This window comes from Anopheles gambiae, chromosome 3, assembly GCF_943734735.2.
Source record: "Anopheles gambiae chromosome 3, idAnoGambNW_F1_1, whole genome shotgun sequence".
NCBI lineage: Eukaryota > Metazoa > Arthropoda > Insecta > Diptera > Culicidae > Anopheles > Anopheles gambiae.
Genome location: NC_064602.1, coordinates 29,163,899 through 29,452,256, shown reverse-complemented (window position 1 = coordinate 29,452,256; position 288,358 = coordinate 29,163,899). Strand labels below are relative to the sequence as shown.

Genomic DNA, 288,358 nt, shown 5'->3' with positions numbered 1-288,358 from the left:
CAGCATTGCTATTCGGAAACTAGCAATGAAAAGGCCAAACTGTTTGCCCTCCAGTCCTGCTTCTATGCTTTACTTCCGCTGTTAACACAGACCCAGTGCAGGTCCAAAAGTTGTACCATGCATGGGCACATTTGCGCAAACTTATTTGCGCCACGGAACGCGTACATCTTGTTTATTTTATGGCATGCATTACACATTCGCCAAACCGTACCTGAAATGGTCACTGGATGACTTATGTGGGTCACAGTTTGTGCCTGCTTTGATAAAAACTTTACACACATGGCAAGTGTTGGTGGTCTGTGTGGGTTTTCGAGAATAGCAAAACGGTTTGCGCTTTATGAGGGAATGGTTTTGTAGCGTTAATAATCGCATAAAAGCATCGTCGGTTTGGTTTGCAATGTTTCATGCTAACTCACTGAGACTTGGGTGGGATGAGATCGACAGAGACAACGGAGAGCTTTGCATGCGGGGTCAGTCACATGCGTATAGTTGTGCCAGTACGAACGTATAAAGCTGTACCATGGCGTGGACAGCGCGTTTTAGCCGTTGGAGACCATTAGATCAACGCTCGCTCGACGGGGTGGCCTGTGTTGCTGCTGGGCACAGTTTACACAGTGTTGGTGTTGCAGTGCAGCTGGGATAAAGTTATAAGATAGGCATTATACCCTCTTCCCCCACTCCGAGTCATGTCCCATGAGTTGTTGTGGTGGAAAATATCGTTCATCGGATCACAGAAGCAGCATAATCAAGCGTTCTGCGCGTTCCCTTCAGCTGACATAATGTGATGTTGAGCTTGCGCTAAGCGTTGATAGGATATTTTGCGGATGGCAAAATGATGATAGTGGTGTGCATACAAGTTAATAATGCTGTTTTTAGTTTTTTTATGTCACCGTCATTAATTTTTTGAACGGTTGATAGAGGCCAACGAGCTCGGTTCAGGTTTGCGGCATGTGTGGGGTTTGATAAGAAACTTCGGTCGAAACTATCGATAATTAGATTGGAAAAGTTGGCCGTAGGCTGCTGTTACATAGTACCGATCTGATCCGCTTGATGACATGTGTACATAATCGAGTTATGTTTTTTATGCTAGATAATCTTATCACAGTGCTAACGATAAAGTGTATCAATTTCTTGGAAACAGTTGATGAGAGCTAAGTTCAACATTTACTGAAAGCTTAAAAATTGAATGAAACAACCAAAATAATATCAAATATTAGAACACTTATGAAATTGCAAAGAAACAAACACCACATTTGTTTTACTTTCGTAAATTCCGTTCCTGAATGCCGATTTATCATAGGTTTGTAACAATAACATCGAAAAAACAAACAAACAATGAGAATGCCTTGCTGTTATTCACAATCGCTCTTCTTTTCTTCCAGTAAACAGCACAATGTGTGAAAGACAAGGAAAGAATAAGATGGAAAGAGAGAAAAAAGCGAACAGCTCAGAAGAGCTCTAGCCTTTCCGGAAACGTAAACAAACGTGTTCTGTCTCGCTTGTGGCGCGTGAGTTACGCTGTAGTTGGTTGTTAGTGGGAAAAGTTCCGGCAGGACATGAGTTCCACATGTCTGACCTTGAACTGAAGACACGCACGCGCATGTGTATGAGTGATTGATAGTGGAAAGGAGAAATACCACTCAAATAATCACGCTGCTTCCTGCATTCAAAATGAGCTGTTGGTCGGAAAACGGAGCAGTCACACGGTCACACTACAACCAGCAAGGAGTGTTTTGTTGAGCACGGAAATGTTACGCCATTATGCTAGACGTCTTCATTGTTAATATTTCTGCGACGAAAAGGTTCGGCAATCGGCTGAAAGGGTGCTAGCATCATTGTTCACCGGAAGTTGGAAGGCGATTATCTCATAATTAGATTGACTTCTTTCAGCTGTATTTGGTAGGAGGTGTGAGCATACTGGGAAGTATTATAGGGGGACGTTTTGATTGTCGGAGCGAGGGTTTGTACGGGTAAACAAGGATGTTACGGTAATTGTATTAGACAGGTAACACTGTTCACATGTGTTCTGTTTATCAAGCCGTACAATGCAGGCCTAATTTTGTTTCTGCTGGCGTTTTGTTTAACAAAAAAGTAAAAATCAGCATACACGTTAGCTTCGAGATTTATTATTAAATAAATAAAAACAAACCATAATTCTTGAAATTTAATTTAGCATGTATTGTATTCCTCACAGTAGCCACAGAATTGTTGTCACCGAATGAAACTTAACCGAAAAGGAATAGGACATTAATGAATCTTTTATGGCAAGTGTGGTCGGCAATACCTGTATTAATAGTTGTGATTAAACCTATCCCAATTAAAGCATCACTTCGGGATTTAAGATTTTTTTCGCTTGTTCGTCTGGTCGATAACGTTGTAGATTTTTTTTATTTCGTCCAGCGAGGTAAATGCAGTCAAAAGTGCATATCGCGGTAGGTGTTGCTTTAATTGACAATTTGTGGTTAGCAGCAGAAAATATAACCATACTAGCTGGCCCGACAAACTGAATAATTCCAAAAAAAATTAAAATTTCCATTATTGTTTTGTTACTTGGGATTGTTGTATCGTGCCCGTATCACCTCAGGATCCGATCATCGATTGTAAACCGCCAGGCACCTCACACCAAGTGTCAAAGTGCCGTATACAACACAACAACAATCCTGCTCTTTGTATGGGAGTTAGAAAATCATTATTGAATTAAGTTCAGTGTAACATCTGGACGACTTTTAAATCTTAAAACCTATTCTCATACCACCATAAGGTTTGTGCGAAGTTTCGTTGAAAATGATCCAGCCGTTTCGGAGGTTGCTCGCAACAAACACCGTGACACGAGATTTTTATATATATAGATAAAGGCAAAACCCCATGCTAGTGAGGGTGTGAATTAAAAAGTAGCAAAATGCATAGCTTAGCATGCCTTTGGCAAGCGTTGTTCGTTTGCAATTTAGTATGTAGCTATTGTATGTAAATTATTTTTCAAAAAAATATAACAACAACCATGCGTCTCCATGTAAAACAAAAAGTACTTGGGGCAAAGAACTGGTCGTCTCCATCACAAATTCGTAGTATGCGATATCAAATTGAACTACTCCACAATCTATTAAGAATGTAACTTTATTGCGTCTTCGAATTATTCTAAATATATTCTTCCTGTTGAAACTGAGATTAAGAATCGTATTCAATGTTCACTAATAATTTGTTCCCCGTGAGATAGAAGCATCGGCCATCAAAACAAAATCCTCGCGACCATTGCGGCTCCTGCATTTTACGCCGCAGTGGGGTAACAAGCTTTACTTAACACTCTTTTTCTTCGTGTTTACATTGCAATGAATTTAATTTAAACCAGCGTTTTTAAGTGAATTTCGCCTATTACGCTACTGTACATTTAGGTGTATTGAACGATGATATACCACGAATTGTGTTTTTTTTTCAAATGTTCTAAGAATAAGAAAATGAAATTTTTCCTCACTCGAAAGAACAACACTGTTCCAAATACCCGAAGAAATAAGGGGCATCTTGTGGATGACGAATCAATGTGCTTGTCGTCTTCATTTTTTGATTTTCTAGAACCACTTCGGTGTTCACTTCGGCGATCCCGCGCGAGTGTTTATGGCAAGGGACAGTTTCAACAAGTGCTGTTACAACAAAAACGAGATGAATTGGGATGGCGGAACTTTCCAGTCCGGCGGTAAAAATGACTGGCTGGGAAAAATCAACAAAAACAACGCGGTCTTGAGTACCAGTGATTAAACCTACTGAAGCAATTCATATTATGTTGTTTTTTGTTTGTATTTGCTTCGGTCCTTTATTTCGATAGACCATAAATAAGGTTTTATAAGTATGGCATAAAATTTCTCGGTCCTTTATTACTTCCCTTGACCCGATCAAGAGGTGGAATATGGCTGCGTCTTAGCGAAGGGTACGTGTTTATATTTATCGGTAAATACCGTTGATCTATCGCTCCTGGTATCATCACAGCTTTGGGGACACATTTTTTCTCATGAAAACACGTTGTGATGGGAGACCAAGCGAATCCATTTTTTTAATGACGGAATGATCTTTATTGTTATTATCGATTTTGAAAGAAACCTAAGACCAACTTCTGAAAAGAAAAAGCGTGGCAATGAATCAATTTCATTCATCATTGAAAATAGGGTCTGTGAGAGGTTTTAAAGTTGTGTTGTATTACATTTTACCATCTCATGTTTTGAGTTTTTTGTCAAATGGGAACACCGATTCTCGGACTTTCCCTCCTGAGCTGTTTTTTAGCTTTGCTTTATCGACGCATCCTTTAACCCTTGCCAGTGGAATGATCCCGCTTTGATTTTGTGTGAAACCAATCGTGCTTGTTGAAAGCAATATCGTGACGCGAATGAACAGCAACCAAACAAAACAGAAACTCAAAACTTCTCAAAAGTTCAAGCGTCGTGGTCGGTTAATGGCGCAGAAGGTAATATGGCTGTCTCTTTTTTTGTAGGCTGAACTTTTTTGCCGTGAGACACCGGATCCGTCCGATCGGTTTAGCGTAAGAATTTCAATTTCTCTCCCAACAACACCGCAATGTCTAGACAGAATGAGCAATGCGTCCCACCACTCTATGCCACTGCCATTTCACTGTACTGTACGAGACTGCGACTGCTTCGTATCGATTACCGTTTTGGTTTGGTATGGCAATTTAGCTTTAGCCGCGAAACCTCACGTCGCTCAAGTTACACCACAGAATGTTTTTGATAGTGTGGTTTTCCGAGATTGTGTGTGTTCTTTTTTGTGTCTTCCCTTTCGCAATGGATATCGATTGAACAGAACGTGTGACTCGTTACGTACCTATAACAGCTTCAACCAACATGAAGTGCTGCAAGTGAGATAAGAACAAGCGTTCTGAAGATGTTGAACATTGAATATTATGGTCACTTTTATGGAGCGAAAAACTGTTGAGATGTACTGTGGAAATGTATATGTTTCGCATAAAAGAGCACTACCAAGGCGATTATCGTGAAGACTTCTTGAAGTGGCAATTCACACTCCCACGGCCTTTCGCCAGCTTTTCTGAAGCTCTTCACAAAAAGCTGTTTGCAACCGGTTCATGATCTGATCCGATTGAGTTATTAAATCAGATCCCGCGCGGTAATTGAACAGGCTCGCTTATCTGATTATCATCCGAATCAACACTCCTGGTCCGGTAACGGCATTGGAAACCGTGAGTGTAGCGTTCGAATTGTGTTGTGAGTCTTTTTTAGGTCGTGTGTGAAAAGTGTTAATATTATAAGTGGTGCTTTGCGTTTTATTAACCCACGCCAAAATATTACTCACTTTTAGTGGTTGTTCACGCTACAGAAAATTTCCGTCGAAAAAGGCCCTACGGCGCCAGCCCAGCCCTTTTTATAGCGAATTGCGCCGCCTACGCTTTTCAACTTTCCGACTCGCGCGTGTAACCACTACTCGTTATCATGAGTCGTCCCGTCACCCCAATGTTTACGTTCTGTAATGTTTACGTTCTTCAACAGTGAGACTTCTGCCAGGTGGAAAGCTTTTCGTACGGTGAGCATCAATTTCGAAAATTGGCTTCCTCGCCGGCGTGTGGTAATGCGGCAAACTTTAAATGAAACAAAAAACTGGCCCAAACGAAGCAATTCGTCGTGTAACAGCTGAGACCGATTCATTCATTTGGTAATTTTACTTTAATTATACTTGGAGTGGGCAACTTTTTCTGAATTGTTCTATCCTCATTTGAAACTCGGCTGGGCAATGCGTCTTGGGTAAGTAAAAAAACGAGAAAGCCAGCAATACGCAATACTAAAAACTTCGAAGTGCTGCTTTAAGCAAGCAAATGGAATAAACGAAATTAACTTCAACAAAAAGATGCTCAGGTGCAAAACTAACGCAGCAATCATAACGCAAAATAAGGATCATTAAACCTTGAACCATTTACGTTTCTTACGTTTTTTTCAGCAAATGAATGTTACATTGGTATGGCGAAGCTGACTTTGCGACTCGGTTGTAAGCTAACGACATGGCAGTAATGGCAGCAGTTTTAGAAATGTAAAAGGCATACAATGTACCAGTTGTAAGTAAAATAAAGTTAAATGATCTTTTGACAATATAAAAAACAGCTTTTGTGCAAATAGAACGTTCAAACTTGCAATGGAATGTCACAAAAATTCAAAAGTATGTTTACTTTTAGAACCTGAACCGACTCTATTTAAGCTGCTTGTAACACCTATTTACAAAAGGATAAACATCGATCGCCCGTTTCAATGAAATAGTTTATCAGAAGAAAGATGAAGAAATGAAAAAAAAATTACATCATACCCTATGATTAAAAAACATTGTAAAATATATTAAACGATAGTTAAACAACAGCATGTATAATTCTTTCAGATGTGAGAGAAAGAAAGAAAGAGGGCCAAAAGCAAAGAACTCTGAAGATTGATGAGATTGGTATAATCGGCTTTGGTGATGGCTCACAGGATAATTCATTTGGCTGTAACTGAGTCAGCGTTTGGACTACGTTTGAATGTTACCGGACCGAAGCAAAGTCGAAACAACCTTGTAACAAAGAGTGCAGATACTATGAGGAATGTTTAACAAATTTAAAATGCACATTATCAGAGCTTTTTTTTCAAGACTGTTGTTGGTTTTCATACCATAGCTCCAAGGAAACCAAAGTAATGTTACTTTTAAACTATTTAAGAGCTAGCTTTTCAACATTTCCCATGAATATTTTCTTCGAATGTTCTTATTCCGTTAAAAAAGAGAATAATATCATTAGAACACATTCTGTTTTCATATTTTATTAAATCATCTGTTCTCACAAGTAATATTATCATATCTTGTTAACATTGAACCATATAACATATTTTGCTTGTAGTTCAAAAAAAATGTTTTAAACGAATAACCAACATGATTGTTTAAAAAAAAATGAATGTAACAAGAAAGAAATATTTCGTAACATATTTGATATGAATTTGAAAAAAAAACAGCTTTTTATCTAAATCTAAACTAAAGCGATTAACAATAAGAACTATTGCTATCCATAGTCACATGGTAAGGGTACGAAACTGCCTTCATTCTGTGTATCCATGTGTGAGTGCTTATACCTGAAAACTTCTTTGCACATCATGTTGAACGACCGTCGTCGATATGGCTCGTCACGACAAAGTATCGAAAAATTGGGAAGCGAAGGTTTATGTGTTACTCACTTCCATTCATCAGCTGGCACGATGTGACCACCTTCTGGACAAGGGTGATGGTATGTTTGGAAATGGATAGAAAAACGAAGAATGATTACAAACAAAAAAAGACGAGTACGAGCTTGGTGTGACTTGCCGGTGGCATTTCAATTATCGCAAGGATTTGTAAAGTTTCCTCCCGATGGATGAAATCAATGTCCACTCTTTGCTTTATCTGGTGCGTATGACTATGCTCATGAAATTCGTTGTTTTTAATTCGTTTCATAAAAAGAGCGTGAAATCCATACGCATGGAGAGTAATTGGAAATCGTATCAGTGAACGTAGGTATTTGAGCAGAATCGATTCGGTTGGAATGTGGGAAAATGGTGTTGGCATAGTAATTTCGTAATTCTATGGATTTCAAAATATTTCACTGAGCAAAATTTGTTAACAAAAAGCGCATAGATTGATACCAGAAAAAAGTATTCCTAAAATATTTCCCATTGTGCTCGTCGTTGTTCATGACGCATACACACAACTAAATGAGCTTTACAAATGCAATTATTCGCACTTTGAAACTATTTTTTAGTTTTTCCAACACAGTGTGTGTTTGTATGCAATTTACTCTAAACATTGTTTGCAAATTCCAAACGACAAGCCATTATATAATTTTCTTCACATCTTTCAACCAAAACAATTTCCTTTCAATTGCGTTCACTAAACGAGTTTAACGAGACTATGAAAAACGTTTATTATTATTATTTTCTGCAAACATTTGTCGAATTGGAACATGCAAAGCTCAAACAGTCAGTTGTGGTGAATTTCAAAGTAATTTATAGAAACACGCCACTCTAAATGTGTTTACAAAATAGCGCAAAGTGCACACAGATGAAAGTGTGTAATGTGTTTGGTCCCGTGACGATACAGAACCGGGGAATGGATTTTGTGTTTTGGGTAGCGCAAGGTAGGTGGCGTGGGATGCTGCTTTGTGTTTGATAAATTGACACTAATACTTGGTGGTGGAGGATACTGGGTTGACTGCAGTCGGAGAGTGAGTTGTTCGTTCAGTACATCGCACACATCTGCAGATGTGTTTTACTGTCTCTTCATTTTTCCGAGGATAATTTTCCGTTGTGACTGTGTGTTTTGAAAACTTTCAGGAAATAGGACCCATTTGTACGATATGTGAGATATGAACCTTCTTTTTCCTAGAACCGCAACAGAACAAGCTATTCTGCCATTACATTATCTACAACAGCAGACCGTGTACAACAAGGAGGTATGTTAATTTTCGAGAACACTGGGTAAGAATAAAGTTGTTTGCTGTGGTGACGCAACAATATGGGAACAATTTACATAAGACTAGCGTTTCTAGTGCTCACGAAATTAGTGGGACGTTTTTCTGGTGTCTTTCGGCTGTACTAGAAAGAAAGGTGTAAAATTTATGAAAGTGGTTCCTAGCAACGCCCACATGTGGACAGCTAATGGCGAAGAGTGAAAAAATTGTGCCTTCTCATGCAGCTGGTTTAAGTTGAAGTGCCTTCATAAAACCAATCCCTAGAGCTTTTTCTCTGAACATGTTTTCAGCACGAAAACAGCTATGCGGGTAAGTTATTTACATGAGATTATTCATAAGAAAGAAATGAAGACAGACGAGTGGATAATTTATGTGGGGCAATTGCAATGCTTTTCCTACAGATGTCTTTTAAACGGTGAGTGCTACATAAAATAAAAATATCTTAAGTTACGGATAATGATTTAACAAAATGCGCTACAAAACGTTGCTCATAAAATGATATGGTTCCCACGCTCATAAAATCTTATTTTTTCGTTTTTCACATTCACATCTATTTGTAAAATAACGCTTCTGTTACTGTCGGGGTTTAATCCTTTGCGGCGTATTCTCCCAATTTCCAAGCAGATTCTCTATGGTAAAGTTTTAAGAAAGTTGTTAGGTTTAATAGCTATTCCACCTCATGGTAACCTTTTTTTGATCGTGTATGTGTGTGTATGTGCGCAGGAGCAAATGAGATCATTCCAGAGGAGAAAGTTGGGATTTCCTTTTTAATGTCATTACGAGCATATTCGTGCATCCATGCGGACGTGTACCGACAAGATTGCGTTGTAAAAGAAAGGCACTCTCACATCTTCGCACACGTATCCGAACTAATTAGAGTCTGATTTATGAGACACCGCGGGCAAAGGGAAAGGTTTCTCCACTTTCTATTTTGATGCACGCAAGGCACGTTATTCACCAAACGACGAAACAACTTCACAAAACGGTACTTTTTCTCGGTTTGTACAGGAAAGAATGCCGGAAAAATAAGGAAGACTACGCACGTTGTGAAAAATTGTATGAAGATGGGGCATACTTGTTGCTCATGCATGGCTTTCAGACGAGTTTTGGCCTTGGAATCATGTCCTACGAATTATTACAAATCTATGACTTAACTGCAAAGTGTTGAAAAGTTGTTGTGTAAATGTGCGGAAGAGACAGTTTTATAGATTAATTTTCCCTTGCTCTTCGTAATACAATGAATGCACAAAAATTATATTTAAAATAGCTCAACAAACTTTGAAATGGCAGCCTCGATACTCTGAAAACTAGGTTGAAAGGATAAAATGTGTAGCCTTTTTGAACCTGAAATGCTCTTACTTTGTCATTTTGCCAAAACCCTCTCCCAATTGTTCATGCAGTGCACCAACTAAAAAGGTCCTTGTACAACTTTGCTGTATGAGGAAACATTTCCACTATTCACTTCATGATAGGATTGCAGCTACTGTGTTCTTCCATCAAAAGTCCACGAGAATAAACTAATGGGTAGAGCCGTGTAGTGCGTTCAGGCGGAAAAGGGCTAGCAAAGACGTGTCATCTGTCACACAGCCCAGTTGAAAATAATATATCACAAAAACCGAAACGTGTAATTTACCTTTTGAGAAGATGGGACGAGAAAAGTTAACCCAAAATAGAGTGTACTGTTTAATAAATAATGTGTAACTATTACGTGCTCTTTCGAGCAATTCGATTGTACCCAACGCATTGTTCCCGCGTGACGTCATTATATTCCAGTGCAGCGAAATAGTTTAGTTCGGGTTTCTGTGCCGTGCATAGTTTTTCTGGGAATAAAATCAATTCAAAAGACCATTTGATGAACAAATAAGGCTATAATAGTTTGAAACAAGCAATGTGCTGAATGCTGTATGTCAAAAAGGCCATGAACAATGTTATTCTAATCCTAGAAACAAACCATTTAAAGTGACATTATCCTATTCAATTTATAACAAATTTATTCAGCATCTTGTTCAGTGTTCCATACATTATTCATGTTTTGTCGAGTGTTTGAGATTCTTGCTTGAAAGACAAATAGTCGTTGTTTTTGACCAGTTTATATGCTGTGCTATTTTTATTTTTATTTTCTTCCTTTTCGTATCCAGGTTGGGTGTTAGAAAATATGTTCCCAGTGGATTGTTTTTTTCTGTTTCACCTTCCGCCGGAGCTGCATTATTCAAATAGCCACAATTGTTACCACCTTCGTACATCGTCATCCAAACAAGGAGAGAAAAGGATGTGGACTCGCTTAGTAATAGTGGATGGATTGAAGGAAATTGAAAATTGAAATTTATCCCACAGCTGATCCTTTTTTAACCCGCTTTCGGTGCAATTCTCTAACTGCTTTTGTATTCACACAACAGTTTATCTCTATCAGAATCATTCTGGTGTTTTTATTTGATAATTCATTATTATAGCATGAGAATTCATAAAGTAAACGTTCAAGAGACAGCTCTTTCCCAAGCATTTTATGTTATATAAATTAAATTCTAGGCAATTCAAGAGAAAAGACAAATAACTTTTCAAAACACTTTATTATTTAAGTTTGTAAAACATTCAGCAGGTGTTAGCAATCTGTAAAAAGCACAATCCTCTGTTCTAGTAGGATTATTAATATCCGACATGCATCAGAGCATGATCCTAAGCGACCATGATCCGGCAATTACAGCAACTTTACATTGTATGATTGAGCTGTACGGAACGTTGTACGTACTTCCTTTGCAGGTGGGTTTGTTGTCACATATGAATCTAATCGTTCTACAGGAGGAGTAAATTTGCATATGTTCTGCGTACAGTGCCCAGAACCAGCAGGTGTTGAAAGGTGACTATGTTATGGGGGAAGGTGCGTATATGTGTGAGTGTTTATCCGGATGCTGGAAGTCATTTTTATGTCAGCAAAATGGACTCATTCATGTTAAAGTTCATTCATCCAGCACAATTATTGCCTTAACTTTGATTCTTAATAATCACGATGGAAGACACCATGTAAATAAAAGAAATATTTGTTTAAGTTTCAATATAGTTTACCCAAACTTAACCTCCACCGGCAACAGGTGCAGAATGGCCTGGAAACGTCATGCAATTTACTTGAGCAGGAATGCAAATAGTGCAATCTGTAATTGCATTCCTCAACAGTGTCATCCACAAAGTTGTCCACAAAGCAATCAGTGCGACGGGTACGAAAACAAAATCCTACCCTGCTGCACAACTGCTTATTGACCACAAATCCTCAACAATAACGAGCACCTGCCACTAGCTGATGCTGCTTTTACTGGATCGACTTGGTGCAATCGGTTTGAGGAACACATTTTCAATGTTTTGGAAGGATAGACTCAATCGAAATCGACATTGAAGTGTTTGATTGGATAGAGGACCAGAGGAATGGGTGGTTCAGACGAAGAGAAGGAAGGAATGTTGTGAACGAGACACACTCACACCCGAATGGCATCGGACAGCTGCCAGGAAACGCAAACAAAGCTTACCAAACACAGCTGGCCATGGTGCATTGCGCTAAGAACGATTCGAAGCAAATAGTTTCTTTCCAGCCAGTGTTTGTGCAAGTTTGTCTGAGTGTGTGTGCTGAAAAGATAGTGGAAGTGTTTGGAAGCGTAGAATGAATCGAAGAACCTCTGCAATCGAAACAGGTCAGTGGGAAATGAAGATTGGTGTGAATGAATTTCTCGGCTTGCGTCCATCGGAGGCCGTAATTTAGCGAAAAAGCAATCTGTGCTCTGCCGTTGGGAGATTCTTTTTTCGCAGCATTATTTTTCTTGTTCACTTATTCGCTTGGGGCTTTGCGATTTACAAGGCCCAATGGAATTGACCGAAAGAAGCCAACACTGTGCCAAGGAAGTGAATATTGAACATCGGTATCGGCAGGTAGAAATGTTAGAGCTTTTGATAATATGGCACCGTTTTCACCGATCTCCTGGGAGCTAATAGACGTCGTGTTGCGCTGTCCGAAAGATCAGAAACTGTTCCTCGTACATAATGCACTTCTTACATCTGACCGAACTTGTAATTCTCGTTTATTACAAGTAGAAGTCAAATGGTGCAGTATGGAACTAGTTAACCGTGAAATTGGAGCACGCGTTGCGATTAGAATGTATTTAGTCAAGAGAAAATCGAACTGCTCCAAATAAAAGAACAATAGCTAGTCTACTGGGGTAATGTTCTTTTACTAATGAAACACTTTAAGCACTCTAGGAAGTAAATTTAAGATGTTTTGTTCTGAGACTGGCTGTAGACGTTGTGTCCTAGACGGAACCTTGAAGGTTCTTCCAACCATAAATGACGCTAATCATGAGACACACAGACACACTCATACAAACAGCCATTTGATCCATCGTCATCGTCGTCCCACGCTCCAAGCTGTTTGAGAAAGATGAATGGCCACAGATTGGTGTGTGGCGCGGTTCTGATGACAGCGGCATACCTCACAATGTCAGAAAAATTCATGCTCGGTTTGAAGCAACACGAGCGAAAAAAGGAATTTCACAACGAAAATATTGCTTCATAGAAAAAGATAAGAAAATCCAAACTTCAACATTCAACCGTGAGAAAAGCGAGAGAGATTTAGAGCCGTTGGATTTGTTGTTTAATAGAGACGACACAGGGTGCAAAGTGGAAATGTTTTTTAGGGAGACTGCTCAAGCAACATGTAGACTTCGCTCTGAGCCTTCTGAAGCATGCTCTTTTTTGGAGTGTGTTATATTTATTTTTAATTCTTGTGGTTTTCTTATTTTGTTGACCAGCTGAATAAGGTATTGCTGGGCAGGAAAACGAGAAAAAGGACATCTGGCGTAGGCCGCTTCGTGGTTGACGTGACAGGAGTGAAATTATTTTATACAGTTGGCGGAATAAATTGGCCGTTCTCGCATTCTGTTGCCGGATTGTGTCCGTGAGCTGGTAGAGCTGGAGTGGATTGCTTTTGTGTGTCACAAAAATTGTATTTTTATAGCAATATTTTTGATACGATTGCCTTTCAAGCTGATGTGTTGTATATGAGACTGACAGGCAGCTTTTAAAGGGGATATTTATCGTTGATTATTTGCTGTTAGGGATTATACAAGCTAGTTGCTCTAATGTACCACGTAAATATACCACCACTGCAATACATTAATCTCCACTTAAGCACCAAAAGGGAGTTTAAGGTTGCACTGCATTTGGACACCATCCATCATTATCGTTAATTGCGCGTGTGATACATAATTTGAATCTGGCTTGTTCTACAGACACCGTACACTGCGGGCGATAATGGTTGGTTGAAAATCGAACCATGTTAAACAGTGTCAGACATTGCTGCCTAACATTTGCTTAAACTTTACTGAGTATTATAGATTCCTTGTTTGTTTTTGCATAGTTATTCCATACTATTTAACTAAATCAAATCAAATCAAATCGACGTTTCGGGAAAATGAATGGTCGTGTACATCAAAGTGATTTTACTATTTTGTTTCATTCTGCTATACTTGCATGAACGATGTTTTTTGTGTACAAGTAAAGTACTCTTGAAACGCTGAGTTTTAGATGTAATCACAAAATTGCATTTTAATGGACTGCTTGATCCATTTACGAACGTGATCTTTCCTCAGATATATGATGAAGTGCAAGTGATGATGTTTTTTAATGCGAAATAACTTTAACGTTGAAGTATGCTAGTTTGAATCGAAAATATTGAATTTTCTCATTTAATGTTGTGCAAAGTTGGTTTATTCAGTTCACCTTGCATGGAACACGACAAATAGTTTGTGCTATTGCCCACGCTAGTTAAAAAACTGCATCAACAAACTCACATCATTGAGATACTACATTCATCACACTGATGCTGATTGGTTGGATCACTACTAGGCCAATATCATTTGGTGTATTTGGCTCCCGGTGAAAGGCAAATGGAGTAGTTCAGACATTGCCTTCCATAGTTCGTTGAAAGAGTAAAAGAACGTGTTGTGCATTAAAATCAAAGTTCGTTTACGATGGTTAAGCTTCCTGCACTGGTGGTTTCGATGCTTGAAGCTCAATGGACATTGATGTAATTTAGAGTTCTTTTTAATTCCAACTATATCTTTTCATCCTGACACCTGAAGCTGAATAAATTTCCATTCAAACTTTCTTAATGGCAATTGAAAAAAATACCTCCACTTTGAAACTTTCCATCTCATCCAGGAAGGTGCTCCCATAGTTCCGCAAGACAGACCAACTTTACCTTCACCAACATTGACCAGCAATTCAAAGAAAACCCCAAAATGATGCTCTCACATGGAAGCTCACACGAGAGGAATAATATTACCAGCCAGATCGGATTCTGTAGGCTCGTATACCGAAGGCAAAAATGGACTGTCTGTTCGATGAACTCAAGCGAGCTTAGGCTGGACATGTGCATACTGGTAAGACTGGTCGAAGAATTCCATTCCAGCCCAGCATCATGAGTGACTTTAGCTTTTTCAGCAAAATTATACACATCGCTGTGTACATGCTGTGAATATCGAATGCGTTTGTGCTGTGTTCGTGTGGTCAAACAGAAAGCCGGACGGATGAAATCTCATTCATAAGGCAGGTGGAATGAACGAGGTGGCTACGAAATGAAATCAGGGCCGGAAGATGAGCCAAACTGATAGTTTGAAGGAGTGGAATGTCGGTGCATTATAAGAGATGGAAGGACAGCCGGTGATGAGCGCCCGTTTGTCCTTGAAACCAGTTATTCTTTGATTAAGAATCGTGTTGATTTTTCATTTAAATTAAAGTTATCCATTTTGAGGAATAAATTATAGACGATAAAAGTACTTCAAGGGTGATGATGATTTTAATTTGTCATTTGCCGAAAAGCTCCACCGTTCTGATTTGCTTTGAATGCTCTTCTCAGAATTCATGAGATAGCAAGGAATGGAACAAAACGTGAGTGCTCATTAAAGCTGATCTGAGTTAGAGCATTTATATGAATGTTTTGGAAGTTCTTAAAGTCACAGTTTGCTCAACCTGACTTATAGTTATCAGCATTTTCATTAACATATTTCGAAGACACTGATTCTAACCAGACTGGAATGCAGCTCAAATTTTACTGCCAGTAATCAGTAGTCGCATAATGTTTGCTTCTCTATCGCCAGGACGGGATCTTGTTGGTGAATAATTCACGTTCCCAAAATAATTCATACCCTCGAGAGGTGGCGGCACATTTCATCTACCTAAATACATCACATATGATTTGTTGAGGTGCTTCAACCGACCGACACGTTCTGCTGGGACCACATCTAGATAGACTTTATCGCTCACCTATGATTTAGTGATTTTTCGATAAACTTCCTGCCAAATGCCCAGGCTGGTCGGGATGGTTGATGGCGATGCTCTGTGTGAAGGGTAAATTATGCAGTGCATGTGTGTGGGGGAATAAGCTCATTTAAGCTGATTTGTAGCCGAATCGCTTTCCTACCGCTTGGATCGATGGGCAATTACTACGCACTGTTGCATACACCAGGGGAAAAAACAGGAAATATGTGGGAGCTGAAATCTATACAATAAAAAGAAGATGAGAAAAAGTAGAATTGTTTCATAACCCCGCTCAAAGCTTCCCCGTTATCGTTTTTTGTTTGAGTTTAGTAGGCTACAGTGTTAAAATTTAAGCTTTCAATATCTTGAATGACAAATGGCGATAAATTTGTTGTTTGATATCATTGCATATTTAAGGAACCACATGCCTAATGGTTTATGAGCACAAATAAATATTTATAACATGTACATCAATGATAATTATTTCTCAATGAACAGGTCTTTAAGTAAAGAATTCCTCCTTCTGTCAAAAATACTGATCAATCCATGATAAATATCACAATCTCGTGCTGCTGGGAAGTCTATCAATGAATGACCTCCAGCAATTTAGAAACGCATAAACATTATTAATTGACCGACGAAAGCAAGCCATTCATTAAATGCTCTATTTCTCAACCACTCTGTACTGCTTCTGTGTGGTATCCAGCGTTCAAGAAGTGGACATTAGTTTGGTAGACGACTGCCTGCCACTTGGTAGCAAAAGATGCCATTATCGTACACCCAAACTATTAGAAACTAATTGTGGTGCACTGGCTCGAAAGAGTCGTTGGAGCAATGACAAATGAAAAAGTATTTAGCTACACACGCTTAATTTTTAGGTCACTAAGAAGTGCAAGCTGTCAGTTGTTTTTAAATGATTTTCTGAGACGTTTTATTGCAAATACTATTGCGTTTAGAATTTCGGGGCATGTTTTTTTATCTTGTTTTTAATAACTATCAAATAGGTTATGGTTTTCCGTTTTGCAGAACAAACAAGGAAATACTGGGAAGGAAGCGAATAAGGAGAACCATATTTTCCACAAGAAACCAGAAATCCAACAACATGTTTTTGAAACTTTCCATGGGTCTGTCTACTGCATGGGTCTGTTTACTCAAAGCTTATAAGTCCCAACAACAGCGGGTTGTCAGGGAGAACTGCTTTCACAGAATTCCCATTTCCCTTCAGGCGAAGAGAGCAGCGGTGTTGTGTTTGCTTTTCTTCCGGTTGCGCTCGTGTGTTGAGTTGCTTCTTCTTTTTGCAATTGCATCGATAACATTATGGCAACAAAAAAGAAACATACACACACGATCGATTCACTTGAACTTTAAGCTGATCCATATTGTTAGGAGTGGCAAGAGTGTAACCGTGTAGTGTTAGCTAGTGAACGACATAAATCATTTTCGAAACCATTCAAAAGACTCCCCTTTTGTGGCTGAACGCTAACTGCCGCCACAATCGATGGGACGATTTTGACGTGACGTTAAACACGCTTCAAGACATCGACAATCTATCTGTGCGGAGAGCAGTGACGAACGTTCTGTGAAGAGATTTATCATTAAACGGCCCACGGCTCACAAAGGTCATTTATCTAAGTGCTGCACCGCTAGATTTATGATCCCAGCGAGCACATTTGCTCACACCGAAGTGTTTGGCTCTTAGTGTTTTGGAAATCATCATCGTTGGCTAATAGTTGGTTGGTTAACTTTGTTTCCGTTTACTGCGCGTTCGAGAGGCACTCGTGTGATGATTGAGAAGATATTTACTTCAGATGCAATGGTTTGGCTTTAAGTCTAACAAGCAATTGTGTGTTGATCGTGACGAGTTACTTGCCCAACAATCAGCTGCAATAAACTACATCACTTTCCATCAAACGACACCAAAAGCTGATCATAAAATAAGAAATATAGACGCATTGTTGTCCTACCCTCTATTACCTTCATATTTGGTTACATACGAGTTTCATTCATGAGGAAAATTGACAAACAAGTGAATGGTTCATGTACTTCGGAGGGAAATCCTTTTAAAATGACACAACGCAACTCAAACGAATTTCACGATCATTTTCCGTTGATATGATGTGTCTCACGGGTAGTCAATATTAACATGCTTGAAACCGCTTGATACGACCGTGTTGCTGTTGAAACCGTTACTTTTGTCCCGTAGCAGACATTTTCAGTGAGAAATAAAAGAAAAACCGTGCCTTTGATGTTTTTGGGGAATGTTGTGTTACCGAGAGCCTAGATTGGTTCATAAAAGCTCGGAAATTTCGATTTAATGTTATTTATATTTGAAATTTATAAAAAAAAACTTTCATGGTATTTGTACATTGTCTTTTTCTTTTAGAGTGTGTTTTAAAAGAACGGCATCTTCAATTCTACCTTAGCCGCAGGGCCAAAAGGCAACTGTGAACACAAACCCAGATTAATGCTGCTTACTATAGGGCACCTAGGGCACTGTATGTGTGTGAATCAATATGCAAGTGAGCAAAACATGTGCTCGCTCCATCCCAGTGCATGTTTGCAGTGACGACGTAGGGAAGCCAAAATCGATGAGCCGACTGAGCAACCGGAACTGGAGCATATGCAATCAGATACCGTCATGATCGTTTTCCGTTTCTTTGGGTGCAGTTTACGGTTTGTAGAACCATTTGTAGCTGTAACCCGGCACTCAAAAGGAGAGTCAAAATGGCAGGAAATGAAACAGGAAAAGAAAAGTTCAGGTAGACTCTTTAACAAAACATTTTATCCTGCTTCCCTGTCATTCCGCAAACTAAAAGGATCGGAAACGAGCTAAGAATCGGAATGGAAAGCACGAACCTTCAATCGATTTTCTGAAGTAGGTTTGCATGTGTACGTATTTGTGGTTTCAGATTGCTAAAGTATTGCAAATAGGCAAATATGTTTTAACCAATTGTTAAAGAGATAGTGTAACTTTCGAGCGGTTGTGATATTTCTTGAAAAGATTTCTTGAAAAGAAAGAGAAGTTGTATCAAATTATTTTGCGTTTCAACCAAAGACACAAAATATGTTTCAAATGTTTTTATACAAAGTAAAAATTGTTCTAAACTCAAAGCAAATATGTTTGTCAAAACCCTTTATTTTGGTCATCTTTTCAACATTCGTTTCTTAATCCTGTTCTTCTTTCACGAGACGAATTTCCCTCCCAGTGTTTCCTCGTTAATGGCTGATTGGTAATCCGGTGAGCGAGTAGGAGTCGAATGGAATCGTTTCTATCTTGAGCCATGCCGTTGGGCCGTCTCTTGTTTGCATTCGGTGTTTGCATTGCGGCTGAGGCTGAGTAAAGGATTTTCAATTTTCTCTTTCATTAAGCACTCCTCGCACCAAGATTGGGTCTGTCCTGTCAAAATCGTGGTCTCTATATCTTCTAGCGCCTTAGCACAGTCATATGTTCGGCTTAGTAAAATGTTTGCTTTACGGCCGGTCGGTTGGTGCTTTTGTTCACTACCAAACGAGTATGTGATTGTTGCACTCCGGTTTAGAGCATTTTCTTGCATATTCTTTTCACAGTTTATGACCGTTTGTTTCGTGGCGAGGAAACAAAAAGCACTCGATAATTCGTATGCAAATGAGAGGGCTGGATTATGCATCATTGAATCATTTTATAACGTGGTTTGTTTATGTACATAATTTGCTTTGCATAGTTTGAATGTTCTACACACATGATGGGAGGATAATGTACACGCACATGTACATGACTTGATGATTTTTACAGTTATTATGTTGATAAGAATGATTATTGGCATTGTTACAATTAAATGTAAAATTTATTGTTTTATTCGGTTTTATATTTACTTTCTGATAGCCGGTCTCGTAATGCAGTCGTCAACTCGTACGACTTAACAACATGCCCGTCATGGGTTCAATCCCCATATAGACCGCGCCGCCATACGTAGGACTGACTATCCTGCTATGGGGGGGATTAATTAGTCACTGAAAGCCAAGCCCGCAAATGGGTACAGGCAGGCCTTGACCGACATCAGTTGTTGAGCCAAAGAAGAAGAAGATATACTTTCTAAACGAATGATTTTCCCCCTTGTGCGAGTAAACGGATTATTTTTAACTGACTCAGCAACATGAGCTTTCCCGTCTGTTTTTCTATCATCTTGACTCCAACTGTTAGCGAAAGCAACCGAATGGCCTTCAGCCAGATTGTTTTCGTTTCATTGCGAATAGTTTATGATGCGGTTATTACGACCATAATTACTGCAACATCAGCTGAATCGTAAAAAAGTCACAATTTACTATCGAACCAATCCGATCTTTGGTATGGTTATGATCAGACAAATGTATGGTAACGTATTGTACAAGCAGGTCAAAGTGATTGGTAGAAACACCATAAAGAACCGGTCCAGTGCTATCGAAGCGAAGGTAATTATGCGAGACATTCAAGCGTCAGCAAATCATGCAAAAGTTACATTTGCCAAAAAGCTTTGCATCAGCTACTTTGCTCAGCAGAGGAGTGATTCGCTTCCAGTTATAGTTATAACAAAAGAAGAAAACCCTGTGAGGCTGATGTCTTTTACCGAATGTCACTGTGCGTGGAATTACGTCTAGTAAAGGGTAAAATTCATAAAAGAAGTCCTGGATTTTGAAATTGTAATGCAAGTACGTACCAAATTAAACAAGCTACAATACATCAAATAAAAGCATAATGCTCCAGTGTTTAACTAAAAATCATTCGTACGTGGCATTATCTGCTAGGGCGGAACGTTCAGCAACTAAACCCATTTCAATTCAGCCGCTCTGAAGGTCAGCTTAATTTGCATCGATCTGAATTGCTTATCAGGTACACGTGTGCACAATTGCTGCTGCCCTGCCATCGGAGCATGATAATTTTGATCCTCTCGAACTGTTTTTTTTTTGCAGCTCCAAACACTCACAATAGAGGAGCCAGTGAGCACTTCTCGGAAGGTATGATTTGATTTGTTGGAAGTGGTCCGTTTTTTTGAGCATCATATTTTACACAACACCTTCAGACAAGAGTCAAAGCTTGAAGTATATGGATATGGCTGCTAAATCTACCTTTAGTAGCGCGGTCTTGTGGAATATCTGAGGAAGATGAAAACGAGTGGGAGGTGTTGAGTTGATGAGGAAAAAACAACAAAGTAGAATATCCCATCGCTCACAGCATGGCAGGGTTCATTCCGCAAAGGAATTTCGTGAAGAGTGGACGAGAAAATGCTTTTAAACAGTCAGACCCGCCAGGGTGGGTGATAGCCAGGTGTGTGTTAAAAATCAGATTATTCAGTAACAGAAATGTGCCAATTTTGTGTTCTGTTTCTTGTGATGCCAGTCACCTGTAGCTTACTATCCTGCTGCGCGTTGGGCATGGGGTTGTGCAAATGAGATGACTTTATAACTTTAGCAGCATGGAATTGTGGGAGAATTTAACAAACGAATGGAACCATAAATGTCAGGCTTAATTCTGATCGATTACGGGCCAAGTGTGTTACCAGAAAGGTTGGAGCTCAATCGTTATGAACATTTTGATTACAAATACTTGAATTTTATTTTTGCATTGCACATCTAGCACATGTTTAACTAGGGGCTTTACGAGCTCGTCTTGTACTCTTCTTCTTCTTTGGCTCAACAACCGTTGTCGGTCAAGGCCTGCCTGTACCTCTTGTGGGCTTGGCTTGGCAGTGACTAAATGATTTCCCCCCCATAGCAGGATAGTCAATCCTACGTATGGCGGCACGGTCTATTTGGGGCTTGAACCCATGATGGGCATGTTGTTAAGTCGTACGAGTTGACGACTGTACTACAAAACCGACTCGTTTTGTACATGCTGGTTTTAATTGGACAGAAATAGGATTCTTTTGGAGTCTTTGTTTCCTAGCATGTTAAGATATATGAAACATATAAGTGGTCACAGCAATGAATGATAAAATTAGACGATAACAAATCATTATATTTTATTATTTTTTGTTATTAAGTTTTGAACCACATACATTTACAGCAGATCGGTGAACGAAAAACAAAACTGTTTGTGTTTAACGATTGAATATTTCATCATTATTTTGAAACACATGTTCTTTTTCTGGCATCGATAACGAATTTGTGGTATGTATAGTATCATGTATAGTATTATGCTAACAAATGTTATAACCGCAATGTTTTTCTTAATTTTTGGATGGTTTACCCTACATGCATTCTTGCGATAACATGATATTATTAAGCAGTTTACTTACGCAGAGGCTTATAGTTTTTTCTCGGCACACCATCTTGTAGCACTCTACCTGACTACCAATCACTGTGGATCCTCCGAGACAATACGCTCATCGATTGAAGTACCACGACCTATCGAAAGGTTAATTTTAACATAGTCTACAACTCAATAATTCAAGCTTGCCGCGATAGTGCCGGTGAGTAAATTGCTTGAAGATCGTATCATGTGTATGTTAGTCATTCTCATTGTATTTCTTGGTGACTAAACTCGCCCTACCCTATACCGGTCTATCATCAGTGTGAGCTTAGCGCACAATCTCGATGCATTTCAAAGCGATGATGTTGACGTGATATTACCAAATTTAATTAGCTACACTGCAGTAAAAGCCGTTCTCAGAATTGGTAGCGTATCGTTGCTTTGACGGTTCGTGCTCCGCATAACAGGGCCCGAAATTCTGGTCACCGAGGTGCATACTATCGAACTGGATGTGGGGGAATTGTGTGGCAAAGCAGTCCTCTGTTGGTAACGAAGGTGGGTCGGAAAATCGGCTCGAAAGTTTGTTTGGTGTAAGGTAATTAGAGATGATGGGATACAATATTGTATTGTTGGCTTGGCGTGTTTGTAATTTAGCGGAGAATAAAATACATACGTACATTTCATGTATTTAGCAAACTTTTGACAAATTTTTAACATAGCCGTATTATCCTCAGGCCGTATTATCCACAATAATCAATGAAGTTGTCAGTACCTCAGGCGTCCACGTGCTGGTGTGACTTTAGCATTCGATGATTGTTTTTTCCACACAAATTCACGCTATTTAATCATGGAATCCGCAAAGTTTGTGCATACCTCTTCGCTACGTTCCATTTAAATTCGTGGTTGGAAAATTGTTAGCCAACCCTTCACAGTTTCAATCGGTTTTAACCATCACGGTCGTGTCGATGTGAAAATCAACGAAAATGAACTCCAGCTATGGGTGAATGTCAGTAGGTGGCAGCTTCATCCCAAGGCATTCTCTGTACATTCAATCGAATTCGAGCGTGAATTTCTGGCTCTCAGTTAACTTTTTGGAAGTGTCGATGCAGATGTTTGTGTGCCTAAAGCATAGAAATTGACCGTTACTCACTAATGAGTTTCCGGTGTGAATGTAAAATTCAATGACCACGGATCACGTACAGGTAAAAAGGGCGTATGTTTGGAGGTTTCGCTTATGTATGCAACGGAGGTAGAGAGAGTGAGATTGAAATTCAAAGGGAAACTTCTGTTCTGACACTGGCACTAAGTGAAATGAGGTTCTTTTGGACGGCCGCAGTTGCCATCGATTGCGTTGGTGAAACATGAACAATAGAATATTATCCATCAGAGGGCTACTTTGGGGACATTAGGGAAAACTGAACGGTAAGGTTAGTACGCTCATTTGTACACTGCAAAACACTCACCTAGAATCGGGCTAATTGTCGGACTGTTCAATCTTTTTCATTTCACTTTCGCGTTCCTACTGTGAATGATGCATGATATTCTATTTCCTGCTCGAACGTTGAACTAATGCTGTCAGCGGTGTGACAGTTTTTGAGGAGTGGGATCCCTGCTGCATGTTGCGTGTGATATTAGCTCGTTGCACCATCAGCACCATGTGTATCTCCGAGGCGTGAGTGTACTGCCATGATGCCGTCGGACATGCCATTGCAATAAATCATTCAAATGTTGCGCATCGACAGACCCTGTTTCGTTTTATTGCGGATGCTTGTGATTATTCGTGAGATGATTGGTTGTGTTGAGCGTATGTTACGGAACTGAATGTTTGCACGTTTTAAGCATTGATTGACAGGAGAAAGGTACTTTATTTTTTAACGTTTTGAATTTTCCTTAGTGTTTTATTGTTATTGCGAAAGAGAAAAATGTTGATTGCATGGAAATTCGATCTTAGAATTCAGGTCGTGTTGATCATCTCATTGTGTGAAAATTAATTGTTAATTATGAAATGTACTAAAATGATAGTAAACTCATACGAACGTGTACTCAATGAAATGAGGTGCAGGCTCAATAAGAGAGTTATATCGATCGAAATTGTAAGTTTAAACCCTAAAATAATGATCTGCCTATGTTAGCACTACAAAAATAACATATTTTTGAGGACATCAGGCTCACAATATGTGCTTAATAACAATAATTTATTTAAAGGATAGCAGTCGAAAAGTTGGTGAGGCAGTGACTGGCAGAAAGTGCGAAATTATTCTAAATACGATTCCGGTTTCTGGCCCACATCAGTGCGAAGGTCAGAAGGTCAGCAAGTAAATCATTTCAACGATTCGTCAACGTCAATCAACGTCCACTCGGTTGCTTCGTGACCGCTCTGGCACCGCTATCATTCGCCATCGGCCGTTTGCAAAATTAAGCGGGGTATATTTTGCTAAGCGTTTGCCAGTATGTGTCACGTTTGCGTCACAAATGACCACACGGAGCCGAAAAGAACGTCCGAAGCAATATAAGCTCGCGCTCGCATCAAAGCGGTCGGTCATTAGCAGAGCTCAGGCACACCAAAAAGGGATGATGATGGTGGACGCTATCGATGGGCGCTTTTGAACGTAGCGTACGGTACACTTGACGAGCCGAGGGTTGAGAACGGCCAACCTACTTTACAGGGCGGCTGTGCGTACGAAACGGAATGCCGAAACGGAAACCATTACTTACATTTGAATAATTTTGAATTCATCATTCATTGGAATGCAAAATTTGTTAGAAAATTGAAGTGGTTAATTTTGTGGGTGCCGTACGGTTCAAAAACTTCTCTGGAGAGACCAATTTACAGCAAAAAAACACTTACACTTGAATGGTGTATTCGTGCTTTCGTCTATTTGGACCGAGTTGAAGGCGTTTTAATTGGTGAGGAAAATTCTTCGGGAAAGCTCAGTTTGTGGAAATGATGCAAATCAGCCAGCAATGTAAAATCTTACTCAACAAAAAATCGAAAATATGTACACTGTCCAGGCTCTGTATAAGCCCCATATGAAGACAACTTCTCATACGAGTTGAACAGTGAAAGAAAAAACGAACCACATCACGCACAAACAAACAAGCCTCCGGTTGATTGTGTTCCAATTTAATGACCCTGGACTGCGGAGGATGGATCCGAGGCAAATGAAAATGACAGTAAGCGATAAGAAGCAGACAAGATTTTTTTTTCCTGTTCCGCTCTGTTCGTTGTCGTGCATGTACACGAGATGGAGGATGTGTGCGAGTATGTCTCCCAGTTTACCCTCACTCTGATTGGAAGGGATGTTTTCGGAATGAAAGGAAGCGTCTGAATCGGCATGTGTTTTTTTGGGGATTTTTATCATTCCCCAGGGTGACATCAAGTACCTAAACGATATTTGGATGCAAAGACGATGATTTTAAGATTGTGTGCTGTATGCTTTCGACTTGAAACATATGAGTAGAAGAAGAAACGCTTGGTTTATGTGCTCTATTGAGCTCAAAAAATATAAAAGAGGTAATATTACTGCACCTTGTCGCTTCATACCTGCTTTTGAAGAGCATATTGTAGTACTGCATTTAATCGAAGCTAGCAAAAGCTCGGTCATAAATGCTTATCTCTGTCGCGAAAGCTTGCGATTTATTCACTGACATTGAAGGCTAACGCATATCTACACCATTAACCTGGCAACATGGTGCCGTATAACAACGGTTTACTTCCGCCTTTTTTACGCTCTTTGGCTCTTACTCTTTCACATACGCTACAATCGCGCTAGTAGATGGTTAAATGGTTCGCACCGTTCGATTGTAACGGTTATCATTTGCAAACCTTTCACAGCTGCACCATGCATTAAACGAACTTTGTTCCACGTATAAACTGGTACAAAAGGTGAAATTTCAATAAATAAAAAAGCAATTGATTCATTTATGTTTACTGCCTTCGGGATCAGCTCGTCCTCAAGTGCTCGTGTGAGCGGGAAACCTGGGAAAAAAACAATCGTTATTTGAGGCTGAGAGAGGAACGTACAAAACGATCTGCAGCACATGTGTTATGTTTATTTGGTTTTGCAACACAATTATTTAGCGGCCAAAGGTAATGTGGGGATGAATGTTGTGCGTTAAAAAATGTAATTAATTTTTAAATCAATGTTTCGCTGCATGGTGCTTGATTGAGGTGCTTGTTTTTATTTGCTTTTGGTCAGGGGAATGTAGTGTAATGTTTTAACATGCCTGGGGCGGAATCTTGCTGGGTTTAATTGTGCAGACACGACTTTTATAAAAGAGTAAAGCAAAGTGAGTGTTTGAAGGCATTTATGCGAATCGACACATGGGAAAGAGAAGTAAATACCAATAAGGATTTTAGGATGTAGCTTCCGGTCCAAACAAACCTAGAAACAAGTACGAAACACGCGATAAGTTATGCACATTTATATGGTCAATTGTATTTTTCTATGGTTGATTTCTGATTGACACTAATAATCTATTTAATGTCATGATCGATCAGAAAATATTTAATCGAAACTGCAATTATAGAAATGCGATAACCGGCCTTTTGCAATTACTAATAGCCTAAAATGATAGATAGAAATCAGAGATGTATACAGATTTAATTGCGGATACCGATTCAATGAAATTAAACCACATTTGAAACAATTCTTTTTATTTGTGGTTGATGATCACACAATGCCATAAATACTGATTACAATTTGCACCAACACAATTGTGCTTGATCAAAACAAAAATAATCATCCCTCTGATTAACGATAAGGATTTGATTACATTTTCTCCCCTTCATTGAAATGGTGTGAAATATTATACATCCAAATGAAAACAAATCTCACGGTTTGATCATCAATTGTAACCTGAGCTTGCTTATTATGCATTCAAATGATTTTACGCATTAACTCCGGGCCTTTTGGCATTGTTCCTTGGCACAATCCATATCCATCCCGTTATGCAATAAAGAACACAATAGACAGAACAATATAAAGACCAATGCTTCTATTTATACCAACATTCAAGACCACCCGACAGCATCAGTCTCCTTTGAGCACAAATTGGGCATTTTTGGGTTTGTGATGGGATGCGGTGCGCTTTCATCCTCGATGCTCGATACCTCCTACCTTCCTGCTTGTTTCACTTGCTCGTTCTTCCAGGAAGCGCCCTGGAGTGGCAGAAAACATAAAATATCAATTTAAAATCGAATCAATTGGATTGGAAATGAGCCAGGCAATGTGCGATTAGGTCTGTCATTATTCTGAACGACCTTTTCACAGTTCACAGTCATGTGCGTTTATTGGAGTTTTTTTTTCTTCCTTTTGCACGATTCTCGTGTTTTCGGTCACACGGACAAATGTCAATGGAAAGGATTTGGTGGAATATAAAACGTTTGCAGTAAATTGGATTGCGATTGTATTGCATGTTGAAACAAGTTTAATTTTGTTTTTAGAAATTTGTTGACATATTTACGAAAAACTCAACGTTTAAAGGGCTTTTTGTGAATTATTTTCCTATTTATAAGTTTGGTTCTTACTCCCTTCAACCGAAATCAAAATCAGGAAATTAAAAAATCGATCCAGTTGGTTATTCACATGGCATGTGTTCCAGATTTCCCTTTAGTGCATCGATTTGTCAATCAGGATCATTGTACCAAGCCACCCCTACAGGCAGCATGTAAGTGGGGACAAAAATATTCCCCTTTGTATACAATTGCTTGGTGAAATACCTCGTCATTTTATGCAAAATGAAGTATACAAGCTATCAGACTTTCAAATAAGATTAAACTTAAACAAACAAACCTCAAACTTGCATCCCGATGCAACACAGAGCAGTGTGCGTAATTAGTCCGTCTACAATGTTGATTTATGCTTTACAGCTGCGATAAGCTCACCTCTCACCTTTCTGCCTCCAAAGTGTCGCTTTCCATTGACTTTTTTTCTGTTTGTTCTCATGAACAGAGGGCAGAATGGGGTAATAGAACCGAGCACCGAACGACCGCAGCATGAAAGCAGTCACTGGAAGGAAGATTGATATCAACAATAAATTATTGCTCACTCACTCAGCGCTAATACATCTCGAGGCCAAAGCACCGGGACACAGGCTAGCACAACGAATGAAAGTAAATGAACTGTCTGCTTTAATTCGGGTTCGCCCTCAGAACTTTTACGTCGCCGGAAGGTTACCTTACTTGCTCTGGCTGGAGGTTTGAGAAGCTTTCTCTTAAGGGGACGTTAGGGTGTTGTTGTCGCATTTTTGCTTGAGGGTTTGAGGATAGTAATCAATGCTGGAAAGGTTTATCTGCTGTGTGGTGCCGGTTGTGTGTAGCGGTCGTGGGCAATGTGCTTTTCTGTTAGTCCTGAGAAGTAAAACCGGATTTTTAAACAATATCAATAACAAATTGTACTAGAGAGCACAAGATTACGTGCATTCTTTAGATCTTCAGTGAGAATGAGTTCAGCAACGCATCAGATAAAGCACCAAACACGTTGATGAAACATCAATTGAAAGTCCCAGTCCTTCCACTACACCCGCCCATAACATAGTTAGAGTGGACCTTCTTGGAAGTGTTTAGTACTTCGGTGGGCCTGAGTGATGGTGGTAGCATTCCGGGTCCACACCAAGCAACCGGAAGCGAGCGAGAATAAAATTTACGACACGGTCGAAAGTAATCTATTCCACGATGCTCGATCAACTGTGGGCTTGATTCTTTGATTTTTCCGCATGACACGATGTTACTGCGTAAGGAATGGGAATGAATGCCTTTTGCAAACTGCGAAAGGTAAAAAACATCAGTAGCAAATAGTTAAATTTAGATTATGCTAGTGGTGCACTCTCTGCCAAGAGTGTGGTGAACTAACCATATCGTTGTGTTTTCTGAGTTTGAATCAAGCCTTTCCGATCTTCAAACACAGAACAAATTTACAAACAAACTAAATCCACATGTTTTGTCATTCTACCCAACAGACTATAAACCCTGAGGGTGTGAAAAAGCATGTTGATATTGTTGCTTGGGAAGTTATTTGTCGTTCGATAAATTTTTGTTTCTTGTTTCCAAAGTCATTTCCATTTGTTGAAAAGATGACATCGTTGGTCTACAATCATTTATTTCCACATTATCTCCCCCCCCCCCCCCCCATACCTGTTGTAAGTTCCAGCAATTGTAGTTGTGTTCTGTTCGTCGTCCATTGCATTCAGCTTTATGAAAACATAACGAAATAAACATCCAATTACATTCATATTAGATCTTCGCCTACCGTTACCCAAGGCCCAGAACAATCAGCCTTTATGTAGTTGGACGATCTCTTATATTCAGTTTCGCTTTCATTCATCAAACCTTGTTGCTTCATTCGTTTGGTTTGTATCTAACTAGTCTGTCAATTTTTGCTTTATTTTGACCGGACTGTACAGTTTGTGTTCATTTGGTCATAGTCTTTTCATGTTTAATTTCTTCTCATTTCCATAAAAGAAACCATTTTCAATTAATCTCGTTTCAATACCTACTGGCATACTATACATATATATACATGGATACATTATTGCACATCGTGTATTGCAAATAAACTCAATTACGTCGCATGGCTCGCTCCATTCGTTTTACAAAGCTTGAATCCATCCAGGATGATTCAATTATCGTTTCCAGAACGCATTCCCACCCCAGACGAAAGGTAGGAATGGTCATAATGGATATAATGGCCAAGGTTGTACATATCACCTATCTTTTTGCTTGGCTATCGCATACATTCGGTCTATTAATAAAATAATATAAAATAATGATATGATAGTACAGCATAAAATAATATATTATAATATAATGAAAACCATAAAACGTGTGCAGAAAAGTTATAATGTAGCTAGACAAAAGAGAACATGACAACATGAAACGTGCTTTATTTATAAAAAAACACTCTATTTGAACTTTAACCGACATCCCACGAACCGGTTGGAAATGGATGCAAAGCCATCGAATAAAAACGTCATGCAGGATTAACGCTGTACAGTAAAAGAAAACAATTGCCATCGCACGAAGCCAAAATGAAAAACGAGAGTGAAAAATGACCAATATCGACGTGATTTTAATTCTATTTTTCTCCCGTGACTGACACACATTCTTTCACAGAAGCTTTTGACCTCGTTGCATCGTATAAATTTTGCAGGATAAAGTTCGATACGGTAATGGTCGTTTCTTTTGTTTTACACTCAGTAAAGAGTTAAGTGCACCGGTCAAATATGTGTGTGAATAAGGTGAAATGTGCTTTTACGGGGCTTATGTCGAGGTAGTTTGTGGAGCAATCATTCATAGGATTAATTTGAGTGGTTGTACTTTCAAGGGTGACATGATTTATCAGTGTATGCTCTGGGTGGCGAGAGTGGATTGTATTCGCTTTCCTGCTTTAATAGTGTATCGTGTGTAACGCGCAATTTAAACACGAAATGATTTTTTGTTTGTACTTCCTCTATTATATAGCTGTTTGAGATACGCTGCATGACAACTTGTGTACACTTTGTTCTAGTTGATTTCATTAATTTATTTCGTATATATAACCGACGGACCATCGTGTCTAATCGGCAACCTAATAATTAAATTAAGGAGCATATAAATAATCCTTTAGTTATAAGCAAACATTAAATGTGACGTAGACGCAATTTCTCCTTGAACTTGGAAGTAGACATACTAAAGTCGAACAAATCTAACACTTCATTGAACTCGAGGGACATACGTATAATGGGGTGTCCTTGGCTATGGTTGTTGCGGGTACGCGGTACACGGAGATGGAAATTGGATCTAAGAATCCGACAGGGAGCGAACAAATTGATGCTGGCAAGTAATGCCGGGGAATCGATCTCTCCGTTAAGGAGCAGGAATATGAAAAGGCATTGGGCGTTTTTACGTCGAAAGCAGAGTGGTTCAAGTCCGAGAAGCAGACACCGGTTTTAATTAAGATTAAATGTACATCGATTGATCCATTTTAACTGAGAAATTCAGAAAGAAATAAGGTGATTGTTTGTTTTGGTGGCAATCCAGTGAAGTCCGAATTTTTATCATAAATATTATCAATGCACGATTTATTCTTAGAATTGTTTGGGGGAAATCCACTGGCTTCAAACAATTTTCCAACAAGCCTTCCAAAAGAGTGTCGTGTACGCAGACGGCCTGAATGATGAAACGCTGTGGCAACATGAACCTGTGCCTAATCACATCCGATCCATCAAAGACAACTCTTTGAATTGAAAATTCATAATATCCAGCAAAAATTTACAAGCATAAGGCTCATTTTTCAATGTCACTCATCTCCTTCAAGAGTCGAATAGTGAAAATGTTATAAATCAGCTTTAACTAGGTAATCATTCCATAAATATGTTGTTTTTGTTAATTAACGTTTTCACAATCTCAACATAACACTAAAAACTTATTTCATACAGAGGAAAATGATCCCCCTCTTCCAGCAAATGAAACGATTGAGCTATTTATTAAAAGTTTCAACTATGATTAAAACCTTCCACAATCCACCATCACCCAAATCTCCCACATTGCAGTGCAATAAGCTTACCCGGATTTTGTTTGTGTGACCGTTTGTCTCGCACGAAGGTACGAAGCAACGAACACAATAGTAGAACGCAACATAGAAACACAGGAAGGGATCGTTCTGATGGCCTCAAAAACTTCTTTCACTAAGTCCTTTACCTGACTCGGGAAGCTTAATGTTAACATTTTGTGAGCTTTAGCTAGCTGGATCAAACTATTCGGTTTTTCTTGTTGTTTGCAGTAGCGTGAAGAAATGGTCATATTGGTGGCAGTAGAAACACAGTTTTGTGCCATGTTCTTTAGAGCTTCTTTTGAATAGGATTATACAGCGAAACAATTCAAAAATAAATCCCATACTCTCGAAGCATAGAGCAACTGAAGAAAAAAAACGAATGAGTGAGTGTATGCGATTTAAAGCAGTAAAATGTAAACGATACTGTGATGCTCTTGGCTCGCATGGAACTTTGAACAACAGCCTTGAGTAGTAAAATTCTGTTCTTTTCTAGGAAATGAGAATTAACAAATTACTGATTTAAATCCTATTCGTTCCAGTAGTCAGTACAAATCGTTCTGCGTAAAATAATAACTTTGCCACACAACATCAGGAGCTGATTCAAACACATCAACATTTTAAAAGACTACACTAACCACTCCACAATGCTGCAAGGATGACACTTTTCGAACTTGTTGCTATTGTCGGCATGTGACTGCAGTGGAACGTGTCGCGAGAATTGCATTATCCCACAAATTCCACCATCGGAATAAAAGTGAACAAGCTACAATGTTCTCCTGCTCGCTACACCGTCGTAATAAAAACAAATGAATTGGAAAGAATGCTTTCCGCAAAATGGCTAAAGCGTAGCTGATGGAAGCCACACTCATTGCATACCATCACCATCGAGTGCTGGTGCAGCCGTGCATACATGAGTGTGTTTCTGCTTCCGTTATATTATATCCCGCCTAGAAGCTTACCTGAGAAAATGCATCGCAAACGTAAAAATTTATTCCGCACCGAAAAGTGCTACCGAGCGTCGTCGTTGGGCGGAAAATGTGATCCGGAAGCGGTTTCGATGCCGAGCAAGTGGTGTGTGTTTCCGGGTTTTTCTCCATCCTTTCGTTGGGGAGCAGAACGGGTAGATGGTTTCGATCGATTGTGCATTTCTTGTGCTACCGGGAGGTCTTAAGGAAGAAACTTATGTATTGGAGGTTGCAGATAGGGAAGCGTCGTTTCTTATTCTCTTTTACGCACATGCACACACTGAAACTCACACACGAGCCAGAAGTAAAGCATTGGAACGGAAATGAAAAATTGCTACCGTCAGTTGAGCAAAGTAGCGAGCACGCCGTTTACCTATTAACATAATGTATGCATTGGTAGAAAAGGGTAGGTTGCCCACACAATGCTTCGGAGAGGGGTTTCACCTTCTAGAAATAGCGTCACCAAGCGATAAAGTGATGGCTCCGTCAATGTGTTGGTGCAGCTTAAGAGGCAATTTGTTTTAATTTTCAGAGCGAAGTGGGAAACTCTCCGCATGATTTGCTGAGATTTCGTGGGTAGTATTACAACGCAGTTTGCGAAGACGAGCCTGTATTCTCGGCAGGGTGAAGGTGCTTAATAAATGTTACTGCTTCAGCTCTCGCAAAAGCTCGATGGTATGTCCATTAGTAATTTTCTAAATGTTAAAGTCAAAGTTTAATACGTTTATTCGTTGCGTTAATTATGTTTAACTTTTTAAAACATGCGACATTTCAATCTTTTTTGAAGTTACTGTAAACTCATGTTAGTTGATATCATTTTCACACTCCCAATTTAATAAACTACACGGTATAACTCGATTGCATCCTTCCCCATGATGATACACTATCGATGAAGTATGGTTTTCAACATGGCATCAAACTGTCAAAAAACGATACACCGTTGGGCTGCAACATCCTCTTTCCCCAGAATCGGACAAGTTCATATAAAGGTTCATCTGGGACCGAGTGTAACCGAAATTTGTTGATCTCGAATAAATCAACCGTATGCGACAATGTTTGGCCCACTTGTTTCCTGGGACTTTTCGGGTCGTCATGGCTTGTGTAAACCGGAACATTCGATGAGCACCAAACGTGTTCCAGGATGCTGAGATCGCTTACAACGTGTGCGTGTTGCGAGCAATCAACTTGGTTGCATAGTTTGCTGGATGATGACAGTCTCAGTATGATAAAAGTAGAGAACTATTCGACCGGAAGTTTGTTGTACCGAGTTTCAGCTTAATTTTGGCGTACCATGTTATTGACGCGTTAAGAAGGAAAGTGTTTGTTGGGCAGCACTTTGTGGTTATGTCAGACGGAGAATAAAGGCACTGGTATGACAAGCATTCGTCTGGATATTCGTCTGGAGAAACTGGGCATAGAAAGCTGTAGAAATTGCACCCGGAACGATAGACCTTTTCCTGTCATTGTTGAGGCATGCTGTTGTACATTCTGTCAACGGCAAAGTATGCGTTAGATGACCAAGTGATACCATTGGTTTTCGATTTTGATCCTGGTGATAAAGAAAAGGCAGAGGGATGGAGGTTGTTTGAAAGCACGCGTTGTTTGAGGTTTTGTGATTTGAAATCGATCAGACGGTATTGAGGAACATGTTCGAATAGGGTAGTGATACTGTAAAAAGTGTTCCTGGTTTTGGGATGTTGTATCCTGGTTACGAAACTATGAAAAGAAGATTCGTTTATTTCACGCTTTTTTTAAAGCTCGTAAAAGCTTTTGCAAAAAGTATAGAGATTATCAACTTGATTTGTCCAGCTTTTGTCAAATGAAAATAATGTCAACCAAATTTACAAAACACACACACCACATGTGTCCTGTCAAATTTTGTGGTTTGAATGCTTTTGGGAAACGGTTTTACTTCAATCATATGCAGACGGGCGAAGGCCGAACGTTGGCTTCAGGCAGTTTTCCACGTCAGACACATATGAAATGATGATTTAGCAAAAACATGCTGCCTGCAGATGGCATCAAGGAAATAATGACGATAAACTTAAAGGTCAAACCGCCTTCCAGTTCTGCCGAACTAACTTTCGGTAAATAGGGTGAGAGTTGTAGACAAGTTTGTTTGAAAAAATATGTGTACTAATTGGATTATAAACTGTTCAAATTGATCGCCTCAGTTGGAAGTTTATGTTTGACTTGGAACTGCATGGTCACTCTTTATCTCAAAGAGTGCACTCGTTACTGCCAGCGTAATTGGAAACTGTTGAAACGTGGTCAACCGCAAAACTACTGTTTGGCTACATTTTCCGTGAAGAAAAAGTGCTACACGATGCAGTATATTTGCCAGAGTTTAAAATGCTTCAGAACGTTTTCCAAATTTTGCTGCGCATGAAATAGTTCTGTTTGTTTCAAAGGTATTTTAAATAAAAAATCTTTGAGTTTTTTTTTTATTTGTGTTTAAAGCTCTTTGTTTTGTTTTGTGAACAAGATAGTAAGCTCAATAACAAAGGATCCGTTTCAACGGAAAACAAATCATGCGAAAGGAAAACACAGTAATAATGCTTCACAGAAAATGTTTAACACAGCAAAGGTAAGCTCTTTGCGCAAGTGCTGTTTACTGATGGTTTGTATTTGGTGTTTGAATTGATTATTAAATTAAATGTTGTTTGCATGGTGTGTTTGCAGATTGATGCCATCTGTTGATTGCTGCGATGAGTATTTACACTGGAAGGTGTAAATAAGCGATTCTGGATTTCAAAACATTGAGCAGTATTATTGATTTCATTACGTTTTCTGATACTCCTTGCTGCTGAGTGCTGGTGATAGCCGCAGTGCTTCTATTTGTATCTCTTTAGTTGATGTATCATTTCCAGAAAAATATGGGTTCGTGTCACTATTACAGTAAAAACTCCGTCAACAAAAACCCATGCAAGTAACCTTTTCCATCCTAGCTGAGCCATCAGGATGTACTCAGAAACCGTGTCTGACCATGAAAAAAAATGAGTTTATGTGTTCTATTTTTGTACATTGTATGTCCTGACCATTTCCGACTTCTGGGAAATGTCTATTCCAAGTCTGTGTGCACAAGTCAAGACCATATGCTGTCTGCGGTACATTGTGTCTATTTTCTACCACGAATGCTAAAATTAGATTCAAGCACTAAGGCTATCATTTGGGAAGTGTCGGTGTGAGACCAACCGCAAAAAGGCACAACAAAAAAGAGGAAAGTTTCTAGAGAGGCGACAGCACTTCGTTCATACGCTGCACATATCCGTAAGGACTCTTGTGTGGAGGAAGGATTAAAAGGCCCGAGGGCGAACTGTGATGCCAACTGCAATTACCATCAGCAGCTGCGATGATTGTCGATGTTCATTGTTTTGTTTATTAAATTTGGAAAGTTTGGTTCATTTTATGACTGTTGCTGGTAAGGCACAGGGTTGCACAGGTGAGTGGAGACAAGTTTATTTTTGCATACATGTATATGCTCTCGACAGCTCGTAGCGCCGGTAGTATACAAAAGCAGCAGGACGAGACACCAAGCGATTAGTGTGTTCGGATGGGGAATATTCAATTTTCACCACCATGGTAATGAGTGTCTGTACTGTATCCCGTCGTTTGATAGAGATAGATAGATAAAGAATGAAAGGGACAGAGTGGGTGAAAAGTATGAAGAACAGCAGAGGAATAGAAAAGGTTTGATGAGAGGAGCGTGTTTCTTATTATTATTTCATACCTCACCTATTGTTCATGTCGTGACAAGAGAGAGTATGTTGTTACTTTTGCTGTCATGCTGGTTTGGGGTAGTGAAAATGTTATGCAAAATTAAAGCATACTTTCAAGTAAGACTTGAACTAATAATAAAGCCGTTTTTGTGCTATTTTTCCAACACAAAGGCAAAGGGCTTACAAAGTTTATGTATTACGTTGAGTTTGATACTTTAAGCTAGATATGAGTACACAAAAATGCAGTCATATTTAAATAATATTTTAATTAAATAATCATTAACACTAGAACCGCCGATGGGACTTTTTTGTCCCATCGCAGTCGAAAAAGGGGTGTTATTCCGCTTGCCGTCGTGACAAACCATTGAAATTTTCTGACTTTTATTTATTTTTAACGATCTTTTGAATGCGCTAATAAAAATAATTGTAATCCATATGGTTCTTTAAAAAATCATTTTTATCCTAGAACCGCCATATGGGATATTTTTGTCCCATAAGCAAATTTAATTGTGATGGCTGGCATCCCTGCTGTCAACGAGTGAGGGAAGTGCTTCTGCAAGTCTGGCAGCACTGGCGTGTACGCATTTTGTGACAAGGCATGTCAATACGAATAGAACAATAAAAGTGCACGAAATTATTTAACTACATACGTGGTTTTACTGTTGCTTACTACGTGCTTATATTTTCGCTATATTCAATCGTCTAGTCCATAAAAGCATTCCACCGTACACTCTAGCGCAATTTTATTAGTAGCACTGGTTCGTCGTCTTATAAAGATTTATTATACCTAATTATGGAGTTTATTAATTATTTTACCATATGAAACCCTTAGGAAATAATAAACATGTCTAAATATGTGCACATAACGAATGGGACAAAATTGTCCCATATGGCGGTTTTAGTAAGGTTGAAAAGTCCGGCGGTTCTAGTGTTAACATATTGTTAACTAGATTAGAAAAAAATGTCATAATTTTGTATATTATGTCTCTTTAACTATATGAAACAGAAATAATGGAGGAAGTTCCTTAGATTGTCAATTTCTACATTAAACTCTGAAGATGATGAAGATAAAATGAGATGCTAGCACACAACAGCATTTTTTAAAGTATGTTTGATCCCGCACGAAAACAAATGTAATGCCCAGGATTTTCCAGGATAGGGTAACTGTTACTTGTTAACAAACTTGTTAACTTTATACCAAACGTAACAAAGTATGGTATAAAGTTGAACACTCCCCAGGGCAACCAACGATAGCCAAGACACGGTAAGCGAATGTATAGTTTTAATTAGAATCTTCCGTCTAAATGAACTTCAGAGTGTGTGGGGATTTGTTTCGAAAATGGGAAAATTCCCACAACTGCTTTACGGTTGCAAAGGAAAATGGAGTCTTATGGGAAAGCAAAGCGGTGCTGTAAAACCGTTTTAATTCGTGTAAAAGAGGGTCTCGCCTTCGGTTTGAATGAAGTGAAATACAAATTTGGCATCAACTGCTACAACGCACACGGTGTAACGGCTGTTCTTCGAGCCCGAAACTGACTTGTGTTAGTCATTTGTGCAAATTAATTGCTCAATTCGCAACACTATTCATGAAACGCACCCGTCAGGCTTGGATGTTAGCTTGTCAGCCTGGTTTTGGAAACATCGGTTGAAATTAATTTGTATTTGCACTTTCATTAGTGTACCGTACGCGTGTATGTGTGGATTTTGAAAACATGTGATTGGGACAAGTGTTAATGCGGATAAGAGCGCTTGTCACATTTTTGGTATGGTTTAAGTTTCTTGCCTGAAAAGTGACTAGGGTTGTTTGTGGACGAAATGTTTCATTTGATAGAAAAGCTCAAACCACAGGCGATGATTGTGTGTTAAGGAATCAATTCAGAGGTCATTTGCAATCTTTCTTAGGTTACCAGTAGGGCTTTGACGTCAGCGTGTTTTATCCTAACTTTTTTCTCAGTATGCTTGTTAATCCTTCTGACGGTTAGAATTTTCCAAGATTTAGAAACTTAAAAAGCGCAACACGATGCATCGACGAAACCCTTCCTAAAACCAGATAATCTTCGATGAAACAGCAATTATACTAAAAGGGCTCACAAGATATCCCCTTTTCTTTCCAGCAGAGACATGCTAGAAACACAAGAAAAGGAGCAACTTGTGATAGTCAGTGGGAGTGAGAGAGCGAGAGAAAGAGAAAACAACCGAAACCCGGCTTTCGTGGGCTAAAACACAGTACAACCAATTGACTCCATTTATATTCCACGTGCAGACGCTTTCATCCTTCACCCGGGAGATACCGAAAATCACTTTCCCTTGTGCATCAATAGCCGCCGGGATGGGATGGCCCCAAACGCGTTATGTTGATGGCTTGGTCGATTGTGAGCCATTTGTTAGTTGCTTCACCAACACTCTGTTACTTCTGAAACCAAGGATGGCAAAGAAGTTTCACGGGATTCAAGGGAAAAGTTGTGTTGGATTTGAGCACGCAAAAACAACATGTTTCCAGCGATCGATGGGGAATATCAAACAGTGTTTCTAGTCCATCTGTGAGCTGAAGTGAGTTAAGGGAATTGCCATGGGATTGTGGGGACGGTGTGGGCCGTGCGTGCTGACGAAAGGGATGTGCTAATCAAATACTTAGTGATACGATTGATGCTTCCAAAAATTGATCGTTCGTTTGTGCCTTCTTCTGAAGGCGTCATTATCGGAAGAGCAACTACCTCATTACCAGAGAAATAAAGAAAGGACAAAAATCTAAACCATAAAAAAAACTGAGAAACTGTTGATTTGAGATGGGAATTTGTAGGAGTAAGATTTATGAATTTAAGGAATATGGAAAGCATTTGTAAATTAAGCATGTAGTGCTGTTCTAGTAAGAGACTACACTAGCTGTTATCTATGGTTTGTATACCTGCTATCTACTTTGTGAGGTATACATTCAAACGAATAGGCACGAATGTTTTGATAGTTATCAAATTTCCCACATGTATAGAAGTTTCTGCAGAATTTCGGCATACACGGTAAATGGTACTATTTTCATCATCACTTAATTATACTTATTTCGGCATCGACTGTGGAGGAATTTACATCCGCAGTCGTTAAACTTAATTATCTTGTGAAATGGAATGGTCGTTTCTGCACCGGTAAGCAAATGTTTTGCGCTTGCTCGAGCTGGCAAATATTCTACGACAATGTTCAATGCTCTTGCCCTTTCTCTCTCTTCATAACTGCCTGTGAGGGAACCTTTCGAGACGGGGAAAGGGGATTAGCTCATGCAGTGAGCTGTCTGGTTTTCAGTTGAAGCATGGACGACCAGGTAAGAAGAGTGGTTATACTTTTTGACGTGACGTGACTAATGACGTGAAATTCGCCCAACCGGAAAATGGTCATCGGTGATGTTATGCCAGAGATGTAATACTCAAACTGCTGTGGAGAAACTGTTTAATTTATGCATCTAAAATATATGACATAATAGTAAAATTTCTTAACTTTTAATGATTATAGGTCTGATGATTGATTAATAAACGCTGGGCAAAATTATCCATTTAAAATTTTACTAAGAAAATTTACTTTTAAGCTAAACAATCTTTAAACTGAATAAATTGTAGCTTTAATATACTACAGAATATACATATTGGATAGTGATAGCGAGTCATTGAACTGAATGAAATACAAAACACCACCTGCAATCGAAAAGAGTGGATTTCTTTACAAAACTTAAATATCAAAAGCTCTACAGTAAGCTTCAATAACTATTCATGTTATGTCATTTTAATGTTCTCCCACAGATATGACACAATTATCAACCGTCTTCAGTATGGCCAGTGTAGGAACCGTGGCCAATGGAAAACTTTATTGAATAGATAGCTTAAGCAAACGACTCTCGGCATGACATGGAACTGAGAAACTCAAAAGGGCAATGATGACTCTTTTACATTTCGTAATAGAAATGAAACTACCGCATTCAGTAAACTCACAGCTCAGTAGAAACGGGCAATGTCACAATAGTGGGTGAATTTAATTGGTCAGCTCAGTATACCGGTTTCGGAAAGCACTGAGTGGGGCTCTTTTAAATGTTTAACTGTAATTGCTACAGAGCACCACTTCACAATAGTGCTTCCTGGATGGGACTGGCTTGGCCGACATTTACGATCCATAGAACTATAAACTGCGCATCCGTGAGGAAGTTTCCGAGACCCTTTTGACGCCCATTAGTGTGTAATGAGGTTTCTACTACCGATGGAGGGAAGGTGTGAGGCGAGTGAGTCATTTTTACGGTGTAAGCTTTTACTGTGCTAAGTGTTTTGAGCAACGGTTTCTTTTAATAGAGATTTAAAATAGAGAAAGGTGTTTATTAAACATTTATGGTTAAATGATGGTGCAGATTTTATGTTAGTTTGCCTTCCCACATTACTATAATGCTATGGATTCCTGGAAAAAGAGCATAACGGTTCAATACTGTCTTTTTCTCAACAAAACTACACGCAAAGACCACACAATATACAGCATGCCTTTCCTTTGCCACCGCAAACAAGAAAACATGATCACGCTTACGATGTTCTGTTTTTCATCTTCAACACAATACAATCAAAATGGGCTTCAGCTTTTCCCGCTTGTCCAACACAATGGTCACGCATGAGCTTCTGGGTTTGACGTGGGCTTTCTTTGGTTCCAGCGGAAACCCAAATCACAATAGCTGGCATATGTTGAAGGCGAAACTTTCTGCAATCTGTTGTACGATTAAGACGGAAACGCACGCCACTATGTTTTTATTAAAAGAGAGTGGAATAATGTACCCATATCTGGGAAGCGTACACTAGTTTGTGTTTCTTACTTTCCCTTTTGTATGTCCCCACTAAACCATGCACACTTCCGAGAGTTGTGGCCAATTCCGGGCGAATGTTAATTGATATCGGTAAATCTGATTATTTGCTATTATTATTTTTATGTCATTTCTTCGTGGTTCTATTGTGTGTTAGTTTTTAATGTCGGGGAGCAGGGACGTAGTTCGATAGAGTAGAGAATGAAGCGTTTTGGAATATATTTATTTCTCAGATAAAATAATAAATACAACACCCGTAAATAACGTTTACCGTAATTTATGTTTTGTGATAATATAACAGTATCGTACTATTTGTTTTATAACAGCAAACAAATGACCTTGCTCTTTTCGCTTTGTTTTTGTATCTAATTTCCTTTTTTTTCTTAATTTGCATCGCTGTGGCTTACTCTAGCAAAACGATGAAACAAACACAGCTTTTCTTCTTTTTCTGTTGCTTTTTATTTGCTCAAACCTTTCATGGCTCGGTAATCATTTTGTGGCAAAATGCCCGAACCGCTAGGAAAAACGCGGCCGAAGAACCAACTTGCAACCCATGTATACGCGACATGGTACGCGCGGAAATTAATGCTGGCAAATGTGTGTAATGTTATTGCTGCCGTTGCTGCTGCTGCTTGGCCTCGACAGATGACGGAAGTTGTGCTGCCTCGTTTTTTAATGGTGCGCAGGAAGCGACCGACAATTCAGAAACAGATTGCCGCAGAGCTGCAGCAGCAGCAAACGGGAAGTTTTGCGTCACCGTTGGATGACGTCTGATGAACGGCGACAAAATTGCGCGTGTAAAGCGGAAGCCGCAACACCCCCGAGCACTGTTTTGGAGCTGGAAGTATTGCGAAGCGAAATTAGATAAACCAACAATCTCCTACTGGTTGTTTAGTGTGTGTGATGTGGTACTTAGATTAAGCCAGAAAAGAAGGCATAGGGTCGTTTTCGAAGGCATAGAACAGGAGCGTTTGCTTCAGAACATTTACGGCAAGATTCCTGTGAGCAAGCGACAGGCAGCATTTGAAGTTTAGCCTGCAGTTGAATAGTTTGATGGAAAAACAGCTGCTCAATCTAAATTTCTATTAAAATTCACAGTGCTTAATGCGCGAAGCATCGAAGATTCTTCAATTTGGTCGGCACGATTCCAATTGCCACTTGAGCTGATCGAAACATTTGCAATGATAATTCAATATTTTCTGCTGATTGCTACGACGGAATTGAAACAACGTACTGTTTCCTCGTTCGTCGATGTTACGTTCCAAGGATCCAAGGAGGGAGGCTAAGCGCCGTTTGTAATCGCCTAGGCAAGCGCATTTTCTGAACGATTAAGCGAAATTTACCATTCGCCTAACGATACACAGCTACATTTACGCGGCAGCGTCTCGGATGTCTTTGATGTGGGTGTGATTGCTTCCGAGAACAAGGAGGTCTTGCATTTTGCGAGAAATAGATCGGTTTTTGTTCCTATGTGTTGGTATGGGTAACATTCCTCCACAAGCACAAAAGTGAAATATGTGTTAAGCTCGTGATTTGATAGAAAAAAAAGGTTGGCTATCTTCAGCAAGTATCTCAAGGTTCGATTGTGTTCATAAATAGTTTCCTTTTCTAGCACTCACTTGTTGTGCAAAAAAGATAAATAAAAGATAACGATAAGATAAAAGTGCACAAAAAATAAATTCAAGGTTTAAATAAACACAATATTTAGTCAAGGTCTAATTCTACGAACGAAACTCAACATAACTATGACCAAGGAAAAGATAAAATAATTTCAGTAAAGCAATTACTGAAATTATTGATGCTACGTTTTGAATTAAAAATATTGGACAGTACAAAGATCACACCGATAAGGACCTAATTTGATGACCACGCAGAAACGTTCAACGGCAACCTTTGTATCTAGACAAGAATCGAACCATACAAAAAACACATTCTCTGGTTGATTTTTCGCACACGCCACCAATATTTGCAGTGAAATTGATACATTTCTGCTTCACAGCATTATTTTGATGCACGTGGTAAAAACAGAAAATAAATTTAATAATTAAGCCACTACTGGTGACCAACTGACTGTATAACGTAACTGGAGGTGACCGCTTCCATCCATCCAAACCGGAGGAAGCTGCTAGGTGGGCTGGAAATGTGAATATGACACATGTCTTTTTCCAAGGCACGGGAAATTCATGTGGAAAATCTGTGAAGCCCATGACAATGCGCGTGTGAGAGCGTGAAATTTTAACAATGTGCGCTCATCAGTTCATAATGGTAGTTTTTTGCATTGTTTATCGCCAGAGTGAAATTTATAACGCAGAAGCGACGATTATTGTGGATGATTTTGTATCACAATTTCAAAAAATAATCCATGTACATCATCCTGTTTCTTTGAACTGAATTTTATATTCTTCTTTGCCAAAATTTCCGCTTTTCCGCGTAACTCACCGTGCATCAAAGATCACCGATAAGTGTGCCGATATTCTGCAAATTCTCTTTTCAATCTACCACTACGCTCAGAACTTACCCAGCGTTGGGATGTTATTTGAATAATTAATGGAAAGCCACCTGGTGGCCACGCAACACTCTACGCTTGATGCAGCCATCATTTTGCAGAACGAAGCAACGGCGAAGTTAGTTTAATTATTTGACGCCACATCATTTATGCATCGCTAGTCCTCGCCCTTGTCGCGGTTTACGATGAAGTGCTTGTAAACTTTTGAAACACCAACCGGTTTTGAATGAAAATCAATTCTCTGGCACGGGACAGGACATCGATTGAACGCAAACTGTTGAGGGTTTGATAGAAGTTAAAGCGAGAAGCTTTCAATTTTCCTCTGAAACCGTCAATTGACATTCAAACCCATGATGTTTGTGCCTTTTTGTGCCTGCATCCCACTACGAAACCGATAACCATCGAAGGAGGTTGGTTGTTGGATGTCCTTACATCTTTCCCATTGACGAGAACGGAATCAAGGTGAATTGCACTGCATATAGTTGAGGTTTTACGACTCAAAGGTACGGTTCAAGTCGTTGAGGTAGGTGTTGAAGAAAGACAGAGCAAAGGAAAAAGACCTGTACAGCGCTGAGATGATGATTGCCGACGTCGTTTGGTCCACGATGTGTATCTCCTTATGGAATGTTTGCTTCTAGGGTTTGGTTTGCGTGTGGTCTGCGCGAAGCAATGCCGATAACATAATCGGAAATTTCTACCAGGAAATAGTTTACCCATTTAATTTCGTTAAAACCAGCAGTTCTCAACAGTTATTGATCGATGTTCTAATAATCATGTTTTTCTTGTGCTTGTTAGTGCTTCAAATACCATTGCGAAGTGTGTTTGGAGTTCAGAAAAGCTTTTTTTGATAACATTTTTCGAAAATCATCCAAAATTACGAATCAAGACTTTTCTATGCTTCAGAGTGTTGTTCATGAGTTGTTAAGCCTTTGCCACAAAAATGCTCGGTACATGAGAGATAGCCAACATATATCTGCTTTTTTGTTCAAGAATTTAAGATAAAGCAAACATCAAACGTTTTCGCTGTAATCCATTTCTGACCGGTGGCATTTGGAATTTGTTACCAACGTCATTCTGGTTCATCTTCACCGACTGAGCGTTGTACATCCCCGTGGGGGATCTACTGCCACCTACGAAACTATAGTTGCGATGGTATAAACAAGCTCAATGTGCGCGCTTGGCGTTTGTTGGTCAAGATGAAAGAATGAAGGATGAAATGAATTGATAAAGACAGGATTGCTGCCCTGCTGGGAAAAAAACTTTCCCTATCCTCGGGGTTCAGTCACATGAAAATGATTCCGCTGTGAGCTGTTGGGTGAGGCAAGCACCATCGCTGGAAGGATAAATGTCCACGAAAACATGAAAGTAGTGTACGAGCTGTGGCTATAGAGTTTAAACCAGTGGATGCCTTTGATATCCACTCACTCCACGGGGTGCATGTAGAGCTTTCGTTGCGTTGCAGCACTCGGTTCGGGAAGAACTGGTTGGTAAAGTTATTGGATAGGCATTATGCGTCAGCATGGGGGAGGTGAATAGTTCATGCTCATCGTACTCGGTGGCACAACATAATCTGTGTGTTTGGTGGGATATAATGTGCCGCATATAAGGTGAAGGCTTCGGGCCAATGTACATACGAGTTAATAATGCTGTTGGTACTTTTCCTTGACACAATCGCTAATTTAATACGACCTCTTGCTGGGAGAGCCTTACGAAGCGAGGGGAGATTGGATGACAGTTTGATGAATCGCATCAGTAGTAAGCTAGAGTGAACTGAATAGGGAAAGTTGAACCGTAAGCCTTGCTTCTGCCTAAAACATTGTTTACTCGATACATGACATGTTAGCAGATTATGTTGAAGCTTTTTATCGACAGGAATGATAAAAGGTCGACTGATACGTTGAAACTTAAATATTGTTGGAAGTTTTTCCTGTTATATTAAGCATGGACGAGGTTTTTTGATTCATTTTTTAACAATCTTTCTTTGACTGAGTTGTTCAATTGAACGAAAATGAAAATCCTTGAAATTATGCTTTGCTCAAATCAGTTGAATTATGAACAAAATTTAAGGGTAAAAGCAAATCATGCGATTATTTTATAAACACATATTCGGTGAACAATTTAGTGCTATTGTTTGGAATTTCTAAGCAACCTTGAGAAACCGTGTCCGTCTTAATTGTCAAAATTATTGCTTAGTAATACTTTTGATTACATTTTTTTTCTGAAACCATCTGGAAAGATTGCTTAAAAGTCGCTCATTTTAATAGACTCTTCTTTTAGTTTTTTGTCGATCAACCTTTCCCACAACGTACGTAATACTCATACAAACTCATCAAAACTCATCAGCTGATAATGGATTGGAACAAGACAGAGAACAGGAACAAGTTATACTCACACATATATAACAAAAAAATCAAAGCAAAACTCCCTAACCTCGAAACGTAAACGTAAATTGTCCGTTTTGCTAGTTTTTGAATGAACCGTACGTTTGTGTTGGTGTGACAATGAAAACTCTCTCCCCAGATGGCTCAATGAGTGCCCCGAAAGCTTCTTCGTTCGGTTAGGGGAAGTCACTCAGCTCAGCTTGAATCAACGAAGTCAACCCCATGGGCGAATGAAACGAAACAGCAACTCAGTAGTTTGGTGACTAGCGTTGACGATAGTTGACAGGAAACGGTTGTTGGAAACGGCGTGCGTGTTAGTGTGTAGTAGCTGTGGGAGGTGATAAGAAAACGACTTTTCGCGTTCCGTCGAATGCTGCATTGAAGAGAGATACACAATCAGTACTTTCTTCTTCATCAGTCGGCGGAAAGATCATTTCAATCGTTGCTGGTGGATGGTGCAGCCTTCGTCGCTTGAATATTGGATTATTATTCCTTTGCCGGTACGCTGGTGACCATCTCAAGTAGACGTGTTTTAACGGCTCAAAGGTACGAGTGTGTTGAGGGAAGAGGCTCTCCAATACTCTCGTTTTGCTTGCAGAGTGTCATAATGTCGTACGGGTTCTTCTTTGGTTGCTGTTGAAGGGGACGGAGTGATGCAATATGAAACAGTCGTCGTGCTTTTTATTTTTAAGTTGCTCTCAACTATCGCATGAAGAAGGATGTTTGATACATGTAGAAAGTCAAGACGCAAGATGAAATTAAAAGGAAAAGTCTTGAAAAAAAAGAATAAAGTTCCCTTAACAGAAGCATGCGACAGAGATGCTGTTGGATGGCAATAGTGTTCGTTCACACCTGTACAATGGCATGCCGAAAGGTCGCTCGGTAAAGCCTTAGATGGTGAAACAAAAATTACTTACACACAAGTGACACCTTTCTGCGATCGAGTTGACGGAGGCACTAATCGTTAATTGCTCGAAATGAAGTGCAGTGCATCAGGCCGTGTTTGTGTGTATGGCGCTAAAGGTTGTTGCGCTTGGAAGTTTTGGTAAGGCGATTCGAATTTTTTTACAACCCACTCATGATCATAATGTAGATGATGATGATGATGATGATGATGGTGATGATGATGATGATGATGATGATGAAGATGATGATGTACGCAACGCAGCGGAATGAAGCGAATGCAGATCTGTACTTACGTCGACCCGGGTATGTGTGTTAGTGTGATCGTTTAGGGATGCCATTGGAATGTGGACTGTGTGAGACCGGTTTAATGGGATTAGAAAGCAATTTTCCGACCCGTTCCGTTGTACTGCAGTGTTTGGTTTTCGAGGTTGTAGTGGTTGCGTGACGCATACGTTGTTGAGGTGAATGGGGGCAAGTCCGGTTTGGTGTGATTTCTTTTTCCCGAGTACTGTACGCTGAAGCTTTCGTTAAACGTGATCCGTACATGGGGGAAAGCAAATGTTTGTGTGAAGCATAAAGTGTAGTAGCGTTTTATTTCAGAAAAAAGTGTCCCGTTTGAGCTTTCCGCTGAGCAGATGGGATCCGACGCATAAAACCCGCATCTCCGGATATGACACCTAAAGTGTTGTGAAAGAAATCCCGTATCCGATTGTATGGTTTATGCAGTCTGGCAACTGGAATGCAGTCCAGAAACAAAAAAGAAGAGCCAAAAACGAAGCGATAAATAAATAAACAAGTGTTTTCGGAAAATCTTTTTCAATTCCAGTGGAGACTATTCGTGTGTTGAATATCGGTTTTCAGCTTATCGATGGATAATACAGAATACTGAGTGTGTGTTTGTGTGACAGTATGTATACACCGGATAATGTTTGCATGAGCCGCCATCGTGTCATGCGTTTGCCAGGGAGGCGTAAAATTGTACCAACACTCTCTTCCCCTCGATTGTATGCTTAATCCATTTCCTTCTCTTTCGTTTTACAGTGTTTTTCGGTACTGGGGGTTTAGGGGAGATTGTGGTTTTCTGTTTCTTGTTGGTGTTAAACCTCGGAGCTTTGGATGTATCAGTGTGTGATGGCGTCTCACCAACAGTGTCTGTTACGGTAATTGACAATTTGTGTTGCGGTCACCAGAAGCAGAGCCTGTGAATTGCGATCGCAAAAACCACGCAAAGGAACAAGCGTGAACAGCATGCGGTTTTGGTAAAATAACGTCTATTGCGTTGCGTTTTATTGGATACATTTTTTGAAAATGAATTTTTGATAAAGCGGCCGAAACAAACACTGCCAAATCTGGAAAAAACAAAAAAAGAGGTATATACTACAGGTACGTAGATGGAGCATAGTCTGTATGTAAGGTTCACCATGGATTGCATGTTTATTCTTTTAAACGTTTATTATTAAAACAATAAAACTTACTATGTTCTCGACACATTGTTAAAAGTTGTTTTGCTTTTGTTATAAAATTTTTTAAAAAAATAATTTTTTAAAATTTGTGCTGTTATTTAATTTAAAACATTAAACTATGCTGCTCCACACAACCAAATAATCCAATACAGCTTTTGTTACGCTATCAATGCGTATAAATGCAACCTTTTCAAGTGAATAATTGTGTCAATAGGTTGAACAGATTGAAAAGAAAACATGACTTTTGCAGTGCAGTGCTCTTTGCATGCCTAGTTTATTTTAATTGATAGTATCAATTATACAGAATACGAATGACTGTGGCTTCCATTTTCCGGAACAGGCGTTTCGTTCTGTTTATAATAGTAATGTTCATGTGTGAAAAACATCACACGTAAAAAAAGCCTCACACCAGCAAAGGAGGTATTGTTGCTTCAACCGACCTGCTTAATTTTTTTTTGTTTCCTGCTTTCCATAAAAACCTGCACAAGCTGCGGGACTTGCCCTAGCGGCACTTTATGCACGAAATTATTTTTCCCCTGCCACCGCAACAGACGAAGCGTTAAAACCGCATTTTCACCTCCGGTTTTCCGATGATCTTTTGGGAGTCTGCTTTTCCGGCTCACGGCTTTGCAGGTTAACCTCGGCCGGCTTGCGCATGGTTTCATAAATATTTATCGAAATGCTCATGTTGTGGCGCACGGTGCAGTGTGAAACCATAACACAGCATAAAAATGGTGAAATCGTCAAGCATCTCGTGGGACAGCAGCTTGGAACGGTCAAGTTAAGCTTAATTTTTGGTTATTTTTCGGGTGAGAAAGTGGCAAAGTTTGAACACCAGCGTACGTGTAGGGATTAGGGGATGAGTTTTAGAAGCACTCAATGGGTTATTTTTAATAAACAAAGATGCATATACAGTTTAATTAAAAATTTACGGGCCGACATTGAAACGGAAATGTGGCAGTGCTTGAGAAGTTTAGTTTTTTTACTGAAAGATTTAGATATTTTGCTGCAAAATAACCTTAACTAAACCGAATGGGTTACATCCAGATATTGATTTCTAACATACAAATGCTCGATTATTTTAGTCTTTGAAAAAAAATGGTTATAAGCGACTTTTTGCATAAGCTTTATTTCACATTCAAAAATGATGCTTTGAAGGATCATCCACTAGTCAAGCATTTGAAGGTTTGAGTGGAAAAAAATCTGTTAAGTTTATAATAATTGTTTATCCAGTTTACCTCACATGATGTGAGTAAGTGTGTTTTTACGAATGTTTGCAAATTGACTCAAGCTCAACATTTTCTTCGTTGAATGTTGTCATCAGTAGAGAGGTGTGGCATGGCTTGCATCTTCTCCTTCTATTTGGCGTTATAATCAACGCGGATATGCCGGCCTATACAGGCTGGTGAGACTTAATCCATTACCACGTAGTCGGATAGTTAATCCTAGCTAAGGGGGGACGGTCCATTCTGGGTTTGAACCCATGACGGTCGATTTTACCACGGGACCGCCCCTAAACTTGCTTCTACATTTGCTGAATAAGAACAGATTCAACATCCGGGGACAAATGTGGATTAAGCAGATGTGTCAGATTAAATTTTCGTCTTGATGGTGAGATGAACCGGGTCTGATGTGCGTCTGTTTGTGTTATACATGCGTGTGATTGTATTCGCATTAAACGAGAAAAAAATCCTTTCTAATGCAGTGAGATGGTTCACTCGGGGAGTGAATGTTAGTAACATGTCGGGGATATTGTTTGCTACTTTGATTTTAAAAGCAACCAGGCGTCTCCATTAAATGAGCTTTTTACACAAACGACTAGGGGGCATCCATAAATTACGTAACGCTCAAAGGGTGGGGAGGGGTTTCCCTGTAGCGTTACGGTTTGTTACATAGGGGAGAGGGGGGGTTCACATTCTGTTACGTAACGTAAAACAATCCTATCACTGGTCACTGACAAATGATCGCCCACCTGGGTAAGTTTTGCACTTTTATTTCTTTATATCTTTTGATAGGGAATACGTTTTGCTAACGTTTGCTAACGCTCAAACGAGCATTTGAGAATGCATGCTAGCCAAGGAGAAGGGAAAAAAACCTTACTTCAGAATAAAAGAATGATGATAGGCTTAAAGAAGTAATACACATACATAATGAAGATGCCATATGGAATGAAGAAGATGCCAATGTAATCGAAACAGATAGTGTTCCCATCATAAACATCACTGAACAATTGAAGCCAATCTGGCAAGATGTCTAAAAATGCTCAACATATATATTATGCGTTTCTTTAATTATAATTTTTTTTATCTAACTTTCCTTTCATTAATTAAACATTAATTAAAACAACTCTGCATACTTTATAAAAGCAATCAAATAACAAAATATAAACCCATATTTTTTTGTATTTGTTGATGCAAAACCAAATTAAGGGGGGGTGTTCGATCATGCGTTACGTAATTTTGGAAGAGGGGTCTCCTCCAACGTTACGTTTTGTTACGATAGGGGGGGAGGGAATCGAAAAATCCCAATTTCAGCGTTACGTAATTTATGGACGGCCCCTAGGCGGCTTCATTAGAAGAGAAAAGTTTAATCTTGTGTACCGCTTTAGGACATAAAAAGGTAGGACCAATATGAAGCTTTTTGTACAATTTTCGTATTGGTATCCCAAAAATATTCTACACATTCTACATTTCATAAAACTACTCCATGCCGGTCTGAAAAGAGAAAAGGTGAGGTCCACCTTCACAAACACTGTTTCTATTGAAACCCCGTTTTGCCTGTATTCGTGGAAAATGCTTACAAGCAAACAGCATTTTCACTCGAGCTACACCAACTATACTTTTTAATATGGGTCACCATGGTACGGGTAGCTCGCTCGAAGCATTATTATTATTTCCCCGTATCGATGTTATTCCGAACTAGAGCCCGAAACCATTCGGACTCTCAATTCTCTCGCCCCGAAACAGACCGGCAGTGGAAAAGGAAAGCGATAATTCCATAAAATAACAAAATGAAATTTGCCAAAACCATCGCATACCAAGTACCAAGGACCAGTGGCTGAAAGCTTTTGGGGTGTGTTTTTGTCACCTTGCTCTTTCTCTCCTCTTTCGTTCATTTGCACTGATGCTGGACAACTTTTAGCGTTATGCTTCCCGGACATGGCTTCATACACTGGGTTCCATTTCTAGCAGAATAAAGAAGCAGCAATACTCAACAAACCATGAATAATGTCTCGGTAGTTGGAATCGGTGGTTAAACTTACAACGGCAGCCGTACCCTGTTATCGGATACCGTGGAACACCTTTTTTGGCACGCTCTCAAGGTCGTGTTAATATTAATAACGCGTCCAAAAATTTGGTTATGCGGAAAAGCGTCGAATTTCGTGCCTTGACCAAATTGCAAAAGATTGCAAAGAGAATGAAAGGCCACAACGGAAACAAAATAAAAAATAAAAAAATAAAGAAAAATGCTGTAAGGCTACTGATGGATGAAACGAGTGTTCGTGCCTTTCCAATACGTTTCTGAGACCGGACGCATAAACTGTGGTCGTAACGTTTTGACGGGTCTATTCGTCGCACCAACGGTGCACATAGCTGGTGACATATTTTCGACCTCTCTGTTGATGAATGACATTCCGAACAGGCTCGAAACGATACCGGGCAACACGTTGTGCGAATGAGATTAGCGGTTGGCTTAACGGTCTCGACTGGTGTTGATCAAATTTTGTGCCGTTGTTTTGGTTTGGGTTTGTTTCTTTCCATTTTTAGAGCTACAAAAATGTGTCACTAACGAACGGTGACCCGATCGGCAGCTGTTTCGTGCTAGCTAGGTATGCAGATATGAGGAATGGGAAAAAACTGAAACCATCTAAAGGCTTACGTAAAACGAGTCGTAGGACATTTGTGAATGAGAGGCTTTTCATCCAAAACGTTGAGCGCTAGTGCCAAGTGAAAACTCGAGATCCGACCACAAACGTTTGTATCAGTTTGCATGTAGGCTAACGGTTCACAGAGGATAAGCGGTTGAAAAAAATACATCTAACAGTCGCTATGTGAAAATCGATAAAAAGGATTTCTTCGTTTTGGGTCCACTTTTTGGAAGCTAGTTTCGCCAACGTGTCGACAAGGGTTTGCCGCTTGTGACGAGGTCTGGTTGTAGCTAGAGAGAGTACAATCACATTCTGCATGAGAATGTTAAGATCTGTGAGGGGGTTTTGTCGTTGTTTCTGCTCAAGGCAGATAAATTGATTTTGAGGAGTCTGTGTTCCTGAATGTGCACATTTCCCACCAATGGGGAATCATGATTTTGACTGTTTTTATGTTTTGACTGTTTGTTGTTTGCTCTTTTGTTTCTTAAATGCCTTTGCTCGTATTCGTGTTTCAAGCAAAGCTGGTAACGACTTTGCTCAATTCCAAACAGACAAGTGGTTTGAACCATTTTGAGTATTAAGTTATGGTAATCAAAACGTTTTATGGTAATCAACATCCCATTTAATCATTAAGTTAGCTCTTAAGTCTCATCATAGTCAAATAATTGAAAAGAAGGGAAAGGAACACTGTTCATTGTTATCAGTCTCAACCATCAAAGAACGACCATCACCCCACCATTGGTAACAAGATGGTTCGCCTCTTTTGGCCTATTAATTATTTATTAGAGCTGTTTATTAATCAGATTGCTCCACTGATTGTTGTGCAGATTTATGGCTTCTTCAAAGCGTTAAAGCGAGCCATAATGCAGGTGATTGGGACAAAGTTAAAGAAACTGAGAAGAATAGGGTTGTTATGTCTCAAGCCAACGCTTTCTCCGATCAGTGCTAAGTATTCATTAATTTGAGACGATGAGAGATTAGGATAAGTAAAAAGGATTAGCACCTGCTACCGCAGCTGGGATTGATTTCGTGATCCGATGATAATTATCCAAAGAAGCAACGGTAATCAACGAGCTAAAGAGCAGATTAAATTATTTACTTTTAACCTGTGCTGTTTTACTCTAATTTTAGCTTCTTCGTTGGTGACTAATTTACTCAATTTTCAATGATGAATAATTAAATGTTCTGAAAAAAAACCCTTCACAAGTTTGACCGACAAAATTATATTTTCCACTACCAACGCATTCTCATTTAATAAAACCATAATCTTGTTAAACTGTAGTAAACTACCGCCTATTTACAAAGCGATTTAAAAGCAAGTGAACAAAAGGTTGATTCGTCGGCAACAAACTCCGTCCAGCTTGTGTGTTTGTTTATTTTGCCTAAGTGGTCATAATTACAAAAAAATTTCCAGAGCTCGACGAAAAGCAAACCATGCAACAAATTCAACGCAGGGCAAAAGTTCGGCATATAAAAGCACAGTCAAAAACGCAAATGAATTCTGCAGCGTTTTTATTTTTCGCTCCGATGGCAATTGAGCGTTGGGTAGTTTTTCGGTAGTAGTGTTCGTTTTTTTGTGGTTATTATGCCATTCTCTTGGTTTGTGCCTTAACCTCCAAAACTGCGCATGTTTAGTAGTGCCTGAAGTTTAACTTGAGCGATCAACTTTTAGTGTCGGGAGTTTATGTTTGTTTGTTTTTAAAACGATGTTGAGTAAAGCAAATTGCAGTGGAATTAATTAGGCAAGCAGAAACAAGTGAACAATTACCTGCTCCTATGTGAAGTGTATGCGCAATGGAGGAAGCTTTGTGTGCTTGGTGTGTTTTACAACGCCATAAATTATTCATATTATGGTTTGATAAATTTCAGCATGAAGCTGATTGTGGAACTACTAATTAAACTGAAATAACAAGCCTTGCATAGTGAATGTAAAGCTAGAAAAACTCCCCCATAATATTGCAATTCTTTAGTATTATCTACATCGTCAAAAAGCACAAAACTTTGTAAATCATGACCATTGTTCTTAATCGTACCAGCTGCGTCGCATCATAACTTTTTCACTATCTAAGCATTGTTGAAGCTCATATCTGAAATTGCTCCCACTTTGCGCCACTGGGCATCAGCAATTTAGTTTCGTTCCAAGCGATGGCAAATTGACCAACCACAAACTTCCGCAGATTTGTCCAATGTTATCGCTAAAGAACAAAGTACATGCCGTGAACTGCAGCCTTTTCAAAGAACATTTTAAGTGCTTTAAAACGAGTGAGACTGCAACTGCAGCAATCGTTTTAAAGTGGTCGCTATTGTAGGCTTGTTATTTTAGGACTATGCAGGCTCACGAACACATGCAGAGCAAAATTGGTTTGGTACGGCCCAGACAAAACGACAATGAATGGGGTTTTGGTAGCGGTGGTGTGCATTATGCTCTGTAAATTGGACCAACATGCAGCTCAACATGCAGGAGAGTGGAAGTGTACAAACAATTGGAACCACTTTCTGCGTGGAGGCAGCAAATTTTGTTCGCACTGAAAATGCTTTATGTACTTGTAAAACAAAAGACCGAAATGAGGAAAAATGCATCCATAATAACGCTCATTTCATATGGAATGGCGAGAATAAAACATGGTTGTGTAATTTAGATTCATTTGTAGTGCAGGACGTTGTAAGTAGTAGTTTTGGAACGATATTCAAACCATTAACATTATCAATGCTCGCAATTAATCAAAAGCGTGGTTACATTTTTCCCTGTGCAAAAAAACCTGTCTGACCTAAATACTGTGAAATTCATGGTCAATCTTTTTGGAAAAAAACAATGAAATCTTTATTTTACAAGATACTAGTTTTAAAAATTATGAAATCGCTTGAGAAATGTGCATGCTCTTGAGTAATTTTCTACCTTTTTTGGAGTTGAAGCGATTTTTTCTTCTCGTGAATGAGTCTCTCGACTTGGTTGTACCAAGAGCATAAATCACTTGACCTGTGGAAAACCTATCCAATTATTCCTTTAAGATCCAATCTTCTATAAAATCTTTCTTTAAAATGAGTGCAATGGCCTCCAAAAACGAAGAACTTTTTTAAATCCCATTTTTAATCGATTCAATAAAAAAAACTAGAGAAAAATCTCGCGTAAAGCACTTGGACGAGAAGAATTTCATCATTGCTCATTCTCCATTGTCTGCTGCGAAGAGAAGAATTTGCTTTCTGATGAAATTTCTTCTCGCCCGGTAAAAGCGAAACAACACCGAGAGAGATAGATAAGATAAGAAGAATGGCGAGAAATATTAAAAAAAAAATAAAAACATTGTTTTCGTTGCCTAGCATACTGTTGCTTGCCTTTCAGCGCCCACTCTTGCAACCATTAGCATTTCAATTTCAGTGTTGTCTGCTGATGGAAAAACCATTCTCAACACAACGTCTGAGAACAACAAGAAGTAGAAATGCAATTTCAGAATTCGGCTTTAGACTAAAGTTTCTTTTACGAAAAAGGCCGCTACTATAGAAATGGAAACCAAACTTTGAGAGCAAAAGAATGAAATATGAAACACTTGACGAATGTTTTGTAAGTTTGTAAATAATGCTCTGTTACACGATGAGATGCTCAGCAAAATACGGACCAGACAGAATGGACACTGGGAGTCAGCTGTCGTGGTGGGAAAAAGTATCGAGAAAGTTAATTTACTCATCGTGGGTGTTGATAGTAATGATTTTGAAACACCACCAAGGCTTCCCAGTAGCAGTGATTGTGGAAACAAAGCACGCAGTAATGAATGGAAAAGTTTTACCGGTAGTTTTTCGTTGCCAAGACTGACTGTCAGCGCAAAATAATGGATAATGGATTATGAGCAGTAGCAGGAAATGGATGTCATCGAAAATGGTAATCTAAGCTACTTTGTGGTTAGGAAAATTAATAAATAGTGTTTAATACCATTAATGGTGAAATTTATTTATGTTTTCAAACTGAAATCCTTATTCAGTCATCTCTAGAAAAACAATATCATCTCAATAAGAATCTGTAGCCGTTTTTTCATTCTTATCTGTTAACAATCGAGAAACGCGTACAATCCACTACCCACCTATTGACCCGATGCAATCCCACAAGGAAGATCATTCTGTTGCCCGAGTCGTTCCTTGATCACATCCCAACTACTGCAACGCGTAAAGTCAGCAAACAAAGCTCAAAGCAACCACAAGAACGAGGATTTACTTTTGCTCTAAGAAATTCAAACACCAAACACACTTGTTGGTCATTTTTTTGAACCAATTTCTCTCGAGTTCGGGTGAACTCCTTCTCATGAAATGTGTTGCTACATCCCATTCCCATGCTCCCGGTGGTTCGTAAAATGCAAAGATTTATAATATAATGCGCCGGTGCGTATGAGTACGAAGTTTCCAGTGCTGTTGTACAAATACTTTTGGTAGAAACTTTGCAGGCTTTCGTTACTGTTGATGCTAGAATTCGCTGAACGCTAGAAATGTGGTTTGGAACTTGAAACAGTTTACTACCACAGAAAGCCCGCGGGTTGATGTACAATTTGCCAAACAATAAACTATCATGTCATGTTGCTTCACTGCTTCGCTATTGTTCTGCGGTTGATGCGGTGAACACAATTCTCTGTTGTTTACGATCGGATTATTTGGAGAAAGTCAAGAGTATGGCACAGTATTTCGATATTGTTGGTCGTAAAAATATGAATATAAAGCCTAAACAAAACATAATTAATCAACAAATTACCAAAGCTTCCTTTTTCTTAGAACGTATATGTAACATCCTTAATGTGGCAGAAGAATACACCACTGGTTTGCTGGTTCCACCACAAAAACCGCACAAAAAACGGACCTACCTTTAAAGTCTCTCTTAATGAACCTCCACGAAGGAAGGAAGGATTTCCGTGCGGTGTGGTAACCTTCCATTGGGGTAACAACAGCAAAAAAGAGGTACTGTTAAATACTTGCAAGCGCATTGTCTCGGGGGACGTGTGCCGACCGTTGCCGGTTCAAAGACAAAGAAACGATTAAAAGTTTTCCCAAGAAATTATTCCAACCCTGCATGCTTGACTCAGTTTCATTCTTTGTTCCAGAGCCGGATTCTTTCGTTTCTTCTCTCGTCGCTCTGAACCTTCGGGAAGGGGGTTCCACTCAATGGAAATGGAAGAACAAAAGCACCTCGTTCCTGAGAAGTTTTCAATTGACGTTGGGTGGTGCTGCGGAATGGAATGTTTTATCTGAGATAAATTAATGCTAATGTATGCCTGTCTGCTCAGTTGACTGAGTATTTCCCCTTTTCATATGCATTTTTTGTCTGACTGAAGGACTGCAGAGAATGCTTTAGTGTACTTGTTTTATTTTCAATGCGAAAGTTAGTCATCTATTTGACTAACTTTTCCACGTGAGTCAATGTTGTTTTTTGTGTTTGCTACCCATCTTCTTAATCATCTCTTGAGAGTGTAACTCGGAAAATGATAGTCGTGTGGCATGTAAAAGCTTGAAGTAGTAATATAGCAAGAGCGCGGCCAGCATGTGTGGGATGGAAAGTGTCAACATGTTGTGGCTCTTTTTGTTAGGCTCGTTCGGTGTTGTTTTCGACCACAACCAGTCATTGCTTCGGTTACATCAATAGAGAGCTGACAGCAATTGCAAAAACTGTTCAGCAAACAAGCACACACACACACGCACGAACGCAAAAAAGGGAAAGCAAAACAAAACAATCTCACCAAAAACCTCATCCAACGACACCCGCAGGAAACACAATGTTTGAATGTTGGTGGTGGCATGTGAATGTGTGTGGGTAAGAGCAAAATTTGCATGCCACACACTTCGGTGTACATAAACCATGAACACAAGCGATTTTGGTGCGGAGGTCACTGGCGCTTGTTTTGTCTCGCGCGAGAAAAGAAGGTGTCAAATTTACGATACCGATCTGCCCCAACAAGTCCCCACGTGCGTCTTACAACTCTGGGGTAAAGTTGTGGTCTTTTCCTTTTATGCTTTACAGTTTCGTTTTCGCAAACGCTTGGCACAAGCAATGAACTGGGACCATAAAGCATCCGGCAGCTTTCGCACAGTGCGTACATTTCGCATTTAGCTCGAGAACAGGATTAGCCCGAAGGTAGTAACAAAATTCTACGCACGAGCCCGAATAATGAACCACGGGCCGGTGTGAGTCGCTAGTGAACACTTGGTTTCCTTTTTGTGTCGACATGCAAGGATTACGGCAAAGACACACAAATGCCATTGAGACGACAAAATAAAACCAGCTGGCGTGTGGAATGTCTCATAAAATGCTGTTATGAAACGCGTCGTTGCTTTCGTTTCCTACTTTTCTCCAGGTGAGAGCCATCTTTCCCAAGGTGGTTTTGCAGTTTACCGACCGCTCTTTGGGGGAAATGTGATGGCTTTTGTTCAATGGAGGATGTGTGATACGGAAACGGTTTTATGAGCAACGGAAAGGGAATTGAATGACTTTTTTTTAAGCGAAAAGAAGAAGCGTTGGAGAAACTGGGAGAAAAGGTCCTTGTTATGACTATGATATTAGTTTTGCTTCAATTGATGTGCCATGCTTGCAGAACATTTGCATCCATGTTAAATCCAAAAACATTTAATGTTATGTAGTTTAGACAAAAATATGTTTATTCGTTTATAAAGTCACCATCGTTTATAAAGAAAAAAAATATCTAAAATCAACGCTGAGCATTATAACCAACTTAGAAGCCCTATCGACACATCAATGACTTGAGAAATCAATCCTGCTCATTAAAAAATGCTGAAGGATTTGCTTCTTCTTCCATTTTTTATAAATCATTTAGACAGAAGTTTCCGCTTGACTTCAACTATCTGGATTGCATAACATAAGAACATAATTAATTCCACGGAAGGAAAAAGCCTTTATGACCGTTTCGGTTATACATTACAATAGAAAACAAGTAAAATGCAATCGATGTAGCACCAATTTCCTGTGAAATGGGGCAGAGAAAAGAAGCGTGCGTGAGCGACGGAATGTGCGCGAGAAGAAAGGAATAAAAAGAACGGGCGAGGATGTGCGAAGGAAGGAGAACGCGGTTACGACGGGTAACGCGGAGCGAGAGGGAAGATGGGCAGAACCTATAAAAGCGGTGCGCGCTTTGGGAACGGGGAGTTAGTTTGGGGAACGATACGGGAACGGATGAATGTGAACTACAAAACGAGTGCGAATAAATCGTGTAGAATTCTATTTTCCGGTGTCCTTATTTACTCCCCAAAACACAGCTAACTTCACATTCCTGCAAAATCCTGTTAGTCTCAAATAAGAGTAAGGTTCTCAGAAGAACCCTTTATCCGAGTGGAAATGCAAAAGAGGTTTCCGTGGCACTATTGACTGTCAGAAGTGTTTGATTCCAGTGATCCAGATTTTGTCATACGTATTGCATCAGACCGGCACCATTTGTGGAGTTGGTAAGGGTGTCCACTTGAACAAAGGTTGATAGTTATCTCCTCTGCGCTAGAGGATATCCATCGCTTTCCGGGAAAAACACCAGGAGGTTCAATATTTGTTTGAATAAATTGCAATAGAGACTTTACTTTTTTGTGTGAGTAGCTTTTGCCCTGTACCACACATTGAACCATGTGCATAATTCTTCTACCAACAGGTTCAAACAAAAGTTTTAGTGTCTGAATAAATGTCCAAGACGTGTTGAGGTCATATCCATCCAAGTAACAGGTCGGATTCGGTTTGTATTGGGTCCGCGTCACCCGCCATTATTCTTCTGGACAACCATCCGGGTCACCAGTATCGACATAAATCAGCTCACACGATACCTGCAAAAAAGCGGCAACCCATATTGAACACTGGACACAATGTCAATGCCTCAAGGTTTTGTTTCTTGTGCAACAGAACACGGTGTGCTTCAAACACGATCACGGCAGTCAAGAAGAGCGATTACTTGACCACTGGCCACTAGCGTAATGAATGTAAACACGAGCTCACCCCAGTGTAGAAGAACCAGGACGCCATTAAATCACGTCTCACTATGGAGGAAAGGATTCCGCAGTCGAAACACACCACCAACTATACCAACTTCCAGCAACTGTTTCATTCATTGCCTTCATTCTTATTCGGATGCAGTTTAGTTGAATGTGCTGGCTGGTTTTTGTTTCATTGTCGTAGTATTTTTATTGCACTTCATTGCAACGTTCGACTGGTAAAACGTACGAGGTGGTAATGGTTGACCTGAGCTACAATAATTCTCCCTGTTTGTGTGCTTCTTATGCTGTTGCGACCCCCTGAGGCTGATAAATAGCCGTACATTATTCATTCGATATAACGTGGAAAGAAGACGTTTCGGGACGACAGTGGGTGCAAGGTTCAGTGGTGCAGTTTTGACTCCAGTTTACCACGTGTACCATGTTCCGGCTTTGTGACTACGTTTTTTTCTGCAGCTCTCATTCACTTTTCATGAGGAGGGGAAAAACGTCAGAGGAAGGTGTTGAGAACTCGATACTTCTGGCTTGCATATCGTCGTCTGATGTACGCGGCGAATAGAAGGATCCTCGACATTTCTGCATTCATTTCCCCTGTCATGGTTGCCTGGATCGTTGGCATCCGATTACTCATTGCAGCCAGTGTGTAAGAGAATATTGTTAATGCAATTACAACTCGCTGTTGTATAAATATATTGCTTGCATGTTCGCTCGGTGCAGTTGAAGCTTAAAGAGTGCTCGATGACTCTTTGTTTTATGTTGTGTGAGGATGCGTTGGAGTATGCGAGAGAGCGCGGAACAAGATTCATCATTCAGACGTGCTGCGATAGTGCAAATGTGAATCTTTGTTCGAGTTATAAGTCACCCATATATGAACATTACCAAGTTGTACCAATTTTCGATCTTAATATCGGAGTTTTTTTGTACGATCAGTTACTGATGCAATTCCGCGCAGGTTCGCTTCCAGTAAAAAATAAACATACTGCCTCTATCACGCTTGTATTTGATGTACGGTAGTGATGGTTGAACAGACAACTGAAACTGACTAAGCCATAATTCTCCCTTCCTCCTTGTGGTGCTTGAATGTAAAGCGATATGTCCCAAATATTTTCCAGTATGCTGAAGAAATATAATGAGCATGTCTGACCTACCGAATGACATCAACGGATGCCACTACCTCATCATCTCTCTCCATTTCTCTCTTTCTTTTCCTTTGATATCTTTATCTCTGTCACTAAAAGCATCTCTTATGCGCTCCACATGGAGTAGAGCCTGCATAAACATTCTAATAGCAAGGCAAAGCTCGCGTAATCGTATCTCTCGGTAGATGAAAGCAGCAAAACTCCGCACCCTCAAACATATAAAAAGCAAAAGAATAAAAACAAAAGAAACTTAACGGCCTGAAATGAAAATTAAACAGGACAGCTTAGACAAGCCGGCAGCAGTCGTTTAATATTCACCTTGATCCAAGAACACGCCAGAGAGACTGTCTCACCAGGGACCGGAGCTTAGAGCCATTAGAGATGAGCTAATGTGTACTTTGCTCCAGTGTGCATTCAACCGTTTGCTTTTGTTTTATATCCTTAGATGTGTTTCTTGTGATGAAGGATGTTTCAAAGCAAAAAATATCGCTGGATACTATTCTATGATAATGTATGGAGAAATTACTCGATCTTCAGGTAAAAACTTCAAAATAGAATAGAATCGAATAGAATGTAAAAAAATTGTTATAATATGTGCTCACTTTGGTTATAAACGATCTCCATCACACAACTGTGCTCGAAAATAGACTATAAAAGGGAACAAAACAATTAATTATGCCTCAAATGTGCCCGTCGGCGACCATTAGCGGCACTGTTAAGGCATCTTACGCTTATTGTTCCGCACGCACCATTAATGTGAGAATTTCCACCAGACAAACAAGATATCTAACGATGCTGGTAATGATTATAAGTATTCCGTTTATTGGACCTCAAACGATTACCATTTCGCGTGCCTACCGTTGCGTAGGATGTATCCTAAAGGGCAAGTCGGTTGTTATTTTCAATTCATGCTTTTGTTAGAATATGTTACACATTTGTGATAACAACACAAAATCCGTTTCTAGCATTTTGGGAATGTTAAAGTGGAAGAGTATCAGATCTCTGAGCTGTTTGCATGCCGTCTTTCTACCTTTGCTCGGCTTTCAAAAATGCTAAACCGTGCATATTATTCAAATGACCAACTTATTCCATTCTCCCCCATTTCTATAATCACCCTCTGTGGTGATTTTCTGCAAGTAGCAAAGAAAAAGGGGAAAATGTAATATAAGAATTGAAAATTGAAATTTATTCCAGTAGCTGACCGTTACTGGCCTTTTGTTCCGGTTGCGTGATGTAAGAGCACGATCGCTTGCGTTCGAGTGTCCGAAGCACATACACACACTTTTAAATAAGGAGTACGTGTAAAGAAAAACTAAATTAAAAAAAATGATCTAAACTGATTGTGTTTGGAGCAAGAGGAGCAGCGCTGAGGGGCAAGATCTTCAATTCTACCCTCAAAAAGATGTGACTAGATCACGCACATCAACAATAGTATGGGGTTTAAGGGAAAGAAACATACTCATACCGAGCACCAACGCAAAACGGTCCAAATGTAATGGTGGAAAACTAGGAGGACAAAAGAAGGGAGTGCCGCGTACAAGGAGATTATTAATGACCATTGAGCAGCAGATGCACCCGGGTGCGGTAACGTTTCTCACATCCGGCCAACGGCACAGAGCGAGTCCTTCTACATTTAACGCTCGACGCAACTCTGCTGAGCCCACTTCAACCATATTCATACTGAAATCGGCGCCCGGATACTCTTGGTGCATTTGCATATCCGTGTACAATATGGGTGCATCCGGGGAACAATATGCACAGCACACCTTTCCTAACTCTGTGTCTATTGCCAGTGCTCATACAGGCGAAAACAACCTCCTTGACAGAAGCACTGGTGGGTACTACAATTCTATCGCATCGTACCCTCGGACTGTCCTGGCAGGAGGTACATCAACGTCATGCTGTAATAGGGGCGTAAGCTGATGCGTTTGTCGGTGCATTTCCGGTTGCTGAATCATGAGCATGGTTTCTGACAATATGAACCAGGATGTAAGGTCCAGGGATGGATAATATGGTAAACTCGTTGCATCATATTGATAAAATGGAGGCCCTGCACCACGCGGCGTTCAAAATTGATCAATAACAAATCCGAAGTGATCGATTTGATAGCAAGAACCGGAATTTAAGCAACGAGGGATTGCAATTGGTGGGAAAATTTACATATAGAGCCACAAAATCTCGATTTCTCGAAATTGCAACGAATAAACTTCGCGTAATTGGATTTGTTATTGCAAACATGCTTCTTTACATCCGGCCATTATGAATATTGGTGTGTAGTAAGGCTAACGGAATATGATTTTCGAATGATTGTAGTTTAGATAAAATGGATGATTCAGATCTAGTCTATAGATATTCAATTACTTGTTTTTGTTTGTATTTTTGTTCCTTATGACAAATATGTGCCATACGTCATGTTGCAGTCTTTTTCTATGGCTTTTAAATAATTTACTTGACTTTACTGAAATACAACACTTGATAGTAACCCCTATAGGCCTTCAACGTTCAATTATAAATTCGCTGACAGCCGTTTATGATTTGCACCTTGTACAGACCCTTTCAAGAGAAGCATCATTGGTATTGAAATAGCGAATCGTTCCAAAAATAGGAAATTGCTGCTCACAAAATGGCACAACCCCACTCACTGGAGGCCATATTTCAGCGAAAAGCAATCTGTGAACCTCCGGAATGTTTTACTGCGCTTCTTTGTTTCTCCAACTGTTCCAGATTGCGCAGGGTATAGATTTACAGGGCCCATTGGAATCGATCGAAAATGGCTGAAAGTATCAAGAGCGGCAGCAGACAGCATGCTGCTTGTGGATATTAAACGTCTTTGGAAGATAAAACTATCATGGGCATTGATAATATTTCACCGTGCTCACCGATCTCGTGACTGCGTTTGTTCGTTAAGCTGTGCTGAGAAGAGATTGGAAAGAGAACCGCAACCGTTTCCTTTTCCAGCTTGCTTGTTTGCTAGTGCATCTCGTAAATCTCACCTTGCTTGCGACTTTCAACACTTGAAATACGGCTCTGGTTCGTTGCAGAGAGAGGTCAAGTGAAGCGAAGGGGAACTAGTTGACTCTGGAAGTGGAGCACGCAATGCGATTGGATTGCATTTAGTCGAGAGAAAATCGACCCACTCGAAGTAACCGACCATGGCTGTTCTGCTGGGCTGATGTCATGTCTTATTTCTTTGAGTTGTTGTGCCAGCTTACTCAGAGAAACTTTTCTAAATCCGAGAGTGTTGCGTGTGAGATAATGATTTTCCAAGCTTTGTTGAAGCTGTTTGCTGACTTTGCCTTATTACAACCAAATCTAGAAATATATTCGATACTGACGCGTCTGGTTTCTGTGAATAGTGAAGGTCTCAAATGTCTCTATCGAGAAGAAACATTCGAATGAAATTGATACAGAGATATTTGATGATCCGAGCAAAGTTATTCAATTCATGTTTGGATATTCGGTTGGGATGTTGTGATCCACGAACGACCCTATGGGAACTTGAGACGGAGTTTTATTTGGAGACACAGGCAGTAGACATCGCGTCTTGGACGAAACCTTGAAGCTTATTCCAGCCATAAATGACGCTAATCATGACACACAGACACAGACATAGAAACAGCCTCTCGATCCATCGTCGTCGTCTTCATCGTCCTACACCCCAAGCTGCTTGAGAAAGATGAATGGCTACAGATTGGTGACGGAGCTGGTCGAGTAAGTTCGGCATGCCGTAAAATGTCAGCCAATTCAAGGACGGTTTTGAGCGACACGAGTGAGAAAATGAATTTGACAAAGAAATTGTATTGGTAAAAGGAAGAACAGTTATAAAAAGCACAAATTTGAAAATGCAACCAAGGGAAAAGGGAAGGAGATTTGGAGATTTCGAATTTGGTGTTTAATAGAGACAACACTGGGTGCAAAGAAGAAATGTTTCCTGGCGACGTGTTGAACTTGCACAGAGGTTTTGGAGCTGCTTTTTTATGTGAACTAGATTCATTTTCAATCTTAGTGGTTTTTTATTTCGCTGCCCAGCTTTGACACGTAGCAAGAAAAGCCTAGGATTAAGAACATCTGTTCATCGATGTGGTGATGATGTGGTATCATATCACAAGTAAAATTATATTGAACTGTTTGGAGATGCAGATTGGTCTGTATTTTTGTAGACTATTGATTTGTATTTATTGCTTTTGTGATTGATTTAAACAACAGTCCCTAAATGTCCTTGTTTCAAAACCGATAAAACATTTCTTACACTACAATAGTATTGTTTGTTTACTTGTAGTAAACTTTCATTAAGCTTTCTATCAATAGTGTATAGCAGCGCCCAACGATAGCAATGCTTTTAAGGATTGGACTAATGCCAATGATGTAGCGCTTACAATCAATGTCAGCTGCAATTAACTGAGTTCATGTTGTTGATGCCAGCTTGACCATTTTGTAAAGAGATTTATGGCATTTGTATCCATTCAAAGCGCAACCAATGCATCGAGTGACACAGAGAGTAAGATTCAAATTTCGCATGAAAACGTTCGTTCGTTTTCTGTCTAGATGGGGTTTGCGACAAATGGACATAATTTCAACAAGCAGTCTGTACTACTTTGCTATCGTAAAACAATATTGCCACTGCTGGAAATGATGCTTATTGGACCATGTGGTAGCTTGTGGTGTGTTGTTTCGCTTACATTGAATCCAATCAGGATTAGAATATCCCAGAAGTAGGTAATGGTTTCAATGTTTCTGTGAGCTATCAATTTGAATTGCATTTGAATGAAAGTCCCAGATGTGGAATGGCTTATCGCAAACCAAATGTGGCAACACAGATGTGAGGATGTCTTGGAATATTGTATAAAAAAATGAGCAATGTGCTCTATCTCTGAGCGTGACAATTTATTGTAACGCTCGCATTTAGTATTTAATTTCTCCTACAATGTTACAAGTATGACAGTAAAAAGAAGAATCTGGAAAAAGGCTTACGCAGCAAAAGAGTAAGTTTAAAGCTGCAGCTGCAGGTATCAAAATGAACTTCAAGCAAACAACAAACATGTTCACGAGCGTATGCTGCGTGAATGGTAAATAATGCAACGAGAGTCGGGTAGAGCTCATTAAACCTGAATTGTATCCGAATCACTTCTTCCCAACTTCTAGTTCCAAACTGACTCAACCACAGGACTGGAGTGTGTGTAGTTTTGTGCTCTTGCTCTCGTAGATGATGGACGCGTTTTGTGCGCGATTCTTGCATGAGAAGCTCTTGTATGTGTGTGTGTTATCGGTATTTTTTTTTTTTTACTAGCAGCTACAATACTTTTTGCATGATATAGGCCAACTGGGTGAGTAAAGTATCGAATTTGGTTGGAAAAAAAAGGTCTAAGCGGGTGAACAATATTCTCGGAAAAAGGGTTAAAAGTTGCTATTTCCCAGAAACACCGTACCTTGTTTATGTGAAGCTACTGCTCAATGATATCATGAACCAATGAGAATAATGTTCGGCTGGCTCTTTCGTGTGCCCACCAAAATCTGTTCTCAAACCATAAACGAGCACAAACTCATGCTTTCCCTTCTGACAGATAGCTCACACATTAAGGCCGGGCTACATTGATCGTACTCGCAAGCGTAATTTTGATTTTCACTAGCGCATCTGGCGGCGACCAGCGCAAGCTAGATGTCTGTATAATTTATGTGTCAAAATTATTCATACTTGGTGTCTCATCAAGTTTCGACCAGGCTACTTGTATGCCGTTTTAAATGTTGATAAACGCCTACAAATTGGAACAAAGTAAGCCGTTAATTGTTGTTGGTGGACAAATCGTCATTCATACAAAGCGCTAGGCAACATTTTTCCCCATCTTCCAACATCTTTCCATCATTGGGTAAAATTATAGCCTCCTGGACCCAAAACACTTTTTGATAGATAAATTATACCAGCCTCTAGCTTCGACCCGCCGCCGCTAGATGGCGTACGCGTTCACAAAAATTACACTCAGGAGTACGATCAATGTAGCCCGGCCTTTACGTTACCAGGTTGAAGGACTTAATGATTCGGCCAGTGTATGGCACTGTATGCAGTTTTATGACCGCATAAAGTACATTAATTGCTCACTGGAAAGAGATAATTCATTTCTGAGCCTCTTTTTCTCATATCGCCCTGGACGACCTAAGTTAGTGAAAGTCCGAGCCAAAGGTTCGACTGTGTTCGAGGGTCCAAAAACCGAATGTTAAGGCCGGGCTACATTGATCGTACTCGCAAGCGTAATTTTGATTTTCACTAGCGCATCTGGCGGCGGCTGGTGGAAGCTTTTTTTGGTCATCGAGGGAATGGACCTGCCGGATCTCAAAATTAAGTAGTTTTTCCATCGTTTTCCATTGCAAAAATGGATTCAATGCGTGCAAGACATGTGTATCTACGTTTTACAATACTTTTCTCCTCCGATTTAAGTAAAAAACATGGAAAAATAACATATTTTCTGGAGCGGCTCCAAATTGTTTGGCAAAATGCTTCGGTCAGCCGCCGCCAGATGCGCTAGTGAAAATCGAAATTACACCAGCGAGTACGATCAATGTAGCCCGGCCTTTAGATTGGTATATAACCAGCCAAAGAAGAATATCCATCATTTAAAAGGTTTTTTTTTTAATTTTACAACCGTTCACTTTTTCTACTATTATCATTTCATTATCTTCTACAGGCTTGATAAGGAAATGTTCACTTAAAATGTTTAACAAATACAGGGTGTTCGAAATAAATTTGATAGTTTCTGAGGGAATAGGAAAGGAATTTTTATCAAAATTATGTTTAATATTAAAAAAATTCTACAAAGTTTAGCTTACCATGTTTGCCACATTTTTTATTCGAAGTACCCCCCCCCCCCCCTCCGCGTCGATGGCCGCCTGCACCCGCTTCCGGAACCGCGCGCAAGCCCGGACAACCATGTCTCTGGGGATGGCCGCAAACAGGGCCTTTATTCTGGCCACCAGTTCCGCTTTGGTATTGCAGGACGCCCTGTTGGTGTCCCGCTCAACTGTGCCCCATACAAAGTAATCCATAGGATTACGGTCAGGGGAGCTGGGTGGCCAAACGTCGGTGCTGGTGTATCGGTCGAAATTGGCAGTAAGCCATTGGTGTGTTTTTACGGCCGTATGGCATGGTGCAGAATCCTGCTGCCAAACGTACGGCCGCCCATTGGCTACCGTATTGTTTTACGGTGTTCAGCAAACACATCGCCGCCTTCCGAATTTCGGCATTCGTATGGCCGGCACGAACCATCATAACACACGTTACGCGCTTTTACAATTCGGACGGGTTCCACATATTTACGGAGCTAGACACTTTTTACACTTGTTCGCACAATTTTTAGCAATCGAATGACATATCAATCATTTCGATACGTCAACTCAACCCTGAGATATGAACCCAAAGGCCAAGTGTCAAATTTAGCGCACACACCCTGTATGTATATATATTACCTTAAAAAAACATCTTCAAAACTCTTGAGTACAAAGTAAAAAAAAAATCATCTTCAAGCCAACATTTACTTAAAATAGAGTGATCAGATTGGTCAAACAAGCCCAGTCCTCGAACAGCAACTCTTTTAACGGTTAAAAAACTTATCAGACAGTGTGTTTTGTCCTTGGCGGTTTGTGTTTATGTGTGTTTGTCTTTCAAAAAGCCAACGTTGCGAGACATCTATAGACGAGACATGCCACCATTGCAATGGCAGTGGCATGAAACGGCTTTGAGCGTATTATTCTTTGTGATAGACTTTCACCATCACTGAAACATAGTAAACAAACTTCCAAGTATTCTCTGCACTCACGGCTGACGCTGCTGGAACGTTTTTCTTCCCTCTATTTGCTTTACTCGTTCGTTCTTTTCATTCGTAATCACTCACTTCAAGCTCATGGCTTTCATGGTGACGGCGTTTCCTGTCGTGCACCATTACGTTGATCAATATTGTTGGTGATAAAGTAGCGTCGGCCGGCACATAACTTTGTCATTTCCAACGGTTCATAAATCATGTTCGAGAATATCGGGAGAAAAGGTCAACGAGTACTTACAACGGCAGCGTTTCCCGCGGACGGTCATTCGATCGTTGGATGCTGTGTGAAGCGAGTAAAGCGATTTGACAGTGACCCTCACCCGTACGCGATACATTATCATCGCGGAACGATTGGATCCTATCGGCGGGTGGTTTATGGTGCCATCCTTCGCTGCTGTCGGAGGTCATTTATCTAAGTGCGCTCGCAATGGGGGTGAAACTTATGATCACGCACTGGTTAGTACCACACCGAGTGCAAAGGGTTTTGGGCTGCCGTGCTGGTGGATAAAATGTGATTTTGCATGATTGAACATCGTCTGTTCTCAGCTGCTCGCGATCCAATCCTCCGGCTTATCGACCATGTCTGTAGGGTCATGCAAAGAGATTGTGAGTGTTGAGCATCATGATTGGGTCTTTGAGGTGATATGTTCAAGGGGAATGGCGCGTTGAACGTACGTTGCTTTGAAGAAAGTGAACGCCATGAGGACAGAGCTACGTTTGCAAAACTCCTTTGACACCTCTCAGCATTGCGATTCAAATGCTTATCTTCAAGACACCTACGATTGCCTTTTATTCATGGGGAAAATTGACTACATAACTGTGGTATTTACAAAAGCGGATACAATCAGACAAACACCTTCAATCATTCCCATACGCATCGAAAGCAATCACTGTAGGAGGAGGAGTCTACAAAATTCCGTCGATTATTACAGCTGAAACGTTTAGTGGAAATTGGATTTTGGGGATGACACGTTGTTCTTTTCAGTTTGTTGGAACTTTTTTTCATTTCGAATAAAATTCCAATTTTGTTATCTTGTGATCATGCTATCTATAGTTCGTATAACCTTTACAAGTAGCAAAAGTACTAAATCAAAAGAAGAGTTACGCATTAATAATATTTACTTTTGAGCTGTTTCCATATTACGAACAATCATTCTTATTTAGCTTTTTCAGTTGTAATATGGCTACACTAGCAGATTCTCAGAACCATAGCAGATTTCAATAGTTTTATTTGAATAATAGCCCTGATACATAAATAAAACGACATACCTGCGAATAAATAAATTCCGCATCATAATGCATACTGTGGATAAATTCCAATATCTATTTGTCAGATCAGAGCTAACAATAACATTTTCAATCCCATTGATGTATTAGCTTCTATGTAACAATACACACAAACATGTACAATGGTGCGCAGATTATGCATCCATATAATAACTCTGGAAGCTATAACAAAGGTTTTGGAATTCTAGGTGATGCTGTAAAACGGAACGTGATACATAAACGAATTTCTGCAAAACTCTACTATAACTACTTAAATGATTCATTCCAGGCAAATTCCCTGTAGCCTGCAATGAAAAATAATAGTATCTTTTGTTACAGCGAAAAATCCTATTTTCAACAGTCATGTGAAATCCTTAAGTATTATTTAGAAAACCAATGCTTTCTGGAAGGTACATTGCGATTCAAGCAAGAACACCAAATTGGACTTTTAGCCCTGATTCGGTATTATATTTTCCTATCCATAGCTAATGTCCTGATCCAAAGCGAAAAGGAAAGATTCTGTCACTTATTTGAAACCAACAGGGGAATAGATTAGTTCCTACGGTGTATTAACGGGAAAGATCAACAAGGAATTACTGTTCTTAATGTTTTTCTATTGTGACAATTTTTTTTCTTTCTTGGAAATCAAGAAATGTCAAGGTGTAATAAAGAACATGAAGGAAAAACTGTCTCAAAAAAAAACACATTGTACAGTCAAACTATTCGTAAGTGTTCCTGTTACTTGTCTCATTATCAATTTCACCAGATGAATGTTTAGCAGGTGTTGGCAAACATCAATTCGAATCTTCTAGATACCTTTTCGAGTCCAACTATACCCAACAAGTTGGAAGATAAAACTTCAACTAGATAACACTTTTGGGTTGGTAGATGGCAGACATATAGTCCCATACCTTATCAACATGCTTAAAATATTCATGACAAGCGAATCGAACGCAACGAAACAGCGTGGAGAGAACTTTGTTAATGTTAGTGATACGGCAGAACTAATTAACATTCCACCATCGCATTCCATTCCTGATTCTACCCTGGAAGTTTTCGAATCATTCCCAGTGCCTTCCTTTGCGGTTTTTCTCAACTTCAGCAGCATACTTGCGTGACCTTGCTGGAATAAAATTGCCTGAAAGCAGTATTTGGTTATCTGTGGAAGTAAATATTTAAACACATATGATGGCATGCATCCCCTTGTATATGTATGGCTGCTATAAGCATACGATCAACAATGCTGCCCGAATAGTGTTTGCCAGTTATGCTTGCGCTTGCTTTAATTCAATTAAAAACGTAGCCTCCAACACATTTCTCAAACCAAAAAAGTGCTTCTGCTCCCCTTTGATCGGTGCGTGCTGTGCAGAAGCGATGGCTTGGCTTTCGGCCCGGAGGCAGTCCATACTGGTGCGGCAGAGATTCTTGACGAGAGCATATTGTGCTGTGCATCTGACTACGATAATCATCCTTCCATTTGATCCTGCATCAGCAGCACACAGGCGAACGAACACAATGAAGCACAAGCTTTTTTCCGTTGCTTCTCTCTACTCGTTCAAGCACACCGTTGATTATGGGATAGCAACAAACAACAAATACGAACGAACGAGTAAAAAAGTGCACGTTAAAGTTAAGTTACGTGATGAAAGTAGAAGAATAACAAGTGAACCGATGGTATCGCCCCCTTTTTCTTCGCATCGATATTTAAGAGCAGATCAAAGGATTCTTTCATCTATCAGCTTCTAGAAATTCAGCCAAACGCAAGAATAACGTCAAACAGCAGCAGATGGGACGGCAAAAGCAATGTTCAAAGAAGATCATGGGAATAGTTATTCACCCCAATAAAATTTAGCAAAATACTAAAAAAACCAAAGTCAGCAAACTCTCTTACGCTGTATGCGAGACTTGATATGTTTGGTAGACTGCTTGCAATGACCCGCAACAAGAAGAAAGAACGAGTGAATGAAAGTGGTAAACTCATACAGAAGGCCCAATTCAATTTGCAGCCACTTTGTCAACGTGTCCCCATGCTCAAATCAATTATTCAAGGTATTGCAGCTGAGTAAAAGCATTTTTTGTAGGATTTTTCAAAATTTATGTCTTTGGCATGAGACGGAATTGAGCATTTTGAAGCATTTTATTTACCAGCCAAATAAGTCGAACTCAGAAGATGAAAGCATTTCGAATTGCATAAATATGATTTTGGTGCTTTTTTGATTATACAAAACTAGTTACATTTTCGTGTGGGCTTTCATGGATGATGTCTGCTGACGTTTAAAGGGTAAAGTAATTTTTTCAGTCACCAGAACAAAACAATTTTTTTACTACTTATGTTTTAATTTAATTCAAATAACAAACTGTATAAACCATGCGAGGTAAACCAAGACGATTAATGACCTCTCTAAATAGCGCCCGCATTGCATCAAGGGCCTTCCTGAAATAGAGAACGATAACCTAATTGCTCTCATGCTTTTACGGCTGCATGACTTAAATTGGTGGTTGAAAGTATGTTCGACGAAAAAATCTTTCCCATTTGCTGTAGGAAGATGCACCTACCGTGGCCTGGTAAAATGTGCCAAAGGTCCCACGCGAGTGCTGCTGCGATGGGAAAATTTGTGGTTCCAAACGGTAGCCCTTAGCGTGAGTTCAAACGTGTTTGTATGTGCATGAGAGTGTGAGTGAAGGATGTAGGTCAACCTTTAACCACTAATGAGTTTCCGCAGTGAATGTAAAATTCGATGAAAAACGACAGGTTGCATCGGATCGCAAGCCGCCAAAGCCTCGAAAGTTAGTGGATTTCTTCCGGACGACCCCTGGCATGCACTGGATGACCTGCAGCTCCCAAACTGGTAGTAGATTGAACAAATAAAACAAAAATCTACTGTGGTAGCTTGCTTTTACACTAACACAGTGTACCTAGCATCGCAATAGCGGGTAAATGTGAAAATTTGAATATAGCCTATCACGGTATCGCTTCCGGCAACGGTGCAACGGTAGGCCGCTGTGATGTTGAGTTCACAAGGTACGCTCGCCATAAATGATCACCTAGTTAGGTTTGATTTTTTTCCAGATCCCACCACGGTACGGAGTTCAACCGGTACGACCCCGTGTATGCATGATGCATGATATTCTATTTCCCCGCGCGAAACATGGAGACGCCTGGTGGCTGTTTCACTCTTGACAATTGCTGAGGGCGACTGCTGCACGCTGCTGCACGAGGTGCGTGTGACATTAGCCAGTTGCACAATCAGCGAAATGTGTATACTGCAAGGAAGAGAGGATACTTGGTGTTGTATTCAACGTGCCATCCGTTGGACATGCTGATCCAATAAATCATTCAAAGGTTGCGCCTCGGGCTTCGATGGAAAGGTTTTTGCCGAGGTGATGGAGACATGTGCTGTCATTCAGTGTCGTTTTCAACCTATTTTCATACGTTCGCTTATGGGAAAGGTATGGTTAAGGGGAAAAGAGGTGGAACGAACACTCACTACAGCTCAGGCCTTAGCCGTTTGTTCTGTTTTATTATTAACGTATCCAATTTGAAGAATTGTTGCTTTCTGGTGTTATGCATGGGTTGTACTGGATTGTTTTGGTATTATTCATTCATCTGTCAATTATGCAAAAAAGCTGTATTATACTAAGACCGTTTCAAACTTTAAAAATAATTTACAAACTAAATTATTCATTCTTATTTTTTCAGTAATGGCCACACTGCGCTCACAGTATGGAATAAATATATTTTTCCTTATCATCGTTCATTTAAACCACGGCAAGTAAAACAAACAGTAACAATATATGAACCTCATACTTTATTCAATTGAAATTAAAAGTTTTTGGATAAAAGGGATATCATACGTTGAATTTCTGTTAATAAATTTGTAGGTAAATAGATAACATACATTTAACAAAAATATTTAGATGCATTATAAACAAGGAACAAAGAATATTGAATATCAAGTATTTGTTCATCATCTTCTGTGTTTCTGTCATTGGGTTTAGCACTCTGAGCAATTCAGATACCATGCAATATATACTCTTCTAAACTTTGTTTATAAATTATTGTATAGTTACTTCTGGTATGCTGTTTAAGTGGCAACTGTAGCGCTTTTTTGCAGGCAATATTACAATTTGGGCTTTTTACTCCTCTGTGATGGGAGAAGTTATTCAATGCACCTTACATGTTTGCTCTATGCGATGCATACTGTTCAGTTTCTTTTTAATGTTTGTTTAAGTTAAATATTTGTTTAACAAAACCTGCAATAGAGTATGATGAATTATATACGTAAAGGTTTCATAAAGTACAATAACGAGTCATCATTATACTGATTTTCCTCGCCACACATTCATACGCGCACAATGAGGCATACACAAGTATTTTTAAAAGCTCAATACTCATTCGTCAACACATAAAACATACCAAAGAAACAAAAAAAAACTGTTACGTAGTGTCTGTTTCTTTTATTTTGTTCTCTCGAGCCGTTTTGTTTCACAATCCCATCCTTTGGGAGCACGTGAACGGCACAGTCGATCTGTCCCAACCCGAGTGTACAGCATTTTGATTTATTAGCTCTGATTGTCCTTCAGTACACCGGCCGGCCCCCGGCACTGTTTCGGGACCACACTGGGCTGATGGTGCATTCGCTTTCCCTCGAGCTATTGAAATGAAGAAACCGCGAACAAAAAAATATACAAGCCAAACACACATACATATACTCGCCCAAGGACTCGTTTGGAGCGTATCATTATCTTTGTACAATTTAAATCGAAACAACGCAGAAATAGCCTTGTGTTTGCTCGTGTACACGCTTTAGGACGCGGAAAGCATCATCAAGGCGAAGGAAAGTGGCAAACAAACGCGGAGGATATGATCCATTGCATAAGCAAAACATTGAAACGAGGCATGAAGCAATACTGTAATCTGCTCGCTACCATCAGGCCAGGTCAACCGAGTGGGGGAACGATCCGAAAACCCGACCTGCCCTGTCTACTGCTGAAAAAATTGAGCCTTTTATGTTCTTTTCCTTTATTTAAGTAAGGTTAGCGGAGCTATTGTGAGCGTTTGTATGTGAGTACGTTTGCAATGTTTTGTAGTTGGCTTAGTGTCCCGCCTTTAGGGATTCATCAGTTGAAGTGCTGCAACAAGCGTTGATGTTTCATCATTTCCACGGTCATTGCTTAGCGTGCCGGTGTGTGCCGTTGTCTGGAGGGATTGGAATACATTTTATTTGTGTTGTGGAATTATTCATTTCTCAAGTCTTCAAGTATAATTACCCAAATTAACCAAGAGAAAGATCTTTTAATGCATCGATCGTGGAAGGTGATATGCAGATAACAAGAAGTATAATTATACAAATTGAGTTCCGTTTCTGTCTCGCAGGACCCTTGCTTGTTTTTCATCAGAATCAGTCAATGTGAGGAACTGTCGTATGTGTTTTAATGCTATATTGTTAGTTTTTGTTTTGTGAAACGCCATTGTAGCATTTGCTGTTGGCTTTTTATGCATTCATATTCCGATCTTTAAAACCCGAAGGATTTCAATAGACTTTTACTATAGACTATATTTACAATAGAATGTTAAAAAAATGGAACTCAACGGAAATATGTACCGAAACAAGTAAACTAAAACTGAATCTTCGTTCAGATATACCTCTTCGCATCGATCATTTCAAACAATGGATGAACAAATTAACAAAATTCCACGGAACCCCTTCCTCATACATTAACTTGCCTTCGAAAGAGTTTTGGCAAATGAATCTCTTAAACACACAAGCAGAAGCTCCATGCCGAGAGCTAGAATGGTAAATGGCTATCATATTGAAGGGCCGAGCTTTTTGTGCTATTTCTACTGGCATGCACAGAACTGACAGGAAGTGATAACGCCCGATAGTTGGAATCAGATTTTGATGTTCTGGGAGGAGCATCTAGCACAAGATCGGCTCGGTTGGCTTTTCGTCATGTTTTTTCCTTGATTCTCGTTGAGATTCGGCCGGGAGAAAAGCTATAGAACAGTGTCGTTTGTTTCAGCAGTGCAGGGTTTCTCGGTACGGTATCGATTATTTGGTGAAAGCTTGGTATGTCAAGAGGGATGAAATTTCTTTGGAGGTAATAGATTTATAAATGTATTTCCATTAATCTTGTTCCATCGACGAATCATAAAAACTGGTTTGGTTGTTTATCAAAGTTTACAACTTGTTAGAGAATCAGGAATGAAGAAACATACCCTTTCAAGAAAGAATCACAAATACTAGATTCATAGTTTTCCCTTCAAGCATATGGCTTCCATGTATCTTTTACAAATTCCGAAGCATATTTTCCTTTTATTCTCGTTCTGGTAACAGAAAGCAAAAAGGTATTTACACAAAAAACACACAAAACCTCCCTTGTCCTTGCTTCACTATTCTCGATCGCTCACTTGTCATGCGTTTGTTGCTGTCAGAATACCGCAACGGCCAGCGAAATCCCATCATGCCGGTGCCGGTGGCCACCAGAACAGGCTTGCGTTTTCCATCCGTCCTGCCTGGCGTCAAAATTGAATTTGATCGCAAACATACACACATAACAGCAGCACCACGGCAAGGCTTTTACTGCCAACCGTTAGCGTGGACGAGTGTTGAGTGATTTTGTGTGTGTTTTGAAGCTCCGTATTTCTGCCCACTCTGCTCATGCACAAGAAATCTGCGTTTCGCACAAACTGAAATCATTTTTTCATTTTACTAAATGTGTCCAAATTTTGGAGGAAGAGAAATGAACGCAAAAAAGCAGCAGAAAAACAAATTGAAAACACGTCAAAACATCATCAAATGTCTTGAAACGCTTGAGCATAACGGTGGCTTTACTCTAAGCTCGGGGATTACTTTATTTCTGTTTGGTCCACATCCACCAGAGCAGGCGGCAAAACAAAAAGGAGACTTAAAAACACGCAAAGCGAAAGCTTAAAATTACCCAAACGACTGCGTGAAGCGATCAGGCGGAAATTCTCACACACGCAAGCAAAAACAAAAATGACGTTATCGTTCCGTGCGAAACGCCTTATTAATAGCCATTTACGCTTAACGATAGCCCGGGCTGGCTGGTCCCGTTTGTACCGGAATGGATTTGCATTTTTTGGCAACAGCAGTTTGAATATAGGAGGAGTGAAGGACAGGAGGACACAGTAATTCGCACCAATCGATTGACTCGTTTCTCTTTCCAACGACACGTATTCACATCCACGAACGCCCATCATATCAATCGTCGAACACACGCAGCATGCCAAAATGATGTAATTTAAATAATAATGGTTCATTTCGCTTCCGCTTAAGTCTAGAGTTGATGCCTGCAGCAGGAAGCAAAGCTTAGGCACACGAACATTCACTTACTTAATGGTAGCACGTTTGGGAGAACAAGAGATCGTTGTGCATTGTGTGAAGAGTTGGACAGTTCTGTTTTATTCTCTGCATCGTTCCATTTTTGTATCGTATTTGTAAAGTGATACGGTTGTGTTAAAATTGATATTTCACAAACACGCTCTCAAGGACACGTGCGTAAGGTGTTTAATACTGTTGTTGGGGACAATGATGGAGGGGATGAAAAGTTGTAAATAATTTCCGAATTACATTGTGTCTATGTTTGACGTAACGGAAAGAGAGCTTGCCTGTGTGTGATTTAATGTTTAAGGTACAGTGGCCGGCAGATTAAAGTGGCCACTACTTACAATTTTACACTTTTAACATTTTTTACGTGAAAAATGAAGTTATTTTACTGCTTTATTTTTTGAAACATTGTTCGTGATATGCTTAAGAATGCGCAGTACCATAGCATAACAAAAGTGAGAAGTTTGCTTCAAGAAAAAATATTTTTTCCAAAATTGATCAAAATAACTGTGCTAAAATAAAGTGTATAACTCTTCGTGTTCTTATTTTGGCACAGTTATTTTGTATAACTTGAGTCGTCTTCCTGTTGTAACATCAATTTATTTACTAACTCCGTATTTTTCACAGAAAACAGATAAATTCATATATATATAAATTTATTTGTATGTTTTTCGGGGGTGTACCACTTAAATTTTTGATTTCCATTAAGACCAACAAACAGTTTTACAAAATGATTTGCAATTGCCTTTTAAGCATTAATATGTTCTACTCAGTACATTGGTAGGGCGTTTGAATCCGTAGATGTTTTTTTTTTTTTTTTTTTTTTTTTTTTTTTTTTTTTTTTTTAACAATAATATCTTAATATGTAATCTATTCTAGCTTACCCTACATTAGATTTATCATGCCTGGACGAGGCTATTTATTAAAGGAAAAGTCGAGACCGAACAGCGATTGTACAGTTTTTCCGACTGATTTTGGATTTCTTCTTTGAAGGGAAGAACACCAGCAATGGTGTATAAATCTGCATTCCTTGTGAAGCGGCTTGTGTCAGTTACCATACGTAACAATTTGTTAAGCATGATTTGTAGCCTACAGAGGTGAGTTTCCGCACATGTACTCCATACTGGAGCTGCATATGTTGCAACTGGTAGGATTATCTGTTTATAAACTGCCAATTTATTTAATTGCGATAAACGAGACCTACGACTGATCAGTGGATAAAGGCATTTCAAAAGAAGATGCCCTCTTTCTAGGATGGATTCGACATGTCCCCTGAAGATCATCTTGTAGTCTATCGTAAGCCCCAGATACTTTACCGACGGCGACCATGGTACAGTCGTCCCATTAACTAAAAGCCCCGGGCTTAGAGGTGGAGTCAGCGTTTTCTTAAAACGATGGGGAAATACAATTGCCTGGGTTTTGGATGGATTGATTTTGATCTTCCAATCTGCAGCAAATCTCAGGAAGGCATCAAGACATCGTTGCAACCTGCTCTTTAGTTCAATCATGTTTCTACCTTTGACTGCAATGGCAGTGTCATCTGCGAACAGAAACAGCATGCCATCACAGGGGAGGGGAGGGATATCCGTAGTGTACAAGATGTAAAGTAACGGAGCAAGAAGGCTCCCTTGTGGTACACCTGCTGGCACAGGATTTGGATCAGATAAGGCAGAGTGCAAGGCCACTCTGAATGTTCTGTGTTTTAAGTAGCTGCTAATAATTTTAACTAAATAAACTGGAAGATCAAAATCAACCAGCTTGTGTAAAAGCCCACCATGCCAAACGCTGTCGAATGCTTTTTCAACATCTAACAGTGCTACAGCTGTGGATTTTGAATCTGCTTTGTTTTGTTCGATGCAACCCTTGACTCGTAAAAGTTGATGAACTGTTGAGTGTTCTTGTCGAAAACCAAATTGTTCCGGTCGAATGAGATTAAGCTCAGATACCCAGTTCTGTAGGCGGTCAAGAATTATCCTCTCAAAAAGCTTACCCAACGAGGGGAGCAAGCTGATTGGACGATAACTTGTTGGAAGCGTGGGGTCTTTACCGGGTTTGAGTATAGGCACAACCTTGGCACACTTCCATGTGCTAGGGAAGTAACCTAGTTCGAAACAAATGTTAAATACCTTTGTGATCAGGCACAGTGCCTTCACCTGTAAATGTTTGATAAGGATGTTAAATATCTTGTCAAACCCGGGAGCCTTCATATTTTTCATGCGACCGATAGCAATCCGTACGTCAGTGATGGTCACTTTCTCTTGTAGAGGTACAGTAAAAACTGAATCTTCCAATCGTATTAAGGTGGTAGCCACTTTAGCCTCGTTGCGACTCGCCCTGTTAACACCATCCGAGTGAGCATTGGCAAACTGGCTGGCTAAAGCATTACTTTTTTCGCTAGGAGTAACTTGGATTTGCCCAAGAGAGGTCAAAGGGGGGACAGGCTTTGGCCTCTGTTTGAGTATCCTTGCCACTTTCCAGAAAGCTGGAGCTCTGGTATCCATTCTTTGGATGGAACGACCAAAATTTTCATTTCGTATAATTTCAACCCGAGCGGATATTTGTTTAGCTATAGTCGACGCAAGTCGCTTGGCAGTGATATCACCTGTGTGTTGAAAAATTCGCCGGAGTCGATTTCTTTCTTTTATCAGTGCTAAAGTATGGGAATCCATGTCCGAAAACTCACCCCTGATCATTGATTCTTTGACACAAGCCGCTTCCGCGGACCTGACAGCTATTTCAAGATTTGCGATCGCTATGTTTACTTCTGGCTCGGAGAGAATTTCCGTCGATTGAATTTGATTGTCTACCAGGCGACCGAAGCGCTGCCAGTTTACATTTTGGTAGTCTTTACGACGTCGGATGGAACCCGCGGAGACGGAACAGTCTACCTCTGTCACAATCGGAAAGTGATCGGAAGTAAGCTCATCCAGGGTTTCAGGTTTACTGATTTTTACATTAGTCAAAAATAAATCCAGCGTGCTAAAAGTGCCCCCCGCTGAGATGTAGGTTGGAGAATCCGGAAAATCGACTGTGAACTGTCCTGTCTCTGAATGGCGAAAGAGTAATTCACCGTTTGTTATACGTCGGAGGTTGTTCCATGCTTGATGGCGTGCATTGAGATCCCCACCAACGATGAGCCTTTGGTGAGAACGGGTGATGATGTTGAGATCATTTTTAAACGCGGCGGCTTTGCCATCGTTGCGCCTGCACTGCATCGGACAGTATGCTACGATGATTTTTATTAGCCCGATTGATAGTTGCACTTCTATACCCAGAGCTTCAATGACCGTGGTGTTCAGGTGCGATATTTGGTTGAAATTTATACCACTACGAACGATGATAGCAACCCCTCCGCCTCTGGTAGTAGTGCCTTGCCGGTCCAGTCGTAGGAAGTGGTATCCTTTTAAGGAGAAATTAATATCTGGTCTAAGGTGTGTTTCACTAACAAGTGCAACGTCCACTTTTTGTCGAAGAAGGAATTCCATCAGGGGTATTTTCTTAGCAGCGATTGATCGCGCATTCCACGTAACAATGCGGAGTTTAGCATCCATAACGAATGGCTAATTCCGCAATAACGGCGAATTTTTCATAACGATTTCGGCAAAGACGGAAGCGTTGTGTCATAATTCGTAGTATCTCAACCCATTCCTCTATACTGAAGTCGCCTTCTTCGTCTCCTGGTAACGTATCAGCTGGAGCAGTAAAGTTGTGCGATGATGGTGCACGCATAGCAGAGCCATTCATTGGTTGTGTACGCATGATGGTTGCACGTGTGGTGGATTCTGTAACAGCCCGATCTCTGGGTAGCCACGGGTTTGTAGTAACGTCAGGGACAGTATTTGCTGCTGTTGTAGTAGCAGCTGTATTATGATAGGCGTTGGGTGCATTGGCAGGTGTAGGCAGACCCAAATGCTTAAGAGGCGGAAAATTGGCATTAGTTAATGCCGGTGGAGGTTGCCCAGAGGGTTTTGGTTGCCTATGGGTGTTGGTCGAAGTTTTTTGACGACTTAGATTGTAGTTATGTCGACTTGGACAGTCGGGATCAGTACTACGGTGGCTACCATTGCAGTTTGCACATTTAGTAGCCTCTGGAGCTTTGGTAGGGCACGTTTCAGAGTCGTGTTCCTCAGAGCAATTTTCACATCGTTTCTTCATAGAACAATTTCTTGTTCCATGACCGAAGGCTTGGCAACGGTGGCATTGAACAATACGGCCCTTACCACTGCGATGTGCCTCCCATGAGACACGAATGGAGTCAACCGTGCGGATGCACTTGAGAGCGGCCAGTGTGATGGTACCCTTTGTGAAATGAACAAGGTAAAGGCATGCCTGCCTGCTATGCCCCTCGTAGTGTTTTTTGGATATTTTGTGAACCACCAAGGGTTCAATGGATTGCTCGCGTAAAGCGGTGATAATATCCTCTTCGGGAAGATCCGGGAGACCACGGATTACTGCCTTGAAGGGTTTCTCTGAGCGTAGTTCATGGGTAAAGAACTCCTTTCGATTTGCCTTAAGTAACGTTAAAACTCGGTCACGAGTTTCAGCAAGGCTGATTATTAGTTTCACTTTTGCGCCAGCAAATTGATAGACAATACCGGGTATACCGGCAAGTTCAGCGCGTAGCTGATGATATGGTGCGTTGACCACGATCGGTGGTATGCGTGCAGAACGGATCACCGTATTGGGGCATGAGGTTGAGGCAGCAGTTTGAGGGGTTACCGCTGTATTGGTTGTTTCGACACGAACACTATCGTGCGAGCGATTTTCTACTTCCATAGCTCCCTCAAGGGAATAGATACTCTCTTTGGAGAGCGAGGCATTTGAATGCTTGTCTGCACAAGCAGGTTTAGATTCCTGTGATCCCCTTGGTATGGGTGCTGCAGCCGGTGTGAGAGTTGTTTTTTTGTTCGATCTAGATCGACCACTACTGCGAGAGCGGACCTCGATGAAATCATCGTCGCCGATGTCGTTCTCTTCGGTTTCAGATGATTCTTCCAGCTGAGAGTGCTTCAGGCGTTTATCTGGGGCATCAGCTGCTGATAACGACATACTCACCTCTGAAGGATTAGAGGTATCTTCCCACTTTTTCTGTCTCTTTTTCCCGCGTTTCGCCATTCTGGCGACTCTTCGCACACAGCAGTGTGCTCGGCTCTATAGTATTTTTGCACTAGCTAAAAAAACACGTCCGTTCGCGTCGAATGCTAGATTAGAACTCCGATAAATTCATACAGGATGCTTGTATAGGTATTAGCTTTCATTATGCCGTGGATTAAAACCATGCTCCCCACTTCTCGTATAGAAATCCCCTCCCTGGTCATTACATTGCACTCTTCATACACATTGGTTTGTTGGATCGCGTCTACTTATTTTTGAACATCAGTTCTAATTCGGACTCATCTGTCCAAATACCAGTTTTTCATCAATCTAACGATATATCTGCAGGTTCTTGATCATATTGAAGCCAATTGGCTTTGTTAGTCTTGCTGTAGCTCGGGCGAGGAACGTGAAGGACGCTACATCTAACGGGCAGTAAATTACGAAAATTGCAATGTGATAGCTAGGGGGTGTTTCTCTTTAGGAGTAGCAGGAAAACTGGTGTGAATCGAAAGTACAACTATGGCTGATACCTTTTTTAACATTCTTCATCACTACTTTGCGATATTTCTTTAAAAAAGGTGGGGTTTGAAAACTAAAAACATGTTCCTACCGGCTAACATCTCAACACACACAGTCAATACAAAATCATTTCTCAACTAGTATCGTATAAAACTGCATGTCCTCCATGAAGTCTAAATTTTTGTTCCATCGAGAATTTGTGACGGATTCTATGTGCGAAGGTGGATAAAACTGGTGTCACACACAAATAAATTTAAATTTAAAGTTCTTGATAACGCTTGAGAAGAACCAGATGCAAAAACTAGATGCAGAACTTGATAAACTTTTAAAAATTAGAAAAAAATACGCCAACGATCCTCGAACATGTAAAGAATGCGAGAGGAACGCGTATAAATTATAAGTTTGCTGTTATATTTGTTCAGAATAATATTTTTTGTAGAATGAATAAAGCGGGCACTTTATTTTGGCACAGTGTTTTTGATCAATTTTGGAAAAATTATTTTTCAAACTTCTCATTTTTGTCATGCTATGGTACTCCGCATTCTTAAGCATATCACGAACAATGTTTTAAAAAATAAAGCAGTACAAAAACTTCATTTTTCACGGAAAAAATGTAAAAAATCAAAAAAATTTAAGTAGTAGCCACTTTATTCTGCCGGCCACTGTAGTTTATTCTTGCAGTTTCAGCAATAGCATTGGAATGTGTGGAAATTATGGACAGATTTTTGTAAATGGTTGTATCTTATCCTTTCCAATTAAATTAGAAAGAATAACTCGGGATTCATGCTAGCCGATAAATCCCATTGTTGTAGAGCCTATAAATTGTGAATTAATGAGATAAAACACATTACACGCGCATTTAATGCATGCGAAGGATATGCTGTATAAGCGAGAATGCCGATGGTTATAAAGAACGGCAAAAAAAAGCTTACTTATTTTATCCCTTTTTTCGGTGCGGTACACGATCATGGAACCATTTGTCTTGTTTTTAACGAACATTGTGCAGAGATATCCAATTCGGTGTATTTGAGAACAGACAAAAAACCCTCACCAGTTCAACAATGGCACAAGGAATATTCATGAACTCCGCACCAGTCAGAAAATCTAAGAAATTGTGACCCTTTTTATACACCGAGCAGGATCCTGCCTTACAGCTGCTCTAGGAAGGTTGATGCGTACATATTTCGCCTCGAAGAGACCTTTCCGGAGTCGAATGCGAGTATGTGCACCGAGGGTTTTTGGTTTGGTGGACCCTCGCTCGAAATATTGCGGTAAGATTACGCGAGTGTAGGAAGTCAACTTAGGAAGGAAAAAAGAATGAAACCTCCAAGCAAAAAGGATCACCGGAGATGGAATACCGACACGCTAACCGGAACCGGAGTCCCTTTGGCTGGAAAGCCAGAGTAACAGGCCTTTACGGTTTCGAAGGAGGATATTTAAGGTCGAGACAGTACTTTATGAAGTCCCAATTGTAATCCTTTTATCTGTTATCTGCTTTGTTCGTGTTCAAGTGCGGCAAGAAGGGTGTGTTTAAAATAATGCTGCATAGTTCCAGTAGAGGTAGAGGGCAGCTTTTAATGGCTCGTACGCATGCACGGCAGTGCAAGATGTTTCGCGTAAAAGTGCCAGAAAGCTTCCCAACAATAGAATCAGTATGAGAGAACCCTTTTTTGTGGAACTGAAAATGTATGAATATTAATCTATGGTTTTGTACCTCATGGTGGGGTCGGTTTAGTTGAACAATGGTTTGGTGTGCATGCCAGCGTAATACCATTACTGTACAACATCTGTTTCTCATTTGCAATCTGTAAACACGGTAAATTGATAACCAAGATGATAAGGAAGCTTTCAAAGTAAATCAATAAACTTAAATGATGTGTTTTATTTTTATTAGAATCAGTCATTCGGGCGAAGTTATGAGCCTGAATGTAAGCAATCTGTTTTAAAATTTCATTACTTATAGCAATCTCATAGAATTCTAAGCATTTTCCACTATTTATGTCTGCATTTTATTGACAAGAAAATGACAAGGACCTCTGATACTATGTCGGAACTTCAACCGCAGCTCTTGTTTCATCGTGTAACCTTTCATTAGTTTCAATTAAAAAACCCAAAAATTGCATCAACCCTGCAGCTGAGTCTGAATTCCATTTAAATGTATGTTACCTACTGAGAATAGCTGCACGTCGCATTTCGCAAAAATCGATCCACCCCAATCTACGACTTGTTCTGTTTTCCCTTTAATCATAATCAGCACTCACACCGCATCAATAAATCCACCCAGCGGTCGATTGCTATGTGTCACAGCTGTATGATACTCCGTCACTCCCGTTCTCCTGACGTGCCTGGCGGTGAGAGTGTTTTCCGTTAATTAACTGTGTGCGTTCCCTTGACAGATTCCAATCACGTTGCTCAGTTGCCATTCTGTGAAGCTTCCAGTCTCTATGTGTACCAGCTGCGTATCCACTGGGGAAGTGTGCCAGATTTAAGATCAACATTTCCCACTACCATACTTTCTGCACCTCTCAGCAGCATGGATTGACTGTTTTTCGCTTCGGACCGATTCCACAAAACCAGATGGGAATCGGCTTTTTCCGGAAATGATAATCGATAGGAAAATATGTCTGTGTGCCTCTATGAGGGTTTATACCCAGTCACAGGACACAATCACGCTGTCAAATCACAGGCAAAAGAGCTTAATTATACGCTTATAATCGTTACCAATCAATTTGGAATAATTGTGGCAGTCCATCGGAATTAACGTAATGGGCTGGAATTATGGAATAGACGAAACGAGTTTGTTACAAGGTAAAAACAAAACGCCCCCAGGGCTTTGCTAATCAGTTAAACTAAGATGAATTTCAATGTTTTACTTGATAATGAAAATGTATATTTTTCAAGCATCTTATCAGCTCTTTTCTCCTGAAGGCTTAACCGGTGAGGCGTATCACACTGATTGTCCTGAGTTATGACTTTGAAGTCTATTTTTCTAAACAACTGGAAATCAACACAAATTGCAATTAAAACTTTATCCGTTATCAGTTTCCCTTAATCATCGGAATCTGTTTTGCAGTAACTTTAACTATAATTTCGTTTGATGTTCGGAATGTACCAATCGTACCGATGCTATCGTTGCACTTTCCCAAAAACTGTTATTGTAGATCAAACGTCCACAAAAGCACAAAAGCTGTCAAAAGCGTTTCGTTAAACATTCAAACATTCACACTAACCCGCCCTCCTCTACCAACGATATCCAGTTGCACTTCAACGCAATCACATCACAATCGCCAACATCACTGAAAGATTATGTGGCGACAGTTGATTTATGTATCTTTTCCCATGTGATAACATCTCACACCTGCCTAGCAGAGCTGTCACTTTTGATTGGCTTTGCTGGTGTTTGCTGTTTTGCTGTATTTGTGTGCCCAAGGAGGCTTACCGTGCTCGAAGCAATAGAGCCGCATTAAACCGCAACGGCTATGAGTGTTAGAGCAAGATTGATAACAACGATAAATTAATTTACGCTCCAGGGCGATGAACCCAAAGCTTCACAGTGGCTGGATGCAGCTCAATCCAAGGGAACAGAAAGGCTTTTCCTTTGACCGTCATGGTCAATTGAAGTGACTTTCTTGCTTTTGGTGAGCTTAGAACATTGATATTATCCTTCAAGGGCAAGACAGTCACAGTCGATCTTATGAAGAGAGAGATACTGTAGCGTAGATTATGTATATTTAAGCTTGTTTGCTTGAGGTAACTTCAACCTACTGGAAGTCCATGAAGTTCGTATGGGTACGATGAGTTTTCTCACTGAAGATGATGGTTGTGATTGTTTCAGGTAATGGTCATTCTAGCAATTATTGATATTGTAGTTATATTTAGCCTTTAAATAAAAAAATAAATTTAATAAGGAATAATAAGTGCTTTTATTATTTGTCAATAAGAACGTTTAATAGAAAGTGAAATCCCAATAATAAATTACATCAAAGCTAAATGATTGTAACCGTTTTGTTTTTACTTGCAAAACAAATAATCTGAACTCCTGCTTAGATGAAAATTATTAAGTCTGAATAGATAAAGCTTGTTATAACATTTTACAATTTGATTCATTTGTAAATGTTTTTTTACTATAATATTGAGCTTCCATGGTATATGTTATTTCAAAATTATAATTTTCCTTCAATACTTGAACTTACTTCAATTTCTAGTGAGCTTTTGACACTTGAAGCTCTCTGCAAATCTGTAATATGTCTTCCTTCATAAGAAAGTGGGTAAAAACTTTATTAATGAAAACAACAAAATATACAAATTTCAATTATAATCATCCCAAAATCGTGAAGGAAACAGTGTTTTTCATTTATCATCCCGACCTTCTGACGTTTCGATTTCCTGTGTTCGACAGCTTCCAACTGCCACCTCTAGTTTGTATCTTTTCTCTACTTTCTCCCATTGCCACCGGATCTGTGGTCATCGATTGAAAACTCCCATCCCACAACACCAACTCGGAAGGAATTACAAAGTCACTGCAAACGTTTTCGGAGGAACAGTTCCTCCTGGAGCTGAGTGATGATCGCAGCAGTTCACCGGTAACGCGTCCTCCGATACGCAACCGGACACCGCCGTACCTTGGCAATCTGCACCTTGGCTTTCATCAGCACCAGCAGCATCACCATCAGCATGCGGAGACGAGTGAGAACGAAATTTACGACTCGGACGAGAGTAATCTGCTCCGGACGCCGCTCGACCGTGGGCCACACTTTGATTTGTCCGCCTCGAAGAACATTACAGCGCTGGTCGGGAAGACGGCCTATCTCAACTGCCGGGTGAAGAACATCGGCAACAAAACGGTAAATTTCAATTTCAATGGTGCTGTGTATTGCTTCTGTACTTGTTTTTTCCTACCCAAAAGAACGCGTTTTGCCCGTTTTTGTGTCCTTTTTTGCTTTCGGGCTCGAGTTGCTTCCGTTCGGATAAATTCTAACCATGTGTTTTTATTTGTTTCTCTTTGTCCTCTGTGTGTGTGCTACACCTGTTCATATATCACAACACAACGTGCAACGTCCCCCTGTGCGGATCGTTCGTCCTCTGCAGGTGTCCTGGGTGCGGCATCGTGACATTCATCTGTTAACCGTAGGTAGATTCACCTATACGTCTGACCAACGTTTCCAGGCTGTACATAATCCCCAGACAGACGACTGGTCGCTACAAGTAAGCCCCCTTATTCCTCTGCTATCCCATTGCGTCACTCGATGTGTGTTTTTTTTTTTTATTTAGTGCAACTCCTATCACTCTGTCCCTCCTTCTCGATGAGCCTTTTGAGAGCTTGGGGAAAAGCACAAACGATGAGTCAGCAAACTATATGAAATGCGATAAAAAATGAACCCACTCTTCCTCTATTGACACTCTATATGGCCTATTCGGGCCATCGATCATGTGCTGGTGGGCGTTGGAAGTAGATCCATGTGCACACGCACGAATACGCAAGCTCTCAGGAGATTCCGTCCGTGGAGTGTTGAACTCTCTTTTTTGTCCACTCTATTTTTCCACCTCTTTTGCGTCTGTCTATCTCCCACTGACAGCTAATACCCGTTGGTTCGTTGTTCTTTCAGATTAGATACCCCCAGAAGCGGGACACGGGCGTGTATGAGTGCCAGATCTCCTCTACGCCACCGGTCGGGCACTCAATGTTCCTCGCCGTCGTAGGTAAGTGTCCAGCCGGACTAAATGCACCGGGCTGATACTGGTTTAATACCCGTTTAGGATACGTATTGCTCGTTCACTCTCTCTCAAAGGCCTTTGAGTGTTTCGTTTTTCTGGGGTATAGGTTTATTTCCATTTTAACAGACACTTGTTTTCTTCTTTCCACGTGTCCCTATTACTCCATCTCCATCTGCAGAACCAATCACCACGATCGTTGGTGTGCCGGATCTGTACGTCAACACGGGCTCAACTGTAAATTTAACCTGCATAGTACGGAACTCGCCCGAGCCTCCTTCAACCATATTTTGGACCCACAACAATCAGGTAAGCGGAGAGCAGATGTGTTAGTGTTTCTGGGGATGAGGTTTTCTTTCTTTATGGTGCGTTGGATTATGACTTGAATTAATGTGGGAACATGTTCGCAAGCTTAAGGTTCAAACGTTATCCATTTTGATGTCACGTTAGGAAGGGGGATGTATTTGAACTTATTTGAAGAGATGATGTTTTTTGTGTCCTGAATGAAATATCTGTTATCTGGCAGGGTGAATTATAAATCTAGCTATGTAAAATCTTTTTGTAAATAAATAAACAGAGGTGTCGGTAGTATTCAACATAACATCATGAATAACAATAACAATTAACAATAAGGTTGTATAAAATTAAAAACAAGCTGACAAGTAAAACAAGCTAGTCAAAATGACAAATATGTGTATATCTCTTAAGATATAAAAATATCAATTCCTTGATTTTGATACTTCAAAAACCCATTACAAGGTTGAAACCAATTGATGAAATAATGATAACATATACAGTGTCGGACAAATTGATAGGACCACTTATCAATTTATTATTCACTTATCATATTTCATGTTTTAAAGTGAATTTATCTTTACCAAACTTTCATGAAAGCTTTATTAGAATGTTTAGTTTAAGAATGTTTTTAAAGTTTGGTAAAAAGTTAACAAACAAAAAAGTTATGATAAGAAATGTAAAAATAACCTAATAATCATGCGCCAAAATAATAGGACCAGTTCAGAAAATTTTAAAATAATTATCATTTATTATTGTTAAAATACAGTATTTGATGTTATTGAGTTGTCGGATAACTTAACTTAAATTAGTGAACTAATGCGTATTCATTTTTTTTTGTAGAAACGCTTAGCGCAGTGCCAATTCGTTGTGTCTTTAATTAACATGCTCTAATTTACTAATGCGAGAATATTACGGCACTCGCTTAAGGGTTTTGAGCTCCCTTTGCACTGAGAGACGAAATAGTGGTGAGTACCTTCGTCTACGGGTATAAAAGCGCGTCACAGCGCTGGATCGCTTACACTGTGTTCTAAGCCGTTGCCTAGAACACTTCACACGATCCATTAGCTCGTGTATTTTTGGGTGCACTACTTCAAGCGCTTGATTGAAGGAATTCCAACGATGGGCCGTAGTGCACACTCCACACAACAACAGCGTTTAGATATCAAACGTTTGTCCGCTGCTGGGTACTCCCAGCGTAAAATCGCGGAAATACTTGGCCGATCCAAAACATTCGTGTATAACGCGCTGCATAGCACGCCCACGAAAATACCAACGGGTCGCCCACGCAAGACATCCGCTAGGGATGATGCTCGGATAACGCGATTGTGCAAGGCTGATCCTTTCAAGTCGGCCAGGGCAATTAGGGACGAGCTGCAACTTTCCGTAAGTGATCGGACAGTGCAGCGTCGCCTATTTGAAAACAACCTGGTCGGCCGGAATCCCCGCAAAGTTCCGTTGCTTCGACGGTGCCACGTTCAAGCCCGGTTGCAGTTTGCTCGAGAGCACTACGACTGGGCAGGTGAAAACCTGAACAAGTGGCGAAATGTACTGTGGTCGGACGAGTCCAAAGTGAACTTGGTAGGTTCGGATGGGAAACGCTTTGTGCGTCGTCCAAAGAATACCGCCTACCGGCCACAGTACACTTTAAAAACCGTGAAGCACGGCGGAGGCAACATAATGGTTTGGGCATGTTTCTCTTGGTACGGTGTCGGTCCTATCTTTTGTATAAAAGATATCATGGACCAACACCGATACTTAAACATCATCCAAACTGTCATGCTGCCTCATGCAGAGTGGGAGATGCCATTGAAATTCATGCATGACAACCATCCAAAACATACCGCAAAAGCGGTTAAAAAATGGTTTGTTGATCAAAAAATTGACGTCATGAATTGGCCTGCACAATCACCTGACCTGAATCCAATCGAGAACCTGTGGAAGATTGTTAAAGCTAAGCTTCCACCGGCAGGTTCTCGAACTAAAGAGAAACTGTGGAAGCAAATAGAGAATGCTTGGTACAGCATTCCGCCATCGACTTGCAAAAGTTTGGTGGAATCCATGCCTAAAAGGATGCGAGCTGTCATCCGGAACAATGGGCATGCTACCAAATATTAAATGCTACCAAGTTAGCCCAGGATAAGGCTGTTTTGTTATTTTCTTTAGTTTTTCAAATGTACGGGCAGGCCACATTGCGAATTAAAAGCCGGATTTATCATTTAATAATGATAAATGGTTAAAATAATAGAATTTTCTATACTGGTCCTATTATTTTGTCGCATGATTTTTGGGGTTTTTTTCACATTTCTTATAATAACTTTTTTGTTTGTTAACTTATCAACAAACTTTCAAAGCAGACTTTAAGCCAACATCCGAAAAATGCTTTCATGAAAATTTGGTAAATATTGATTGACTTTAGGTAATGAAATGTGATAAGTGAATAAAACATTATTAAGTGGTCCTATTGATTTGTCCGATACTGTATTATAATTTTAAAACATAATCTGTTCTGCACTATTTATTCATTTTTAAGGAATAAAATATTCTCTTGATTTGACTCGTTCATACATTTATTCAACACTTGTTTATGACTTAAACTAACCTTACATTTAAATACTTTATTAAATTGTTACAAAATCTTAATTATTTTTAAGGATGTTTTAATAATAATTCGTTATTTTCTCAAAAAAAAAACAAATTCTCTGAGTAAGCTTATCTAATTAACGTAAATAAAATCTCATTCCAAATCCCTTAGAAAACATCCTTAAGCTTCACTGTTCCTATGAAATCAATATAAGGGGCATTTACGAATATGTTGACTGACATAAAAACAGAGGCAAAATTCAAATCCTCTATAATGCGCCAAATGAAAAAGCGTGGGATCATTCTTCGGAACAAATAACTCAAAACAGTATATGATATTGCTTGCTTTAACCATTTTGTTTTCCTTCATTATGTTGAAAATGAAAATGGTTGGTCGGTCACGTTCCCGTTAAATATGCGCTTCAAAGCAAATAGCTCTTCACTGCTTCGTTCTTAAAAATCAATAAAAATGAGTGGATCGAATGAAGAGTGTCAATGTCAATTGATCGGGTGCTTTTTTCTTGGTCCAAGAGCAAATTCTATTTATACCATTTCGAGTGATTTTTCCTCATTTCTCACTTCACATTTTTTTTTTTTTTGTAGGAGATCAACTACGATTCACCCCGGGGCGGTGTGTCGGTCATAACGGAGAAGGGTGAATTGACGACATCGTACCTGCTAATACAGCGCGCCCGTACCACCGACAGCGGGAAGTACGTCTGCTCCCCATCGAACGCCGATCCTTCCACGATCAACGTGCACATCCTGAATGGTACCGTTCGACCGCCCTACTCGCTAACTGCGTCCAGGGCAATGACAAATACGACAGTGTTCGCCCGATACTGGAAACATTTCAGACAGTTTTTGTCAAGGCTACCATTGTGTGAGTGTTTCTTTTTTAATAATGTTTGTGTAATGTGTTACATATGTAAAAGGTTTCATGGATATTTTTAATCTTTCCTTTTCATAGTGGGCTCCCCGCTCAAGCGGTTAGCATTGCCGCCCAGCCAGTGGAGTTTGCCGCTGAGTTTAATAATGCCCAGTATTGCATCAACAGCATTTTTCCTGAAAATCCACGCGTGGACCAACAACTGTCGGTGATGATGGTGAAGAAATTCATTGTAGAAATCATCCCTGACCAACAAGACAAGACAGGATAGGATAATCGGAGAAAAGAGCTTTGTTAAAATTATTGTGCATTCAAGGCGGTGAAATAAAATAATTTCGAAGTAAAGTCAATTGTATTTTGATAATTTACGTATCACAAGAATAGAGAAAATTTGAGCGTAAGGTAGGTAAACCACTTGAGCATAAACTGCAAAAAGCAAACGTATTCGAATGTTCTCCCCATGATCTTAAGATAAAAGTTTAATTACAAAACAGTGCCCATTTCCCGTTCAAATGGTTTTCTTTTCAGTAGGATATTCCCATACCCATTCGTCCATTTTACTACTTAATCCTAAGCAGAATTCTGCTCTGCTCTACAAATGAATAGACGCCTTATCCGCTGTATGGACGATAGTTTAATATGTTTCCTTTACTCCCTATCCAACTCAATGAAACCACTCTTTCCTTTTAGCCGGAATGAATTCATTGTAGCTTTTCTTTACTACTGTTTAGCGCTTTTCCACTATTCTGCTTAATCGGATTATCAAGCAGAGTGTAAAAGAAATGAACGAATGAGAATCGTGGCAAATGGGCGATAAATCAGAAAACTATTAAAAATATTAACCAACCACCATCCAGTTGTAGTTTGTAACGCTTTGTGGGGGTAATACCATCGTCTGTGTGTAGCTTAACTTTCTTGGTGTTGAAAAGGGCTTTACTTTCATTATGCGAATAGAGCGAAAAATGGTTGGTAATTGCATAAATTGCATTATGTGTTGTTGGCTATAAAGGTTTGCTTTGGTAGGGTTGGGTAAATCAAATCGAAATGATGCTCCTTTTGTGCTTTATCAAAATGCATTCCGGTGGTTCGTTTTCATTTGCGCCTGTTTGAAGGTTATTATTGTTAGCCGTACAAAACAGAGGTAAATCTGTGGTCGGTTTTCCTCCTCTTTATGGTCAACTTGTGTGTTAATGTTGGATGAAAATCCCTCATCCAGAATGCAAACCACATTCGTGCCAGTTGTCTGATTTGGTTGTACTTTAAAAAGAGCATTTTTTAATGTGTACCTTTCACACATTAACTAGACACAGGACAAACACAAACAAATGGGGATAATTATTTCCGTAACCGATACGCGTTCATATGCCTGTTTGAAGCATTGGCACGATGAGGGGGTCAAAGAGAGAATGAATAAAAATGCAATTAATTCGAACCAGCGTAATAAAAACAGGATGAGACTTTTTAAATTTTCTTATTTATGTCTGTGTGGTTTCGTGTTTCATTTAATCACACTTTCAATTTGAGTGCATGTTTGCCGAATGGGAAAGTATTGCATTTCGTTCCTTGTACCAATTGGCCTTTGGCTGCTAATTCAAGGTTTTCATTTTAATAAAGCTGTTCAAGCGTGAAGACGAATGCTGCGGATAACTAACTGGCGGATTCGTGTTGTTTGTAGCTCACTTTAATTTTAATAACATCTTTTAAAATGCAGATAATTGTAATTAGCATCGAGACTTACGTGGGTAGGGATGGCCAACTGGTCCTTCTATGGCATGAGAAACCAGGATCGGAGGATCTAGTCCGTAATGTAAACAGTTGATACAATACCGGAAAGAGTATTTCATTGTGCAAAACGCTTCAAACAGATGCAATTCAATTAAATTCATCAAAAGTAGCACAAAGCATACATTACACATACATTTAATTATGCAAATGCACCATATGGATGCACCATGTACATCGAGATACATGTAAAAAATAGCGCTAATTTACACCTGCTGTACACGCTACATCCTAGAATTCAACTAAGCTAAGTATTTTCCTCTCAAAACCACAAAATGCTAGTGTTCAGGCATTAGTCGCCCAACGATTTGTTTTACTTTTTTTTGCAAAAACGTTCCTGCTTCTTGTGGTTGCGTAGTCTATTGGAGGGAGAGAAAGAGAATAGAAGACTCGCACACACATTGGCCTTCAAATCTGCAAGCATAGAATTTATAATTTAATTTCCATTCCAAAGTTTGGTACTGGTTGAAACACCTTACCTCGTTCGCGTCTCAATGCTTTACGAGCTTAACATTCAGACCAAACAGACAGACAGGTCGAGAAAGAATGAGATTTTCGGAAAACGTTGACACCGTACAAATATACGTCCCATCTTCAACAGTTCTGTCGGGCAACTCAAAAACACCACAACGATGTAAGTTGAACAAGAAATGCAGATTTTCTACCGTCCACTTCGTTAATTTGCGACTGAAAACACTCCTACACCAGGTCGACACTGCAGTCGGACATATAAAAAGCGAATTAAGATAAACAGTGACCTCTCCTTGCGGCCAGTTCAGTTCCATTTCGTTCCATTTTGTTAAGAAAGCTGCTTACAGTTTGCGTTTTATTACTGGTGATTATTACGATAATAGGCTTACAGTTTCAACGAGTGCTATATAATAAACTATGGTCGTATAATGTTGATAAGCGCACGCTCGACACCTTCAAGAAATTATCTCTCTCTCTCCCTCTCTCTCTCACTCCTTTCGAGCGTACGAGATTCACGCGATCCTGTTCAGAAGGCAATGCCGGGCGATTCTTCTGTGATCCGGGTCGGTCGGTTAAATCTCATGGGTTGAATCAATAAATTGAAAATCATGCCGATTTTCCCATTAGCAACTCGGGCAAAAGGGAACCTTGGTGTCTCGGAAGGAGGGTGAAAACAATAAAAAAAGGATTCTCTTATTCTACACCGTCACGTAACGGGCGCCATCCAAACGAACATTAAAACTTATATGTGCTTTTTCACTCCTTTCTTGCTGCTGTTCACTTCCCATCGGATTGTTGGTCGATACTTTTTCCATTATGCTCTATCTCTGTCTTTCTCGATATGGGTCTGTAAATAAGGTGAAGAGCAACACTCCAAAGCTCCTCGAAATGCTGACCTTTTCCACAATCATCTTGTGTGGAACGACCGTGCAGCTCGTCACCACTCCAACCTTCACAAAATCCCTTCTTTTACAATATCTTGGACTACGATCGTCACGCCAAGCTTCCACACACTATCTACTCTCCATTCATTTATCCATCCAACTGCAGCTCACAGATCCGCAGAGGGCAGCACCAGCTCAGTAGTGATTACAGTGACAAGCCCTAATGATGGTGAACATTAATTCTTATTCCGACGGTTGGGATGTGCCGTCCCCGCCATCGCCGCCGGTAGTGGATGATCCGGTCGCTGCTCCCACTGCCGAATCCACCTGAGACGTCACGGTAAGTTCGTAGTCGAGCACGGCATGCTTGTATAGTGTCGCTATCGTTTTGGCCGCGGTCAGTATCATCTCCGAGCGGGAAACAGACGTGTACGAACGGTGCCATTCGGTGTGTGAGGACAGTGAGGAATGAAAAAGAATAGAATGAAAGTTAGATGGTTTTGGGGGACATTGAAAACACAAACATGGAGGAGAGCACATCTCAATGAGCAGCGAAATGGATGAAGAAATGAATGACCCTTCTTTTCCGGTTTTTGGGGCTTTAAAAACTGATGATTTACGGCGGGATGCTATCGATGCATTAGAAGGATCCTTTGGCAAGGGCAGCTAATCGAAGTGGAAAATTGATAAGAGTACCCTTTTCACAAATAGGAAAATATCATGAATTAAAGCTCTTGATGCATTTTTAGCAGAATTTTCGCTGTAAAAATTATATACTTAAACACTTAATGAAGCCCTTAATCCATCTCCTTTATTGGAATTTTCTTAACTGTATTCTAATTCGTCTGAATCACGTACAGCTAGTCATTTCGATTTACAATACCCGGAACAACACATCCCATTTAATGCATGATTTTGCATTCAATGAACGTTGGTTGATCCAATCAAATCATCATGAATGTTTCTGTTTGTGTGCTTTATATTAAACAAACATACAACCGGACCGGAAACAACGCGGAAACACACCTCACGAACGAACAACATCAATCGGTCAATCAATTTAATTCGCCAATCAATCAATTTAATTTTAAATGTTTGTTTAACGGCTGCTCATAAAGTAACACGTAAACTCTGTGCCATTGCTGTTTTGATGGAACATCCGGACGGACCAGTGGACCAAACAGAATGGAAATGAAGCGTTTAATGAGTCTATTTTGCTTCGACGGACGGACAGGAGCTGGAACAACGATCGAGACGTTAAGTTTGACGAAAAACATTGATATCATTTTGATCGATCGTTCAATTGACTGTAAAATGGGTTATCAAGCTGTATTTGATGTAATAAATTGGAACACCCTTTGAAGCGTTTTTCGATACGCAATCGAATGTAATCAATTATTGTTATACTTAAAAACTCAAATTTGGTTTAGAATTGTAAGTAATTTTAAATCAATTTCCCTCCCTTTATTTCTAAATTCAATTACCCACAGATATTGTCAAACAAAATGCAAAATTTTCAATCTCTCATTCATTTTGTTTCAATTTACAACGAATCATTTTATCGATCTTTTCCAAAACTCTCAGCAAAGGATTGGGCTTGCTTTTATATCCCTATACACTACAAACTACTGCAAACAACCGGAAGTAAACGAGAGAACAATTCAGCTCAAACGTTAGTTCCGGCTTTCCCCCATAACCGGAACAACCACCCTTCGTCGTCCAGGACAAGCATTGGATGCCATTAGTCACAACGATGGCAAATCGAAAAGGCTGCAACGTGATGGAAGTAAGGAAGAAAAACTACATCCGTTCGTACTGGCGCTTGTAACGATTGCCTGGGCACTGCCTGGGCGATTTTTGACATCCGGTCAAACAGCACCAGTCAACCAACGACTGGCTTCTCCTTCATTCGAATGGATGCCTCGGTGAAGGTAGATTGTGTTCGATAACTTTCAATTTGAGTGTCTATGCAGTAACGTTCGAGCGGTTGATGCTGCAGCAAACAAAACGTGACCAAATGGAACAGAATATTAGGACGTCACTCTATCCCATCGGCAATGACCAAGTTAACACGCCCCCGTGTAAAAAATAGTTTATAATCCAATTTAGACACACACTTATATGTTTGTGCCAGGCTGGTTCATCCCCAGCAGTAAACTGGCTTCCCAAACGAGTGATCACCCTTCATCCGAGCCAGTGTTTTACTGTCCAAGTGCTCGGTTCTGGGACCATTTTCCTAGGACTAATCATCAACTGGACCTCCTGCCGTTGCAACAACTCATTTGCACTCTATCTCCCGTCTATTTGCTGATGAAAACCACCGAAAGGCATCTAACCACATCGAGCAAACGGTCATTCCAACCAAAAGATAGCCAATTGATATGGATGGTACGCAAATACCACAAACCGAGCGCCGTTTTTCATCCCGTCAGTTATCGCATTGCTGGTTGCATCGGATTTTTGTGCTATTCGCAAACGATGAAACCGTGAACCGAAATCTGCATAATCGGGTTCAGTGCAGTCGTTCCCAGTTTCTGCATAATGTCCCGGGAGCTAAGCAGCTGCAACCACACCGGACGCAAACATAAATCCCTGGCCAAACATCCTTGACCGTTTGCTCTCAGTTAATCCTTTTTTGAGAGTGGGATAAGAGAAGCCTACAGGGTACCATCTTGTGCCAGGGTACCAACACCGAACGCGGTTGAAACATGGCACCAAAAGCTAACTCGAACACTAATGCAGCCAGTCTCCGGACGACGGATAGCAGCACTTTCCGTAGAAGATTAGTCACGAGCTTTAGGATGGAAATTAAACGGGAAGGACACAAGCAGGTTAAGTTAGGACTGTACAGAGGAGCGGAAGTTTGTTCATTTAAAAACTTCCCCCGGAGGTTGCAGCAATTCTGTACAGATTAAAGATGCGGATACACAACTTTGCAGATACTCGTTGTAGCTCTAACTCCCTCTGAATGTGTGTCTCTCTCCACTCTAGGGGTTTAACAAAATGACAATCATTACAAAAACGCATAATCTCATTACATTCGGGGAACACCCGGGCCTTCCTTCCCCGTTTGGAGGGACGTAAGCGATTCCAAAACGAAACCACATAAACCAAATACGTAGCAGAGATACTATAAAATTTAATTAAAACCATCCCATTTCATCGAACGAGGCACAGTGACATTGAACGATAAAGGTCGGTATACCGAATATCCTTTTGCAGGATGATTTGATATTTTGCGTCCTGTTTCTTACCCCTGTCCACTAATTAAAACAAGCATTTTCAGCCGGCAAATATCAAACGGTAGCCATGCGGAAAGATCTGTCCACTGGGGAATAATAAGCAGGAGAGTGGTTAGGATAGAAATGGATCAGAAATTCTGGGGAAAGAGAAACAAGCTCAATCATTTAAGTAATGTAATCCTTTCCAGTCTTTTGTCGCTCAGTCTCGTTCCAGTGTAATTTGCTGCATAAATAATGTGCTACGCATGATTGCATACTTTCAGGCGTTGCTGCTTTCGTTGCGTGTTGCATTGAAAGTGCAAAGTAGAAAGCTTCCCCAAATTCTTGTGCTTTGAACTTCCCGAAGTGCCAAAACTTATTATAATTCATAGAGTTAAGCTAAGAGAAGGCATTTAAGAAATATATTGCTTAATAATGGAAGTATATCGACACATTGCATACTTTTAGGCGCCTATGTCGTGTTTTAAGCAGTAAGCTCCTTGCTTTTGATCTTTTGTTACATCTAAGAAACGTTAAGCACAAAAGACAAGATAACCCTTGATCAATTTGCGATAAAAACGCCCAAATGTTCCCTTTTTACTTCATCATCTGTGAGTAAGGAAAGTGAAGTAAAATGGAAAAATCAACCGAAAAGGTACCGAAGAAATCCAGAATATATTTCACAGAATAGAGCCGTCACAACAACAACATCACATTGCTTTTAATAAATTGTAGCTCCATTTACACGACATTTCATCATCTCCTTATAGAGCAAATTTCACGCTCCATCTATGCTTAGGCTTATGGTTCAAGATACCATTTTACCCTAGAATACCTTTTTCCTATTTTCCGCTTTGATGCATTTTATCGTTGCGCCAGAATCGACCATCCAAACCCTTCCTATAATATATCTAGAAAGATGTCTCCGCAAAAAGGTACAACCTTCACAATATTGTGACCCAATCAAGTGAAAATAACATCCGGCAGTGAGTGCCGCAACTCCAAAAAACTCCAAAGGGTTCTTGGTAATTCGCCCTTGCGCGTACGATAACGCTCTTAAACGTTCAAAGAGCATCCGAAATTAGTCTGTGACCGTACAATGTCTTTTCCGACCCAATCACATGGAACCGAAAACGAATTAAACGTTAGTAGCGTGAGCATCCGCGTCCTCGAATGCCGATTGGGGGAACAATCAATTAAAAATCGTATCCGTAACTCCCCAGCGTATCGATATTCAATACCAGCGGACGGGGTTTTACGGAAAGTTGTAAGTGTCTCGCAACGGTACAAGCTGAGCAGATTTGAAATACAAGCCATGTTCGGTGTGTGTGAAGGGGCACCTCCATCGAGGCACCTCAACGTACCCGTGTCTCGTTATCAGAGACACGTCGTCATCAAAGTGTAATCAACTATTCACAAACATGATTTTGATGCTACGAACGAGAACATCACCTATCGGACAGATAATACGTAATGCTTGCACAACTTTGTTACTAGCTTGTATCAGAAGGGTCAGGTGATGGTACAGTGATTTCGCAACAAGACCCATCCCTTCCTGTGTCCCGTGGAAAAAGGGATCAAAATCGAACGTTCAATAAACCGATGATCCCAAATCCCACTCACCTTAGGTTCGATGTGTACATTGTAAACTAGACCTCTGTGAAACGATGCCTACATAAAGCCTTCATCGGTCGATTCGTTCCATCAACAACGGCTACCATATCTGGAACCAACACATCATGGCCTTTGGCCTCTTTTCAGCAAACATCTCGTACGGTTCTATCGACAAAGGATTATTGGGGAATAATAGTTTCAAAATCGGTGCAAGCAGGAAGAGCTCGATCATGGCTAAAAAAACAGGATCGAAGAATGTTCTTTACTCGTTACTTTATCAGCATTGCGTACAACAGCCAGACTTTTGAGAGGCAACTATCATTAGAATCTATTATCTGTCCCTCGAGTTTAGGTTGTTCTACAATCTCTCACCACAGCAATGTCTGCAGAATCATTACCAAAGCTACCCACAAATGCTTCAGAACCTTCCAACATGCCTTCGGATACTCAGCTCAGTTACCAACAGCTGCCGTGGTAATGATTATCCAACAATCGCTTACCAGCTCTAAATGTCCTTTGTGGATGAACATCAACATAGCTTCCCTGATTTGCTTTCCCAACAAACCACACATCCATTTCGAGCTTACACAACAAGCAAGACTGATTCTAACGACAACAATTACACACAATCAGCAATGGTCGAAAACTTTTAGGCCATTAGTTTAACGACCATTAGACGACCTATCAGTGGGGATGATGACTTCAAGATCCGAAATTTTCAATGCTTCAAAGTCAAGTGTTATCTAGATTTTACAAGTTCGACGCTGTTCGTCCAGCTCTCAAACTTCCAAATCCTTAAAGAACGGCATAACTTGACCCAGTTAACAGTAACGTTACTGTTAAAGTTTATATAAATAATTCAAAACTTTGTAGAATTATTAAATTAGTACACGCTCTTGCCCTCCACGTAAAACGTCATACCAAACTTCCTAATCTCGGTCTTCGAACTGCACAATTAGTGTCCTAATTCCCCGGATAAAGTATCCATTATCCAACTGGCACAACATCAGCAACTACACTTCAAACTCTGTGCGTTAAAGTACTGCAACAAACGGCACACAAAGGCAGCGCGGTCAAATGTCCAGCCAAATCCTCTTCAATTTTGACCATTTTAGAGAAAACTTTAAACACGACCCGAGAACGGAGGCCAAACAGAATGACCGTCGCCTGATGCAGCACTTTTAAACTTTCGTCAACGTCTACCTGGCGTAAGGACAGGCTGTGGATGGGAAATAAAAGTGGCAAAAAATGCTCTCTTAGCTGGACAAACTTTTAACCCAGTGTGATCCGTTGATGAGACTGCTTGTATGTATTCCTCTCTTTCTGGTCTTAAATGTACACTGTTTGTAAAAACTTCATTCAATGAAGAAGTTGTGATCGGTTGCTCCCGAATAGCGTGAAAACGGGTGACTTACCAACGTGCAAAACGTTTTCTCTCTCGTTCTACACATCATCACTGTCCGCAAAGGGGTATTCCATCTAGACCTAATGTTGGCATTTCCTATCACAACTAAATAAAAAAGAGAACGGACAACATTGCAAACGTGTCGTTTGGGCACCCAATTACGATGTGGACTTCACAGTAGTTGGGATGTAGGGAACTAAGGGACATTGCATCAAGAAAACGACAGAGACGAAACGTGCGCACGTGTCTGGCGCAAAAACCACCCAAAACGATGCGTCCCCAGTGCAAGGTCTCTGGTGCATGTAATTGATTGGAATTAGATAGAGTACACACGGTGTAAAATGGGAAAACTTTCCAGCGCACGACGACGATGACGACGGACCAAGTTACTCAGACACACCGGTTGAAATTGACTGCACCCCGTGCGGAGTGTCGCAGCGTAACCGTGTTCCACAGCACACGATCTCATGCTGAGTCACCTAGTGCAACTTTTACTCTTTTCACAAAAGAGCAGTAGCAGTGGTGGTATTAGTAGTTCTTGGTAATTTTATCGCCGAAGAAAGAAAAGCGCATCCTGCATAGACCGTCACAGCCCATTTGAATACCTGCAATGGGAAGAGCTTTTTGCGAGATTGTGAACAACACACATACAACTGTGTTCTCTTAATAAAGCGATGCAGCACAGACACGCGCACCACTATAAATAATTCATCTCGTATAAAACCTACGCTTTTGCGAGCTTTAGCGCCAGAATGTATGCAACACGGCGAGCAAATGGTACTAACTAACTGCTTTCCGGACCCATCGCTGTGCCAAACAAACACCATCGAAGAGTGCCCTGTTTGGCTGCACTTTGTCTTGCTGGGGAACACCTTCCCATGCACACAGACGCATACAGACACGCTCACTCTGCCTAACGAAGCAATTTAACGCCTTGGTGACCTTGCGTCTGCCTGGGCCTGATCGTATGGCACCAGTAAACCACCAACCACCAGCCAGGAACATACATTATTTTAATAGGCAACCACGTTGGTGGCACACCACTTACTCACACACATACACACGCATACTCCCCCAAGTGGTACACAGTTTGTTATTTTTCATTGGCTTTGACCACTTTCCCCCGATCCGAAAACGGGCGTTTGGCGAGGCTACGAAACTCATGGTAATGAGTTAGCCGGAAGTTTGCAATAATCCGAGCAACACGCTTGTTGCCAGCCTGATACTTAAAAAGCAGAAGAAAAGTTCACTTACATGGACGCAACCTTTCCGAAACGCCTTTTTGTCTAATCTTTTGCCTCAGCACGGCGCAATAAAACATGCGCTGTTTCCTGCATCCACGCGGAGTTTGATCCACCTTTGTACATCCGGTTTAACTCCACATCGTTTAAATCGGATGCAGATTTAGTGATGTTTGCTTCCACTGCAAACAATGCTTGGACAAGCTTTATTTTCGATGATGAAAGAAAATTTAGTAAGACAATAAGCTATGATTATCGCAAATGCTGTTCGCAGCAACGCAATGGAATGATCTTTCTAATGTGTACAAAATATCATATAAAAAAATGCTCATTCTTAGAACTGTTTTTAATTTCACGGACCAAACACCGTCTGATGTAGGTCGAACGGTCGATTCGAGTTCGCTGAACGCAATTATAAATGTTCAACTGAGAGTTTAGTTAGTGGCTGGCAGTCGTTTTCAATACAAATTCATTTCATTATTTTATGTAAATGACTTTTATGACTCTAAATCAGCATTCAATAAACTATTATCAATAATCACGTCTGTTATTGTTGATAACAGGGGAAAACATCGAATGCCAGCGCAAGTGTCAAGCGGTGACATTTGACCCACGTTACCGCTCGACTGTGGGACTGCTCGACTAATGATGAGGAACGAGCAAATTGCAAGCCCGCGAATTTGCAATGGTGGAAAAGCATAAAAGGGAATTTTGTAAAGCACTTTTTCTTTCCTCGTCATCACCACGCAACTAGAAGCAGTGGAATTTTTTAACCACTTTCGTTACAAGAACTTTACAATACCGCTGTTACGTACTGCTTTAATAGAATTCTCAATAAAGTGAAGTTAAGAATGAATAATTTCGGGGAAAAATAAATATCACCGGACGTTGCTAACGCAACAACATCTATTCGACAATACGTCATCGTCATGATCCATTCTTAAAATTTGGCCAGTCCGTTGTAGCCTTACGATCATCATGGTCACTGACGCTTACCAATAACAACCTTTTCAATTTTGACAATGTTGAGGACGCGAATCATTACGATTCAACTAAAATAATTTCCTGTGTCCATCGTTCTGGTAGATACATAAATCTTCAGCAAAATGCGTTGACGGATATTTTATATAAATAAATGAACTCCTCATCGTACCAGCTACGAAGATGAGAGGATTGTGTTATTTTTTTCTCTTTTCCAAGAAGAACTAATTAGCGATCGTTTGTTAGCTGCCTCAAGCGGTGGTAGTTTTGCAAAATTCCAATTATTCATGAGTTTATTTCACCATCCATTACATCAGGATGTCAACAAAATTCGACATTTTACCGCTACAGCCACATTGAGAAAAGTTTACACCTGCATTTCTCAATCCCGCAATGACCACGAAACGGGTTGCATGATTTGTGTGAAAAGTTATTGATTTGATATCGGCGTTCCACTGCGGTGGCACTGTTAGGTTTGTATTCGATTCATCTTCATTAAACCGGATTCGACACCGGATGTAGCGCCACTCCCGATCTCTTCTTTGACTCTGCATCCGTGGAACAATGCGAGAATCCAATTTATTTCGTCGCCTGACAACTGCTTTCCCGCACTACCTTCGATTGCAGCCCAGGAGCCCAAAATTAAAAGGTTTTGTCACCGACAAATGGCAGCAAAAAGCGAGCAATGATGAAAAATTTCACTTTAGCAACAATGTTGGACAAACAATTGCAATCCTCGGCACTCGCAGATTACTATACAGAGCCGATGATATACGGCTCAAATGACTGTGTTGTTGGTAAGCCGGGGTGATCTTACAGCCAGAACGGGTTGGGAAATGGTGCTTTGATGCTATAGGAAACAGGAGTTTAGCATCGATTGTCGACGTTCCTTTACCTTTTCAACTAAGTAAAGCCATTTTCAACAAAACTTGAAGCCATCGATTGCACTGTGTACGATCCTGTATTTGTTGATGCAAACACAATGGCAATGAAGGATGCAACGTCCCTGGAGGAAAGCTCGCGACATTAAACGGTCCTGTTTATTGTTTTGTCCCATGTTCGAAGCGTTGAAGCAGAAATAGAAGAGGAGAAGGAGGACCTTTGAATTGAGATTTGATTGCACAAACACATACCCTCAGCAAAGAACCAAAAAGTTTGCCTTCAGTGAGGCGTTTTTGCAGCTGCTTCATTATAAGTCGTTTGGCTGAGTGTATTGCTTTTGCACCGGGATACACCGGCCTTTCCCATCGTTCAGATGGAGAGGAATGATCTGAAAAGGGTTGAGCGAGAAAATGAGATGTTGTGTATTTAATGTCGCGCCGTACACGCTCAGCACTGCCTTTCCGTCATTCCGAGTTGCTGCCAGGATCTTTTATAAGGGCGCTTAATCACTACATTTCATCGACCGGTTGTTGAGACGGTGTTCGATTTTCGATAAAGCAGCTAGCACTGAATGAAACTCGGGAACGAGGAGGTACAAAAAAAGAACTGTTCAATTGCTTGCTCGTGTGCATTGACAGACTTTTAGCCGACTGCACTGAAGTTGAGCTTTTGCAAGGAATTGCATTTTCAGAAATTGTGTCACTTTACAATGAAAAGAGAGTGGTTAGGAAGGAACGAGAAGATAAAGCAACTGTGCTTCATTTTGCCGACCTTAAAGTCCCCGTTCACCGTCATTACCAATACGTTAATCGACAAATAATCTGTCGCAAAACAAAACAAAACATGCGAGCTAACAGATTGAAAAGGTGGTAGAAGAAGCAAATGAAGCATTGAAAGAAAACCCAAAGAAGCTTCAATTAATAGATTCTTCCACTTGCAGAACCTTCGATACGTTGAAGCAGACGGGAGAAGGATAGAAGGAGCCATAGGAGGCTTTTTGTGCGCTTCGATCACTCCACTGGCATTGGCGAAGAAACTTTCGCTAGCCGGAATCGAGTTTTAATTATGGCATGGTTGGAGATGTTGTTCAACGTCACGTTCTAGGATGGCATGGAAGTTGTTTCTTTTTCAATCTCGTTTCTTATTCTTCTCTTTTCAAAAGGAGTTTTCCGTGTGCAAAATTGCTAAATTATTGAGTTCAGATGCACCGGGAGCTATTCTTTTCACGCGATGCACGTCATGCACATGTTGCATCGAAACTATGCACGCGAGTCAGATGCAATGAAGGATGGTAAGGGCACAATGAATCAGCAGGAGGTGCATTTTCTGAAAGTATAAAACTCTTCACCGCATGTGGGAAGGTTCAGAAACAATTGAAGGTAGACTTTCTTAGCAGCTGTGCTTATTGGATACACACGGCAATGGGAGGAAACCTCGTACGAAAATAAGTACAAAACACTTTGCATATGCATTGAAATGCTCCGATGCACCTTGGCAAACGCAAACGCAAAATTCACTGTTGTGGTACCCGAAGGTTGGTAGCCAAGAAGAGGAGAGGGAGAGCGAAAGAGAGTAAAGACAACAAGTGTAGTAGAAGACAACTTTCTCCTCCCGGGAAGCACAAACCTCACGAGCTTCCACTACAAAAGAACTGCTTTGGGGTGAGTTTTTCTACCGCAAGCGAGCGAGGTAGAATGTGAAGTTTTAATTAGAAACTTCCGGCAATAGTACCAGCAGCTTCTGGAGCAGCAGTTGTTTTCACACAGTAACATGGCGGCCACATGGTATTTTGTAAAACGGAGTAAGATTGAGTAAGAATATTGCTTCCAAGTTTCGATTGAGGAACGGTTTGAAGAAATTTGGTGCAGGAGAAGGCTGTTTCTTAGTGGGAAATCATCGCGCAGCTACGCTTGTTTCATGTGAAGGATTACGCTTGTTTGAAGTTACGAGGATACACTAATATAGCTGAACTACGCTGAGCTTACTTCACAGCAATCGAACGGTTCGAGCTGCAGTTAGGTGTCGAGTAAAAAGATTGCTCAAAATGCATGGGAATAGTCTCAGCTGCTTGTAAATTGATTCGTGTCAATGTGTCTCTCTAAAGCATCGTCAAATGAGCTAAACGTTTTTCCATCGGCTGAAGATGTTGATGGACTTCAACACTCTGGGCGCTGTGTTGATCGTTTACGATCGACAGCTTTTTTCACTCCCCTCTTCTGTGATTGGTCTCTCAGCAACTCTCAGCAGAGAGTATTGCAGCGGGGAGAAGCGCATATTTCAGAAGCGGCATCGTTTCTAAGAATCAGCAAAAGATTGAACGATTGTTAGCCAATGAAAAGCTCTCACCGCTCGCTTATCTTGTACTGTGTTCTCCGCAGAAATCATATGCAAAAAACCAGCGCCCAGGGTGATAAAGACAACGTATTATGATTGTCAAATTTCTGTAGATTTAAAATTGATTGACATTTCTATCATTCAATCAATTGGTTGTCACTGATGGCTGATTTGAAGACTAAATGAAGTGTTGAGGTGGACAATAATACCACATTTCAGTTTGCAGCAAGGAGGCTCTGCAAAAAAATAGGTTTCATCGGTCAAACTAATCCTAAACAACCACAATATTCCTTAAATGGGCAAAAGATACATTTTTTTGAAGCGTTTAGTTCAATTTTGATTCAGGATATTCCTTATTTATCATATCTATTTTAGAATATTTTTTATTTTAATGAGTCTTATTTTGATTCTTCCCTTGTATGGGATTGTATTAAGCGCCCTGCACACTAAGAACTTTGTTATCGAGGTATCGTATGACTTCAATTCCATTTGCATTAAATTGTGTGACAGGATGAAGCAAGATTCAATGTTTTGAAAGTTAATGGTGTAGGTAAAGGTACATATCATAACACCAGGGCAAAGAAGGATAAACACACTCTTTATGTTGCAATCAACGTCAATTTATGAAGTGAATGCGTTTATGTAATAAGCTTTAATCCCATCAACATTATACATTGCAGTCAAGAGCGTAAATGATGTAGACACGATACTTTGGACAACAGCCACACATCAATGTCTTACTAGCAGCTAATAAAATCTTAATCCACCTCATGGCAAGCAACATCCAACACCTCCCAAACAAACCTCCACAATACACGTGGTTTTGTATTCAGTTTACCATCACAATGGCTATTGAAAGTGCCAGTTAACAGACATTCTAGCAAACTTGCGGACAAAAGTCAACCATTACAGGACCGAACGTTCTTCCTGGAAAATTGCTCCGAAACAAAGGGTGCACCGGATCATCTGTCGAAACTTTCAGCCTCCTCTCTCCTCGAACTGTTTTCTTCCAAAAAGGATAGGGAAGTCCCCTTGTAGGTGTTAATTTGTTGGACGTTTATTTTTCATCTGATTGGCTATTCCGGGATTACGGCAAAACGACAGCCTCAAACGTTTTACCCCAAAGCAGAAAAGCTTTCCAAACACAACCGACGACAGAGTGTGGAAAGTAAAACAACCGGACAGCTTCTTGGGATTGGGTGGCTCTGATCGTCTGATGGATATGCAGATACACTTGGGCATGGTGAAATAGTGAAAACACCGACCGGGATAAGCAGCCATAGTGTTGTTTTAAGTCAGGCGGCATGTTTTAGCAACGTTTAATCCCTTTTCCATCCAGCGTACTCGGTAAGTGTGTATGCGTGTATGCGTGTTTGTTTTTCGTTGCATAAAGTGTGTGTTGTATCGAGGAAAAGTATAGAAAACACGATTTTGAGGTGCTGAAAATAGAGCCATCAGCTCTGCAGTAGCTCTTGAACCGGAAGACACGAATTGAACGAAAACTCAGTCTTGGAAGTTCCGATGGAGATGAACCAAGCTGGATACATTGAAATTCCACTTGCATGAGCTTTCATCTTTCACCCCTGAAGATGCCAAAAATCACTTTCCCTTGTTCATCAACAGCCGTAAGTCGTAGGAAAGGGTTTGGCCTTTGGCAGGCCATTTGTTAGCAGAGTTAGCCTGGCAACGCTCGAATTGCTTCAAATTGCGAAAAGGGGGAAAAGGTTCCAGTGAAACCGGGTGAAAGTTGTTTCGGATTTGAGCACGTAAAACAACATGCTTCCAGCGATCCGGACTATCAGGGCCATGTCTGATAGTCTGTTCGAACTGTCGATCGGTTCATCCATGGAACAGTACGTGCTGATGGACGAGCTGCGCTAATCAAATAGCCAAGTGATACGATTGATGTCTTTCGCACACATCGATGAACAAAGATGAATTTATTCTGAAACTTTGCACTCGAAGGACAAAAACAAATCCCCTTCCTAAAAGTACAATTATAATCAACCTCATTACCAATCCTACTCGCGTCCCAATTAAAGGAAGTTTCACATTGGATTTTTTCTCTTAATGTTTCCCGATTCCGCAAGTTGTTTTTCGGCTTTAGCATGGGATCCCTCTATTTCAGTGTGTATGGCAGCGGTTGAAATGAGAAGAGCCTGCAGCTGGTAGTTTGTGTGTTCAACGCTTCTCAGACCGGGGTTCGTTCCAACCTGCAGGTATGCTGTCTTTAGTATGGAAAATAAATGGTTAATATGGGAGATTTGGGGAACAAATTAAATGGTTGATCCTTTTTTATCGCTTCCGCTTACTTTATACACCCGATGGCTACAGTGAACAGGTTTCCAGAGCAGTGCGATATGTTTGCCATTTTAAGAACCTGCATGTAAAAGGATTATGGCACGGGATGGAGCATTTACCTGAATGGGGTAGTTTGAATAAAAGCGGAAAAGACTGCTTCCGGTTGGTTATAGGATTTTAACTATGCCTATCCTGTGGCATTGGATTCTTAGTAGGCGGAGTTTGAGGAAGAGGCAGTTAAATGTACAGCCTATCATGCAAAAGATGTGCATAATTTAAACAATTTTCTTGTTTATATTTATGTTCAAATATGTTATAAATTTTCCTCATATTATTCAACTTGCAGTACATATTCAAATCACTCTCACAAATTAATTGATCCGAAAGCAACTGCAATGCAGCCTACATTCCCTTGCATTTAAATAAAACACATAATTAGTTGCCATTAGCGCCGAAAGATCTAACGAAACGGTCTACCCCTCGACATACACAAATGCGCAAAATTCGTAATAGTTACGTTGAAATTTAATCAATCCTAATTCCAACCTTTGATACAATTACGCATCCCAACCGAACCTAGCTATAGGAACGGACGATGTAATCATGCGGTCATTTACGATACACGCACACAGCCGAGCCATTAAATTTAATTGCATTCCATTTGGCACTAGCAAATAGCTTCGGCTCCAAATATCTATCATTAAATCAATCGTGTTACTTGCTGCGTAGGATGAGACGATGAAAATTTTATCGTAAGCACTTGTAGAGCGGTTCTTTTGCAAAGAATACATCAGACGGACTTTCTGTTTGCTCAGCTTCTTAATTTATATGAAATAGTTAAATATTATCTTTGTTTAAAGGTAAAGAAACTACAATAAGTAATCTTGTACTAATTGTTTCGTTCTGAACTATACTATATGTGAATTATTCTGCAGCAAAAGAAACCTGATTTGACATTTCTTTGTTCGATGAATAGATTGATTAATGGCGTATTAACGAACATAACTTCTCAACAATGACAGACACATTGGTTGATAAGGAACTTACTTTCGAACTTCTCTCTGAGGGTTATCGCCGTATTCCTGTTGATGATAGTGATAATTTTCAAAACGTCAGAAGTTTATGACACAGCTTAGCGTGATAACGCTGACACAACAGCTTCAACAAGGCGCAGATGATTCATCATTGGAACCATCATTCCTCTGCTTAATCTATATGAACAGGTGTGTCCGCCACAGGGAGTTTCCATCTGCAATAGTTAACCTTTATTGTTTCGTTCAAAAGGACGGTAGTGTCCGCATTGAGATAAGCAAACATCGTTTCCTAGCTCCGCTTTTACTGGGAAAAAATATTCACTGGTAATGATCATTTGAAGGATCCCTTATCCTTTTCCTCTCAATTACTGCCGGTGTCGTTTGCAAACCTTACTGAAGACATAATGTGAGGGAAAGGAAATCATGCCGTGAATTGCGACTCTGGAACCATTTTGCCACCGTTTCCAACTCGAATGAAAGACAAACGAGCAGGTGAGATGAGTGGTTATAAATTTTCATAGAAATGACGTGACATTCAACTTACCGGAAAATGTTGCCACAGAACTGTGCTGCCAGATGTGGATCTCCTACCAGCGCACCAAACCGAATTTCAACCCAAAAGCCCTGTGCGTCATGTGATGGGATCGTCTTTGGTGATCCCAAAAGTGCTCGTATTTCATGGTTAAACGATTCCAGATTCAATACCAGAAGGTACGCAGGGAAGCATCGTTAAGTTGAATGTTGGGAGAGTGTTGATTAATTATGTTATGGAAATCTACAAAATATGTTTTAATTTCTTAAACGTCAACGTCAAACACAGCAGAGTGCCTCGGGCGCACAGACGGTAGAAATACGGTGCAAACGGTGCTCTGCTACAGATTGCAGTTGCGTGTTGGGAATGAATGGGGTTGTCTGTGGTCGGTTGAACCGGGCCGATTAGAGCAATGAGCTTGACGGGGTGGTTTGCGTTCTCATAATTCTTGAGAATTTATTCGAGGTAGTATTATATTTTGGTAGTAGTATATTTTGAAATGCCAAATGCTGGAGGAAATACTTGACATGTACAGTGCGTGTATTTGACAGTGAAATTTGACTGTGCTTTGTGGGAAAATAGTGCATGATCTATGAAAACGGTAGCTGTTTTAATCCGAGATAAGTTATTCACTTGGAATCAACATTAAATGTCAGTATTCAAGTAAACCCCAATGTCATTTTCTTGTAGTTCTTCACATATCTTTGGTTTAATTGAAAGTTTATATATAATATGTCTTGTGGTATTATTACATATTTATTAGCATGCAGTGTTCATTTATCATTATAGCAGGTGGATGACATAGTTTTCCATACTGGACACGATTTATTGTATTGTATTGTATTGTATTGTTTATTGTATTAAGTGATTGGCCAAACAAGCGGCCTTATCACTGAATTAAAACTAAAACTTAAATAACTAACGCAGTGTACAATGACAAAACGGATCAACAAAATCTAGTAGGTAGGTGCCAGTCAAATGAAATGTAACGCTGATTAAATTTACGGGCCATCGCAGTCATTGGGTCGTTCTCGCTGTATGCACGTCTTGTAAGGTCAGTTCTTATTAGTCTGTAGTTACGGAACACTCTAGGAGGGACATTTATGTTGACTCTAGCCAGTAGTTCTGGCGAATCTATCTCACCGACAATAAGTTTGGACAAAAACGTACATTGGGCATTATCACGTCTCCTAGCAAGTGTGTCCAGACCAAACAACAAACAACGAGTATGATACGATGGACGAGGGGTTACATTACGCCACGGAGTGAAGTGTAGGACAATACGAGTAACTCTCTTTTGGACAGCTTCTATTCTATTGGACCAAACACTAGAGAATGGACACCAAACTGTAGAACTAAACTCGAGGATGGAACGAACATAGGACTTATACAGAGTTAACAGGCAGTGTGGGTCATTGAGTTCTCTCGAATGTCGACGAATAAATCCTAGCATTTTGTTAGCTTTGTCTAAAATATCACAGTAATGTTGTCGGAAATCTAGTTTGCGATCCAGGGTGACTCCTAAATCCCTGACCGTATTGCACCGCGGTAGTTGTGTCCCTGATATGCTATAGATATACCTTATCGGACTAGCTATTCTAAAGAAAGACATTGACGTACACTTATCAACAGAAATTAGCAGGTCGTTATTGATACACCAGTCAGAGAAAACATCAATCGATCTTTGCAGAGAAAGAGAGTCGGAAGTGTTACGTACGATACGAAACAGCCTAACATCATCCGCATAAAGCAGACAATCTGCTTCCGTAATGGCCAGTGTGATGTCGTTAATAAAAAGCGAGAACAGCAGTGGTCCCAAGTTGCTGCCCTGAGGGACGCCAGATGAACTCTCGAAAACGTTAGAGGAGACACCATCGATTTGTACGTAGTAGCTACGTTCAGAGATATAGGACCTGAACCAATTCACCAGCGGAGTAGAGAGACCGATCCGGGCGAGCTTAGCCAACAGCAAGCGATGGTTCACACGATCAAACGCAGCCTTAAGATCAGTGTATACTGCATCCATCTGAGCTCCGGAAGTAAAGGCTGCATGGCAGTTGGAGACGAATTCCACCAGGTTTGTGGTAACACTGCGTCGAGGAAAGAAACCATGCTGGCGTGTAGAAATATAAGAACGACAGTGATACATTAGCGAGTTTTGTATGACGATCTCAAACACCTTGGCACAAGAAGGCAAGGTGGTTATACCGCGGTAGTTCTCAGCAGAGTTTTTATCCCCTTTTTTGTACACCGGAAACATCACAGAGGATTTCCAGGCCGTGGGTACAGTACTTTGTGCAAAAGAGAGTTGGTAGATTTGAGACAGAGGCTCTGCTAAAAATTCGCGGCATTTGGCAAGGATTGCCGTAGGAATACCATCGGGTCCAGGGTTGTATGAGGTTTTGACCTGCTGCAGAGCACGTAGTACAGTATCTACCGAGATAATAATATCGCGTACGTCAATGTCAACAACATCACGGGGCACATTATTTAAAGCTGCTTCTAATGATAAGCTTGCATCATCCGTAGTAAAGCAGTCCTTGAAACGATCAGCAAATAAGTTGCACATGCCTTCCTTACTGCTTGTGGAGACGTTGTTATATGTGAGAACATCGGGGAGCGAGCTGTTACCGCGTTTTGATTCAACATACCTCCAGAATCGTGTTGGGTGTCTGATGAGCGAGAATTTCACTCGAATGAGATAACGAGTATGAAGTTGTCTGTTATAGCTTCTATATACATTATGGGCAGCAATGAACCTTAATTTGGAGTGTTGTGTACCATTTGTACTGTAAAAGCGAAAGCATGACGCTTTGTTTTGCTTTAGACGGCGTAAACGTGCATCAGACCATGTGGGACTGCGACGCGGTGGCATTAGAGGACAGCAATCAGATATAAGCGCCAGTAGTGTTGTGTTAAATAGTTCCAATTTATTTGCTTCATCGTGCATGTTTTACCTTGTCCATATGTTAGTACACCATCCTGTTCACACTCATGCATTTCAGTTCGTTAGCAGTGAAATATGAGCAAAAGGAATCACTCACCCTGTCACGCTTCGTGCGCCTCCAAGACACACTCGTATCGATCGTCCCTCGAGCTGGTCCTTTCGATGTAACGAGTCAAGTTTATTATAAATGATGCAATTTAACAAATGAAAACCAGCCCTTCATGACAACTTTTACTCAATTTCCCTCTTTTTACTACAATAGGGTGAATAGGAAGGAATAATAACACAGAAGGAATAAACGAGAGATAGCTGACAACCCTTCCAGCAAAAAGACTCCAAGCTATCGATCGAAATTTAATTCTTTCGATCAATCTTTTGAAGTGGAGCTTCTCAATACTAGATCCAGGCAACACAAGGACATTCGGCAGCTGACGAGTGTCTTGGTGGATGATAGCTGCCGAAGAAGGATGCAAAAGAGCTAGCAGAGGTAGAGGGCGAAAACCACCCTGAAATCAATCATTTGTTTTAGGAAGCATGGGAAGATTCTTTGTTGGAAGCTAGATAAGAAGAGGATGCTTTGTTTTGCTGAGGAAATATATAATATTATTATTCAAAAGTGTTTGTGCCACACATTTTTTTGTACATTGTCTGCCCAACTATGTTTAAAAACAATAATTTCTTTTCTGAAGATTTCAAAAAGGACTAAAAGATTATCATGAGAATAATATCAGAATAGTCTCACGCAATCATTTGATATTATCACAGTGAAGTGAAAGAAACAAACTTAAATGGGAACACAATTTCTTAAGTCAGACGGAGACGCAACTACCTTCCGATCGACAAAACGAATGACACAATCACCGAGAGCAAGCAAGGGAAAAGTTAAAAAGTTGCTTCCCTTTAGCCTCTTTATGCAAATGGCTGAAACTGTGCACCATCTGACCCTCCAGGACCGTGAGTAATAGATAGTAATTTAATTCAGAAATCAATCACCAATATTGTTTTTATCGAAATCCGACTCCGGTGAAGACGTTTGCTGCAGATGGAACAAGCTCGAGCTTGCGCGAATGCAAGAAACTCCAACTTCATCATATGAAAGGGTGGAAAGGGAAAAACAGACAAAGTTTTTAATTTTTCCTCACCGGTTAGGAAAAGTTGGGCTTGGATATGGCGTAATTGGACGCAATGGCAAAGGAAACAGTTGAAATAACAAAGACAAATCAAACCGTACGAACTTGCCAAGGGAGGGTAATGAGGATGACATTTTATCGCAAGCCGACCAGTATGATCTATGAAATTTCTCCCCTCCTTCACTCTTGAACCAGGGCCTTCAGGGCTTGGACAAGGAACAATTTATTTTCCGTTCGATCTTCCGCTATGACACGATTGATTATCTACCGCAAAACAGAGTCGGGGATAAAATGGAGATCGATTTGCAGTGACGCAGTTGCAGCAGCGGTATTTCAATTTCACTCTTTCTCTTTCTTTCCCCATTACCATTTGCATATTGACTCGGGCATTAAATTTTCCTTTGGGCAGTAAATATTGATGAAGATAAAGTAAACGGAATGGCAAACCGGAAAAAGGGCCTTCCAGCTTGGATGATCGCCCCAGCTTACTGGTTTGTCACGGCAGGAAATTGAAAACAATTTGTTGGGACGAACTTTGGCCACCGAATTCGCTTTCAACCGGACGAAAGAGCGAATGGATAACAAGCAAAAGTCTATTATGAGTGTCAATACTACTGGAAAACTGGCCAGTCGATTTTCTTAGAGTCACAGTAAAAAAATGCGTAGTTTGGCGGCGGTAACCATGACGATGATTGATTTTTGTTATTATTTTGATTAACTTAATTTGCCGCAGAGCAGCATTGTGTTTCTTCTCGGCGTGGAGTGTGTTTTATTCGATGTGTTTTGATTTGCGAACAAATTGATGGAACTTTATGTCAACTGGAGCGCAAACCATTATGATGAAATTTTGTTTAAAAAGCATTTGCCAAAGCAAAATCATCATCCTCGAAAGGACATGGCAAAGATTGTGTGCAACAAGAGTAAACTGATAAGTAAAAGAAACATTGCACTGTGAAAATGAATGTGTTTGAATTTCAAACAAGCTGGAAAAGAACAACACCATAGGTGCTATTGCTGCAGTATTTTGTGACTACAAATTTACATAGCAACAACAGGTTTTCCCTCATTTATATAATGAATCTGAATAATTGTATTATTTTTCACATGCCAATTAGTGCAGAGCCATTACTGCTTTGCACTGGCTCACGTTGTAATCTTTCTGTCATTTTCAGGAAAACAAATCTAGCCCAAGTGACTGCCGATTTCATTTCACAAGCATTCACACGATTGGACGACAAGGATGGCTTTGTAACTCAAAAGTACAAAAACTTGGTCCTTCACTGCGAATAATTCGTGTTTGGCTGTATGCTGTAAAATGAAGACATAATAATTTGCTCTCAACTAACGGCAGTGACTAGCGTGGAAACTTTTGACTAAACTAATCGGACACAAAAGTGGGAAAAATTATACCTCGCCACCAACCGAAGTAAGCTTGGAACGCATGAATGGGAGATATTTTGACAGGAGACCATTTTGGAGGATCTTTTTGAAACTCGGTCCGTTGTAGGCTTCACTACTGTTGTGGGATGGATCTCGAAGAGGAGCGTTTTTGATGGGAGAAATTAATTGGGCCGTTTTTGTCTGGTTTGCTGTAAGTGGGGGAGGTTATAGCACGCTGAGGGAGTGGATAGCGTAGAATTCGGCCATTTATACAATGTGCCAATGAACCATGACGAAAACAAACTGCTTTGCTCAATGGTTTGAATATCGTTGAACAATTTTTGGGAAGAGTTTTAAGCCGTGGTTGTTGTTTTGATGATCATTAGCAGCAAGGTATGTGGGGCATTTTTTAGCATCGTTTCCGTATTTGAATGGTTAATAGGTTGTTTTGTTCCTGCTGTCGTCAGATTTCAATTTGCTTGCGATACTTATCGTTTGATTTGAAGAAGCTTTCATGGATAAAACGTTTTACAGTCAATTTTACATTAAATGTGAATTTTTCATTCCATGAACTACATTTAACTGGTTTTAGAATACCTTTTTTGATATTCAATCGATAAAAGATTTAAGTGACTATCATACCATATATTTTGCAGTCTTCGTCCATTCATTATGTATATGATGCAGTCCTCGTTGGTTAACACCACCGAATCACAGGAAACATCGGAAAACAATAATTTAGGATGCTCATTTAATAAACCCTGTGTAACTTTGACCAGTGATTGATCACAAGACACTTCTTTGGCACAACAACCGTTGTCGGTGAAGGCCTGCCTGTACCCACTAGTGAAGTAAGCTTCAGTGACTTATTGTTACCATAGCAGGATAGTCAGTCCTACGTATGGGGCACGGTCTATTCGGGACTTGAACCCATGACGGGCATGTTGTTACGTCGTACGAGTTTCTTTTATGTGCACTTTTATGCTCTCGATTGTTCCTTTTCTATATATATATCTTTAAAATGTTCAGTGTATATTCAAATCAGTTGAAGGAGCTCTGTGATTTGTAAAACTACCAAGCGCTATGATCGAAGGCAAAGAAAAAATTTCGTCAAACATTCTTATTTCAACAATTTTTCACACAAATTAATTGTTAACAGATATTTAGGCTATATCGATTATTATAATCACAATATTTCATAGATACAAAACTGTGAACCAGAGAGATGCTATTGAAGCAACCAAAGCATTTTTTTCCGATTGGCAGCAATTACCACAATCGTTTCCTATCTCATACACATGTAACTGCTTGACAACGTACCTACAACCAATCAGTCAGCTCAAATGCCAAGCGTCACCACACGGCTATACTTCTTCTTCTTTGGCACAACAACCGCAGTCGGTCAAGGCCTGCCTGTACCCACTAGTGAAGTGAGCTTAGCTTTCAGTGACTTATTGTTACCATAGCAGGATAGTCAGTCCTACGTATGGCGGCGCGGTCTATTCGGGACTTGAACCCATGACGGGCATGTTGTTACGTCGTACGAGTTGACGACTGTACCACCAGACCGGCCCACGGCTATACATCGAATGATTTTATCACGTGTACGGCGAAGCAGTCTGATCTCCCGCCCCAAAGCGCCAAATGCTTTTCCAGCTGGACGCTAATTGATTTCTCCGAATGTGATTACATACTACGATTTACAGCACATGGTTCGCTCCTGTCTTCAATTGCTGTTCCTTGCGTCCCGTTCATTGGGTTGTAGGGAAAGTGTATTAACGCTCATGGTGATGGTACGCCACTGATAAGAAACAAACGAATGGTAAAGCTAATTGAATAATAAATAGCATTAAAGGGGGAGTAAAAAGGCTTTCGAACGCAACTGAGAGTTGGCAACGGCAACGACCAACGGGGACTACACTAATGAACGCAATCGAGCGACATAATTCTGCATAATGACATTGAGACTGATGTACTACAAAGCGGTTGTGGAGGACAAGGCTGGTGAGAGTGTGGCTGTTTCATTTTTATTGTTCGAGAAGCTTTATTTCTTTTACTGTAACACTTGAAAAAGACTATTTCTTTGATTACCGAAATATTTTTCCCCTTTTTTGCCTCCTATATTCGGGATTCATGGAAATCAGCAAGAGCTTCCGCCAGCCCAGCAGGTGGAACGATAGATTGCGTACGTAGCGGAAATTAATGCCACCATCCAACCCATCAACTTTTCGCGAACTGTTGCTGCTTATTCGTTGGGCGTTGCTTCCTCTCGCTGAGGTAAGTACATTTTCTCCCCAGGTGCTCTCCATCTCCGGCTTGGCGTATCCGAGAAGAGGGTTCGCCAGCGGAAATGTTGCGTTGAACCCGAGTAGGCCGATGTTCGTGAAGCATCAAGTCAAGGCAACGCCAAACTGGATACAAAATTAGATAAAACAACAATCTCCTTTGGTTGCTGCCCCTGGTGCTTTTGCTGGCAGCGAAGCGAACGTTGCGTTCCGCGTGCACCTTCGTTTGCCATTTCTTGAGGCTGTTTGGTGTGTACACTTGGTGACAGACCGAGTAGCGCGCAGCTTACGGATGAGGACAAGGAGCAGTTCAAGGTTTTGCTTTTGCCCGCTTGCAGTAGCTGACAGTGGCAAATATAATTACATGCGTTGGTAAACTCGGTTAGTGTTGGTGTTTCTTGAGTTGTGTGCTTACTGCATCAACTGTGAGGCTCAAAAGTTGGAGAAATATATGAAATCAAATAATGATTTTAAAGAAACTGGAACTTCTACCATGTTCAATATTATGGTTTCAATTTTGAATATTATGTACGGATTATTGCAAACAAACTTATCAATTAATCCACATGACCATGAATTGCATTTTATCCAATTATGCTTATTTTGTAAAAAAAAAATCATTCTCTCCTCTTCTGGTACTCAACATCTCGCTGAGCAGACAGATGTAAGGAACGTGGCACATTTGAGCGCACCGGTAATTCAATATCATCGCAAGTGATTGCTCGGAAGAAATCAAACGATTACTTAAGTCGTTCATTTTGTTTCTTATACGCACAAGGGGGAAAACATTAGACATTTATTTTTGAACATCTTGTAGTATAAGTGTCCCACACTGGCAAAGTAAAATGAAGCATTTTCAAAGGAGTGCGGCATCTCAATCAGTAGGAAGCACGTGAAAGTAATGGCATTTGCTCAGAGCTACCCTTGGGAGTATCTTTTGGAGGCTAGTTAATGACAGAAGCGTGGAACCTATGCTGTGTTAGTCTATGTACCATGAAGGACATAAAGTTCAAGTTCAACTTATCTTGTTTAATCTACGCATCAAAGGTATTGGTGTAGGCGAATATGGTCCGACTTGCTTCCGAACTTTAGCTGCAGAGCAATATTTGGACATGCATAAGCTCTCTACGTTCCTGGACGTTTACAATCACTCTGCGCCAATATTTACTGAGTAATCGGTCATCGACGTTAGGTTGTCTAGCGCAAATAGTGGTCAATTAGGAATACCTCAATTTGTTTGAGGATAGCATGAGCAGTACCGGAAAATAAATCAAATTTACAAACAATTTAAAAGAAGCGTTTGTGTGGAATGGATTTCAAGCTATTGCAGTTCAAATTTTATGAGGATGGGTCATGCGGTTTGACATGGATATAACTGTTAAGAGTTAGTCGTAAGAAATATTTATGTTAAGCTTTAACAAAATGTCAATGAATGTTATAAATTTGATGCATTCAAAAAATAATTTTTATTGCATATCATTCAAAATCGCAAATCTTCACATGAAACACTGAATCTTCTTGGACAGTCAGACAGTAAACGTAATATTCCTAATCGATTCTGTTTGATTATTGTTAATTGTACCAAAATACACTCTGAGCACTTCGCTGCACAATATCGCTGACGGCTGACCATTAAGCAGTTCATACATTCTGCCCGCCTTTGCTTGGATGTTGTTTGAATAGTTGATCAAAACCCTTTGGCTGCACGTGCACAATCCGAGAGTTGATGCGTTTGTTAGCGAAGTACCTGCAAAGGTGGTTTAATAATTTCATCAGCAATCATGTATGCATCGTAAGCCCCAAACAGGCGCTGCGCGATGTCGGCGGTTAAGTGCTTTATCTGCAAACTGGTTGAACATCTCCACGGTATTGAAAATCAATCACAGCGCGGTACAGACGGATTGTTGGAAATAGATAGTGCGTTTGAGTTTGTGTCCCTTCTGTTTCAAGTTCTGGCTTCCGTATGTGTTGTAGTTGGTGTGGGGGCTATTTACACTCCACAACGAACGATCGAAGCTCACAAAGCCATCAAACGCAACACCCCACGCCCTGTTGGTTGTCAAATTCAGGCTAGGGCGTATCTGTGGCGTGTTGGTTCGTTTACATCTTACTCATTGATGAAAGCGGAATCAAAACGAGTTGAGCTCATGCGCTGCACGTCGTTGCGACTTTATGACCCAAAAGGTACGTACAGTGAAAAGGAGGACGATCAACGCTATGTTGATTGTCGATGTCGTTCAATCGGTGGCATGTTTGTTTGTGCTGGTTCTGTTTATACTTTACGACCCATGATGATGGCCAGCCACCGTCAGTCGAGATCGTAAAAATGAAGGAAGCAATGCACGTGTTGGGTGGCGATATATTGACAGTGCTGCTCTTGTAAACGGTTATTGATGAAAAGAGCCAGAAAATTTAAGTTTTCCTAAAGTGGGATAACTTTTTGGTGGTATGAGAACTTGATTTTTACAGTAAGCTTTCCGAAAACCGATGTTTGTTTTCTATGAGAATGTTTTTCATGAAATGATTTCGAATTTGGTGTACTCTTACAATAAAAACGCCATGAGTTGTTCTTCCCGTGTACTTAACAAAACATCCTAACTTGCAACAAACCGGTTGAGAACCAAACTTTCTTTATATTCCAACCAAGTCGCCAAAACCAACGAGGAACGAGACCATCTTAAATCTTCGCACATCATCGCTCCATACGACAGGATGTGCGTCGTTGCGTTTCAGCATTACGAGAGCAAATCGAACGTTCCAAAGGTTTTTCGTGCTTGTGTACAGTATCGTCAACGTGTGGGTAAGTTTCCCAAACGTAGACAGGCAGACAGACACAAGCCGATGGTTCTTCCGGTTGTTTTATTATCAGTTGCCATTTTGTGTGTTTTATTTCCTTTTTTCGTTGTTCGTGTACGGAGTGTAGCATTCTAAACCAACTTCTTCGAGCACACATACAAACACACATTCACGACATCGATACAAATATGAACGAAAAGCAAACAAACAAACACAACAACTGCATTGCTATTCGGAAACTAGCAATGAAAAGGCCAAACTGTTTGCCCTGCAGTCCTGCTTCTATGCTTCACTTCCGCTGTAAACACAGACCCGGTGCAGGACCAAAAGTTGTACCATGCAGGGGAAATTTTGCACAAATTTATATGCGCCACGGAACGCGTACATCTTGTTTATTTTATGGCATGCATTACACAGACGCCAAACCGTACCTGAAATGGTCACTGGATGACTTATGTGGGTCGCAGTTTGAGCCTGCTTCGATAAAGACTTTTTACACATAGCAAGTGTTGGTGGTCTGGATGGGTTTGCGGGAATAGCAAAACGGTTTGAGTTTTATGAGGGAAATGTTTTGTAGCGTTAAAAATCGCATAAAAGCATCGTCGGCTTGGTTTGCAATGTTTAATGCTAACTCACTGGGACTTGGATGGGATGAGAGCGACAGAGACAACGGACAGCTTTGCATGCGGGGTCAGTCACGTGCGTATAGTTGTGGTAGTATGATGGTATAAAGCTGTATCATGGCGTGAACAGAGCGTTTTAGCCGTCGGAGACCTTCGGAACAACGCTCGCTCGACGGGGTGGCCTGTGTTGCTGCTGGGCACAGTTTACACAGTGTTGGTGTTGCAGTGAAGCTGGGATAAAGTTATAGGATAGGCATTATACCCTCTTCCCCCACTCCGAGTCATGTCCCATGAGTTGTTGTGGTGTAAAATATCGTTCATCGGATCACAGAAGCAGCATAATCTAGCGTTCTGCGCGTTCCCTTCAGCTGACATAATGTGATGTTGAACTAGCGCTAAGCGTTGATAGGATATTTTGCGGATGGCAAAATGATGGTAGTGGTGTGCGTACAAGTTAATAATGCTGTTTGTAGTTTTTTTATGTCACCGTCACTAATTTTATGATACGAACGGTTGATAGAGGCCAACGAGCTCGGTTCATGTTTGCGGCATGTGTGGGGTATGATAAGAAACTTCGGTCGAAACTATCGATAATTAGATTGGAAAAGTTGGCCGTAGGCTGCTGTTACATGGTACCGATCTGATCCGCTTGATGACATGTGTACATAATTGAGTCATTATTTCCTGCTAGATAATCTTACCACAGTGCTGGCGATACAGTGTATCAATTTCATATGAAACAGTTCTTGAGAAGTAAGATTAACAATCACTGAAAGCTTTTAAATTGTATAGAAACAACCAAAATAACATCCGATATTGGATCACTTCTGAAATTCCAAAGAAACAAACCAGCAATTGTTTTTCGAATTCGTTCCTATTTTCCAGTTTATTATTGGTTTGTAACAAAACATCAGAAACTGAAAAACAAACAAACAGAGTGCCATGCTGCTATTCAAAATCGCTCTCATTTCCTTTTAGTAAACAGTCTTTCATAATGTGTGAAAGACAAGGAAAGAATGAGATGGAAAGAGAGAAAAAAGCGAACAGCTCAGAAGAGCACTAACCTTTCCGGAAACGTAAACAAACGTGTTCTGTCTCGCTTGTGACGCGTGAGTTACACTTTAGTTGGTTGTTAGTGTGAAAAGTTTAGGCAGGACGTGAGTTCCACATGCCTGACCTTGAACGGAAGACACACACACGTATATGTGTGAGTGACTGATAGTGAAAAGGAGAAATATCACTCAAATACTTACGCTTCTTCCGGCACTCAAAATGAGCTTTTGGTCGGGAAAACGGAGCAGTGACACACCACAACCAGCAGGGAGTGTTTTGTTGAGCACGGAAATGCTACGCCATTATGCTAGACCTGCCTTATTGTTAATATCTCTGCGACGAAAAGGATCAGCAATCGGCTGAAAGGGTGCAGGCATCATTATTCATCTGAAGTGGGGAGGCGATTATCTCATAATTTGATTGACTTCTTTCAGCTGTTTTTGGTATTAGTGTGTGTGAACATACTGGGAAGTATTATAGGGGGACGTTTTGATTGTCGGAGCGAGGGTTTGTGCGGGTAAACAGGGATGTTACGGTAATTGTATTACACATGTAACACTGTTCACATGTGACAAGTTAATCAAGCCGTACAGTTCATGCTTAATTTTGTTTCTGCTGGCTTTCTTGGTAACTAAAGGTGTATAGATAAGGCTTTAATACCAATAAGTGTGATTGAATTCATTCAAAGCATTATTTTATAAAAAAGGCTGGTATTTTGTTTCATAAAAAGGGTAAAAACCAGCATTCATGTTAGCTTTGGGATAAAACCAAACTATAATCCTTGAAAATTCATTTTGTAATAATTTTTTTTTACACACTTGTCATATGATTGTTGCCACGGAATGACATTGAACCGAAAGGGAATGAAAAACTTATGCATCTTTAATGACAAGTGTGGTCGGCAGTCCTTGCGATAGTTGTTGTGATTAAACCTATCAGAATTAAAACATACATTCCGGATTTGGGATTCGGTTCGTGTACATATCGCCTCGTCGTCTGATCTATAATGTCAGGGCTTTTTTTAATTTCGAGCATCGTGGTATATGCTGTCACAAATGCACATCGCGGTTGATGCTGTTTTAATTGACAATTTGTGGTTAGCAGCAGGAAATACATCCATATAAAGGCAAAACCGCATGCTAGTGAGGTTGTGAACTACAAAGTGGTAGGTGACACGTTGTTCGTTTGTAGTTTTTCTGTTTACAGATGACCCCCGAGATACTTCTGTGTTTGGGACCAAAAAAATGTCCCAAACTATGGCGTAAGTTAATGAAGGCGTATGTCGAATATCTTTAAATATAACGTTTATAACCGAAGTTTAAAGCGTTGAAGTCTTTCAAATCGTGTATCTTATTAAAAGCAATGTTCGATAACGAATCAATGACACTTTTAAAGTTATTTTAACCATATGAAATTTTGAGCTTGTTTAACACTTTAAGCGCCGCGTCATATGAAATCGCACGACGGCTTTGTTCACCGCTCAGCTCTGTATCTGACGCTCAACAATTCTCTTGATAACGAATGAGGTAGGAAAGAGAGAACGAGAACGACATGTGCTACACCGCTTATCGAAATGAAACAAAAGAGTGATAATAGTCGCACGAACAATTGTCGCTCTCATCGCTCTCTTGTCATGCGCTACGTGCTCACTCGCAAACTGTGACGTCAGGCCGGCGGTCAAAGTGTTAATTGGGAAATTTTTATTAATGTGATTGTAGCGATTACCAGTGAGAAATTTAAAAAAAAAATTGTTAAATTTTCTTGTAAATAAAAGCTGCGAATCATTGTTACTTTTGAGGGTAGTATTTCTGGGGTCGTCGGTACCTTTAGAATTAAGTTGCAACGAAAAATATTAAAACAACCATGCGTCTCCATGAGCATCAAAAAGTAATTGGAGCAAAGTATTGGGCGTCTCCATCCCAAATTTGTAGTACGCGTCATCAAATTGCACCACTCAACAATCTATTGAGAATGTTAGTATATTGCGTCTACGTTCTGAACCAAGCTTGAGAATCATATTAAATGTCCATTAAAAATGTGTTCCACGTGAGATAGAAGCATCTGCAATCAAAACAAAATCCTCGCGACCAATGCGGCCTCTGCATTTTACGCCCCAGTGTGTTACTGAGCTTTACTTTCCACAATTTTTCTTCGTGTTTGAATCGCAATGCGTTTAATATAAGCCAGCGTTTTTTCAGTGATTTTTTCCTATCAGGCTACTGTATATTTAAGCGTATTGAACGATAATATACTACGAACTGTTTTAGCGAATGTTCTTAGTATAAGAAAATGAAATTTTCCTCACTCGAAAGAACAACACTGCTCAGAAAGCTAAAGAAACTTCAAGGCATATTTTGAACGACGAATAACTGGGCTTGTCGTCTTCGTTTTTTGGTTTTCTAGAACCACTTCGGAGTTTCCTTCGGCGACCCCGCGCGAGTGTTTATGGCAAGGGACAGTTTCAACAAGTGCCGGTATAACAAAAACGAGATGTATTGGGATGGCGGAACATTCCAGTCAGGCGGTAAAAATGGTTGGCCGGCAAAAACAACAAAAACAACGCGCTCTTGAGTACCAGTGATTAAACCTGCTGAACCATTGCATATTGTGTTGATTTTGTTGTATTTGCTTCGGTCCTTTATTTCGATAGACCATAAATAAGGTTTTATAAGGATGGCATAAAATTTCTCGGTCCTTTCTTACTACCCTAGACCCGATCAAGAAGTGGAATATAGCTGCGTCTTAGCGAAGGGTACGTGTTTATATTTATCGGTCAATACCGTTTATCTGTCGCTCCTGGTATCATCACAGCTTTGGGGACACATTTTTTCTCATGCAAACACGATGTGATGGAAGTCAATTTTTTTACAAACGGAATGATCTTTAGTATCGCTTTCAAAAGAAACCTGAGACCAACTTTTGAACAGAAAAAGCGTGGCAATGAATCAATTTCATCCATCATTGAAAATAGGGTCTTTGAGAGGTTTTAAAGTTGTGTTGTACTAAATTTCACCATCTCTAGTATTGAGTTTTTTGTCAAATAGAAACACCGATTCTCCGACTTTCCCTGCTGAGCTATTTTTTGTAACTTTGCTTCATCCACGCATCCTTTAACCCTTGCCAGTGGAATGAATCCACTTTGATTTTGTGTGAAACCAATCCCTCGTGCTTGTTGATCCACCCTATCGGTTTAGGGTAAGAATTCCAATTTCTCTCTCCAACATCACCGAAGTGTCTAGACATAATAAGCAATGTTTCCCACCTCTCTATGCCACTGCCATTTTACTGTACTGTACGAGACTGCGACTTCTTTGCATCGATTACCGCTTTGGTTTGGTATGGCAATTTAGCTTCAGCCGCGAAACCTCACGTCGCTCAAGTTACACCGCAGAATGGTTTTGATAGTGTGGTTTCCCGAGATTGTATGTGTTCTTTTTTGTTTCTTCCCTTTCGTAATGGATATTGATTGAACGGTACGTGTGACTCGTTACGTACCTGTAACAGCTTCACCCATCGTGAAGTGCTCCTAGTGAGATAAAACGAGCGTTCTAAAGATGTTGAATATTGAATATGATGCTCACTTTTACGAAGCGAGAAATTGTTGGGAAGTACCCTGGAAATTAATAAGTTTCGCATAAAAAAGCACTAACTAAGCGATTATCGTCAAGAGTGCTTGAAGTTGCAATCTCCAATTCACACTCCCACTCCCTGGCCTTTTGCCAGCTACTCTGAAACTCTTCACAAAAAGCTGTTTGCAACCGGTTTATGATCCGATCCGATTGAGTTATTAAATCGGATCCCGCGCGGTAATTAAACAGGCTCGCTTATCTAATTATCGTCCACATTGACACTCCCGGTTCGGTAACGGCATTGGAAACCGTGAGACTTCTGCCAGGTGGAAAGCTTTTCGTTCGGTGGGCATTAATTTCATAAATTGGCTTTTCTACCGGCGAGTGCTAATGCGGAAAACTTTAATTGGAACAAAAAACTGTTAAAAACGAGGCACTTTGTTGTGTAGCAGCTGAGGCAGATTCATTCATTTGGTAATTATGCTTGAAGTGGGCAACTTTGTCTGAATTGTTCTATCTTCAGTTGAATCTCGGCTGGACTGCCAAAGAATGCGTCTTAGGTAAGTTTAAAGAAAGTCAGCGATACGCAATACCAAAAACGTCGAAGTGCTTCTTTAAGCAAGCAAAAGAAGTAACCAAAACTATCTCAAACAAATAGAATAATAGAATTGAATAAAAAGAATAAATAGTAGTATAGTCGTCAACTCGTACGACTTAACAACATGCCCGTAATGGGTTCAAACCCCAAATTAATCGTGTCGCCATATGTAGGACTGACTATCCTGGTATGGGGGGGGGGGGGGGGGGGTAAAATCCTTAAATCACTGAATACCAAGTCCACAAGTGGTACAGGCAGGCCTTGACCGACAACGTCTGTTGAGCCAAAAGAAGAAAAAAAAATCCTCAACAAAAAGATGCTCAGGTCAAAACAAACGCAGACATCATAACGCGAAATAAAGTTCACTAAACCTTCAACCATTTTAGCTTGTAGTGAGCTTAACGATTTGTCATCACTGAGATAGCTGCTGACTTGTGTACGTTTCGTTTGAGTTGTTTTTTTTTTTTCAGGATAAACCTGAATAAATCTTCCGTACGTTTCTTTCAGCAAAGGAATGTGACATCGGTATCGCCAAGCTAACTTTGCAACTCAGTTGTAAGCTAACGACAGGGAAGTGATGAGGGCAGTTTTTGAAATGTAAAAGGCATACAATGTACCATTGGTAAGTGAAATAAAGTTAAACGAACCTTTGAAAATATAAAAAAAAACTTTTGTACAAATACAACGTTCAAACTTGCAATGGAATTGCACAAGAATTCAAAAGTATGTTTACTTTTAGAACCTTAACAAACTCCCTTAAAGCTACGTGACACACATATTTACAAAAATATGAACAAGAATCGCCCGTTTCAACGAAATTGTTTATTAGAAGAAAGATGAAGAAATGAAAAAATATATTATTACTAGCTGGCCTGACAAACTGAGTTATTCCGAAAAAAACTAAAATATTCCATTATTGCTTTGTTACTCGGGATAGTTGTATCGTGCCCGTAACCCCTCAGGATCCGATCGTCGAGTGTAAACCACCAGACCCCTCACACCAAGTGTCAAAGTGCTGTACACAACACAACAACAATCCTGCTCTTTGTATGGGAGTTGGAAAATCATTTTTAAATTATGTTTAATGTAACATCTGAACGATTTTTAAGTCTTAAAACCTATTCTCATACCACCATAAGGTGTGTGCAAAGTTTCGTTGAAAATGATCCAGCCGTTTCGGAGTTTGCTCGCAACAAACACCGTGACACGAGATTTTTATATATATAGATTTCTAATTATGAAAAGACATTGTGTATTATAATAAACGATAGTTGAACAACAGCATGTATAATTCTTTCAGATGTAAGAGAAAAAAAGAAAGAAGGTCAAAAGCAAAGTACTCTGAAGATTGATGCGATTGGTATAATCGGCTTAAGTGATGGCTCACAGGATAATGCTTTTGGCTGTAACTGAGTAAGCGTTTGGACTCGTTTGAGACGTTTGAATGGTACCGGACCGAAGCAAGGTCGAAACAACCTTGTAACAAAGAGTGCAGGTACTATGAGGAATGTTAATCAAATTTAAAATGCACGTTATCAGAGCTTTCTTTTCAAGACTGTGGTTGGTTTTCATACCCCAGCTCCAAGGGAAACAAAGGAATGTTACTTTTAAACTATTTAAGAGCTAGTTTTTCAACATTTCCCATGACTATTTTCTTCGAATGTTTTTATTCCGTTAAAAAAGAGAATAATATCTTAAGAACACAATCTGCTTTCAAATTTAACTATATTATCTGTTCTCAAAAGAGATATTTTCATATCTGGTTAACATTGAACCATATAACATATTTTGCTTGTAGTTCAAAATAAATTAAAAAAGAATGTTTTAAACGAATAACCAACATGATTGTTTAAAAAAAATGAATGTAACAAGAAAGAAACATTTCGTAACATATTTGATATGATTTGGAAAAAATAATCAGCTTTGTTCTAAATCTATACTAAAGCGAATAAAAATAAGAAATATTGCTATCCAAAGGCACATGGCGAAGGTACAAAACTGACTTCATTCTATGTATGCATAGCGAATGTATGCGATGTAACCACCTTCTGAACAAGGGTGTTTAGGAATGGATAGAAGAACCATGAATAATTGCAAACAAAAAAAGACGAGTACGAACTTGGTGTGACTTGCCAGTGGCATTTCAATTATCGCAAGAATTTGTAAAGTTTCTCCTCCCGATGGATGAAATCAATTTTCACTCGTTGCTTTATCCGGTGCGTGTGAACAAACTCATTAAATTCGTTGTTTTTGATTCGTTTCATAAAGGGAGCGTTAAATCCATACGTATGGAGAGTAATTTGAAATGGTATCAATGAACGTCGGTATTTGAGCAGAATCAATTTGCTTGAAATGTGGGAAATTGGTGTTGTTATTTGAAATGAAATCGATGGACTTCAATATACTTCACTGAAAAAAATTTGTAAACAAAAAGCGCATAGTTTGATCCCAGAAAAGAAGTGTTTTTAAAATATTGCCCATTGTACTCGTCATAATACATGCCGTATTCACACAACTGAATGAGCTTTACAAATGCAATTATTCGAATTTTTAAAATATTTTTTAGTTTTTTCAACATAGTGTGTGTTTGGTTGCAATTTACCTTAACACTTTAAGCGCCGCGTCATATGAAATCGCACGACGGCTTTGTTCACCGCTCAGCTCTGTATCTGACGCTCAAAAATTCTCTTGATAACGAATGAGGTAGGAAAGAGAGAACGAGAACGACATGTGCTACACCGCTTATCGAAATGAAACAAAAGAGTGATAATAGTCGCACGAACAATTGTCGCTCTCATCGCTCTCTTGTCATGCGCTACGTGCTTACTCGCAAACTGTGACGTCAGGCCGGCGGTCAAAGTGTTAAACATTGTTTGCAAATTCCAAACGACAACACACGATATTGTTTGCTTTCACCTAAAAGATATTCCGGTCAATTGTGTTCACCAAACGAGCTTAACGAGACCATACAAAACAATATTACAATTTTTATTTACTGCGAACATTTGTCAAATTGGAACATGCAAAGCTCAAACAGTCAGTTGTGATGAAGTTCAAAGTAATTTATATAAACACGCTACTCTAAATGTATTTACAGAATCGCTCCAAAATAACTCAAAGTGCACACCGACGACAGTGTGCATTATGGTTGGTCCCGTGACAATACAGAAACGGGGAATGAATTTTGTGTTTCGGGTAGCGTAAGGTAGGTGGCGTGGGATGCTGCTTTGTGTGTGATAAATTGACACTAATACTTGGTGGTGGAGGATACTGGGCTGACTGCAGACGTGGAGTGAGTTGTTCGTTCAGTACATCGCACACATCTGCAGATGTGTTTTACTGTCGCTTTATTTTTCCGAGGATAATTTTCCGTTGTGGCTGTGTGTTTTGAAAACTTCCAGGAAATAGGACCCATTTGTGCGATATGTGAGATATGTACCTTCTATTTCCTGGAACCGCAACAGAAAAGCTATTCTGCCATTACATTTTCTACAACAGCAGACCATGTGCAACAAGGAGGCATGTTAATTGTCGAGAACACTGGGTAAGAATAAAGTTGTTTGCTGTGGTGACGCAACAAAAAGGGAACAATTTACATACGACTAGCGTTTCAAATGCTCACGAAATAAGTGGGACGTTTTTCGGGTGTATTCTCGGCTGTACTAGAAAGAAAGGTGTCAAATTTATGAAAGTGGTTCCTAGCAAAGCCCACGTGTGGGCACCTTATGGTGAGGAGTGAAAGAATTGTGCCTTCTCATGCAGCTGGTTTAGGTTGAAGTGCCTTCTTAAAATCTATCCATAGAGCATTTTCTCTGAACATGTTTTCAGCACGAAAAAAGCTATGCGGGTAAGTTATTTACATGAGATTATTTAAAAGGAAGAAATGAAGACAGACGAGGGGATAATTTATGTAAGTTTGTAGAAGGAGATAGGACGAACGAAAGAGGAACGAAGCGAGCGATGACGAAGGACATCAGGAGAAAGAGAAACAAAGAAATGAGTAAGCGAGATAGGAGATGATAGGATAGCTATAAAAACGGGAGCACGTGCGGAGTGGTCAGTTGCGATCGGTTTGTTGTATTTAACACGTCTAAATAAAGAACTTTGAAAACGTACATTCGTTTCCGCGTATTTTTATTCCTTACATTTATTTGTGGCAATTGCAATGCTTTTCTTACAGATTTGTCCTTACACATTGAGTGCTACATAAATTAAAATATCTAAGGTTACGGATAATGATTTAACAAAATGCGTTACAAAACGCAGCTCATAAAATGACATGGTTCCCACGGTCATAAAATCTTATTTTCTCGTTTTCTACTTAAAGCCCTATTTCTATTTGGAAAAGAACGTATTTGTTAATGTCTGGGTTTAAGGCTCTGCATTCTTTGGGGCGTTTTCTCCCATTTGCCCAAGCAAATTCTCTATGGAAAACTTTTAAAAAGTTGCCAGGTTTAATAGCTACTCTACCTCATGGTAACCTTTTTTTGTTCATGCCTGCGTGTGTATGTACGCAGGAGCAAAAGAGATCATTCCAGAGGAGAAAGTTGGGATTTCCTTTTTAATGCCAGTACGAGCATATTCGTGCATCCATGCGGACGTGTACCGACGAGATAGCGTTGTAAAAGAAAATCACTTTCACATCTTCACACACGTATCCGAACTAATTAGAGCCTGATTTATGTGACACCGCGGGCAAAGAGAAAGGTTTCTCCACTTTCTATTTTGATGCACGCAAGGCACGTAATTGACGAAACGACGAGACAACTTCACAAAACGGTACTTTTGCTCGGTTTGTAAGGGAAAGAATGCCGGAAAAATACGATAAACTACGCACGTTGTTGAAAATTGTATGAAGATGGGGCATACTTGTTGTTCATGCATGGCGTTTAGATGGGTTTTGGCGTTGGAATCATGTACTAGGGTTTATGAAAATTCAATGGCTTAACTGTGTGGTGTTGAAAAGTTGTTGTGAAGTGTGGGGATTTTTTCACTATTCACTTCCTGATAGCAACTGTGTTTCTTCCATCAAAAGTCCCCGAAAATAAACTAACGGGTAGAGGCGTGTAGTGCGTACAGGCGGAAATGGGCTGGCAAAGGCTGGTGATGTGTCACACAGCCCAGTTTAAAATGACATATTAATTTAGCCAAAATTTGCCCTTTGAAAAGATGGAACGAGAAATGTGAACCCGAAATAGAGATTACTGTTGAATAAATAATGTGTAACTATTACATGCTCGTTCGAGCAAGTCCATTGTACCCAACGCATAGTTCCCCCGTGACGTCATTAATGTCTCGTGCAGCGAAACAGTTCAGTTCGAGTTTCTGTACCGTAATTGGATTTTCTAGGCATAAAATCATCTCAAAAGAACATTGGCTGAGCAAATTAGGCTATAATTGTTTTAAACAAGTAATGCCTTCATTGAATATAACTAGCCTCTGTTGAATGTGGAAAGAGCCATAAACAATGTTATAAATCCTAGAAACAAACCATTTCAATTTAAAACATTATTCTATTCCTTGTATAACAAATTTATTCAGCAGCTTGTTCAGTGTTCCATACATTATTCATGTTTTGTCGAGTGTTTGAGATCCTTGCTTGAAAGACAAATAGTCGTTGTTTTTTCCAGTTTACAAACTGTACTATTTTTATTTCTATTTGCTTACTCTTCGAAGCAAGGTTGGGTGTTAAAAAAATATGTTCCCTGTGGGTTATTTTTTCGGACTCGCCTTCCGCCGGAGCTGCATTATTCAAAAAGCTACAATTGTTACCACCTTCGTACATTGTTATCCAAACAAGGAGAGAAAAGGATCTGCACTCGGTTAGTAATAGTGGATGGATTGAAGGAAATTGAAAATCATTAATGACTTTTCGAATTACTTTATTATTTAAGATTGTAAAACGTTCAAGAGGTGTTAGCAAACTGTAAAGGGCACAATCCTCTGTTCTAGTAGGATTATTAATGTCCAACATGCATCAGACATAAGCCACCATGATCCGGCAATTACAGCAACTGGAACTCAATTTACCCTGTATGATGGAGCTGTGTGGAGCGTTGTAGGTTCTTTCTTTCCTTTCCATGTGGTTTTGATGTCACAAACTGACCTAATCGTTCTACAGGAGCAGTGAATTTGCATATGCTTTGCGTACAGTGTTGGTTCTGGTGTTGAAAGGTGAATATGTTATGGAGCAAGGTGTGCATATGTTTATGTGTATGTGTGCGTGGGTGTTTGTCCGGAAGCTGGAAATTACTTTTATGTCAGCAAAAGGGATACACTCATGTTAAATCTCACTCGTTCATCACTACGCTTGCGTTAACTTTGCAATAAAATACACACGGTTGAACACACCTTAAATAGAAGAAAACAAAGAGTGATTGTTATAGTTTTAAAATATTTTACTTAAACTTTACCTCTACCGGCAACAGGTGTAGAGTGGCCTAGGAATCGTCATGCAATTTACTTGAGTAGGAATACAAATAGTGCACTCTGTAATTGCATTCCCCAACTGTGTCATCCACAAAGTTGTCCACAAAGCAATCAGTGCGACGGGTACGAAAACAGAATCCACCCCTGCTGCTCAGCTGCTTACTGACCACAAATCCTCAACAATAACGAGCACCTGCCACTAGCTGATGCTGCTACTACTGGATCGACTTGGTGCAATCGGTTTGAGGAACATATTTTCAATGTTTTGGAAGGATAGACTCAATCGAAATCGACATTGAAGTTGTTTGATTGGGTACAGGACCAGAGGAACGGATGGTTCAGACGAAGAGAAGGAAGGAGTGTAGTGAACGAGACACTCTCACACCCGAATGGCATCGGACAGCTGCCAGGAAACGCAAACAAAGCTTACCAAACCCAGCTGGCCATGGTGCATTGCGGTAAGAACGATTCGAAGCAAATAGTTTCTTTCCAGCCGGTATTTGTGCGAGTTTGTCTGAGTGTGTGTGCTGAAAAGATAGTGGAAGTGTTTGAAAGCGTAGAATGAAGCGAAGAACCTCTGCAATCGAACCAGGTCAGTGGGAAATGAGGGTTGGTGTGAATGAATTTCTCGGCTTGCGTCCATCGGAGGCCATACTGTAGCGAAAGAGCAATCTGTGCGCTGCCGTCGGGAGATTCTTTTCCGCAGCATTATTTTTCTTGCCAACTTTTCGCTTGGGGGTTTGTAATTTACAAGGCCCAATGGAATTGACCGAAAGAAGCCAACAGTGTGCCAAGGAAGTGGATATTGAACGTCGGTATCGGCAGGTAGAAATGTTAAAGCTTTTGATAATATTGCACCGTTTTCACCGATCTCCTGGGAGCTGATAGGCTAAAACATCAGTTCGTTGAGCTGTTCGAAACATCAGAAACCGTTTCCCGTACCCAATGCACTTCGTAAATCTGACCGTTCTTGTAACTCTCGGTTATTACAAGGAGAAGTCAAAAGGTGCAGTAGGGAACTAGTTAACCACGAAATTAGAGCACGCATTGCGATTGGAATGTATTTAGTCAAGAGAAAATCGATCTACTCGAAATAAAAGAACGTTAACTAGTGTGCTGGGTTGAGATTATTGTACTAATGAAACACTTTAAGCACTCTCGAAAGTAAATTTAAGGTATGTTTTTTGTATGTCCTGACACTGACTGTAGACGTTGTGTCCTAGACAGAACCATGAAGATTCTTCCAACCATAAATGACGCTAATCATGAGACACACAGACACACTCATACAAACAGCCATTTGATCCATCGTCGCCGTCGTCGCACGCTCCAAGCTGTTTGAGAAAGATGAATGGCTACAGATTGGTGTGTGGCGCGGTTCGGATGACAGCGGCATGCCTCACAATGTCGGCCAATTCATGCTCGGTTTGAAGCAACACGAGCGAGAAATGGAATTTCACAACGAAAATATTGCTTTAGAGAAAAAGATCATAAAAATCCTAATTTTAACATTAAACCAAGAGAAAAGCGAGAGAGATTAAGAGCTGCAGGATATGTTGTTTAATAGAGACGACATTGGGTGCAAAGTGGACATGTTTTTTAGGGAGACTGCTCAAGCAACATGTAGACTTTTCACTGAGCCTTCTGAAGCATGCTCTTTTTTGGAGTGTGTTATATTTATTTTTAATGCTTGTGGTTTTCTTATTTTTCTGACCAGCTGAATAAGGTATTGCAGGGCAGGAAAACCTTGAAACAGGACATTTGGCGTAGGCCGCTTCGTGGTTGACGTGACAGGAGCGGAATTATTTTGGACAGTTGGTGGAATAAATTGGCTGTTCTCGCATTCTGTTACCAGATTGCGTCCGTGATCTGGTAGAGGTGGAGTGGATTGCTTTTGTGTGTCACCAAAATTGTTTTTTGAAATATTATTTTTGATACGATTGCCTTTCAAGCTGATGTGTTGTTTATGAGACTGACAGGCAGCTCTTAAAGGGGATATTTATCGTTGATTATATGCTGTTAGGGATTCTGGAGGCTAGTTTCTCTAATGTATCACGGAAATATACCACCACTGCAATACACTTATCTTCATTTAAGCACCAAAAGGGAGTTTAAGGTTGCACTACATTTGGACACCATCCAGCATTATAGTTAATTGCGCGTGTGATGCATAATTTGAATTTGGCTTGTTGTACACACGCCGTACACTGCGGGCGATAATGATTGGTTGATTTCGATCCATGTAAAACAGTGTCGAACAACTCTGCTTAACAATTGCTGAAACAATTGGGAAATTGAGCTTTACATAGTTTAACAGATTCGTTGTTTGTTTTTGCATAGTTATTCCATACCTATTTTTCCATCCTATTTAACTAAATCAAATCAAATTAAATCGACGTTTTGAGAAAATCAAGTGTCGTGTGCATTAAAGAGATTTGACTATGTTGTTTCATTCTACTATCTCTGCCTGAGCGATGCTTTTTGTGTGCAAGAAAAGTACTTTTTGATACTCTTGGAACGTTGAGTGTTAGATGTAATTACAAAACTGCATTTCAATGTACTGCTTGATCCATTTACGAATTTGATCTATCATCAGGTATATGATGAAGTGCAAGTGATGAATTTTAATTCGCAAGAACTTTAACGTTGAAGTATGCTAGTTTGAATCGAAAATATTGAATTGTCTCATGTAATGTTATGCAAGATTGGTTTATTCAGCTCACCTTGCATGGAAAACATCAAATATGTCACCCTATTTCCCTCGCTAGTGGAAAAATTGCATCAAAAATCTTACATGATTGTGGTCTTAGCTTCACCAAGTTGATGCTGATTGGGTTTACCACTACTAGGCCAATATCATTTGGTGTATTTAGCTCCCGGTGAAAGGTCAAGACATTGCCTTCCGTAGTTCGTCGAAAGAGTAAAAGAACGTGTTGTGCATTAAAATCAAAGTTCGTTTATGATGGTCGAGCTTACTGCACTTGTGGTTCCGATGCTTGAAGCTCAATGGACAAGATTGATGTAGTTTAGAGTTCATTTTGGTTTCAACTAAACCTCATTATCCTGACACCTCAAGCAGAGTAAAATTTCCATTCAAACTTTCTTAATTGCAATTGGAAAAAATTACCTTCACTTTGAAACTTTCCTCAACTCAACCAGGAAGGTGCTCCCATAGTTCCGCAATACAGACCAACTTTACCGGCAACAAAATTGACCAGCAATTCAAAGAAAACCCCAAAATGATGCTCTCACATGGAAGCTCACACGAGAGGAATAATATTACCAGCCAGATCGGAATCTGTAGGCTCGTTACGAAAGGCAAAAATGGACTGTCTGTTCGATGAACTCAAGCAAACATAGACGAGACATGTGTATACTAGTAAGACTGGTCGAAGCATTCCATTCCAGCTCAGCATCATGAGTGACTTTTGCTTTTTCAGCAAAATTATACACATCGCTGTGTACATGCTGTGAATATCGAATGCGTTTGTGCTGTGTTCGTGTGGTCGAGGTCAAACCGGAAACTGGACCGATGAAATCTCATTCATAAGGCAGGTGGAATGAAAGAAGTGGCTACGAAATGAAATCAGAGAAGGAGGATGAGCCAAACTCATAGTTTGAAGGAGTGGAATGTCGGTTCCTTATTAGAGACGCAAGGACAGCCAGTGATGAACGCTCGTTTTTCCTAGAAACTAGTTATTCTTTGATTAAGAATCGTGTTGATTTTTCATTTGAATTAAACTTATCCATTTTGAGGAATAAATTATAGACGATAAAAGTGCTTTAGGGGTGATGATGATTTTAATTTGTCATTTGCCGAAAAGCTCCACCGTTCTGATTTGCTTTGAATGCTCTTCTCAGAATTCATGAGATAGCAAGGAATGGAACAAAACGTGAGTGCTCACTAAAGCTGATCTGAGTTAGAGCATTTATATGAATGTTTTGGAAGGAATTAAAGTCACAGTTTGTTCAACCTGACTTATAGTTATCAGCATTTTCATTAACATATTTCGAAGACAGTGATACTAACCAGACTGGAATGCAGCTCAAATTTTACTGCCAGTAATCAGTAGTCGCATAATGTTTGCTTCTCTATCGCCAGAATGGGATCTTGATGGTAAATAATTCACGTTCCCAAAATAATTCATACCCACGAGATGGGGAGGCACATTTCATCCACCCAAATACATCACACATGATTTGTTGAGGTGCTTCAACCGACCGACACGTCCTCCTTAGACCTAGATCTAGATAGATTTTATCGCTTACCTATGATTCAGTGATTTTTCGATAAACTTCCTGCCAAATGCTCAGGCTGGTCGGAATGGTCGATGGCGATGCTCTGTGTGAAGGGTAAATTATGCAGTGCATGTGTGTGGGGGAATAAGCTCATTTAAGCTGATTTGTAGCCGAATCGCTTTCCTACCGCTTGGATCGATGGGCAATTACTACGCACCGTTGCATACACCAGGAGAAAAAACAGGAAATATGTGGGTTCTGAATCTATACTGAAGTGGGTTCTGAATCTATAGCTGAAATCTATACAATAAAAAGAAGATGAGAAAAAGTAGAAATGTTTCATAACCCCGCTCATCGCTTCGCCGTAACCGTGTTTTGTTTGAGTTTAGTAGGCTAGAGCGATTAGATGTATGCCTGTAATATTTTGAATGACAAATGGCGACACATTTGTTGTTCAATATTATTGTATATTTTAGGAACAACATGCCTAAGAAAAAAACGGTTTATGAGCATAAATAAATGTTTATAATATGTACATCAATGATTATTATTTCTCAATGAACAGGTCATTAAATAAAGAATTCCTCCTTCTGTCAAAAATACTGGTAAATCCATGATAAATATCACAATCTCTTGCTGCTGGGAAGTCTATCAATGAATGACCTCCTTGCAATTTAGAAACAAATAAACATTATTAATTGACCGACGAAAGCATGCCATTCATTAAATGCTCTATTTCTCAACCACTCTATTCTGCTTCTATGGGGTAGCCAGCGTTCAAGAAGTGGACATTAGTTTGGCAGACGACTGCCTGCCACTTGGTAGCAAAAGATGCCATTATCGTACACCCAAACTATTAGAAACTAATTGTGGTGCAATGGCTCGAAAGAGTCGTTGGAGCTATGACAAATGAAAAAGTATTTAGCTACACACGCTTAATTTTTAGGTCACTAAGAAGTGCAAGCTGTCAGTTGTTTTTAAATGATTTTCTGAGACGTTTTATTGCAAATACTATTGCGTTTAGAATTTCGGGGCATGTTTTTTTATCTTGTTTTTTATAACTATCAAAATAGGTTATGGTTTACCGTTTTGCAGAACAAACAAGGAAATACTGGGAAGGAAGAAAGTAAGGAGAACCATATTTTCCACAAGAAACCAGAAAGCCAACAACATGGTTTTGAATCTTTCCATGGGTCTGTCTACTGCATGGGTCTGTCTACTGTATGGGTCTGTTTACTCAAAGCTTAGAAGTCATGCACACAGCGGATTGTCAGGGTGAACTGCTTCCACAGAATTCCGATTTCCCTTCAGGCGAAGAGAGCAGTGGTGTTGTGTTTGCTTTTTTTTTAATCCACTCGTATATTAGGTTGATTTTTCTTTGGTCAATTCCATCGAAAACATTGTGGCAACAAACAAGAAACATACACACACTCTGATCGATTCACTTGAACAGCCATTAAGCTGATCCATATTAATTGGAGTTGCAAGGGTATAACCACGTAGTGTAAGCTAGTGAACGATATTAACCATTTTTGAACCCATTCGAACGTTCGAATTTTGTTGCTGAACGCTAACAGCCGCAACAATCGATGGGACTTTGACGCGACGGTAAACACGCTTTAAGACATCGACACTCTATCTGTGCGGAGAGCAGTGACGAACGTTCTGTGAAGAGATTTATCATTAAACGGCCTACGGCTGACAAAGGTCATTTATCTAAGTGCTGCACCGCTAGATTTATGATCCCAGCGAGCACATTTCCTCATACAGAAGCCTTTGGCACGTTGTGTCGTGGAAATCATCATCGTTGGCTAATAGTGGGTCGGTTTATTCTGTATCCGTAAGCTGCGTGCTCGAGAGGCACTCGTGTGGGGATTGAGAAGATATTTACTTGAGACGCAATGGTTTGTCTTTAAGCCTAACAAGGAATTGTGTGTCGATTGTGGCGAGTTACTTGCTCAACAATCAGCAGCAATAAACTACATCATTTTCCATCAAACTACAACAAAAGCTGATCATAAAATAAGAAATATAGACACATTGTTGTCCTACCTTCTATTACCTTTATATTTGGTTACATTAGAGCTTCATTCATGAGGAAAATTGACAAACAGGTGAATGGTTTTTGTGCTTGAGGGGGAAATCCTTTAAAAATGACACAACGCAACTCAAACAAATTTCACGATCATTTTCCGTTGATATGGTGTGCCGTACTGGTAGTCAATATTGACACGCTTGAAACCGCTTTATACGACCGTGTTGCTGTTCAAATCGTAGCGTTTGTACCGTAGCAGACATCCTCCGTGAGAAATAAAAAGAAAAACCGGGTCTTTGATGTATTTGGTGAATGTTGTGCCACCGGGAGCTTTGACTAGGGCATAAAAGCTCCGAAATTTCAATTTAATGTTATTTATATTTAAAATTAAAAAAAATAAAAACTTTCATGGTATTTTAAGAGTGTCTTTTTCTTTTAGAGTGTGTTTAAAAAGAACGGCATCTTCAATCCTACCTAAGCCGCAGGGCCAAAAGACTACTGTGAACGCAAACCAAGTTTAATGCTACTTACTATAGGGCACCTAGGGTACTGTATGTGTGAGAATCAATATGCAAGTGAGCAAAACTTGTGCTTGCTCCATTCCAGTGCATGTTTGCAGTGACGACGCAGGGAAGCCAAAATCGATGAGCCGACTGAGCAACCGGAACTGGAGCATATGCAATCAGATAGCGTCAGGATCGTTTTCCGCTTCTTCGGGTGCAGTTTGCGGTTTGCGGAGCCATTTGTAGTTGTAACCCGGTACTCAAAAGGAGAGTCTAAATGGCAGGAAATGAAAAAGGAAAAGAAAAGTTCAGGCAGACTCTTTAACAGAACATTTCATCCTGCTTCCCTGTCACTCCGCAAACTGAAAGGATCGGAAACGAATTTAGAATCGGAATGGAAAGCACGAACCTTCAATCGATTTTCTGAAAGAAGATTTGCATGTGTACGTATCTGTGGTTTCAGTTTGTTAGTGTATTGCAAATAGGCAAACACATACACATTTCTTACCAATTGTAAAAGAGATAGTGTAACTTCCGAAAGGTTGTGATATTTCTTGAAAAGAATTCCAAAGCGGACCGTTATATGACCGTCAAAATTTTTTGCGTTTCAACGAAATACACAAAAGAGTTTTCATTTTTTTTATATAAAGCAAATATATTGGTTATACACTCAAAGCAAATATGTTTGTCAAAGCCCTCTATTTTGGTTGTCTTTTGCATATTCGTCTCTTAATCCTGTTCTTCTTTCACGAGACGAATTTCCCTCCCAGTGTTTGCTCGTTAATGGCTGATTGATAATCCGGTGAGCGAGTAGAAGGCGAATGGAATCTTTTCTATCTTGCGCCGTGCCGTTGGGCTGTTTCTTGTTTGCATTCGGTGTTTGCATTGCGGCTGAGGCTGAGTAAAGGATTTGCAATTTTCTCTTTCATTAAGCACTCCTCGTACCAAGATAGGATCTGTCCAGGCAAAAGTGTGGTCTCTATATCTTCTAGCGCCTTAGCACAGCCATATGTTAGGCTTAATAAAATGTTTGCTTTACGGGCGGTCGGTTGGTGCTTTTGTTCACTACCAAACGAGCATGTGATTGTTGCATTCCGGTTTAGAGCATATTCTTGCATATTCTTTTCACAGTTTATGACCGTTTGTTTCGTGGCGAGGAAACAAAAAGCACTTGATAATTCGCATGCAAATGAGAGGGCTTGATTATGCATCATTGAATCATTTCATAACGTGGTTTGTTTATGTACAAAATTTTGCTTCGCATAGTTTGAATGTTCTACACACATGATGGGACACATGAGGGGATAATGCACATGGACAATGAACTTGATGATCGGTACAATTATTCTGTTGTAAAGAGTTAATATTGGCATTGTTACAATTGAATGTAAAATATATTAATTTATTCAGTTTTTTATGTACTTTCTAAACGAATAATTATCCCCTTTGTGTGAATAAACTGTTTATTTTTTACTGACTCAGCAACATGAGCTTTCCCGTCTGATTTTCTATCATCTCATCTCCAGCAGTTAGCGAAAGCAACCGAATGGCCTTCAGCCAGATTGTTCTCGTTTCATTGCGAATAGTTTATGATGCGGTTATGACGACCATAATTACTGCAACATCAGGTGAATCGTAAAAAAGTCACAATTTACTATCGAACCAATCCGATCTTTGGTATGGTTACGATCAGACAAATGTATAGCAACGCATTGTGCTAGCAGGTCAAAGAGGTGGGTAGAAACACCATAAAGAACTGGTCCAGTGCTGTCAAAGTGAAGATAATTATGCGGGATATTCAAGCGTCACCAAATCGAGCAGAAGTTTCATTTGCCAAAAAGCTTTGCATCAGCTGCTTTACTCAGCGGATGAGTGATTCGCATTTGGTTAGAGTTTTAATAAAGGACTTAAACCCTGTGAGGCCTTCGTCTTTTGTTACATGTCTTTTACCGAATGTCACTGTGCGAGTAATTACGCTTTGTTAAGTGCAAAAGTAAAGGAAAATTAATCATGAATTGGGAAATTGTAAGTCAAGTACTCACCAAACAAGCTACAATACAGCAATTTAAAGGTTGATGCTCACTGAAGTTTAGCGAAAAATCATTCGTACGTGGCATTATCAGCTAAAACGGAACGTTGAGCAACTAAACCCATCTCCAGTTCGTTCCAGCTGGTTGGAAGGTCAGCTTAATTTGCATCGATCTGAATTGCTTATCAGGTACACGTGTGCACAATTGCTGCTGTCCTGCCATCGGAGCATGATAATTTTGATCCTCCTGAACTGTTTTTTTTTTTTGCAGCTCCAAACACCCACAATGCAGGGGCCAGTGAGCACTTCTCGGAAGGTATGATTTGATTTGCTTGTAGTGGCCCATTTTTTTTGAGCATCATATTTTAAACAAAACCTTCTAACAGTCAAAGCTTGAAGTGTATGGATATGGCTGCTAAATCTACCTTTAGTAGTGGTCTAACGGAATGTCTGAGGTGGATGGAAATGAGTGAGAGGTATTGAGTTGATGAGGAAAACAACAAAAAAGCAGAATAACCTATCACTCTCTGCATGGCAGGGTTCTTTCCGCAAAGGGATGTCGTGCAGAGTGGACGAGAAAATGCTTTTAAACAGTCCGACTCCCCAGGGTGGGTGATAGCCAGGTGAGTGTTTGTAACCAGATTATTCAGTTACAGAAATGTGCCAATTTTATGTTCTGTTTATTGTGGTGCCAGTCACCTGTAGCTTACTACCCTGCTGTGCGTTGAGCATGGAGTTGTGCAAATGAGATGACTCTATGACTTTAGCAGCATGCAAGAGTGGAAGAATTTAACAAACAAATGGAACCATAAATGCCAGACTTAATTCTGATTGATTATGGGCCAAGTGTGTACCTAGAAAAAGTTGTTGCTTAATCATTATGAACATTTTGATTACAAGGACTTGCATTATTTTTATTTTTTGTTTTACTAGGGGCTTTACGAGCTCGTCTTGTACATGCTGATTTAAATTGGATAGAAATACAGGTGTCCCCCGAGATACGACTGTATTTGGGACCGAAAAAATGTTCCAAAGCAAGGCGTAAGTCGAAAAAGTCGTATGTCGAATATCTATGAATATTAAGTTTATAACCGAAGTTGAAGAGTTGGAATTTATGATATCGTGTATTTTATTTAAAATAACGTTTGATAATGTAATAATTATATTTTAAAAACCGTACACAATATAAATATTCAAGATAGGGTAGTTGTGGAATCTTTGGAAATGTGTGTATAACGGTTATCAGCCCAGATATTCAAAAAAATACATCAATTTCTTGTCAATGACAACTTTTAACTGTCAAAATCAAAATCTTCGTATCTGCGAATCGTCGTAACTCGAGGGGGTCGTAACTCGGGGGACGCCTGTAGTATCCTTTTGGAGTCATTGATTCCTAGCATGTTAAGATATGTGAAACATATAAGTGGCTACATCAATGGACGATTAAATTAGGCGATAGCGAATCATTATATTTACACATTAAATGTTATTAAGTTTTGAACAACATTCGTTTACAGCAGAATTAAGAGAGCAAACAAAACTATTGGGGTTTAACGAATAAATATAACATCATCATTTTAAAACACTTGTGCCGTTTTTCTGGCATCGATAATGACTTTATTGTAATGCATAGTATCATCAATATGCTAAGTTGAGCTATAACCGTAGAATGTTTCTCGTAATTTGTGGAAGGTTTAGCCTATATGCATTCTTGCTATAAAATGACTTTGTTAAGAAGTTTACTTACGCAGAGGCTTATAGTTTTTCTCGGTACACCATCTTGAAGCACTCTGCTTGACTACCAATCACTGTAGATCCACCGGGCCAATACGCTCATCGATTGAAGTACCACGACCCATCGAAAGGTTAATTTTAACATCGTGTACAACTCAATAATTCAAGTTTGCCGGGATAGTGCCGATGAGAAAATTGCGTGAAGATCGTATCATGTGTATGTTAGTCATTCTCATTGTATTTCTTGGTGACTAAACTCGCCCTTACCTATACCGGTCTTTCATCAGTTGAAGCTTTGCACACAATCTCGAGGTATTTCAAAGGGATGATGTTGACGCGATATTACCAAATTTAATTAGCTACACTGCAGTCAAAGCCGTTCTCAGAGTTGCTGGCGTATCGTTGCTTTGACGGTTCGTGATCTGCATAACATGGCCGATGGCCGAGGTGCATACTATCGAACTGGATGAGTCTACCAGTGACCAGTGAAGGAATTATTGTGTGGCAAAGCAGTTCTGTTGGTCTCGAAGGTGGGTCGGAAAATCGGCTTGAAAGTTTGTTTGGTGTAAGGTAATTAGAGTTGATGGGTTACAATATTGTATTGTTGACTTGGCGTTTGAAATTTATTGGAGTATTTGATACATACGTACATTTGATATATTTTCTAAACTAATCAACAAATTTTAACATACCCGTATTATGCTATAAACCACAATAATCAATGAAGTTTTCAGTACATTAGGCATCCACGTGCTGGTGTGACTTTCGCATTCGATGATTGTTTTTTTTACACAATTCCACGCTATTTAGTCGTGGAATCTGCAATGGTTGTAAACTCCTCTTCCGCTACGTTCCACATAAATTCGTGGTTGGAAAATTGCTAGCCAACCCTTTGCAGTTTCAATCGATTTTGACCATCACGGTGGTGTCGATGTGAAATTCAACGAAAATGAACTCCAGCTATGGGTTAATGTCAGTATGTGGCAGCTTTACCTCAAAGCATTCTCTGTACATTCAATCGATTTCGAGCGTATATTTTTGGCTCTCAGTAAACTTTTCGGAAGTGTCGATGCAAATGTTTGTGTGCCTGGAGCATAGAAATTGACCGTTACCCACTAATGAGTTTTGGGTGTGAATGTAAAATTCAATGACCACGGGTCACGCACAGGTAAAAAGTGGTGTGTGTGGAGATTTTGCTTATGTATGCAACGGAGGTATAGCGAGTGAGATTGAAATTCAAATGAAACTTCTGTTCTGACTCTGGTACTGAGTGAAACGAGAACATTTTGGACAGCCGCGATTGCCATCGATTGCGGTGATGAAACATGAAAAATAGAATATTATCCATCACAGGGCTGCTACGGGGAATATTGCGCGAGCATGTGAGGTATAGTTAGGTTGGAACACTGCAAAAACGGTCACCTAGATTCGGGCTAGTTTTCGGGCTGCTCTACATTTTTAACTTCACTTTCACGCTCATGCATGATATTCTATTTCCTGCTCGTACGTTGAACGAATGCTGTCAGCGGTGTGACAGATTCCGAGGAGTGGGATTCCTGCCGCAAGTTGCGTGTGATATTAGCTAGTTGCACCATCAGCACCATGTGTTTCTCCGGGGCGTGAGTATACTGTCATGATGCCGTCGGACATGCCGATGCAATAAATCATTCAAATGTTGCGCATCGACAGACCCGGAGGACGCCCGGTGACAGTCGGATAATGTTTCGAATAAGCGAAAGGGTTGTAGTGTCGGTTTTGATAGGTATTGCTTTTGTTTTTTTGCGAATGCTTGTGAATATCCGTGAGCGGATTGGTTGTGTTGAGCGTGTGTTACGGAATTGAATGTTTGTGCTTTTTAAGCAGTTATTGACAGGGGAAAGGTACTTTATTATTTAGCGTATTGCATTTTCCTTAGTGTTTCTTTTGTTGTGTTGATTTGGTTTTTGTGTGTTGATAAATATGTTGCTTGCATGGAAATTCGATCTTAGAGATTATGTCGTGTTTATCGTCTTATTGTGTGCAAAATACACCTGTTCTCACTTTCCTCTGAATCTTTATCCGGTTGCTATGGATCGCAATCCATGAGAATGGATCGCAATCAACTACGTCTGAATCGTTTTCAGCTACGTTTGGATCGTTTTCAGCTACGTTTGGATCGCTCTCAGCTACCTTTGGATTTTGCGGTAGCTCGCGCAAATTTCGTTGCGGCGCAACGTGACCGCTTGGCGCACCTCACGATTCACATCATAACAGACGATATGAAAAGCAACAATTTCATATTTTTCTATGTTTGAACCCAATTGAGAACTTGTGTTGAAAACCCGTTTTTAAACAATGAATAACATTTGACAGATTTGTCGGCTTCTACGCATAAAAATAGATTCCCAACCAGACTGTCCCTCCATTGCAAAGAAGGAATACCCGGCTAAATCTCGAAAGCCTAAACAGGACTGATTGACCACGTAGGTCATTAGACCAAAAAGAAGAAGATTATGCAGGTTTGTTTGAAAAACTTGGTCAATTAATCAATGAAGTATGAATGGTGATGTAAGCTTCACATAAAAAATACGCTTAGATTTTACAATTGAATGCATAGATTATTTAATGCTTTCCTTGGAATGCAAATGTGTCCCACGGTCACTGAATAAACGGTTGCGCTGCAATGAAATTTGCGCGAGCTACTGCAAAATCCAAATGTAGCTGAGAGCGATCCAAACGTTGCTGAAAACGATCCAAACGTAGCTGCAAACGATTCAGACGTAGTTGATTGCGATCCAATCTCATGGATTGCGATCCATAGCAACCGGATAAAGATTCAGAGGAAAGTGAGAACAGGTGTAAGTGTTAATTATGAATTGTACCAAAAAGATAGAAAACACATGGGAGCGTGTACTCCATGAAATGAGGTACAAGCTCAAGAAGAGAGTTTTATTATTACAAAATATCCATCGGTATGGTTATTGAACTACCTTTATAAAAATGACGTTTTTGAAAAAACAGTCTGGCTATTGTTTTAAGCATAATGTTGTGAATATTTGTGCGTGTTGGTGGCAAAATTCGTTCCAGAAATCCAAATTACCTTCCTGCTCAGCCACACTCATCACACTGATACCGTTACGCTTTCGCTAATGAGTGCTTCCATAAGCTTCGCCAATAATCGAAACAATCCGTGGGGCAGTGAGCGGCAGAAGGTGCGTAATTATTCTAAATACGTTTCCGGTTTCTAGCCCACAGCATTGCAAAGGTCAGAAGGTCAGCTGGAAAATCATTTCAACGATTCGTCAATGTCAATCAACGTTCGCTCGGTTGTTTCGCAAGCGCACTGGTACCGCTATCATTCGCCATCGGTCGTTTACAAAATTAGGCGGGTAATATTTTGCTAAGCGTTTGCCAGTATGCGTCACGTTTGCGTCACGAATGACCGCACGGAGCCGGAAAGAACGTCCGAAGCAGTATAAGCTCGCGCTCGCATCAAAGCGGTCGGTCATTAGCAGAGCTCAGTCACACCAAAAAGGGATGATGATGGTGGGCGCTATCGATGGGCACTTTTAACGTAGTGCACGGTAAACTTCACGAGCCGAGGGTAGAGAACGGCCACCCTACTTTACAGGGCGGCTGTGCGTACACAGCGAAATTCCGAAACGGAAACCATTACTTTCATTTGAATAAATTTGAATTCATCATTCATTGGAATGCAAAATTTGTTGGAAAATTAAAGTGGTTAATTTTGTGGGCCGTACGGTGCCCGAGCAAAGACTTCTCTGGTGGCTGGAGGGATCATTTTAAAAACAGCAAAAAACACTTACACTTTCATGGTGTAACCGTGTTTTCGTCTATTTGGTTAACGAGTTGAAGGCATTTTGATTCGTGTGGAAAGTTTTTCGAGAAAGCTCAGTTTGTGGAAATGATGAAAATCAGAGAAAGTTCCCCAAATTGGGGATAGTTTTTGCGTGACTTACGTAAACGGAGGCAATTTGCAAGATTTTTTTTATTAAAAAATCCTCGTACGAATTTGTTGAAGTTGTAATGATTTTGCATCGAAAAACGGATTAAGAAGCAACTAGAATGTGAACGTTATTTTAGGCTCCAAACATCAGCCAGCAATGTAAAATTTTACTCAACAAAAAATCGAAAATATGTACACTGTCCAGGCTCAGTATAAGCCTCACATGAAGACAACTTCCCATACGAGTTGAACAGTGAAAGAAAAAACAAACCACATCACGCACAAACAAACAAGCCTCCGGTTGATTGTGTTCCAATATAATGGGCCTGGTCTGCGGAGGATGGATCCGAGGCAAATGAAAATGACAGTAAGCGATAAGAACTAGACAAGATTTTTTCCATTCGGCTCTGTTCGTTGTCGTGCATGTTACGAAATGGTATGTGTGTATGTGTGTGTGTGCGTGTATGTCTCCGAGTCTGATGCCCTCACTCTGATTGGAAGGAATGTTTTCGGAACAAAAGGAAGCGTCTGAATCGGCATATGTTTTTTGTAGGGATTTTTATCATTTCCCAGGGTGACATCAAGTACCTAAACGATATTTGGATGCAAAAACGATGATTTTAAGATTGTATGCAGTATGCTTTCGACCTGCAACATATGTGTGGAAGAAGAACGCTCGTTTTCTGAGCCTTTTCGGGCTCGTAAAATATACAAGAGATAATATTGCTGCACCTTGTCGCTTCAAACCTGTTTTTGAAGAGCCTTTTGTAGCACTGCATTGACTTGATGCTGGCAAAAGCCCGGCCATAAACGCTTATCTCTGTCGCGAGAGCTTGCGATTTATTCACCGACATTGAAGGTTAACGCGTATCTACACCATTAACCTGACAACATTGTGCTGAGTAACAACGGTTTACTTCCGCCATTCTTCCGCTCTTTGGCTCTTACCTTTACCCCCTCTTACCCTCTTACTCCCCTCACATACGCCACATTCGTGCTAGCAGATGGTTAAATGGTTCGCACCGTTCGATTGTAACGGTTATCATTTGCAAACCTTTCACAGCTGCATCATGTATCAAACGAACTTTGTTCCACGTATAAACTGGCACAAAATGTGTAATTTAAATAAATAAAAAAGCGACCGCTTCATTTATGTTTACGTCCTCCGGGATCAGCCCATGCGCAAAGAAAACATGTTAGTGCTCATATGAGCGGGAATCCTGGGAAAAAAACAATCGTTGGTTGAGGCTGAGAGAGGAACGCACAAAACGATCTTCAGCACATGTGTTATGTTTATTTGGTTTTGCAACACAATTACATTGCGGCCAAAGGTAATGTGGGGAAGGATGTTGTGCGTTAAAAAATGTAATTAATTTTTAAATGAATGTTTCGCTGCATGGCGCTTGATGGAGGTGCTTGTTTTTATTTGCTTTTGGTCAGGGGAATGTAGTGTAATGTTTTAACATGCCCGGGGCGTGATCGTGCTGGGTTTAATGGTGCAGAAACGACTCTCATATATGAGTATAGCAAAGTGAGCGTTTAAAGTCATTTATGCGAATCGACACATGTGAAAGAGAAGTTAATACCAAAAAGAATTTAAGAATGAAGCTTCCAATCCAAACAAACCAAGAAGAAGTATATGATCAGTTTTGAAGATTTAAGCGGTTGAATGTTGTTTGCATGGTTGAATTATGATTGACACTGATGATCTATTTAATGTCATGATAGAATCAATCAGAAAATATTTAATCGAAACTACAATTATAGAAATGCGATTGACGGCCTTTTGCAATTACTAATAGCCTAAAATGAGAGATAGAAATCAGAGATGTATACAAATTTAATTGCGGATATCGATTCAATTAAATGAAACCACATTTGGAACAATTCTTTTCATTTGTAGTTGAACAACCAAAATCACACAAAGGTATAAATACTGATTACAATTTGCTCCAACACAATTGCGCTTAATCAAAACAAAATAATCACCCCTCTGATACTTGACATGTATTTGGTAACATTTTCTCCCCTTCATGGAAATGGTGTGAAATACTGTATAATCAAATTAACACAAATCCCACGGTTTGATCATCAATTGTAATCTGAGCTTGCTTATTATCTGAGCTAACGCATTAACTCCGGGCATTTTGGCATAGTTCCTTAGCACAATCCATATACATTCTGTTACATGGGATAAACCTTACAGACAGAACAATATAAAAATTAAAGCTTCTATTTGTACCAACATTCACGCCCACCCGAAAGCTTCAGGCTCCTTTGAGCACAAATTGCTCGATGCTCGATACCCCCTACCTTCCTGCTTGTTTTACTCGCTCGTTCTTCCAGGAAGCGCCCTTCCGTGGCAGAAAACATAAAATATCAATTTAAAATCGAATCAATTGGGTTGGAAATGAGCCAGGCAATGTGCGATTAGGTTTGTCATTATTCTGAACGGCTTTTTCACAGTTCACAGTTATGTACCAACAACCCAAATCAACATGTTTTGTCGTTCTACCCAACAGACTATCATTCCTGAGGGAGCGAAACAGCATGTTGATTTTGTTGCTTGGGAAGTTATCTGCTCGTTCAAACAATTCTTGTTTCTTGTGTCCGTAGTCATTTTCATTTGTTGAAACGGTGACATCGTTGGTCTATGATCATTTTCCATCATCATTTCCAAGGGACCATTTACTCTCAACCCCAAGCGGCCTGTTTGTAAGTTCCAGCAATTATGATTGTGTTCTGTTCCTCGTCCATTGCGTTCAGTTTAATAAAAACAAAATTAAAAGAAGATCCGATTCAGACATTCATGTTAGATCCGCGCCTATAGTTATCCAAGGCCCTGAATGATCATCCCTTATGTTGTTGGAACTTCTCTTATATTTAGTTTTGCTTTCGTTCATGAAACCTTTTTTCGCCATTCGTTTGGATCAGATAGCTACAATGTAAATTTCAATATTGTTTGCATGTTTGCTTCCTTCTCATTTTCATTAAAGACATGATTGTTATTGAATTCCCAACACTTACTTCCGCGCTTGACCTGAAGTATTCAAAATACTTTTTACAAATTGATATATTATCACATGCTTCAGATTCCACATACATGGACACGTTATTGCACACCGTGTAGTGCAAACATACCCGATTACATCGTATGGCTCGCTCCATTTTACCTGCACAATTTTAATCCAATGGGATGATTCAATTACCGTTTCCAGAACGCATTCCCGCCCAAGACGAAAGGTAGGGATGGTGATAATGGAAATAATGGCCAAGGTTGTACATCTCACCTATCATGTTTTGGCTATTTCACACATTCTGTGGTCTGTTGATGCTGTTTTTTGTGGCAAACGACACAACGAGAAAAATAATATAATGCAACACAGAAATCGTGCGCAAGTTATAATGTAGCTATACAAAAAAAAAAAAAAACAAAATGAAAAGTGCTTTATTAAAAAAACCTTTTTGCTACTGTAGATATCCCACGAACCGATTGGAAATGGATGCAAAGCAATCGAATAAAAACGTCATGCAGGATTGATGCTGCACGGTAAGAGTAAACGATTGTTATCGCATGGAGACAAAGTGGAAAACGAGTGATAAAACTGTTCAATATCAACGTGATTTTAATACCATTTTTCTCCCGTGACAGACACACGTTCTTGTTATGTTCACAGAAGGAAGGCATAAGCTTTTGACCTCGTTGCATCGTATCAATTTTGCAGGGCAAAGATCGATACAGTCATGTTCGTTTATTTTGGTTTACTCTCAGTAAAGAGTCAAATGTATTGGTCAAATATGTGCGTGAATAAGGTGAAATGTCCTTTTACGGGGCTTTTGTCGAATGCGAAGCAATCATCCATACGATTAATTTGAGTGGTTGCACTTTCAAGGGTGACATGATTTATCAGTGTATGCCCTGGGTCGCGAGATTGGATTGTGTTCGCTTAACATGGTGTCCATAAAGCATCAATTGAATTGAGGCAATGATGATTTTTTGTTCGTATATTCTATTCATACAAAATTGAATTGATAATTGATGATCGCGGTTTACAGCTTTCATGCTTAAATTCCGTGTATTGTGTGTTACGCGCAATTTAAAATCGAAATGAGTTTGTCGTTTGTACTTCCTACAGTATGAAGCTGTTTGAGATAAGCAGCATGATAACGCTTTTACTCTCAGTTCAAGTTGCTTTCATTGTTCTGCATCAATTAACCCACAAAACATTTTAACACAAATTCAGTAAGTACTGAGCTAATTGTTTGTTTTGGTGGCAATCTAGTTTAAATCCGAATTATCATTATATATATTATTGAGGCACGATTTATTCTTAGAATCGTTTGGAGGAAACTCACTGACTTCAAGCAATTTTCCAAGAAACCTTCCGAAAGGGTGTTGGGCTCGTATTTGGCTGATGGCCTGAATGATAAGACGCGAGAAAATGATATAAATGAGCTTCAACTAGGTAATAATTTATAATGATGTTGTTCTTGTTAATTTACGCTTTCACATTCTCAACATAACACTAAAAAGTTGTTCCAATCATAGGACCCTCTTCCAGCAAATGAAACGATTATGCAATTTGTTAAAAGTTTCAGCTGCAACTAAAACCTTCTACAATCCACCATCACCCTAATGTCCCACTGTGCAGTGCAATTAGCTTATCCGGATTTTTTTTGTACGACCTTTTGTTTCGAACCAAGGCACGAAGCAACGAACAAAATAGTAGAATACAACATAGCCACACAGGAAAGAAACGTGTTGATGGCCTCAAAAACTTCTTTCACTAAGTCCTTTCCCTGGCTCGGGGAGCTTAATGTTAACATTTTGTGAGCTTTAGTTAGCTTGACCAAACTATTCGGTGGTTCTTGTTGTTCGCCGTAGCGTGAAGAAATGATCATCTTGGTGGCATTTGAGGCACAATTTTGTGCAACGTTATTTGGAGCTTCTTTTGTTTAGGATTATACAGCGAAACAATTCAAAAATAAATCCCATACTCTCCCCCAAGCATATAACAACTGCGAAAGAAAAACGAATGAGTGAGTGTATGCGTTTTTAAGCAGTCAAATGTAAACGATACTGTGAAGTTTTTTGTTCGTATGCAACTATGAACAACAGCCTTCATCATAGTAGTAAAATTATGTTTGCTTTTCTTGGAAACAAGAATTAACAAATTACTGATATTATGATCATAGTAGTAAAATTATGTTTGCTTTTCTTGGAAACGAGAATTAACAAATTACTGATTTTAATCCTATCCTTTCCAGTAGTTGGTGCAAATCTTTCTACGTAAAATAATAACTTTGCCACACATATTCAGGTGTTGAGTCAAACACATATAATGGCTATCCATCAACACTTTAAAAAGGCTACACTAACCACATCACAATGCTGCAAGGATGACACTTTTCGAACTTGTTGCTATTGTCGGCATGTGACTGCAGTGAAACGTGTCGCAAGGATTGCATTATCCCACAAATTCCTCCGCCGGAATAAAAGAGAACAAGCTACAATGTTTTCCTGCTTGCTGCACGGTCGTAATAAAAGCAAATGAATTGGAAAGAATGCTTTCCGGAAAATGACTAAAGCGTAGCGGATGGAAGCCACACTCAATGCACACTATCACTATCGAGTGCTGGCGCCGCCGTGCATACATGAGTGTGTTTCTGCTTCCGTTTTACTTTATCCCGCCTAGAAGCTTACCTGAGAAAATGCATCGCAAACGTAATGATTTATTCCTTACCGAAAAGCGTTACCGAGCGTCGTCGTTGGGCGGAAAATGTGATCCGGAAGCGGTTTCGATGCCGAGCAAGTGGTGTGTGTTTCCGGGTTTTTCTCCATCCTTTCGTTGGAGAGCAGAATGGGTAGATGGTTTCGATCGATTGTGCATTTCTTATGCTTTCGGGAGGTCTTAAGGAAGAAACTTATGTATTGGAGGTTGCAGATAGGGAAGCGTCGTTTCTTATTCTCTTTTACGCACATGCACACGCTGACACTCACACGAGCCAGAAGTAAAGCATTGGAACGGAAATGAAAAATTGCTACCATCAGCTGAGCAAAGTAGCGAGCCGCCGTCTGCCTGTTGAAATAATGTATGCCTTGGTAGAAAAGGGTAGGTTGCCCACACAATGCATCGGAAATAGTTTTTCACCTTCTGGAAAAAAACGTCACCAAGCGATAAAATGATGGCTCCGACAATGTGTTGGTGCAGCTTAATAGGCAATTTGTTTTAATTTGGAGAGCGTAGTGCGAAACTCTCCGCATGATTTGCTGCGGTTTCGTGGGTAGTATTACAACGCAGTTTGCGAAGCCGAGCCTGTATTCTCGGCAAAGTGAAGTTGCTTAATATTACTGCTACAGCTCTCGCATGAGCTCTTTAGTATGTGCATTAGTAATTTTCTCAACTTTAAACTTTTAATGAAAACTCGTTGGCGTTCATTGTAATCTTTTAATCTGAACTCTTTAAAACAAGTGACTTTTAAATGTTTTTTTGTTAAGTTACTGTAAACTCATGTTAGTTGACATCATTTTCACACTCTCAATTTAATGGGCTACACGGTATAACTCGATTGGCCGAATGTATTGGAAAGATATAACGTGTTTATGGATAATAGTTAAGTGCATCCATTCCAACCCTCAAACATCAAGTGATCTATTCCCACAAGAAATCGGAACGGGATGCTCACTTGCAGATCTTGACTTCCAAAACATCGAAACATTAGCCCTGCTTCCATCCTTCCCCATGATGATACACTATCCATGAAGTTTTGCAACATGGCATCAAAGTGTCAAAAAACGATACACCTTTGGGCTGCAACATACTCTTGTGTGAATCACCTTTCCACAGAATCGAACAAGTGTATGTAAAGGTTCATGTGGGACTGAGTGTTACCGAAATTTGTTGATCTCGAATAAATCAAGCAAATGCGACACTGTTGGACCCACTTGTTTCCTGGGGTTTTTCGGGTCGTCATGGCTTGTGTAAACCGGAACATTTGATGAGCACCAAACGTGTTCCAGGATGCTGAGATCGCTTGGAACGTGTGCGTGTTGCGAGCAATCAACTTGGTTGCAAAGTTTGCTGGATGATGACAGTCTCAGTTTGATGGAAGTGGAGAACTATTCGACCGGAAGTTTGTTGAACCTGGTTTCAGCTTAATTTTGGCGTACCATGTTTTTGATGCGTTAAGACGAAAGCGTTTGTTGGGAAGCACTTTGTGGTAATGTCAGACGGAGAATAAAGGCACTGGTATGACAAGGATTCGTCTGGGTATGTGAAATAACCAATGAAAGCTGAATAAATTGCAGACGGAACGGCGGAGCTTTCTCGTGTCATTGTTGAGGTATTCTGTGGAACATTCTATCAATGGCAAAGTATGCGTTGGAGGGCCAAGTTATGCGATTGGTTTGCGATTTCGATCCTGGCGATAAAGAAAAGGCAGTGGGTGTGACGTTGTTTGTAAGCACGCGTTGTTCGAGGCTTTGTGATTTAACATCAATCGGTCGGTGTTGAAGAACATATTCGAATGGGGTAGTGATACTGTAAAAAGTGTTCCTGGTTTTGGGATGTTTTATCCTGGTTACGATGCTACGAAAAAAATTATTCGTTTATTCCGCGCTGTGCTTAGTTCTCGTAAAAGCTTTTGCAAAACGTATAACAATTATCAACTTGATTTGCACAGCTCTTCCCAAGTGAAGATTATGCAAACCAAATCTACAAACCACACACACCACTCACCACTTTTGCCAAATTTTGTGATATGAATGCTTGTGGAGACACTGTATTCCTTCGATCATATGCAGTTTTGTCATCATCATACATACCAACACCGTTAGCCAATAACGAAGAGGCTATTTTTCTACCAGGAAGTCTTCGATCTGGGCCCACTTAGAAAATTAAACTCACAAGATAAGTCATGTGTGAGGATCCTCTGTGGTCCGCATAGTATGTTATCGATGGGTTATCGACGAGCGAACGGGGGAACTTTGGCTTCAGGCAGTTCTCCACGCCCAACACATATGAAATGATGAGTTGGCAAATGCAGGCTGTCTGCAAATGGCAAGAAGGAAGGAAGGAATAACGATAAGCTTAAAGGCCAATCCGCCTACCAGTTCTGTCGAACTACCGTTTGGTAAATAGGGTGAGAGTTACAGGCAAGTTTGTTGGCAAAATATGTGTCCTAATTGGATTATAAACTATGTCCAACTTGATCGCTTGAGCTGGAAGTTTATGTTTGACTTGGAACTGCATGGTCACTCTTTATCACAAGGAGCACACATGTTACTGCAAGCGTAACTGGAAACTATTTAAGCGTGGTCAACCGCAAAACTACTGTTAGGCTTCATTTTTTTGGCAAAGAAAAAACGCTACACGATGCAAAGTATTTGCCAGAGTTTTAGAAGCTTCCGGACGCATCTTTTGCCATCTATTTCTGTATCAAAACAAGGCATTTTCAATAGTTCAGTTTTGTCTGCAAGAATATGTAAACCAAAAATCTTCGAGTTTCGTTTAATTTGTGTTCCGTGTTCTTTGCTATGTTCTGTAAACAAGACAGTAAGCTCAATAACAAAGGAGCCGTTTTGACGCAAAACGAATAATGCCCAAAGGAAAACACAGTTATAATGCTTCACAGAAAATGTTTAACACAGCACAGGTAAGCTCTTTGCCCAAGTACTGTTTACTGATGGATTGTATTTGTTGTTTGAATTGATAATTAAATTAAATGTTGTTTGCATGGTGTGTTTGCAGATTGATGCCATCTGTTGATTGCTGCGATGAGTATTTACACTGCAAGATGTAAATAAGCGATTAAGGATTTCAAAGTATTGAGCTGAATTATTGATTTCATCACGTTTTCTGGTTCTCCTTGTTGCTGCGTGTTGGCACTCGTCGCAGTGCTTCAATGAGTATCTCTTTCGGTGATATATCATTTCCGAAACAGATGAGTTTTTGTCACCCTCAGAGTAAATCCCCCCCCCCCCCCCCCCCACAAAAACCCATACAAGTAACCTTTTTCATTCTAGCCGAGCTGTCAAGATGTACTCAGAAACAGTGTCTGACTACGAAAGGAAATGAGTTTATGAGTTCTATTTTTGCACACCGAATGTCCTGACCATTTCCGGCTTCTGGGAAATGTCTATTCCAAGTCTGTGAGCACAAGTCAAGACCTAAGTCTGCGGTACAAAGTGTCTATTCTCTACCACGAAAGGTAAAAGCGTCGGTGTGAGACCAACTCAACGCAAAATAGGCTCAAAAAAAAAGAGAGTAGTTTCTAGAGAGGCAACAGCACACCATTCATACCATTCATAGGAAGGATTAAGAGTCCCGAGGGCGGACTGTGATGCCAACCGCAGTCACCATCAGCTGCTGCGATGATTGTCGATGCTAATTGTTTTGTTTAATAAATTTGGAAAGTTTGGTTCATTTTATGACTGTTGTTGGTAAAGCACGGGGTTGTGCAGGTGAGTGGAGACCAGTTTATTTTTGCTTACAGATATATGCTCTCAACAGCTCGTAGCACCGAAGCACATGTGTGTTCGAATGGGGAATATTCAATTTCCACCACCATGGTAATGAGTGTCTGTCCTGTATGCGGTCGTTAGATGGGAGCGTGAGAAAGATGAAGAATGAAAGGGATAGATTGAGAATGTAGTAGAACGAGAGGAACGTGTTTCTAATTATTATTTCATACCTTACCAATTGTTCATGTCGTGACAAGAGAGAGTATGTTGTTACTTTGCTTTTGCAAAGATTTTATGCAAATTTGAAGCATACTCTCAAATGAGATGTGAACTAATAATAAAGTCGTTTGTATGCTTTTTTTCCAGCACAAAGGCAAATGGTTCACAGAGTTTGAGAATTATGTTGAGCTTAATATTTAACACTTGATATAAGTGGACATGCATGCAGCAATGTTTAAATAATATTTAAATGAAATAATGAATATTAGATTGTCCAGGATAGGGTTTTTGTAACTGTAACTTATCAAACATTGTTTTAACTTTTTTTCTGACAATTTGTCCCCCTTCATATTGAATGACAGCATTTATCAAGATAATTGTAAGGATAATGAAGAGTTTTTCAAAAAAGAGGGGTAAAATGCTTCGAAAGTTTACTGTGTTTCCAATATTTGAGCAAATAACTGTGCAAAGTTGAAGTTTGATTTAGATCATCTTTATAAAAACTAATGGTCTATCAAAACATCAACCAACCTTGTTTTCCTTCTTACTTGATTACATTAGAGAGTTTAAGTTCGGTTATGAACGATGGATGGACTGAATCGTAGTCAATCAAAGAGAAACAAACCACTATGAACTATTTCGAATCCCTTCCTCTGCAGCGTGTTCAGAACATTTCAAAGTATGGTACAAAGTTGAACACTCCTCAGGGCAACCAACGAAAGACATGACACGGTAAGCGAATGTATAGTTTTAATTAGAATCTTCCGTTTGAATGAACCTCAGAGTGTGTGTGGAATTGTTTAGAAAATTGGAAAATTCCCTCAACTGCTTTACACTTGCAAAGGAATTTGGATCTTATGGGAAAATGAAGCGGTGGTGTAAAACCGATTTAATTCGTGTAAAGGTGGATCTTGTCTTTGGTTTGGATGGAGTGAGATACAAATTGACACCAACTGCTACAACGCACACGGTGTAACGACTGTTCTTCACAGCCCGAAACTGACTTGTGTTAGTCATTTGTACAAATTAATTGCTCAATTCGCAACACTATTCATGAAACGCGCCCGTCAGGCTCGGATGTTAGCTTGTCAGCCTGGGTTTGGAAACGGCGGTTGAAAATAATTTGTATTTGAACTTTCATTAGTGTACCGTGCACGTGTGTGTGTGGATTTTGAAAACATGTGATTGGGACTAGTGATAATGCGAATAAGAGCGCTTATCACTTGTTCGGTATGCCTTGAGTTTCTTGCCTGGAAAGTGATTAGCGTTGTGCGTGGACGAAATGTTTCATTTGATAGAAAGGCTCAATACACAGTCGAGGATCGTGTGTTATAGAATCAATTCAGAGATCATTGGCAAACTTTCTTAGGTTTATGGTAGGGCTTTGACGTCAGCGTATTTTATCTTGTCTTTTTTCTCATTATATTTATTTATCCTCCTGACGGTTAGGATCTTCCAAGATTCAGAAACTTAAAAAGCGCAACATGATGCACCAACAAAACCCTTCTTAAAACCAGATAATCTTCTTTGAAACAGCTATTATACTAAAAGGGCTCACAAGTTATCACCTTTCCTTTCCAGCAGAGACATACAAGGAACACAAGAAAAGGAGCAACTTGTGATAGTCAGTGGATGTGAGAGAGCAAGAGAAAGAGAAGACGTCCGAAACCCGGCTTTCTTGGGTTAAAACACAGTCCAACGAATTGACTACATTAATATTCAACGTGCAGACTCTTTCATCCTTCACCCGGGAGATACCGAAAATCACTTTCCCTTGTTCATCAATAGCCTCCGGGATGGGGTGGCCTCAAACACGTTATGTTGATGGGTTGGTCGATTGTGAGCCATTTGTTAGTTGCTTCACCAACACTCTGTTACTTCTGAAGGCAAGGATGGCAACAAACATTCAGGGGATTCAAGGAAAAGTTGTTTTGGATTTGAGCACGAAAGAAAAGCATGCTTCCAGCGATCGAGAAGGACTATCAAACAGTGTGTCCAGTCCATCTGTGAGCAGAATTGAGCAGTGGGAATTTCCGTAGGACTGTGAGGTGTGGGTAGTGCGTTCTTACGAAAGGGATGTGCTAATCAAATACTAAGTGATAGGATGGATGCTTCCAAAAATTGATCGTGTGGTTTTGCCTTCTTCTGAAGGCGTCATTATCGGAAGAGCAACTACCTCATTACCAGAGAAAGAAAGAAAACCCAAAAATCTAAACCATCTACAAAACTGAGAAACTGTTGATTTGATATGGGAATATGTAGGAGTAAGATTTATGAATTTAAGGAATATGGAAAGCATTTGTAAATTAAGCATGTAGTACTGCTCTAGTTACACGCAGGTTACAATATCCTATCAACTATTTACTTCGTAAGGTATAAATTCGAACAAATAGGTACGAATGTTTTAATAGATATCAAATTTCCCACCTGTATAGTAGTTTCTGGAGAATGTCTATATACCCAAGATGTGGTACTGTTTGCATCATCAGTTAACTATTTGCAATTCCAATGAGACTGTGGAAAAATTTACATCTGCAGTCGTTAAGGCCGGGGGACACTGTACGTACTCGCTAGTGTGATTTTTATTTTTACTAGCGCATTTAGCGTCAACTGGTGGAAGCTTTTGTTGGTCATCGAAGGAATGGACGTGCTGAATCTCAAAACAAAGTATTATTTTCACCGTTTTTCATTGCAAAAATGGATGCAATGCGTGCAAAATATGTATCTACCTTTCACAAAACTTTTCTTTTCCGATTTAAGTAAAAAATATGGAAAAATAACATATTTCCTGAAGCGGCTTCTAATTGTTTGGAAAAAATGATTCGGTCAGCCGCCGCCAGATGCGCTAGCGAAAATTGAAATTACACTAGCGAGTACGGACAGTGTTCCCCGGCTGTTAAACTGAATTATCTCTTCTGAAATTAACGGTCGTTTCCGCACCGGTAGGCAAATATTTTGCTCGTTCTTGAGCTGGCAAATATTCTACGACAATGTTCAATGCTCTTGTCCTCTCTCTCTCTTAATAACTGTCTGTGAGAGAACCGTTTGAGACGGGAAAAGGGGATTAGCTCATGTAGTGAAATGTTTGGTTTTCAGTTGAAGTATGACGACCAGGTACGATGAGTGGTGATAGATTTTCATAGAAATTATGTGACAGTCAACCAACCGGAAAATGGTTTTCGGTAAATGTATACCTGTAGTAATACTTGAACTGGACATTCATTGATGGTTAATTTGTTCGATAGATGGTCTACGATTCTCATCAGCCTGGACATGATAATTGCTTCGATATTGATAGATGAAAATTATCGATTAGTAAGCAGCATAGGTTGTTGATTGTCAAGATAAGTGATAAATTATACTTCAAAAATATGTTACGTTTGTTTAAATTTCTCAAAAAACAATAAATAGATTTCTTAACATAATTTGCATTCTATAAAAGCAATTAAATTCCTTTCCAAATGGTTTCTCTAAAATAAACTTAGTGAAAATTTCAATATTAAATTTTACAATGTTACTTTAAATGTAATCTTTACGGTTATTCGTAGTCACTCTTTATTTATGCATTTTTAATGTATTTATAGTCGCAAAACGTGTTTTAATATTCAAAAAACGTTGATCTAACAAATTTAAAATACTAATATTAGTTATTTGAATTAAATGTACTGACGAAACATCAACTGAGGTCGAGAAGGTACGATTACTTTAAAATAATCAAATTAAAAAGCTCTGTAGCAAACTTCCATGCCTATTTATGTTTAGCCATTTTAATGTTTCTCCACACAAAGGTATGTATTCAGTATGGCCGGTGTAGAGCCCGTGGCCGATGAAAAACTATAAAGATAGCTTAAAAAGACGACTCTCGGCATGAAGTGGAGCTGAGAAACTCAAAAGGGCAATGATGACTGAGTAAACTCACAATCCAGTAGGAAAGGGCCATGTCACAAGAGTCACAGGAATTAATTGGCCAGCTCAGTGTACTGCTTTCTGAAGGCACTGAGTGGGGCTCTTTTAAATGTTTAACTGTAATTGGTACAGAGCACCACTTGACAATAGTGCTTCCGGGACGGGACTGGCTTGGCCGACATTTACGATCCACAGAACTTTGAGCCCGGGCTCCGTGAGGGAGTTTCCGAGACCCTTTTGACGCCCATTAGTGCGTAATGAGGTTTTTACTTCCGATGGAGGAAAGGTGTGAGGCGAGTGAATCAATTTTTACGGTTTAAGCTTTTACTATGGTAAGTATAAACTGTACGGTGTAAGCTTTTACTATGCTAAGTAATAAAGCTTTATTATGCTTTATTTTGAGCAACGGTTTCTTTTAATAGAGGTTTAAAGTAAAGAAAATGTTTTTAAAAATTTATGGTTAAATGATGGTGCAAATACTACACGCAAAGACCACACAATATACTTCCAAAATAACTCATCCCTTTCTTTTGCCACCGCAAACAAGAAAACATGATCACGCTTACGATGTTCTGCTTTTCATCTTCAACACAATACAATCAAAATGGGCTTTAGCTTTTCCTGCTTGTCCAACACAATGGCCACGCACGTGCTTCGGGGGTTTGGCGTGGGCTTTCTTTGCATCCAGCGGAAAACAAATCACAATAGCTGGCATATGTTGAAGGCGAAACTTTCCGCAATCTATTGTACGATTAAGACGGAAACCCACGCCACTATTTTTCTATTAAAGGAGAGTGGGATAATGTTCCTCTATCAGAAAAGACTACATTAGTTTATGTTTCTTGCTTTCTCTTTTGTATGGCTCCACCCAAACCATGCACGCTTCCGGGAGTTGCGGCCAATTCCAGGTGAATGTTAATTGATTTCGGTAGATCTAATTATTAGCTACTCTTATGTTTGTGTCATCTTCTTTGCACTATTGTGTGCAGTTTTTAATTCCGAAGAACAAGGAAGTAGTTTGATAGAGTGGATAATGTAGCGTGTATTGGAATAAATTTATTTTGCAGATAGTTAATGACTAAAACGCCCGTAAAAGTAATGTTTTGTGATAATATAACAGCACCGTACTTTTGCTACCGATCACAAGTTGTTTTTTGACAGCAAACAAATGAGGTTGTTCTTTTCGCTTTGTTTAAGTATCTTATTTCCTTTTCAATTTGCATCGCTGTTGCTAACTCCAGCAGAACGATAAAACTAACACATCATTTCTTCTTTTTCTGCTGCTTTTAATTTGCTCAAACCTTTCATGGCTCGGTAATCATTTTGTGGCAAAATGCTCTAACCGCGAGGAAAAACGCGACCAAAGAACTTACTCGCAACCCATGTAAACGCGACACGGTACGCGCGGAAATTAATGCTGGCAAATGTGTGTAATAGTGTTGCCGCCGTTGCTGTGCTGCTTTTGCTCGACAGATGATGGAAGTTGTGCTGTCTCGTTTTGTAATGGTGCGTAGGAAGCGACAATTCGGAAACAGGTTGCCGCAGAGCCGCAACAGCAGCAAACGGGAAGTTTTGCGTCACCGTTGGATGACGTCTGATGAACGGCGACAAAATTGCGCGCTTAAAGCGGAAGCCGCAACACCCCGAGCACTGTTTCGAAGCTGGAAGTGTTGCGAAGCAAAATTAGATAAACCAACAATCTCCTACTAGCTGTTTGGTTTATGTGATGTGGTACTTGGATTAAGCCAGAAAAGAGAGCATAGGGTTGTTTTTGAAGGCATAGAACAGGAGCGTGTGCTTCAGAACATTTATGGCAAGGTTCGTGTGAGCAAGCCACAGGAAGCAATTGAGGTTTAGCCTGCAGTTGAATAGTTTGAACAGTTGCTCAATCGACATTTCTGTTAACATTCCCAGGACTAAACGCGCACAGCATTGAGGATTTTTAAATTTCGCCGGCACGTTTCCGATTGTCACTTGAGCTGATCGAAACATTCGCCATGATAATTCAATGTTTTATGCTGATTGCTCGAACGGAACTGAAACAACATTCTGTTTCCTCGTTCGTCGATATTACTTTCCAAGGTTCCAAGGAGGGAGGCTAAGCGCCGTTTGTAATCGTCTAAACAAGCGCATTTTCTTAACGATTAAGCGAAATTTGCCATTTGCCAAACAATACACAGCTACATTTACGCGGCAGCGTCTCGAGTGTCTTTGATGTGGGTATGAATGCTTCCGAGAACAAAGAGGCTTTGAATTTTGGAAGGAATAGATCGTTTTTTGTTTCTACGTGTTGGTATGGGAGACGTTACCCCACAAGCTCAAAAGTGAAATATGTGTTAAGCTTTTTGATTTGATAGAAAGAAAAAAAAAATTGGCTCTCTTGAGCAAGTTTCTCAAAATTTGATTGTGTTCATAAATAGTTTCCTTTTATACAATTCACTCTTTGTGCAAAGCAGTGCACAGCAAATAAAGAATTCAAGGTTTTCATAGACTTAGTTTTTATTTAAGATCTAATTCTACCAAAGAAACTCAATACCATCATGATCAAGGAAAATATAAACTTATTTCGGTTAATCAATTATTGAAATTATTGACACCAAGTTTTGAATTAAGTATATTAAACAGTACAAAGATCATACCAATAGAGAGCAAATTTGATGACCACGCGAAAACGTTCAACGTCAACCAACGGAATCTAGACAACAATCGAACCATACAATAATCACTTTCTCTGGTTTATTTTTCGCACACGCCACCAATATTTGCAGTAAAATTGATACATTTCTGCTTCACAGCGTAATCGGAATGCACGTGGTAAAAACAGAAAACAAACTAAATAATCAAACCACCGCTGGTCACCAACCGACTGTATCACGTTACTGGTGGTGACCGTTTCCATCCATCCAAACCGGAGGAAGCTGCTAGGTGGGCTGGACATGAGAATATGACACTTGTATTTTTCCATGGCACGGGAGATTCAAGTGGAAAATCTGCAAAGCCCATGACAATCGGATAACGTGAATGTGCATGTAAGAGCGTGAAATTGTATCAATGTGCGCTCATCAGTTCATAATGGTAGTTTTTTGCACTGTTTATCGCCAGAATGAAATGTATGATGCAGAAGCGACGATTATTGTGGGTGATTTTGTATCGGAATTGGAAACAATTCCTTTCCTGGATTTTTTATTCTTCTTCTCAAAACTTTCCCTTTTTCCGCGTAACTCATCATGCATCAATGAGCACCAATAAGTGTGCCGAAATTGCGCCTAGACTTGTCGCGGTTTACGATGAAGTGCTTGTAAACTTCTTCAACGCCGAGCGGTTTTGAATGAAAATCAATTCTCGGGCACGGGACGGGACATCGAATGAACGCAAGCTGTTGAGTGGTTGATAGAAGTTATAGCGAGAAGCTTTCAATTTTCATCTGAAACCGTCAATTGATATTCAAACCCATGATGTTTGTGCCTTCTTGTGCTTGCAACCCAGCACGAATCCGAAAACCATGCCTGTACAGCGCTGAGATGATGATTGTCGACGTCGTTTGGTCCACGATGTGTATCTCCTTATGGAATGTTTGCTTCTAGGGTTCGGTTTGCGTGTGGTCTGCACAATGCAATGCCGATGACGTGATCGAAAATAGTCATAATGAAATAATTTGCGTGTTACAATTCGTTCAAAAACAGCATTTTTGAATAGTTATTGATCGATGCTCTAATAATTAAGTTTTTTTAGTGTTTTAAATACCATTGCGTATTGTGTTGGGAGTTCAGAAAAGCTTTTCTTGATAACATTTTTCGAAAATCATCCAAAATTACGAATCATGACTTTTCTATGCTTCAGAGTGTTGTTCATGAGTTTTTGAGCCTTTGTCACAAAAATGCTCGGAACATGAGAGTTCGATGCATATATATGTATGTTATTCTTCTTCTCGAATTAAAGGTCATAAAGTAAACATCAAACGCTCATCTTTCATTCTAATGCATATCTGACCGGTGGCATTTGGAATTTGTTACCAACGTCATTATGGTTCATCCTCACGAACTGAGCGTTGTACTAACCCGTGGGGGATCTTCTGCTGTTCGCACTCCATCAACGGAACTATAGTTGCGATGGTATAATCAAGCTCCGCTAGAACTACAGCGCACACTAGGCATGAAAAAATGAAGGCGTGGATGATATGAATAGATAAAGACAGGATTGCTGCCCTGCTGGGAAAAAAAAACTTTCCCTATCCTCGGGGTTCAGTCATATGAAAATGATTCCGCTGTGAGCTGTTGGGTGAGGCAAGCAACATCGCTGGAAGGATAAATGTCCACAAAGACATGAAAGTAGTGTGCGAGCTGTGGCTACAGAGTTTAAACCAGCGGAAGCCACTGATCCTCGCTCACTCCACGGGGTGCATGCGGAGCTTTCGTTGCGTTTGCAGCACTCGGTTCGGAATGAACTGGTTGGTAAAGTCATTGGATAGGCATTATGCGTCAGCATGGAGGAGAAGAATATTCCATGCTCATTGTACTCGGTGGCACAACCTAATCTGTGTGTTTGGTGGGATATAATGTGCCACACTGGTGACGGCTTTGTTGGGCGTTGATGGTATCTTGCGCCGGTAGCTTTGGGCCAATGTGCATACGAGTTCATAATGCTGTTGGTATTTTCCATGACACAATCGCTAATTTAATACGACCTCTTGCTGGGAGAGCCTTACGAAGCGAGAGGAGATTGGATGACAGTTTAATAAATCGCATCAGTAGTAAGCTATAGTGAACTGGATAGGGAAAGTTGAACCGTAAGCCTTGCTTCTGTTTAAAACATTATCAGCTCGATACATGGCATGTTAGCAAATGTTGTTAAAGCTCATTATCGAACAGGAATGATAATAGGTCGACTGATACGTTGAAGTTTAAATATTATTGGAATATGTTATGTCGTTTGCATGGACGTTTGTTATTTTTGTTAGTCTTTTTTAAACGAGCTTTGTTATAAATGACTTGATCGATTAAACGAAAATGAAAATCCTTGGGATAATGCTTTGCTCAAATCGTTTGAATTCTATAATTTTTTTTTGGTTCAAATCAAATCATTCAAAAAATGTCTATACACATCTATTCAGTCGAGGATTTGGTGATATTATTTTTAAATTTAAGCCACATTGTCGAACCGTGTTATTTAATTGTCAAAATTATTTCTAAATATTCAATTTGATAACATTTGTTTTTAAAACGATCTAGAAAGATTCCTCAAATGTCGTCCATTTAAATAGACTCTTTTTTTTAGTTTCCTATCGACCAACTTTTCCCATAGCGTACGTAAACACAATCAAACTCATCGAAACTCATCAGCTGATAACGGCCTGGGACCTGACAGAGAGACAAGAACAGAAACAAATTCTACTCACACACAAATAACAAAACAAAAAATCATAACACCCCAACCTCGAAACGTAAACGTGTGTTGTCCGTTTTGCTAGTTTTTGAATGAACCGTACGGTTGTGTTGGTGTGACTGTCAAAACTCTCCCCCCCCCCCTCCCAGATGGCTCAGTGAGTGCCCCGAAAGCTTCTTCGTTCGGTTAGGGGAAGTCACTCAGCTCAGCTTGAATCAACGAAGTCAACCCCATGGGCGAATGAAACGAAACAGCAACTCAGTAGCTCGGGGACTAGCGTTGACGATAGTTGACAGGAAACGGTTGTCTGTGCGTGCGTGCTTGCGTGTAGTAGCGGTGGTGGAGGTGATAAGAAAACGACTTTTTTTGTTCCGTTGAAAACCGCATCGTAGAAAGATACACAGTCAATACTTTCGAAAGTCGGCGGAAATATCATTTCAATCGTTGCTGGTGGATGGTGTAGCCTTCGTCGCTTGAATATTGGATTATTATTCCTTAGCTGGTGCGCTGGTGACCATCGTAGGCAGACGTTTTTTAACGGCTCGAAGGTAGGAATGTACGTGTGTGCTGAGAAAAGAGGCTCTCCAATACGCTCGTTTTGCTTGCAGAGTGTCATAATGTCGTACGGGTTCTTCTTTGGTTGCCGTTGAAGCGGACGGAATGAAGCGACCGTGATGCAATATTTAACAGTCGTCGTGCTTTTTATTTTTAAGTTGCTCTCGGCCATTGCTTGAAGAAGGATGTTTGATACATGAAGAAAGGCAAGACGCAGAATGAAATTAAAAGGAAAAGTCTTGAGTAAAGAATAAAGTGCCCTTAAGAGAAGCATTCGACAGTGATGCTGTTGGATGCAAAAGTGTTCGTTCACACCTGTACAATGGCATGCCGAAAGGTCGCACGGTAAAGCCTTAGATGGTGGAACATACATTACTTACACACAAGTGGCACCTTTCTACCATCGGGATGACGGAGGCACTAATCGTTAATTGCTCGGAATGAAGTGCAGTGCATCAGGCCGTGTGTGTTTGGCGCAAAAGGTTGTTGCGCTTGGAATGTTTGGTAAAGCGATTTGAAATTCTTCACGACTCACTCATGATGATCATGTTGTTGATGATGATGATGATGATGATGATGGTGATGTACGCAACGCAGTGGAATAAAACGCATGCAGATCTGTATTTACGTCGACCCGGATATGTGTGTTAGTGTGTTTGTTGAGAGATGCCATTGGAATGTGGAATGTGTGAGACCGGTTTAATGGGATTAGAAAGCAATTCTCTGAGCAGTTCCGTTTTACTGCAGTGTTTGGCATACGGGGTTGTAGTGGTTGCGTGACGCATACGTTGCTGAGGTGCCTTGTGAATGGAGGCAAGTCCGGTCTGGTGTGATTTCTTTTTCCCGAGTGCTGTACGCTGAAGGGAAGTAAAACGTGACCCGTGCGTGGAGGGAAGCAAATGTTTCTGTGAAATAGAGAGTGTAGAAGTGTGTGTCATTTTATTTCAGAAAAAATATCTCGTTTGAGCTTGCCGCTGAGCAGATGGGATCCGACGCATAAAACCCGCCTCTCCGGATATGACACCTAAAGTGTTACGAAAAAAATCCTGTATCCGATTATATGGTTTATGCAGTCCGGCAACTGGAATACGGTCCAGAAATGAAAAAAAGATATGTGATTTAAATAAAACGAAGCGATAAATAAATAAACAAGTGTTCCCTGGAAATCTTTTCCAACTCGGGTGGAGACCATCCGTGTGTTGAATATCGGTTTTCAGCATATGGATGGATAATGCAGAATACTGAGTGTGTGTTTGTATGTCCGTATGAGTACACCGGATAATGTTTGCATGGGCCGCCGTCGTGCAAGAGCATGGCCAGGGAAGTGTAAAATTGTAACAACACTCTTCCCCATGCCTCGGTTGTATGCTTAATCTATTTCATTCCATTTCGTTTTACAGTGTTTTTCGCTACTTGGGGGTTTATGGGAGATTGTGTTTTTGTGATTCTTGTTGGTATTAAACCTCGGAGCTGTGGATGTATCAGTGTGTGGTGGTGTCTCACCGACAGTGTCTGTTACGGTAATTGACAATTTGTGTTGCGGTCAGCAGAAGCAGAGCCTGTGAATTGCGATCGCATAAACCACGCAAAGGAACAAGCGTGAACAGCATGCGGTTTTGGTAAAATAACGTCAATTGCGTTGCGTTTTATTGGATACATTTTGGGATAATGCATTTATAAAAGAACGGCTGACACAAACACTGCCAAAATTGGATCAAAAGCAAAAAGGAATTATTTACTACAAGTAAGTAGATGGAGCATAGTCTGTATGTAAGGTTTACCATGGATTGCATATTTTATTCTTTTAAACTTTTATCATTTTAAAAAATAAACCGACAAGCTTTTCTGAGTATTTTTATAAATGGTTTTGTATTTATTCTAACATTTGAGCTGTAATTTCATTCAATACTTTAAACTATGCTGCTCCACACACCAAACTAATCCAATACAGCTTGTGTTCTTTTCCAATATGGTCAAGGTACGAAATTTGACGCTTTTCAGCAAAACTCAATTTTTGACTTTTGCGCTATCAGTGCGTGTAAATGCAACCTTTTCAAGTGAATGATTATGTCAATAGGTTAAACAGATTGAAAGGAAACCAGAATTTTTGCATCTCTTTGTATGCTGTGTTTATTTTAATTGATTGTATCAATAACACAGAATTCAAATGAGTGTGGCTTCCATTTTCCAGAGCAGGCGTTTCGTTTTGTTTATAATAATGATTCTCATGTGTGAAAAACATCACACGTAAAAAATGCCTCACACCTGCAAAGGAGGTATTGTTGCTATAACCAACCAGCTTAACATTTTTTCATGTTTCCTGCTTTCCATAACAACCCGTACAAGCTGCGGGACCTGCCCTAGCGGCAGTTTATGCACGAAATTATTTTTCCCCTGCCACCGCTACAGACGAAGCGTTAAAACCGCATTTTCACCTCCGGTTTTCCGGTGATCTTTTGGGAGTCTGCTTTTCCGGCTCACAGCTTTGCAGGTTAACATCGGCCGGGTTGCGCACGGTTTCATAAATATTTATCGAAATGCTCATGCTGTGGTGCACGGTGCAGTGTGAAACCATAAAACAGCATAAAAATGGTGAAATCGTCAAGCATCTCCTGGGACAGCAGCTTGGAACGGTAAAGTTATGAGCAGCTTAATTTTTGGTTATTTTTTGGGTGAGAAAGTGGCAAAGTTTGAACACCAGTGTACGTGTAGGGATTAGTTGATGAGTTTTAGAGGCACTCAATGAATTTCCTGAAATAATCAGAGATGCATATAATGAACAATAAAAAAATACAGGAATAAATTGAAACGGAAGTTTGGTAGTGCTTGGGAAGTTTAGTTTTTCTATTCCGAGAGAATCGGATAATTTGCTGCTTTACTAAACCAAATGCGTTCAGAAGTCGATTTCTAACAACAACAAGTGCTCGATATTTATTTTATTTGAAACAAAGTTTGAATAAAAGAGACTTCAATAATAAGCTTTTTTACACGATCAAAAATGAATTTTTGAAAGATCATCCACTAACCAAAAATTTGAAGGTTTCACTACAACAAAATCTATTAGAATACTTGTTTATTCAGTTTTTCTAACATGATGTGTTTAAGTGTGTTTTGACGATTCTTTGCAAATTGATTCAAGCTCGAAAAATGTTTCGTTGATTGTTGCTATCAGTAGAGAGGTGGTGTGTTGCTTGCTTATAAATTTGCTAGAAAAGAACAGGTTCAACACGGGAACCGGGAACAAATGTGTATTAAGCAGATGTGTCAGATTAAATTTTCGTCTTGATGGCGAGATGAACCGGGTCTGATGTGCGTCTGTTTGTGTTATACATTCGTGTGATTGTATTCGCATTAAACGAGAAAAAAATCCTTTCTAATGCATTGAGATAGTTCACTCGGGGAGTGAATGTTAGTAACATGTCGGGGATATTGTTTGCTACTTTGATTTTAAAAGCAACCAGGCGTCTCCATTAAATGAGCTTTTTACACAAACGACTAGGGGGCATCCATAAATTACGTAACGCTCAAAGGGTGGGGAGGGGTTTCCCTGTAGCGTTACGGTTTGTTACATAGGGGAGAGGGGGGGTTCACATTCTGTTACGTAACGTAAAACAATCCTATCACTGGTCACTGACAAATGATCGCCCACCTGGGTAAGTTTTGCACTTTTATTTCTTTATATCTTTTGATAGGGAATACGTTTTGCTAACGTTTGCTAACGCTCAAACGAGCATTTGAGAATGCATGCTAGCCAAGGAGAAGGGAAAAAAACCTTACTTCAGAATAAAAGAATGATGATAGGCTTAAAGAAGTAATACACATACATAATGAAGATGCCATATGGAATGAAGAAGATGCCAATGTAATCGAAACAGATAGTGTTCCCATCATAAACATCACTGAACAATTGAAGCCAATCTGGCAAGATGTCTAAAAATGCTCAACATATATATTATGCGTTTCTTTAATTATAATTTTTTTTATCTAACTTTCCTTTCATTAATTAAACATTAATTAAAACAACTCTGCATACTTTATAAAAGCAATCAAATAACAAAATATAAACCCATATTTTTTTGTATTTGTTGATGCAAAACCAAATTAAGGGGGGGTGTTCGATCATGCGTTACGTAATTTTGGAAGAGGGGTCTCCTCCAACGTTACGTTTTGTTACGATAGGGGGGGAGGGAATCGAAAAATCCCAATTTCAGCGTTACGTAATTTATGGACGGCCCCTAGGCGGCTTCATTAGAAGAGAAAAGTTTAATCTTGTGTACCGCTTTAGGACATAAAAAGGTAGGACCAATATGAAGCTTTTTGTACAATTTTCGTATTGGTATCCCAAAAATATTCTACACATTCTACATTTCATAAAACTACTCCATGCCGGTCTGAAAAGAGAAAAGGTGAGGTCCACCTTCACAAACACTGTTTCTATTGAAACCCCGTTTTGCCTGTATTCGTGGAAAATGCTTACAAGCAAACAGCATTTTCACTCGAGCTACACCAACTATACTTTTTAATATGGGTCACCATGGTACGGGTAGCTCGCTCGAAGCATTATTATTATTTCCCCGTATCGATGTTATTCCGAACTAGAGCCCGAAACCATTCGGACTCTCAATTCTCTCGCCCCGAAACAGACCGGCAGTGGAAAAGGAAAGCGATAATTCCATAAAATAACAAAATGAAATTTGCCAAAACCATCGCATACCAAGTACCAAGGACCAGTGGCTGAAAGCTTTTGGGGTGTGTTTTTGTCACCTTGCTCTTTCTCTCCTCTTTCGTTCATTTGCACTGATGCTGGACAACTTTTAGCGTTATGCTTCCCGGACATGGCTTCATACACTGGGTTCCATTTCTAGCAGAATAAAGAAGCAGCAATACTCAACAAACCATGAATAATGTCTCGGTAGTTGGAATCGGTGGTTAAACTTACAACGGCAGCCGTACCCTGTTATCGGATACCGTGGAACACCTTTTTTGGCACGCTCTCAAGGTCGTGTTAATATTAATAACGCGTCCAAAAATTTGGTTATGCGGAAAAGCGTCGAATTTCGTGCCTTGACCAAATTGCAAAAGATTGCAAAGAGAATGAAAGGCCACAACGGAAACAAAATAAAAAATAAAAAAATAAAGAAAAATGCTGTAAGGCTACTGATGGATGAAACGAGTGTTCGTGCCTTTCCAATACGTTTCTGAGACCGGACGCATAAACTGTGGTCGTAACGTTTTGACGGGTCTATTCGTCGCACCAACGGTGCACATAGCTGGTGACATATTTTCGACCTCTCTGTTGATGAATGACATTCCGAACAGGCTCGAAACGATACCGGGCAACACGTTGTGCGAATGAGATTAGCGGTTGGCTTAACGGTCTCGACTGGTGTTGATCAAATTTTGTGCCGTTGTTTTGGTTTGGGTTTGTTTCTTTCCATTTTTAGAGCTACAAAAATGTGTCACTAACGAACGGTGACCCGATCGGCAGCTGTTTCGTGCTAGCTAGGTATGCAGATATGAGGAATGGGAAAAAACTGAAACCATCTAAAGGCTTACGTAAAACGAGTCGTAGGACATTTGTGAATGAGAGGCTTTTCATCCAAAACGTTGAGCGCTAGTGCCAAGTGAAAACTCGAGATCCGACCACAAACGTTTGTATCAGTTTGCATGTAGGCTAACGGTTCACAGAGGATAAGCGGTTGAAAAAAATACATCTAACAGTCGCTATGTGAAAATCGATAAAAAGGATTTCTTCGTTTTGGGTCCACTTTTTGGAAGCTAGTTTCGCCAACGTGTCGACAAGGGTTTGCCGCTTGTGACGAGGTCTGGTTGTAGCTAGAGAGAGTACAATCACATTCTGCATGAGAATGTTAAGATCTGTGAGGGGGTTTTGTCGTTGTTTCTGCTCAAGGCAGATAAATTGATTTTGAGGAGTCTGTGTTCCTGAATGTGCACATTTCCCACCAATGGGGAATCATGATTTTGACTGTTTTTATGTTTTGACTGTTTGTTGTTTGCTCTTTTGTTTCTTAAATGCCTTTGCTCGTATTCGTGTTTCAAGCAAAGCTGGTAACGACTTTGCTCAATTCCAAACAGACAAGTGGTTTGAACCATTTTGAGTATTAAGTTATGGTAATCAAAACGTTTTATGGTAATCAACATCCCATTTAATCATTAAGTTAGCTCTTAAGTCTCATCATAGTCAAATAATTGAAAAGAAGGGAAAGGAACACTGTTCATTGTTATCAGTCTCAACCATCAAAGAACGACCATCACCCCACCATTGGTAACAAGATGGTTCGCCTCTTTTGGCCTATTAATTATTTATTAGAGCTGTTTATTAATCAGATTGCTCCACTGATTGTTGTGCAGATTTATGGCTTCTTCAAAGCGTTAAAGCGAGCCATAATGCAGGTGATTGGGACAAAGTTAAAGAAACTGAGAAGAATAGGGTTGTTATGTCTCAAGCCAACGCTTTCTCCGATCAGTGCTAAGTATTCATTAATTTGAGACGATGAGAGATTAGGATAAGTAAAAAGGATTAGCACCTGCTACCGCAGCTGGGATTGATTTCGTGATCCGATGATAATTATCCAAAGAAGCAACGGTAATCAACGAGCTAAAGAGCAGATTAAATTATTTACTTTTAACCTGTGCTGTTTTACTCTAATTTTAGCTTCTTCGTTGGTGACTAATTTACTCAATTTTCAATGATGAATAATTAAATGTTCTGAAAAAAAACCCTTCACAAGTTTGACCGACAAAATTATATTTTCCACTACCAACGCATTCTCATTTAATAAAACCATAATCTTGTTAAACTGTAGTAAACTACCGCCTATTTACAAAGCGATTTAAAAGCAAGTGAACAAAAGGTTGATTCGTCGGCAACAAACTCCGTCCAGCTTGTGTGTTTGTTTATTTTGCCTAAGTGGTCATAATTACAAAAAAATTTCCAGAGCTCGACGAAAAGCAAACCATGCAACAAATTCAACGCAGGGCAAAAGTTCGGCATATAAAAGCACAGTCAAAAACGCAAATGAATTCTGCAGCGTTTTTATTTTTCGCTCCGATGGCAATTGAGCGTTGGGTAGTTTTTCGGTAGTAGTGTTCGTTTTTTTGTGGTTATTATGCCATTCTCTTGGTTTGTGCCTTAACCTCCAAAACTGCGCATGTTTAGTAGTGCCTGAAGTTTAACTTGAGCGATCAACTTTTAGTGTCGGGAGTTTATGTTTGTTTGTTTTTAAAACGATGTTGAGTAAAGCAAATTGCAGTGGAATTAATTAGGCAAGCAGAAACAAGTGAACAATTACCTGCTCCTATGTGAAGTGTATGCGCAATGGAGGAAGCTTTGTGTGCTTGGTGTGTTTTACAACGCCATAAATTATTCATATTATGGTTTGATAAATTTCAGCATGAAGCTGATTGTGGAACTACTAATTAAACTGAAATAACAAGCCTTGCATAGTGAATGTAAAGCTAGAAAAACTCCCCCATAATATTGCAATTCTTTAGTATTATCTACATCGTCAAAAAGCACAAAACTTTGTAAATCATGACCATTGTTCTTAATCGTACCAGCTGCGTCGCATCATAACTTTTTCACTATCTAAGCATTGTTGAAGCTCATATCTGAAATTGCTCCCACTTTGCGCCACTGGGCATCAGCAATTTAGTTTCGTTCCAAGCGATGGCAAATTGACCAACCACAAACTTCCGCAGATTTGTCCAATGTTATCGCTAAAGAACAAAGTACATGCCGTGAACTGCAGCCTTTTCAAAGAACATTTTAAGTGCTTTAAAACGAGTGAGACTGCAACTGCAGCAATCGTTTTAAAGTGGTCGCTATTGTAGGCTTGTTATTTTAGGACTATGCAGGCTCACGAACACATGCAGAGCAAAATTGGTTTGGTACGGCCCAGACAAAACGACAATGAATGGGGTTTTGGTAGCGGTGGTGTGCATTATGCTCTGTAAATTGGACCAACATGCAGCTCAACATGCAGGAGAGTGGAAGTGTACAAACAATTGGAACCACTTTCTGCGTGGAGGCAGCAAATTTTGTTCGCACTGAAAATGCTTTATGTACTTGTAAAACAAAAGACCGAAATGAGGAAAAATGCATCCATAATAACGCTCATTTCATATGGAATGGCGAGAATAAAACATGGTTGTGTAATTTAGATTCATTTGTAGTGCAGGACGTTGTAAGTAGTAGTTTTGGAACGATATTCAAACCATTAACATTATCAATGCTCGCAATTAATCAAAAGCGTGGTTACATTTTTCCCTGTGCAAAAAAACCTGTCTGACCTAAATACTGTGAAATTCATGGTCAATCTTTTTGGAAAAAAACAATGAAATCTTTATTTTACAAGATACTAGTTTTAAAAATTATGAAATCGCTTGAGAAATGTGCATGCTCTTGAGTAATTTTCTACCTTTTTTGGAGTTGAAGCGATTTTTTCTTCTCGTGAATGAGTCTCTCGACTTGGTTGTACCAAGAGCATAAATCACTTGACCTGTGGAAAACCTATCCAATTATTCCTTTAAGATCCAATCTTCTATAAAATCTTTCTTTAAAATGAGTGCAATGGCCTCCAAAAACGAAGAACTTTTTTAAATCCCATTTTTAATCGATTCAATAAAAAAAACTAGAGAAAAATCTCGCGTAAAGCACTTGGACGAGAAGAATTTCATCATTGCTCATTCTCCATTGTCTGCTGCGAAGAGAAGAATTTGCTTTCTGATGAAATTTCTTCTCGCCCGGTAAAAGCGAAACAACACCGAGAGAGATAGATAAGATAAGAAGAATGGCGAGAAATATTAAAAAAAAAATAAAAACATTGTTTTCGTTGCCTAGCATACTGTTGCTTGCCTTTCAGCGCCCACTCTTGCAACCATTAGCATTTCAATTTCAGTGTTGTCTGCTGATGGGAAAACCATTCTCAACACAACGTCTGAGAACAACAAGAAGTAGACATGCAATTTCAGAATGCGGCTTTTGACTGAAGTTTCTTTTACGAAAAAGGCCGCTACGATAGAAATGGAAGCCGAACTTTGAGAGCAAAAGAATGAAATATGAAACACTTGACGAATGTTTTGTAAGTTTGTAAATAATGCTCTGCTACACGATGAATGCTCAGCGGAATGCGAACCAGACAGGATGGACACTGGGAGTCAGCTGTCGTGGTGCGAAAAAGTATCGACAATGTTAATTTACTCATCGTGATTGTCCATAATAATGGATTTCAGACACCACCAAGGCTTCCCAGTAGCAGTGATTGTGGAAACAAAGCACGCAGAAATGAATGGAAAAGTTTTCCCGGTAGTTGTTTGCTGCCAAGACTGACTGTCAGCGCAAAATAATGGATAATGGATTATGAGCAGTAGAAGGAAATGGATGTCATCGAAAATGGTAATCTAAGTTACTTTGTGGTTAAGAAAATTAATAAATAGTGTTTAATACCAATAATGGTGAAATTTATTTATGTTTTTAAACTTAAATCCTTATTCAGTCATCTCTAGAAAAACAATATCATCTCAATAAGAATCTGTAGCCGTTTTTTATTCTTATATGTTAACAATCGAGAAACGCGTACAATCCACTACCCACCTATTGACCCGATGCAATCCCACAAGGAAGATCATTCTGTTGCCCGAGTCGTTCCTTGATCACATCCCAACTACCGCAACGCGTAAAGTCAGCAAACAAAGCTCAAAGCAACCAGAGGAACGAGGATTTACTTTTGCTTTAAGAAATTCAAACACCAAACACACTTGTTGGTCATCTTTTTGAACCAATTTCTTTCTAGTTCGGGTGAACTCCTTCTCATGAAATGTGTTGCTACATCCCATTCCCATGCTCCCGGTGGTTCGAAAAATGCAAAGTTTTATAATATAATGCGCCGGTGCATATGAGTACGAAGTTTCCAGTGCTGTTGTACAAAAACTTTTGGTAGAAACTTTGCAGGCTTTCGTTACTGTTGATGCTAGAATTCGCTGAACGCTAGAAATGTGGTTTGGAACTTAAAACAGTTTACCACGGCATAAAGCCCGCGGGTTGATGTACAATTTGCCAAACGATAAACTATCATGTCATGTTGCTTCACTGCTTCGCTCTTGTTCTGCGGTTGTTGCGGTAAACACAAGTCTCTGTTGTTTACGATCGGATTATTTGGGGAAAGTCAAGAGTATGGCACAGTATTTTGATATTGTTGGTCGTAAAAAATATGAATATAAAGCCTAAACAAAACATAATTAATCAACAAATTACCAAAGCTTCCTTTTTCTTAGAACGTATATGTAACATCCTTAGTGTGACGGAAGAATACACCTCTGGTATGCAGGTTCTACCACAAAAACCGCACAAAAAACGGACCTACCTTTAAAGTCTGTCTTAATGAACCTCCACGAAGGAAGGAAGGATTTCCGTGCGGTGTGGTAACCTTCCATTGGGGTAACAATAGCAAAAAAGAGGTACTGTTAAATACTTGCAAGCGCATTGTCTCGGGCGACGAGTCCCTACCGTTGCCGGTTCAAAGACAAGGAAACGATTAAAAGTTTTCCCAAGAAATTATTCCAACCCTGCACGCTTGACTCAGTTTCATTCTTTGTTCCAGAGCCGGATTCTTTCGTCTCTTCTCTCGTCGCTCTGGACCTTAGGGAAGGGGGTTCCACTCAATGGAAATGGAAGAACAAAAGCACCTCGTTCCTGAGAAGTTTTCAATTGACGTTGGGTGGTGCTGCGGAATGGAATGTTTTATCTGAGATAAATTAAAGCTAATGTATGCCTATCTGCTCAGTTTACTGAGTATTTCCCCTTTTCATATGCATTTTTTGTCTGACTGAAGGGCTGTAGAGAATGCTTTAGTGTACTTGTTTTATTTTCAATGCGAAAGTTAGTCATCTATTTGACTAACTTTTCCACATGAGTGAATGTTGTTTTTTGTGTTTGCTACCCATCTTCTTAATCATCTCTTGAGAGTGTAACTCGGAAAATGATAGTCGTGTGGCATGTAAAAGCTTGAAGTAGTAATATAGCAAGAGCGCGGCCAGCATGTGTGGGATGGAAAGTGTCAACATGTTGTGGCTCTTTTTGTTAGGCTCGTTCGGTGTTGTTTTCGACCACAACCAGCCATTGCTTCGGTTACTTCAATAGATTGCTGACAGCAATGGCAAATGATGTTCAGCAAGCAAGCAAACACACGTACGCACGAACGCAAAGAAGGGAAAGCAAAACAAAACAATCTCACCAAACACCTCATCCAACGACTCCCGCAGGAAGCATAATGTTTGAATGTTGGTGCTGGCATGTGAATGTGTGTGGGTAAGAGCAAAATTTGCATGCCACACACTTCGGTGTACATAAACCATGAACACAAGCGATTTTGGTGCGGGGGTCACTGGCGCTTGTTTTGTCTCGCGCGAGAAAAGAAGGTGTCAAATTTACGATACCGATCTGCCCCAACAAGTCCTCACGTGCGTCTTTCGATTCTGAGGTAAAGCTGTGGTCTTTTTCAGTTATTCCTCACAGTTTCGTTTTGGCAAACGCTTGGCACGAGCAATGGGCTGGGACCATAAAGCATCCGGCAGCTATCGCACAGTGCGTACATTTCGCATTTAGCTCGAGGACAGGATTAGCCCGAAGGTAGTAACAAAATTCTACGCACGAGCCCGAATAATGAACCACGGGCCGGTGTGAGTCACTAGTAAGCACTTGGTTTCCGTTTTGTGCCGACAGGCAAGGATTATGGCAAGGACACGCAAAAGCCTTTGAGACGGCTACCTAAAAACAGCTGGCGTGTGGAATGTCTCATAAAATGCTGTTATGAAACGTGTCGTTGCTTTCGTTTCCTACTTTTCTCCAGGTGAGAGCCATTTTTCCCAAGGTAGTTTTGCAGTTTACCGACCGCTCCTTGGGGGAAATTGTGAAAAAGAAATATGTAAAATCAACGCTGAGCATTAGAGTGTTAAGACAACATTTAAGCCCTATCGACACATCAATGACTTTAGAAACTAAGCCTGCTCATTAAGAAATGCTGTTGAATTAGCTACTTCCTCCATTTTTTTTAAATCATTGAGCAAGAAATTTTCGCTTGACTTTTACTATCTGGATTGCAAGAACGTATTTAGTTCGACGGAATGAAAAAACCTTAATGACCATTCAGGTCATGCATTTCAAAATTAAAAAAAAAATGCATATACCACCATTTTCCTGCAAAATCCTGTTAGCCTCAAATAAGCGTAAGGTTCTCAGAAGGACCCTTTAAACCATGTGGAAAGGCAAAAGAGGGTTTCCATAGCCCATTCTACTGTCAAGAGTGTTTGATTCCAGTGATCCAGACTTTATCATCTGATGCATATATTGCATCAGACGGGCACCAATAATAGAGTTGCTAAGGTTCTCCACTCGGACAAAAGTTGTTAGTTGTCTTCTTGGCGATAGAGGCTATCCATCGCTTTCCGGGAAAAAAACACAATGAAGTTCAATATTTGTATCAATAAATTTCAATGCCTATCCTTGATGACTATCCTTTTCTTGTGTGAGTAGCTAAGACCCTTTACTACACACTGAATCACGTGCATAATTCATGTACCAACAGGTTCAGACAAGAGTTTTAGTGTCTGGATTTATTTCCTAGATGTGTACAGGTGACCTCCAACCAAGTAACAAGACAGATTTGGTTTGCGTTGGGTCCGCCTGTCCCGAAATTTTTATTCTGAACAACAATTCAGGTCACCAGTATCGACATAAATCAGCTCACAGGATACCTATAAAAAAGCGGCCACCTGTATTGAACTCGGGACACAATGTCAATGCCTCAAGGATTTGTTCCGGTGCAACAGAACACGGTGAGCTTCAAACACGATCACAACGGCCAAGAAGAGCGATTACTTGACTACTGACCACTAGCGTAATTAATGCAAACACGAAGAAAAACTAGGAGGCCATTAAATTCTCCCGAAGTCGAAACACGCCGCCACCTATACCAACTTCCAGCTTCTGTTTCATTCATTCTTCATTCTTATCCGGATGCAGTTTAGTTGTTGCTGGCTGATTTTTGTTTCATTGTCGTAGTGTTTTTATTGCACTTCATTGCAACGTTCGACTGGTAAAACGTACGAGGTGGTTATGGTTGACCTGAGCTGCAATAATTCTCCCTGTGTGTGTGCTTCGTATGCTCTTGCTGCCCCCTGAGGCTGATAAATAGCCGTACATTATTCATTCGATATCACGTGGAAAGAAGACGCTTCGGGACGACGGTGGGTACAAGGTTCAGTGGTCTAGTTTCGACTCCAGTTTACCACGTGTAGCATGTTCTGGCTTTGTGACTATGTTTTTTTCTGCAGCTCTCATTCACTTTTCATGAGGAGGGAAAAGAAACGCCAGAGGAAGGTGTTGAGAACTCGATACTTCTGGACGATAAGCTAGCGTCCTCTGATGTACGACGAGAATAGGAGGACCGTCGATGCTTCCACATTTATTTCCCCTGTCATGGTTGCTCGGATCGTTGGTATCTGATTACTCATTGCAGTCAGTGTGTAAGAGAATATTGTTAATGCAATTGCAACTCGCTGTTGTATAAATATATTGCTCGCATGTTCGCTCGGTGCAGTAGGAGCTAAAAGAGTGCTCGATAAGTCTTCGTTTTAGGTTGTATTAGGATGCGTTGGAGTATGCGAGAGAGCGCAGAACAAGATTCATCATCAGACATGTTGCGATATTGGAAATGTGAATCTTTGGTCGAGTTATAAGTCACCCATAGATAAACATTACCAAGTTATGCCAATTTTCGATCCGCATATCAGTATTTTTTTGTATGATAAGGAACGGATGCAATTCCGCGCAGGTTCGCTCCAAGTAGAAGTTAAACATACTGCCTCTAGCACGCTTGTATTTGATGTACGGCAGTGATGGTTGAACAGGCAACTGAAACTGAGACTAAGCCATCATTTTACCTACTGCCTAGTGGTGCTTGAATGCGATGCGATATGCGCCAAATATTTTCCCCTATGCTGAAGAAATATAATAAGCATGTTTGGCCTACCGAATGACGTCAACGTATGCCACTACCTCATTATATATCTCCATCTTTTTCTTTCTTTCCCTTTGATCTCTTTCTCTCTGTCACTAAAAGTATCTCTAGTGCGCTTCACATGGAGAGGAGCCTGCTTAAACATTCTAGTAGCAAGGCAAAGATTAATCGTATTTCTCGGTAGATGAAAGCAGCAAAACTCCGCACCCTCAAACATATAAAAAGCAAAAGAATAAAAACAAAAGAAAACTAAACGGCCTGAAATAAAAATTAAACAGGACAGCTTAGACAAGCCGGCTCCAGTCGTTTGACATTCACCTTGATCCCAGAACACGCCAGAGAGACTGTCTCACCAGGGACCGGAGCCATTAGAGATGAGCTAATGTGTACTTTGCTCCAGTGTGCTTTCAAGCGTTTGCTTTTGTTTTATATCCTTAGATGTGTTTCTTGTGATTAAGAGTATTTCGTAACTCAAAATTTTGCGAAATAATTTTTCTACTATGATGTTCAAACTAATTATTCGATCTTCAGGTAAAAACTCCATCATAGAATGGAATGAAAATGTTATAATATGCGCTCACCTTGTTTTTAAACGCTCTCCATCTTACAACTGTGCTCGAAAATAGACGATGAAAGGGATCAAAACAATTAATTATGCCCCAAATATTCCCGTCGGCGACCATTAGCGGCACTCTTAAGGCATCTTACCATTTTTGTGAGCATTTCCACCGGATAAACACGATATCTAACGATGCTGGTAACCGATTATAAGTATTCCGTTTATTGTACCTCACGCGATTGCCATTTCGCGTGCTTACCGTTGCGTAGGATGTATCCTAAAGGGCAAGTCAGTTTTTATTTGAAATTCATGCTTTTGTTAGAATATTTTACACATTTGTGATAACAATAGGTGATCCTTTTCTTGCATTTTGGGAATGATAAAGTGGAAGAGTATCAGGTTTCTGAGCTGTTTCCATGCTTTCTTTCTACCTTTGCTCGGCTTTCAAAAATGCTAAACCGTGCATATTATTTAAATGACCAACTGGTTCCATTCTCTCCCATTTCTATAATCACCCTCTGTGGTGCTTTTCTGCAAGTAGCTAAGAAAAAGGGGAAAATGTAATATAAGAATTGAAAATTGAAATTTATTCCAGTAGCTGACCGTTACTGGCTCGATGTGCTTCTTTTGTCCCGGTTGCGTGATGTAAGAGCGCGATCGCTTTTGTTGGGAGTGCCCAAGCATATACACATTTTTTCATACATACACACACACTTTTACATAAGGAGTACGCTTAAAGAAAAATTAAATTGAGAAAATATGATCTAAACTGATTGTGTTTGGAGCAAGAGGAGCAGCACTGAGGGACAAGCTTTTCAATTCTACCCACAAAAAGATGTAGCTAGAAGAGGCACATCAACAATAGCACGGAGTTTAAGGAGCAGAAACACACTCATACCGATCCATAACGCAAAACGATCCGGATGTAATGGCGGAAATCTAGGAGGAACAAAGAAGGGAGTGCCGCGTACAAGGAGATTATTAATGACCGTTGAGCAGCAGATGCACCGAGGTGCGGTAACGTTTCCCACTTCCGGCTAACAGCATAGAACGAGTCTCTCTACAACTGACGCTCGACGCAACCCTGCTGAGCCCACTTCAACCATATTCATACCGAATTGGGCCCCCGTGTATTCTCGTTGCATTTGCATATCCGTGTACAATATGGGTGCATCCGGGGAACAATATGCACAGCACACTGTTTACGCCACCCTTCCTAACTCTGTGTCTATTGCCAGTGCTTATACAGGCGAAAACAACCTCCTTGACAGATGCACTGGTGGATACTACAATTCTATCGCATCGTAGCCTCGGACTGTCCTGGCAGGAGGTACATCAACGTCATCCAGTAAGGGGGGCGTAAGCTGATGCGTTTGTCGGTGCATTTCCGTTTGCTGAATCATGAGCATGGTTTCCGACAATATGAACCAGGATGTAAGGTCCAGGGATGGATAATATGGTAAACTCGTTGCATCATATTGATAAAATGGAGGCCCTGCACCACGCGGCGTTCAAAATTGATCAATAACAAATCCGAAGTGATCGATTGGATAGCATGAACGGGAATTTAAGCAACGAGGGATTGCAATTGGTGGGAAAATTTACATATAGAGCCACAAAATCTCGATTTCTCGAAATTGCAACGAATAAACTTCGCGTAATTGGATTTGTTATTGCAAACATGCTTCTTTACATCGAGTCATTATGAATATTGGTGGGTAGTAGAGCTAACGCAATATGATTTTCGAGCGATTGTAGTGTAGATGAAATGGATGAATCAGATCTAGTCTACAGATATTCAATTGCTCATTTTTGTTTGTATATTTGTACCTAATGACAAATATGTGCCATACGTCATGTTGAAGTCTTTTTCTATGGCTTTGAAATAATTTAGTTGACTTTACTTAAATATAACATTTGATAGTAACCCCTATAGGCCTTCAACGTTCAGTTATAAATTCGTTGACAGCCGTTTATGATTTGCACCTCGCATAGACGATTTCATGAAAAGCATCGTTAATATTGAAATAGCAAACCGTTCCAAAAATAGGAAATTGCTGCTCACAGAATGGCACAACCCCATTCACTGGAGGCCATATTTCAGCGAAATGCAATCTATGTACCTCCGGGATGTTTCACTGCGCTTCTTCGTTCCTCCAACTGCTCCAGATTGCGCAGGGAATAGATTTACAAGGCCCACTGGAATGGACCGAAAGTGGCTGAAAATATCAAGAAAAGCAGCAGACAGCATGATGCTTGTGGATATTAAACGTCTCCGGAAGGTAGAAATATCATCGGCAATGCTATTATTTCAACGTGTTCACCGATCTCGTGACTGCGTTGGTTCGTTAAGCTGTGCTGAGAAGCGATTGGAAAGAGGACCACAACCGTTTCCTTTTCCAGCTTGCCTGTTTGCTGGTGCATCCCGTAAATCTCACCGTTTATGCGACTTTCAACACTTGAAATACGACTCTGGTTCGTTGCAGAGAGAGGTCAGGTGAAGCGAAGGGGAACTAGTTGACTCTGGAAGTGGAGCAGCCAATGCGATTGGATTGCATTTAGTCGAGAGAAAATCGATCCACTCGAAGTAACCGACCATGACTGTTCTGTTGGGCTGATGTCATGCCTTATTTCTTTGAGATGTTGTGCCAGCTTACTCAGAGAAACTTTTCTGAAGCCAAAAGTGTTGCGTGCGAGATAATGATTTTCCAAGCTTTGTTGAAGCTGTTTGCTGACTTTGCCTTATTACAACCAAATCTAGAAATATATTCGATACTGACGTGTCTGGATTCTGTGAATAGTGAAGGTCTTAAATATCTCTATCGAGAAGGAACATACGAATGAAATTGATACAGAGCTATTTGATGATCCGAGCAAAGTTATTCAATTCATGTTTGGATATTCGGTTGGGATGTTGAGATCCAGTCATGGCACTATGGGAACTTGAGACGGAGTTTTATTCGGAGACACAGGCAGTAGACGTCGCGTCTTGGACGGAACCTTGAAGCTTATTCCAGCCATAAATGACGCTAATCATGACACACAGCCAAAGACATAGAAGCAGCCTCTCGATCCATCGTCGTCGTCTCCATCGTCCTACACCCCAAGCTGCTTGAGAAAGATGAATGGCCACAAATAGGTGACGGAGCTGGTCGGGTAACAGCGACATACCGCACAATGTCAGCCAATTAAAGCACGGTTTGGGGCGACACGAGTGAGAAAAGGAATTTGACAAAGAAAATATTCTTAGAATTAGGAAAAACGGAAATAGAAAACACCAATTTGAACATGCGGGGAGGATTTGGTGATTTGGTGATTTCGGATTTGTTGTTTAATAGAGACAACACTGGGTGCAAAGTGGAAATGTTTCCTGCCGACGTGTTGAACTTGCACAGAGTTTTTGGAACTGCTTTTTGATGTGAACTAGATTTATTTTCAATCTGCGTGGTTTTTGATTTCATAGGCTAGCTGTGATATGTAGCAAGGAAAGCCTGGGATAAAAAAAACCATCAATTCATCGGTGTGGAGTGATATGAGTGGAAGAGTGTGGGACATTTTCGTAGAAGGTATAGACTAGTCTGCATTATTGTAGATTATGGATTTGTATTACAGGGTTTCCCACGATATATTGGTTGGTTCCCATCAATTTTTGGTGGATTCCCATATTTTTTTGGTGCGTTCCCACGATTTTTTGGTCGTTTCCCAGAATTTTTTGGTCTAATTGTATTGATATCCAATCGGAAAATACCAATAAATTATAGGATCGAACCAAAAATCTATGGGATACAACCAAAAAATCGTGGGAACGCACCAAAAAATCATGGGAACTGACCAATAAATCGTGGGAAACCCTGTATCCTCTCACTTCATTGCTTTTGTGATTGATTTAAACAACAGTCCCTAAATGTACTTGTTTAAAAGCCGATAAAAAGTATCTTACACTGCAACAGTATTGTTTGTTTACTTTTAGTAAACTGTCATTTAACATTTTATCAGTTGTGTAAAACAGATCCCAACAACAGCAATGTTTTTAAGGATTGGACTAATGCCAATGGTGTAGCTCTTACAAACAATGTCAACTGTGCTCATGTTGCTGATGCCAGCTCGACCATCTTGTAAAGAGATTTATGGCATTTGTATCTAATCAAAGCGCAACCAATGCATCGAGATACACAGAGAGTAAGTTTCAGATTTTGCATGAAAACCTTCGGTCGTTTTCTGTCTAGATGGGGTTTGCACCGAACGGACATAATTTCAACAAACAGCCTGTTCTACTTTTGCTATCGTTAAACAATATTACCACTGCTGGAAATGATGATCATTGGAGTAGTTGATGGCTTGTGGTGTGTAGTTTCGCTTACATTGAATCCAATCAGGTTTAGAATATCCCGGAAGTCACAAATGGTTTCAATGTAGCTGTGAGCTATCAATTTGAATTGCATTTGAACTAAAGTCGCAGATGTGGAATGGCTTATCGCAAACCAAATCTAGCAATACAGAAGAGAGGATGTCTTCGAATATTGTGTTCAAAAACGAGCAATGTGCTCTATCTCTGTGCGTGAAATTTTATTGTAACGATCGCATTAAGTACTTAATTTCTCTTACAATGTTACAAGCGTGGTATCATAATGAACTTCGAGCACACAACAAAATATAGTGCAGAGATGATCAGAATGGATATTCAAAAAGTACTTACATTAACATGAGCATTGTATATGTTCAACTTAATTGCAAAATGAATGTAATTTAACTGTTACGATTCAATTAATTAATGGCATCGAAGATAACACACATGTTTGCCCTCGCAAGCTGTAAAAGGAACTTTCAGAAAATATTGCCACAATCGTTTATGGAATTCAAAAGGATAGTTTGATTTTAATCTGTTAGCATTATTACATCAATAACATCCCTAGAATCCTAAATCATTCAACTGATTTACAATTGGATATTATCTATTTATTTATTTGATTCATTATTCATGATGATTTGATTGATGATTTTTTCAAAATAAGTTTTCGTGATATTACTGATCATAAATAGGATAAAGCTTTGCAGTTATATTATCAAGAATCCGGAAAGTCTGCTGACATTCCCTTGAAATGCTTTTGCTTTATTAATTTGCTATCTTCATCTGCAAAACTACGCCTGACAAACGTACTTCTAAATTGAGCATTATTTCCATCCATTCTGACATTATATGAATATTTCATATGTGTTAGACAAAATCCTAAAATACACACATACTTATACTCGAAAGCATTGCGCTTAATTTTCTTACAGTGTTGAAGCACACTTAGGAATGTTGGTGTCTCTCGTTTCTATCGTTTCCTGCTGCTTTTGTTAGTGGTCTGCATGTCCACGAGCATGTGCTGCGTGAATGGTAATTTATGCAACGTGTGTTGGGTAAAATTCATTAAAGCTGATTTGTAACCGAATCGCTTCTTCCCAACGTCTAGTTCCAAACTGACTCAACCATAGGACTGGAGTGTGTGTAGTTTTGTGCTCTTGCTCTCGTAGATGATGGACGCGTTTTGTGCGCGAATCTTGCATGAGAAGCTCTTGTATGTGTGTGTGTTATCGGGATTTTTTTTCATACTAGCAGCTACAATACTTTTTGCATGATATAGGCCAAATGGGTGAGTAAATTATCGAATTCGGTTGAAAAAAAGGTCTAAGCGGGTGAACAATATTCTCGGGAAAGGGGTTAAAAGTTGCTACTTCCCAGAAACACCGTCCCTTGTTTATGTGAAGGTACTGCTCAATGATATCATGAACCAATAAGAATAATTTTCGGCTGGCTCTTTCTTGTGCCCACCAAAATCTGTTCTCAAACCATACACGAGCACAAACTCATGCTTTCCCTTCTGACCGATAGTTCACACATTACGTTACCGGGTTAAACGACTTATTGGTCGGTTAAGTGTGTGGCACTGTATGCAGTTTTATGACCGCAAAAGTAAATTAATTGTTCACTGGAAAGAGATAATTCATTTCTGAGCCTCTTTTCCTCATATCGCTCTGGACGACCAAGGTTGGTAAAAGTCCAGGCCAGACGATCGACTGTGTTCGAGGGTCCGAAAACCGAATGTTAGGCTATTGAATAGGCGAACCATGAAACATGAATTCTGTTGCAATAAGCTTTGAATTTATGAGCTACCGTAAAACGGACGGCCTTCCCAGTACCGGAGCAACTTTTACGGGAAGTTTGATATACATGTAGATAAATATAAGTATGCAGAATCTGGTATATTACTTGGTTGTATCAAACGTGTCATATTTGTAAATAAATGAAAATCAAACGCAAAAAGATTTAGATTGTCATATAATCTTCGAAAAAAGAAGTTCCATCAGAGAAAAGTTGATTTTATATATTATTTTCAACTGGTAATGATTTTACTTTCATCATTTTTAATATCTTTTCCAGGCTTTATGAGGAGATGTTAACTTAAAATGTTTAATAAATATAATTTCAGATAATCTATTACAGGGTTTCCAACGATTTATTGGTCAGTTACCATGAATTTTTGATCGTATTCCATAGATTTTAGATCCATTTCCATTATTTATTGGAATTTTCGGATTGGATATCAATACTTGGATATCAATAATTGGACCAAAAAATTCTGAGAAACGACCAAAAAATCGTGGAAACGCACCAAAAAAATGGGAACCCCCCAAAAATTGATGGAAATCAATCAATAAATCGTGGGAAACCCTGTATTACCTTAAAAAATCCATCTTCAAGACTCTTGCGTAAACACTAAAAAACTCATCTATAAGCCAACTTTAAGCTCAACTTGAAACTTAAGTGGAGTGATCAGATTGGTCAAAGAAACCCAATACTCGAGCAGCAACCCTTTTAACGGTCGGAAAACTTATCAGACAGTGTGTTTTGTCCTTGGTGGTTTGTTTTTATGTGTGTTTCTCTTTCAAAAAGCCAACGATGCGAGCAATTTCTTGAAGAGAAATACCATCATTGCAATGGCGGCGACTTGGAACGGCTTTCACGTATTATTCTTTGCGATAGATTTTCACCATCACTGAAACATAGCAAACAAACTTCCCAGTATTCTCTGCACTCACGGCTGACGCTGCAGGAACGTTTTTCTTCCCTCTGTTTGCTTTGCTCGTTCGTTCGTTCTTTTCATTCGTAATCACTCACTTCAAGCTCAACTTTCATGGTGACGGCGTTTCCTGTCGTGCACCATTACGTTGATCAATATTGTTGGTGATAAAGTAGCGTCGGCCGGCACATAATTTTGCCATTTCCAACGGTACATTAATCATGTTCGAGAATATCGGGAAAAAAGGTCGACGAGTTCTTACAACGGCAGTGTTTCCCGCGGACGGTCATTCGATCGTTGGAGGCTGTGTGAAGTGAGTAAAGCGATTTGACAGTGACCTTCACTCGTACGCGATACACTATCACCCCAGATCGATTGGATCCTATCGGCGGGTGGTTTATGGTGCCATCTTGCGCTGCTGTCGGAGGTCATTTATCTAAGTGCGCTCGCAGTGGTGGTGAAATTTATGATCACGCACTGGTTAGTATCACACCGAGTGAAAAGGGTTTTGTGCTGCCGGTGGGTAAAATGTGATTTGTGCTGCTGGTGGATAAAATGTGATTTTGCATGATTGAACATCGTCTGTTCTCAGATCTTCGCGATCCTTCTCTTATCGAGTATATCTGTAGGTTCCGACAAGGAGATTGCGAGTTTCGAGCGTCATGATTGGGTCTTTGAGGTGATATGTTCAAGGGAAATACAACGCTTAACGTACATTATGTTGAAGAAAGTGAAAGCTTGAAATAGCGACGATTGCAAAACTCCTTTGACACCTCTCAGCATTGCGATTCAAATTTTTGTTTTCAAGACACCTACGATTGCCTTTTATTCATGGGGAAAATTGACTACAAAACTCTTGTATTTGCAACATTCAGACAAACACCTTCAATCATTCCAATACGCAGCGAAGGCAATCGCTGTAGGAGGAGTCTACTAAATTTCGTCGATCTCAAACACAAAGTAAAGGATTCAATTTATCTAAGCTACATTTCAAGTGTCAATATTCGACCGATGTATCCAATGTCATTTTGTTTGTTATGTTCCGTTTCGATTGAACTGTGTCATCTGGGGGATTTTCATGTCATCATCACCGAGGGAGGAAGATTTGGAAACAGTTAAATCAATATTCGAGACGAGATAATCTGTATCTTGGAAGGTGTGCCATTATCGGATTACAGTTGAAGCATTCTGTGTAAATTGGATTTTGGGGATGATACGTTGTTCTTTTCAGTTTGTTGGAATTTTTTTTTCATTCCGAATAAAATTCCAATTTTTTTATCTTGTGATCAGGCTATCTATAGTTCGTATAACCTTTACAAGTAGCAAAAGTACTAAATCAAAAAAAGAGTCACGCGTGAATAATGTTTACCTTTGAGCATTGTACGAAAAATCATTCCTTTTTAGCTTTTTCAGTTGCATTATGGCTACATTCTCAGATTCTGTTAACAGGAGCAGATGTCAATAGTTTGTAGGAATAATAGTACTGATAAAAAAATTATACGAAATATATGTAAGTGAAAATGATTCTTTGATCTTTGAAGAAAGATATTCTAGGCTGCCTTATCATGCCGCTGTATGCATGTCGTTGACAGGATCGAGCAATGGTATAATGGCAGTTATTTTGTTGGATATTGGATATTTTGGATAAATTCCAAAAATTATTCGTCAGGTCAGAGCTAACAATAAAATTTTCAATCCCATTCATGTATTAGCTTTTATGTAACAATACACGCAAGCATCGCTACCCGTCAGAAATCGTAGGTACAATGGTGCGCAGATTATGAAGCCATATATTTACTCTGGAAGCGACAACGAAGGTTTTGGACTAGGTGATGCTCTAAAGCTGAGCGTGATACATAAACGTAGTCTGCAAAACTCTACTATAGCTACTCAAGTTATTCTTTCCAGCCAAATTCCCTGTAGCCTGCAACAAAAAGGAATAATATCTTTAGTTACAGCAAAAAAAAACTAATTATTAAAAGTCATGTGAAATCCTCAAGTATTATTTGGAAGACCAACGCTTCCTGGAAGGTACATTGCGATTCAAACTGCATGAACACCAAATTGGTAGGTCAGGCGTATTGAAATGATTGGACTTTCAGCCTTGATTCGGTACTATATTTGGCTATCCAAAGCTGAAGTCCTGATCCAAAACGAAAAGGAAAGATTCTGTCATTTACGTGAAACCAGTAAGAGAATAGACTCGTTCCTACGGTGAATTCAGTGGCAAGATCAACAAGGAATTACTTTTATCAAAGTTTTTCTATTGTGACAATTTTTTTTCTTTCTTGGAAATCAAGAAATGTCAAGGTGTAATAAAGTACATCAAGGAAAAACTGTCTAAAAAAAAAAACACATTGTACAGGCAAACTATTTGTAAGTGTTCCTGTTACTTGTCTCATTATCAATTTCACCAGATAAATGTTTAGCAGGTGTTGGCAAACATCAATTCGAATCTTCTAGATACCTTTCCGAGTCCAACTATACCCAACAAGTTGGAAGATAAAACTTCAACTAGATAACACTTTTGGGTTGGTAGATGGCAGACATATAGTCCCATACCTTATCAACATGCTTAAAATATTCATGACAAGCGAATCGAACGCAACGAAACAGCGTTGAGAGAACTTTGTTAATGTTAGTGATACGGCAGAACTAATTAACATTCCACCGTTGCATTCCATTCCTGATTCTGCCCTGGTAGTTTACGAATCATTCCCAGTGCCTTTCTCTGCAGTTTTTCTCAACTTCAGCGGCATACTTGCGTGACAACCTTGCTGGAATGAAATTGTCTGAAAGCAGTATTTGGTTATCTGTGGAAGTAAATATTTAAACACAGATGATGGTACGCATCCCTTTCCACATACTTGGTGGCTATAAGCATACGATCAACAATGCTGCCCGAATAGTGTATGCAAGTTATGCTTGCGCTTGCTTTAATTCAATTAACAACGTAGCCTCCAACACATTTCAATAATCAAAAAAGTGCTGCTGTTCTCTAGATACTTTGAACGGTGCGTGTTGTGCATAAGCGATGGCTTGGATTTCGGCCCGGAGGCAGTCCATACCGGTGCGGCAGAGATTCTTGACTGTGCTGTGCATCTGGCTACGATAATCATCCTTCAATTTTATTCTGCATCAGCAGCACACAGACGAACACATACAATGAAGCACAAGCTTTTTTGAGTTGCTCTTCTCTACTCGTTCAAGCACACCGTTGCTTATGGAAAAGCAACAAACGAATACGAACGAACCAGAAAAAGAAGTGCACGTTAGAGTGCTGAAAGTAGAAGAATAACAAGTAAACCTGTGGTATCACCCCTTTTTTCTACGCTTCGATATTTAAGAGCAGATCAAAGGATTTTTTTATCTATCAGCTTCTAGAAATCCAGCCAAACGCAAGAATAACGTCAAACAGCAGCAGATGGGACAGCAAAAACGATGATCAAAGAAGATCATGGGATTAGTTATTCTCCCAAATAAAAATTTAGCAAAAAACTTACTAAACCAAAGTCAGCAAACTCTCTTACGCTATACACGAGACTTACTATGTTTGGCAGAATACTTGCAATGACCCGCAACAAGAAGAACGAACGAGTGAAAGAAAGTGGTTAACTCATACAGAAGGCTTAATTAAATTTGCAGCCACTTTGTTAACGATCCTCATGCTCAAATAAATTATTCAAGGTAATGCGGCTGAGTAAAAGCATTTTTTGTAGAATTTTTCAAAATGCATGTCTTTGGCATGAGACTGAATTGAGTTTTTTTATTTTATTTATCAGCGAAATAAGTCGAACTCTCAAAATGAAAGCATTTCGAATAGTATCGATAGGATTCCGGTGGTTTTTTATTATACATAACTAGTTACATTTTCGTGTTGGCTTTCATGTTGAATGTCTGTTGACGTTTAAAGGGTAAAGTAATATTTTTAAATCGATAGAACAAAACAAAAACATAATTAGTAATATTTCAATTTGCTGTACCAATGTCCATAGTTCCAATTCTACTAGTAATTCAAATAACAAACTCTATAAACCATGCGAGGTAAACCAAGACGATTAATGACATCTCTAAATAGCGCCCACATTGCATCATGGGCCTTCCTGAAATAGGTAACGATGACCTAATTGTTCTCATGCTTTTATGGCTGCATGACTTTAATTGTCGGTTGAAAGTTTGTTCGATGAAAAAATCTTTCCCATTTGCTGTAGGAAGATGCACCTGCCAAGGCCTGAAAATGCGCCAAAGAACCTCAACCACGCGAGTGCTGCTGCTATGGGAAAATGTGTGGCTCCAAACGGTGACCCTTAATGTTAGTTCAAACGAGGATGTGAGTGAAGGATGTAGGTCAACCTTTAACCACTAATGAGTTTCCGCAGTGAATGTAAAATTTGATGAAAAACGACAGGTCGCAAACCGCCGAAGCCTCCAAAGTTAGTGGATTTCTTCCGAACGACCCCTGGCATGTACCGAATGACCAATAACCAATAACCAATACTGACAGTAGATAAAAAAAAAAAACAAAACAAAAACCCACCGTGGAAGCTTACTTTCGCATTAACATAGTGTACCTAGCATCGCGATAGCCGACGCATCGGGTAAATGTGAAAATTTGAATATAGCCTATCGCGGTATCGCTTCCGGAAAACGGTGCAACGGTAGGCCGCTGTGAGGTTGAGTTCACAAGGTACGCTCACCATAAATGATCACCTAGTTAGGTTTGGTTTTTTGCCAGAACCCACCACGGTACGGTGTTCAACCGGTACGACTCCGTGTGTGCATGATGCATGATATTCTATTTCCCCGTGCGAAACATGGAGACGCCTGGTGGCTGTTTCACTCTTGACAGTTGCTGAGGGCGTTTGCTGCACACTGCTGCACGAGGTGCGTGTGACATTAGCCAGTTGCACAATCAGCGAAATGTGTATACTGCAAGGAAAAGAGGATGCTTGGTGTTGTATTCACCGTGCCAGCCGTTGGACATGCTGATCCAATAAATCATTCAAAGGTTGCGCCTCGGGCTTCGATGGAAAGGTTTTTGCCGAGGTGATGGAGACATGTGCTGTCATTCAGTTCGTTTTCAACCTATTTTCATACGTTTGCTTATGAGAAATGTATGTTTAAGAGGAAAAAGGGCTGGTAGGAAAACTCGCAACAGCTCAGGCCTTAGCCGTTTGTTCTGTTTTATTATTAAATGTATTCAATTCGAAGAATTGCTGCTTGCTGGTGTTATGCATGGGTTGTATTGGATTGTTTTGGTATTATTCATTCATCTGTCAATTATGCAAAAAAGCTGTATTATACTAAGACCGTTTCAAACTCTAAAAATGATTTACAAACTAAATTATTCATTCTTATTTTTTCAGTAATGGCCACACTGCGCTCTCAGTATGGAATAAATATATTTTTCCTTTTCATCGTTCATTTAAACCACGGTAAGTAAATCAAACAGTAACAATATATGAACCTCATACTTTATTCAATTGAAATTTAAAGTCTATGGATAAAAGGAATGTTATGCGTTAACTTTTTGAACATGAATTTGTAGGTAAATATAAAACAAACATTTAACAAAAATATTTCGATGCATTAAAAACAAGGAACAAAGAATATTGAATGTGAAGAATTTGTTCATCATCTTCTGTGTTTCTGTCATTGGCTTCAGCACTCTGAGCTATTCAGATACCATGCAATATATACTCTTCTAAACTTTGTTTATGAATTATTGTATAGTTACTTATACTTGTGGTATGCTGTTTAGGTGGCAACTGTAGTGCTTTTGTGCAGACAATATTATAATTAAGCCTTTTTACTCCTTTGTGATGGGAAAAGTTATTTAATGCACCTTACATGTTAGCTTAATGAGATGCATAACGTTCAGTTTTTTTTTTTTTATATAACCAAAACATTCGTTCAACAAAGCCTTCAATAAGGTATGGTGAATCATATATGCATAGGTTTTTTATAGCATAAAAACGAGTCATCATTATATTGGAATTCTTTGGCACACATTCATACGCGCACAATGAGACTTACACAAGTATTTTTAAAAGCTCAATACTCATTCGTCAACACATAAAACATGCCAGTCTGTTTTTTATTTTATTTTCTCCAGCCGTTTTGTTTCACAATCCCATCCTTAGGGAGCACGTGAACGCCACAGTCGATCTTTTCCAACCCGAGTGTACCGCATTTTGATTTATTAGCTCTGATTGCCCTTCAGTACACCGGCCGGCTCCCGGCACTGTTTAGGGGCCACACTGGGCTGATGGTGCATTCGCTTTTCCTCGAGCTATTCAAATGAAGCAACCGCGAACAAAAACATACACAAGGCAAACACACATACATACACCCCCCCAAGGACTCATTTGGAGCGTATCTTTGGCATATCTTTGTACAATTTAAATCGAAACAACGCAGAAATAGCATTGTGTTTGCTCGTGTACACGCTTTAGGACGCGGAAAGCATCATCAAGGCGAAGGAAAGTGGCAAACAAACGCGGAGGATATGATCCATTGCATAAGCAAAGCATTGAAACGAGGCATGAAGCAATACTGTAATCTGCTCGCTACCATCAGGCCAGGTCAACCGAGTGGGGGAACGAACCGAAAACCCGACCTGCCCTGTCTACTGCTGAAATATTTGAACCTTTTTATGCTCTTTCTCTTTTATTTAAGTAAGGTTAGCTGTGCTATTGTGAGTTTTTGTATGTGAGTTCGTTTGTAATGTTTTGTATTTGGCTTAGTGTCTCGCCTTTAGGGACATTTATTCATCAGTTGAAGTGCTGCAAGAAGCGTTGATTTTTCATCATTTCCACGGTCATTGCTTAGCGTGCCGGTGTGAGCCGTTGTCTGGGGAGATTGGAATACATTTTATTTGTGTTGTGGAATTATTCATTTCCCAAGTCTGCAAGTATAATTACTCAAAGTGACCGGGAGAAAGATCTCTTAATGCATAGTTCGTTGGAGGGTAATATGCAGATTACAAGAAGTATAATTATATAAATTGAGTTCCGTTTCTGTCTCGCAGGACCCTTGCTTGCTTTTCATCAGAATCAGGCCATGTGAGGGACTGTCGTATGTGTTTTAATGCTATATTGTTAGTTTTGTAAAACGCCATTGTAGCATTTGCTGTAGCTGCTGGCTGTTTTTGCATTCATTTCATTCATTGCATTTTAAAATCCGCTCACCAATGACGTTTTGCAAATGCAAAATAAATATGGAACTCAACGGAAATATGTACTGAAACAAGCAAACTAAAACTGTATCTTCATCCAGACATACCTCTTCGCATCGATCATTCCAAACAATCTCAAAAAAAAAACACATTGTACAGGCAAACTATTCGTAAGTGTTCCTGTTACTTGTCTCATTATCAATTTCACCAGATAAATGTTTAGCAGGTGTTGGCAAACATCAATTCGAATCTTCTAGATACCTTTTCGAGTCCAACTATACCCAACAAGTTGGAAGATAAAACTTCAACTACATGACACTTTTGGGTTGGTAGATGGCAGACATATAGTCCGATACCTTATCAACATGCTTAAAATATTCATGACAAGCGAATCGAACGCAACGAAACAGCGTGGAGAGAACTTTGTTAATGTTAGTGATACGGCAGAACTAATTAACATTCCACCGTTGCATTCCATTCCTGATTCTGCCCTGGTAGTTTTCGAATCATTCCCTTTCAGCCTTTCTCTGCAGTTTTCTTCAACTTCAGCAGCATACTTGCGTGACAACCTTGCTGGAATGAAATTGCCTGAAAGCAGAATTTGGTTATCTGTGGAAGTAAATATTTAAACACAGATGATGGTACGCATCCCTTTCCACATACTTGGTGGCTATAAGCATACGATCAACAATGCTGCCCGAATAGTGTATGCAAGTTATGCTTGCGCTTGCTTTAATTCAATTAACAACGTAGCCTCAAACACATTTCTCAAACCAAAAAAGTGCTTCTGCTCCCCTTTGATCGGTTCGTGCTGTGCAGAAGCGATTGCTTGGCTTTCGGCCCGGAGGCAGTCCATACCGATGTAGCAGAGATTTTTGACGAGACTTTACTGTGCTATGCATCTGACTACGATAATCATCCTTTCATTTGATCCTGCATCAGCAGCACACAGGCGAACGAACACAATGAAGCACGAGCTTTTTTTTAGTTGCTCGTTTCTTCTCGTTCAAACACACCGTTGCTTATGGGATAGCAACAAACAACAAATACGAACGAACCAGTAAAAAATGTACGTTAGAGTGCTGAAAGTAGAAGAATAACAAGTGAACCGGTGCTATCACCTCTTTTTCCTTCGCATCGATATTTAAGAGCAGATCAAAGGATTCTTTCATCTATCAGCTTCTAGAAATCCAGAAAAACGCTAGAATAACGTCAAACAGCAGCAGATTGGACAGCAAAAACGATGTTCAAAAAAGATCATGGGATTAGTTATTCTCGCAAATAAAATTTAGCAAACAAAAAAACTTACTAAACCAAAGTCAGCAAACTCTCTTACGCTAAACACGAGATTTACTATGTTTGGCAGAATACTTGCAATGACCCGCAACAAGAAGAACGAACGAGTAAATGAAAGTGGTAAACTCATGCAGAAGGCTCAATTCAATTTGCAGCCACTTTGTCAACGTGTCCCCATGCTCAAATCAATGATTCAAGATATTGCGGCTGAATATAAGCATTTTTTGTAGAATTTTTCAAAATGTATGTCGTTGGTATGAGACTGAATTGAGTTTTTTTTATTTTATTTATCAGCGAAATAAGTCGAACTCTGAAAATGAAAGCATTTCGAATAGCATCGATAGGATTCCGGTGGTTTTTTATTATACATAACTAGTTACATTTTCGTGTTGGCTTTCATGTTGAATGTCTGTTGACGTTTAAAGGGTAAAGTAATATTTTTAAATCGATAGAACAAAACAAAAACATAATTAGTAATATTTCAATTTGCTGTACCAATGTCCATAGTTCCAATTCTACTAGTAATTCAAATAACAAACTCTATAAACCATGCGAGGTAAACCAAGACGATTAATGACATCTCTAAATAGCGCCCACATTGCATCATGGGCCTTCCTGAAATAGGTAACGATGACCTAATTGTTCTCATGCTTTTATGGCTGCATGACTTTAATTGTCGGTTGAAAGTTTGTTCGATGAAAAAATCTTTCCCATTTGCTGTAGGAAGATGCACCTGCCAAGGCCTGAAAATGCGCCAAAGAACCTCAACCACGCGAGTGCTGCTGCTATGGGAAAATGTGTGGCTCCAAACGGTGACCCTTAATGTTAGTTCAAACGAGGATGTGAGTGAAGGATGTAGGTCAACCTTTAACCACTAATGAGTTTCCGCAGTGAATGTAAAATTTGATGAAAAACGACAGGTCGCAAACCGCCGAAGCCTCCAAAGTTAGTGGATTTCTTCCGAACGACCCCTGGCATGTACCGAATGACCAATAACCAATAACCAATACTGACAGTAGATAAAAAAAAAAAACAAAACAAAAACCCACCGTGGAAGCTTACTTTCGCATTAACATAGTGTACCTAGCATCGCGATAGCCGACGCATCGGGTAAATGTGAAAATTTGAATATAGCCTATCGCGGTATCGCTTCCGGAAAACGGTGCAACGGTAGGCCGCTGTGAGGTTGAGTTCACAAGGTACGCTCACCATAAATGATCACCTAGTTAGGTTTGGTTTTTTGCCAGAACCCACCACGGTACGGTGTTCAACCGGTACGACTCCGTGTGTGCATGATGCATGATATTCTATTTCCCCGTGCGAAACATGGAGACGCCTGGTGGCTGTTTCACTCTTGACAGTTGCTGAGGGCGTTGCAAGAAGCGTTGATTTTTCATCATTTCCACGGTCATTGCTTAGCGTGCCGGTGTGAGCCGTTGTCTGGGGAGATTGGAATACATTTTATTTGTGTTGTGGAATTATTCATTTCCCAAGTCTGCAAGTATAATTACTCAAAGTGACCGGGAGAAAGATCTCTTAATGCATAGTTCGTTGGAGGGTAATATGCAGATTACAAGAAGTATAATTATATAAATTGAGTTCCGTTTCTGTCTCGCAGGACCCTTGCTTGCTTTTCATCAGAATCAGGCCATGTGAGGGACTGTCGTATGTGTTTTAATGCTATATTGTTAGTTTTGTAAAACGCCATTGTAGCATTTGCTGTAGCTGCTGGCTGTTTTTGCATTCATTTCATTCATTGCATTTTAAAATCCGCTCACCAATGACGTTTTGCAAATGCAAAATAAATATGGAACTCAACGGAAATATGTACTGAAACAAGCAAACTAAAACTGTATCTTCATCCAGACATACCTCTTCGCATCGATCATTCCAAACAATGCAGGAACAAATGAACAAAATTTCACGAAACCCCTTCCTCATACATCAACTTGCCTTCGAAAGAGGATTTTGGAAATGAATCTCTTAAACACACAAGCAGAAGCTTCATGCCGAGAGAGCTAGAATGGTAAATGGCTATCGTATTGAAAGGCCGAGCTTTTTGTGCAGTTTTTACTGGCATGCACAAAACTGACAGGAAGTGATAACGCCCGATATTTGGAATCAGATTTTGATGTTCTGGGAGGAGCATCTAGCACAACAACGGCTGGGTTGGCTTTTCGTCATGTCTTTTTACTTGATTCTCGTTGAGATTCAAAAAAACAATGTGTTAAAACAATGTCATCATTTATCAGGAATGAAGAAACATACCCTTTCAAGAAAGAATCACAAATACTAGATTCATAGTTTTCTCTTCAAGCATATGGCTTCCATGTACCTTTTACAAATTCCGAAGCATATTTTCCTTTTATTCTCGTTCTAGTACAGCAAGCAGAACGTTATTTGCTCAAAAAAACGCACAAAACTTACCTTGTCCTTGCTTCACTATCCTCGATCGCTCACTTGTGATGCGTTTGCCGTTGTCAGAATATCGCACCGACCAGCAAAATCCCATCATGCCGGTGCCGGCGGCCACCAGAGCAGGCTTGCGTTTTCCATCCGGCCTGCCTGGCGTCGAAATTGAATTTGATCGCAAACATACACACATAACAGCAGCACCATGGTAAGGCTTTCACTGCCAACCGTTAGCGTGGACGAGTGTTGAGTGATTTTTTGTGTGTGTTGAAGTTCCGTTTTTCTGCCCACTCTACTCATGCACAAGAAAGCGTTCCATTTTTGTATCGTTTTTGTAAAGTGATACGGTTGTGTTAAAATTGATATTTCACAAACACGCTCTCAAGGGCACGTGCGTGAGGTGTTTGATATTGTGGTTGGGGACAATGATGGAAGCGATGAAAAGTTGTAATTAATTTCCGTGTTACATTGTTTCCCGATTGAAAGTAATAATGGTAACGGAAAGAAAGCGTGTATGTGTGTAATTTAATATTTAAGGTACTTTATTCTTGCAGTTTCAGCAATACCATTGGAATGTGTTGAAATTTTGGACAGATTTGTGTAAATGGTTGTATACCACCCTTTCCAATCAAAATAGAAAGAGTAACTCGAGGTTCATGCTAGCGGATCATACCCATTGTTGTCGATCCTATAAATTGTGCATTAATGAGATAAAACACATTACACGCGCATTAAATGCACGCGAACGAGATGCTGTATAAGCGAGAATGCCGATGGTTATAAAGAAGAGCAAAAAAAAGAAAGCTTACTAATTTTATCCCTGTTTTTCGGTGCGGTACACGATCGTTGAACCATTTGTCTTGTTTTTAACGAACATTGTGCAGAGATATCCAATTCGGTGAATTTGAGAACAGACAAAACCCTCGCCAGGGCAACAATGGCACAAGGAATATTCATGAACTCGGCACCAGTCAGAAAATCTAAGAAATTGTGACCCTTTTTATACACCGAGCAGGATCCTGCAGAAAAGCTGCTATAGGAAGGTTGGTGCGTACATATTTCGCCTCGCAGTGACCTTTCCAGAGTCAAATGCGGGATGCACCGTGGGTTTTTGGTTTGGTGAACAAACGCTCGAAATATTGCGGTAAGATTACGCGAGTGTAGGAAGTCAAAGAAACCATCAAAAGAAAGAAACTTCCAAGCAGAAAACATCACCAGAGATAGAATACCGACACGCTAACCGGAACCGGAGTCCCTTTGGCCGGAAAGCCAGAATAACAGGCCTTTACGGGTTTGAAGGAGGATATTTAAGGTCGAGACAGTACTTTATGGAGTCCCAATTGTAATCCTTTTATCTGTTATCTGTTTTGTTCGTGTTCAAGTGCGGCAAGAAGGGCCTGTTTACGATAAATCTCAACAGTTCCATTAGAGGTAGAGGGCAGCTTTTAATGGCTCGTAAGCATGCACGGCAGTGCAAGATGCTTCGCGTGAATGTGCCGGAAAGCTTCCCAACAATAGAATCAGTATGAGAGAACCCTTTTTGTGGAACTGGAGATGTATGAATATTAATCTAAGGTTTTGTACCTCATGTTTAGGTCGGTTTGGTTGAACAATGGTTCGGTGTGCATGCCAGCACAATGGCATAACTGTACGACATCTGTTTCACATTTGCAATCTGTAAACACGGCAAAATGCTAACCAAGAAGATAAAGAAGCTTTCAAAGCCAACTGACAAACTTAAATGATGTATTTTATTTTTATTAGAATCAGTAATTCGGGCGAAGTTATGAGCCTGAATGTAAGCAATCTGTTTTAAAATTTCATTACTTATAGCAATCTAAGCATTTTTCACTATTTATGTCTGCATTTTAATGGCAAGAAAATGATAAAGACCTCTGATACTATGTCGGAACTTCAACCGCAGTTCTTGTTTCATCGTGTAACCTTTCATTAGTTTCAATTAAAAAACCCATAAATTTCATCAACCCTGCAGCTGAGTCTGAATTCAATTTAAATGTATGTTTCCTACTGAGAATAGCCGCACGTCGCATTTCGCAAACATCGATCCACCCCAATCCACGACTTGTTCTGTTTTCCTTTTAACCATAATCAGCACACAAACCGCATATATAAATCCACCCAACAATCGATTGCTATGTGTCACAGCTGTATGATACTTCGTCACTCCCGTTCTCCTAACGTACCTTGCGGTGCGAGTGTTTTCTGTTAATTAACTGTGTGCGTTCCCTTGACAGATTCCAATCACGTTGCTCAGTTGCCATCCTGTGAAGCTTCCAGTCTCTACGTGTACCAGCTGCATATCCACTGGGGAGATGTGCCAGATTTAAGATCAACAATCCCCACTACCATACTTTCTGCACCTCTCAGCAGCATAGATTGACTGTTTTTCGCTTCGGACCGATTCCACAAAACCAGATGGGAATCGATAGGAAAATATGTCTGTGTGCCTGTGTGAGCGTTTGTACCTAGCCACAGGACACAATCACACAGCCAAATCACAGGCAAAAAGGGCTTAATTATACGCTTAAAATCGTTACCAATCAATTTGGAAATTTTAGCGTTCCGATGGCCCTCCTTCCCGCACCATCTCAGGTGGGGACTATACCGTTAGGAGCATTGTAGGTGCCCTGCAGGAAGGATTCAATTTACAGTTCATTTAGCGTTCGCCTAATTTACAACCAAATTCCGATCATTGTGGCAGTCCATCGGAATTGAATTAACGTAATGGGCAGGGATTATGAAATAGACGAAACGAGTTTGTTACAAGGTCAGGCCTTTGATAATGTCCTTTTTTTACTTGATAATGGAGATGTATACTTTTCAAGCATCTTATCAGCTCTTTTCTTCTGAAGCCTTTTTTTACTTGATAATGGAGATGTATACTTTTCAAGCATCTTATCAGCTCTTTTCTTCTGAAGCCTTAAACGGAGTGGCGTATCACACTGATTGTCCTGAGTTTTGACTTCAAAGTATCTTTTTCCACAACAACCGCAAATCTACAGAAATTCAATTAAAACTTTACCCACTTAATCATTGGAATCTGTTTTGCAGTAACTTTAAGTATAATTCCGTTTGATGTTCGGAATGAACCAATCGTACCAATGCCATCGCTGCACTTTCCCAAGAACTGTGATTGTACATCAAACGTCTACAAAAGCTCATCTACACGACTGCCAGCAGCATTTCGTTAAACATTTAAACATTCACACAAACCCGCCCTCCTCTACCAACCGCATCCAGTTGCACTTCAACGCAATCACATCACAATCGCCAACATCACTGAAAGATTATGTGGCGACAGTTGATTTATGTATCTTTACCCATGTGATAACATATCACACCTGCCTAGCAGAGCTGTCACTTCTGATTGGCTTTGCTGGTGTTGGCTTTTTTGCTGTATTTGTGTGCCCAAGGAGGCTTACCGTGCTCGAAGCAATAGAGCCGCATTAAACCGCAACCGCTCCGAGTGTGATAGCAAGATTGATAAATTAATTTACGCTCTAGAACGATGAACCCAAAGCTTCACAGTGGATGGATGCAGCTCAATCTAAGGGAGCCGAAAGGCTTTTCCTTTGACTATCAAGGTCGATGAAGTGACTTTCTTGTATGAGGAAAGCTTAGAACCTTAATGTTATCCCTCAAGGGTAGGACAGTCACAGTTGATCGTGTGAAGAGAGAGATACTTCAGCGTAGATTATGTATGTTAATGCTGGTTTACTTTAGGTAAATTCAACATGCAGGAAGTCCATGAAGTACGTATGGGTACGATGAGTTGTCTCACTGAAGATGATGCATGTTGATGGTTGTGATTGTTTGAGATAATGATCATTCTAGCACTTATTGATATTGTTGTTATATTTGGACTTTAATTCCAAAAATAAATTTGATAAAGGAGAGTACGTGCTTTTATTATTTGTCAATAAGAACGATTGATAGAAAATAAAATCCCAATAATAAAATACATCAAAGCTAAATGAATTAAATAAATGTTAAATTATTAAACATGTCAATGAATGAAGTTTGTTATGAATGAAGCTTGTTATAACTTTTTACACTTGAAGCGCTCTGCAAAGCTGTAAAATGTCTTCCTTCATAAGAAAGTGTGTAAAAACTTCAATAACGAAAGTAAAAAAGTATACAAATTTCAATTATATACATTCCAACGTGGGCATTGTGAAGGAAACAATGTTTCTCATTTATCATCCTGACCTTCTGACGTTTCGATTTTCTGTGTTCGACAGCTTCCAACTGTCACCTCTAATTTGTATCTTTTCGCTACTTTCTCCCATTGCCACTGGATCTGTGGTCATCGATTGAAAACTCCCATCCCACAACACCAACCCGGAAGGCATTACAAAGTCACTGCAAACCTTTTCGGAGGAACAGTTCCTGCTGGAGTTGAGTGACGATCGCAGCAGTTCACCGGTAACGCGTCCTCCGATACGCAACCGGACACCACCGTACCTTGGCAATCTGCACCTTGGCTTTCACCAGCACCAGCAGCACCACCATCAGCACTCAGAGACGAGCGAGAACGAAATTTACGACTCGGACGAGAGTAATCTACGGCGGACGCCGCTCGACCGTGGGCCACACTTTGATTTGTCCGCCTCGAAGAACATTACAGCGCTGGTCGGGAAGACGGCCTATCTAAACTGCCGGGTGAAGAACATCGGCAACAAAACGGTAAATTTCAATTTCAATTGTGCTGTGTATTGCTTCGGTGCTCGTTTTTTTTCCTACATACAACAACGCGTTGTGTATTGAATGTGTCCTTTTTTGATTTCGAGCTCGAGTTGCTTCCGTACCGATAAATTCTAACCATGTGTTTTTATTTGTTTCTCTTTTTCCTCTGTGTGTGTGCTTCACCTGTTCATATATCACAACACAACGTGCAATGTCCCCCTGTGCGGATCGTTCGTCCTCGGCAGGTGTCCTGGGTGCGGCATCGTGACATTCATCTGTTAACCGTAGGTAGATTCACCTATACGTCTGACCAACGTTTCCAGGCTGTACATAATCCCCAGACAGACGACTGGTCGCTACAAGTAAGCCCCCTCATTCATCTGTTGCCCCATTGCGTCGCACGATGTGTGTTTTTGTTTTAATTTGGTGCAACCACTATCACTCTGTCCCTCCTTCTCGATGAGCCTTTTGAGAGCTTGGGGAAAAGCACAAACGATGAGTCAGCAAACTATATGAAACAATAAAAAATAAACCCACTCTGCCTCTATTGACACTCTATATGGCCTATTCGGGCCATCGATCATGTGCTGGTGGGCGTCGGCAGTAGATCCATGTGCACACGCACGAACACGCAAGCTCTCTGGAGATTCCGTCCGTGGAGTGTTGAACTCTCTTTTTTGTCCACTTTATTTTCCCACCTCTTTTGCGTCTGTATGTCTCCCACTGGCAGCTAATACCCGTTGGTTCGTTGTTCTTTCAGATTAGATACCCCCAGAAGCGGGACACGGGCGTGTACGAGTGTCAGATCTCCACTACGCCACCGGTCGGGCACTCAATGTTCCTCGCCGTCGTAGGTAAGTGTCCAGCCGCACTAAATGCAAGGGGCTGATACTGGTTTAATACCCGTTTAGGATACGCATTGCTCGTTCACTCTTTCTCTCTGAAAGGCCTTTGAGTGTTTCGTTTTTCTGGGGTATAGGTTCATTTCCATTTTAACAGACACTTGTTTTCTTCTTTCCACGTTTCCCTATTACTCCATCTCCATCTGCAGAGCCAATCACCACGATCGTTGGTGTGCCGGATCTGTACATCAACACGGGCTCAACTGTAAATTTAACCTGCATAGTGCGGAACTCGCCCGAGCCTCCTTCAACCATATTTTGGACCCACAACAATCAGGTAAGCGGAGAAGGGGTGTGTTTGTATTTCTGGGGTTGCGGAAGATTTGTTTTATGGTGCGTTGGATTATGACTTGAATTAATGTGGGAACATGTTCGAAAGCTTAAGGTTCAAACGTTATCCATTTTGATGTCACGTTAGGAAGGGGGATGTATTTGAACTTATTTGAAGAGATGATGTTTTTTGTGTCCTGAATGAAATATCTGTTATCTGGCAGGGTGAATTATAAATCTAGCTATGTAAAATCTTTTTGTAAATAAATAAACGGAGGTGTCGGTAGTATTCAACATAACATCATGAATAACAATAACAATTAACAATAAGGTTGTATAAAATGAAAAACAAGCTGACAAGTAAAACAAGCTAGTCAAAATGACAAATATGTGTATATCTCTAAAGATATAAAAATATCAATTCCTTGATTTTGATTCTTCAAAACTCATTACAAGATTGAAACCAATTGATGAAATAATGATAACATATATTAAACTTTAAAAACATAATATTTTCTGAAATCATTATTCATTTGTAAGGAATGAAATATACTCTTGATTTGACTCTTTCATACTTTTATTCAACACTTGTTCATGACTTAAACTTACCTTACACTCAAATACTTAATTAATACTTCATAACAATAATTTATTATTGTTACTAAATCTTAACTTTTTAGGGATGTTTTAATAATAATTCGTTTTTTCGCTCAAATTCCTTTTTCTCTGAATAAGCTATCTTTGATCTGAGTACGATTATAGTAAGCTAGAATGAGATTTTATCTAATTAACATAAATAAAATCTCATTCCAAAGCCCTTTGAAACCATCCGTAAGCTTCACTGTTTCTCCTTATGAAATCAGTATAAGAGACATGCACGAATATATTAACTGACATAAAAATAGAGGCAAAATTCAAGTCCTCTATAACGCGCCCAATGAAAAAGCGTGTGAACATACTTCGGAACGAATAACTCAAAACAGAATATGATATTGCTTGCTTTACCTTCAATACATTGGAAATGAAAATTGTGGGTCGGTCACGTTCCCGTTGAAACTCCACTTCAAAAGGCTCATAGGTTTCACTGCTTCGTTCTCCAAAATCAATAAAAATGAATGGATCAAATGAAGAGTGTCAATGTCAATTGATTGTGTTTTGGAGAGCAATTTTTGTTTATTCAATTTCGAATGATTTTTCCTCATTTCTGAGAATGTGATTCTAACGTCACATTTTTTGTTTGTTTGCAGGAGATCAACTACGATTCACCCCGGGGCGGTGTGTCGGTCATAACGGAGAAGGGTGAAACGACGACATCGTACCTGCTAATACAGCGCGCCCGCACCACGGACAGCGGGAAGTACGTCTGCTCCCCATCGAACGCCGATCCTTCCACGATCAACGTGCACATCCTGAATGGTACCGTCCTCACTTTACCATGTCAATAATGTTTCATGAAATAATAGTATGCTTTCTCTCTTTTTCTTCTCTCTCTCTCTCTCTCTCTCTCTTTCTCTCTCGTTTTTTGTCCTTAAAGGGGAACATCCGGCGGCCATGCAGCACGGTGGCCAGCTTCGGATAGGGGATCCACTGTATGTGTTCGTGCTCTGGCTGATTAGCTTTCTGCTGGGGCGGCGATGAAAGTATGTCGATGCCACAGCCACATGGAGAAGGTGGAAAGGAACAGGGAAACGCACCACAAAAACACACGCACACATATGCACGCCCAGCACGTACCCAGCTGCACATCAAAGTGCAGCACGCAAATTAGAGCTAATTAGATTAAATGTGCCAGCCGACCAAAGGGTGTGCGGTGTTGGGTGTTTTTTCCCGCGTAAAGGAGGGAAGGAGTGTGCACACGGTGTGCGTGCGGTGATGTAGGATAAATTAATTTGCGGCACTCAAATGGCCAAACGATTGTGGGGAAAATATTGTCCGTGCTGTCACTGATTGGAGCTAAATGATGGTATGTGTCGATGTTAGCCGTTGGAGGTGTGATGATCGATGAAGCTGGAGATGAAGGGCAGCTTAATTAGTTCCAAAGTGGATGACTTCCGATCGGTACCACGTGTGGCGTTTTGGTTTTGTTCTCTTTCATGCACACAAGCCATCTGATTATTTTGTAAAAAAAAAGCTCCCTACCAGCACCAATATTTGCGTAAACAATTTCATCCTCGTGTTGGGTGGCGTCATTTTGCGTCAAATAAAATACGGAAATAGATCAAATAGATGTCATGCAAAATCAGGCACATCATTTTGTTTGATTCGTATCTTCCTGGTGCTTGTTATTTTCCTTCGTCGAGAAACAGTGGCTATGTTTGATTTTATATGTGTAACCGTTGCCCCAGCTAGATATGGTTCAATTGTGCGGAATTTTACAAAAAAGGAATGAAACGGTTGTCACGGAGCAGCAGCCATTGAGGTTAAGCGTGGGTTAAGCGCAAGCGGTATCGCTGACACTGACAGTTCTTTGATCAATTTTGACGATACAGAGATTAGATGTAAACCGCCTAAAATGTCAGCGAAAGCGGAGGGACAGGAAAACAAACTAAACAGGCAACATGGTTGTTTTAGGTAAATCAATAATAAAGAAAATTAATATGTAAAAAAAGATGGAATGAGATGAGATATTGTATGTTTGATTATTGTTGTACCAGCAAAGAAATAAAAAAAACATCGACTGAGGTAAGTAAATGTTTCTAGAGAATTAATTTGAATTGAAATAACAAAATGGACTTTTACCACTTATTGGTAGTTTGTAGAATCAAAACAGTGAATATATCATTTTGGTGTTTTTTTAATAGCAAATAAAAAATTATCAAACCAATCTGTTTTTGTTTTGCGCATTACAGACTGGAAAATTTGTTTCAAACTGTTAATAAGCCCCTATCCGTTTTTTGATCGTACGCTGAAATTACAGCTTGACAGCTGTTTGCGTTGAATAGCGGTTTTCGAGCAGCTGTCAATGTGGGTATAATATACAGGTGGGCCTATCCTAAGGTGTATGTATTTAGAAGGCTGATATTTATCACCTTTGTTTCTGAACAGGAGATTTTAAGAATGTTTTGTGTATTCGTCAAATTTACCAGAAACCCTGATTGAGCAAAATTTTTCATCCGTCGTGTCAAAAACTGACGTTCAAATTTGGTTATAAAAACATGCTATGAAACTACCTGGACTACATACACTTTGATTCTAGATTCCACCGCCTGATCTCTTTAATGCACCTTGGAATAAATGAAAACACCACCTTGTTTTGCAATTTTTTCGAGCTGGTACACGAATCTAATTCTAGCTTTGAGTCTAAAATAATCTAGGCTGAAAATCGCAGTCTAGTTTTGTGTGTGGTTTTACACGGAGTGCATACATGATTTCCGCCTCCAACAGTCAAACTCCATATAAAAAAGCTGACTAGAATTGTGAAGGGCCCAAATCATAGAATATCACACACCATAACAATTAACCCATCGCACGGAACCATCGACTGTCCCGAGCTGCTTTCGAGGATTCACCTCTATATTCCTGCCAGAATACTCCGTCGCCGGCCAATGCTGGCAGTCGCTGAAACTCGAACAACCTTTGGCTCTCGCAACTCCCTTCTTTGTATGTGCCGTTTACTAAATTCAGCTGACGATCTTTATGACCCTGGAATGACGATAGCAGAGTTGACTTCACGTTTAAGTGTTTGAAATGCGTCCAATAATAACAATATATAAATAATCTGTTCGTTATCTAATGTATATTGAAAACCAAATTTGTCTCAAGAGGGCTTTACACTCCATCAATTAATACACACTAAACTCCACCCAAATTTGCGATTTCTTTAGTCAAACTTATATGCTTAAAATAATTAGTATAAGTTCTGGTAATTATTATTTTAATTGGTAAACGGTTCGCTTGGAAAGATTTGGTTTATATCCAAGTAACGAGGGTTCAAGTTGTGTCAACTCCACCATATTGCCAAAGGGGTAATACCCTTTGGGGTAATACCGTTCAAGAGTTTGCGTAGACTCCAAGTGTTGGCTCTCAGATTCCTTTTTCTGTAAATTTCACTCAATGTGCTCTTGCGGTAGGATAACTTTTACGCAGATTAAAGCAATTAATTTTGTAAGAAATAACTTTTCAATGTTGATTTTATACTGTATTTGAAATGGCTAAAAGGATTCTCTGAAATTTCATCATTATAAATCATTTGGGTTCTTGTTCACGACAATATTTATTACAGCTTGAATAAAATAAAAAGTATCACACAGAAGAAGATGTTGCTGTTTCACTGAAATCTCTCCACAACTGAATATATTCTACATTAGACCATTGAAAAATGTATATTACCCATTCGCTAAAAATAATAAATCGTGCACAATAAATCATCCTTCAAATCGTACCTATTTTTACGGCACAGCAAAGCACCAGCTTCTCTTCCCAATCTTCGTACGAACGACGTGTCGAAAACACTTCACGATCGTGTGTAATTTCAACCTTTTTCGTTTCGCTGTCACGCATTCCACACCTCGCCTTCTATCTCCGCCCGAAACTCCTTTTCAACGCTCGAAGACGAACAAACTACCCTTGCCACAATACAAGCACTTAGCCGTTGTAATGGTTCGGAAGTAATTTCGATGTTTTCCGGTTGGTTGAAATTAACCTTCCCCCGCGCTGTGTGCCCTTTCTAGCGGTACCGTGCGCACTCGCATGCGGTCTGCGGTTGGGATGCTTAGCATCATATGTTATGCTTTCATTTCTGCACCTTTTATTCACCACCACCGCCGCTTCAACGGTTCGCTGCTCCGTGTCCGGGTGAGCAGGGTGCAGGGTAGGTATTGTGGTCGCGCGGAACGAATGGGGAAGCGTGTCAAAGAAAAATATATTTATATGAGAAAGCGCTACAGTACTCGGGTGCGGGAAGGGATCACGGCGAGAAGGATATGTACTTTCGGAGCGTTTCGTTCCGGTTCGTGGTTCGGCAAAATGTGGCATCGCCACGATCGCAAACGATATTGGGTCACCAAGGTGACAAAAGGCGGCAGGACGGCGCAACGGGGTGGATGGATGGATGTGTTTGTGGCTTCAAAAGTACAGGAAGTATGGTGGGTCTGATTATGTGCGTCCTTTTGTGGTACAGACACTGTCACCTTCCTTTGGTGGTGAATCGTGGCTTACATGGCTTAATTAAGATTGTCACCGTACTAGATGGTACGGTAGCGTGCTGCTTGTACGGGAAGGATACGGAAGAGTAAAAATGAAACTGGAAAGCTGTCGTTTCCAATCCTCCGAGGGTTCGCGCAACGGTGAATCTCACCTACGTTTGCAGAAGCAAAATCCATACACTACAACACTTTTGTTATTTTCCCCAGTTTGGTGGAAAATTGGAAGTCTGTTGTGCAGAAAGTTCGCTATTTATGTTTGCAGAGTGAAAATGAAAATAGAGCGTTATTTTTGTGGAGACGTCGACAGCTGTGCCGTTCGAATCGTTCGAATCGAAATTGAATGTAAACTCTGCTGCACCCTCAAGCGTTCTCGTTCGATTCGAAACCATTGGTTGCCATTTTGTTATTGATGCATTACGACTGCAAAACGACCAAAAATAAAACCAACCCCAAGTGAATGAACCAAAACATGAGCAACTAATTTTCCCCATCATTACCTCGTACAAATTTAAACGCTTTCGAAGAAAAACGAATCTCCTCGTCTGAAGTGGTGCCACCTGCGCGCACCCAGATTGATTGGCCAACGAGTGTGTTGTTGTGTTGCTGCTACTGCTGCTGCTGGTGTGAGATTGAAATCTGCGCTTTGTATGCATGGAATTCTTTACAAAAGATGCGGATCAGCATTTCTGTTCCGTTTCGTTTGAAAGTGAAAATGTGAAAGTAAACTGCACACACACACACCAAAGGGCAGTATCGTTTTGTTAGCATGATTTGTAATTTCATGATCCGTTTGGTTCAAAGTTATTCCAGTGTAGAGGCCAAGTTGCTTCTACCGCGTGCTGAGAGCAATTTATGCTGACATCGGATCACAGATGAAGAGTTTCTTGATGAAATTTGACATGCAAATTAGGAACTGTCGACATACAGATGATGCTAGCGAAGCAAATAAACAGATTGTAGTTTCGTAAACCTTTTCCTAATTTTAAAATTTTTCTTCAGTAATAGAAGCGGGAATGCCCTATTCATGTATGGTTGCGATTTTCTTCGTAAATAATATATCTTATGATATAATATTTGATCGAAAAAACACCATTTGATCATGGTGATGCTACGATAATTATCATTTAAATTAAAAAAATCGCCTCTTTAGAGTGTTATAATTTAAAGTAAATACAATACCATACAGCTTTAGCGAGCTTTTACACTCGTCCTGTGCTACATAGCTTGCTATAATTATGGTATAAATTGTGATAAAGCTACCCCCGGTGTACAAACTTGAGCTTAAGATGAGCTTTTACAAGCTCCATTTTGTATTGTGCAAATTTGTATGAAAGTTAGCTAAGCGTTTTTGTGTTTTATGGCAATTTTCTTATAGGATCTATTTTTTATAACAAAAAATAAGTACAAAAAACCTTGTTCTTTAAACGTCTTTATTTTATTCGTAGAATGTTTAGCATTTTATTTACAGGTTTTCCCACGATTTATTGGTTGGTTCCCAACAATTTTTGGCTCGTTAGCATATTTTTTTGGTGCGTTCCCACGATTTTTTGACCGTTTCCCAGAATTTTTTGGTTCAATTGTATTGATATCCAATAGTAAAATAGCAATAAATTATGGGAACGAACCAAACATCTATGGGATACGAACAAAAAATCGTGGAAACGCATAAAAAATCATGGGAACTAACCAATAAATCGCGGGAAACCCAAGTAAGAGTACAAACAGAAACAAACAGTCAAAAGGTTGATATTTGAGAGAAATTGTTACTCCTTTCTTTCTTTCTTTCGCTTCATTTTTAACGTTGTACTGCGATTTTGTTAGATACAAACACCTCCGCAACAAACCAGAATCATCCCCTTTGAAGCAATTTGCACAATACAACGTGTATTTCCGGTTAAGGTAAACCATCGTTTAGTTTCCCTCATCATCAGCACGCGCCGAGCATTAGTGTTTCGCGCGAATTGGTACCAGGCGCTTAGAAAGCTCGTTTTTCTTTTTCTATCCCTCATCACCGCGCCTTCCCCGCTTCCCAAGAAAACCGTTCTAAACAGCCAACCGGAACTTTAGAACCATCGTCTTTGGCAAAACATACAATCGTCACAACTGGCACAACGAGCACGATCGGGTCGAGAAAAAAAGCATACCAACCCACCCAACGATCTGGCGAGCAACCCAGCAAACACACACAACAACACAGATACACCCATTCGTTCCGATTTTACCACACGCTCATGGCTGCAGATTATCGGCTGTGAAGTGTTATCGGGATCATTTCGACGCCAGCGATGGAATAGAAATGACCGTGCAGCAGCAAACGGCAACGTCCCAGGAAACGACACGTTTACTATGCACCTCCCTCTCTTCCCTGCCTCAAACAAATGGGAACGTTTCGTGCCTGGGTAGAGAGCCCCACCGTGTCGTACGGTCGTTTTGCGCTGCCGGTCATTCCGTGAGCCGTTTGGCATGTTTGCGCTGGCAAAGGCTAAAGAAACAAAACACCAACACAGCCACACAAACAGAGACACAGGAGGAAATGAGATCCGCTCACGTCAGCGTAAGAATATGAGCCATTGTTTCCATTGTGCCGTGGTGCAGTGCTGCGGCACGATGCTTATAGTGCTTACGACTCGATTCCCCAGTTACGATTATTCTGCTCGCCAAAACCGTCCGCACCGGAATGGGATCGTTCCCGGGGATAAAACGGGGATTGTCTCATATCCCGCTATTACTTACAAAGTGTGTTTGTGTGAGTATGTGTGATTATTATCGAAAAGGGGGAAATAATCGAAAGCGGCCAACGGCTTCGGCCAGCTGAGCACACGGGCGGAGCGGAGTTTTGTTGGCGTGTTGTGTTCGATGCAGATATGCATATGATTTGAATTTTCTGATTTCTAACAGCAGGCTATCTGCTGGTGTATGGTTATGGTTTCGTATCACTGTGCTGAAGCATCTCGTTTGCCTAATGGAAATCGTGTAATGTTGATAGTTTTGGTACAAAGCACCAGGCGTCTCCATGACGTTATTTTCCTTTTAAATTTGGAATTGCTTTGCAGCTCGATTCCTTGTCAATTCCTGCTAAAAGCTTCATTATCATGAACAAAAGTTGAAGAAAATCCTGTTTTTGGTTGAACATTAATTTGAAATGACTTGAAATTAAAATATTAAAATTGGTTGAACTGAAAATTAATTTTTCAGAGAACATATCAAACTCACTTAGAAGATATATTTAGCAGCCTGCATTATAAAATGATTTTATTGCGTCCATCAATTGGACAAAAACAGTCAAAAAGTTTACTTTTCGTTTCGAATAATTTCAATTTTTCCTTCTTCATGGTGTAGTTCTAGCAAAACTTTACATAAACTAGTTTCTATATTTACAAGCACTATCAACGGTAAGCATACAATCCATGTCATTAGCTTTTCCCCCCGCTCAGCTCATAAGCTGTTGTTTACCGACCGATCCATTTCAATCAATTAATTAAAGAGGCTTAGAATCAAATTTTCCAAATTAATTCATTCACTGTAATTGATACCGTTGGTCAACGTGCGCATACCGCCACCATTTGCATCCCAAACCCGTAACGTAAATTGACCAGCACACACATCCATCACTGGTGCCACAGCGCAGCAATGCCCAACCTGGGTATGCTCCATTGAAAAAAAAAAACAAACATCATTGGCCAAAAACATATTTATTTTATGCTTCGGTTAAACATAAACTTGACTGTTTTATTGCTGGCTCCCGGTGTCTGGCCCAAACACATATACACACACACAGCAATACAATTTTTATGAAGCCATTACCCGCTCAATCGCTTGGTGCACAAACACAGTGCCGGATTGGCAAACGTTGCGTCAGGTGAATTGTCATTATCGTTCCGCTTTTGTGTGTGTTTGTGTGTGTGTACAGAACGTACAGGGATGGTGCCTGACCTTCCCCGTGGTCAGTGCTTTTGTGCTTTTGGGCTCTGTTTATCTCACCGGCTGGAGTCGATTTGGCGCATGACTCTTCGCGCGGTCACTTTTCACATTCGCTTTTTTGCTTCTGTTGCAGCCTGATCTTTTCGACCCCTCCGGCAGACAATAAACCGATCCCGGCACCTATGCAGGGGTAAATATTGTGTGGACAAACAGTGCCCGCACGAAATCAGCGGACATGTGTGGGGTGACACTCGGATTGATTTAGCACATGGGGTACCCGGTATCGGGGTGTGTCTCTTTTCTTTCGCGCCTGTAATGAATCGGTGTTGATTATCAATTTGTGGTAATTAATTCGATGCGAATAAACACTTTAATATCCCGTTTTGATCGCGTTCGCTAATTTTTTTAAATATTCTTTTGCTTGCATTTGTGTTTTTACGTTGGCGTGTAATTGATTTTGGTGCTCTGGTGGAGGGGGGAAAATGAAATTGTACACATTCGCTAATTAAATATTTGCCTTGATGGAGAGTTGTCGGCAGCTCAATTTGGATCGTGCGAGCAATTGTTACAGTTTGCAGTTTTTCATCTGTTATGGATGTTCATATTGATAGAAGCGGTTGTCATGTTTGCAGAGCGTCACAAAGTAGATGAAATGAAGGGTAATCATGGCGCAATGATGTTTAAATATTAATTTTTATTTTATGATTTTCTCCATTCAAAATGCTTTATTTGACAACCCTTCATTTGCTGAATTTGGGGATCTTTAAGCCTACGGCGGTATATTTAACGCATTTAAATAATAAATTAACTAGTAAATAATTACAAAACCGTGTTACTTTCTCAAGTCAAACGATCAAGCTGTGCATCTGGCGCTAGAAACACAATCCAGTCACTTGCACTTGCCTGTTGATTAACTCATAAATCCTTTCGTTCATAGCTCACTCAATTGCCACAGTATGCTTGCGTGCTTGTGTGTGTATTGTTTACACCATCTTCCTTCATTTTCCCATATGCAAACAACTTTCATTTTGCGACTTCACTTTATGGCCACTGAGTTTGGCTGACTGCTCCAGCGCTGCTAGGCTACAAGCCCGTCCCTCAAATCAGCGCAGATTTAAATTGGTAGCACGTGAAAATTGAGCGTTGAAGTTTTAGGACAAGTTTTGCTGGACGGATCGAGCGAGGGGAAGGGTTAGAGATGAGAAGCAAGGAGAAAGGGCAATAAAATTTTATCGCACATCGAGTAATGATCCGGGCGCCCGCGAATCGGCTGGCCGCATATATCCGCCCGCAGGAATCCGCACGAATTGGGACTACTGCTGCTGGAAGGGAAATTTTAAAAGGAAAATGGTTATAAATGAACACACACACGCACGCACCCACACACTCACCGATGCATAGTCACTTTTTAGCCACCGCACACATCCTGTACGGAATGCAACTGGTTGTGCTGGGGGTCCTTTCCTATGCCATTATTCCCGCCTGGTGAAATGGTATGAAATTTGTGGCTTTTCAAGAGGAACCGCTGTCGGAATGGGTTTCTGGTGGGCCATTACCCGCGTTTTATAGAGCAATGAGCATCGGGGTGGAAGCCGAAATTGGATCATAACGGCAGCATCAATCCTTCCGCCGGGCAGAGTGGAATTTGGTTGGTAAGGGAGCACGGGAAAAGTTATAAAAATGTGGGTAGATTTATTTGTTGAGTAGAAAAATTTAAATCTTTGCATGAAACTGTGGCAACAAATTGGTACCGAGTCGATTTGATTTAAGTAAGACAGTTACAGTCTCAGTAAAATTAAAAACATGAAACCGTTTGCCTTTCTGCTCGTTTCATGTTTGGCGGCTGAGTTAAGAATGGGAACGTTTTCTCACACAACTTAACACTTACGTGTTTTTTTTTTCAACTCTGCTGAGTCAATGTTAACACTGCCTTGTTCCAGCCAGGCAGAAAAAGGTTCAATTGTTTTGTTAAACATGTTCTTTTTCAGAAGCGGTCTACTCCCCACCAAATCCCAGCACGAAGAAGCACTTTTTGCAATACCACCAAGAGGCGCCATCATGATACCCGATATGTGCCTTTCACAAGTGAACCACGTAATGGGAATCGTTTTCCATAACACGATCCTCGTTTTCGAATGATATGGGTAAAACAACAGCAAAAAAAAGGAAAGAAACAGCAACGCAACAAGCCAACGGGTAAAGTTTGCTATCGAATTAGAAATGGAATTGAGCAAAGTGAAATTGAATTGCATTTGTATTAAACTTTTAAAGCATGCTACCACGCGACTGGCGCTGGGCACTGGATGGTGTTGCTGAAAGGAGTGAGTAGTTGCAAGGCAAAAGTTGCAAGAAGCTGGTTCGCCTGCGAAACCAGTCTACAGTGGGGAAGCATTCGTGGAGAAAACCGGGAGTATGATATTTCCATCAGCTGTTCGATCATGTGTTGTACCGACTTTGAGTGGTTAAAATGTGAATTACATTTGAGAGACTTTATTCAAAAACAACACAGCATTTTACCACTTGCGGAACAGTAATCCTTCCTGCAGTTTAAAACGGCATGCTTGCGGCAGCAATTCCAAAGCTTACGCTACGCCCCGCTAGAGGTCTCACTTGACGGTGAGGAGAACTTTACTAATTCATCGAACATAGTATCAAAGTTAACATAATGCACCGAATAAAAATAGCTGTTTATGAGTCTAAATAGTTCAATTTACTCGCTCCAAGCAGCTAAACAAATATCCCAACGTTTGATAACTGCACACATTCGGTGAAAAGCTGCTAAACCGATTTTAGCGAACTGCATCCAATGTGCTATCAATTTTAGGATTATGTTTTCCTCCGTTCCACGAATGGCACTGGAAAGCTTTTCGAGCTTATTTGCAAAGCTATTAGGCGCAGTTTATTATTTACCAAAACTTTGCTCACCGTTGCTGGTAAATACTGCTGCTGATCAGGTTGCTAATCAGTGCACTTTCTACTGTGCATTGGTACCTGCTGTTGATTGGCAAAACAGTACGCAGGCATAAACTTAACTCACAAACATCTGAGTTTGAATGTTCAAAGAATCGGTCATATTGTTTAGCATTACAAAACGAACCGTTTTCTTGGAATTGAGGAATGAATTGTACCGTGCTTCAGACCGATAATTATCCCTAGTGATAACTACACGGGTTAAGCAAACAATCATTACGGCCTGTACGTTATTTTGGTACAAAAATACGGTGTATGATTTAAACAATATTTTCAATTAAAAATACACCATTAAAAGCGTGTAAATATTTCATCATCCTTGTGCCTGATTGTTTTCCAATGCTTTCGAATACAATGTACTATGTCACTATCACGTTGCATCGCCTTTTTCTGACTGACAGCTTATAGCATTTCAAAATACAATCAGAAACCATAAAAAACTAACCATAAGCCTATTTGTTTAAGCGTTCGCTGTGTAAAAATAAACCAAACGCATTCACTTTCTGTCCGGTTAGGCTAAGGCACACAAAAATACCAAAAATGCATTGCACCACCAAACAGTTTGGCAGACACACACACACACACTCATACCCACACACCCAAACGACGTGAGCCGCGAGTTTAATCGTCTGCGCCTGCTTTCAAAGCAAACATTGTTGCGTGCGTGTGCGTTGGTCACTGTGTCCCGGTTTTGCATTTTGTTGCCATTCTAGCTGCATTATGCAACTCCATCGAAGCAAACCGAGCTTAAAAAGCTTGCAGGGCGTGGGTGGCTGTGTCGCTTACGGTTGTAGCAAAACATCACGCGCCCATCCCCCTACCACCCTGAGTTTGGGTTCGCAACCTTTTGTCGCTTCAATCACTTTTCCCACTGCGCCACGGGTCGGCATTTGTTGGCTGGTTTTTGTTTGCCCGGTTCTCCTCCTTCTTCATAAAACATTACATTTTCCGCTCGTTCTGTGGGAACAGAACGGGGGAAGAGTTGGGTGGTGGGAAGGGAGTCTATTTTGAGCTGAATTGTGATACATTCTGTATCACCATCGCCGCGTCCCTCAACAAATCGGTTGCATTGTCACCGCTGACGAGCTTATGAAACGTGCACGCGCTACAAAGCAAACGCTCGGGCGAAGCTTCGATGGAGGTGGCATTTTTATAGCATTCTTCGCCTCCTACCGCAACCCGTTTGCCCGTCATTCTATTTTCGGCGCGTTCCGCTCACAGCCGGGTCTAGCGATGACGTTTACTTTCGTATATTTATTTATTTATTTGATATCAGGCTCAACTCAATTTCGCTCCACTGGTTACGTTTTACGGCTCGACTGGTCACTGGGACTATCTCCCCTTTTTTGTTTGCTGGCAGCTCTCCCCCTATCTCTTTCTCTCGGTAAGCGCTATAAACAAATAGATCGCTCCGGAGAGCCTGGTGGTACACTCGACCATGGTCGAGCCATCACCCACCACCAGCTCCCGGTAAACAGGGAACGATTTTCATTTTAGCATGCCATGGGAAAGCTTTTCGAGTGCAGCCTTTTCCTTCGCTTCGTGGTTTTTTGTTCGTTTGAGGCAACCAGAACGCTTTTCGTACTATCTAGCGGGTGTCGTCCCTCGTTTTGCTTGTGTTTTGTGCTCCCTCTAGCCTTCTGCAGACCTCCCACCGCCAGTTCATTTCTCAGCCGATGCGATCATTCGATATTCTGATGTGGACACATTTTTATCACTCTTTTATTTTATTGCCCCAGCATGGCGTCCGGGGGCCACTGTGGGGTGAATGAATAACTTTCACCCGCCCGTTTTCTTCTGCTTCTTCTCAGCCGACCAAAACCAGCCCCCTATTTTGCCAACCAGGGCGACCTTGTTTCGCGAAAGCGGTCCCACCCACCAAACGGTGCGGGCTGGTCGCTGGGCCAAACCGATGATAGCCAGCTTTTGACAAATAATCTTGCCCCATGGGGGGTAAAGCAACTAAACTGAAGGTCCCTCGTCGGCAGCTATTGTGTGTGTATGTGTGGCTGTGTGTTTGGTTGTGTGTATGGCACGTTGATTGAGAGAAGTAGTGAACAGAAAAAAAAGGAGAAAGGAGAAAAGATGACACACTTGATTGTTCCATAGCATTAAGGGAGCGTAGAACGCTTGCCGATTTTCCATTTCCACACTTGCGACCCAAAAAAGCGGAACGCATGAGCGGAGAAGATTTGATCTTTGGTGCTGTGTGTAGATTTTTTTCTTGTTTTTTTTTTTTTGCTTTTTTGTGTGATAGCACAAGGATTTTTGTATCTGCATGATTTCAATAAGCGATGAAGGATCGTCAGCTGTGCCGAAAGCTGTTGTTTCATATTGAAGCTGTAAAAAGAAATGCGATGCTTCACAATGTCGTCCGTCACGTTTCGCGCACAATATGGTAAATGTCTTTATTGCGCGATCGATCAATCAGCAACGATGGAGTTATGATGATGCAACCAAGAAACGGATGTTAATTGCTCAATCTTCCAACTCTTGATCGTCAATTAGGATGTATGAAGTTAGAGATACTTTGTAAATTAAATAAACCATACAAAACTTCCAAAAATAAACTAATACAGCTATAAACTTTCCTATCTAGCCACATCATCATGACGTCTTACAAAAGGGAATGAAGTGGCACGGCCGCAAATGATAAGAAAAAGCGACCGTTTTCACGACCGCTTGTTCATTCTCTCTCTCTCTCTCTCTCTCTCTCTCTCTCTCTCTCTCTCTCTCTCTCGCTCTCTCTCTTTCTCCTGTCTCTTTTTTTCCACCGTACTCTGGGAACCGTCCTTACCGAGCCCTCCGCAAGAAGTCGTAAATAGAGCACCATAAAATCTTAATTCAGCTCAATTTTTCTTTGGCTCAAATGCCTCCGACTGCCTGCCTGTGACCGAAAAGCCGACGATACGCACGCCCAGCCTCGCTGACCCACGGTGGGTCCCTTGTTTTAATGAGATAAGTTATCAAACTAATTTCCCCCCTCTTCTTCGCCTTGCACACATGGTGCTGCCTTCCGTGCGGCGGTTGGCTACAACGTTTTGTGAATCTTTTTTTGTTACACAGTTCCAATACTGTATTCACTTTTTTTCATCGCAAGAGAGCAGGAGTAAGTGTGAGTAAGGCTTATAAAATGGTGCACAACGGAAGCGCTCAAGGATGTGTAAGGGTTGGAAGCCTCAGTGGACAATAATCCAAGCAGTTCAAATATTTAAGCACAATACACCACACCTTCACAATCGGTTGAATACACAAAACGGTGTTTAGGTAGGAGTTTCAGTGTTTCGAAATAGGATTACAAGCCGGGTTAAATGCTAAGCTGGCCCCGCCTGGTTTCGGGCTGCATGCACCTTCCTTCCCGACAAGCAATAAATAGTTCTCCGAATAATGCGCTACCTCTGCCGTAGTGTCCGTAAGCCTAAAATGCAACACGAAAGCATTGCAATTCCAACACGAATCCCAATGGAAGGCGTGTGAGTGCGGTGCACTGGATGGTTTCCCATTTCCAACCACAATCTTATTAGCTGCATGGTTTAAAGTAGTTAACCCCAAGGGGAGCCCATGCGTTGGAATGGCTACGCACCGGCATGCCTGAGACATTCAGTTCAGTGATTTTGATTACTGTGAGACAAAGGGCAAGAGGGGGGAAAAAAGAAACATTAAGTATCTCTAATCTGCTTACCTACTCAGACACTTCAATCAATCGCACAATTGCTCGTACCGAGAAGTGATCATTGGTGATTGTGCGAACTCCCTGTGCTCGGACCGGTTCTGATTAGAAGTTATCATGCATAAACGACTATCTGATGTCGCTTAATGTGGCGAGTCCATAAGTCGTTCGGACCTGGTCGTCAGTGCACGCCGGAAGCTAATTGAATCGAATAACTAGCAATTAGGGCGGTCAGGTGGAAACGGTTCGTCACGGAGCACACAGAGAAAGAGTAAATGAAAGAGAGCGAGTAGCTGTACTGCTCTTTTTTTTGTCGTTGTACTATTCTCATTACCAACTCGACTGAGATAGTTCAACTTCAAGAAGGACCGCTCAAAATACCTCCTCCGTTCGTGTCCCATGGGGGAGAAGAGTGTAGGAACTTTGGTGCTGAGAGAGGAATCTGCTCGATTAATGAATTCCCTTAAGTTCATCAGTCTCGAACTGATGGTTTTGACAAATAATCAGCACAGTACAAAAATGTCACTTGGAAGGAAAGCACAAAGCACAAGCTCTAACCTCAACCTAACCCTCCCCTCCTTCCCCACAGCACTTTTTGAGCAAGTTGAGGATGGAGTGCGTTCAAATGGCTGGAGGACAGCCGGCAGAGTGCGGCAGAGACAGCAACCGGATGGAATGTGCTTGTGGGATGCCATAAATTTAATTACCGTACAGATCATAAGCTACCGTGCCGGAGCACCAGAGCCGGGAAGAAGTAGTGTGTGGGGGTCGATGGGTGTAAGAGTTATGATTGTGAAAATAACTTTCAACCATTCTGTCTGTCCTCGCTCGCTCCATGCCCCCCCCCCCTCCCCCCTTGTTTGGCCGGGCTTTAAATAGCGTAAAACAACGAAACTGACTGCACGACTCACAATATATTGAGTCGTGGGCAACGCAGAAGGACTACACTGGACTGCACACTGGACTACACGCAGAAAGAAAACTACCTCTCCTCTGCTCGGGCAGGCCTGGGAAAACTTTGACTATACTCGGTGCTCGGTCCTCGAGGTGGTTGAAACGACGGGCTGAATGGGGCTGATGCGGTGCACGAGCGGAACCATCCTGTGTGGCCCTGTGTTTGACATGTTTTCCGCTCGACCAGACTCGGTCCACTCCGTGCTTTTGTTCTTTCGCTTCGCTGAACCGGTGGGGCTGGGGACGGATAGTTTTGGCCCGAACTCGACTGCGTCAGCTAGATTTTTGTAAGCATGTGTGTCTGTGTGTGTGTGTGGGTTGATTCTTGGTATCGGCGATGGTGTCCACTTTCTTCTGCACGTTTCAGCTGTTCTTTTATCTGCTAACGCACCGTGACAGGCAACCGGTTCGGTTGAATCAATGCTGTGTGTGTGTCGTGCGCAACTGCATGGGTTGAGCTGTAGATGGGTGCTTTTTTGTTTGTTCACTGCTACCGTTGTAGACTGTTACAGCATCAAATGTGGGACATTGCTAACCTTTTCTAGAGAAATATTTTAAACGCTTAAGCGAAGAACAAAGAACGGTTCTCGGAAGCAAGTTTAGAGTTTGTTTGTTTTTATTTTTTTGCTGCTGTAGTTTAGCAAACAAAGTAGAAAATTTTCAAACAAATTGAGGAAGTCAATTATTCTTACGCCAGTTACTAGTCAAATAACTGTTCGACTCTTACGTAGGATGTGCAACACGTAATATTGTGGCAACATTGGTTTGACACACGTTCTCTACTCAAAAACGTTTAAAACGACTGTGTAATGCAGATGTGTCGAAATCATTTGCTCGGTGGGCCACTGTTTAACCCGAACAGCCAAAAGCAGGCCGTAATTTATGTCTCAAGTATCGATGTGAATGGTGTTTCTTTTCAAATATGGACTAGATTATTCGATAGATTCATAGCTTCGCGGGCCGCATACAGAACAGGGTTTAAAACAAAATAGAATAGCTTTTTGCCCATATGCTTGATTTATTAAGCCAGTCTCATAGTACAGTCGTCAATTCGTACGACTTAACAACATGCCCGTCATGGGTTCAAGCCCCGAATAGACCGTGCCCCCATACGTAGGACTGACTATCCTCCTATGGTAACAATAAGTCACTGAAAGCCAAGCCCTCAAGTAGTGGTACAGGCAGGCCTTGGCCGACAACGGTTCATGAGCTAAAAGAAGAAAGAAGAAGTTTGATTTATTATACTGCAAGCGATATGATTATAGTTTCATTACATCATAAACGGTTCAATGATCGAAAGGTGATGAACGAAATATTAAAAGAAATTTGCTTTAAAAAAAAACAACAATATTTGTGTGATAAAATAACAACACGTTTAATAATAAATTATAAAAATTAAATAAAACAAAACGATAGCTTCCTTAACAGGTGCGGTTTGGTCCATTACTCACTTTTACCATTATAGTTAACGTTTGAATAAAAATAAATATCACATTTGAAAGTTAGTTTTATTTTAAGTGCATTAAAAACGTTTTTATTAATTATTAATTTTAAAATGCTTAAACATTTGACAAATTATAGTGTAGTACTCGTAAATAGCGTAATGATTTCCTTTTACTCATTTTTTTAAACTCAATGGAAAACTTTGAGTATTTTTTTTTATTTAAAAGGATTGGCTTTGTCCCTTTTGCCTAAAAACACTCTGTGAGAAAACCTCACGAATGTTCGGCTACGTGGTACAACTCGTTTTCTTTCCCGATAATTCCAAAAACTTGTGCCGGTTAGAAAAATGAATGCGACTCGTTCAAATGTCCGTTTGCTACTGTATATTCGTTTGTCAAGAGTTCTTTACATAATTCATTCTGAGTTCATTCTGTTATCCTTATCTATGCCTATGAGTTCATTTCCTATCCTTTTTCTAAATTGAGTTCGAATTTCGAATTCGAACTAATAAATTCGAATGATCAATCTCCAACACACTCAATACACACAACAATTTAAAAATTGATCCAATAAATAGCTATTCCAACCAAATGATCTAATTGGAACACACCAACAAAATATGCGAAGAAACAAATAATATTTTCGGCAAACAACCTAAAAACCCTGGACAGGGATTTAACAGCATTTTGCTCATTTTTTTTCACTCATCATTGCTAATAATTAAATCAGTTCTTTAAACAGCGTTTAACTGCTCATGAAAAAATAGCTAAACAAATAGTTAAATGAAAAACGTATGTAGATCAAATTTAAGCAATTAATCAGTGTATTGTTTATTTTTATTCATTGTTATTTGAAAGATAATTCATTTATAGAACAACTACATAAATTTAAGAAAACAGCACAAAAAAATGACTTTAATATGCATTTAAGATTTGAGAGCTGGTTCATCTCGGTTTTAATGGTTTAAATTGGGAACAACTTGACCCGTCTTGACCAGAGCTTAACAATTTGCAACTTTTAGCAAGAACATTGAAGGTGTAGTCATATAATTACACTTTTATCCCCTGAACAGCTTCAACTTTAATGAATCATCAAAAAACCTTACACTAACCTCACTGCATCCCCGGCATTCAGCCATCATCCACGTTTCATTCAACGTTGCATTTCCCACTAAAATGCATTCCCTGCCACTGAGTACGGTTCGAAGAATGCCGGATCGGATTTATACCTTAACCCGATCCAGCTTTGCAAAACCTCTAACCACGCTCGAAGCATTACCCAGCATACGCTTAGCCATCCGGCCTGGACTCCCAGCTACCCACTCACCCCCAGGCACGACACAAATCCGCACCCGCAAGGCGAAGCGGCCGGCCGCTGGGATGGAATGGAAAGCGAAATAAAGTTTACATTTATAACTGTCGTATTATCCGAGCGTCGCGTGTGTCATTCGATTCGAATTTATACGTGCGATTACAGGCTCGAGTCGCCCCGAGGGTGGGATTTCGTCCGAACATGGGTTTCAATGCCTTCGATGCTTCACGCTTGGTACGACGCTTGGTGTGTCTGTGTGTGTGTGTGTGTGTGTGTGTGTGTGTGTGTGTGTGTGTGTGTGAGGGGGGGGGAGAGCTTTCGGATGTTGGCTTTTAAAATTCCCAATCCAACCAATGCTCACAAATCGCCTCCTGCGCGCTATGCGAACGCACCATTCCGTACGAGGACGATTGGGTATGGGCGACTGGTGGAAAGAAACAAACGCTAAACGGAAGCGGTTTTAAGCGCTGGTACGGCCGTGGTGCGGCCGATTTCCGTACGGTTACGGTTTCGGTACGGTTACGCGACGAAAAGCGAACGACAACCGTTGAACGACGACGGTGACGACGACAACGGCACCGGGCTTGGCAGATGCGATGGTTGAAGATGATCGGGAAAGTGCCGGGTTTTGCAAAGGGGGGAAACCCCGAAGGCCAGAGGTCGCTGCTGGATCTGCACCGATAGTGTGGATTATGGTTGACACTCGTAAAGTTGCCATTTTCGGAAAACTAGGGACTAGCGGGGTGAGCGTGCCTACGCTTCACTCGAATCCCTCGGGGCAGACCGTTCATTCGGCCGGTCGTATGGATTACAGGCGATTGCAGACAGTGAGAACCCGGTCGGCTTGTAAAACCCTGGTCCCTGGGCTGCGGCACATTCGCCCTAACCTGAGGTTATCGGATGGATTGCTAATGGGATCATCCAGTGCAGCTTGGTTTTGGTCGTTGGAACCTGTTTCCAGACCCCGCAAGGAAGGCGCCTTGCCCCGACCGCAACTACAAAACGTGCTCGCGTTTCGCTATCGACGTAACACGATCTTACGCGGCAGCGGGCTTGGCAAGATTGAACAACAGATTGTAAACTTTTAATGAGATATAGAAAGGATTAAAACTTGTGCAAGTGCGCGCAGCAAGCCGGATCTCTTTCGCATTCTTGGTCCGTGCGGCTGCCGGAAGGAAGTGGCTGCAGCAGCGCAATGAAGGGTATTTAATGAGGAACACTTTTCTTGTTGTGCAAGATCTTCCTGACCAACTTGTAGCGTCGTCACGGATGAAACCCGTCCAACAGGCCGTTTCGAGGGATTGGGTACGGAGCATTTTGGAGTGCTCGATTTGGGTAAAGGGTTTATGAAACAGCATTTATTGCTCGTCTCGAAGTATCTTTTCTGTCTTTGAGTCTGCTGGTGGTCGCCATTTGAAGGTTTTAAATTGTTTTTTCTTGTTTCCAAATGGATCTGTGGGCAAGGCGAAATACTGTTGCAGAAGTTTTGAGGCAACGATCATCGTCTTGTATGAGAAGAGGTTTTTTTTTCAAATGATATTTTATTTAATTTTCTTTTTGACAGAAAAAAGACATTTCTTTTGTTCATCATTTAGGACAAACAAATGAGCTCAATAGAAAAAAGCGCTTAAGGTTTCGATTTTAATGTCTCAACTTTGCAATGAGGAATTTCAGAGCTTCAGAATAACTCAAGGATTTATTTAAAAAAATAGTTTTTAATCGGTTTGGGTGTATTTATTTACTTTATTTATTTATTAAATTTTTAGTATGACGGCTTAGGTTTTGGGTGTGTTATTTAGACTACATTTAACAGGTCACAAAAAGCTTAAAGAAAACAATTGAAATGTATTGTATGTGTGAATGAGAATGTGTTAAAATCTGAACTATAGTCCAGAAAGCTTGGAAAATGGTGAATTATTGATAACATTATTGAAAGATGATTTAATATGCATATAACGCCACGTGAAATAGAGCGTCATGTGAAGCTTAATGAAATACGCCACCTCTTATTCAAACATTTCTTATTCAATCAGTATGAGATTTAAGTCAAAATGTATGTAACAAAACATAGCGAAAAGCTTAAACTTTTACAAAGCAAAGTATACGCAAGCTGATAATGGAAAGGATCTTTGCAAACTGTTCGAGATAAAATGTACCCCCTTTGATCACGACCTGACGGTTAATTTCGGAGAGAGAGAGATAGAGAGAGAGAGAGAGAGAGAGAGAGAGAGAGAACAAAAAAACAATGATCTAACCCCAACTTGATAAGCTTTGGGTCATTAAATTTCCTCAAAAACAATAACACAAACTGATTCCGATAGGAAAGCTTTGAGAAAAGAAAATAAAACAGAAAGAGCTATGGTAAAGTTCTGAGAAACATGTAGAGGAAGTGGAAGCAAAAAAGGCGTGCTTTGTTCTCTAGGTGATAAAAAAAAGGGTGTGATATTCCACCTTCCCCATTTTTGCGCGCCCGGGAAATGATGCTTTCGTTCAAACCACAAGCCTTCCGCTGCTTTTCCAATCACCATTTTCCCGTCCGCCTCGCACTGGCTTGTGGCCGACCGATCAACGAGAAAGGCGTGAGCGATAGCAAGACAAGATTGAAGTTGCTTCATTATGTCATTGTTGTGTTGGAAAGGTGGCTAAGTATGTATGTGTCTGTGTGTGTGTGTACGTGTGAGTGTGTGTATCTATTTGTTGGAAGCAGTCCCAGAGCTGCATCTAGGATGAAATGAAGCCGTTTGTGTTCGTGAAACGGGGAAAGTAAATTCTCTTTATGAGAGGTCAATGATTGGAAAAAAGTGTAAGCTTCGGTTCGGGGAAGTAGGCAGCGGTTAAGAATTGGTCCACGTTTTCCACCCCATCCCTCCCGGATGCTAGCATAATGTGGCTTATCGTCTGTGGAAAAGCTTTACCGACCCGATCGAATGTGTGGGGGGGGAACAATCAGGAAAACGGAACCAGCAGTAGCCAAAACGGGGGGAGGAAAACATGGCCGCTTGCTTGTTTTTGAAGACTTGTGCTTTCGGCATCGGGATCGATGGACATGGTGGACATGCGGGTAAGACAATTCTGCTTCGGTGGTTTTGCTTTTCGCTCTTTCGCTCGGCAGCCTGGTGGCTGGTACGTTGACTATTCCTATCACGTCCCGGCTACCGGCTGCCGTAAGGTGGAAGCGATTTCAAACACAGCCTGTCCAGTGACCAGTGCCGAGGCTGTACGAATTGGCTGCCCCTTTGTCCGGCCAATACGGCACAAACCTTGGACAATATTATTTGATGCCGCTTTCTTTATGCGGTGGCGTAGTTCCATCCCACAGGCGACAAATTGCTGATTGGTTTCGAGATCGGTCTCGATTGTAGTCGACTTTGGGGCCGGTTTTGAAGGGGCAGCACGGCCCACATCGTAATTCTATTTGGTCAAACAGTAACGTCGTTGATGTGGGTAGGATGAACTCACTTCTCGGCGCGGAAATAAAAAACGAAAACGAAAGGATGAGCGACAGAGACAGAGAGAGAGACTTTAATAGTTTATTTTGAAGAACAGAAAACAGGATTGCAATTGTTCTGAGGACCAATCACTTAACAAGACAACATTGTTTGACCACCAACGCTAGTGCAAAAAAAAAAAAAAAAAAAAAAAAAAACAGAAATGTTTATTCAAAAAGCCGTTGCCTTTCAAAATGTTAAGAAAAGAAAAGCGTTAAAAAATGGACAATATTTTATTCCTTCCGCTGCATTCTATTTCTTGATGCGAAGGCGTCGAAGAAGCAACTTTGCAAATAACTTCGCTTCACCGTAGTTCCTTTGCATTCTTTTAGTGGAAGTTCTATGCTGCCGCTTACCACCACCATCACCACAAGCACGGATGAACGGCACAAACTTTCGACGGATTATAAATAGGAAAAAAAAACGTAAACTTAGTAACGCTTCGGCAGCTTCTTAGTGGTGGCAGAATAAAAATTTATCTTTCACCCAGCTCCCAGCTCCCATGGAAAGCAAAAGCAAAGGAATAGAAACGAGCGAAGTAATTCGTTAGCCGCATACTGTACTGCTCTCTCTCTCTCTATCTCTCTCTCTCACCTCCCTCCCTTGTGGGGTTTTTTGAATATCATTTTCGGTATTGCCTTTTGCGTTGTGCTCGTGCAGGCGGACTACGATTGCCTGGACGCTGGACAAAGACATTTTGCTCCGACCGGTCAGGGGCAAGCTGGCTTGGCTTGGCAAGGGAAAGCAGGGAAAACTTTTTTCATTTCACTTTTGATCCAGCCGCTTCATGTTCGCCCAGCAATGAATGGTGATGCGCGAAGTAATCACTCATCGCCGACTTTGAGCAGTGAGAAAAAGGGGAACAAAAACGAGTTAGTAACAAACAGAAAAAAGAACGCTAAAATTTGGATGCATCCAATGGCAAACATTTTCAGCAGTCAGCAGCAAACACGGTAGTGGAAGTAGAGTTTTGCAAGCAAAAGGAAACGAAAGTGCACTCCCGGTGGCTGCTTCGGTTGGCGCGCAGTATGGTGCAGCAGAATGGATGGATTTTTAGATGGCCGGACAGGAATGGGATGGGGAGACAAAACTATTAAACTTCGTTTGATGTAACTTCTGGGATGCGAACGCACCCTCCCAACTGCCGCCGTCCCGGAAGTGGCTATGAATTTTTACTGTTGCCCCTGAATAATTCTGGCCATCGTGGATGCGAGTTTGCGTGGACGGTGTAATTGAGTGATTTGCAATGTAATGAATTCATCTTATTGAACAAGTTTGATTGCGTTACGGGGTTTAGTGGTCCTATGAGGGGGGAGAGTGATTGCAAACGTGCGTCCTTGCGTTAGATGGTGCGCTGATGCTGAAAAGGTAGAGATCATAAGTTTAGGAAACATATTGTTTTCATTTTTATGACCATCTTTCAGAAAGTTTTGTGGCTTGAGGTACGGTTTCCATGGCAAACTTTGGTAAATGAGTTGAAATACGTTTTAAACTTCGTTGTACGATACTGATCGAACGACTGTTTCATGCTGTACGTCACATATTATTGTAAATATTTTATTTTTAAAAATTAATACCCTATATTTATGCAACACATCATTTCCTCCAAGGTTTTCTATTTTTGTAGTTTAAAAAATAGTTTATTTTATTATCCAATCCTTTAACGTTTAACGTAACACGATAAATAATGTACTATTTTTTTAAAGTAAAAGCAACTCTTTCCGGTTTTATCATAATATTCACTAAAATGTAACCTACTTAATCCTTTTAACCTAAATATAACATGCTCTTCATTTCTTGTTTTTATGCCCGGGGGTGAATTTCACTTTTCATTATACCTATCACGCAATTTCTAAATAATGTCATCAATTTTCCCGCTTTATCATAATTTATTCTATTGTAGCATATCTGCTATACAGAACATATTATAATACACACTATCATCTATAGACACATTGTACAGCCAAATCACCATTGCAACACATTCATTATAACACACTCAACAAATCAGATTATACCATAGCAACGCAACCAGAAGCATTCAGGCCATACCGTTCACATAAATACAATTGTGACACACTTAACAGAACCAACCGAAACGTACAACATAAGAAGGAACAGTTTATGCATTATAACCCAAAGCAGGAACAGTATATGCATTAAACTCAAAACAGGAACTTAGTGACAAGAACCATCGTTCTTGTCAACAAAAAACAGACGTGACTAGTTGAGTGAAAACAATAACTTTCCGACATAAAAACCCGGAACCAAATGTGCGAAAGCCTTAACTTCATTTGAGTATAAATAAAACCAACTCCGATCATGGCAGGTCAGATTCGTTCGGACTGTCAGGATAGGACTATGCCCATCCTACATCTATCGACTTCTCATTTAAAGAGTTAAGTTATGTCCTGCTGCCCAAGGTAAGGCATCTAAACTCCAATGCTTCCAGTAAGGGAAACCTCCTAAAGGTTTCTATGATCGCCTAGACGATCAAGTGCCGAAAGTCCGCTTCGAAACAGTATCCACCTCAGTTCTGATTAATTCGGCAAACGATGACGAAAGCCACAGTCTCCAAACTGTCAACTGCCCAAACTGGAAAAGTGACAGTCTCCAAACTCACCACTCTATGTTCTGGTTTCATTAGTTTTTTTTTCTATTGGCAGCACATTAATTCTTAGCTCTTCTGCTATTGCGCAGAAAAAATCCCAATTTCTCTTTCTCTCAATACATTATTTTAACATGTTTTGAATGTCTTCAACTCATCGACATTTGTCATAATTAGGTCATTTGTCATAATCTTGTGTCTTTTATATCTTTTCTGTTACTATAAAATTTAGAGTATTTTTTTGTTCCGAATTCAATTGTTTGCCGTTTATATTGCGCCCTACATTATTCTGATTGATGTTATTTCTTTTTAATTATTTGTGAATTACTATAAGAACTTAGCATTGCTTTGACAATTGAACTTGCTGTTGGTTTTTGGATTATAACTGTTGTAATTTCTAATCTAATTCTTTTTAAGCATGGATAGCAATATTCCATGATTGTAACATCTGCAATATTGGGTGGATTGTAAATGACTGTCATGACTTTTTGAGTGTATTGAATGTAATCTAATTCTTTCTAATGCCTATTGATAAGTAAAGATTAAAGCTTAGCTTCTGGTTAAAAATAGGTTGAGGCCTCCTTTTTCCTTGGGCATTGCTAATTGGTGAATCGATATCCAAGGCCCTCCTTTTGACCAAATAAATGTACCTAGCTTGGACGTAATGTGCGCTTAGTGTTTTTGCTTATCGATAGAACTGAACTTCTAACTGTTTGGTGAAACAATTCATTGTATTGCTTAGTATGAATAATTGTAAATAGCTCCCAACAAAGCGAACAAAATTACGCATCATATTTTCCAATTACAATCCATTTTCATTGTCATTGACAAATCTGCAAAAGGTATGCATTGAATTATAACCAATTTGAAGAAAATACCATTAATTCTAGGTATTTTTCATTAGTTTTTTTTGCCAAACTACACCGTCCGTAAGAGAAACCCGTGAGGCAGATTAATTTTATAGAGGTTATACTACGCATAAAAACATGATTCACAATTTAACAAACAGGCACACCCTGACGGGAAATTCTTCCGGAGTGTAAGCGTGATCCGATCAAATATTTGAACACTGCTCGAGCTTGCCCGGTGTCAAAATTTCCCACCAATCACATCACTTATCCGTATGCTATGTGCGAAACCGGTGACCAACCACTCAAGCAAATCCTTCGAACAGGGTGCTGAGTATAAGCGGAAAATTTCACACCTTCCCTCGAAAAGCTTCGGCCGTCACCGAATGCAACTATAATTGTTCTACCCACTGTCCCCTTCCCTTCGGTTTGATGTATTAATCTTCCACGTTTGATTAACTGAATGTTCGTCATCGCACTCGAAGGGATGGCCCCTTCGAGCTTGTAAGCCCTCTACCCCGGCCAGTAATCCCATCTGGAGAACATCGTGTTACGAATACAGCTTCAACATGCCATCGGCCACTGTCGTCCACTGCTTCCCATAGCGAGTGGGTTCTTCATCCATCAAACACTTGTCAACGCTTTTCGGTGGGGAATTTTGATGAAATTTGTAGCGAATTGGTCGAGCAAACGGTTGAACGGCGAACGGTACGATGGTACTTCTCCCGATGGGACGGCCGGTTGGTTCAATCGGACCCAAGGACAAAATCGAAATATGTGCACGCTTAAACGTTGCCCATCGGCGATGGTTTCCTTCTCCTGCTGCGCGCTTTGCCCGAACAGGGCCGCTTTTCCCGTTCGAGTACGAGTACGAATTTAATTTACATTTTCAATGACATCCTAGCGGTGGTACGTTTGTTCACGAACTTTCTCACGACCCTTTACAGCAAAGCAGTCGTGTTGGGGGGGGGGGAGGCGCTAACGAAACGAATAGGACGAGCGGAACGGTCCCGTAACTTGCGACAAGGTCCTATCAATTTAGCCTCGAACTGCGCGAACTAGCTAAATGGGGCTGGCTTTCCCAGGTGGGGAATTTAACTGCGACACAGCTGACCTTTTGGCCGCGTTACCCATTTTACAGCGCGCTCTGTTTGGAGTTTCGATGCTGTTTTGGAGTGTGGGGAGTGGGAAACAGGGGCGCCAATTTTTCTCCCGTGAGGTACGGTCAAGTGCATCGAGCGTTTTGTTACGCAAAACGAGTGCCCCGTGTACTGTGTTTAGTGCTGCAGTGCAGGGAATAAGGGGCTCGTTTCGAGAGCAGTTACGGTAGGGATGAGCATGAATAGCACCGGCTAAAGGGTTGGAAGTCGTACTGAATATTGTTGCAACAAAGATGACAACATTCTGTAACATTATATGCAATTTATTACTGTAATGAATTGATTAAACTAATGAGGTCTATGAATTTATCGTTTATATTAACTCAAAGTTGATTATTGTCATTTATTTAAGGCTTCCAATGTAAGTGAAACATTCAATTAAAACAACACAAATCCAATAGTTGAATTTGAGTGTGTGTGATGTTGACAATTTCACACAAACAATAATGCATCTATCACAACAATAAAAATAGATTTGGAATAAATTATTTGAAACGAACATCGTTTAATACTTTTATTTCATGGTTTTCATTTCATGTTCTATCTACATTGCTGAGCTAGCTGTAATCTTATTAGCATTGCTGCTTATTGGGCTTGGATCAGTCTCTTGGTACAGTCGTCAACTCGAACAACTTAATAACATGCCCGTCATGGGTTCAAGCCCCGAATGGACCGTGGTCTCATCTTCGGTCGTCGTATGAACAGTAGTAGAGGTTTTGAAGCTAAATGAAAACTGTTTTGAGCTCCTACAAGTTACAGACTACCTGAAAATCATATTTTATTTCGCAATAACTGTTGATTAAAATATTTCAATTTTGAAGCAGTATCAACGTCACGATGTGTTTGTGTAAACGCACAGTAAATGTGGTAACCAAGTGAAAGTCATATGTAGAATGGGCACTTGACAAATGCATATTGAAGCAAACCCGTCAAGAGACAACAGATCTTTAATATGGATGAATTCCTCTCAGAGGAAATATAAGAAACTTTCCATGATATCGACGTGCTCGAATAAAATACCCTCAGGAGGAACGAAACTAAGAAGTCCAACAGGTACTGAAACAAAACTTCCCAAACAAGAAGCTAGGACAATATGAAAATGGATCTCCGTAGGGGATAGTGACGAGTAACATCAGCCTGCGATCTCCGGTTTACACGTTCGGTCTTAATCTAACAGTCATATTAGTCCAGTCATAATGAATTAGATCTTTCAAAAGTGTGCCGAGAGTGCCCAGGATAAGTCAGAAACGAGGGAGGAAATACCACTCATTAAAAAAAACCTGTACACTCGTCGGAAAATCCAGAAAATAATAAACAAAATAAATAATACATGAAATACCGGTTTAAACTTTGCGCTAAAAGGGACAAGCTATAATATGGATTGAAACATGCAACAAAAAAAAGGATTTATGTTTTCAATCGAATGTTGATTGAATAGCGAACTTGTCAAATTCCTAGAAAAAAAAGTTGGATATATCTTAATTAATATTATACAATTATCCTTTAAACTATATTATCAATGTAATTGTTTTTTGATTTTCAAAATACTATTTACACATTTCAATTACCTCATTTATCTGATTTTTACCCCGACTAACTCCAATTAGTGATGCAAAACTAAAAGCGTGTTGATTAAAAAGCATCTCCTCCAGACAGTCATCCAGACCAGCATTTTATTTTTATTTTATTTTTATTTTATTATTTGCTCGGCCACGTTGGGTTACAGCAATAGTGCTTACTGACTATAGTATAACAATTATTCACGAAGGAGTTGGAAGGAGTTTATGGTACGGAAAAGGAGCGAAGACGGGATCGGTAGACAGGATAGGATATGTTGAAATCGAACAGATCATAAGTACTATTAAAAGACGACATAGCTCTTACAAAAGGCTCATTGCGAGCAAAACGTGTACGACATATAGGTAACTGGAGACGAAAACGATAACGTAAGGTGCGACAAGGTTACAAATACATACAAATGTAAGCGCGACAGAAGTGAAGGGGTATCAATCGTATTGAGCAATATGCCAGCGACGAAAGAAGCCTGAGCGACCGAGAAGCGGTGCTCCAACTTGGCAAGGCCTAATAAAGTGCATCTATCCTCATACGAAGGAAGAGGAATAGAGTGATGACCCAGCGACCTACGAAATACGATCCTTGTAAAACGTCTCTGGATCCTCTCAATCCTTTGGAGCAGAGATAGTTGGACAGGAGACCAGATGACACAGGCATATTCCAGTACGGAACGGACCCAACAACAATAAAGGGACTTAAGACAAAAGGGATCACGAATTTCCGTGGACATGCGACAAATATAACCAAGACTTTTGTTGGCCTTGTTGATGACATAGTCCGTGTGCTCCTTGAAAGAAAGACTCGGGTCAAAGAAGACGCCAAGATCCTTAGACAAGGACGCACGGGGAATAGGGGCATCACAGACACTATAAGCATGAGTTATACTTGTAGAAGATCGGAAGAAAGACAAGACGGAACATTTTTGAGGACACAGGACTAAACCGTTAGAAGCACACCATGTAGAGAATTTACAGAGCCAGGATTGAAGGACTAGACAATCAGCTGTAGAAGATACAGGAAGAAAAATTTTAACGTCATCCGCATATAGCAAGAAGCCGTTAGGAGGAAGGATCGAAGTACAGTCATTGAGGAAGAGAATGAACAGTAAGGGACTAAGGACACTACCTTGAGGGACTCCCGAAGAACTAAGAAAGCATTCAGAGAAAGAGCCACAGATTTTAACTGCATATGAACGATTCTCAAGATAGGAGTTGAACCACGGCAATATAGAGCCACCGAAACCTAGTTTTCGAAGCTTAGCAACAAGTAATGATAGAGGTATACTGTCAAATGCCGCTTTGAAATCGGTATAGATAGTGTCTACTTGCTTACCACTAGACAGATAGTGATATAGAGAAGACAAAAAACACATTAGGTTGGTGGACACTGAGCGATTGGGCATAAAGCCGTGTTGTTCCGTAGAAATATAATTTTTTACACAAGGCATTACAGATAAATGGACAATTGACTCGAGGATTTTAGAACACGCACAAATAATAGAAATGCCTCTGTAGTTTGATGCTAGTGTGCGGTCACCTTTCTTATAAATGGGAACAAGCCAAGCTAGTTTCCATTGACTAGGAAAAATCCCTACACTAAGCGAGCGAGAAAAAAGACGAGTGAGAATAGGAGTGAGGGTATTGCCACATTTTTTCAAAACACAGGCAGGGATGCCATCGGGGCCTGGTGAAAACGAAGTTTTAAGTTTGGATAAAGCGGATTTTACTAGGCTTTCACTTACAACGACTGAATTACATGATATCACATCAGAGGGCGTGTAAGACAAGCCTACGTCCAAAGGAACATTAAAAGTACTAGGATCGACAAATACACTAGAGAAATGTTTGGCAAATAGGTTACATATATCAGGATTGGACGTAGCAGAGGACAGATCAAGAAACAGGGTGGATGGAAGGCTAGCAGAGCCTCGCCGAGAGTTCGCAAAACGAAAGAATGACCCAGGATCAATAGTGAAGCGCATTTGAAGACGCCGAACGTAGCGACGATACAGATGGCGATTAAGAAGACGATAAGCCTTAGCCGCATATTTATATACACAAAGATTGTGTAAAGTATTATTTAAACGGTAGGCGCGTTGAGCGCGGTTTTTGTCCGATTTTAATAGACGTAAAGCTCTGTTCGACCACTTAGGATTAGGAGCGGGTTTAAGGAGAGGACAGCAGGAAGGGAAGGCGGAAGTGATTACATTAGTAAACGCTGCTACAGCTTGATTAATGTCACAGTCAGCATTAATAAAGGACCAATCGGTATCGGCTAATATACGATGAAGCTTTTGGTAGTCCAATTTTCTAAAATTGAACATACGAGCCGTAGGTATTCGTTGGGAGGGTGCAGGGCGAGAGTGCGTAAGGAGCACGCTTGTCTCAAGAGCAGGATGATGATTGTCTAGCGCGACGAGTGGAACAGGTGAAGCTATGACGGGGGAGCAGCATTCCAAGAAGCCAGCATTGGCAAATAGAAGATCTAATTGTCTTCCGCGTATATTTTTTATGCCGGATAATTGCAGCAAACCGTTTACCGACATTCCATCAAGCAGAGAAACATTTTCACGAGATACACCAGTAGGAATGAACTGATTAACGCACGATGCCGACGGTTGCCAGGAGAGTGATGGTGAATTAAAATCACCAAGTAACACCATAAGATCATTTGGTTTAAGTTTGCCAGCAACGAAACTAACACTCTCATGTAAATCGTCAAGGACTACTTCGGAAGAACGCAAATCGGGTGGGATGTAAACGGCGCCGATATAGATTGCAAGGTTTTGAAGCTTAACAATTGTCCAAACAGACTCCAGCGAGTCGAACGGCAGTGATAAAGTTGACGTGTTCAGCACGGAAGAGCAGGCAATGAGTACACCACCACCACGGCAACGGTTACTGTTGAGAGAATTTCGGTCGCAGCGATAGATGACATACGCATCCTCCGAGATAAGAGAGGACGGAATTGAGCCATCGAGCCATGTTTCAGTTAACACCAACACATCCATATCAAGCTCAGATAGAGAGAGGCGTAACTCGTCTAGTTTTGTGCGCAATCCTCTTACGTTTTGATAGTAGATGTTTAGTCGATCGATCGAAGGAATGAGAGAGCGAGATGCGCCGGGAGTGCTCTCGCTGCAAGTTATTAACGGCGGAAGAGAGTCGGACGGATTGTGTGTATTAGATGCAGGGTTAGCTTCCATCAATTCGGGTAAAGTCGGTAGTTCATGAAAATCTTCAGCCGGATCAGCCGGTTTACGCTTGCTGAAAGTACTGCGTATAAGGCAAGCTCATAGGACCATGATCGGGCGAAATAGTGAAATCAGCGTTTCGCAGTTGTGTCGTGTGGTTGATAGAAGGTGGCGATGAATGATGATCCGATTCACGGGTAACAGGCGCAGAAGGTGCATGGGATGCTGCAGTAGTGGGTCGCCAAACATTGACGGAGCGGGGATTAAGGTTGATGAACTCCTTAAAAGTGATCCCGCGAGGCCAGGTTGAAGCAGCCAAAGCAATAGCCCGGTGCGAATCCGGTACACCAATTTTAAAAGATACGTAGGAGAGCGTAGAAAGATCCCGGTCGCGTCGTACAAGGCTGTATACCAAGATGTCGTCTGTCCCTATGTTGGAACAGGCCATTTCACGGATCGCTTCAATCGGAGTATCAGGAGCAATACGGGAGATAAAGACCCAAGTACGGGGTGGGCGTTCAGGAACGGTCGTAATATTGTTGTAGGACAACCCTGTACCCGATGACAGCATAGCGCGTGTAACGGTATTGGTAGGCGACGAGTCGGGAGAGCGATCCATCAATCGGCGTTTAGAAGGATTCTCACCAACAGCTTGATGGGTGAGCTTAGAGGCCGCAACTGGATTCGTGGTCGTTGAGTGCGTAGCAGGAATCGCGGAATGGTGAGCACTCGATGTAGTAGTATGCGTGGCAAGATGAGAGTTGAGCTTGTTCATTAGTGAGTTGAAGGAAGTGAGAAACTCACGGTGCATGAGATCAAGCCCCTTGATGCCATGCTTAACTTCATCAAGCGTTGTGAGTAGTGGAGCCTGTGAGTAGTTGCGTTCCATTGAGTGAGAAGCAGTAAGTGAGTCGATGAAATCTTTCACGGAACGTATTGATGATGCTGATTCCTGTTTCATCAAAGCTATCTCGTTTCTAAAACAATCCAGTGAAGAGGAAAGTTCGAGTCGCAAGCCAGCTGATGTCGCCTGCACAGAACGTGAGGTATCGCGGAAATCGGACTGCAACGATTCCAACAGGTAGGCAGCATCACGAGAAAGGCCGTGCGAAAAGCGTAAAGTGTCAACGGCCCGCAAACGCTGAGCACAATCCGCGCAAGCCCAGAATAGATTTTGTGACTTCTTAAAATCACGCAGGAGCGGGGTTGAAAGTCCAATGCACTTATCGTGGTAATAGTGTTCACACAGACCGAAGCACGGAATTGGATCGTTGCTAATAGCACCTTCACATTTCTTACAGATCACGGACGCCATCGCAAAATAGCGCAAAGTTCAACTGCACAATGAGTGGTCAAAACAACCGCAGGCGGATCGCAATGTTTATTTGTTGAACCGTACAATTCACAGGTGCCGCACAAATTTGTGATACGTGAACGCGCGAGTGCAAATTAACCGAACTAAAACAGTTCAAGCACTTAACCAAGAAACCGAAAAATCGCGGTAAAAATCAACTTGGAAATAGCAGAGTGAGAAAGCACAACCAGCCGCTATGAGTGACAAGTGACAAGTCATTTCCGCATTCATTTCCGCCATCCAATTATGATCGACAGTAACCTCTTTATCATAAACTAGAAACTTCAACATTGTTATTTTGCCTTCCCTGCAGACCAAAACCATCTTTCACCTTCCTCAGCAATCGGCCACTGCAGCAGTTCCTTCGGAAGTAATTTCCCAAACCAAGCGCAAAAGCTACCCACCACCGGGACGCCCGATCCATTCCGAAACCGTCCGAAAGCATTTGCTCCCGCGCTTGCCCACTTTATGTGACAGTTTAATCAACTGATCATTTGGGGGAATGGTTCGCTAGTTATTTTCTCAACTTCTCACCCACTTTTCACTGATAACTTTCACTTCCGTCTCCGTTTCCAAACAACAAGGGGAAAAAACGAAAACTGCAACCCATCTTCCGTTCTTCCGGGGGTGGTTGGCATGATTTTGCTTTTCGTCTATGATAGGAATGGAGAACAAGCGCTCCCGGGAAAGTTTATGAACGGTCTTCTCCGCTCTCGTCCTTTCCCAACACAGTGTAATAGTAACGCAATGGGAAAGAAGGGTCCGATTCTCCACCCTTACAACGTCCAGCGGTGGCTAGCTGTCGACAAAGATCTGCAGACATGATCATACCTTGTTTACCCGCTACCGAACCCGTGAAGGTGCTAACACGTCCTGGAGAGGGAGTAGTCGCACGTCTATCATAGCGAAAGTTGTCTCATTTCAATTTTCAATTGCACACTGCAAAAATCCCATTCAATTGCTGCTAGTCGTTGGCCCAGAAGTGGCGGTGTTTGTGCGCTGTGGACCAATGTAACAGATATGTCGTTTTTGCTCTTCTGTCTTGTTTTCCTTTCAGCATCAAACGTGTTCATCTTCTTGCAGCGTGCCCATGCCCGTCATTCATTTCTTCAAAATTGCTCCAAAAAGTTCGCTCAGTTTTCGTTTCGGATCCCGGGTGTTTGTTGGGAAGTTTTTCCTACTCTTTTTCACTAGCTTCTCTATCCAAAAGAGACAAGTCCAGTCACAAGAAAATGAGAAGGTCAGAAGGTGAATGTGTTCAAAATCGGACACCGGCATTAGATGAAACTTGTATTTCCGGCAGTGGCCCTGCAGGCATTCCTATCGGTTCGGCACAAAATTCAGTCCTGACCGCAGACCAGCGTGCAAGCAACGTTTCCTGCAGCTAAAGAAACCGATTATTTTGAGGCGGGAAAAAAAACATCCTAACTCCCATTTCGATGTAATCCGTAATATCATTTTCGTGAAATAAAATCCCACACACTCCACGCGGAAGTGGCTTACTGCAGACAGAAAAGGTTTCATATTATTCTTACACCTTCTCGTACCAGCCAAACCTAGGAAACATTGCCATTATTTTTCACTTGAGCTTAAAATTGTTTTACTTCTCACCCTTCCCGCTGTACGCTTCACACACTCAGTGGCAACAGAAATCCAAAAAGGACATTGCCGCATTGGATTGTCATGCCGGCCGGAGGGAAAAATTACTACCAAACCGATTGGGAAAGGTTTGGCCGTAGGTGAGATATATTAGTTTGTCGCATTACCTCGGGGGGCCGTACTCGATCACACCGACCGAACCACGGGTAAAGCATGGGTGTGAATCAGGCAAGGAGGTCCTGGAAAAGCTATCCCTTTTCTCACATTTCCTGCTAGCAGTGGGCGTGAAGCATTACCCGCTGCTTGGAGAACCGGTCCGGACGGCTTCACTATCGATAGAGTTTTATTGCCTCTTCTGCATTCGTTCTCGGAATTTTCGTCTGAGGTGTGCGGCCAGGACATGGTTTATCTAAGGGTGGAATGCTTTCGGGCACAAAAAATATGTTCGCAGCGAAGGACGATCGTTTATCGCAAGGCTGATGCTTGGGGGTGTTAAAGTGAGCTACATCTGTGAAAAGTTTGGAAGGATTTGTACACTCGGAATGAGCCATTTCCCTTTTTTTTTATTTCGGCTGCGTTTGCTCTTTCAATGGATGAATGAAGCTTAATGCTTTTAGGTTTGATAATAAATTCGAAGAATGCTTTGAAGCATAAATTGCGACACAATTGTAGCTGCACTCTGTAACGAACTTTTGGACCGTAAGTAACGCAGACGAAAAACGATTGTAATTGCATACTTTTAGGCGCTGAGCGCTCCAACATTCTATTTAGCATTGCGGCGAAAGGCAAAAATGAAATGCAAAATTTGACTAAAATGTTGATTGCATCATAACGCTTCCACTCATTTACTACGATTATTAACGATGGTTGGCAACGTGCACGCTAACAGCCTGCAACCGTTAAAAATAATCTCAATTCAAGTGAAACAGTTTATTGTCCGCTTTACATTCACTGCACTGCTGCTGCTGCTGCTGCTTTTGGCACGAAAGCTCGTTGCGTTCTGCTCTACCCATCGCAAATGCATCGAACATAATGAACAAAGTTAAGGCGACCAGGGCACTGCGACGACGACGACTGCCAAAGTTTTCCGCCTCGCCAGCATCGGAACAGATGTCCAAAATAAAGGTTTACAGTGTTTCTTCGGCGCTAGTTGAGCGTTTTTGTTTTTCTTTTGAACCGTTGAATAATAACATCGTACTTTTGCGTCGTAATTGGACCTAGGGAAAGGCTCTGCCCCTCTTCCTAGATCGAGCAGTGTGTTTGATTACTGTTTTTTTTTTTGTCTAGCTTGTTCTTGGACAGCTTTCTGCAATCTCTGCCGAAAAGTGGTTCAATGAGCTCTCGTTTAGAAGCTCTCGTTACGAGCAAGGGCAGACAGACTCGACAGCTCGATGCCGAACGGAGCGAAGTAGCCCGCTCTGCTCGTGCTTCGTTCCAAACCGTTGTTAATCAAACTGAAATTTAAGCACTCAGCCAGTCTCGATTTGTTCCACTGGGCGGTGGGCATCGTTCCAGCGAAACACATAAAATAGTTGCGGCAAAGTGCGAGCAAAGTGCTTTTAAAGCATCGTGCGTCTGCGAACTTCGGGAGTTCAATAATGAAGCAGCGTTTTGGTGTGGGATATTAAAACGACGAGTGGCGGCGATGATGTAATGGGGTAAAACAAAAAGAATGATTTGACTTGTGATGCTTTTGAGAGGAATGTGTAATTCGGAAATATGAAATTTTGTCCAAAATGAGAACGAAACCAAAGCCGTTCAAAACTGAGCAGTGAACAAAGGATGAATACAACACGTAAAAAAACTTTATGCGAAATATACTCGAAGAAAATATTCAAAAAACCAAAAAAATATGGAAAATTAATTAATATGAAAACAAAAAATGTTCGGGATTTATAACTAAGGGCTTTACGTTTATTTTATTAAAATTTTAAAATGGTTATATTACTCGGCAAGAGGCATATCATAAAGATTTTAGAACGACACTAAAACTTAGCCAACGAATACAAAAATTAAGAAACAATTCTAATCATTCAGAAATAAAACAAGTTGTACAGAATTAAAAAGTTAAAATAAAAACAGAAAAATGAGAAATAACCCTATAAGTCTATACATATGATCATCTTTAACAATTGGAAAAAATCGAATTGAATACGAACACAATTGAACACAAAAACTGACCAGTTTTTTCAGATACCAAGTGCTGTCGACATAATTTAAACTTAAAGCAGTAAAAAGCAAACCCCACCATCGCCGCGAGTGTGGTATAAATTTTCAATTATCAGCAATGTTCATAATTTACGGCACACTGAAAATGGAAAGCCCTCCCCCCCCTCCCCCAGGCAAGTTCACCTTTAAGCCAAATGGCATTGCACACGCGAAAAAAGGAACACAAACAACAACACAGCTGCTGCACTGTGGAAATGTGATCGCAAAAAAACGCATCCTAGCTGTCGCTGTGGCTTGTCGAGGATCGCTTGAGCAAAGTACAAAAAAAACTAAGCTGAAACAGCACCCAGTGTTGCGGTATCTTTCGTTTCCAGCATTTTCTCCCCGAAACCGGGAAGCGCTGGAATGGGTTTTAATGCTCACGTTTCTCCATTCTCGCTGTGCCGCGGTGCATCGCTGTCTTCTTGAGATTTTCTACCTCGCTGCACGCGCGCAGGAGAAGATTACGTGCGTTTTTTTGCTTTCTTTATTCGTATTATTTTCCCCCACACACACACACACACACACACACACACACACACACACACACACACACACACACACACAGCACAGACTGGGCTTTCTCCAATTGCTCCTCAATTCTCGGGCTAACGGATGAGGACGATGCTTTGGTGGGCGGTTTGATTGTTATTGTAGTGGAACGGTGGCACGGTGAAAGATAGTTTGGAAAATTGGAAAACTGTCTCCCCCTGTTGGTGGCGTATTAGCCTTTGGTTCGTGGTCGTGGTTGGCTTGCAGACGTTTATAATCACCTTCAGGTGTTGGGATGCGGGCGAGAGAGAGAGCGGCTTTCGCTAGGTTACGAGCAATTCCACGCTATCTAGTGGGAGCCAGTGCGCCAGTGTTGACCTGTTAATGATGTTTCGTCGAAACTTTACACGCGTGGGGTTTCCAAAAGGTAAGCGCAAGAGCAAGATCGGTCAATAGGTTTATTGTGTGCCGTAAGAGGTGGACGAAGTGAAGTTAAGTGTTTGACCAGATTTTCTGTCGGTTCGTTTTGGTATCACATGACATGCTTTAACACTTCCAGCGAGCACTTCTTTGTGTGAAACCATTTGATTGGAGTGGCGAGGAGCTATTCGTCCCAACTTTATTTGTTGACGTTTGAAAAATTGATCATTTGCATGCATGGGTGCAAGCCCAACTCGACCCTTAACGTACGCATTTGATGGATTCGCTCTTTTTTCTCTATTTAATTTCGAAAGCAAATTTTCGCATGTCGCACGAACCATGCCTAACGTGTCACGCTGAAATGTGGTACACGCAAATGGTAACGAAATCATCGCGGCATAAACGCACTCAAAACAGGACACACATACACACACATACAAACACGAATCGATCCATCAAATGGCGCGCGGTCATTGGATCGCGACAAAAATTAACATTTTTTAAAAGCTTTCCCTTTGCAGCTTGTTCCTCACCCTGGGGAGAGAAAGCGCCTGGTTTGGTGCAATAAAGGCAAAGTGACGGGGGTAACAAAAGCTCACCCGAAACATGGGTAGAATAATTTTCCAGCAATGAACAGTGCAACAGAAACGACACAGATACACACACACACACATATACTCGAGGCAGGGAGTTTTAAACATTTTTGCGCAAAGGTAAGCGGATAAAATCGTCTACATGCAGCCTGAATGGATGACGAATGATGAAAAATCCTTCCCCCCGTTCATTTATGAACAAATGGGGGACGAGCAAATGCGAAAAAGGGGATATGGGCAAAGGTGGGGAGGCAGTTTGTTCACTTGTAGAATGCATATATTATTTCTCGGCTCGGTAATTTCGTCACGGCTAATTTGAATATTTATCGTGTTTCATCTTTTTCGCGCTTGTCACAATTTATGCGCTCCCAGGCAGGACGTTTTTCTTTCCATTTTTTCCCCTTTACTTTTTTGTTTTGTTCCAAGGGGTGCCCCATACCCGCACACCAGATGGTTTTACGCGCGGCGAGCTGTTGATGACGATGGCCGTGGTGCGTGTGATTTTGTTAAAATTTTATATTCGACAGTTCCATCACACGGCACGGCTCAACTGTAGCGAACTGTGTGTCAGTGTGTGTGTGTGCGTTTTTTATGATATTGTGCGCATTTTCACGTGACGAAAACGTTCGCGTCTCGCACTTTTTCACTGTGTGTTCATAATCTTCTGCTTGTCTCCCTTCGTTTGGTGGTTGTTAACACTATCTGTTTTGTTTTGCAGCTTGCGTTTAATGGAGCTTTTGGAGGTTTTTTTGTTTGTGCTTTCTCTTTTCTCATTTTGTTACTGTTTTCTGTTGTACAGGGTTTGTAAGGGGTTTTTTTCCGCGAATGCCGGGCAGTCCGGTAATTTATGCAAATACCGCACGTTTAACTTTTACGGTAACGCTTTTAGGGTGGCGAGAGAGAAAACGATTCTCTGCACGGTGGTGAATCGAATCGCGGTTAGCGCGGTAGACGTGGCAGCACACAAGGGGGGGAGTTTAGAGGACGGTAAAGTTTCACGGGCATAGTGAGCGACCGTTTGTTGGGCTGTGTGTAAGCTTAAGGTGGTGAAAATATTATTGGGGTAACATAAAGCAAAAGGCGCAACACACTGGCCATGAAATATGTTGTTTTTATGGTGCAAGGTTTGAAGTATTGTTCTCATAGCACATTTTTGTGGTTTATCGTGGGAAAATAATATTTTTTTAAATTTTCTGGTGCACTATTAAGTCAGATGTGTTAAACGAGTGAAAAAAAAATTTAGAGAGATGAGACAGATAAACTTGCCTGTTGAATGTCCGAATGTAATCTGGTTTTTTATCTAGAATCACTACTTACTTTACCAAATCTATAACACCGCCTACACATTCTGTTCGGAAAATTATTAAATAAATAAAAATTTTCAATATGTATCCTGTCGTTTGAAAACATGCTTATATAGGCGACAGGAAGCAAGGTAACTTTGTTAAAAGTGTGTAATTTAATTTATCACGCTCGTATCCACCAATCGTATGGAGGTTTGCTCAAAATGTTCATCCACATGGGTTGACATAAAACAAACAAACCAATTAACCAAAAACAGCATCACGTAGCGCCTAAAACGGATAACTCACGGCTAGCGGTGTGTAGTGAGCAAAAGAGTAACCTTGATTGATCCGCTTACCGTTATGATGCCGCAAAGTTCGCTTCGTGCAAAAATTTTGATAGTACCAAAGTGAGCGATGAGCAGTGAGCGAAAGGCGCTCGGTAAGGGAAGCGAAGTTGCAATAGGTGCGAGCTTGTGAAGGAAGCATGGTTGGAAGGGTAGCCAGGGGTGATTAACTAGGTTGATAGGTAACCGAGGTTGAAAGGGTAGAATAGTTGGAAAAATGGGAACAAAACGACGTTAAGAGGTAAGCGAGGATACAAGAGAGGCGATGTTGCTAGGCTAGCGAGGATGGGTGGTAAGCGAGGTAAACAGAGTGCAAGGAGTGCAAATAGTTTAAGGTGTATAAGCAATGTAAGGATTTTAAATTTTAAGTTTAAGTTTTAAAAGTGTAAGTAATGTAAAGAGTGTAAGGAGTTTAGGGAGTGTTAATGGTGTGAGGAGTGTAAGAAGTATTAAAAGAAAAAGGAGTGAAAGTAATGCAAGTAATCCGGGCCTCGATTTTTCGCGACACGCTGCGTTCGGGCATCTATCCTGCCTGCTGGAAAACTTCGTGGCTTGTTCCAGTGCACAAAAAGGGGGACAAATCAAATGCATGTAATTACCGTGGCATTACATCGATTTGTGCCTGCGCTAAGGATTTCGAGCTCCTGGTGTACGAACCTCTCCTCGCAGCTGCCTCAAACTACATTAGCGCAGCTCAACATGGATTTGTCCCTCAGCGTTCAACCACTACCAACCTGGTTGAGTTCGTTAGCCTCTGCCACAGGACCATCGATGCCGGCTCACAGATCGACGCGGTCTACACGGACATCAAGGCTGCCTTCGATAGCGTTCCGCACGCCTTGCTGCTCGCAAAGCTCGAAACGCTTGGTCTGCCTGTGCAGCTGCTGGCCTGGATGCGTTCCTATCTTGCTGGTCGCACATACTGCGTGAAGATGGGACCCCATACGTCACGCCGTATCGATGCTTCTTCGGGGGTGCCGCAGGGGAGTAACCTTGGACCGCTGCTGTTTGTCATTTTCCTGAATGACGTAACACGGTTGCTCCCTCCTGACGGCCACCTACTGTATGCAGACGACGCGAAGCTGTTCCTGCCTATCCGTGACCGGTCAGACCAGCTCCGCCTTCAAGCCACTCTAAGTGCCTTCCAGTCATGGTGCTCTTTGAATGGTCTTGAATTGTGCGTCGAGAAGTGTGTTGTCGTTACGTTTGCGAGAAAGCGGTGCCCCTTAGTGTATGACTATGCGTTAAATGGATCTACCATTGGTCGCAAAAGCTGTGTCACGGATCTAGGAGTGCTCCTTGACGAAAAGTTGAGCTTCCACGACCAGCTAGAGCACTTTGTCACTAAGGGTAACCAATTGATCGGCTCACTAAAACAAATAGCACGAGACATCACTGACCCGATATGCATCAAGACGCTATATTGTGCTTTGGTGCGACCAGTGTTAGAATACGCTTCAGTAGTATGGTGGCCTACAGCTGCTCGTCCCCTAGCTCGTTTAGAGTCGATCCAGCGCAAATTCACGCGGTTCGCTTTGCGCTCCTGGAGTGTCCAACTGGACTATGAGGGACGCTGTGCGTTGCTTGGCATCGAGACGCTGAAGCAGCGGAACTGCAACGCTCAGAGGCTATTTGTCGCGGGACTTCTTGACAATCGGATCGACTCGCCCGCGCTTCTTTCGAGGCTCAACATGTATGTCCCGCCGAGATCGCTCCGAGCTAGATCGCTACTTGACGTGGAGGAACGCCACACTCGCTTTGGCTCCTCTGATCCGTTTATTCGTATGTGCCGTGAGTTTAATGTTATTTGTGATCGTCATCAACCTGACATGTCGCGCACCGCATTGTTAAATAGTATTCGTGTCGTGCGACCTTTTACATGTTAATTATGTTACTTAAGACTAAGCGTGACAAATGAATGACCGAAATGTGACTATGTTATAATGAATGAATGTAAATGAATTCGCTTCAAGTGGGCCACTTGCGGTCCGTTGAATTTTAATTAATAAATAACAAATAACAAATAACAACGTCATCGATATGCTGTTTAAAATTCAAACTTGAATCAAGAAGAACGCCCAGGTCTTTGGCATGATTTTGTCAATTAACTGCAGTGCCGTCCATGAAGTAGGTACCAGTGACTGGGTTCCTGCATCGACAAAAAGACACACAGAAGCATTCCTCGATGCAGATAGTCAGTCCGTTGCGCTTGCACCACGAACAGAAGATTTCGATGGAGTCTTGCAGGAATATACAATCACCTGTGTTATCTATAGGTGCGAAAATGTTTGCATCGTCGGCAAACAGACTGACACTGTCGGAAGGTAAAGCGAGTGTAAAATCGTTGATGAACAATATGAAGAGAAGCGGGCCAATAATGCTTCCTTGTGACACACCCGAGCTGCTGACTATTTCTTTGGACATGTGCTTATGTAATCTACGCCAAGCGATTTCATTAGACACATAACCTTTCGATAAGAGACAGCATTTCCTTTCTTTACTGCCCTTTTGTACAATCGATACAACTCATTATTATTGCTAACAAATAAAATGTGCAAACTCTTCACCAAAGCTGACTCATCAAAATGTGTCGTAAAACGCGATGCAAATGCTACAACAAAATGTATAAAACATTTCAACCACAACAACCTCGCTACTCGGTATTACTTGTCTTCTTCCCTCCCTCTTTTCACCGTAACAATCGAAAACCAAACCACGGAAACAAAACCATCGCGCGAAAATATAAACCTTCGATGCACACAATACAACCGTCATTCAAAAGCATTCCCCCGAAAAGCGATGCACTGATTGACACAACGGGTGTATTATTGTGCGGTGCGCATACAGTTTTTCAAAGGACAAACCTCACCATCATCAACCACCAGGCCAACCATGCTTTATAGCAAACGCGCTACGTTTCATGTTTTTCCACCGAGCGACGCACCAGACACACTTTCCTATCCCCAACCCGGTGGAAAAGGCGGATGCACTGGTTTGAACCGGTGGATGTGTTTCACTTATACGTGCGGAAACAGCACACCTAATCCCGGTCTTCGGCCAGCTATAGGGTGGGGGCCGGTTTTACTGGCCAGCAACCATTACCACACCAAACCCAAAGCGCACAATGCGAAAGGGTGGTGCGAAAGGATGAAGAAGCGGCAGAAAAAATACGTTGAAACGCGCACAAAATCAATGCAGCGATGGTTCCGTCGATGGGATGGATATTGTTGCTGCATCAGCTCGTGGTTTTGCTCGTGCTGGTTTAATGCCATCGTAACGCTCACGTTGTCCGAGATTCTTTAGATGGGAGTGCATCAAAGTGTATCATTTTTAGGGCGCAAAAGAAGAAGAAGAAAAAAACAATGATAAGGGATATGCTGCCACTCCTTGCTGCTAAAGTGTCAGTCGGTTGTGCGTGTGGTTTATGGGAGAGAAACGAACTCTCGCCATCGTTGGCAGTCGGGCGAGAAAAGTGATGTAATGCAAGTGATGCTGGCATAACCACCAAAAGGGATGGTAAGTCGATCATTTGAGCATAGAAAAGGGTATTTTTATAATAAATGTAGCCATTCTACTGCGTTGATAAACTATTATCATACATTTTAACAAAACTTTTAGTCTGTTCTTAAAAAAATATATCTTTCTTGCATCGCTCAACACAACAAACACCACAGTGAATGGAAGTAATCCCTTAAATCCGCTGGACCACCGCCATATCCTAAACCGTAGCATCAGCCAGTGACACGTGCGGCCAGCGTTTCCTTCACCGTGAGACAAACTCGAGCCAAGCCGTCAGTTACACGCCACCCTATACAGGATGGATAAAAGGACGCCCGTTAGGACATGATTGATGGATGGAGTGCCGCAAAACGGAACGCACCGATGAGGCGAGAGTGTATGCATGTGTGTTTCGGTCAGAAATCTTTGCACCACTGTGCCATGCGTCAGTAAATGCTGAAAAAAAGGGGCGCTTTTGCCCAAACAATACGTATCCAACGCCGTTGGTAGTTTTACATTTAGCCCGTTACGTTTTGTGCTTTGGCGAAATGCGGTGTAACGTAACGTGTACAAAATCAATCACAAAAGGAAATCTTTTTCTCTCTCTCCCCATTGTGTGGTACTTTATTTTGATTCACACACACAAAATAGACTATCGAGCGCGAATGGCAAATGGTAGCAAGAATGCGGTTTGTCAATCGTCAACCAGAATGCAGCAGTTTGTAAAAATTCCCGGTAACGATTTTGCGGCTATTGTTGGACTAGTTGCGTGGCTTCCAGTTTGGATTCATTTGAAGCAAAGGCGAGTTTTACGCTTTTCCTCGAATATAATTTCTGGTTTGGTAGAAATGGGGAAAATGTTGGCTATAAAGCCTTTGTTGAGGATTCCCTCTGTTGACGAGAAGAGTGAATGTATTTTATATAGCTTTACAATATGGCTTTTTTAATTATTCTTTTTTTTTGTTTTCTTTGATAGGGAGTTCAACGTCTATTTTTGAGCAAAAATATGACCATGAATAACCATTTTAAAATGTGTAGCCAGGATGTTTGGCATAAATTCACATTTTGCTAAGAGCAGCACAGTAAGAAATAAAAGATTTTTACGTATCGAGCCAGAATGTTATCTGCAAATCATCACAACGATGCAAAACGTTCGCAATTTAACGACTTTACATCAAAATTTACCAAAATTTTATTGAAAATGTGCATTTTTCTATACGTTTATGAATGGTACAACTAAAAAAAGGTAAAGTTGTTACCATAGATCCTAGTTGTTATTTTTTTAAGTGTTAATACGAGGTTTAGGCAACAATTAATTGTAAAATGCTATAAAATCGATTCAGTTTTATCAATACAATGCAGTCTTGAATGGACCGAATCTTTCATACAACAACAGTTTAATCAGAACACAACCTCAGTTCTGTGCGATACTCGGAGCCGATCGGACGTGTTTACGAGAGACTCTACTGAGGGCAATACACAGTGTTATCAGCTATCGTTAGTTTGAAGCAACGACCTCCGTTGCTGTTTTTTTTTTTTTTTTTTTTTTTTGGGTGAGAGAAAGAGACACTCACCTGGAAACTGGAAGATTGAAGAGTATAGAATTTCTCTCGCTTAAACAGCGCTGCCTCTCGTGGCGCGCACAAACAAGTGCTGAAACAGGTTTTTTTTTCTCTTTCTAATTGATATTGTAAGTAGAAACACTTTATCTAATTTTTCAAACGATTTAACATCATGGGAGGACCAGGCACTGCCTGGGGGGAATATCCCACAACTCCACCGAATATTAGAGGTAGACAAGCACCTATATGGATGGATGGAGAAGATAGACTGGGAGAATTATTATACCTTGTTCTGAGTCCCAAGTCTGTTTTACCGAAAAATCCATTCATAATTGAAAAAAGTCTAACCAACCACGCCGGGAATATTGAACCCTGCAAGCCAATCGACAAAGGTTCGAAATATCTGGTGAAGACCAGAAGCCGAGCTCAATTTGAAAAGCTTCAAAGCTTAACAAAACTCATCGACGGTACCAGTGTCAATATTATAGCGCACCCATACTTAAACAGTGTTCAGTGCGTTATCGTATGTAACAGCTTAGAAGGTCTTTCAGACGATGATATCCTATCTGAAATGAAGGAAAAAAAGTAGTGTCAGTGAAGCGTTTTTTGCGTAAGGAAAATGGTGAAATTAAACCAACTAACTCTTTCCTTTTAAAAATAGACGCTGTTCAAGTCCCACATGAAATACGGGTAGGATGTTTGGTTGTAAAAACCCGAACATATTATCCTCGACCAATGATTTGTACACAATGTCTCATCATAGGCCACACTAAAAATAGATGCAATCATGAAACTTGTTGCGCAAATTGCGGTGAAAAAGAACACGGAGTCTGCTCTTCTCCCATCAAATGCAAAAACTGTTCGGGTAGCCATGTTTCACTTAGTAGATCCTGCCCAACGTACATAGACGAACAAATGATAATCAAAATTAAAATCGACAACAGCATCTCTTATACAGAGGCCAAATCCGTCTTTGAAAACAAAAGAGCCCATTCGGTAAACGAGAGAATACAAAACGCACAACAAGAATCTGTGAAAGATCAAATTATAGCGGATTTGAAAAAAAAGTAGCCCAACTCGAAGAAAAAATGGACATCTTTTTGAAAGCTAATGACAAACTGCAAAAAGATAATGACAAGCTCAAACACATGTATCTGCAAACAATCAAACCAAAAACTAATACTAACACTACATCCGAACCCATCGACAGCTCAGATAACGAAAATACTGCACCGACGCGATCCCACGCACACATCGTAAACCTTGCAAGCAACCTTAACACGCAGATAGATACTGATAACGGAGACAATGCCTACGATAAACCGATACAAAAACGCAAAGTTGACTCATACTCATCCACAGACGAACAACACAGCGATAAAACTATACCGAATACGGACGAAAACAGCTCTGAATTTGTTAAACCGAAAACAACTAGACGCCCAAAAAATCGCAAAACGGACTAATTTGAAATTTATATCTGATCAGCCTTTGATAATAATGATTTGCTATTTCTTCATATGACTTTCAATTCGATTCAAAAAATAATAATATAGATATTTCTCCATATATTATTTCTTGGAATATCAGAGGCATGAACAAAAATATTGACGAACTTAAAATATTAATCAACAAACATAATCCCTCTTTTATCGCTCTTCAAGAAACAAACCATATGCCTAATACTCTACACCATAGTCCACTGAACAATTACACGTGGAGATTTCATAACAAACCAACACTTCAACACAGCGTGTGTCTAGGTGTTAGAAAGAACATTTCGCACACACAGCTTAACATCTCATCCGACCTTCCACTAATAGCTATCTCTACAAAAGTACCATTTGATATTACCATAGTTTCTGCATACTTCCCTAATAAAATGCACCCCACAAACGAACTTTCTTTATACTTAACACAAACTCTTAACCAAATAAATGGCCCAATACTACTTGTAGGCGATTTAAATGCTTCTAACACGTATTGGAGTAATACACGAACTAACACTAGAGGAAAAATTCTCCATAACCTTTTTGACCTGAACAATTTACAAGTAATAAAAAACTCGTCACCCACTCGCATATCTCCAAGCGACGGCACAGGATCATGCATTGATCATTGCGTTGTGTCGTCTTGTTCCACTGAACAATTCAGCTTGGTAGTAGAGGAGGATTTGCACGGTAGTGATCACTTCCCCATCCTCATTTTTGATAAGCATGGGGATACGCGGCCAAAGTTGCGACCACGTTGGAAATATAATGAGGCTGATTGGTCTAGTTATCGTTTCCTTATCGACAGGGCTATTGATGGGTCAACACTGCTTTCGGTTGATAGTTTTTGCAGTATTATTCTTATGGCAGCAGAACTAAGCATCCCACGAACGTCAGGCAAAATTCCCAAAAAGTCGGTACCATGGTGGAATGACTCGGTTGAAAAAGCAATAACAGCACGAAGAAAAGCTCTACGGAAATTGAGGAAAGCCAGTACTATCAGTAACAACCCGAATACTTCATACCTAGCTTTGAAGTACCAAGAAGCAAACCAGATAGCCAAAAATGAAATAGAAAAAGCAAAAAAAGTAAGTTGGGAAAAATTCGTCACAAGCATTGACCCATCTCTTTCATGCAAAGAAGTTTGGAGTATGGTGAAAAATTTGACAGGAAATAGTCAGTTCTCATTTCCAACACTGTTGAACAACAACGAACCAATCACTTCTCCATCCTGCATTGCAGAACATTTTGCACAACATTTCTATGAGGCATCTGCAACTTCTAAATACTCAGCTACCTTCATTCAACGCCACAAATCTAAAACTATATCATCCATATCATTTGTTGATACAAATAATCAATCGTATAACAAACCATTTTCCACAGAAGAACTAATCTGGGCTTTGAGAAAATGTAGAGGAAACTCTGCGGGTATAGACGATATCGGCTATCCACTCCTCAAGCAGCTTCCTGAGCGTGCATTACACTGCCTTCTAGAAATATATAACAACATATGGAGGACAGGTGAAATTCCAAATAATTGGAAAACTAGTCTGATCGTCCCAATTCCAAAGGCAGAAAAAGACAGCTTAAGTGTAGACAGTTATCGACCAATCTCTTTGCTGTGTTGTATGAGTAAAGTCCTGGAACGTTTAGTCAATCGACGACTAATTCAGGAGCTAGAGAGCAGAAATCTGTTAAGTGACAAACAGCACGCTTACAGAATCGGCCGTGGTACAGAGACTTATTTTGCTTGTTTAGAAAACGTTCTCACTGAGGCTAAAAATAAAAATTATCACACTGATTGTGCAGTTGTTGACCTATCAAAGGCCTTCGATCGTACCTGGCGTCCGGCGATCCTTGAGCAATTGAAGAAATGGGGATTTGGAGGAAGTTTACCGCGCTTTATAAAAAATTTCCTAACAGACCGGACCTGTAAAGTACTGATTGGATCATATACCTCTAACATCAAGGTTTTGGAGAACGGTGTCCCTCAAGGTGCTATATTATCACCTACGCTTTTTCTAATAAGCATGGAGTCTTTATTACAAACGATACCTACTAATATAGACACATTCATTTATGCTGATGACATTATACTAATTACTTCGGACAAATCTGAAACAAAAAATAGAACCAAACTACAAAAAGCACTCAATAAACTTCATCATTGGTGCTGCTTGACAGGTCATGATCTATCAACAACAAAAAGTAAAATTCTACATATATGCAATAAATCACACAAACGAACACTTAAACCTATAAAAATTAAATACGATATAATTCCAAACGCAAGAGCAGTCAAAATTTTAGGAGTTATCATTGACTCAAGGTTAAAATTTCGACAACACCTTCTCTACGTTAAAAAAATGATCAAAATCAGATTAAATATTCTGCATATGTTAGGTTGTGGAAATAAGAGATCGGCAAGACGCACACTTCTCACTATTTTTAACAGTTGGTTTGTTCCAAAATTATTGTACGGCATTGAATTCATTACCATGGGCGATGCCAACTTTGGCTGCAAGCTAGCCCCAATGTACCACTCTGCTCTGAAAAAAATTACAGGTGCTTTTATCACTAGCCCAAACACCGCAGTACTTTGTGAAAGTGGACAATTACCTCTCGACCATGTTGTAGTCCTTAAAATAGTAAACCTAGCTGGCAGACTCATTGAAAAAGGAATCGAAGCAAATTCTTTTGTAGATAGAGCCTACAAGGTGTTAAAACAACTAACAGGTCACAGCATGCCCAACATAGCTAGACTCACAAGCTGTTCGACTAGACCTTGGTACGACAAAGTCCCCACAATCGACTGGACATTGCAAAAACTAAGCAATCACGAACAACAAATAGTACAAAACTATCAAATGCTCATCGCCAACAAATATAAAATATATAACAAAATTTATACTGATGGCTCGGTCTACAACAGTTCTGCGGGCTGTGGCATAACATCGCCAAATGCTCGCTGTAGCATTAAGCTTCCGGAGAACACATCAATATTCTCAGCAGAGGCTATTGCTATTATGATAGCAACTGAAGAAGCGACCGTAAATGACAGACCTAACGTTATTTTCACAGATAGCGCTAGTGTTCTGAAGGCATTAGAGAAAGGATCCTTACGAAACCCCTACATACAAACTATCGAATCACTATCAAAAGACAGGTCAATCGAATTCTGTTGGATACCAGGGCATAAAGGAATCGCAGGAAACGAAGTAGCTGACCGTCTTGCGAATGAAGGTAGGATGATCAAAGATCATGTAGATGGAACTATCTCTAGAAGCGATGCATCCTTGTGGTGGAAAGGGGTAATAAATCAGAGCTGGCAAAACATTTGGAACAAATCACCCATTACCAACCTTAAAAAAATAAAACAAACCACGGCACCTTGGAACGATCCACTAGATCACAGTGATCAAAGAGTGGTAACAAGGTTGAGAATTGGACACACCCGACTTACACATACATACAAACTAAAAAAGGAATCACCGTTAATCTGCCCATTTTGTGGGTGTGATACAACGGTGGAACACATTTTAATTAATTGTTTTGGATATTCCGCAGAAAGGCAGAAACACAGACTTGGAGATCATTTGGAAATTGTACTTTCCAACAATTACAAGGAAATTGAAAAACTTTTGAATTTTTTAAAGGAAACCAATCTCTACAAACAAGTATAGCAAATATGGATAAAAATATTTATAAAAACATAATTGAAATGAAAAAAGCACTAGAATTAACAAACATTTTCAACTTTCACCAGTACCATCATAACTCTTGTAATTTTTTCTTCTTTTTCTTGAACTTTTAATTTATTCTTTTTTTGTATCTCAAATAGTATTAGCGATTTCTGAATTTTAAATTACGAGAGGCGAATGCTAAAAAGCCTCGTAAAAAAATAAAACAACAACAACAACTGAACACAACCTTTGTGCCAAAGGCGCTCTTGTTCTTCCCTGATCAATAGTTAGGGCAAGTCTTGGCCAGAAATATCTTCTAGATAGTAAGCTTTGCTACAATTCTTCATTTCAACCAAATCTCAAACTCTTCTTCTTCTTCTTCTTTGGCTCAACAACCGTTGTCGGTCAAGGCCTGCCTTTACCTCTTGTGGGTTTGGCTTTCAGTGACTAATTGATTTCCCCCCATAGCAGGATAGTCAATCCTACGTATGGCGGCACGGTCTATTTGGGGCTTGAACCCATGACTCAACAAATCTCAAACAGACCGCTTTTATTTGCGCTCCTTTGCGCCTCGTCCTGAAACGGTAGCTGGCATAGCCTCCAAGTGATATTGCTAGGAGATATTGGCCCACACAATTGGTACAGCTATGGCGAATTGCTAGGAACACTATAGCCATGTTGGGGCGGTCCCGTGGTACAGTCGTCAACTCGAACGACTTATTAACATGCCCGCCATGGGTTCAAGCCCCAAATGGACCGTCCCCTTGTAGCAAAGTTTGACTATCCAGCTGCGTGGTAATGAAGTAAGTCTTGAAAGCCTGTATAGGCCGGTATGTCCGCGTAGGACGTTACGCCAAATAGAAGAAAACTTTAACAATGAGTGGTACTTTGATATGCAATTAATTTTAGAATTATTAAAATATTTCGATAAACACTGAGTTTATATTAAAATAAGGCTTCAAGAAATCATTCAAAATTTTGTCCAAAAATTATTCTAACAGGAGTAAAATCGGAATGTTGATGACATAATAAAGCCATAATTGGAACACTGACCTTATGCAATGGTGTCTTTACTCTTATTTACATGCAGTGTACTTATTATTACTTTTTTTTTAGTTAAAACAATGTAACAAAATGATTTTTGTTGTAAATTTCCACGACTTTTGGCCCACAGCCTCAATTGGTACAGGATTTCGAATAATACGGAGTCGATATTAGAAAAAAATACTCTTTACTTCTGTACAATTCGGGATTATAAAAACAAAGACTTTTTAAATTATATCCAATACTTAATTTTCTTGAAGCAAAATCGGTACCTTGACGAAATAGCTCAGCCATAACTCTTACGCATATTCTTTGTTGAAAAACGTTTTGTTAAGAAGAGTACTGCACAAAGGAAGCCATGAAAAAACGATCAACTTATTTTATTACATTGAAATAGTTTAATGCTCAGTTAAAATTTAATTATATGTTTAGGTTGATAAAAACCAACAATGCGTATCAATTTTCACATGCAAACTTCCATTGCGTATTTCAAGTTCATCATCGTCTTTCCTGAAACAAACAAAAACAAAATGTTTCATTTGCCGCACTTTGCAAAACCGCTTCCCAATGTACAGGTCAATCTCGGGCAAGTTTCGTCCCTACATCAAGATCAAACTCTTCACCGTTCAATGGTCAACTTTATTTCCACAGCCAGCTTGCTAAGCTAGAAATTTAATTTGCTTGTTTTGCTGTAGGTCCCCTCTGGCCTTGCTGCTACGCAACCATCACATTTGCCACTTCTTTCGCGTAGCAAAAGCTCTAATACCTGCACCACACCAGGGCAGGAAATCACAAAAGAGCAAAAGCATAATCCTTTAAATATTAATGTATGCAAAGCGTAAGAGAGCGGCAGCGAGAAAGGAACACTAAGCTCATAGCCATCAGGACCGACTCCGCATGAGCTTTTCAACAGTGGTGAACAATGGCATGGCAGCGGGGGGGGGGGTTTTGTTTTACGATTGTTGTTTTCAATTCAAGTCTCTTACTGTGTGAATGTTTGTTTTACTACCCAACAAGTGGATGTTTCAGTTAAGAGTAAATTACAAGCGTAAATTCTTGCAGGAAGTGCACTCAACTCTCGGCAAGCAGTGTGGCTCCATACGGTCCATCGTTCATGCTCTTTCATGCGGTTTTGCAGACCAAAAATAGCACACACACACACACACATACTAACCCTCCCCAAGCCACCAACAGCTGCAAACCGTAATGCATGCTGCGTACATATGGTCGACACACAGTTGCAGGTTGCATCACGGTGCATGGAAAGCGCTGCCAGGATGGCTCCAACACTGCACCCAAAACCGACTACAGACGCATCGGTCCACGTACACGCTCGTCCGGGCGGAGTATCTCCGTACACCGTGAAAAGGTTAACCACACGTCCGAGCACCCACACATATACACACACACACACACACACACACACATGCGTGGCAGGTATGTTATGATCTACCTCCTGCACAGCTTTCCACCCAGCCGGATATGCAGCTATTTTCCAAACGTCCCTGCTGACCTCGGACCAGCGGAAGGCCAAATGCGGTAAATTTATGTTCATAACATCGTGCAAATGCAGTGATGTGAACTTTAGCAATATTTAATTTATATCCCCGTGCCCGTCGCTACTATACTCCTTTGTCTGGTGGAACCAACCTAGGTGGGTATGACCATACCAACCAAAGCCACACCATGCCATACTACGTCGATTTTTTTTTCTTCATTTTTGTTTATTTTTGGTTCCTATCACCGTAATGCAACACACTGTTTCCCGAGAGTGTTTGCTAGCGTAATCTTGCTTCCGGAAATCAATCACAACTCGCGGTGCGCGACACCGTAAAGCGTAAAAGCTATCCAAAAAGGACATCATTAAGGGGCGTTTGGTTAATGGTAGATTGAGAAAAGTTTTTAATGGAAATGGCTCTCCGAAAAAGCTACCTTCAACGGAGGTTTTTGTTCTAGAAGCGGCCATAACAAACAGGTGTCAACTTTATCCTGTCAATAAGCTAGTTTAAAAGCACTACTGGCTACAAACGGAATAATGCATTATGATTCGTTGAGTTTTTATTTGCCTATCGACGCAGACAACAGCCTTTACACATCATATTAAAAAATATTAAATGAAAAACAATAATTCTTCAAAACTATCGCATCAGATTAAATAGCTTCGGTAATTATACTAATTAACTTATTCTACAAAAACCTTTTCCGGGATTATAGGCTTCCAGTGTCTTATTGGTATACCCATAGTAGGATAGCCACTTCCACGTATGGGGGCACGGTACGTTCGGGACATGAACCCATGACGGGCATGTTTGTTAAGTCGTTCGAGTTGACGACTGTAACGCGAGACCGGATCAATACCAAACTTACTTATCACTTCATTGCTTGGCTACTAAAAAGCATGATTTAGTACTAAAAAAAGAAATTTTTCATACAGAATGCTTCGAAAAGAACAAAATTGATTATTGGAGATCCACTGTTAGCATTAGTTTTGAATATTTTCAATTTAAAATGTAAAACTACGTAGATGTCATCGATTGAACAACTACATCTGACATCATTTTACATTTAAATCACATCAAACGCTTTTAAAAGCTTTTTATTAAACGGTCAAACTATTATCAGTTTAATAAGTCTGTTATGTTTCGTTAATTTGTGTACAATCATTTCCGTAATTCTTACCTTCTTTACGATGTTTTTCTTCCAAGTAAGTGCCCAATAGCAGCTTCTTCAGTTGATGGACGCTCCATTGTCTGACAATTTCGCTATAAAATATGCTTCCCCACCACCATCATACCGATCGCTGGGTCAGTGCTGCTCTGCACCATCAACCCAAAACCGTTGCAAATAAACCGTAAATTAAATCAAACACAATACACTCCTGACGAGCGCAAGCGCTGCTAAGGCGTATCGCGGTGCACCACCTCTGCACGCGGGCACCTTTCGTCGAACGCGCGTCGTTTCTGCTACGAGCCGGGTCGACCCACGCGGTACACCCTGGTACCGAGGAGGTGTAATAAAATTAAATCTCAAAAGCTTCCTGAAACCGACCAGCACGGATCCCGGTAAGCTGCACCCGAAGCTGTTGCTTTCGCGGCACGCTTCGTGGTAGTTTCTGTAAAGAGCAGGAGGAAGGTGGTGAAAATTGAGGCATGCTATGCTTACCCTCGTACCTCGTACGAGTGGCTCTGCCCCTCGGAACGGTGGCACAGCGTACGAAAGGCGATTGTATTTAGTGTTCGTAATTCAAAGTGTTTGCCCGGTTCGAAACACTTCTCGCTTGCTGGAATGCTACCAACCAATCTCGAAAACGGGGTTGACTCGGTACTCTCTTCATTGGACTCGCAGGACAATACTTTTCTACACCTTCACCACCCATATGTTGAAGCTTATTTATTTATCTCATCCGGATTGTGGGGCAGAAGCGGATGGATTGAAGCAAGATTCGCCGGGTACGGCAAGACACAGGCAGCAGCAGTAGGACGAGAATGCATTAGTTGCATAGCCGTCGGGAGTCGCTTCTCGAACGTTTCAACCATTCTCTCCACCTCTTTCCCGGGGGAAATAGAAATAAATGTGAAAATCAAATGGAAGTTAATAAAATAAATAACAATCATTGCATTGTCCCGTTCTGCACTATACCCGCCGTTAGCTCATCCACGGCCCTACGAGTGAGTGGAAACTTTGGAAAACAGAGCCGAGCCGATTCCCATCTTTCCCCACATCATCAGGGCAAACAGGGAAGGCAGAGAGATTTTCAGGGACGATCGTCCATGAATTACCGATTAGGTTCGAAAGTGCCGAAAGAAACAAACTTTGATCAAACAGACGGAAGAGCACTCTCGGAATCGGCAGAAACTTCGATGTAGCATTTTTCACCACTACCATCGCATCCCCAGCAGAGTACTGCACACAGCAAGGCTGGCAGAGCGGGGGCAAAGAACTTCAAATGAATAATGTATGTTCTTCCGCTTCCGCCCGATCGGATGCTGATCGTTCTGCAGGGCGCTCGGGCGTAGGAAGAATCCAAAGGGTCCAAAAGGGTTGGACCTTATCGAAGCCGAAGGTCCAACCGGTTGGCGGATGGGATGGACAGCCGGGGGCATCGAGCTCGATTGGCCGTAACAAATTGAATTACGTTCACCGCCGGTGGCAACATGGCAAACCGTTTTGGCTCAGGGTGGAGGGGTGTTTTGAGATGAGAATAGAGTCTTGAGTGCAATGCAGTCATGTGTACGTTGTTGTTTTTAATTTCCATCCCATGCCCACGATTTTTGTTGTTTCAATTCGTACGGCAGGGCAGAGCATTTAAATAAGTTGCAAAACATTGTTATGCAGTGATCGGAATATGGAGCGAGAAGGAAGGAATGATGTTGTCTGCTGTGACGATTGGCTCTGTTTATAATTGGCTTTGCTGGGTGATTCAAAGACTGACAAGGAAATGGTTTTGGCTTGCTTTTTTTTCGTTACAATTACTTTGTGCAATTAATTTTGGAACGTAGTGTAAGCACAAGAAGCTTTGGGAGTAAGCATCTTTATAAGACGTGAAATATATCATATATTTTTTTTAAGTATTGTGAAGTTGCAAAATTAATGTATGAAGGAAGGAATGTATGATAAAATTGTTCTTTTTTCGGAACATTTTGCTTCAAAAGGTAAGGGACTAAATCAAATCTTTTCATTTCGTTTAAAATTAGTATTGATACTTGTTTGGTCAATTTTACTAATAGATTTTAATATCTAAATACAATATTCTTAGTCTTCTCAGAATACAATATACTTTTGAAAAACAATTAAAAAACTATTTAAAAAAAAAGAAACTAAGACTAAAACATGAACGCCTTAAAACTGTAAGAAGTCATAATTTTCGTCAATAATTTTAATGCTTACGAAAAGATAACAAGACCACTAATAGCATATACATGTAAGATTCGATAAATATTAAGAAACAGTGAGGAAGAAGAATACACCAAGAGAGCAGACAGGTAGAGGTATTGCTATGAAGAAGAGGAAAGTTTCGAATATGTATAACAATAAATCATTAGAATCTATTGAAGTTTATATTACCTAAACCAAGGAATCCGATCGGGTGCCACTAAGTCCAATAATAAATCATGATTTAAAAATGTTTTAAAATTTAAACTTAAAATGGTGAAGAAAAATAAATGGCGGCATAAGAGAATAAATAAAAACCAATGTAAGATATGAATCTTAAACTTAAAAAAAGTTGAACATAAGAAATGAAACAGTACAAGATATAACAATAAAAACACAACACAGCGAAAGTTGATAGGTACACACACTAAAACCCAAATGTTCACTTGTATTGCTTAATAAAATCCCGCACAGTAATGTATGCTTTCAGAAAGTACCAAACCATCCTTATCACAATGAGACGCCGGCTAACCTCAAAATTGGACGACCCACAACAAAAAACGGTAGACATTTACATCACTCACGGCGATATCTTTGAACGATCCTGTACACGTCATCATAAAGCCGTTCGGTGCAGATTTAACGAGCAAAGTGGGTGGTTTTGGTGCTGAGATTTTGTGCCCACATACGCGAGCAATCTTTGCCGGCAGCCGCACGATGCGCCACTTTTATCCGTGTGCGACATGCACGGACTTGCCCTGATAACACTGACGAAAGACGGAAGACACACACACACGTGCACGCGTGTATGGGAGAATCTTCCTTCAGCGCTTTCACTGCAAGCTCGGACAATTAGCTTACGCTAATTAAACATTGATTGTACGTGAGACTGCATTTAGATTGGTACATTTATGGTAAAGCAAAGTTCGCAAAACTTAACCTCTCACATACACCAAAGGCGTCGTCTTTTTGGATGGAACAGGGCGAATAATCTCCAAAACCACATTCACACAGACACAAACACACACACACACATACGTGGTGAGGCGGATAAGGCGCAACGTGCGATATTTTGCAGATTGGAAAGTGTAGTGTTATTTTCCCTGGTGTTAGCGTTCGCTAGCATAACTGTGATACGTTGCCGAGGGGTAGTAAAAATACTTCATCTCGCATGCCTCCGTTTTTTTTTGCTGTGAACGGAAAATGGGTGGAAATGGGACGTTTAAAGTGAAGTGCGCCGGGCAGGGCCGTGTAGATTGAAGCACCCTGCAAAATGCCATTATGGGGCGTTCTTTCTTTCGCTTTTATCGCCACCTTAACGCTGCCGACGTGGCGGCCGCTGCAGCTACACGAGAGCCTCGCTGTTGCAACCAAGACCGGAGATGGCTACATGGCTTCGAACACCTTCACGGTGGCTTATAAAACCTGGTCGCATACAAGGACGCAGCATCTGAAGGCGAGAAAATTGGAGCCTGTTTTTTTATGTACGGCACCTTCACCATTTCCCGCCATCAGCCGTTGATGATGCTACTGGCTTCCCGCGAACGAATGAAAGCCCGGAACTCTCTGCTTTGACGTAGTACGCGCGGTTCGTTTACCACGAATGTGGTGTTTTGTAACGAAATTTACTGTGAATCGTTGTGTGCGAGCGGGAAAGCACAAGACACACACACACACACATAGAAAATGGGTGCTACTTGTTAGTTTCGGCTCGGTATTCATCAACCATGGCATGGGGCTTACCGGCGCGAGCTGGTTGGAAAATAGCAGCCCACCCGTACGGAAACTGCACACGATCCATCCACCAAACCGGCACCGGCTCGGTGGATCGTTTACGTGCTGCCCCAATGTGCCAAGGAATGTTCGCACCTTCAGCACCACCACCGAACCAGCGCCAGGATGATAAATGAAGCCCGAAGCTAACGCAAGCAGGAAAGCATTGAAGTATGAATTTAATAAACCCGGTGCGTTACGGAGCGCTCATTTTCGGGGCTTTGCGGTTGCCCGAGGTCCTTTGGGGCGACCCTGCCTTCACTCACAAACACACACACTTCGTAGCGTAGGTTTGTGTAGTAATGTGATTCCGCTTGAAGTTATCGCATCAGTACAACTGTGATTTGCGCGAACCCGGCCCGTTTATTTGCCGGACGTTTATTTCGGACACAAACTTCATCATTCAGCGCTCAGAGTTGCGGTAAGAGTGCTAGGGTCTAGTGTTTCCCTCTTGCTGCGGTACAAATTGTACATGACAAATACGACATTTAATACAGAGAGAGAGAGAGAGAGAGAGAGAGAGAGAGAGAGAGAGAGAAAGAGAGAGCGAAAACAAACGATGACGCTTTACGAACTGTTGGATATAGTTTGGATGGGAGCTTTTTTACGTTACTGTACCTTACACGCTTCCGAGAAAAACACTGACCAGTGGGAACAGAAAAAAAAAACCGGTTTCCCGTATGGCAGTGACCCGAAGCCATTTCATGTCACTCAACCGTACAATATCGTATCGCACAGTACGTTGCCATTTGTTTGGGAAAATGGAGCGAAAAGCTGACTCCATCCTTCACAAGGCTTCGCCGACTTGGCGAGGGCCGAGGAAGAGTTTCCAAGCGGTTCACATGAGCCTAAAAGTTGACCCGAAACTTACATACACACGAATAAAAAAAAACCCACAGTCGTTTACCACAAAAATTTGTAATTCTATCACCCGCTCAGTCCCATTGATTGCTGTTTCCACTGGGCACATTTTCCTGGTTGCCTTTTTTGAGGGGTGTGTTTCGGTTTGACTTTACAACTTTTTCTCCACAAACACGCGCACAGCCCGAAACTCTTACGGTACGATTTTTAGTGATTTTTGTCACCTACCTAATGGGTCTAAAGGCCTCAGCTGGAAAGCAGGGGGATTGATAAAAGTTATTCTAGGGTAGCAAATAATCACAGTCTCCCCCCCCCCCCCCTCTTGGTTGGTTCTTTTGGACCGAATTTCGAATAGAATTGTGGGTCGACCCACAGCCCAAAAATCACTTCGCTTTTGGTTGCAACGGGATGTGTTTGTGTCGTTTGTACAACCAAATCCAAAGTTCTTGGAGCTGTTTTGGTAAATCGTTCGGGTGGAGTGAGAAAGTTACGTTGACCACTGATCTGGAGGGTTTGGGAATACTTTGGAGTTAGGCTTGGAGATTGATCAAATCCCTTGGAAATGGTTAATGACGTGTACATAATTAACCATTTCAGCACGTTGGTGTAGAAAACGATTGATGCTTTTCCGGTTCAATAGATTTAAGGAGCGTGGATTATGGAGTTAGAGAGTAAACAGTTTGGTTTTCTGGTACATAGCGGATTGTATATTGATTATTGAAAAAGGCGATTGCATAGGGTAAATAGTGGAAAATGTGTCCATTCTGTATTAGTGGTGTGCTCTCTGGCGAATATCCATGACTCCGATCCAACTCTGACTATTGTTACTGCAAGTTTGACTCTCGCAAAACGGGAAGCTCTAGTTCCGACCGCATTCATGCTGAGCTTGATTCAACCGGATCGAAAACGTCCGGAGTACGTACCGGAATCGTCCGGAGTCAAAGCCATCTGGAGTAGTGTTGGGTAAATCCAATTCAGATTCATGAATCTGAATGAATCTTTGAAACGATTCAATGAATCTGAATCTCGGTTGGAATCTAAATCTGGATTTCAAAGATTAAAGAATCTTGAAAGATACACGAATCTTAAGGGATTCATAAATCTACATAGATTCATCGAGCTAGACCAGCTTAGTATTCTTCTTCTTGGCGTAACACCTACGTGGTTATACCAGCCTATACAGGCTTTCAAGACTTCTTCGAGAAATCTTACATCTCTCAAGATTCATGAATCCTTGTAGATATAAAAATTTTAATGCATCCATGAATCTTTCGAGATGACCATGACTCATCACTGAAAATTCATATGAATGAATCTCAACGAAAGATTCATGAAATTCAACACTAGTCTCGAGTCGAAGTCGTCCGAAGTCGGAGCCGTCCGAAGTTGGAGTCTTTCGTAGGCTGAGACAACCGGTACAAAGTGCTTGTAACCAGGCATTTCATTTCATTGACTCAGTCGGACAACTCAAAAAGCTAATCTTAGAGATTAAGCCCTTTTAAGAAATGCACATGCAAAGCGAAAGAGCGTAAAAACACCTCGAAATAAAATGCTTGACTACATTACACAGGCCGTCTCCGGCTGACTCCGGACGGCCCCGACACCGATCGACACCAGCTCCGGCTAACTCCCACCGACTAGGGACGACTTCGGACGACTCCAGACGACTCCAGCCGGCTCCAGACTATTCCGAACAACTCCGGATAATGTTAGGCGGACCTACCTTCTGTACTCAGTTAGACAATTTTTGAAGTCAATTCGGAGTCGACTCCAGATTTCTGCCAGCTTTACCCACCACTAGGCTGTACAACTTTATCAACAGCAATAAAGTATATGTACACACTAAGCAATTCTAGTAAAGTCATGTAGTGAAGGAAAGCCTTTGATAATTGTATCACTCAAACAATAGAATAATTAAAAAATCAGTTGTGAAGCATTTCATGTCGCAACGAAACCACAATGTAATTATCATACGTACAACTTGTATTACACAGTACACAAATCGATTATCAGCTGCATCACATTACATCACTGGTTCGAACTCGATTATACCAGCTTTCCCGTGTTGTACCATTCCTCGGGCAGATAAGGCAAATTCCTGGAACTACCCAACATTAATGCCCCAATCCAAACTCCCCGTCCAGGACAACCTGATGCTGATAAGCCGCCTGAACTGCCGGTACCGGTCGTACCGCTGCCACTGTGAAACAATTTGTCATTAAAATACAAAACAAAGACCGAGAGGCGCCGAGGCCGTTACCTTGCACATTCTTAGCTTGCAATGTGTGGCGCACGGCAGACGGCGTCTATTTTTGTTGATTTACGTTCCACTTGAGTAGAGTTTTCACACTTGAAGCGTTTGTTTTGGACGGTTGTGGTTGCTATTTTTAGTACCAATGATTCAATAGTGGATGGACGGGCAGGGTGGTTGGAGTTCGATCGCATTGATTTGATTACAATCAAGCAATACAATTCCGAGAACGGGTTCGATGCAACAGCAACCGATGCATGCGGTGCGCTAGCATCAAAGGTAGTTAATCTAGTGCGCGTGCCGCTAGGTTAACGCAAACATTAAAAAAACACAGCAACAGGTAAAGCAAGGCCGACGGTGAACAAGCGCGTAGAATAGACAGACGAAGAGCAGACGAGCAACATGTGATAATGATTGTGTTTATGGTGGTGGAAGTCAATGAGAGAATGAGTTACTGCAAGTTGTATTGTTTTAGCTGCAAATTGACAATGCTATTAATTGTTCCGATTTGTTGTTATTTCTGTTTTCAGAATGACTAACTCGTTTCTCACTCTTGAAAGATTGAATCATTTTTAAAGCTTTTAATCTCGTTATTCTGGCAGAATATGACTAGTAATTAATTATCTGTTGGTAGAGTTTAATGACAGCAAGTGGGCAGCATGTGTTGATAGGTGTGAACATGTGTGAGTAGTGTGTTTTTACATCATACATGTAGTCTAGGAGAACAAAAGCGGTATCCCTTATTATTTTGTATCGTTCAATACGAGATGCTTTGCATTGTACATGCCAAGCTACACAATGCTGGGAATATTGGGACTTGAAATATTGATATTTATGCATATATTATTTATTTAATTCATTGCCTAATTTAAAAAAAGGAAAAAAATCCACTTAATCTCCACATTTAACCACTATTTTTTTTTTATTATAAGTTTTGTGCTAGTGAGATAATTTGAAATCACAACACATACTCGAGGATGAATATTTACCATCAACGCTACAACCAACATCCCATAGTGCGCGATGAAACGGGTTAAGACGTTACCTGTACGCTTGATCGCTCACAGCCACCTCGTCTAGCCCTTCTAGGCATGATGAGTGCCGCTGATACCGCTTGTTTTCTTATGTTGAGCTTCCCACCGACGAACGCTTCTCGCTTCGAGTTTATTTAGTACAGACAGCCGGTCAACGGGGCAGTTGCTCATGCGCTGCTCGATCGAGAGCAACAGTACAACGTGTGGCTTTGCTCTTATCGACGGTGGGCTATCGATACTTTCCTAGTTCAAGTGCAAACATTACGCCTTTATTGTTCTCGTGTGTGCATAACAGGTTAAAGGTCCATCGGTAGAGCCATCAAGTCCAGCTGCTTGGTGCGCTTCTGGCTCAGTCAAGCTCCGCCGCGTAACGAGATAATTGGGTCATTACAGACCTGCGCGCTTACGCAGAACCTGTTTCGAGCGAAAACGCGAACTGCTGGTGTTCTCTCCCGTTACGATCATGTCGGAGCTCAGTACGATCTTTCACGGTGTGCTCGTGTTTGTTGTGTTTGCCGTCTACCTACAGTGGCTGATGAAACGATGGCAGCTGAGCCAGATATTTGAGAAGATACCGGGCCCGAAAGCTTACCCGATCATCGGCACGATGTACTCGTTCATTGGCAAACAGCGGCACGGTGAGTGTTTTGGCCCAACAATATGGCTATTATTTATTTTAACATACAAGCCTGAAGAATGTGTAACAAGCAAACTGAATTTGAAATTTAGCGATTTGAAATACTTTAAAACGTGATTAAAATAAAAGTTAAAGAATAGTACTAAAAGACCTCAAAAATGTTATTAAAGACAATTTTGTTTTTGTTAATAATTTTATTATTGCTATGATTTTACAATTATTGTGTCGAATTTGCCGATGTGCAATATTTCATCTTATTATGTTAATGTTATCTTATATATCAAGTAATTTAACTCTTCTTTATAACTCTTTTATAGTAACTCTTCTTTTCTTGTATTAGTTTCATGGTTTTTTTTTTCTAATTAGTAATTTTCTTTTGTTTACATTACGTTGATGTTGTCTCATTTTGTTTTGGTCTTCATTATGTTACATTTCCTTAGCATTACACTAAGTTATGTGGCTTATAGCCTTTAGTTTCGGTTAAACTTTCATGTGTATCTCCTGTCTATTAGCTTCTACGTTTTTTATTGATTTTATGTCGATAAACGGTTCGATTGAGTACAAACGTTTATTTTAAAAGTATATATACACTAGTTCTCACTTTCCTTTGAATCTTTATCCGGTTGCTATGGATCGTAATCCATGTGAATGGAACGCAATCAACTACGTCTGAATCGTTTTCAGTTACATTTGGATTTTGCAGTAGCTCGCGCAAATTTCATTGCAGCGCACCGTTTATTCAGTGACCGTGGGACACATTTGCATCCCTAGGAAATAATTAAATAATTAATGCATTCAATTGTAAAATCTAATAACATTTTGTATGTGAAGGTTACATCACCATTCATACATTTTTTATTCTTTGACCAAGTTTTCCAAACAAACCTGCACAATCTTCTTCTTTTTGGTCTAACGACCTTCGTGGTCATTCAGTCCTGTTTCTGCTTTCGAGATTTAGCCGGATATTCCTTCTTTGCTATGGAGGGACGTTCTGGTTGGGAATCTATTCAGATGCGTAGACGCCGACAAATCTGTCAAATGTTATTCATTGCTTAAACATAGGTTTTCAACACACGTTCTAAAATGGGTTCAAACATAGAACAATATGAAATTGTTGTCAAATCATCTGTTATGAGGAGAATCGTGAGGTACGCCGAGCGGTCACTAAATAAAGTATGTGCCGCAACGAAATTTGCGCGAACTACCGTAAAATCCAAAGGTAGCTGAGAGCGATCGACACGTAGCTGAATACGATTCAGAGGTAGTTGATTGCGATCCATAGCAACCGGATAAAGATTCAAAGGAAAGTGAGAACCGGTGTAATTCAATCAGAATCAAAATATATTAACAGTAAATGACAAATAAAGACACAAAACGTAGTAAAACGAATCTACATCGAAATGACATTTAATATAGAAGTGTGATGTTTTACAGTAAGGGTTGATTAACAGTGTTTTACTTGTCAATTCTAGTCTCGTAAATGAGCTGGTCTCGTAGTACAGTCGTCTACTCGTACGACTTAACAACATGCCCGACATGGGTTCGATCCCCAAATAGACCGTGCCGCCCATACGTAGGACTGACTATCCTGCTATGGGAGGAAATCAATTAGTCACTGAAAGCCAAAGCCCACTAGTGGTACAGGCAGGCCTTGACCGACAACGGTTGTTGAGCCAAAGAAGAAGACGACTTGTCAATTCTTGTTAATTATGCAGGTCTTTATTCTTTATTAGCTCGATGTTCAATTTGACTGTTTTATGTTTTGATTCCAAGCCAACCAATCGAACCCATGTAACTGTCATTCAATTACCAGTAAAATTAATACCGTTTCCAATCAATCGACAGAAATCTTCTACCTGCTAGACGAGCGGACTCGCCGCTACCCGGAAATCCACCGCGTATGGACCGGGCTGACCCCCGAGGTACGCATCAGCAAACCGGAGTACGTCGAGCAGGTAATCGGCTCCAGCAAACACATCGAAAAAGCCACCATGTACCGCTTTCTGCACGATTGGCTCGGCAACGGACTGCTCACCTCCAAAGGTACGTCTACTACTACGGACTAATCACCTTCAAACCACCACAATTGATTGACAATGTGTTATTGTGTTCCTTTTGCACCCATCTGCTGTCTTGTGGGACATTCCGGTACATTCTGAAATCGCGCTCCTTGCTTGCGGATGCAACAGGTGAGCGTTGGCATCAGCACCGTAAGCTCATCACACCGACCTTCCACTTCAACATCCTCGACGGCTTCTGCGACGTGTTCGCCGAGAATAGCGAGGAGATGGTGGAATACCTGCGGCCGCACGCCGACACCGGCAAACCGGTCAACGTGTATCCGTTCATCGCGAAAGCGGCTCTGGACATCATTTGCGGTAAGTGCTGGGACACGAGCGGTGGGATCAATCGCCTTGGACGCGTTCCAAATCGCCCAAAGCGCCCACCCCTCGAGGCGCTGGATGATGTACGAGTCCGTGAGCCGGGTCGGATTTTCGGGGGACTTGTTTCGCGAGACGCTTGTCCACGCTGTCAACATGCGCTTTAATGGATTGTTGTGGTATATTTCCTCTCTCTCTATGCTTCCGTGTCTCGATCGCTGGCTTGGTGCGGAATTTGCCTGACGTTTGCGATGATGCGCACCAGAAACGGCCATGGGTGTGAAGGTGAATGCTCAGAGCGAAGGCGAGGAGAACGATTACGTCAAGGCAGTCTGCGAGTAAGTAGCGTTTCCCTTCGGGGAGCGACCTGGCGTTGTTGTTTGCTACATGAATGCTCGATCTTTACTACAACCGGTGTGCATGTACCGGGTGTACCTTGGTCGTGTTATCTGTTACACAGGCTTAGCAGACTGTTTGTGGAGCGTATGGTTCGTCCCTGGTTGCATCTGGACTTTATCTGGCTGCGGTCCCGGTTCGCGGCACGGTACAAGAACGCCCTGGACACTGTGCATAACTACTCTCGCGAGGTATGGTGCAGTTGAACGGTGGGATGATGTTCGGGAATTAATTTCACACTGCTCTCCAACAGGTAATCCGGGACCGAAAGGCAGCACTCGAGTCGGCAAAGAAATCTGCCGGCGCAGAGACAAGCGACGGGGAAGCGTTTGGTGTGAGGAAGCGTATGGCGTTTCTGGATCTGCTGCTGGAAGGAAATCAGGCCCACAACATTATGACCGATGAGGATGTCCGTGAAGAGGTGGATACGTTTATGTTTGAGGTAAGATGGATATTGCGAATGGACCATTTATGATTTTTTTTACAGCTTGTACGTAAATGTAGATAGCGAAGGATCCTTTCACTAATTGCTGGATTAAAGTAAACGATTTGACAATAAATTTCCAGAAAATTTGCACTGTTCAATGTTAATCAAACCAAAGAGGCTTAATTTGTAATGTAAATTGCATACATTGTAATGTAAATTGCATACAGGCAAAAAAGGCCTATGCAGTTAATTTTACTTGTTGGTTTTGCTGGGTGCACACTCACAGGCAAAATCTTTCTCAGTATTCACTATTTATGCGTTACAGTCGTTGACACTAAATTTTGGCTTTAACTCACCTATTTTTGTATCTAAGACACACATTTTTGATAGCCTGTCTCAATTGTTTGCCTGTAAGGCGTCAATTTTTGTCTCTAAGCACCACTTTTTGCCTGTTAATCAATTGCTTTATTTACAAAATACAACGTAATGTCTGAAACTATATGTTTCAAAATGGTTGAATTTCAGTTTAGTAGTTACTAATTGCAATAATAGAATTTGAAATATTTCAATCGTTATAACAATTTTGGAGGCTTTAATGATGGCATGTGTTTTCAAATGTCAACAATGGCTTTAAAATTAATTTTAATGATTTTTTTTTACAAAAAATCTATAAAATCAAGACCGTTTCTGCAGAGTTTTTGTAATGTCAAATACTTGTTGTCATGAATATGCTCAAATACCTCATAGTCATGATTCCTTTAAGAGACAAACATGGTTGACTTACAGACAAAAATTCGTACTTTAGAGTCAAAAATGGATGCATTAGAGCTAATATTTTGCAACAACGACTGTATCCGCAATAATTACATGAGCTCATGTGACCAACATTTCAGTAATCCAAAGCTGTAACTATACAAGGGTTATTAACCTTTTTTTCTTCTCTGTCGTAAGTTTGGAAACAGCTTGCTCAAAAGCACACAACGAACATTCCCCAATTCATCCCTTTCTACTATCTCAATACTGTATTACTATCCGGTTACGATCCGGTGCAAAAGACAGCGATTTATGTTTTGTCGCAATGCCATTTGTTCCATCTGTTGTGTGTTTGGGTACAGCAGCCGTCCGTCAGCCGTCAAGAAACATAATCGAACGAAACTCGTTCCATCGACCCCCAAACGTCAATACCAGCAGCCCAATTGGCTGTCCAATTTTCCAACCAAATACCCCAAAATGTCGAGTCCAGTGCGGGCAAAGGTTACCTGGGCGACTACGCTAAATTACACCTCAGCGACTCTCAATCATATCGTACCGGTTGAGCCTGATTCAGCAGTTTTACTGATGGCTTGTTTTCTGTGTGTCTTGTTTCTTTTTTCTCTCTCTTCACCCCTCCCCATAACCGATTCGATCGACCTCGGTGCCCTGGCACAACCTGCGTCCGTGCATCACTAAAGGGACACGACACAACGACAGCTGGCATCAGCTGGGTGCTGTTCCTGCTCGCCCTCCATCCGGACGTGCAGGAGCGGGTGTGCGAGGAGATTGAGTCGATTTTTCCGCCCGGCGACGACCGGGCCGCCACGATGCAGGACCTGAACGAGCTGAAGCTGCTGGAGCGGTGCATCAAGGAGGCGCTGCGGCTGTATCCGTCCGTGTCCTTTTTCGGTCGAACGCTCAGCGAGGACGTCCAGCTCGGCGGGCACCAGGTGCCGGCCCAAACCATCGTGGGCATCCATGCGTACCATGTGCACCGGGATGAAAGGTTGGCCCGAGAATGTCACCCGCCACCGTGGCGGCGTGTATTTCATTGGAGGTTTTTTTTCCTTCTTCTCGTTTTCTCCTTTCGTTCTTTTGCGCAGGTTCTATCCCGACCCGGAGAAATTCGATCCGGACCGTTTTCTGCCGGAAAACACGGAAAACCGTCACCCGTACGCGTACATCCCGTTCAGTGCGGGGCCGAGGAACTGCATCGGGCAGAAGTTTGCGCTGCTGGAGGAGAAGAGCATCGTGTCGAGCGTGTTGCGCCGCTACCGGTTGCGGTCGGTTCGGACGCGCGACGAGCAGAAGATTATGCACGAGCTCATCACGCGCCCGAAGGATGGCATCCTGCTGTACCTGGAGTCGCGGCAGAAGAAGGTAGACGCGTAGGGCTGGCTCGTTGGGAGGTTGGTTGTTTATCAAAAAGGGGGTTCTTTTCGCTTTTTGGTTAGCTTCTAAAGGGTAAGGGAAATTACTGAGAGCAATGTGATTTTGGCAATAAAACGGAAATGTAAAAAATAGGGTTTTTCCAGAAAAAAACATAAAAGCGTTGGTAATTATTTAGATAATCAGATTGGATTCTTATGTTATTTAACTCAATTATATAAAGCTGGATTTAAATAAATTTGTTCTTATTAGTTTTTAATTAAAATCGATTACTAATGTAATCTTTGGGATACATGAAGTTGGTTTCTTCACTGTTGCATATTTAATTATTATATATTCTTTTAAAATAGTAGTAATAAAAGCATTCTAAATCAGCATTCTAGAGAATATAGAAAACGTTGAACGAGAACATGAAATTACAAGATAGTTTCATGCAACCAATCAACTAATCTTTTAGTAAACTATTCTGAATCATTTGCCATTAAAGTTAAACGATATGTTTTAAAAATATTTTACTGCTTTTAACATTCTCTGAAGAAAAAACAAAGATCATGATGTACTTGCCAATGGCGCTATTAATTTTAGTTGTAAAATAACAAATAGATCTTGTACAAACCATTATGAAAGAAACTAAAATATTAAAATAATAGGTCTTTAAAACTGAATACTGATTAATGATCTCCTGAAGCCCTATTAGCGATGCCTCGTCAAAGTTGCGTACGAGATGATCATACCAAGTGATGGGTGATCGTGACAAAAGTCACAATAATATAAATGATATTTTTTTCTATTTAAAAGTGATACAAAACCAATCACCTTGGAAATAGGGTTGTTGTAGCAAAACGTAGTTCAAAATTGCTTTTTGAACGATCAAGTATGGAACGGAACATTCCTTAAGCCCTTCCTAGAAACTATCAATGCTATTGCCGTAAAATCAACACAACAATTTGCCACTTAATCCGTTGACATATCTATGCCGCACATATCCAAGCGAACGAGCAAACGCAGGAAGCACTACCCACCTACCCACTAAATAAACTCGAAACAATGCCCGGACAACTCCCGGTCCCACTTGTTCACACTTGAGACCCGCTCAGCGTACTTACGCCCTGTCGATTTGAAATCGTCAAATAATGACGGTTTCGGACTTGTCTCAAATCAACCAACCCATAATTGACACCTTCACTGTCGCCACGTTTGGCACGTCCATCCTATCGATCGAACGGACAAGCACAGTGAGCATTTGTGTCCGGCCCAGCCCCGGATGTACACCGGCACCGGCCGGGAGGAAATGAACGGACTTTGTCCGGTAGCCGGTTTGTAGCGTCTAATTGCTGGAATTGTACCGTACCATGGTAGGCCACGAACACTGCCGGGCAGCAGGTGGCAAATAATCCTGCCCAACCACCCAGCCACGCTTTGCGTCTATCTTTTCGGTCTAAGGCTCCGGAGAGCCGAGTCATACAAAAGCCTGCGGGAGGTGGGCTCAGCTGGTGTGCAACCACATTAATTGTCAGTCAACATTCTTGCAACCGGCAACTGCACCGGATGCTCAAGCCTGGCTGTCTTCCCTGTTACGGGCGAGGCTCGGCTACCTTCTTGCCGGGACCAGGCCGGGGCGTCTTTGTCGGCCGCTCGTGGCAAGCATGCAATCACTGTAATGCCATCAATTACCGAAAGCACCTTGCTGCCAGATTGCAATCAGCCTCAACCGTGAAGCTGCTCGAGCCGTGCTGGCCCGTCCTTTGTTGCCCCGGGAATGGCACGTTCGCTGTGCTGTGTGGCGTGCGCTTCAAGAGCCTTCGATGCCCGCTCCGGTCGGGCGGAAATTCTCTTTTTCCCACTCTACCGTTCGAGCCGCTGAGCTGCTTCCGCTTCGATCGCAATCGCCCGGTCGGGCGTTCCACTGTCCACTTCCGGTGCAAATTTTGCTCAACGATTGTACGGACAATGGGCGGACGTAACAGGAACAGTGCTGGAATTGGATGTACCAGCGTTTTCCCCTCTTCTGCTCCACCAACTACCAGCTTCCCACGAAGATCACTTCCTGTACATAACTCTCGCTTTCTCGTTCAATTCGCTCCCTCCTCACCCAATGTGGTGCAGCGCGAAAGCGTATTGACAGTCAGGCCAACCTCCCGGTTCTATGACATCGAGTTTTGTTTCTCCCTTTTCATACCTTTGCTTTTTTCCGATGATTGAAAAAAAAGAAAGTTTAAAAAAATGCGAAGGAAACATCTATCCCAGCGCCTGGAAGATGGCACTAGCACAGACGAGCAGCAAATGCAGGAATGTTTGGAGAGAGAAAAAGCGTATCGCAAGGTGTATGGTATGGGTACGATTGCAAGAAATTGGAACACATTGTCCTGCCCGGCAAGGAACCCACCGTAAAGAGGAGCAAAAGGAAGAAAAGAACGCACAGGGAAGGAGCACAAAATAAGACCCAAACTGGGTCACTTTTAAGGTTGGGCCTGGGCTGCTTCATTCTCGGAAGCACTGAAACCGGACAAACCGTTTGATCTAGCCCCGTTTGGCACATTTTTGCATGCAGTAAAAGTACTTTTTTGCGGAATTGGAATGGAAATGAAAGTAAGGAGGCTCATTTCAACACACATTGATTAAATTTTATTAGTTTTCCAGTTTAGATGGTCGGGCGATAGATTGTTCGTTGGAAGCATTCAGTTTACGGGGAATTTGGTTGTTAAACTGGTTCGAGCGCCAAGCTGCTGTGTTCTGTTCGAGATTTGCTTTCAATTTTACCTCCCGGGCAGGTTTCTGAGTATAAGCCTTGTTGGCAGAAATAAGTCGGTTAATGTGGCAAAAGCACAACATAGTGCAGCAGCACAGCATAGCTTAATTAGGTTCCAATTTGAACTACCTACAAAAGACCATGTTGTTACATGCAGCGGACAGGAGTGATACCTTTCATTCGATAAATTTTACATCCGTAGCCTTGAGTTGCAGTTACTCGCGAACTCCATACAACTGTCCGATGCGGGTAGCCTCACAGATCGTAATGATCAAGCTTACTGGAATTTATTTCGTGTACTGTTTCAATCTAAATATTTCAATACAGGATTGATTCTCACAATTTATTGGATGACTTTCCTAATCTTTTGAGTTTATCTCACGATTTATTTACCGTTTATCTTAGATTTTTGAATCGTTACCACGATGTATTGAAATCGTCCCATTTGGATGTAAAAAAGTGATCGAAAAAAATTCTGGGAATGATCCGAAAACCCTTGGGAATCGTCCAAACAATTTTGAAGAACAACCAAAAACCCTTGGTGTATTTAAAAAACCTTCACATGTAATGTGGAATTTGAAAACCGAAAAAACAACATAACTAGTTTTGGGATTCATGCATCATTTGCTGAGATTCATTCATATACGTCTTGGGTTCAAGCCTCGCATGGGCCGTCTTCTCAAAGGAAGGACCGACTATCCCGCACCGCGGTCTCGAAAGCCCTGTATTGTCTAGCTTGACCACGTTGGTTTTTGTGCCAAGAAGAAGAATTAGAAAAAGATCTAACTTCATGAAATTTGGAAATTTATGAATTCCATGGGATTCGTGAGTCATTAGAAGTTCATGAATCTTTTGAGATGCATTAATCTTTCGAGATTTACGAATCGCTTCTACCAAGATTTAGATTCATTGAATCATTTATGTATCTGAATCAGATTTGCCCATCACTAATACCTACATTCAGTCATCTTGCTAGGCTTTAATTGGCGCCTGAATGTATGCAGTTTAGTATATCACATCGAAATAGTAGAACATATATCATGTAGGGTAAATGTACCTATAGTGGTGGTAGTACCAATAGTGGAGGTATTGCACTAAAATGCGTCTCACACGATAAATTAACAGTACTTAAGTTATTTACGATAGTGTGAAATGTTCTCTAGCCTTTTACAAAGAATTTTAAAATGAAATGGGGCCATTCCGTTTCTTAGTGACCGAAAAATCCATTATTTTGTGAAATTAGTCAACATTTTTCCAAAATCCTTAGGATTTCATAACGATACTCATATTCTTGTTAACGTTCTAAATGACAACATAACAACGCAATTATTAGTTTTTGAACATAATTGTTATCAAATTATATTGTTTTATTCAAATTCATTGGCTTTTGACTATATTTATGTATTTTTAGGTGTTGTTTACGATAGTGCCATTATAGGTACACCAAACAGGCATGTTCCTATAGTGGTCTTAGTTCTAAAATCAATAAAAACAGCTAATTTTAGATTTTTTTCGACGACATTTTTGACATGTCGTACTGTTTTCACTAAAATAAGCAACAAAAATTAGTTTTCTGTAAGTAATTTATGAAACAAAGGCCAAAATTCGCTTATCTGGCTGAGTGAAAAATCGACTTCAAATCAAGCAAACTCTTCTGACTATGGATTGACGACAGGTGTTATTCAGTACTTCAGTCAATATTTTCATCAACCAAATTCATACATATTTTACGATCAAATTACGAAAGATATCATTATTATGACAATAATCCATGCTATTCATACGAAAACAGCTTCAAAACTAAGTTATATTGATATTATACACTGTTTTGAGGCATCTTTGTTTACCACCACTATAGGAACACAATGCGACGACTATAGGAACCATACCACCATTATAGGTACAACGAAGCAATCACAAAAATATGTATTTTTTCGTAAATTTAATGTGTTTCATGGTAAAAATGGTTGCGATTGCGAAGATAAAACATATTCCAATTGCTATGTGTTAAAATATTCAGAAATTGTCCTTCCTGACACTTTAAATCCATTAAAACACATCGGTACCTCTACAAATTGCACCACTATTGGTACATTTACCCTACAACAATAACAAAAATAATCTCAAAGTTGCTATGAAAAAAATTAATAAATAAAACTTTGTATACTAAAAGTTCTTTACAAAGTGACAACAAATGGTTGACGGGGTTTTTTTTGCTTATACTTAAACATTGCATCGTTTTTATTTTAATTTGTTGAAAAAGATTACAATGCTTTCCAGCAAATCATTACTCACGGTTTAGTAGGAGGGAATTTCTGTTCAATATTGTTATTGTTGTATTTTTTTTGTCCCTTCTTTTCACCATCATACATCACCGATGAATTGTTGCTCCGTCAGCAAACTGTTTGTGATCCATTAAACAATCGACCAGCTTATGCTTCCACTACCCCCAAAGCAATGGCACGTACCTACACACACAAAAAAAAAAACAAACAAACTCAATTTATCATGCTGCGCTCAATTCCACTCAATTGACACCGGATTTTACAAAAGATTGAAACAATTTTCTCTCCCTCCTCCCCTCTTGCCTGTTTCCAGCATTTCTGCATCATCAGGCAGCAACAGGGGAGTGGAAGGGAAAGCTTGTAAAAATTTGGCCCATTTATCGAAAACTTTCCCATAACCTTCGAATGTCAAGCGATCGAGCAGGCCAGCCAACGATCGGTGGCTGGGTAAGGTGTTTCGTTCCATTAGGCAAATAGATTTCAAATGAGACTGCGTAAAACTTTTATCATTTGATCGTCTGGTGGAGGTGATGGATGGCGGTGGTAGTGTGTATATGTGTGTGTGTGTATTCGTTGATGATAGTTCGCTTGGCCAGCAATTGAGGGTTGAGGGAAGGTATTTTTGGTGCGGTGGATGTAGATAAATTATAGTCAAATCTATCAAATCTATTGAACGTGGCAAGCGTAATGGTAAAGCATTTTACGGCAGCAATCAATTGCAAACAAAGCACGCTTTGCTTTGCTACAGTTAGCACACACACACACACACACATGCATACACATAGCATGAAACAAATAAAGAACAATTTGCTATTTTAAGCAACCGTTGAATGGCAGCAACATTTTGGCCATTTGGCCATGAAAGGTTTGTGTGCCGAATTATCTACCACTGGTCCGTCACTTTATTTAATGAGGCTTTTAATTAAGCACAAAGAGCTGCCTCGGTCGTGTCACTTTTTGTTGATGCACTTAAACGTACTGTACTGCACTTAAACGATTATGCACGACCCAAGAGCAAACGTCAACTAGAAGCTCATACCGAGTATGAAGAGCTTACCTTGGAAGAGCTGTGAGAGAAATGTAGAAGATACAACGAGTTAATGCTAACTCGTCATACACCAAAAACAGTGCTTTTGTCCTTATTCGGTCCGTTCGCTAGCATCGTCTGCATGCCTGTACTTTACCATAAAAAGGTGCTCCGACTTTGACCCTCTGTGGGGTGCTGATAAGAGAAGGCGAAATGAAATCGTCCTGCTGCTGAACGCTCCGTACCACAGCATCGATCGCTGCATAACAAAGCACCACCACCACCCAAGCTACAGTTGCAATGATTACAAATGTTGCACTTACGCCCGAAAGCTCTTTGCCTTGCGAAGCTCCGAAAAACGTGTTTAGATCAAGAAGTGAGAGAGGGATAGAAAGTTCAACACAATACACACCAGCGGTACAGGTGTCTTCTGGATCAGCAACATTGCACGAAACAACGGACGAGTTAAGATTCGCGTGCACAAAATATGGCATGACTCGGTGTGTTTGTGCTTGGGAGTAAATTCAATTTCCCAGCTTGGAGGAACACGCAGCGGCAGCAAGGGTGTGTGAGTGTGTGTGTGAGGGATGAGTTGCATTGAGTAAATAAATAGCGAAAACACAGCCAGTAGCACCCGGCACCCTTTCATGCAACGGAAACGTTGCAAACGCGTCGAGATAAACCATGCCACGAGTGCGAACGCAGGCTGAAACCGGGCAGGGATGGATTAGTTTTTCTACCGTCCAACAGTCCTCTCTATTGAGAAGCACTTGCACCAGGGAAGAGGTGGTTTTGTAAAAACACAAATGGAAACACAGATAGCAAACTACATCACACAATGTACAGCGCGCACCCACCGATGGCTCTCCGGCTCTGCGGTGGTCTCACAGTGTTTCAGCAGCAGAAAGAAGATTTTCCTCTGCACGGAGCAACGATCGCTAGTTGTTGTGGGTGTGTCACTTTTCGCCAGCAGCTGAGTGAGCTGCATTTTCTCGTCATTTGTCGGGCAACAGTGGCTTGAAGTAGAGTTCATCTGTGATGTGTTTTGTGCGTTTTCTCACTGAAGACAGTGGTGGTACAGTACTATTTGTACAGTGCTGGAAATTATTCTAAGAGCATTATTATTTTAGAACCAATTTTGATAATTGATTCGATCCGGTCAGTTGGTCTTAAACTGTATACATACAGGGTTTCTCAAGGGTTCATGATTGTTTTCCGAAAATGTGTGGATGCTTCCCATATTCCCACGATTTTTTAGTCGTGTCTTAGATTTGTATGGTTCAGTTGTATTGATGTCCCATGGGATCATACCAATACATCATTGGAACAAAACAAAAATCTATAGGATACGATGAATAAATAACACGAGCCCACAAACATATGGGAACTAAGCAATAAATCGTGAGAAACCCTGTACCATGCAGGAACACTTTCTAAATGCTTTTTTTAATTGTTTTGGTTTCGGCAGCTATTTTTGTTTTATTCAGTATTGAATTTATTTTGCGTTATTGAGATTTTTATAACAATATTTTTGATTTTTGTATTTCTTCCATCAGCCAATCTAACCTTCTTGCAAATATGTACAAGTGTTTAATGATCTCTATAATGCTTTCTAGATGCAGTGGTAATTCGGTTACGCTTATAACATGTTCGGCCACTGTAGCTTAGATGACCGATGAAGGCAATGGGAAACATTGTAAGGTTAAATGTTAACGTTGACTTACTCAAAACAACGTCATTTTCTATGCAATGTAATCTGATGGTAGTGTATTTTTTTTTTTTGCTTAATGCTTTCACAGGCGCAAACAATGCAACGAAACGGTTATAGCTTGCAGTAAAGCAACCCAGTGTTGAGTGGTGAAGATCGTCTCCAGAAGCTACAGATAAATAAGCAAAAAGACTGAACTCAGACCACAGGTATTGCAAGCTATTTAAAAGGAATTTCTAAATATATTTAAATCGAACATTGATATTTATTTAAATGAAATACCAATACATCGCTCATTCTTGTGGTGCTTTGCTCTTGGAGTCAGCACAAGAATGGTAAAATATTTCGCAAAACATACCGAAACCCGGAATAAACCACCCACATTCCAAGACGCCGTGTTTCTACGAAATTTAATTCCACTAATCTATGCCAGTGCCAAGTGCCAACGAAGGGCCGGCCACACTCCAACTACACTCGAGCACATCACACTCTTATCACCTGGAAAGAAGCACAAAAAAAACAGAGAAAAAGATCCGGCATGGCAAAGAACAAATAACATCCAAACCAAACGCTCCCAGAAAGCAGACCGGCATTCGTATCCTGCTGATAATTCCTTCTTCACAAACACACACCAAGCAAGCAACTACTTTCTCTTTTGAAAGTCCACCTTTCCGGTTAGGAGTGGCACACACACACACACACACACACACAGTCACACAGTCACACGGATGCACTAACTTTCTTGGGCTGTTTTTCAAGCGTCAGCTTCGTTGCAACCAGAAAACAACTCGACGCTTTCCCGCTTTCCTTTGTGTCAGGGGAATGTGAAGGTACAAAGGTATGCATTGTATATGAATGTGTGTGTGTGTGTCTGACTGTGAGGGATTTTTTCTTTTATCCTGAAGGATAGTTTCACACCTCTCCCCTACCAGGAACGCAGAAGGAAACGAACCCTGCTGGGAAGGAAATCGTATGTTGGAGACAATTCAAACCCCGCTCGCTTTCTGTGAAGTAAAATTCTTTCGAAATAGTAGATAATGCCTTTGTCCTTACCGGGAACATCTTTCTACACTGCACTAGAAAAGTTTCCTGTGTCAGTAGGTCTGCGTGTGTGTGTGTATGTGTGTGAATGCATCCCTTAGAGCTGCAATTGAATGCGGCTGCGAAACAATAGCCCCGGAAGAAGTTGGCCGGTGACTTTTTGTGTGAAAACTTGCTCCAGCACCGGCAGGGAAAGGAAAGGAATGGATTCCAAGAAATCTGGTGAAAATCACTCGCCAGCAGTTTTGAGCAGTTTTGGGGTTGATGGGTTGGGTGAGGAGCCGTTCCCTTCCTTTGGCCTTTTACAAGTGTGCTGTTGGGTAGGCCGGTGTGAATTATGGCGTTTTGTCTTTTACTGTTCGATCCCTTGCCTTGAAGAGTGAAAGAAAAGTTGCTACCGAGCCTATCCAGGGTAGTTTTGAGAAGGAGCAAGTTGTTAATGCGATGGGCTGGAAGAAAGTCCTTCCCTTTGAAAGAGTGTGTGGTTCGTGTTGGAGGAGTTTCGCAAACTTGTTGTTGAAGGGAAATGCGCTTGTTGAATGCGTGTGTGGTTTGGGAAGGTACGTTTGTACATTATTACACTATCCTATCTTATTTTTATCTGCCAGAGAAGACGACGTCAAATTATAAACCTTAAAAGCTTAATTTATTTGCCTATCTATTCTTTTCCTGGGGCAATTATCGATTAAACAAAACACGTGATTGCCTCGATCGGAGTCGATTGATGTCGGCCGCTTCTCATCCGGCACAAGCCGGCACACAATCAGCGCCATTACACAATTGGTAATATGAATAAAAATTGATCAACCATCTCCCGGAGGGACGAAACGTCAGCACACGGTTAGTCATGCCCGCCTGGATAGGAACTGCTGGTTCCATTGATTCCGGCTTCCGGCTGATTCCCGCCGCTGTGAATGAACGTTACGCCAGCCTCTCAGCTTTGGTAATTTTGTCTTAACACACACACACACCCACAAAACCATTCCACCGCGTTTGATGATTTATGTGCCTCCCTCTCTTGGGTCGGATGGTGCGATCCAACGCGGATCAAATATTGACTGAAAGGCGCCCGAAGGGACGGCCCTCGAGTGTCGATGGGAGAAGCTCATAAACAGTTCATCGTAGCCGATGGAGCGATTGTTATTTATTGCTGGTATGGTTTGGTTCCGTGTATTCCGTTTTCTTTACGCAGCATTATACACACTTTTTTTTTCGCTCGTTTTATGCATCGCTTTTAGTGGGAGCTGATAAAATTATTCTGCTCTGAATTGGAGCAATTTTTTTGTTGTTGTTAAGTGTGAGTACCATTCGGAGCATCAATAAAGCTTCAAGGCATTGTACCTGTCTTTCGATCTGTCGATTGAGATAGCTTGTTTTATAGAATCCGTTGGGCGAGCTGATTAGATAAATTATTCAGAATGTTGCGTGATTTTTTCATAAAAATCTGTTGCTGATTGGATGGTTTTTGGTAATTTTCGTGACAGTATTACTCTTCAACGTATCTCCTTTATCTAACAGCAAATTAGTAGGAAACCTTTTCGAATTTTCATAAATTTTACCTAATAAGCGGATAAAACACAAACGAAATTAACTCTCTACAGATATCCCTTCTTGTTGAAAGCGTGAAATGCATGCCACGGTTCTAGTATCACTTGAGACAAACAAAAGGAAGTATATACAATTTGCATTCTTGAATGCATTTCAGGGAAAAACAATTTATATGAAAATAGCTCTACCGCATGCAGAAGATGATGTGAAAAAGGGTAAGCGAAAAGTAGAAAGCACATTCTTTTCATCACATTGGCGCTAAATAGGTTTTGCTGTGTTTGGTTATGCATAGGCCTATGCATACTAAGCGACGATAAACGGATGTAGTGCAATTCTAGGTAAATATTTACGCATGTGTTACTCGTATTATTTTTTTTCTGAAAAAAAACTATTGCAATTACTGTTTAAATTTTTTTGTCTTTTTAAGGGAATCTAAGTTGAAACAAATCCCAGAAAACTAACTACAAACCTAAACTAAACTAAGACGTATCATATCGACATTTCTCACGAGTCTCCGCACAGCAAAAGAGGCTGCGAAAGCTGCGATCACTTCGAACGATGCTACTATATACCGCATTTTTCGATAACCACTGCTGACAGAATGCAGTTACGAAGAGATTGGTATCATTCGCACAGAGGAAAAGTAGAAAAAAACAAAACCGGTTCACTCAAAGTTCGTTGGCTTCAGCGTCCTTCGATGTGAGTGATATCGGTCCCATCGTTTCCTTCAACCGAAAAGACGCTTCCTAGCACAAAGAAAACAACGCATACACACACACGCACACACACACACACACCCGAATACCTTATGTTCCTTCTCTTCCCGGGGTCGCTTTGTTCTCGGGACCGTTAGCGCCAGAATGCATTTTCCTTTCGCAGCTGCAGTGAACGCATTACCGTTCGGTTCATTTCGTTCGCACACCATATGAAATCTTGATCCTCACCGTAAGCCCTTCCAGCGGGAACGCAAGTGAGAAAGAGAGAGAGAGATAGTGAGAGATACACAGAGATAAGCAAAAAACTAACCCCTTTAGCAGCGGCAGTGCATGGCATCGGAAAAGTGCACCATTTTTCCAATATAATACCACAGGAGCGAAATCGTAGCGCGAATGCAAAAGAACATTCCGACGCTTGTCCCCCGGCAGCCGGATGGGATGGGTGGAGGAAGTTGGATCACTTTTCTTTATGTTTGTTCCCTCCCCCTCCTCTTCCCCCTCCATTTCTACAGCGCTTCCGACGATGATGGGATCACGAAAAATGGGAAACCGAACAGACGGCCCCGGGAGGCGAGATCCCCAACCGCTTCCTACCCAAGCTCGTCGACGCACTCCAATAAATGCGATTGCTCCATTTCCTTTCTTTTTTTGCAATTTTTTTTTTCGCCGAAGCATTTTGGAGCGTTTCGCACGCAATCCATCCGGTGTGGGAAGTGTAAAACCCCCCCTCCGCAGAAGAACTTTGCTTGCATGCATGCTGTACAGATCCTTAGTGCACACCGCTGATCCTATCATGGTACCGGTTTCTACACGAGCACACGCATTGTCTGCCAGAGGGAAGCCGAAGAGGGGAGATAGGGAAATGATTTGAAATCCATCAAAGTAGTTTGGCAACGTGCTCGCCATCCGACGTGAGCGTTTCGGCCTGGAAGCTGTCCCCGCGTTCCCGGGGAAGGGCAGTGGTATTGAATGTGGTTGTGGCACGCGGGCTTTGGGATGTGCGAAGCCAACGACCTGGAAATGGTGTGAGATGGAAGTTTTTGCACTTTTTAGTTGCTGGTTGCGAAGGGCAAAAGCTCTTTCAGTGATGCAGGATGCATTCAGAGTCGTGTGGGGTGAACGTGCTGTACAGGCTAGCCGGCGATGCAAGATAAGATTTGCTAAAGGATGATACTGAAACGCAATTATAGCAACAGAAAATACGATACACACAAAAGCATTACTTACTGTGCTGTACAGAAAGGCAGATCATTTTGTTCAGCATTACAAGGGATAAAGATTTATAATAAAAAATAAAAAAAAAAACAAAACTACCCTGTTCGTGTCGCTTCAAAAGACGCATTCGTTGGGAACTTTAACTCAAGTCGAACGCCCGAAAGTATGCAAAACCTGTGTGGCGTCAAAATACAATTTTACTTAAGTCGTTTATTACTTCCGATTGAAATCTTAATTCAATGTAAACTAACAACAGCATTCATTCTCCTTTACCTTTGACAAGGTGTGCAAATCGAATAAATAAAATTTACAATTGTTATATAAAAATTACACTTTTACGCATACAATTATCAAATGACAATACTTTTACAGTCGTTGCCACCTAATTTTGGCTCTAAGGCATCAATCTTTGACAGTGGGCATCATGTTTTGCCTATAAGGCATCAATTTTTGACAGCGCGCATCAATTGTTGATTCTAACGCACCTATTTTTGTCTGTAAGTCATCAATTTTTGACTCCTGTAGGATTCATGACAATTTTACAAGATATTTAAGCAGATTTTTAACAATTGTTATTCATCATCTCATAAAAAATACAAAAACTGTGTAAAATTATTGTAAAATGATGATAAATTTTAAAAATTCTAATGCTTTTGTTTACAGATGAAAATACATGCCATTTTTTTACTTCATTAATACTTTCAAAATTGGCAAAACAATTGGTTTATTTTAAATTCTTTCAATAAAATTAATCACTACTTAACT

At 40.6% G+C, this 288,358-nt stretch overlaps 3 protein-coding genes across 10 annotated transcripts; all 3 read left to right on the top strand.

Moving 5' to 3' along the window:
* Positions 1–46,133: 46,133 nt before the first annotated feature.
* LOC1280215 (zwei Ig domain protein zig-8) lies at positions 46,134–209,294 on the top strand. 6 transcript variants are annotated; one of them, XM_061657613.1, is made up of 9 exons: positions 46,134–46,434; positions 47,836–48,177; positions 195,272–195,340; positions 205,160–205,497; positions 205,743–205,859; positions 206,258–206,351; positions 206,549–206,676; positions 207,917–208,085; positions 208,204–209,294. In XM_061657613.1, the coding sequence occupies exons 3-9, from the start codon at positions 195,274–195,276 to the stop codon at positions 208,305–208,307; spliced, it is 1,017 nt and encodes a 338-aa protein (XP_061513597.1). In that variant the 5' UTR covers positions 46,134–46,434; positions 47,836–48,177; positions 195,272–195,273; the 3' UTR covers positions 208,308–209,294. The 6 variants fall into 6 exon arrangements, with proteins under 6 accessions (XP_061513597.1, XP_061513600.1, XP_061513599.1 ...); XM_061657616.1 differs by having other exon boundaries at positions 46,170–46,225; XM_061657615.1 differs by lacking the exon at positions 47,836–48,177 and adding an exon at positions 169,644–169,987 and having other exon boundaries at positions 46,206–46,225.
* LOC1280200 (zwei Ig domain protein zig-8) lies at positions 87,744–93,025 on the top strand (the record flags this gene model as incomplete). Its single annotated transcript, XM_061653044.1, has 6 exons — positions 87,744–88,106; positions 88,351–88,467; positions 88,869–88,962; positions 89,156–89,283; positions 92,455–92,734; positions 92,822–93,025. Coding segments are annotated over 6 exons (1,113 nt in total), but the record flags the coding sequence as incomplete, so codon positions are not given.
* Positions 209,295–268,556: 59,262 nt separating the features above from the next.
* Positions 268,557–275,569, top strand: LOC1280199 (cytochrome P450 4C1). Of its 3 annotated transcripts, XM_061656227.1 has the most exons (9): positions 269,409–269,545; positions 269,617–269,959; positions 271,804–272,001; positions 272,148–272,336; positions 272,605–272,677; positions 272,800–272,926; positions 272,989–273,177; positions 274,614–274,921; positions 275,019–275,569. In XM_061656227.1, exons 2-9 carry the CDS (start codon positions 269,785–269,787, stop codon positions 275,305–275,307), a joined length of 1,548 nt encoding a protein of 515 aa, XP_061512211.1. In that variant the 5' UTR covers positions 269,409–269,545; positions 269,617–269,784; the 3' UTR covers positions 275,308–275,569. The 3 variants fall into 3 exon arrangements, with proteins under 3 accessions (XP_320022.5, XP_061512211.1, XP_061512210.1); XM_320022.6 differs by having other exon boundaries at positions 268,557–269,959; XM_061656226.1 differs by having other exon boundaries at positions 269,453–269,545; positions 274,614–275,569.
* The last annotated feature ends 12,789 nt before the right edge of the window (positions 275,570–288,358 follow it).

Bases quoted from the DNA above. Each gene is read 5' to 3' on its own strand.
- LOC1280199 (XM_061656226.1), top strand. From the start codon at position 269,785: ATGTCGGAGCTCAGTACGATCTTTCACGGTGTGCTCGTGTTTGTTGTG. The intron at 272,002-272,147 runs GTACGTCTACTA...CGGATGCAACAG, and splicing joins CGGACTGCTCACCTCCAAAG to GTGAGCGTTGGCATCAGCAC. The intron at 273,178-274,613 runs GTAAGATGGATA...GCATCACTAAAG, and splicing joins TGGATACGTTTATGTTTGAG to GGACACGACACAACGACAGC.
- LOC1280215 (XM_061657613.1), top strand. From the start codon at position 195,274: ATGGCCACACTGCGCTCTCAGTATGGAATAAATATATTTTTCCTTTTC. The intron at 195,341-205,159 runs GTAAGTAAATCA...CCAACCCGGAAG, and splicing joins CATCGTTCATTTAAACCACG to GCATTACAAAGTCACTGCAA. The intron at 205,860-206,257 runs GTAAGCCCCCTC...TTGTTCTTTCAG, and splicing joins CAGACGACTGGTCGCTACAA to ATTAGATACCCCCAGAAGCG.